At 37.6% G+C, this 260358-nt stretch overlaps 3 protein-coding genes, 1 long non-coding RNA gene and 2 pseudogenes across 9 annotated transcripts, besides 9 other annotated features; 2 read left to right on the top strand and 4 right to left on the bottom strand.

The window, feature by feature from the left end:
- Positions 19225-20424: an enhancer, noted in NCBI's record as "CDK7 strongly-dependent group 2 enhancer chr7:123534015-123535214 (GRCh37/hg19 assembly coordinates)". NCBI's record gives its function as "activates an origin of replication core promoter dependent on BRD2, BRD4, P300/CBP, MED14 and CDK7 cofactors, with strong dependence on CDK7, by STARR-seq in HCT116 cells {active_cell/tissue: HCT116}" and the evidence as "EXISTENCE:reporter gene assay evidence [ECO:0000049][PMID:35650434]".
- Positions 36904-150677, bottom strand: HYAL4 (hyaluronidase 4). Of its 5 annotated transcripts, XM_047420093.1 has the most exons (8): positions 150649-150677; positions 126959-127051; positions 85261-85428; positions 68700-70140; positions 66227-66296; positions 45158-46162; positions 39535-39624; positions 36904-37631 (listed from the first exon to the last, which is right to left on the bottom strand). In XM_047420093.1, exons 6-8 carry the CDS (start codon positions 46109-46111, stop codon positions 37230-37232), a joined length of 1446 nt encoding a protein of 481 aa, XP_047276049.1. In that variant the 5' UTR covers positions 46112-46162; positions 66227-66296; positions 68700-70140; positions 85261-85428; positions 126959-127051; positions 150649-150677; the 3' UTR covers positions 36904-37229. The 5 variants fall into 5 exon arrangements, with proteins under 5 accessions (XP_047276049.1, NP_036401.2, XP_011514292.1 ...); NM_012269.3 differs by lacking the exons at positions 85261-85428; positions 126959-127051; positions 150649-150677 and having other exon boundaries at positions 68700-69216; XM_011515990.2 differs by lacking the exons at positions 68700-70140; positions 85261-85428; positions 126959-127051; positions 150649-150677 and adding an exon at positions 67509-68101.
- On the bottom strand, positions 94955-100246 carry HYAL6P (hyaluronidase 6, pseudogene; annotated as a pseudogene). The gene is made up of 2 exons (NR_002731.1): positions 99354-100246; positions 94955-95044 (listed from the first exon to the last, which is right to left on the bottom strand). The product of NR_002731.1 is annotated as a hyaluronidase 6, pseudogene (transcript).
- Positions 115377-115898: an enhancer, noted in NCBI's record as "H3K27ac hESC enhancer chr7:123438541-123439062 (GRCh37/hg19 assembly coordinates)". NCBI's record gives its function as "activates a minimal SCP1, AML or CMV promoter by ChIP-STARR-seq in primed H9 embryonic stem cells {active_cell/tissue: H9 hESC(primed)}" and the evidence as "EXISTENCE:reporter gene assay evidence [ECO:0000049][PMID:30033119]".
- Positions 115899-116420: an enhancer, noted in NCBI's record as "OCT4-NANOG-H3K27ac hESC enhancer chr7:123438019-123438540 (GRCh37/hg19 assembly coordinates)". NCBI's record gives its function as "activates a minimal SCP1, AML or CMV promoter by ChIP-STARR-seq in primed H9 embryonic stem cells {active_cell/tissue: H9 hESC(primed)}" and the evidence as "EXISTENCE:reporter gene assay evidence [ECO:0000049][PMID:30033119]".
- Positions 123674-123778, top strand: RNU6-11P (RNA, U6 small nuclear 11, pseudogene; annotated as a pseudogene).
- Positions 150678-163403: 12726 nt separating the features above from the next.
- On the bottom strand, positions 163404-165190 carry WASL-DT (WASL divergent transcript). Its single transcript, NR_170281.1, has one exon. It is a non-coding gene; the product is annotated as a WASL divergent transcript (long non-coding RNA).
- Positions 164998-165652: an enhancer, noted in NCBI's record as "H3K27ac hESC enhancer chr7:123388787-123389441 (GRCh37/hg19 assembly coordinates)". NCBI's record gives its function as "activates a minimal SCP1, AML or CMV promoter by ChIP-STARR-seq in primed H9 embryonic stem cells {active_cell/tissue: H9 hESC(primed)}" and the evidence as "EXISTENCE:reporter gene assay evidence [ECO:0000049][PMID:30033119]".
- Positions 165100-165419: a silencer, noted in NCBI's record as "silent region_18588". NCBI's record gives its function as "represses an Ori minimal core promoter by ATAC-STARR-seq in GM12878 lymphoblastoid cells {active_cell/tissue: GM12878}" and the evidence as "EXISTENCE:reporter gene assay evidence [ECO:0000049][PMID:35858748]".
- Positions 165382-232442, top strand: WASL (WASP like actin nucleation promoting factor). Its single transcript, NM_003941.4, has 11 exons — positions 165382-165767; positions 205162-205296; positions 207559-207645; positions 208012-208108; positions 209728-209751; positions 217638-217806; positions 218520-218562; positions 219517-219670; positions 221518-222038; positions 225235-225343; positions 229805-232442. Exons 1-11 carry the CDS (start codon positions 165651-165653, stop codon positions 229864-229866), a joined length of 1518 nt encoding a protein of 505 aa, NP_003932.3. The 5' UTR covers positions 165382-165650; the 3' UTR covers positions 229867-232442.
- Positions 165880-165969: a silencer, noted in NCBI's record as "silent region_18587". NCBI's record gives its function as "represses an Ori minimal core promoter by ATAC-STARR-seq in GM12878 lymphoblastoid cells {active_cell/tissue: GM12878}" and the evidence as "EXISTENCE:reporter gene assay evidence [ECO:0000049][PMID:35858748]".
- Positions 166412-166461: an enhancer, noted in NCBI's record as "active region_26570". NCBI's record gives its function as "activates an Ori minimal core promoter by ATAC-STARR-seq in GM12878 lymphoblastoid cells {active_cell/tissue: GM12878}" and the evidence as "EXISTENCE:reporter gene assay evidence [ECO:0000049][PMID:35858748]".
- Positions 221292-221792: an enhancer, noted in NCBI's record as "H3K4me1 hESC enhancer chr7:123332647-123333147 (GRCh37/hg19 assembly coordinates)". NCBI's record gives its function as "activates a minimal SCP1, AML or CMV promoter by ChIP-STARR-seq in primed H9 embryonic stem cells {active_cell/tissue: H9 hESC(primed)}" and the evidence as "EXISTENCE:reporter gene assay evidence [ECO:0000049][PMID:30033119]".
- Positions 221793-222293: an enhancer, noted in NCBI's record as "H3K4me1 hESC enhancer chr7:123332146-123332646 (GRCh37/hg19 assembly coordinates)". NCBI's record gives its function as "activates a minimal SCP1, AML or CMV promoter by ChIP-STARR-seq in primed H9 embryonic stem cells {active_cell/tissue: H9 hESC(primed)}" and the evidence as "EXISTENCE:reporter gene assay evidence [ECO:0000049][PMID:30033119]".
- Positions 232443-250094: 17652 nt separating the features above from the next.
- Positions 250095-258519, bottom strand: LMOD2 (leiomodin 2). Its single transcript, NM_207163.3, has 3 exons — positions 258149-258519; positions 251182-252525; positions 250095-250666 (listed from the first exon to the last, which is right to left on the bottom strand). Exons 1-3 carry the CDS (start codon positions 258419-258421, stop codon positions 250640-250642), a joined length of 1644 nt encoding a protein of 547 aa, NP_997046.1. The 5' UTR covers positions 258422-258519; the 3' UTR covers positions 250095-250639.
- Positions 258520-260358: the final 1839 nt, after the last annotated feature.

Here is a 260358-nt window from a genome sequence, read left to right as displayed (position 1 = left end):
CACATACACAGTCAATTCTTCACAATGTTTGTTGAATTAAACTGATTGGTCTTCTATTCATTAAACAAATATTTATTAGAGCGTTGGTTAAGTGCAACTCTTTGGGCAGGAGACAAACAAGATGAATGACATTCTTCTCACGCTTGAGTATTGTTGGGTTGTTAGAACACATATAAAAAATAACTATGGAACAAGACAAAATTTGATTTTTAAATAAAACTATAAATTAAAATTAAGCAATATGCTAAATAAATCCCCAGATTGGGGGCTGAGGCAAGAGGATCACTTGAGCCACAGGTTCGAGACCAGCCTAGGCAACATAGTGAGACCTCAACTCTAGTAAAAAATTAGCTAGTCATGGTGGTGGTGCACACCGGTATTCCCAGCTACTTGGGAGGCTGAGGAGGGAGGCTTGCTTGTGCCAGGGAGTTTGAGGCTGCAGTAAGCCGAGACTGCACCATTGCACTTCAGCCTGGACAACAGAGCTAGACCTTGTCTTAAAAAAAATAAAAAACAGTAATTTTAAAAGGCTAGACATCAAAAATCAAGGTGTCAACAGAACCACAATCCTTGCGGAGGCTCTAGGGGAGAATCTGTTCTTTGTTTCTTCCAGTTTCTGGTGCCATCAGCACTCTGGCTTGTGGTGGCTGCAGCTTCCTCTGCTCTGTTTTCATATCTCCTCTTATCTATGTGTCCCTAAACTCCCTCTGACTTTCTTTCCCAAGGATACATGTGATTTCATTCAGGGTCCTCCCAGATAATCAGGAAAAACCCTTCATCTCAAGAAACTTAATCACATCTTTTGCCATACAATAATACTAATGGGCTGCAGGAATTAGGGTGCAAGCATTTCCTTCTTGGGCCTACCATTCACCCCACTATACAAAACAACAAAGACACCCATCTTATAGATTATTTACTATGTCACGTGGCTAATTAATTGTGGAATTTAGCATTGAGCTCAAATCCTGGTTTCATCTTTCATCACTATAGGGTGTATCATAACAGGAAACAAAGATGAGAAAAAAAACAGGTAAGGCACAAAAAGAGAATAGAGGAGAAATAAGGATGTGAAAAACAAAATTAAGTTGCAGACTTGAGATTCTGGACAGTAAGCAGAAAAAAATATTGCTGTGGAAAATGTCAACAAGTGAGCCCAAGGACAATTGGCAATTAATTTTTCTTTGTCACCACACCTCCAAGTGGCTTAGTGCTCCAGGCCTGGAACTGTCTACAGTTGAAATAATTCCACTTACTTACAATAATTGGTACAGTGCCTTGCAAATATTGTTTCATCATTGGAAGGCACCATAGTTATGGGCCCTCTGACATTTTTTTAAGCTTAAGTTCTATAAGGCCTTGTTGATTTGGTATTTTATAAACCTTGCAAATAGTTAAACCTTGCCAGATGACTAACACTCCCAGGTAAATGGTAAACAATATGGCTCTCATTTTTTCTACTTCTTGTCCGACATTGTCCTATTGAGAAAGACCACTGTCTTTAGGCCAGCTCCTCACAACCTTGCTGCACTTTAGAGTCGTCTGGGGGAGTTTGTTTATTTCTTAATTTATTTTGAGACAGGGTCTTGCTCTGTTGCTCAGGCTGGAGTGCAGTGGCACAAAGAAGGCTCATGGAGGCCTCAACTTCCTGGGCTCAAAGGATCCTCCCACCTCAGCCTCCCAGGTAGCTGGGACCATGGGTGCGTGCCATCACGTCTAGCTAATTTTTTACATTTTTTGTGGAGATGGGGTCTTGCTATGTTGCCCAGGCTGGTCTCAAGCTTCTGGGCTCAGGCAATCCTCCCACCTTGGCTTCCCAAGGTTCTGGGATTGCGAGCATGAGCCACTGCGCCCCGCCTCACCAAAGGAACTTTAAAAAAACATAATATTCTTGCCCACCTCAGACAATTAAGGAGCCAGAGGGTGGGGCCTGAGAAAAGGGGTCCTCAAATGTTTTTACTTCTATTTTTTTTATTTTCAAATTCACATTTTAAAATGGGCATATAAAATTTTGTGTTTAAAGAGATAAAGGATTAAAATTCTAGCATATTGTAAATACTGACTTAAAAAGATAAAAGTCACATCACTTTTGAAATGTGTATAATAGGTTCTAAATACCATAGTTAACATACTTCTTATCATTGCGAAATTCCCCACCTTTCTATTCCACACTTTCCACAGAATTTTATCCTACTAATATATTTTCATGCTTGCATGTCTTTTATTTATTACCCTATCATATAACTCTTCTGGAGCAAGAATACCTATATAAATTTGGATTTAACTTTTAAGATTTCCTGTGTCCTCAGGCTCTAAGTACTTAAAATTTCTGGATAGTGTGATCATTGTAATTGCTATTGAATGCACTTGATAAAAGCAATATTAATATATTGTAATGTGGTGGGGGGTATAAAAACCAAATTTCTACCAGCGAAAGAATAAAGTAAATAAGATGTATTTCTATGATGGAATGCTCAGCAATAAAAAGTCAGGAACTACTTATATATACATTAGCATGAATAAATTTCAAAACTGTTGTGCTAAAAGAAGCCAGACATAAAAGAGTATATACTATAAGATTCCATTTATATTAAAATATTAGAACATGAAAACCAAACATTAGTGGCAAAAAGCAGACTGCTAGTTCCCTGGGACTGGTGTAGATGGAGTGACAGACTGCAAAGTGTTGTGAGGAAACTCTTAGGGACGATGGAGATGCTCTGTAACTTGAGTGTGGTGGTGAGTTCACAGTATGATCACTTATCAAAATTCATTGACTTGTACAGTTTGAATGAATATGGCTTATTGTACATAAATTACACTTCAATAAAGTTATATGTTTTAGGTTTTTATAATATTAAATAGAAAGTGAAATTGTATTGGAAATATGCAGAGGAATAAATCTTTACTCAAAACAAAATAAATAAATAAATAAATAAATCCCCAGATTGGAGAGATGGCATACAAATCAAACAGTAAATAAAGGTTTCAAGGAAAAAAAAATAGCAATTTTGATTTCAACAGAGATGGAAGTGGTGTTGGGGATTAGGAAGGGGTAGTCCTGGGAAACATTTTATTGGAGTCCAGGAAAATAGTGCAGTATTTGAATAATGAAATACAAGGCTGGAAAGATAGCTGGAATCAAATTGTGGAGGCTTTGGACAATAAGATAAGGAGTTTTTCCTTTATCTGACATGCAAGTGGCATTATAAACCAAAAATCGCACTGATTGAAATTAACCTTTAGGGAAACTAATTTGATATCAGTATGTAGTATCTTTGGTACAATCAAGAGACAATCCACTCCAACCACCTGGGGTTCTTATCCCTCAAAGAGGAAGTGACAGGATTTTTAAAAAAGACAACGGCAGATAATAGGGTAAAAACTCATTTTTATTTCATACATTAAGAGACATTCACTGTTACTGACTAAAATCATAAGGAGAGCTTTGAATTACAAAAATCAAATGCTGATAAAGACAGTGACTAAAAATTGAAAGCAGCAAAGAAATAATGGGATCTGAAACAGAAAGGAGAAACAGAAAGCCTGCCTCACCTTTTTATAAAAAGAAGCCACATTGTACTTCTCAGAAGGTGGATCCCAATTTCATGAATAAAATGCTAATGACAAGAAATCCTAAATGATATAAAAGAGACTCAGCCAAATAGTAAAAGATCTATCTACAAAACAGTAAAAGTTGTAATCTATAATGACTCCAAGAAGCTACTAGATCTTACTGTTGTGTTGTGTTTTTTTTTTTTTCTGTAAAGGTCAAAACATTTTGCATTAAGTGCATTTTTTCATATTATAATCTTTGTGATGTGGTTAACCATGGGTGATATTCCAGCTAGGAGCAGGCTGTGAGATAATTTACCAAACTAAATACCTAAACTCAATCTGACTGTTATCATGATTCTGGGCTGCATTAATAAAGCCTATTTTTGGCAAATTGGGCTCTCAGTCTAACAACTCCTCTAGTGCTCTGCCCACCCCCCACAAAAAGGTTTCTTTAGTCTGGCATTACATTTCCACTTGGATGGGCTTCAGGAGGGTCTATTCATGCCCTTATATTACATGCATAGATGTGCATTTTCCTAGGAAGAGTGTGTCATATTTTAGGTATGTCTGGCAGAAGAATAGTTAAGAATTCTTGATGTAGAATTAAGCTGGAAGAGAGAGACATCTGACAGCCAACTCCAGTGTTAGATTACTTTAGAAAAAAATGATTTCCCTTGTATTCTTGCATTGATTTTGAACTCCATTCCTGAACAGACTTGTTTTTCTGAAAAATAAAATATGCTCGGCTGGGCATGGTGGTTCATGCCTATAAATCCCAGCACTTTTTGAGGTTGAGGCAGGAGGATTTCTTTAGCCCAGGAATTTGAGGCCAGCCTGGGTAACATGGCGAGACCTCATGTCTACTAAAAGTAAATAAAATTAGCTGTGGATGGTGGTGTGCACCTGTGGTCCCAGCTACTTGGGAGGCTGAGGTGGGAGGATGGCTTGAATCCAGGAGGTTGAAGCTGTAGTGAACTGTAATTGTGCCACTCTACTCCAGCCTGGGTGACAGAGGAGATTCTGCCAAAAGAAAAGAAAACAAACGGCCGGGCGCGGTGGCTCACGCCTGTAATCCCAGCACTTTGGGAGGCCGAGGCGGGCGGATCACGAGGTCAGGAGATCGAGACCATCCCGGCTAAAACGGTGAAACCCCGTCTCTACTAAAAATACAAAAAATTAGCCGGGCGTAGTGGCGGGCGCCTGTAGTCCCAGCTACTTGGGAGGCTGAGGCAGGAGAATGGCGTGAACCCGGGAGGCGGAGCTTGCAGTGAGCCGAGATTCCGCCACTGCACTCCAGCCTGGGCGACAGAGCGAGACTCCGTCTCAAAAAAAAAAAAAAAAAAAAAAAAAAAAAAAAAAAAAAAAAAGAAAGAAAACAAACAAACAAACAAAAACCCAGGTAACCCAGGAGTGAAGCCAGATCAAGTTTAAAAGAAATGCATGCATGTGTTATATTGACTGAAATTGTATGAATGCACAGTGAACCTGTTGCAATTTTCCTTACTGCAAATTCCTACTACAGCCATTCTGTAACTACTCTTTCAATGATAGGCTAATACAATGTTGCTTTTAGCGAGACATAGTCAGGACAACAATTCCCAAATTTAAATTTTTTAAAGCCAACACTCTATTTATTTCTCAGATGGTAACAGTGACAAATGTAAAGATCTCAATTCTCCTATTGGAAGTTGTATTTTGTGATCAGCCCTGGTACTCTGATGCACAGATGTTTCCAGTTTGAGGAGAAATGGCTGCTCTGTCTGTGGGAAGATTCTTTAGACCAGAAATTCTCAAACTTTAAACTGTCTACAGATTACCTGAGCTTTTGCAAAACGCAGATTCTGATTCAGGAAGTCTGGACTAGAGCCTAAGAGTCTGTATTTCTTCTCCTTCTTCCTTCTTCTTCTTCTTTTCTTTAAACAGTCTCACTCTGTTGCCCAGGCCAGAGTGCAGTGGAGTGATCTCAACTCACTGCAACCTCTGCCTCCCAGGTAGCTGAAATTACAGGCGTGGGCCACCATGCCTGGCTAATTTTTGTATTATTATTAGAGACAGGGTTTCACCATGTTAGGCAGGCTGGTCTCGAACTCCTGGTCTCAAGTGATTCGCCTGCCTCAGCCTCCCAAAGTGCTGGGATTACAGGCGTAAGCCATCGCGCCCGGCCAAGAGTCTGTATTTCTAACAGGCTCCCAGATGATGCTGAAGCTGTTGTCCCAAGACCACACTCTAAGTAACAAGATTCTAGATTAAACTTTCAGGATGCATTAAACTCTTCTTTGCTGTTGTTCTATACTCTCTTGTAATCTGTTTAAAGCCATATGGATTGTGCTGCAGTGTAGCCAGTAACTGAGACTGTCCAGGAAAATAAGAGCACAGACTATTTCTTAACCCTATAATCACTTGAGAAACATAACACAAACAAAAATATACCAGTGCCCTGGCCTCACATCACATCCAGTAAATCAAGTATTTCTTGAAGTGATGTTTAGAGTTTCTTTTTTTTTTTGAACAGCTATATTAAGATATAATTTGCATATCATACAATTCAGTCATTGAATTGTACAACTCAATACTTTTCAGTACATTCATAAATTTTTGCAACAATCATTACAATAGATTTTAGAGCATTTTGATGACCTCAAAAATAAATTCTGTATCTTTTAACTATCACCTTCCTACCCCACATAACCCTCAGCCCTAAACAATCACTAATCTGTCTCTAGAGATTTGCCTATTTTAGATATCCCCTAAAAAGAGAATTGTACACTGTGTGGTCTTTCATGACTGGTTTCTTTCACTTAGCATAATGTTTTCACATTCCTTTCATGTTGTGAAGGGAAGTTTAAATTTTTCTCCTGATGGTTTGTTAATTTGAATCTACAGCACATACTGATTAATAGACAGTGGAAAAGCATACAAATATATTATGTGCACATGCATGCACTGGAGTCATACAAAATATAAAAACTCAAAGAAAGTCAAATGGTTGACACTTTCATACCACCTTGAGGTTGTGGAAAGAATAGGGGCTCAGGAGCATGGCAAAATAGGTTTGGGAGGAAAGGAAACAGAAAGACCTGGCTAGAAAAGGTTGCCTTGTTATTTAGATGAAGCCTCATATGTAGGAGCCCTCAGAGAAAATAGCGGGTAGCCAGTAGTAAATGTTTCTGCCAGACGTTTTAAAAAAAATTGAGATGGGATCTCACTATATTTCTCACAGTGGTCACAAACCCCTGGGCTCTACTGATTCTCCTGCCTCAGCCTCCTGAATATCTGGGACTACATGCACAGGCCACCACATCTGGCTCCATCAGACTTTTAAAGGAGTCAGATTATCAGTTAAATTTTCCTAGGTCTGGACAAAGGAAGTTTCAGAAAAAGCTTTGTTTGTATCTGTTGTTTACTTCACTCTAGCTCCTCTACAGATGTAAATCTCCCCCCACTAAAGATAACTTTGCAGGACTACTTTTGCCAGTAGGTCCTCTGAACAGCCATCTCAAAATATTTCAAAAGAAGTATATTTTGGAGTGAAACCTTTTGGTTTCCTTTAGTCCACCCTTTGAAATTTTACTTCCGTAAAGTTTCACGTATTAAAAGTCAAGTTGATAGCTTTGGTGAGATTTTGGTTAGAGGTTGTCAGATAAGAGATTGGCAAAGGAGGATAACAGAACTTGGATGTTTGCTTCTCTAAATCTCATGTTGAATTGTAATCCTAATGCAGATGCCTGTGCCATGCTTGTATAACCTGCAAAACTGTGAGCCAGTTAAACTTCTTTTCTTTGTAAATTACCAACTCTCAGGTATTCCTTTATGGCAATGCAAGAACGGCTTATGATATGGTTTGGATCTGTGTCCCTACCAAAATCTCATGTTGAATTGTAATCCCAGTGTTGGAGGTGGAGCCTGGTGGTAGATGATTGGGTCATGGGGGTGCATTCTTCATGAATGGTTTAGCACCATCCCCTGAGTATGGTTCTCATGATGGAGTTCTCATATCTGGTTGTTTAAAAGTGTGTGGCACCTCCTCATCTATCTCTTCCTGCTGCTCTGGCCATGTGAGGTATGGGCTCCCTTTTACCTTTCAAGATGATTGTAAGTTTCCTCAGGCTTCCCCAGAAAGCAACATCATGCTTTCTGCACAGCCTACAGAACTGTGAGCCAATTAAACTTCTTTATATCTCAGGTATTTATTTATAGCAGTGTGAGAACTGACTAATACAGAAAATTAATACCAAGGAGTGGGACATAACTGTAAAGATACCTGAAAATATGGAGGTGACTTTAGAACTGGGTAACAGGCAGAGGTTGGAACAGTGCGGAGGGCTTGGAAGAAGACAGGAAGATGAGGGGAAGCGTGGAACTTCCTAGAGATTTGTTGAATGGTTTTGACCAAAATGCTGATAGTGATATGAACAGTAAAGTCCAGGCTGAGGAAGTCTCAGATGGAAATGAGAAACTTATTGGGAACTGGAGCAAAGATTATTTTTGCTATGTGTTAGCAAAGAACATGGTGGCATTGTGCCCCTGCTGTAGGGATCTGTGAAACTTTGAACTTGACAGTGATGATTTAGGGAATCTGACAGAAAAAATTTTTAAGTAGCAAAGCATTCAAGATGCTGCTTCTAACAACATATGCTCATATGTGTGAGCAAAGAAATAACCTGAAACTGGAAGTTATATTTAAAATAGAAACAGAGTGTAAAAGTTTGGAAAATTTGCAGCCTGGCCAGGTGGTAGAAAAGAAAAGCCCATTTTAAGGGAAGGAAGTCAAGCAGGCTGTAGAAATTTGCATAACTAAAAGGAAGGCAAGTGCTAATTGCCAAGACAATGGGGAGAAGACCTGGAAGGCATCTCAGAGAATTTTGAGGTAGCCACTGCTATCACAGGCCCAGAGGCCTAGGAGGGAAGAATGGTTTTGTGGGCCAAGCCTAAGGCCCCACTACCTACCCTGTGCAGGCTCAGGAGACCACTCTGCATCCTGGCTGCTCCAGTTCCAGCCATGGCTCAAAGAGGTTCAGGTACAGTTGGGCCACTTCTTCAGAGGGTGAAAGCCATAAACTTTGGCAGCTTCCACATGGTGTTAAGCCTGTGGGTACACAGAGTGCAAAAGTTGAGGCTTGGGAGCTACTGCCTACATTTCAGAGGATGTATAAAAAAGCCTGGGTGTTAAGACAGAAGCCTGCTGCAGGGATGGAGCCCTTAGGAAGAACCTCTACTAGGTTGTGTGGAGGGGAAATGAGCGGTTGGAGCTGTGAGAAGAGGGCCACCACAGCCTCCAGACCCCAGAATGGTAGATCCACTGGCAGCTTGCACCATGTGCCCAGAAAAGCCACAGGCACTCAACACTAGCCTTTGAGAGCAACCATGGGAGCTAAACCCTACAAAGCCACAGGGGCAGAGCTGCCCAAGACCTTGGGAGCCCACCCCTTGCATCTGTGTGTCCTGAATATGGGATGTGCAGTCAAAGGAAATTACTTTGAACCTTTAAGATTTAATGACTGCCCTGCTGGATTTTGGACTTGCATGAGATCTGCAGCCCCCTTTGTTTGGCCAATTTCTCCCTTTTGGAATGAGATTATTTTCCCAATGCCTATACCCCCATTGTATCTTGGGTGTAACTAACTTGTTTTTTATCTTACTGGCTCATCAGCAGAAGGGACTAGCTTTGTCTCAGATGAGACTTTGGACTTTGGACTTTTGAATTAATGCTGGAATGAGTTATGACTTTGGGGGATGTTGGGATTTTACGAAGTGAAAAGGACATGAGATTTGGCAGCAACCAAGGTGGAATGATATGGTTTGGATCTGTGTCTCCACCCAAATCTCATGTGAAATTGTAATCCCCAATGTTGGAGGTGGAACCTGGTGGGAGTTGATTAGATCATGGGGGTGCATCCTTCATGAGTGGTTTAGCACCATCCCTTTGGTGCTATTCTCATGATGGAGTTCTCATGAAATCTGGTTGTTTAAAAGTGTGTGGCATCTCCCTACCTTTCTCTTCCTCCTGCTCTGGCCATGTGAAGTGTGGGCTCCTTTTCACCTTTCATCATTATTGTAAGTTTCCTGAAGCTTCCTCAGAAGCCAAACAGATGCCAGCATTATGTTTCCTGTACAGCCTGTGGAACTGTGAGCTGATTAAACCTATTTTTCTTTATAAATTACCTAGTCTCAGGTATTTCTTTATAGCAATGGGAGAATGGACTAATACAGCCTATCACAGAAATTTGGTACTGAGGAGTGGGGAACTGCTACAAACATACCTAAAAATATGGAAGCATCTTTAGAACTGGGTAATAAACAGTGGTTGGCAGAGTTTGGAGAGCTCAGAGAAGACAGGAACATGATGGAAAGTTTGGAACTTCTTAGAGACTGGTTAAATGGTTTTGACCAAAATGCTGATGCTGATATGGACAGTGAAGTCCAGGCTGACAAGGTCTCAGATGAAAATAAGGAACTTACTGGGAAATGGAGCAAAGGTCAGCTATGGTATGTCTTAGCAAAAAGCTTTGCTGCATTCTACTCATGCCTAGGGATCTGTAGAAGTTTGAACTTAAGAATGATGACTTAGGGTATCTGGTGGAAGAAATTTCTAAACAGAAAAGCATTCAAGATATGACCTACTTCTAACAACATATGCTCAGATGCAGGAGCAAAGAAATGCCTAAAAGTTTGAATTTATATTTAAAGGGGAAGCAGAGTGTAAAAGTTTGGAAAATTTGCTGGCTGGCCATGTGGCAGAGTAAAACAAAAAGCATTAACAGGAGAGGAAATCAGGCAAGCTTTGGAGCAACCAGTTGCTAGAGATTTGCGTGACTAAAAGAAGCCAAGTGTTAACAGACAAGACAATGGGAAAAGGCCTTGAAAGTATTTCAGAGATTTTCTAGGCAGCCCCTCCCATCACTGTCTCAGAGGCTTAGGAGGACTGAATGGTTTTGTGGGCTGGCCCTGGGGTACTACCACCCTGCACCACCACAGCAGGCTGCTTCTTGCATCCTGAAGCCTTGGGTCAAAAGGCCCCAGGTATAGCATGGACCACAGCTCTGGAAGGTGCAAGCTGTCAGCCTTGGCAGTTTTCATATGATGTTAATAGGAACTCAGAATACAAGAGTGAAGGAGCATTGGCAGCCTCCACATAGATTTCAGAGGATGTAAAAAAAAAAACAAACCTGGGTTTCCAGGAAGAAACCTGTTGCAGGGGCATAGCCTTCATAGAAATACTCTACAAGGGTGGTGCCAAGGGGAAAGATAGGGTTGCAGCCCCCACACAGAGTCCCCAATGGGGCACTGGCTAGTGGAACTATGGGAGGTGGGCTGTCACCTTCCAGACCCTAGAATAATAGATCCAACAGCAGCTTGCATCCTGAGCCTAGAAAAGCCAAGAAGTAGAGCTGCCCAAGGCATTGGGAGCCCACCTCTTGCACCACTGTGCACTGGATGTGAGACATGGAGTCATAGAAGGCTATTTTGGAGCTTTAAGATTTAATGATTGCTCTGCTGGGTTTCAGACTTCTGTGAAGCCTGTAGCTCCTTTCTTTTGGCCAATTTCTTCCTTTTAGAATGGTAATGTTTACCCAATGCCCATATCGCCATTGTATCTTGAAAGTAAAATACTCGTTTTTTGTTTGTTTGTTTGTTTTATTTACAGATGCATAGGTGGAAGGAACATGCCTTGAGTCTCAGATGAGATTTTGGACTTCAGACTTTTGAGTTAATGCGGGGATGAGTTAAGACTTTGGAGGGCTATTGAGAAGGAATGATTGTATTTTGAAATGTCATAAAGACTTGAGATTTGAGGGCCTAGGGCAGAATGATATAGTTTGGATGTTATCCTTTCTAAATCTCATATTGAATTATAATCACCAATGTTGGAGGTGGGGCCTTTTGGGAAGTGATTGGATCACTGGGGCAGATTTCTCATTATTAGCTTGGCACCATCCTCTTGGTTCTGTCCTTGCACTACTGAGTGAGTTCTCATGAGATCTGGATGTTTAAAAGAGTGTGGCATCTTCCCCCTTACTCTCTTGCTCCTTCTCTTGCCCTGTGATGTGCCTGCTCCTGCTTCACCTTCTGCCATAAGTAAAAACTCCCTAAGGCCTCCCCAGAAGCCAAGGAGATGCCAGTGCCATGTACAGCCTGCAACACTGTTGGCCAAATAAACCTCTTTTCTTTATAAATTACCCAATCTCAGATATTCCTTTAAAGCAATGCAAAAGCACCCTAGCACACGGGAGACAATATAGAACCAGTTGAAAGAACAAATTGAACTACATGATCTGAGATCTTGAATCAGTCTCTTAGTTCTGAGAATAATTTTCTTAAACAGCTGTGTCTCATTTTAGATGATGATGTTATAGGTAGGTTTCTATTAAAGTAAGGCCTCTATATTGTGTAGGCAAACAAGTATTAAGTTCAGAGACATTTTTATGGATGCAAAAGATAAAGATAGTTGTCTGGAGTGGTTTATGAGCTAGTTTTTTTTTTTAATCAGAAGCATTTTTAGTTAAAGTTGCAATCTGGCAGAGTTATTTAAATTGTAGTTTGGATCAGGTGTGTCAGTGAAATTCTTTAGGAGTCCCTATTTTATAGGCATGAAGGACATCTGTCTATATAGGTTACTAGAGTGATTTCTCCCAAAGTTCATATCAAGTTGTGCAGCTTTAGTTTGTAGGGCTATAACAAAAACACATTTTTAAATTTCTAGTGATTTTAGGTCAGAAATGTGGAAGAAAAATTGGAAATGTAGGTCTGGAGAGTCAAAACCAAATATACGAAAGAAGTAAAAATCTAAAATTTAGACCAGACTGTAGGTAAATAATAAAAACTTACAAATTACAGATGGGGATAGAAGCTAATAACAGGTGTATGATAGTTTCTTTTATTTATTTATTTATTTTGAGATGGAGTTTTGCTCTTGTCACCCAGGCTGGAGTACAATGGCACGATCTCGGCTCACTGCAACCTCTGTCTCCATGGTTCAAGTGATTCTCCTGCCTCAGCCTCTCCAGTAGCTGGAATTACAGGCACCCACCACCACGCCCAGCTAATTTTTGCATTATTAGTAGAGGCGGGGTTTCACCATGTTGGCCAGGCTGGTCTCAAACTCCTGACCTCAGGTGGTCCACTCACCTTGGCCTTATAGTTTTATTTTGAAACATAATTTTTCTCACTCTAGTTTCCCATTTCTACAAAAGATAAATCATAGTAGAACCAATTTATTTGTAAAGTAAATTTTAGTCTTATTATACTTGCCTTGATTATTTGCATAAAGTGTAGTAAGAATAATATTTGGCCAAATTGGCTCTTTGTACATTGGGTTTACTGAAACTTTCACAAAGAATCTCAGATTAGACTTTTAAAAGCCTCTCAAGGTTATGAAGCTAAGCCAAGAATTTACCATCAGACTATGCATATAATACCTGTATCAGTTGAATTAATTTATCTCTCTTCTTTAGGTCTCCAAAGTAGCTTGGGTTTTCTGGGCCTGTCAGAAAACATTCTTTACTCAGCACAGGTCAAGAACCCTATAAAGAAACTGTGTACACAAGGTACCCGCCCAGTATTTTTCTAAGTATATTGGTTTTATAAAGTCAACCTCAATCCCTGAAAACATTCTGATCATATCTAAAAATATGACATTCCAATCAAAGCCTCAGTAAAATAAATAGTCTTGTTACAAAATAAAAGAGATTCTTATTGAATTTTTGCCAATAACTATATTTCCACAAATAAGAGTACTCATGAATAGTCTCTGAATTCTAGAAAAATCAGATAGAAAGTTAAATATTTTAACCTTTCTCATAAAAGTATATTTTATTTACCCAGTTGCTGTAAGCTATAAATAGCTTAAGAGAAAAAAAGTTTTCTTGACCCTAGAAAACAAAACAAAAAGAATCAGCATGTTTTAAATAAAAGGAAGTCATCAAAATTATATTAGTCTATCATCAGTTCATTTTCATGTACTTAATTATTGTTCTGCTCGATGTTGAGTTAGCAATCTTCATGAACCCATCAATCAGTATTTTTTAAAGTCAAGTTTTGGAAGTTTTTAAGTAGTCCAATGGTATAATTTCCAATGTTATCAGAAACCTGTAACCAAAAATACTTGTCAGGGCTCTTTCCATAAATTTCCTTGAAGAAAAAGCAAGTATTAAACTGTATCCAATTATAAACCACTTTTCTTTTTTTTTTATTATTATACTTTAAGTTTTAGGGTACATGTGACAATGCGCAGGTTAGTTACATATGTATACATGTGACATGCTGGTATGCTGCACCCACTAACTCATCATCTAGCATTAGGTGTATCCCCCAGTGCTATCCCTCCCTGCTCCCCCCACCCCACAACAGTCCCCAGAGTGTGATGCTCCCCTTCCTGTGTCCATGTGTTCTCATTGTTCAATTCCCACCTATGAGTGAGAATATGCAGTGTTTGGTTTTTTGTTCTTGCGACAGTTTACTGAGAATGATGATTTCCAATTTCATCCATGTCCCTACAAAGGACATGAACTCATCATTTTTTATGGCTGCATAGTATTCCATGGTGTATATGTGCCACATTTTCTTAATCCAGTCTATCATTGTTGGACATTTGGGTTGGTTCCAAGTCTTTGCTATTGTGAGTAGTGCCACAATAAACATACGTGTGCATGTGTCTTTATAGCAGCATGATTTATAGTCCTTTGGGTATATACCCAGTAATGGGATGGCTGGGTCAAATGGTATTTCTAGTTCTAGATCCCTGAGGAATCGCCACACTGACTTCCACAAGGGTTGAACTAGTTTACAGTCCCACCAACAGTGTAAAAGTGTTCCTATTTCTCCACATCCTCTCCAGCACCTGTTGTTTCCTGACTTTTTAAGGATTGCCATTCTAACTGATATGAGATGGTATCTCATTGTGGTTTTGATTTGCATTTCTCTGATGGCCAGAGATGGTGAGCATTTTTTCATGTGTTTTTTGGCTGCATAAATGTCTTCTTTTGGGAAGGGTCTGTTCACGTCCTTCGCCCACTTTTTGATGGGGTTATTTGTTTTTTTCTTGTAAATTTGTTTGAGTTCATTGTAGATTCTGCATATTAGCCCTTTGTCAGATGAGTAGGTTGCAAAAATTTTCTCCCATTTTGTGGGTTGCCTGTTCACTCTGATGGTAGTTTCTTTTGCTGTGCAGAAGCTCTTTAGTTTAATTAGATCCCATTTGTCAATTTTGGCTTTTGTTGCCATTGCTTTTGGTGTTTTAGACATGAAGTCCTTGCCCGTGCCTATGTCCTGAATGGTAATGCCTAGGTTTTCTTGTAGGGTTTTTATGGTTTTAGGTCTAATGTTTAAGTATTTAATCCATCTTGAGTTGATTTTTGTATAAGGTGTAAGTAAGGGATCCAGTTTCAACTTTCTACATATGGCTAGCCAGTTTTCCCAACACCATTTATTAAATAGGGAATCCTTTCCCCATTGCTTGTTTTTCTCAGGTTTGTCAAAGATCAGATAGTTGTAGATATGTGGCATTATTTCTGAGGGCTCTGTTCTGTTCCACTGGTCTATATCTCTGTTTTGGTACCAGTACCATGCTGTTTTGGTTACTGTAGCCTTGTAGTATAGTTTGAAGTCAGGTAGCATGATGCCTCCAGCTTTGTTCTTTTGGCTTAGGATTTACTTGGCGATGCGGGCTCTTTTTTGGTTCCATATGAACTTTAAAGTAGTTTTTTCCAATTCTGTGAAGAAAGTCATTGGTAGCTTGATGGGGATGGCATTGAATCTATAAATTACCTTGAGCAGTATGGCCATTTTCACGATATTCATTCTTCCTACCCATGAGCATGGAATGTTCTTCCATTTCTTTGTATCCTCTTTTATTTCATTGAGCAGTGGTTTGTAGTTCTCCTTGAAGAGGTCCTTCATGTCCCTTGTAAGGTAGATTCCTAGGTATTTTATTCTCTTTGAAGCAATTGTGAATGGGAGATCACTCATGATTTGGCTCTCTGTTTGTCTGTTATTGGTGTATAAGAATGCTTGTGATTTTTGTACATTGATTTTGTATCCTGAGACTTTGCTGAAGTTGCTTATCAGCTTAAGGAGATTTTGGGCTGAGACAATGGGGTTTTCTAGATATACAATCATGTGGTCTGCAAACAGGGACAGTTTGACTTCCTCTTTTCCTAATTGAATACTCTTTATTTCCTTCTCCTGCCTAATTGCCCTGGCCAGAACTTCCAACACTACGTTGAATAGGAGTGGTGACAGAGGGCATCCCTGTCTTGTGCCAGTTTTCAAAGGGAATGCTTCCAGTTTTGGCCCATTCAGTATGATATTGGCTGTGGGTTTGTCATAGATAGCTCTTATTATTTTGAGATACGTCCCATCAATACCTAATTTATTAAGAGTTTTTAGCATGAAGGGTTATTGAATTTTGTCAAAGGCCTTTTCTGCATCTATTGCGATAACCATGTGGTTTTTGTCTTTGGTTCTGTTTATATGCTGGATTACATTTATTGATTTGCATATATTGAACCAGCCTTGCATCCCAGGGATGAAGCCCACTCGATCATGGTGGATAAGCTTTTTGATGTGCTGCTGGATTCGGTCTGCCAGTATTTTATTGAGGATTTTTGCATCTATGTTCATCAAGGATATTGGTCTAAAATTCTCTTTTTTGGTCGTGTCTCTGCCCGGCTTTGGTATCAGGATGATGCTGGCCTCATAAAATGAGTTAGGGAGGATTCCCTCTTTTTCTATTGATTGGAATAGTTTCAGAAGGAATGGTACCAGTTCCTCCTTGTACCTCTGGTAGAATTCGGCTGTGAATCCATCTGGTCCTGGACTCTTTTTGGTTGGTAAGCTATTGATTATTGCCACAATTTCAGCTCCTGTTATTGGTCTATTCAGAGATTCAACTTCTTCCTGGTTTAGTCTTGGGAGAGTGTATGTGTTGAGGAATTTATCCATTTCTTCTAGATTTTCTAGTTTATTTGCGTAGAGGTGTTTGTAGTATTCTCTCATGGTAGTTTGTATTTCTGTGGGATCGGTGGTGATATCCCCTTTATCATTTTTTATTGCGTCTATTTGATTCTTCTCTCTATTTTTCTTTATTAGTCTTCTTAGTGGTCTATCAATTTTGTTGATCCTTTCAAAAAACCAGCTCCTGGATTCACTAATTTTTTGAAGGGTTTTTCGTGTCTCTATTTCCTTCAGTTCTGCTCTGATTTTAGTTATTTCTTGCCTTCTGCTAGCTTTTGAATGTGTTTGCTCTTGCTTTTCTAGTTCTTTTAATTGTGATGTTAGGGTGTCAATTTTGGATCTTCCCTGCTTTCTCTTGTGGGCATTTAGTGCTATAAATTTCCCTCTACACACTGCTTTGAATGTGTCCCAGAGATTCTGGTATGTTGTGTCTTTGTTCTCGGTGGTTTCAAAGAACATCTTTATTTCTGCCTTCATTTCATTATGTATCCAGTAGTCATTCAGGAGCAGGTTGTTCAGTTTCCATGTAGTTGAGCGGTTTTGAGTGAGTTTCTTAATCCTGAGTTCTAGTTTGATTGCACTGTGGTCTGAGAGATAGTTTGTTATAATTTCTGTTCTTTTACATTTGCTGAGGAGAGCTTTACTTCCAACTACGGGGTCAATTTTGGAATAGGTGTGGTGTGTTGCTGAAAAAAATGTATATTCTGCTGATTTGGGAGAGTTCTTTAGATGTCTATTAGGTCCACTTGGTGCAGAGCTGAGTTCAATTCCTGGGTATCCTTGTTGACTTTCTGTCTCATTGATCTGTCTAATGCTGACAGTGCGGTGTGAAAGTTTCCCATTATTAATGTGTGGGAATCTAAGTCTCTTTGTAAGTCACTCAGGACTTGCTTTATGAATCTCGGTGCTCCTGTATTGGTTGCATATATATTTAGGATAGTTAGCTCTTCTTGTTGAATTGATCCCTTTACCATTATGTAATGGCCTTCTTTGTCTCTTTTGATCTTTGTTGGTTTAAAGTCTGTTTTATCAGAGACTAGGATTGCAACCCCTGCCTTTTTTTGTTTTCCATTTGCTTGGTAGATCTTCCTCCATCCTTTTATTTTGAGCCTATGTGTGTCTCTGCATGTGAGATGGGTTTCCTGAATACAACACACTGATGGGTCTTGACTCTTTATACAGTTTGCCAGTCTGTGTCTTTTAATTGGAGAATTTAGTCCATTTACATTTAAGGTTAATATTGTTATGTGTGAATTTGAACCTGTCATTATGATGTTAGCTGGATATTTTGCTCGTTAGTTGATGCAGTTTCTTCCTAGTCTCGATGGTCTTTACATTTTGGCATGATTTTGCAGCGGCTGGTACCGGTTGTTCCTTTCCATGTTTAACGCTTCCTTCAGGAGCTCTTTTAGGGCAGGCCTGGTGGTGACAAAATCTCTCAGCATTTGCTTGTCTGTAAAGGATTTTATTTCTCCTTCACTTATGAAGCTTAGTTTGGCTGGATATGAAATTCTGGGTTGCAAATTCTTTTCTTTAAGAATGTTGAATATTGGCCCCCACTCTCTTCTGGCTTGTAGAGTTTCTGCTGAGACATCAGCTGTTAGTCTGATGGGCTTCCCTTTGAGGGTAACCTGACCTTTCTCTCTGGCTGCCCTTAACATTTTTTCCTTCGTTTCAACTTTGGTGAATCTGACAATTATGTGTCTTGGAGTTGCTCTTCTCAAGGAGTATCTTTGTGGCGTTCTCTCTATTTCCTGAATCTGAATGTTGGCCTGCCTTGCTAGATTGGGGAAGTTCTGGGTAATATCCTGCAGAGTGTTTTCCAACTTGGTTCCATTCTCCCCGTCACTTTCAGGTACACCAATCAGATGTAGATTTGGTCTTTTCACATAGTCCCATATTTCTTGGAGGCTTTGTTCATTTCTTTTTATTCTTTTTTCTCTAAACTTCCCTTCTCGCTTCATTTCATTCATTTCACCTTCCATCGCTGATACCCTTTCTTCCAGTTGATCACATCGGCTCCTGAGGCTTCTGCATTCTTCATGTAGTTCTCGAGCCTTGGCTTTCAGCTCCATCAGCTCCTTTAAGCACTTCTCTGTATTGGTTATTCTAGTTATACATTCGTCTAAATTTTTTTCAAAGTTTTTAACTTCTTTGCCTTTGGTTTGAATTTCCTCTGGTAGCTCGTAGTTTGATCATCTGAAGCCTTCTTCTCTCAATTCGTCAAAGTCATTCTCTGTCCAGCTTTGTTCCATTGCTGGTGAGGAACTGCAATCCTTTGGAGGAGGAGAGGTGCTCTGCTTTTTAGAGTTTCCAGTTTTTCTGCTCTGTTTTTTCCCCATCTTTGTGGTTTTATCTACTTTTGATCTTTGATGATGGTGATGTACAGATGGGTTTTTGGTGTGGATGTCCTTTCTGTTTGTTAGTTTTCCTTTTAACAGACGGGACCCTCAGCTGCAGGTCTGTTGGAGTTTGCTAGAGGTCCACTCCGGACCCTGTTTGCCTGGGTATCAGCGGCGGTGTCTGCAGAACAGTGGTTTTTTCGTGAACTGCGAATGCTGCTGTCTGATCGTTCCTCTGGAAGTTTTGTCTCAGAGGAGTACCCGCCCGTGTGAGGTATCAGTCTGCCCCTACTGGGGGGTGCCTCCCAGTTAGGCTGCTCAGGGGTCAGGGGTCAGGGACCCACTTGAGGAGGCAGTCTGCCCATTCTCAGATCTCCAGCTGAGTGCTGGGAGCACCACTGCTCTCTTCAAAGCTGTCAGACAGGGACATTTAAGTCTGCAGCGGTTACTGCTGTCTTTTTGTTTGTCTGTGCCCTGCCCCCAGAGGTGGAGCCTATAAAGGCAGGCAGGCCTTCTTGAGCTGTGGTGGGCTCCACCCAGTTGGAGCTTCCCAGCTGCTTTGTTTACCTAAGCAAGGCTAGGCAATGGCGGGCACCCCTCCCCCAGCCTCACTGCCGCCTTGCAGTTTGATCTCAGATTGCTGTGCTAGCAATCAGTGAGACTCCATGGGTGTAGGACCCTCCGAGCCAGGTGCAGGATATAATCTCCTGGTGCGCCGTTTTTTAAGCCTGTCGGAAAAGCGCAGTATTCGGGTGGGAGTGATCCGATTTTCCAGGTGCTGTCTGTCACCCCTTTCTTTGACTAGGAAAGGGAACTCCCTGACCTTTTGCACTTCCTGAGTGAGGCAATGCCTCGCCCTGCTTCGGCTCACACACGGTGCGCTGCACCCACTGACCTGCACCCACTGTCTGGCACTCCCTAGTGAGATGAACCGGGTACCTCAGATGGAAATGCAGAAATCACCCGTCTTCTGCATCCCTCATGCTGGGTGCTGTAGACCGGAGCTGTTCCTATTCCGCCATCTTGGCTCCTCCCCCCAACCACTTTTCTTAGAAGAATCAAAGTAAGATAGTAATTTCCTGTGGATTACAAAAGACCTAGTATAGCCATGGTTAAAGATACAATTGGCAAATAAATTTGGTTACTTTTTCTGTGATCTACAGTAATTTAACATAGTAATCATAATTATGACTGATAATACATACCAAGACATATCAGACTTTTTAGATATCTTATAATTTAGAGCACATATTAATAACATCCACTCAAGAAAAGGTTAAATGTCTTTTCTTATTTGACAATGTCTCTCATATGCAACAAGTAAACCTAATATGTCTCTCTTGGACTTCCAGGGTATATTACTCCATTCTCACACTGCTACAAAGAAATACTAGAGACTGGGTAATTTATAAAGGAAAGAGGTTTAATTGACTTACAGTTCCACATTGCTGGGCAGGCCTCAGGAAATTTATAATCATGGCAGAAGGGAAAGGAGAAGCAGGCATCTTCTTCACAGTGTGGCAGGATGGAGTGAGTGCAAGCAGAGGAAATGCCAGATCCTTATAAAACCATCAGATCTCATGAGACTTACTCATTCTCACAACAACAGCATTCGGGAAGCTGCCCCCATGATCGAATTACCTCCACCTTGTCTTGACCTTGAAACATGGGGATTATGAGGATTACAATTCAAGGTGAGATTTAGGTGGAGACACAGAGCCAAACCATATCATGGGGTCTCTTTTTGAAATGTTCAAAAGTTGGCTCAAGGTCAAAAAGACTTAATTTAGAATTTGAAATATGAGTTTGAGAAGCTTGTCAAATATAAAAAGTTTAATAAACTTGATGAAAAATAGGATTGCAGGTCACTGTAAAATAAGTCATTTATTTAGCTAAAGTGATAATTAAACATTTTCAAAAAACAAAAAGACAAAATAAAACAAACAAAAAAACTTTACTCATTGATAGGGAGGTATATTAGTCCATTCTCATGCTACTAATAAAGACATATTAGCTAATTTGGCTAATTTATTAATTAGCCAAGTATAATTTACATACTTTACAAGTTATATAACTCAATACTGGCTAATTTATAAAGGAAAAAGGTTTAATTGACTCACAGTTCAGCATGGCTGGGGAGGCTTCTGGAAACTTAAAATCATGGTGGAAAGGGAAGCAAACGTCCTTTTTCACATGGCTGCAGGAAGGAGAAGTGCTGAACAAAGGAGAGAAAAAACCCTTATAAAACCATCAGCTGTCATGAGAACTCACTTGCTATCACTAGAATAGCATGGGGGTAACCCACCTCATGATTCAATTACTTACCACCAGGTCCCTCCCACGACATGTGGAGATTATGAGAACTACAAGTCAAGATGAGATTTGGGTGGGGACAAAGCCAAACCATATCAGGAGACTCAGTTTTCCAACCAACCAATCAAAAGAATAAAGACAACATGAAGCAAACTCTCCCCACTTATTGCTGTTTTTGTCTTTATAATCAAAAGGCTTCCAAAAGTATTTTACTATTTTTATTACTATTACATGACAATCTTATTTAAAAGAGAAAGCCAAATTTTACCTTTTCACTAGCACATTATTAATACTAAAGCTAATTTTAACAAAACCTTATAAACAAATGTATCCCATCTGAATCATCTTTGAACATACATGATTTTATACACCTTTTATAATCTTTTACAAATTTTAATTCTTTTTCTTTTATCAATTTAAATATATTCAGTTTTATCTATCACTTTTTATTTCTTTGATTTAAAACAACCTTTAAACAACCTCTAAATGAAAGAAAATCACTTTTTAAAGAAAAATCACATTTTTATATCCTTTTATAACTTATCAAAAACATCTTACATTTTTGTATATTTCATATACAGAATTGTTTTCTCTATATCTAGTAATTTTAATTACATATATTAACTTCAATGTTAACTCTCAGTAAGGCTAATTTTTATTGAAAAACCAAAGAAGTAAGTAATTTTAATTATTTATTTATTTATTTATTTATTTTTTGAGACAGAGTTTTGCTCTTGTTGCCCAGGCTGGAGTGCAATGGTGCGATCTCAGCTCACTGCAACCTCTGCCTCCTTGGTTCAAACAATTTTCCTGCCTCAGCCTCCTGAGCAGCTGGGATTGCAGCCATGTGCCACCACACCCAGCTATTTTGTATTTCTAGTAGAGTCAGGGTTTCTGCATGTTAGTCAGGCTGGTCTCAAACTTCCAACCTCAGATGATGCACCTGCCTTGGCCTCCCAAAGTGCTGGGATTACAGGTGTGAACAACTGCGCCTGGCCAGTAATTTTAATTTTTAAGTATCAAGTGCAGAACTTAGGACAGAGGACAGAGCTCTAAAGACAATGCCTGTAGGATCCAATCCCTCTGAAAATGGTCAGAAGACACAGCTGGACCAGGAAATACGGGGCCATATTGGAGTTGGCCATGCACTGCAGCTAATGACCCAGGCACTGTAGACACACATATATTTCCAGGTCTAACTGTGGTCTCCTGTCTATACCCCAGAACCTAAAGACTTAAAACCAAAGACATAAGCTTATAGACAAATTAGGCAACTATCAAAAATATCTCATAAACAATAGTTTTATGATGTTAAAAATCTAGCAGAGACAGAATAAATTAGTCTGACCAGTAGGCTCAGGCAAAAGTGTCTAAATTTTTATAAACATTTTAATCTAAATAATTTAAAAACTAGCTTTATATATGAAAGATTACTAAAGTTACATGAACTTGCAAAGCATTTGGGCTTATTTACTTAATTTATGAGTACTGATTTATGTCTATCAATTTGGTACCATATAAAGACAAATATATAAAGATAGACATGTAAACATGTATACACAGAAATAAAGACAGACAAATGTAAAAATGCAAGAGCTTTAATTTTAATTTTTTATCCATGAAACAAGTAAAACAGAGTAGGTTAAAAGGACAATGGATTTAAACTGTACCTTTATAAATGGAACCAGTTAAAGTTGATCTGTCCTACAGGAATGAAATCCTTACCTAGTACTGGAGAAAAAAGAGTGGTAAATTTATATCTCAAAGCACACAGAGAGAATTTAAGTTGTTTTTAAGAGAGAATTTGGCTGTGTTAGAGACGATTAAAAGTGGATATCAAGGTAACAAAATCATAGGAATTTACTACAGGATTTTACAAAGAAACATAGATTAACCTAGAGAAAGTTTAGAAACCTTTCCAAATAACCAGCTGAGTGGCAGGAAAGTCATATTTTGGAGACCAATCTAGTTATATAGGTGGATTTTAGGTTTAGCTTCCATTTATTAACTGAATCACTGAGCTCAAGAAGTGCATTAACAAGTAAGGCCAACAAAGCATTTGCAGTTTTTAGGACCTAACACTTACATATGTGAAAAGCAGGAGCAGCTGGAAGGCAGAACATCCAGATCTCCAGAAATCAAGAATCTCACGTTTACACTGAATCCTGGGTCCCCACAAAGAGAAAACACCACAGGACTGGACTGTGTAATGCTTCCACAGTGCACCTCACTGCAAGGACAACTTCATGCCAATCAACACACTCTAATCAGCTCATCCCTCATGGGAGCCTTATAGCTTGATGGCAAGTGTTTCTACAGTCTTCAAGTGTACAACCCTCACTTTTCTCATCTAAATGCACAAAGAAATGAGTAGCCATCTACAGTAATAACCACTCACTGCAACCACTATCAGCCCACCTTCAAAACTGCAGCTTTGCCAGGGACTTGCCAGCCATCACATACCCAAAATTCAAGTGCTCTTACAATACATATTAGCCCCTGCTACGCTCAAAAACCAAAGAGATGCTTAATGTGAGAGACAGCACAGCTTTTAGACCTGAGAGAGACCTGCCCATAATGCTTGGAACTCCATGAGGAAAATAAAAGACCCTGAAAAGGGGATATGTGGTGGCTTTTACTGTGTTCCTCAAGGATCTCAGGGTCACTAAATGTAACATAGATTTATGTAATATAAATGGTAGCAAAAAAAAAGAAGGAGTAGAAATAAATGAGAGAACAAGTCTTAGAGGACCCAATTTGAGACGATGTTAAGCTTTCCAGAAGGCCAATGAAACTTTACATTTTTTCTCAGTAAAAATTACATCAATAAGAAAAGAGATAAACAAGGATCAAACATAATTGAAAAGGGGTTTAGTTGACTGAAAAAAAAAAAGTTCCCAGGAGAGAAACATAATCCAAAAGAGAAAGAGTAGAAAGGCATATCTAGCTAGCTGGCTATCTCCTGAATATCAGCCTTTATTTGTTTGTTTTTTCTGAGACGGAGTTTCATTCTTGTTGCCCAGGCTGGAGTGCAATGGTGCGGTCCCGGCTCACTGCAACCTCCACCTCCCGGGTTCAAGCAGTTCCCCTACCTCAGCCTCCTGAGTAGCTGGGATTACAGGCATGCGCTATCATGCCAGCTAATTTTTTTATATTTTTAGTAGAGACTGGGTTTCACCATGTTGTCCAGGCTCATCTCGAACTCCTGACCTCAGGGGATCCGCCCGCTTCGGCCTCCCAAGTGCTGGGATTACAGATGTGAGCCACCACGCCCGGCCAAATATCAGCTTTTAATTAAGCTGACTTTGACCACACAGCTCTTAAAAACATCTTTTCAAATATCTTATCAGATTTTAGCCAGGAAAAACAGCCAATATTACTAGCTTTTGAACCTTTTTCTTTTAAACCATAGATAACTTTCCAAGTGACTCACCAAAACCAGTAAGTCTTAACCAAGGTTTTGACTTAACCAAGTAACCACAAGATATCTCCAAAGAGGTGCAAAATGATCCTCACAAGATGCAGAACCACCCCAAAGACAGCTAAACAACCAAGGATGTGTGAGGTGTGTCCAAGGAGGTGCAATGCCATTCTCAAAAGATCCAGAACCACCTCCAAAGACAGCTCAAATAAAGAAATGTTTTGCTAGTCACAAAGTGGGTACAAGCCACATTTTTGTCCAGCCATATTCTCTAGGGTCCCAGCTTTTCATCTGATCTACACAAAAAGGCCTGAAAGCCTTATGTGCCTCATAGAGACAGAAGACAGGAAATCAAAAACTATAAACGAAAGGGAAAAGGATTAATAACAAATGGGTACCCCAAAAGTCAAGAGTAACACAAACATCAAATCAATTTTTAAATAAACGTTTCTTCTCCCAAGTTAAAGGACTTACGTTTCCAAGCGACAGATTCCCTGACTGGCAATCAAACCCAGGACATTGTGGTAAAAACATGGCATTTTAACTACAAGATTACAAAATGGAATGTCCTTCATTGCAAACTTTTCAGGGAATTCAAGGAAGCCAGTTTGAGTGTACAAAATATTTTAACTTTGTTTTAAATCCGATTTCTGCTTTGTTTCTCTTTTTTATTAACCTTGCCAAGGGAACTTTTTAGGCCATATTCTTTTTGTATCTTTTCATAGATACCGATAGGATAAGGGTTTAAGACAGAATTCTCTAAAAAGTTAAATATAGACAATTAACTTATTTCATAAGTGAGCTAGTTCTCATACTCCCTTCCCCAAACCCCACCTGTTAACCCAATTTGGGGAGGGAAAAAGACAAATACTCTTACTACCTTTATTTGATCTGGCACCACAGGCAGCTATCTGGGAGAACTTACCTGGTTAAAAAAAAACAAAAACAAATTCTTACCTTTCTTTTCTGGCTTTTTGTCAACTGTCCCAAGATCCCATTCATAGCCCTCAGAATGAACAGAGTGATTTGTTACTAAGTGTACAGTACCAGACTGTAAGGATGAAAGGCAAACTTCCCCTTTGCCCTCTGAAAGTTTACCGAAAATTACCTGACAAAAGGCAGGAGGAGAAAAGGCATACACATTTTATTAACATGCCTAACCTCCAAATGGGGTACAAAAGTTTATTTACCCTTTTCATAGGGGAGAAAGGAAGTGGGAAATGTAGACAATTCTTTTGAGTGGTAGTACATGATAATTAGGGAGAATGAATGAACTAGGGAGACAAATTAATTTCTAAATGATTCTCTTTGGAATTTGAATGGGTCCAAGAGGCAGAAATTATCTTGTGGAAAAGTCCATTCAGTTGTGGTTGCATTCCTCAGTCTTCTTTTCTGCAATAGATAATGAGATTTCAGGGAGAGGATAGAAGGTAATTGTGTTTCTTTTGGTAATAAGCTTTCTTGGTCAGATAAGGAAGTTCCAGTCAAAAATTGTTCCCTGTACTTGGGGTTGGGGGAGGAACAAGACAATGTTAGAAGGATCTTAATTCTGAGGCTTATTTCTGAGGCCTTTTAATTTGCAAAAGCATTCAATATGCCCAAGCACTATATTTTGAGGAACTGTTTTCTGCACCCCAATGGTAGCATGTATTTATGTGTCATTCCTTTTTGTGGCAAACAATATTCCATTGTATGAAGATATTACATTTTATCCATTCATCAGTTGATGAGCATTTGGGTTGTTCTCACCTTTTCATTATTATGAATACTACTTCTATAAACATTTATGTACAAGTTTCTGTATGGACATGTATTTTCATTTACCTTGGGTATATACCTAAGGGTGGAAATGCTAGTGATGCAGGATTTTTTGCTCCTTAGTTCAGCTAAAATCCAGGCTCTTGACTCATGACCAGGGAAAATTAGACACACAGACACATTGAAGGATGAGGAGGGCAGATATATTAAGCAAAAAGAAAGCCCACAGCAAAGAAAGAAGGGGTCCTGCCAACAGGCTCCCAACTCATAGAGTGAATACCAGGCCACCACACACAAAGGTGAAGAGGCTAGGCTTCTCCCGCTGCATAAGGTGAAAATCCTTGGTGGCTCCACCCCATTTTTTCAGGGTGCATGCAGGCCCCCAGTCTGTTGCGGGCATGCCCAGGTAAGACCCTGTGTAGGTTCCTTTAACTGCCTCTTGCATCTATCACTAGCTTATATGGCAACTCTATGTTTAACTATTAAAGGAACTACCAGGAAGTTCAACAAAGCAGCTGTGCCATTTTACATTCAACTAGCAGTGTATGAAAAGTCTCATTTCTCCGTATCTTTGTCGACATTTTTTATCTGACTTTCGAATTATAGCCAATCTAGTGGATATGAAATGGTGTGTCATTGTATAATAGAAGGTTTTTTAAATTGACACAAAATAGAGGTACATATTTTTAGAGTACATGTGATATTTTGCTACATATAATGTGTAAAAATCAAATCAAGGTAATTGGGGTATCCATCATTTTAAACATTTATCTTTTCTTTATGCTGGAAACATTCAAATTCTTCCTTCTAGCTACTTTGAAATATACAATAGGTTATTGTTAACTAAAGTCTTTCTTTTTAATTCCCTAAGAATTAATGATATTTAGCATTTTTTATGTATTTATTGGTAATTTGTTTATTTTCTTTGGAAAAAATGTTGATTCAACTCCTTGGCCCATTTTTTAATTGGGTTATTTGTTTTGATTATTGAGATTTAAGTATTCTTTATATTCTAAACACAACTCTCTTGCTAGATTTAAGATTTGCAAAAATTTTCTCCCATTCTGTGGGTTGTCTTCACTTTCTTCATAGTGTCCTTTGAAGCACAAATGTTTTAATCAATGAAGTTCAATTTACCTATTTGTAGTTGTTGTTCTTCATGGTTTTGGTGTCATGTTTATGAATCCATTGCCAGATACAAGGTCATGGAGATTTATCCCAATGTTTTATTCTAAGAGTTTTATAGTTTTTGCTCTTACTTTTAGGTCTTTGATATGTTTTGAGTAAATTTTTACATATGGTGTGAGGTAGGAGTTCAAATTCCTTCTTCTGCATGTGGCTATCCAGTTCTTCCAAGACCATTTCTAGAAAAGACTATCCTTTTCTTCACCTAATGGTCTTGATACTCAACCAAAATCAGTTAACCATAGACACATGGGTTTACTTCTGAACTCTCCATAGAATCTTCATAATTCTATTCCATTGATTCATATATTTATCCTTAGGCTTCACTCACTTGATTGAAGTTTCTTGGTAGTAAATTTTGAAATTCAGAAGTTTGAGACCTCAAACTTTATTCTTTTTTGTCAAGATTGTTTCAGCTGTTCTGTATTCCTTGAAATTCCATCTGAATCTTAGAGTCAGTTTGTCAATTTCTACAGATAATCCAGGGATGATTCTGAATAGGGATTCTGTTGAATCTCTAGGTCAATTTGAAAAGTATTGTGATCTTAGCAATACTAAACTTTTAGATCCATGAACAGATGTTTTTCCATTTATTTATCTTCTTTAACTTTTTCAACAACGTTTTGTAGTTTTCACAATATAATTTTGATATTTTGTTAAATTTATTTCTAAATATTTTATTTTGATGCTATTATAAATAAAATTGACTTTTTAATATTATTTCAGATGGCTCACAATTTATCTTTACATATTGACCTTTATCCTGCAACCCGGCTATAATTGTTTATTAATTCTAATAGCTTCTAAATTCCTTAGGATTTTCTGTATATAAAATCATGTCATCTGCAAATAGAGATCGTTTTACTTCTTCCTTTTCAATCTGAATGACTTTTACTTATTTTTCTTGCCCAATTGACCTGGTTAGAACTTCCAGTATCATGTTAAATACAAGGGGCAAAAGCCCCTTATATCTTGGTGGGTTTTTTTCCTACTCTTAGTGGGATAGCAACCAGTCTTTCACCACTAAATATGATGCTAGCTATGGGTTTTTGTTGGTGCCTTTTATCAGATTGAGGGAGTTCTATCCTTTTTCTTTCTTTTTTTTTTTTTGAGTATTCTTATCAGGAAAGGGAGTTGAATTTTGTTAAATGTCTTTTCTGCATCTATTGAAACTATCATATCGTTTTTGTTCTTTGTTCTATTGATATGGTGTACTATATTGACAATTGATTTTTAACTGACAAACCACTTGCATTCCTGTGATAAACTCTACTTGATCATGCCGTGTAATTCTTTTTAAATGTTGCTAGATGTAGTTGGCTAGTATTTTGTTGAGGAGTATTCCATTTATATTCATAAAATATATTGGTCTATAATTTTTTGTAATGCTTGTGTCTGGTTTTTGTATGAGTGTGATACTGGTTTTACAGAGTAAGTTGAAAAGTGGTCCTCCCTCATATACTTTGAAAGATTTTCTTTTTAAATGGTATTAATTTTTCTTTAAATGTTTGATAGAATTCACCAGTGAAACCATCTGGGCATGAGCTTTTCTTTGTGTATAGTTTTGCTTGTTTGTTTTGCTTTATTTTGCTTTTACATATTCAATCTCTTACTTATTCCATGTCTATGGAGATTGTCTTATTAAGTGAGTTTTATAATAATAGCTTGTGTCTTTCTAGGTATTTGTCCATTTCGTCTAAGTTATCTAACTTATTGGCATACAAATATTCATAATATTCCTTTATAATTCTTTATTTTTCTGTAAGAGAAGTGGTAATATCTTCTCCTTCATTTATTTTCTTTTTCTTTTCTTTCTTTTTTTTTTTTTCTGAAACAGGGTCTCACTCTTTCACCCAGACTGGAGTGCAGTGGTGTGATCATGGTTCACTGCAGCCTAACCTCCCAGGCTCAAGCAATCAATCCTCCCACCTCTACCTCCTAAGTAGCTGAGACCACAGATGTGCATACCATGCCTGGTTAATTTTTTTATTTTTTGTAGAGACGGGATCTCCCTATGTTACCCAGGTTCATCTTGAACTCCTGAGCTCAAGTGATCCTCACACCTCAGCCTTCCAAAATTCTGGAATTACAGGCATAAGCCACTGTGCTGGCCCTTCTTTCATTTCTAATTCTTATAATTTGAGTCTTCTTTTTCCCATGTCAATCTGGTTAAAGGTTTCTCTGTTTTAGCTTTTCAAAGAACTAGCTTTTGTTTTCCTTGATTTTCTCTACTGGTTTTTTATTCTCTATTTCATTAAGTTCCACTCTGATCTTTATTTTTTTTCCTTTTATTAATACTTGCTTTAAGTTTTGCTTACTCTCCTTTTTCCATTGTCTTATAGTGGAAGGTTAGGTTATTCATTTGAGATCTTGTTTATAAAATATGGATATTTATAGTTACAAATTTTCCTCTCAGCACTACTTAAGCAGCATTACACAAGTTTTCATATGTTGTGTCTTGATTTTTATTTGTCTTGAAGTATTTTCCAATTTCTCTTGGGATATGTCTTTAACCCACTGATTATTTAGGAGTGTGTTGTTCAATTTTCACATATTTGTGAGTTTCCCAAATTAATTTATGCTACTTATTTCTAACATCATTCCATTGTGACTGGAGAACATACTTTAATTACTTCTATACTTTTACATTTATTGAGATTTGTTTTATGGTCTAGTATTCGGTTTGTTTTTGAGAATGTTCTATGTGTACTTGAGAAGAACGCATATTCTTTTTTTATTTGGGTGGAATTTTCTATAGATGGCTGTTACATCAAGTTTGTTTATAATGTTGAAGTATTTTGTTTTCTAGTTATCTTCTGCCTAGCCATTCTATTCATTATTTAAGTCTCCATCTATGATTGTTTGATTGTTGAATTGTATATATCTCCCTTCATTTCTGTCAGTATTGCTTCATATATTCTGGTTATCTGATATTAAGTGTACATATGCTTAGAATTGTTATATCTTTCTGATAGATTAACTATTTTTGAGGACTTTGGCCTATGAGGGTATAGCAAAATTTATAGTATTAATTTCTCTAGAGTGGTCTTATTCAACTTTTTCATTATTTAGTTCCTTAAAAGGAAGTATACGTCTATTTTCATTCAAACACGCAATCTCCTTTGACACTGAAGCCTTTATAAGGAATAAATTAGCATTTTGGTTCCACAAAGAAAACTCAAAAATAAGACAACACTTTGATCTTGAATATAGAAAGCAATGAAGTCAGTTATTTTGGTATACTGATTACAATCGTTTTAGTAATAAATGAGTCTGGTTTTTCTGTGCGAATCAGTGACACATTAATAGCTTATTAGATGGTAAATGCTAGTTAACAATCATAACATTAGGAAAAAATAGAAGCAGAAAGTCTCTGCTGATGTGGTGCCATTAGACAAAGTTTTATATCTTAAAAAAAACACACATGTTGTTGATCAGAACTATCAGAAGTATCTCTTACATCAAGAAACAAAGTAAATGCTTGATAATGTGCTCAACTCAATTATCCAGTTTTTCTAACTCCTGCACATATTTCAATAATGAATGTCATATTTATAAATCATTTTGGAAAGTACATATTCTGAGTAATGAGAAGTTGATACAGTTTTAGGTTATCTCTACATATTGTCTATTGTAAATAGTACTTCAGTTAACACAGGGAGGCTTATATCTCTTTGAGATCCTGATTTCAATTCTTTTAGGAAAATACTCGGAAGAGGGATTGCTAGATCATATGGTAGTTCTATTTTTAATTTTTTTTAGGAACTTCCATACTGTTTACCCTAGTGGCTGCCTCATTTTTCATTCTCACCAACAATAAGCAAGGGCCCCAATTTCTCCACATTCTTGGCAACACTTGTTGTCTTTTGTGGATAGCAATAAATTTGACAGCAGAAAATTACTTTTCTTGGTGTATTAGTCTGCATTCTCCCGAGAAACAGAACCAATAGTGTGTGTGTGTGTGTGTGTGTGTGTGTGTGTGTGTGTGTGTGTGTTTATCAGAGAGAAAGAGAGAGAGAGATTTACTCTAATAAATGGGTTCACAGTTATGGAGGCTGAGAAGTTCCAAGATCTGTAGTTGGAAAGCTGGAGGTTCAGGAGACTCAATGATACAGGACTGAGGATTAGGTGGGCTGATGGCATAACTTCAGTCTGTGTCTGAGTCTGAAGACAGGAAAAGACCAATGTCTCAGCTCAAACACAGAGCTTAAGTCTCCCTTACACTGCCTTTGTTCAGGCCTTCAACAGATTGGATGAGGCCCACCACACTGGGGAGGACAATCTGCTTTACTCAGTCTTCTCGTGTAAATGTTAACCTCATTCCAAAACGCCCTCACAGACACGCTCAGAATAAACACAGTCTATGGCTCAGTCAAGTTGACACATACAATTAACCACTATGCTAGGTATCTTAGTGGAAGAGAATGCCGAATGCAATAAGTAGTCCCAGTGATAACCCAAGAACTTTCATTTTCCAGAAACAGAGAACAAAGTCTCCCATTTTAAGTTTGTACAATTGAAGTGATACTAGAAATAAAAAATTGATAGCTCCTGGGCCCTTAGGAGGGAACAAAGTGTCCAGTTCATATATGAATTTTCAGTAACATTCAGATTTTTCCAAGTTCTTAAGATCAGCATTAAATACAAAAGTAAGAGTGTCTGTATGTACTTAGTTCTCTGGTAGGAATGAAAACCATAATACTAACATTCATTTTGGCACAAAATTAATTTTTCCAATTATTAAATCTTTATCATATAAGTTTATAATTATAATATTGTAACAGACCTGCTGTTCAAGGTTTAGAATAAGCAAAATCTCAAAAACAATAACAGCACCATATATGATTTTATATTTGTTGTGTGTGGCTTCAAATGGCTTCTCCTGGTTTCCTTTTATTGATGAAATTATCATTTCCTTGAATCATTTATGGCTTTTTATCTGTAATAGAATTTCAAACCCAGTACATTCTTAAGACCCTTAGAATTTCAGGCCCAGTACATGCTTAAGAAACTTTAGTTTAGCTGTCTCCAGGAAGTCTTTCTAGAATGTGACCAAAAATATATTTCTAATATCTGAGATCATGAGTTTTTCTCAATATGATTAGATGGCAGTCAAAATAAAGTCTAAACAAAATAATTTTTAGATATCTTTTGAGATTAGCATAGAGATGTTATTCCTCATTTCTTTGTAAAATTGAATACTTCCCCAATATGCAGATGTACTATAATTTAGCAAGCTCCATGTTGATATACATATGGATTCCTTCGCCATTTTTTTCTTATTTGTTGATAAATTCAAGTTATTTGTCCTGTAGAATTCCCTAGGATCTAAATTTTGATGATGTCATCTCTAACTTCTTGTTTAGCATTTTCCCTTATTCTTTATGTTTCTTGAGTTAGTAGATAGATTTTTTTTTCCCAAACCATGCTGAAAACATCGGAAGTAGCTAAATTTTAAAGGCCTGATCAAATTTCAGCTTGATTTCTGGAAGGATTATTCTTAGTTGATGTTTCATACTTCAACTAGGTGGTATATAATTGTCTGGTTGACTCTTTTTTGTGATTTTAGCAGCTATTGAGGGTCAATGCCTCTATCCATTAATTAGAAGTTACAAAATTGTTCTATTCTAATTACATCATACTTTCCCCGTTTATTGGCTTGAATAAAAAGAAATTACTCTCCTTCACTATTTGGTTACCCTCAAGTACAGATTATGTAGGAAATGCAGAATAAATGATTGATTATCAGTTTTCAGAGTAATGAGTTGATTCCTTAATATTGTTCAAAAGTGGCCAATGAAAGATTTTTGGGTTTGTTTTAGTATCATTTTGACTTCATGGATTTAAATATATCTGATGTATTTCAACCCATTGCAGTTAGTATTTCTTCAGTGATTTTCAAATTTCACATGTTTGACAGTGGGAGGCTCTTTTAAGTTGACTCAAGGGTGCTTTTGATACAATTCTAGTAATCCTTGATAGCTTCCTTGCTTTATGTTATAAGAAGAGATTCCAGACTCATCTAGAGCAATTCCTGTCTTAGATAGGCCTGGAATCAGACATTTTCCTAAGGAGTCCTGGTTTCTTTATGAATAAACAAAATTTAGATACTTAGAGTATGTCAGATGGGTACATTGCTAGTAGACCAGTTAATTTAACAGTTTTTCTTCCAAGGGGTCAAAGAAAGCACTGACTGCCTGATACCAGAATCACTATACTTGTGAATTATATATCTTTGTAAATTGGTTTTTAAAAAGTACAAATAAGTCTTCTATAGTTTCTGCTGGAGATCTGATGGAAAGAAAATTAGTTGAAGTTTCAAAAGTAAAGGTTTAAAGCCTGGGAACTGCTGTGTGATATTAAGTAAGTCATTTCACTATTCTGAGTTATACATAATTTCTTGTACTTCAAAATAGAGATAATATTACCTATCACAACTTTTATGAGAACCAGTATTGAAAGTACATCATAATAACAGCTAACATTTCCTAGAATGTTTTATATGTCAGCTTTTGTGCTATGTTACCTAGTTTATATCATTAAATCTGTATAAAAGAACAAAAATTATTATTATTATTATCTCCCTTTTATAAGGGAGAGCACCAAAGATTAGAGTGACTGGTATCTTGCTGTTTCTGTAAAGGAAAATTACCATGATCCTAAGAAGCTGAGGTCATCAAGCGGAGTAGGAGGTAGATTTCCTATCCAGGAGCAGTGAGCCAAATTAAATGCACAGGTAATCTACAGCTGCAAAATGTGAGAAATGATTGAACATAACCAGTAGTAGCAGCCCAAATTAAGAAAAATGTTAAAATGCATTAAATTTATGCTCAAAATTAGAACAAGTATATTTGGATTCATTTACAAGAAGAGGAAGACAAAGTTATGATAGAAAGAAAGCTCAGCAACTGGGATTACAGACTGGGCTCTTTTACAAACTCGCCATTTGAGTTTGTCAAGAGATTTATTCTCTCCAGGTCTCAATTCTTCACAGGGGAATGAGGATATGTGATTTCACAAGCTAATCTTCTAGGATAAAAATAGAACAGTAATGCTTGAGAAGAACTTTGTAATAACTCACTACTGATGTGCAGAGTTAAAAAAAAATTACAACGTATTTATAGGTTCTACCGATTCAGGTTTCTGAATCACTCATTAATTCCTTCATTTAACGATACTTGTTGAAGACCTACTAAGTGTCAGACACTGTAGCAAGTAGTGTTCTAGCAGTGAACAAAGTGAAGTCCTCATTTTCCTAGTTTACATTCTAGTAAGGAACGACAGAAAATGGAATACACCAGGCCCACTACCAAATTTGCAACAGCTGATTTGTGCGCCTGGCATACCCTTCCCCCAAGTATTCTCATGGCTAACTCTCTCTCCTTTTTCAAGTTTTCGTTCAAATGGGCACCTGCTTGATGAGGCCTAAACACAGAATATCCCTCCCTCCCCCACTCTGCTCTCTATATTTTTTCCTATAAATCTTATCCCCTTCTAACATATGATATAAATTGCTTATTTGTGTGTTTAATATGTTTCTCTGAGCTATAACGTAAATTCCAAGATGCCAGGACTCTTTGTCTGTTTTGTTCAAGGATGTATTCCAAAGCTTAGGCAGTACCTACTAACGTGTAATGCTCAATAAATTGATTAACAAACAAACTGATCAATGAGTGAATGAATGAATTAGAAGGATGATCTGGAAAGTTTTCTCTGATGAAGTGACTAAATAGTAAAAGCTTGGCATTTAAAAAAAATCACAGCATACAGAAAATTGTTAATTAAATTGTGTTACATCTAGTTGATAGACCATTATGTGGCCTTAAAAATGATTTTAAGTAATAGCTATAAAGTTTATGAAATAACACGGATACTACTTATAATGGATGGGTAAGTGAAAATGCATATGCATATATTACTATTACAAACATATTAAAAGGTCTTTAGAAGAAATATTAGAAAGTAATATACCAAAAGTTACCCGTTTATGTTATAGTGATTATTGGTGATTTCCTTTATCATTTTTTCTATTTTCACAAATTTTCTATAATTTCATTGTATCATCTTTGATATAGAAATAAGTTTAATTTTTTAAAAAGCTAATCAATGCAATACTACCTACCATTCACAGCATTTTGTTTTGTTATGTTTTTTACATTTAGAAATTAGACCTTAACAATGTCAATAACCTCCAACAAGCATAGACTCGCAGTTGAAAAGAACACACCTGGATTTCAAATGTTTCACAGAAAAACAGAGGTGAAGAAGGAGGTTGAATCAACTATAATTTCTTCTACAACAGCATCATTACTTACTTTGAGTTTACCTTTCAAGTAGATTGTCTCCAGAAGAAGGAAGTCCTATCAATTAAACATGACTCTCAAGAGAAAAACACAATGCGTATAAGTGATTTTAAACAGAATATAGCATCAAGAAGTAGAAATTGCCCAAGACCCTGTTTTATCCTGCACTTTCCCATTACTTTGGTAATCAACAGTTGGTTGAGGCTGGGTGCCGTGGTTCACACCTATAATCCCAGAACTTTGGGAGGCTAAGGCAAGAGGATCTCTTGAGCCTGGAAGTCCGAGACCGGGCTGGATAACAAAACAAGACCCCATCACTACAAAAAAAAAAAAAAAAAAAAAAGTCAGTTGAGGATCAACAGCGGAGTCCAAGTATGCAATGGCTATGTTATTCCATTTACTCCTCAGAATAATTAATTGAAGTCGGAGTTATATTACTAAATTTCAGATAACAAAATGGGGACTGTAGGTAAATTTCCCAAGGTCACACAACTAGATACGTAGTGAAACCATGATTCAAATTGATTCAAAATGACTCTAAATTCACTATAAAAAGTCATACATGGGAAGGGGAAAGCAAAAATATCTAACATTTCTCATAGGCCTCCTTTTCCACAGCACTTCTGGACCCCTTAAATGTCATGTTTTCTACATAATGATTTTTGCTTGCAAAAGTCACCAACTGCATCTTTACTAATATGGCTCCAGCTCCCAGATCTACAGCAGTGTCAGGGTAGGTAAGCATGAATATTATCCCAAAGCCTTGACAGTGTTCAGACTGCCAGGGTCTACGAAGGAAGGACTCCAAGTGCCATCTTAGAATTGGTGCTTTGCAAGTTGGTAATGGCTCCCCCTTACCTCAGTCTCCGGCCCCTCATGAGAAGCTATGCCAGGAATGGTTCTGCATTTAATGAGTCCAAGTGGGAAACAGAAACCTAGTGTGAACCCGAGGCTAGAATAGAAACTGGATTTAGTCCTCTTCAGTGGACCAGTTGACCAGGTGACCCCTTCTGTTAAATCAGATGATTACTTAGTAATGTGTCCTTAAATAAATTGCCAACTTGAAAAAACAGTCTTTGAAATGAATAATTTAATATTTTTATGTATAATTTTATGTATGTACATTCATGAAAAGACTAAATTATACTAGTTTTAGTTTAAATGCAACTTAAATATTCCAATAAGGAGGAAGTGTACATTGACTTTACCCCAGATCTGGTTTCCTAGCCAGACTGGAGGCAAATAAAATAATGTTTCTGTTTATGTTAAGTGACATACATAATGTCTACTTATAATATCTCTCAATAGAATTCATAAGAGAAAAAAAATGTTATAAGTTACATCCTTCTTTAAATGACTAGGCTAGAGGCCACACAATTCCCTTTAAACTCAATTATCTCACAACTGAATGCTTCGATAACTTGCTAAAAGCAGTAGACAAAGTGTCATTAGTGAACCAGGAGAAGGGGAAACCCCAGAGCAGCCATCAGCCGTCTTTATTTCTCTGCAATCAGCTCCTTCATATCCCTGATAACAATGACAGGAAAATGTATCTGCCATCACTGCCAGGTCTGTATCAGATGCTTTTCCTTTCACAGTAAACTCCCCGTCCTCAGAGGCCTCTATGTGGTAACTTGCAGGGTTCAAGTGAAGGTAACTGGGCGCGTTCCACATCTTCCTTATGCACCTGCCATTGTTCCTGCAGAGGTGAAGGCTGCATACCTCAGCAGCTCTGGTCACATTGGCTATGTAGCTCCCTAAATCAGAACTCACAAACTGCTTCACCTTTGTACAGTTGGCCTAGAAATGTAGGAAGAAATCAATTTTAGTGTGTTCTCCCTGGTAGAAATGTACAAAGAAATCGATTTTAGTGTTTCTCGCTGGTACTGATAGAATTAGAGCTTCTAGCACAGTTCTTTGGTCTTGATTAAAACATAATGGCTTGGTTCAGTTGTTGAACTTGTAGGCTCCTGGGCACTATAACAAGGGTCCCAAATCAGAAAGGGGAGAGGTCTGAGGGGCAGGAGATGGATACTATGTTATAATCAGGCTAAGCAACTGAACTTGCAAATAGCCCCCAGAATCAGCACATGAGACCTTGCCTTTCTGCAATTTACATTCTTTTTTTCTTCCTTCTAGCTCCCAAGTTAATGGGTATAAAAGGAAAAGGAACAAACCCAAATTAGGAATGTACCAGAACTGCTGCCCTCAGCTACCATTCAGGTATGTGGGGCCTTCCTTGGTTGTGTTAGAGCCTGAATCATAGTCCATCATTTATTGTCAAATCATCTTATGCCACCATTCTACCAAGTATTATAGCCTTCTGGATTTTCCTGTTAATTTCCATCAACTGTCCTGGGTCCTGTACTTCTAATACAATTCAAACACATGAAAACCTATATGGCTAAGTAACTTTTGTGTATATGGTTCCTATTACGTGTTCTAAACAGAGGCCACCTGTGTGCACCCACCTTCCTGATGAAGCTCTTCTGACGAGCCACCAAGGGACTGGGGTGGAAATATCACACCTGGAAAGTCAGGAATTAATCCTCTCAGTTTCTACCTAATTCTCATATGTGGGCATAGGCATAAACAGTTTCATGAACACTATCTCAGTAGCAACAAATTGAGACTGTGAAATTCTGAGAATAATATCAGATCATCATGGACTTGCAAAAAAATTCAATTTAGCAAAAAGTGTCAAGGGTGCCAGTATTCAAGGTAAAATGCATTACATTATAGAAATATAAACAAACCGCATCTGGAAATATGGAAGAGATTGTGATTAATGTGGATTGGGGAAAACTAGGAATCTTTCCTGGAGTAAAAAAAAATCTCAGCTGAGAGAAATTTGAAGAGCCATATAAATCTTTTTTTTTTCTTTTTTTTTTTTTTTTGAGATGGAGTCTCACTCTTTGAACCAGGCTCGAGTGCAGTGGTGTCATCTTGGCTCACTGCAACCTCTGCCTCCCAGCTTCAAGTGATTCTCCTGCCTCAGCCTCCCGAGCAGCTGGGATTACAGGCATGTGTCATCACACTCGCCTAATTTTTATATTTCTAGTAGAGACTGGCTTTCTTCATGTCAGTCAGGCTGGTCTCGAACTCCTGGCCTGAAGTGATCCCACCTCCCAAAATGCAGGAATTACAGGCATGAGCCACCGTGCCCCGCCATAAATCTTATTTTAAATGCTGATAATTTTCAGCTGATTTCTCTGTAGAGGAAAAAGTAACTTCATTGTGGAGAATTAAAAAGTTACCACCTGTTTCTACCTCTCAAAATAGTATATAACACATTTTCTATAGTCATTAAATGCAAGGTGTCCATCATCAAACTGTGGCTAATGCCAACTCTACCACTAACTATCCTAAATAGTTATTAACCTAGTTGGTTTCCTCTCTAGTTTCACCATCTGTAAATGAGGATGATAGTCACTACCTCATATGACCAGTAAGTGAGCAAATCCGACTCAAAAAATCTCTTAGCACAACCTTAGCGCATCATAAATATTCATCAAATGTCAGTGTTATGATTACTATCTTTATAAAAGTTCACAATATTTTTTAGCCTTTGCTATGTATCAGGCACTGATTTGGAATATTTATTCTAAAGCTGGTTTGCTATGGAGGTCATTAAGCTCTCCAAGAAAGCAGAGAAATACTTTTAATAGAAAACATTAAATATACCTTCAAGATACTGACTTACCTTGGATGCAGTTAAATTCATGTCTCCCCAAATAACAATGCCTGCAGCTCCCAAGGCAGCACTTTCTCCTATGGTGCTGACTAGATCTTGCTAGATTGAAGACAGTAGAGTTCATTATTAATTTGAATGTAAAACAATCCACCAGGGGCTGGGCGCGGTGGCTCACGCCTGTAATCCCAGCACTTTGGGAGGCCCAGGCGGGCAGATCACGAGGTCAAGAGTTTGAGACCAGCCTGGTCAACACAGTGAAACCCCGTCTCTACTGAAAATACAAAAAAAAATTAGCCAGGCGTGGTGGTGGGCGCCTATAATCCCAGCTACTCGGAGGCTGAGACAGGAGAATCATTTGAACCCAGGAGACGGAGGTTGCAGTGAGCCGAGATCGCACCATTGCACTCCAGCCTAGATGACAGGGTGAGACTCCGCCTCAAAAGCAAAAAACAAAAAAACCCACCAGGGATTAGGATTAGAGTCTGAGTTCAGTATAACAGGGCTGGTACTGAGCTCATATACTCCTTAGATACTATTTTCTATTTTCTTAGAGTGACACAAATGCTGAATAAACCAATGCTCAAAAATCACACTCTGTAATCATATGCAAAAACATAAATATTTTTAAAGAAAAACATATTTTGCCATGCAGGATATTATATTGAAGGCAATGAGGCTGTAAATAGTTATCAGAAATTATTTAATTGAAATAAATCGGGGGCACATACCCACATACCAGGTCATATGTATGTGCCCTGGAAACAGAATCCAAAAGTTTTCCTTCTCCAAATGCGATCCTGTTAACCAGGTTCCTTTTCCATTTTGCAACATGCCCCAGTGACACTTCATCCCCATAGTCATTTCAATTCCAAGGCCAGGCAAAGAAGCAACGTTAAGGGCTTGCAGGCTCTGATTTGGTCCAGCTTTTATATTTGTCCCTGAAATTATGTGTGTTTAATTTCTAAGTACCTGACCTAATGGGTTTTATTTATGACTCATCCAGTCATGGTAAAGTCGCTGGAATTTTCTGCAATATGGTTAAGACAGACAAAGGTAAGGTTTTAGCAGAGAGAATTTTGATTTTATAATCTTAAAGGGTTATTGTTTTAATGTTTAAAGATTAACAGGGATCTAGGCCGTTTTCTGGAGCAAATTAAGATTTGAATGTATGTAGTTGGTTTCCTAGTTTATTAAATTACAACACATTCCCTCACCCCACTCTTTAGGATACTAAGCATTCACCTTTTACTCCAAGGGTGAATTTCTACCAATTAAACGCTAGAAAATGTTATTAGGTGATTTGGTGGAAAATAAAAGCAGAACTGTAAATGCTATTTTGCCATTGGGCACTTAATATTAATACTTGAGAGATAAGTCTCTTTATCTGACACTTTTATTGTCTAACACTCAAAAAAAGGTTTTACAATATCAGTTTTTAAAGTTTTTTTTTTTTTTTTCTGGGCAATTGTCTTGTGACTTTCAACAAGGAAAGAGATTTTGGTTTAAACTAATTTCCCTTTCAGGTTAACATCCATTTTCATTCCCTATGATTATAATATCTGTTGAACAGGTCATAGCTGACATGAAAGGAAGGAGAGGAGGTTTTGAGAGGCTCAAATGAGATAGTATAAATGAAAGGATTTTGAAAATTGTCAATGGCACGATGAACAGGGACAGAGGAGGAGCCATCCCTGCAGTACCAAGACTGCAGACTCTGCTGAGTCTGCGTCCACTCCCTCTTTGGGCAAAGACATAAGGGAGCAGAACTCCTCACTCCGCTCACTTTGAAACTTCCCTGAAAATGGTGTCATATAGTCACATGGTATGATCAGGGCAGAAATCCCTAACAGCTCTCCTTTTGATGAAGGCATTGTCATCAAAGGAGAATAAGGACATAACATTTACATTTTATATTTATAGATTATTGGTCTATAGTAAGTATGTAAGCGTCAGATGTTTCTGGTGAAAGCCACACCTTCTGAGGTTGCTGTCAGTTTCTTCCAAATTAGTTTTCAAATCAGTTTCTCACCAAATTAGTTCACTGTCACCTCACAGACAGTAGGGTGCTGAATGAATCACAAAGCAGCTATGTTTTGGGGATCAGAAAATCAAGGGCACTACCCAGCTAGGAAAGTCACAGATAAAGTGCCTCTGGGAGCAGATTGGGACCACCTGAAAGCTTGAGCCACAGTGGTGTTGTCACATTACAGAAAAAAGAAGGAACAAAGTAGATGTACTGAAAATGAGCCTCCCAGGTCCCAGTGTGGCACAGGGTGCTTTGCACCTACACATGATCCTTGGACCTGAATCAAGGTTTCAGAAGTAGAGGGTAGGGCTACTCAGGGGATTCACTCAACACTTCGGTGTCAGTCCCTGACGCTTATCAAAGTGCATGTAAGCAACGTGCCCACTGTGGGGAGCTGGAGCATTACTAATGAGCTGCCTTTGTGCCTTACCGGAGACAGCATGAATTAATAACAAGGATAAATATCTTTAAATCTATAGGCAAGGAAACTCCTGTTGTTAATTTTTAAAAGCACATCTCACAGATGGAACAGGAGGCCATTACCTTAAGTGAAATAACTCAGAAACAGAAAGTAAAATATCACGTTTTTACTGATAAGTAGGAGCTAAACGATGGGTAAATATGGCCATACAGAGTGCAATAATAGACATTGGAGACTCCAAAAGGTGCAAGGGTGGGAGGAGAGTGAGGGATAAGAAATGACCTGTTGGGTAAAATATACATTTTTCGGGTGATGGGTACACTAGAAGCCCAGAATTCACCACTACTCAATATGTCCATGTAACAAAACTGCACTTGCACCCTGTAAATGTATAAAAATGAAAAACTAATAATAAATAATAAATGTTTTAAAAGCACAGCATCAGGTTATGTCTAGGTTGCATTTATATGTAAATAATGCAGGCAATCTTCTGTCTGAAATGAGGTTTGACTGCCTCTATATCCCCACGCTATAGCTATTGCCTGAGATACCACTCTTAAATATCCCATGTTTAAGTTTAAGGCTTTGATGGCTGTTAAAAAAGTAATAGCCATATCACATAGGTTTCTGTAGAGCTTCAAGTTTTCATATGCATGTTCTCATTTGATTTACATCATACTTTTGCTAGGTCAGTGGGGCAGGTAATATTGTCCCATTTTGTACATGAAGACACTAAGACACTAAGTCCAGGGAGGTTAAGAGATTTGCTACTTACTAGTGAATCTTTTTTGTAATCTTAACTGTATGTGTGTGTGCATTCTAAAATTCAGACATTGTTGGGAAAATCAGAAATGGAAGCCATTAATGGTCATTAAGAGTTTGGTACAAATGAATATCAGGCTTTTAAAAAATTATGGGCGGGGCCGGGCGCAGTGGCTCACACCTAAAATCCCAGCGCTTTGGGAGGCCAAGGCGGGTGGATCTCTTGAGGTCAGGAGTTCGAAACCAGCCTGGCCAACACGGCAAAACCCCGTCTCTACTAAAAACACAAAAATTAGCTGGGCATGGCGGCGCATGCAGTGTAACCTCAGCTACTTGGAGGCTGAGGCAGGAGAATCACTTGAACCCGGGAGGCAGAGGTCACAGTGAGCCGAAATCGCGCCACTGCACTCCAGCCTGGGAGACAGAGGGAAACTCCATCTAAAAAAAAAAAAAAAAATCATGGGCAGATTTTTAAAGTCAATAGGGTACAATGGTGGGTACACTTATAGTTTAAAACACTTGGAAATAGCTTGCCACTCGGAAAAAAAGAGTGCAGAATGAGATGAAACCCAAACTGTTGCTCCTTTTTTCCTGAGGAAAGAAAGCATTTCCGTGGCTGTAGCTATAGAAAAAGAAGCTTATACCAGGTTCACAGAATGTGCAGAATGTCCCAGTAGTCTAAATTCATCTTTTGAAATGAACGTTTTGTCCCTCAGAGTTTATTGTTTCTTCCAAAAGTCAATTTATTATCACTAAAGAAAGGAACTTGGTTGAGTCAAATATAGAAAAGACGTCTTACAAAAGAAACTGGTATTTAAATTTTGATTCCATTCCAGAGTCAAGATTATTTTATAAAGATTTACGTAACTTTCTTTCTTTTTTTTTTTTTTTGAGATGGAGTTTCGCTCTGTCGCCCAGGCTGGAGTGCAGTGGCACAATCTCGGCTCACTGCAACCTCTGCCTCCCGAGTTCAAGCAATTCTCTTCTCAGACTCCTGAGTAGCTGGGATTACAGGTACCCACCACCACACCTAGCTAATTTTTGTATTTTTAGTAGAGATGAGGTTTCACTATCTTGGTCAGGCTGGTCTTAAACTCCTGACCTTGTGATCCACCTGCCTCAACCTCCCAAAGAGCTGGGATTACAGGTGTGAGCCACTGCACCCGGCCTAGATAACTTTTTAAAACCTTTCAGACGGTACTGACTTCCTATTATTCTTCATTCAATTATTTTTCACTGATTTTTCTGGGTGGTATGAATAGAAGTTCACAACAGAGACTTTTTTTCCTTCCTCCTTCACCTCATGAGTGATGTTGGAGGTATGGTATTTACCATATTTCATACACATGCATCATTTCTCCCTCTGATGAATACATTCCATTTATGTTCCAAAGATACCTGGTCACTGTAGAGCCCTCACCTGGGTGTTTTCTATGCCTCCTCCTTAGGATGCCTAGAACTCAGAACGTCTTTAACAGATATTGGTGAGTTGAAATTTGTAATGGTGGAGAAAGGAAAAATGCCTCTGTTAAAATATATTAAACCACTGGTATCCAGCAATACCTTAAAACATCACTGCATCACACATGTGAAGCCCTCCACAAGTCCTGAGTCTTCTCAATGTAGAAAGGTTACACAAAATTATCCAAATCCAAAGATTAGGCTGGGCACGGTGGCTCATGCCTGTAATCTCAGCACTTTGGGAGGCCGAGGAGGGTGGATCACCTGAGGTCAGGAGTTCAAGGCCAGCCTGTCCAACATGGTGAAACCCCGTCTTTACTAAAAGTACAAAAATTAGCTGGGTGGGGGGGGGTGAGCACCTGTAAACCCAGCTACTTGGGAGGCTGAGGCAGGAGAATCGCTTGAACCCAGGAGGTGGGGGGTGCAGTGAGCCGAGATTGCATCATTACACTCCAGCCTAGGTGACAAGAACAAAAAACTCCATCTTGAAGAAAAAAAAAAAACAAAACAAAGATTAAAATACCCACTACTTTCCCTAGAATTTTTTTGTTTAAGTGGCTAGACAATTCTGCTTCCACATGTATGAGCAAACACTCCATTTCAAAACATCCTTTTTGATTGTCTAACCTGCTCACTGCCGATCATTTCAATAACCTTCCAAAATGCCCGATTGTAAGTGAGTACAGTTAAAGTTGGTGTGCAGGAAATGTAGTCGTTGCTGGTATCTACTTTAACCCTTTCTCACCTTACTTTGTTCCTTAAGAGAATAATAATGAGTAAGATAATCAAAATTCAGTTTCCATAAATGAAGAGTCTAAATGCATGACTAGTCAAGGAAGAATTATGCTCCCATATAACAAACCATTAATTGAAATCAATTCTTCAAAGAACATAATTAACAAAGAAATGTCCTTTTAGAGATAAGGAGGAAATCCCCCACCATTGGACAAGAAGCTTCTTACCTTAGAAAGGAAAAATAAAGGTTCATCTCTGTACCCTAGCCTTGTGTAGACAAATACAGGCAGAGCATAATCATGAGATGTCATGGTGGAGATCCTCATGGATTCATGCACCCGAAATTTGGAGAAGCGCAAAATGTTTTCACTGTCTCCAAGGGATTTCCAGACACCGATAGAAGGATATAAAGCAGCACTGCTGTTCCAGAGCCAAGAGAGCTCATTGTTCCTCAAGACTTCGTCTTCTGGGCATGACCCAGAGTAGTTTGGGGCATAAACGTTATAATTGTGGCAATCAGGATATAAATAATAACCCCAAAGGCCTTTGGGTCGGCTCTTAATTCCCAATTTGATGGTTTCCTTCATGAAAGCTTTTGCACTTTCTTCAAAGGTCACTTTGGCTAAATATTCAATATCGGTAGCTGATACATTCTTTCCCATATCGGAAATAAGCTTTCTTGACTTCTGTCTGTAAACATCTTTTGAGTTCCAGTTCCGGGCCCACTGTGGTCGCCAATATTCCCAATCTATAACAGCAAGTCCACTGAAATCTTCAGCAGGGATGTAATAATTAATATCTTGGTCAGCTTTTTCCAGATGTACTTGTAAACTTATGTTCTGTGGGAGACCTCCATTAATGGGGACCCCTTGTGATGTATACCACGGATAGTATCCCAATCTGTTGACATAAAATATAGTGACATTTTGCCCCCTGGCCTTGGCCAGTGGGCTTCCAATCACAGGAAACATTTTCAAATTTAGTCTTAAATTATATTTTATCAAACACTGATCTGTTGGAGCATTCCAAGCAGCTATAAAAGGTTTCCTTTGATAAATTGGAAGTCGAGCAGGTTTTAGACAAGAGATAGACTTTAGAATAAAAAATATAAGGAGCCATGAAGTGAGATGTACTGGTTGAACAACACAAAGCTTTAACTGTCCTTCAGATAATACTTTCATGGTAAGATAAAAATGTTACGTTATCTTCTGCTTTAGTGCACTCTAGAAGACCTGTGGAGAGATTTAATTTTCTGTTAGTCATAGTTTTGAGGAAAAAGACTCAAATAATAAATAGATATTATTATTATATATGACTATTTGTAAAGTGTATCACTTAAAGGTCTCAAAGAGGCCTATAAATAAATTGAGATATAGAAGCATATGTAGAGACCTAGCTTCTATTCAGGGGCAGGAAATGCAATTCAACAAACATTCATGGAGCACCAGACCCCATGTCCAGAAAACAAAATGAATAAGATGTAGTCCTTGCCTTTAAGGAGTTCATGATCAGATAAAGATGTGAAATAATATTTACCATCATTTTGCAAAACTCATCAAATCCCAGGCATTGTGCTTAACTGCTTTGTAAATATTTTTTTTAAACTTGTAATAACTACATAAGGCTTATAATTACATTTCCATTTTACAAATGGGGAAACTGAGGCTTAGAGAGATGAAAAGGCTTGCCTGATGTCACTTTATATGGAAGGCAAGGTGATGTAAAATTTAAATAATAAAAATGCATAACAAGTACTACATGATAATTTATTGGAGCAATTACTTCTTGGAGTAAGCAGTAGGTAGGAATGGAAAGGAAAGTGATTTGAGTGGCAAGAAATTAAAACCAGCCCAACTATCCCAAAGAATAGATGTTTTGGGTTTCTTCTGAATAAACTTAGAAATTGACCCTCCCAGGGTAAAACTTAAGAAAGTTATATTTGTCTTATCTGGGTTCCTTTCTCGGTAAACCAACCATCAAGCCTCCCAGAATGTTTCAAGGAACTGAAACTTACCAGATTATCACATCTAAACAATGAGACACCAGATGCCTCACTCATCATGATTGCCTAACTGACCACTTGCCTGTTGACCAAGTCCTCTTTCTTACCCTTCCTTAATTCCTGTTTTCCCACACATAGTTACTTTTCTTCCCTACTTTATAGACCCCAAATTTTAGTTGCTTGGGGAGATGGATTCCAGACTGATCCTTTATTCTCCTTGGCTGCAGCACCCAAATAAGGCCTTCTTCCCCAGCAATACTCCTTGACTCAGTGATTGGCTTTCTCTGCAGCAAGCAACAGGACCTAGACCAAACCCCTGGTGTAACAGAATGTCTCAGGGAAGACACTGGAGTTAAAAGAGAAGATAGAGCCAGGCAGGGTGGCTCACGCCTATAATCCCAGCACTTTGGTGAGGCCGAGATGGTCACAAGGTCAAGAGATCAAGACCATCCTGGCCAACATGGGGAAACCCCATCTCTACCAAAAATACAAAAATTAGCTTGGCGTGGTGGCACATGCCTGTAGTCCCAGCTACTGAGGAGGCTGAGGCAGGAGAATCGCTTCAACCTGGGAGGTGGCGGTTGCAGTGAACCAAGATCACACCACTGCCCTCCAGCCTGGCAACAGAGCGAGACTCAGTCTCAAAAAAAAAAAAAAAAAAAAGAGAGAGAAAGAGAAGATAGGTAGGTGTTTGGATAGTAGAAGAGGGAAGACGATAGTGGCTACTTTGTCAAGTTATTTTTTAGTCATCTCTTTGTAAAACTACTATGAAATTATTTTTGTAAAAGCTCATCAAAGGGTTTGATGGCATAAAACGTTTGCAGTCTTGTGTGTCATTAAGATGAAAATGCATTGTGGTTATGCCTGATGCCTAGTGAGATTAAGGTGTCCAGTAGACATTTGTCCTTTGGCTGTGTGCTCCGGATACAGACCCCTTTCCTCAGTAGTCAATTCTGCACCATAAGTATCTTGGAAGGCAAAGCCCATATTTCATTAAATAAGCCAAAATGTCCCAGCCTTCCTTGCAGGTTTGGTATTGGTCTATGACTGTCGTCAGTCCAATTAGATGCATCCTAATCTAGGCTTTGAATTTGGATATTGAGATTCAAGGAGGCTGAGGTGACATTGCCAGTGGTGACGTAAATTCCAGTGTCAAGGAGCAGCAAGCTGGGGCATCCAGATTCTGAACCTGATGCCCATAATGTTACTGTTAAGTGGAGATATTGTCCTCAAGGGACACCGCCTTTCTGCTCAAGTAAGCAAGGTTTGTTTTGGTTGCTTACAACCAGGAACTCTGATTTATAGAGAAGTGATATGGTTTGGCTGTGTCTCCAGCCAAATCTCATCTTGAATTGTAGCTCCCCTATTCTCCCTGTCATAGGAGGGACGTGGTGGCAGGTAATTGTATCACAAGGGCGAGATTTCCCATGCTGTTCTTGTGATAATGAATAAGTCTCATGCCATCTGATGGTTTTATAAAGGGTGGTTCCCCTGAGCATGCTCTCTTGCCAGCCACCATGTAAGATGTGATTTTGCTCCTCCTTCACCTTCTGCCATGATTGTGAGGGGTCCCCAACCATGTGGATCTGTGAGTCCATTAACTCTCTTTTTCTTTATAAATTACCCAGTCTCAGGAATGTTTTCATTAGCAGTGTGAGAATGGACCAATACAAGGTGCTTTTGTGGCTTGTAGTAAAGCCTGTGCTACATGTTGTGTGTAATTATCACGTCTAACCACCAGGTGTCACCAGCCAAACCTCATGGTATTTCTCAGGCCTTGGACACTGCTGTAAAAAAATTTTAAGTAATTCACAAAACTTCCTCCAAAGACATTTAAGAAGGCCTAAGTAAATGGATAAACACAAAACACCAGTATTTAGGAGCTATAGAGGTAGATATTTTCATTTATTGAATATACTCCTCCATGCACAAAGCTGAATAAGATTACCCCACTTAGTAGCATGAAATATATCATACTGTAGCTCTAAATTATGATTTGAAGAGAATAGTATTTTCAAGGGAATCTAATTTTATGAGTAAGAAAAATTGTGGTACTCAAAACTTCCCCTTCTCTTTGATTTTTTATTATATTTTGCCTCCAGGTAAGAAAAATAGATTTACATATGCATTCATTAATAGAAGGGGGAAGAAGCTTTTCTTTAAATTTAAAATTGAGTTACATTAGAAAAGACTATATTTGTGTACCAAAAAAAGAAAAATCTACCCTGCCAGATACTTCCTGCTTTGGTCTCATTCAAAACATAGTTTTCCACTGACTATTGTTTCCCCTTTGGTCGGCTCCCTCATCACCACCATAGAACATCCTGGTTCATTTATTACAAAGTTACCAAGTGATTCTCTTCTCCTATCTTGGAATGTTATTATTGTTCTCAGTGTCTCAGGGAAGACACTGTAGTTGAAAGAGAACTGGTGAACTGTTTGTTCTGGTGAACTGGAGGTGCACCTTACATGGCAGATGGTAGACATAGCTCCTGATAAAATGTGTGGGTGCACGACCAAAAAAGACAAAATAAATAAGTAAAATCCTGTGCCCGTGTCTTCTGCTTGCTGTATGTCAGGTTTCTGCTTCCTATACAGCCAGGTCAGGGCACTGGTGTGCCCTCCTAGTTAAATATGGCTTGTTGGGAGGAGATCCCCTCACGTGACCCCTCTCAGACACTGTTTTCCCTTCCCTGTCCCACCATGCAATCTCTGTTTCTCTTGTCCTTCCTTCACCAAGGAACCTCCCCAAGCCTGCCCTTCCAAAAGTGCCCTTTGCTTCAGAGCTTCCCTAGACCTCTTTCCCTCACCCCACCTATGCCATTAAAATCCCCACCGCTGAGCTCTGCCTTATCTTGACTAGTTCTTGTAGCATAGCAACCTGTGCAATTATCCACAGTTAACCATATCACCAGCAATAGCAACCTTCCTTTTCTTTCTCCCTTCCCCCTTCCATAATCCGCCTAGGCAAATGTGCTCCTGTAAACAAACCTCTAAATGACAATGTTTAGAAAGAGTTAGCAAGATATTGGAGGTAGAAGTGAATGAGGAATTTAACCTGGACTTGTCCCTTAAATTTTAATGCCCAGGTTTCTCTCCTTAGAAGTAAGGTCTGTTCTGGGAATATATAGGAAGGACTAGTTCCTTTCCTTCAACAAGGAAACTTCTGTGAAGACATTTTAAAGGCCCCTGAACAAATGATTTTCAATGAAATGACATACTCATTAAAGCCATAGGTAAAGGGAAGTAGCTTTCTCCTGACCCCTCCTCTAGTAGAAGGAAGTGAGGAAGGTTTAGCTGCTACTATGTTGACCTTGGTTTCATAGTTCTAATCTTCTTACCCTGACCAGAGACAAATGTGGCAAAAGCAGCAAACAGACAGGGCCTATTTCAGGTCGGCTCAAGCACCTCACCTCATCACTGCCCCTTCCTCCTGACAGTGAAGGAGACAGTGAAGAAGGTGGCAGGAGGGATGTTCTTTTGAGGGAGACAGGACCACCATGTACAGCTACAAGAGTCTGCAAAAAAGCCTCTATCTCCTATCCCCTACTTATTCCTATCTCCCTTCTCACTCCTTCCCCAAAGAAGCTTACTTGCTTGTGATAAATTAAAAGAAAAAAAAGAGCAACCCTTGGCATTCAGAAACTGTGAGTACTACACTCACAGCTAGGCTGCATAATGCTTCTCTTAAACAATGTCACAGAATACCAGTCTGGACAAGTTTACTCTCAGACCATAATAAAATGAGACAAAGCCAGGCCACTTTTAAATATTGTCTAAGATCAGAAAAGAAGGTCACTGTGCAACCCACAAAATACCAAACATCCCTCTCTCTTGCTGAATGAATGACTGCTATTCTTTACCCAATCACAGGAACGCCTCTGCTTTCTGACAACATCTAATCTAGAGAAAATCCCTGCCTTCTTAGACTCTTCACCAAGTCACTCAGCCAAAACCTAAATCATATGATAGTTTCCTCCTAATACCCTCTTACTGAGACACCCCATGGCTTCCCATGGTGTGCACCCTCCCTTCCCACAATAACTGATAAAGTAAACTAATTTAACTGCAGGTGTGCTCCTGGTGGTCTTTGGAACACTGACATTGTATGATGAAGGCAGAGGCACTTAGTGTTCATTCTTATAAGAATTCAGAAAATGTTTATTGAGCATCTTCTATGTACCAGGCTCCCTTCTAAGTATTAACAATACAATAGTGAGCAAAACAAACAAGAGCCTCTGCCCTCACTGAGTTTAAATTCTTGTAGGGGAGGGAGATAATAAATAAGAACAGTAAATAAATATTCAGTATGTTGCAAATTATGATAACAAAGAAAAATAAATAAGGCAGGATTTGTTCCTAGATGGTAACAAGCCTCACTGATCCCAAGGATAAGAGGAGTCAGCCTGGAGGATGTCTGGGGAAGTATGAGGGAAAGCAGGTGCAAAGGCCCTGTGGCAGAGCATGTCTGCTGTCTCTAAAGACCTTTGAAGAGGTCAGTGACTAGGTAAAAGGAGCCAGAGAAGAAAGAGTGAGGGTCTTGTTGGGGCTTATAGGTACTCAGGCTTTCACTGTAAATGAGATGGGAAAGATGTGGTGGGCTTTGAAAGAAGAATGACATTGTCTGCCATGGGCTTAACTGGATTCCTCTGGCTGCTGTGTTGAGGCAAGCCTTTAAGGGAAAAGACACAAGAGAGAAGCAGGAAGACTATAAAAAGCTCTTGCAATAATCTAAGACAGAAATGAGAGCAGTTCAAACCAGTTATTTATGAGACCATAATATTTTAAATAATCACCACAAAGGAAAAGGATATTATAAATCAATAAATTAATTGCACTAATTTGTTTTCATTTTGATTGCAACTCTAAGTGCCTGTTCTCAAACACCCAGTGCGATGTTTTTTAACTTTACACAGCATGGTGATCCACACTGATCTTTACGATTAGAGTGAATGCTCTGGAAAAGTTTTTCAAAGCATATACTCCCTTCTTAATATTCAGGTATTAGTGAAACGAGTTGATTTTCCAAATCTACATGTCTTCTATTTCTTTTTTCATGATATTGGGGTTCTGTTTTAAAAACCTTTAAGATGCCAAGTGTCTGCTCCTAAAACCGTGAGAGTTTGAAGAGATATCCTGAAGGTCATGGTCCCTAAGGAATTTAATAAATGCACTGTTTTATTTCCAAGCCCTTAAGGAAAGTACTGACCAAAGTGATATTTTGTTGCCAATGATGAAAAATATATATACTCATATATATTTATCAGACTGAGAGACAGAGCAGAACCATCAAGTTCAAAGCTATGTGCTCAATTTCGCAGAACTAATTGCCAACCTATTTTCTAATAAAAGCTTATTAGAGCAACAGCCAATAATAGGCATCTATTTTTTTCTCTGATGAACTTTTTCTCTTTTGAAACATCAATGCTCTGCAAGCTGGCTCTTTAGTATTCCAGCAGAAAAAGCAAAATATTTTAATGTTAGAGGTTTCTCAATTAAGTATTTTTCATACATTTTTCTTAAAAACTTGTTGCCTATGGGTTTATAATATAATCTACTCTATAACAGTATTTCATTAAGGCCCATAATTCATCATTAGATACTGAATTTTATGATAACTATTTTATGTTATTATCAAAGAACACAGTGTCCCTCCATCTGAACTAATTTTAGAACTCCTATACTATCTTGATTGTATAAAATTGTTTCCTTTCCAGTCTTCTTAAATATAGGCTTAAGTTTTGTAAATATGTGAAAATGACTATTTCAGTGTCACTTTTGCTAATGGTAAATTCACTATATTATTCAGTCTGAAAGGCCTCGTTTTTAATGAAGCAAGCAAATTTTGCAGTTTTAAGAAATACAATCTGAAAGAGGTTTAAATTATCTCTGTATTAAAGTATACACTTGGTCTTTGTCTAAGTATTACTCCTCTTTTAGGACTTGAAATTTCTTACAGCCAAGATCAACAGATTTCTTGGAAAAGCACACTAAGTCTTAGGATCACATTTTTAATAGAATGTTCCCTCTGTCAACCTGTTTTTAACTAAGTTCCTTAAGATAACATTAAGTTGATTTATGTCTTCAGGTTTTTAATTAAAGTTGTTGAACTAAAAAGCCATCCAGTGGTCTGCGAAATGTTATTTAAGTCTTTCCAATGTCCATAGTCAAGATTACAACTTAAAATACTTCCCTCCCCATAAAAATGACCCAAGCCATTGATTAGGAGTGTTGGGATACTAGTTGGGGTTATCAGACAGAAACTAGAGATGGGGAGCTGAGTCCCCAACCTCAGGCCTGAGGACCAGAACAATATTTAAGCAGGAGAGAGTTGGATCCCAGTTCCCTAGATCCTAGCTCTCAATGTTAAGAGTACAAGAGTGGAGAGGAAAGGCAAACATTTGAGAGGTCAAAAGCTGTAGCCAGATCACATTGTCTTGTCTCTGGTAAACATGGCTTAATTTCAAATTTTGCCTCAGTCCTGAATGGAGTGGCTTAAAAACTAGGGTTCCCCTGGCTTTACAAATGGCAACCTATCATCTATCTCTCTGTACAAGCATATATATTTTAGCAGGATAAGAAATTTGAGCAAGGTGAAATGTGCAGGGGTTGACTCCAACCTGAATGAAGAAAGAGTACATTCCTAGTGGAAACAGAAGACTGGAAATTTCTATCTGAATTATCAATGAATAAAACCTTTCACCAAGAAATTCTGCTTCTATGTAATTCATTGTAGCACTTCTTATAATTAGGAAGACAAAATTAATGTCTTCCTAATTCTTATAATTAGGACAACAAAATAAATGTCTACTATAAGGCAAAGGCCACATAAGACATGGCCTCGTATACAGTGGAATGCTATGCACCTATAACAAAGAATGAGGTTTCTTCTACATATTGATAAGGACATTGACCAGATATTAAAATAGTCTTTAAAATATGTATTTGTTTTACATGTGTGTCTGTACACAAGCTACAAATTTTAATAAAGTGTGTATAGATTGTTGCCATTTTTCAAAGAAAGGAATATATGCATACATATATATACACACACACATACACATACACACACAAATTACATATGTACACAGTATAATAATTTGTGTACTGAGGAATATCTCTGGAGCTATATTAGTCTGTTCTCACACTGCTATAAGGAAATACCTGAGACTGGGTAATTTATAAAGGAAAGAGGTTTAATTTACTCACAGTTCCCTATGGCAGGGGAAGCCTCAGGAAACTTACAATCATGGCAGAAGGCAAAGGGAAATTAAGTGCCTTCTTCACAAGGTGGCAGGAAAGAGAAGTGTTATGAAGGAGGAACTTCCAAACACTTATAAAACCATCAGATCTTGTGAGAACTCATGCATTATCAGGAGAACAGCATGGGGGAAACTGCTTGCATAATCTGATCACTTCCCTCCCTCCACACATGGGGATTACAGGTCCCTCCCACAACATATGGGATGATAATTTGAGATGAGATTTGGGTGGGGATACAGAGCCAAACCATATCAGGAGGGATACTCAAAAAAGGTTATATTGCTTGCTTCCAGGGAAGAGAACAGGGTGGCTAAGTGAGAGAAGTGAGCATGGGTGAGATTTATTTGAGAAGGAAGTTCTGTTGGAATTTTGTAATATGTTGCTGTAACAGCTAACTCAAAACCATCAATCTGATTTTAAAAACTCAAAGTTCTTTGGATATATAAGAGAAGATGCAAATCGATTCTGACTACAGTATAAGGAATCAAGTTTTCCTAAAGAAAGTTACATCTCACTTGCATTTTGTTATGAAGATCATTTTTATAATTTTATTTGAGAAATTGTATGCTCATCTGCAATCTGACAAGAACATCCCTTTTCAGGAAATAAGAATGATTTTTTTTAATGGAAATGAACACTATCAGCCAGAGCTTTAAGTTAAGGCTCTATTCTGACATTTGATTATTAAAAGCTAATTATTGATTGGTTACTATCTATGGTAAAAGAAAATTAACAGTGGTTAATGGTTTAGGAGGTGTTCGGTAGGAACACTGATGATAAGCTTGAAGAAACTGATTAGTATTATTATTCTCCACAAAATGTAATGCACAATACCGGTGAATTATTTAATACTAGTGGAAAAATATACTTTACAGTAATAGGCCTTCTCTGATTGTAAACAAGGCAAAACTCTAGTTACAACAGATAAAAGTATGTGGAGAAATTGGATATGAAAAAATGATTGTTCTTTCTTTTTTATCTTTGACTATATATTAGTTTTGGTGATTTATTCAGCCTAATTTTAAATAACTCAGGAAGCTAGATTGCTTGTTAACTTCTTCAGCATCAGATAACTTTTTTCCTTGGATTTTCTTCAATTCCATTTTATTTCATCACCCATACCTTTTTGATGAAGACTAACTTCTGACCTTATTTTTTATTCTTCAATGTCTATGGCATTGTTTTTATTTCTTTTTATTCTTCCCCACACTTTTCTAAATCCTTCTCAAATCTGATTGCTTTCTTTGAATTACGTCCAACTACCCTGGTGTGTTTACAACACAAAATACCTCAGTGCAATATAACAGAAGTCAGTAAGAGTGCAGGTTAAAATCTTACACTCTGGAGCCAGTTACCATAAACAGCACACTAGAAGAAGTTTCATTATTTTTCCTATTCAATTTTTATTTCTATTGTTTTAACTTGCCTTCCCAGAATATCACAATACTGTCTTTAGGGGCAGAGGAGTGCAATGATAATAGTAATGGCATGTTGTATATCTAAACATAGTATTGATGTCTATTCTGTTCTTATCAACTAAAGTCTCAACTTTTGAAAATTATATTTATGAACTAGAACTTAAATTCTAATTTATAAATATGGGAGAGGATCTTGCACACTACCCTTTCCCCATTCCTCTCTGCACTCTTGCCTTTCTCTGTTTGACATTTTCACATAAGACAGATCTTCTAACCTAGACAGCAATCCTACCATATGGCTCAATGGACGTCTTATGTCCACTATGTGCTGACTACCACATATTTGATTAAGTCATGCCTGAGTTTGTAACGCCTTTTGGCATTGCACCTAATGTTTTCTACCTAAAATATCTCTGTCAATCTTCGTTAAACTTGACTATGAGATTTCAAGCCCATCAAATTAAGCAATCTGAGTAGATTTTGGCTTATAAAGAGCTGGTTGGATTATGTCTGTATATAATTTTCTTCACTTTTTGGTTTACATCTTACATGGTTGCTACACATACATTTCTTTTGTTTGTTTGTTTTTGAGATAGAGATAGGCTGAAGTGTAGTGGCACAATATCAGCTCACTACAACCTCGACCTCCTGGGCTCAAGCAATTCTCCCACCTCAGCCTCCTGAGTAGCTGGGACTACAAGTGTGTGCCACCATGCCAAAGTTAATTTTTATATTTTGGCAGAGACAGGGTTTTACCATGTTGCCCAGGCTGGTCTCGAACTCCTGAGCTCAAGTGATCCACTTGCCTCAGCCTCCCAAAGTGCTGGGATTACAGGAGTGAGCCACCACACTTGATCTACATAGACATTCCATATCTCCATTTAAGAGCCTAGTTTTCCACTTCAAGTACACCTTCTGGATAAATGATGATGTTCTTGATGTTGCAACTGAATTGTGCCAATCAGCCTGATCATTACCAGGTTTAAATAACAAATAGTACATGTTATGTGACCAACTGAATTATGTTTTGTTTCTATTGAAAGAAAGAAAGAAAGAAAGAAAGAAAGAAAGAAAGAAAGAAAGAAAGAAAGAAAGAAAGAAACAAACAAAGAAAGAAACAAAGAAAGGCAGCTGGCAAGATGGCCCAATAGCAACAGCTCTGGTCTGCAGCTCCCAGTGAGATCAATGCAGAATGAGGGTGATTTCTGCATTTCCAACTGAAGTACCTGGCTCATCTCATTGGGACTGGTTAGACAGTGGGTTCAACCCATGGAGGGCAAGCAGAAGCAGGGTGGGGCATCACCTCACTTAGGAAGCACAAGGGGTTGGAGAATTCCCTCCCCTACCCAAGGGAAGCCATGAGGGACTGTGTGGTGAGAGACAGTGCTATCCAGCCCAGCTGCTATGCTTTTCCCATGGTCTTCGCAACCTGCAGACCAGGAGATTCCCTCAGGTGCCTACACTATCAGGGTCCTGGGTTTCAAGCACAAAACTGGCAGCCATTTCAGCAGACACCAAGCTAGCTCCAGGAGGTTTTTTTGTACCCCAGTGGCACCTGGAACACCAATGAGACAGAACCATTCACTCCCCTGGAAAGGGGGTGAAGACAGGGAGCCAAGTGGTCTAACTCAACGGATCCCACCTCCACGGAGCCCAGCAAGCTAAGATCCATTGGCTTGAAATTCTTGCTGCCAGCACAGCAATCTGAAGTCAACCTGGGATGCTCGAGCTTGGTGAGGGAGGGGCGTCCACCATTACCCAGGCTTGAGTAGGCGGTTTTCCCCTCAAAGTGTAAACAAAGCCACTGGGAAGTTCGAAATGGGTGGAATCCACCACAGCTCGGCAAAGCCACTGTAGCCAAACTGCCTCTCTAGATTCCTCCTCTCTGGGCAGGGCATCACTGAAAGAAAGGCAGCAGCCCCAGTCAGGGGCTTATAGATAAAACTCCCATTGCCCTAGGACAGAGCAACTAGGGGAAGGGGTGGCTGTGGGCACAGCTTCAGCAGACTTAAATGTTCCTGCCTGCTGGCTCTGAAGAGAGCAGTGGATCTCCCAGCACAGTGATCAAGCTCTGCTAAGGGACAGACTGCCTCCTCGAATGGGTCCCTCACCCCCATGCCTCCTAACAGGGACAGCTCCCAGCAGGGGTCAGCAGACATACAGGAGAGCTCTGGCTGGCATCTGGCAGGTGCCCTTTGGGATAAAGCTTCCAGAGGAAGGAGCAGGCAGCAATCTTTGCTGTTCTGCAGCCTCCTAGTGATACCAGGCAAACAGGGTCTGGAGTGGACCTCCAGGAAACTCCAGCAGACCTGCAGAAGAGGGACCTGACTGTTAGAAGGAAAACTAAAACACAGAAAGCAATAACATCAACATCAACAAAAAGGACACCCATGCAAAAACCCCATCCAAAGGTCACCAACATCAAAGATCACAGGTAGATAAATCCATGAAGATGAGGAAAAACCAGTGCAAAAATGCTGAAAATTACAAAAACCAAAATGCCTCCAAAGTATAACAACTTCTCACCAGCAAGGGAACAAAACTGGATGGAGAGTAAGGCTGATGAACTGACAGAAGTAGGCTTCAGAAGGTGGGTAATAACAAACTCCTCTGAGCTAAAAGAGCATGTTCTAATCTAATGCAAGGAACCTAAGAACCTTGATAAAAGGTTACAGGAACTGCTAAGTAGGATAACAAGTTTAGAGAAGAACATAAATGACTTGATGGAGCTGAAAAACACAGCACAAGAACTTCATGAAGCATACACAAGTATCAATAGCCAAATCAATCAAGCAGAAGAAAGGATATCAGAGATTGAAGATCAACTGAATGAAATAAAGTGTGAAGACAAGATTAGAGAAAAAAGAATGAAAAGGAACAAACAAAGCCTCCAACAAATATGGGACTATGTGAAAAGACCAAACCTATGTTTGATTGGTTTACCTGAAAGTGATGGGGAGAAGGGAACCAAGCTGGAAAACACACTTCAGGATATTATCCAGGAGAACTTCCCCAACCAAGCAAGGCAGGCCAACATTCAAATTCAGGAAATACAGAAACCACCACAAAGATACTCCTCGAGAAGAGCAACCCCAAGACACATAATTGTCAGATTACCCAAGGTTAAAATGAAGGAAAAAATGTTAAGGGCAGCCAGAGAGAAAGGTCAGGTTACCCACAAAGGGAAGTCCATCAGACTAACAGTAGATCTCTTGGCAGAAACCCTACAAGCCAGAAGAAAGTGGGGGCCAATATCAACATTCTTAAGAAAAGAATTTTCAACCCAGAATTTTATATCCAGCCCAACTAAGCTTCAAAGAGAAGGAGAAATAAAATCCTTTAAAACAAGCAAACGCTGAGGGATTTTGTTACCATCAGGCCTGCCTTACAAGAGCTCCTGAAGGAAGCAAAACGTATGGAAAGGAAAAATGGTACCCGCCACTGCAAAAACATACCAAAATGTAAAGACCATCAACACTGTGAAGAAAATGCATTGACCAGTGGGCAAAATAACCAGCTAGCATCATAATAACAGGATCAAATTCACACATAAAAATATTAACCTTAAATGTAAACAAGCTAAATTCCCCAATTAAAAAACACAGCCTGGCAAATTGGATGAAGAGTCAAGTCCCATTGGTGTGCTGTATTCAGGAGAACCATCACACGTGTAAAGACACATATAAGTTCAAAATAAAGGAATGGAGGAATAAGCAAAAAAGGCAGGGGTTGCATTCCTAGTCTCTGATAAAACAGACTTTAAACCAACAAAGATCAAAAGAGACAAGGAAGGCCATTACATAATGGTAAAGGGATCAATTCAACAAGAAGAGCTAACTGTCCTAAATATATATGCACCCAATACAGGAGCACCCAGATTCATAAAGCAAATTCTTAGAGACTTACAAAGAGACATAGACTCCCACACAATAATAGTGGGATACTTTAACACCCCTCTGTCAATATTAGACAGATCAACGAGACAGAAAATTAACAAGGATATTCTGGACTTAAACTCAGCTCTGGACCAAGTAGACCTAATAGACATCTACAAAACTCTCCACCCAAAATCAACAGAATATACATTCTTCTCAGTACCACATAGCACTTATTCTTAAATTGACCACATAATTGGAAGTAAAACATTCCTCAGCAAATGCAAAAGAACATAAATCATAAGAAACAGTCTCTCAGACCACAGTCCAATCAAATTAGAACTCAGGATTAAGAAACTCATTCAAAACCACACAACTACGTGGGAACTGAACAACCTCCTCCTGAATGAATTCTGGGTAAATAATGAAATGAAGGCAGAAATAAATAAGTTCTTTGAAACCAATGAGAACAAAGACACAATGTACCAGATCTCTGGGACACAGTGAAAGCAGTGTTTAGAGGGAAATTTATAGCACTAAATGCCCACATCAGAAACAGTAAGGATCTAAAACCGACACCCTAACATCACAATTAAAAGAACTAGAGAAACAAGAACAAACAAATTCAAAAGCTAGAAGAAGACAAGAAATAATTAAGACCAGAACAGAACTGAAGGAAATAGAGACATGAAAAACCTTTCAAAAACACAATGAATCCAAGAGCTGGTTCTTTGAAAAGGTTAGCAAAATAGACTGCTAGCCAGACTAATAAAGAAGAAAAGAGAGAAGAATCAAATAGACACAATAAAAAATGATAAAGGGAGTATCACCACTGATCCCACAGAAATACAAACTACCATCAGAAAATACTATAAACACCTCTATGCAAATAAAGTAGAAATCTAGAAGAAACAGATACATTCCTGGAAACATACACCCTCCCAAGACTAAACCAGGAAGAAGTCAAATCCCTGAATAGACTAATAACAAGTTCTGAAATTGAGGCAGAAATTACTAGCCTACCAACCAAAAAAAGCCCAGGACCAGAAGGATTCACATCCGAATTCTACCAGAGGTACAAAGAGGAGCTGGTACCATTCCTTCAGAAATTATTCCAAACCATAGAAAAACAGGGAATCCTCCCTAACTCATTTTATGAGGCCAGCATCATCCTGATATCAAAACCTGCCAGAGACACAACAACAACAACAAATTTCAGGCCAATATCCCTGATGAACATAGATGCAAAAACTCTCAATAAAATACTGGCAAACTGAATCCAGCAGCACATCAAAAAGCCTATCTACCACAATCAAGTTGGCTTCATCCCTGAGATGCAAGAGTGGTTCAACATATGCAAATCAATAAACGTAATCCATACATCAACAGAACCAATGACAAAAACCACATGATTATCTCAATAGATGCCGAAAAGGCCTTCAATAAAATTCAACACCTCTTCATGCTAAAAACAATAAACTGGTATTAATGGAATGTATCTCAATACAATAAGAGCTATTTATGACAAACCCACAGCCAATATCATACTGAATGGGCAAAAGCTGGAAGCATTCCCTTTGAAAAGCAGCACAAGACTAGGATGCCCTCTCTTACCACTCCTATTCAACACAGTATTGGAAGTTCTGGCTAGGGCAATCAGGCAAGAGAAAGAAATAAAGAGCATTCACATAGGAAGAGAGGAAGTCAAATTGTCTCTGTTTGCAGGTGACATGACTGTATAGAAAACCCCATCATCTCAGTCCAAAATCTCCTTAAGCTGATAAGCAACTTAAGCAAAGTCTCAGGATACAAAATCAATGTGCAAAAACCACAAGCATTCCTATACACCAATGATAGACCAACGGAGAGCCAAATCATGAATGAACTCCTATTCACAATTGCTACAAAGAGAATAAAATACCTAGGAATCCAATTTACAAAGGATGTGAAGGACCTCTTCAAGGAGAACTACAAACCACTGTCAAGGAAATAAGGGAGGACACAAACAAATGGAAAAATATTCCATGCTTGTGGAAAAGAAGAATCAATATCATGAAAATGGCCATACTGCCCAAGGTAATTTATAGATTCAATGCTATTCCCATCAAGTTACTATTGACTTTCTTCACAGAAGTAGAAAAAACTACTTTAAATTTCATATGGAACCAAAAAAGAGCCTGTATAGCCAAGACAATCCTAAGCAAAAAGAACAAAGCTGGAGGCATCACACTACCTGACTTCAAACTATACTATAAGGCTACAGTAACCAAAACAGCATGGTACTGGTACCAAAACAAATATATAGACCAATGGAAGAGAACAGAGGCCTCAGAAATAACACCACATGTACAACCATCTAATTTTTGACAAACCTGACAAAAACAAGCAAGGGGAAAAGGATTCCCTATTTAATAAATGGTGCTGGGAAAACTGGCTAGCCATATGCAGAAAACTGAAACTAGACCCCTTCCTTACACCTTATACAAAAAATAACTCAAGATGGATTAAAGACTTAAACCTAAGACCTAAAACCATAAAAACCCTAGAAGAAAACCTAGGCATTACCATTCAGGACATAGGCATGGGAAAAGACTTCATGGCTGAAACACCAAAAGCAATGGCAACAAAAGCCAAAATTGACAAATGGGATCTAATTAAACTAAAGACCTTCTGCACAGCAAAAGAAACTATCATCAGAGTGAACAGGCAACCTACAGAATGAGAGAAAATTTTTGCAATCTACCCATCTGACAAAAGGTTAATATCCAGAATCTACAAGGAACTTAACAAATTTATAAGATAAAAACAAACAACCCCATCAAAAAGTGGGCAACTGATATAATCAGAAACTTCTCAAAAGGTGACATTTATGTGGCCAACAAAGATGAAAAAAAGCTCATCATCACTGGTCATTAGAGAAATGCAAATCAAAACTACAATGAGATACCATCTCACACCAGTTAGGATGGCAATCATTAAAAAGTCAGGAAACAACAGATGCTTCAGAGAATGTGGAGAAATAGGAACGCTTTTACACTGTTGGTGGGAATGTAAATTAGTTGAACCACTGTGGAAGACAGTGTGGCAATTCCTCAAGGATCTAGAACCAGAAATACCACTTGACCCAGCAATCCCATTACTGGGTGTATACCTAAAGGATTATAAATCATTCTACTATAAAGACACATCCACAAGTGTTCACTGCAGCACTATTCACAACAGCAGAGACTTGGAAACAACCCAAATGCCCATCAATGATAGACTGGATCAAGAAAATGTGGCACATATACACCATGGAATACTATGCAGCCATAAAAAAGAATGAGTTCATGTCCTTTGCGGGGACATGAATGAAGCTAGAAACCATCATTCTCAGCACACTAACACAGGAAGAGAAAACCAAACACCGCATGTTCTCACTCGTAAGTGGGAGTCGAACAATGAGAACACATGGACACAGGGAGGGGAACATCACACACACGGGCTGTCAGGGGGCAGAGGGCTAGGGGAGGGACAGCATTGGGAGAAATACCTAATGTAGATGACAGGTGGATTGGTGCAGCAGACCACCATGACACATGTATAGCTACGTAACAAACCCACACATTCTGCAGATGTATCCCAGAACTTAAAGTATAATTTAAAAAAACTTTGTTGAAACATCAAATGTAATATTTAACTAATCATTAATTTGCATGTATTTTTTAAAAGATCATTAAATAATTTGTTGTCTACTTTGGTTTCCCATTCACATGGTGTGAGAACTGTGTTGCACTTGGATCTTAGTAAAGTAAGTTGCGTTCCTACATTAATTCATAGCAACATACATTAACCATAAATGTGAAGAAATACTTTTTCATACAAATATTTTTTAATTCTTTAAAAATAAGTTTATTTGTCCAAGACTGCTAATTGCATGCAGTCTAATTACACAAACCTTATAACTTCAAAATGTTTCACAATAGATTTTGATTTCCAGATGTAATCTTGAGAGAATTTCCTAATACAATAAGGAAATTTGGAAATGTTCCAATCATAGATTTTGGGTTAGACTAAGGATGCAATAAGGTCGTTCTGGAATTCTCTTGACAAAGGCAGGAGGAACTCCAGCCTAGGATTGTAGCCAGTTCTTCAACCACCCAATATAGTGTATCAAAGAAATATTGCTCCTCGAAGAATGAGATTTAGATTTTTCACATATTCATGATAAGACAGAGCACAGGATTCATGCATTTGGGCCTATTATGAACATTAGGCCCATGCTTAGTACTTAGGTAAAGAGACTTCGGTCTGTGAACAAAACAACTACAGGTTGTTCTTGTTAGAAATTCACAGTATCTGTAATTCTATTATAAGTAGAGTCGCACGGTGGCTCAAGACTGTAATCCCAGTACTTTGGGAGGCCGAGGAGGAGGACCGCTTGAGCCCAAGAGTTAGAGACCAGCTTGAGCAACATGGCAAAACCCTGTCTTTACAAAAAATACAAAAAATTAGCCGGCTGGTGGTGCGTTCCTGTGGTTCCAGATACTCAGGAGGCTGAAGTGGGAGGATCATCTGAGCCCAGGAGTTCAAGGCTGCAGTGAGCAGTGATCATGCCACTGCACTCCATCCTGAGTGACAGAGTGAGACCCTGTCTCAACAACAGCAACAAAAATCTAAGTATTCATATTTCAACAAGAGCTCTTCTTTCCATCCTCAAACTGAATTCTAATTTACAAGCAAGGCTGAAATAAATCGTGTGACTAAGCTTTCTTAGCTATTGCTACAATTGTATTGCATTTATCAGTACAATAAGTATCTCAAGTAACAATGATTCTAACATGTGTCACACTTATTGGAAGAATTCCCAAAGCTTTGAAACAAACAGGTAAATCCAGTGTCACTCTAATTCTACCTGATTGGTATGTAAGAGGGTTGCATGCTACTATGTAAGATAAAACATATGAGAAATATAGAAACATGTTTCTACATAGAAATATAGAAAGTTTTGTATAAACAGGTGAAATAGAGAATCAAGTTTTTTGTTATTTGTGAGAGAGTCTGGCTCCATCGTTCAGGCTGGAATGCAGTGATGCGATCTCGGTCCACTGCAATCTCCGCCTCCTGTGTTCAAGCAATTCTCCTGCCTCAGCCTCCTGAGTAGCTGGGACTACAGGCACGCTCCACCATACCCTGCAGAGAACCAAGTATTATGAAGATGATTCAAGTCAGCATGTCTATGAAGGAACAAAAATTTTGTCTTAAAAGGTTTCTCTTTTGTTTGTTTATGTATATTGTTTTAAAAAAGAAAGCCTGGGCCAGTTGCAGTGGCTCACACCTGTAATCCTAGCACTTTGGGAGGCCAAAATGGTCCAATCACTTGAGGCCAGGAGTTCAAGACCAGCCTGGCCAATATGATGAAACCCTGTCTGTACCAAAAAATACAAAAATTAGCCAGACGTGGTGGTGGGTGCCTGTAATCCCAGCTACTTAGGAGGCTGAGGCAGAAGAATCACTTGAACCCAGGAGGCAGAAGTTGCAGTGAGCCAAGATCGCGCCGATGCACTCCAGCTTGGGTGACAGAGAGACCCTGTCTCAAAGAGAGAGAGAAAGAGAAAGAGAGAGAGAGAGGGAGAGAGAGAGAGAGAGAGACTGTACATTAGTTATTCAGGTACTCCAGGATCTAGAGATAACAAGTTTTATTATCTCATAATTTTTCAAATTTTCACTTTATATACATACATACAGTCACATACATAGTCACTAAAGTAAACAGCATTTTCCCCATCATTATTAAATTTCTCAACTTTAAGATTTCTCTTTAACAGGTTGAATGATTTAAGATTTACCTTCCTTATACTGTTTTGGTACTTGTTCCTTCTTTTCTGGAAAATCTAAATCTATCCATATGTACATATATGTATATGTTTATTTATTTATCCTCTCCCCAATTACTAAGATTTTTCTTTTTTGAAATGTCAGATGACTGTTATCTCTAAATATTCAGTCACTTTAACAATATTTGGAAAGAAAATGTACGACCCAGTTTTACAACCAAAAATCATCCACTTTCTGAGCCCTTTTAAATGTTGCATGCTTCCTAAAATCTGCAATACTTATTCCAACAAACAGTCCTCTTGTATTGACCATCATGGTAAGTATAACTATAAAATTAGGTATGAAAAACATGTTTCATTAAAGATGGTGCAAAAGTAAAATCTTTGTCAAAATACGCACTAATACTCTAATGGAAAACATTTATGTTTATAAAGTTAGCTTGAGGAGTGCTTTACATCTATTGATTCAAAAGAATATTAAAGTTGTGGCTGTCTCATGAAGTCATGTGTTCCTATGGCTTGTTTGTAGTTAATTTACTAACCTGCTTCATGGAATACATTTTGATGCTATCACAAGTTAAGGTTAGTAATGCAATCACAGAAACTATGTGCACAAGAAAAATGAAGAAAGCCTTGAGTAGTCATTAAAGTGGGAATTATTTTCAAATGTAGATTTATAATAAATAAAAAGTTAACTGAAATTTAGCTCGTAACTATCAGTGACAAATGTGTATTTTAGGCTGCTTGGTTCATAAAAACAAACTCATATTTCAAAAGGTAATGCATTTGAAAATTAAGTAAAGTTAGGCTGCAAAAGAAATTGAGTATTCCAAGAAATTAATATTGGCTTTTTTCTAACTCCTCAAATTTCTAAAAACAATTTTTAAAATTTTTACAAACAGGAAAAAAAAGTCTATTTTACCTTTGCTTTTGTTTGCTGCTGGTCCTTTAGTCACCTTGTGCAAATCAGAGGTTGAATGGCAAAGGATGTCCTGTGCGTGGTTCAGACAAACATGTTATTACAGGGGTGACTCAGTCCTCCAAGTTAAACTGGAGGCTTGCATTAAATCTCTTTATAACCAAAGTCAGTTCTCTTAAAAGCATCTTAGTATACATGACCATTGCTTTCTGAAAATACCCAGTTTAAATTCACTAACTTAAGATGGAAGAAAGAAAACTTTGACTCTTTAGCTGGAAAATAAGGAAGAAAAGAAAACTGTATATGTAAGACTTCCAGAATAAAGAGAAAAAAGGGGGTCAAGTGCTTTGTGTACTAAAGCATGTATTATTATTATTATTATTTTAGACGGAGTCTCACTTCGTTATCTAGGCTAGAGTGGAGTGGAACAATCTCAGCTCACGGCAACCTCCACCTGCCAGGTTCAAGTGATTCTCCTGTCTCAGCCTCCCAAGTAGCTGGGACTACAGGCGTATGCCACCATACCCAGCTAATTTTTTTGTATTTTCAGTAGAGACGGGGTTTCACCGTGTTAGCCAGGATGGTCTTGATCTCCTGATCTTGTGATCCACCTGACTGGGCCTCCCAAAGTGCTGGGATTACAGGCGTAAACCACCGCTCCAGGCCTAAAGCATGTATTATTAAAAAAATAGATCCTAATGTGCTATTCTTAATGATAATGGAATCGTTGAATAGAGTATTAGGTATCATCCTGAGTAAATACAACATGAATTTACTAGAACTAATGGCTCAAGATGGTGAGCTGAACATGTGTATTTATTTACTGTGTCATTTTCAGCACCTAGGATTAGAAAAAATACACTATAAAGCTGAAAATGAAAAGGGATAACATGACTCAAAGACTGAAAACAACTAAAAGTATATCTCAGAAATTTTTTAAAAGTAGAAAGACAAAAACAAACAAAAACCATAGTAGAAAGTTATTCTAGGAAATCATGGCAGACAAGAGGCAGGACTAGACTGCAGCTCTCACGTGGACAGACAGAGCAATGTATGGAGACTCACGTTGTGAACTTTTGCTCCAGAACTACTGCAGAAATTAACCAGGAAAGCTGAGAGCACTCACAGACCATCTGAAGGAAGCGGAATGCTCCTAGAGGACCCAGGAGACACCCCAAATAGAGCCCAAGCTGTGGAAGTGGGAAATGGAGATTGTCTGCCCCAAACACACACCCTCAATGGGGAACCTGAAGGTCTAGATCATGGGAGAAGATTCTGACCTTACCTTAAGCTGGGTCGATTCAGAGAGCTGAGTGAAATACAGGGATAGAGGAAGCAGCAAGAAAAGCCCTGTGGACTCTCTGAGTCCCCTGGGAAGCTATTTCTGCCTTGTCTCATAGGAGTCCTTGGGGAGGGCTGCCAGAGGTATTTGGAAAAGACCACAGGGAAAAGGAAACCTCCAGCTGAACTTTGTAACAATTCCAACAGAACCTGAAGTTTCCTGTCCAGACCTCAGGGGAGGGTGTGAATCTGGTATGCAGACTCCACAGGCAGGGAGGCAGGAAAGCCCCGTTTGCTTTCACAGCTAGGAGGCTGGTAGTCTGGGGCAAGTTCTCAGTCTTGCTTGCCCACTGCTTGGAAACAGACTCGGTGCTGTTTGAGAGGGCAAGGTGGGAGTGAGACTGGCCTTTTGGGTTGTATGAGAGCTGGGTGAGGCCTGTGACTGCCAGCTTTCCCTCACTCCCCTGACAACCTGCATGACACAGCAGAGGCAACCCTAATCCTCCTGGGAATATAACACCATTGGCCTGGGAACAACACCCCCATCCACCACAGCAGCTGCCACCAAGACCAACCCAAGGAGAGTCTGAACTCACACATGCCTAGCCCTGCCCCCCTGATGGTCCTTCCCTACCCACCCTGGCAGCTGAAGACAAAGGGCATATACTTTTGGGAATTCTAGGGCCCTGCCCACTGCCTGATGCCCCTATGCTACTACAGCTGATGCTCTCTTCAAAGTGCCACCTCCTGGCAGGAGGCCAATACAAAAATAGTGCATTAAGCAACCAAAACTAAGGACCTTCACAGAGTCCATTCCACCCTGCTGCCACCTCCACCAGAGCAGGTGCTGGTATCCATGGCTGAGAGACCTGCAGATGGTTTACATCACAGGACTCTGTGCAGACAACCCTCAGTGCCAGCCTGAAGCCTGGCAGACCAGCTAGGTGGCTAGATACAGAAGAGAGATAACAATCACTACCACTCAGCTCTCTGGAAACCACATCCATAGGAAAAGGGGGAGAATACTACAGCAAGAGAACACCCCGTGGGTCAAAAAATCTGAATAGCAGCCTTGAGCCCTATACCATCCCTCTGACATAGCCTACCCAAGTGAGAAGGAACCAGAAAAACAATTCTGGTAATATGACAAAACAACTTTCTTTAACATCCCCCCCAAAAAATTACACTAGCTCACCAGCAATGGCTCCAAACCAAGAAGAAATTCCTGATTTTCCTAAAAAAGAATTCAGAAGGTCAGTTATTAAGCTAAACAAGGAGGCATCAGAAAAATGTGAAGTCCAATTTAAGGAAATTTAAAAAAAATGACTCAAGAAATGAGAGGCGGAATCTTCAGTGAAATAGATGGCATAAATAGCAAGGCACGGTGGCTCACCCCTGTAACCCAACATTTTGGGAGGCTGAGGCAGGCAGATCACTTGAGGTCAGGAATGCAAAACCATTCTGGCCAATATGGTGAAACCCCATCTCTACTAAAAATACAAAAATTAGCTGGGCATGATGGCATGCTCTTGTAGTCCCAGCTACTCAGGAGGTTAAGTCAGGAGAATCACTTGAACCCAGGAGGCAGTGGTTGCAGTGAGCCGAGATCACACCACTACACTCTAGCCTGGGCAACAGAGTAAGACTTCATCTCAAAAAAAAAAAAAAAAAAAAAAAAGGAAAAGAAATAGATAGCATAAATAAAATAAAGAACTATTGAAACTGGAAGATGGCCAAATAGGAACAGCTCCAGTCTGCAACTCCCAGCATGATCGACGCAGAAGACGGGTGATTTCTGCATTTCCAACTGAGGTACCTGGTTCATCTCACTGGGACTGGTTGGACAGTGGGTGCAGTCCAAGGAGGGCGAGCTGAAGCAGGCGGGGGCATCGCCTCACCCAGGAAGTGTAAGAGATTGGGGGATTTCCCTTTCCTAGCTAAGGTAAGCCGTGACAGACTACCTGGAAAAACAGGACACTCCCACCAAAATAGTGCTTTTCCCAAGGACTTAGCAACCAGTAGACAAGGTGATTCCCGTGCCTGGCTCGGTGGGTCCCACGCCCACAGAGCCTTGCTCACTCCTAGCACAGCAGTCTGAGATTGAACTGTGAGGCAGCAGCCTGGCTGAGGGAGGGGTGTCCGCCATTGCTGAGGCTTGAGTAGGTAAACAAAGCAGCTAGGAAACTCGAACTGGGTGGAGCCCACCACAGCTCAACAAGGCCTACTGCCTCTAGACTCCATCTCTGTGGGCAGGACATAGCTCAAAAAAAGGCAGCAGACAACTTCTGCAGACTTAAACGTCTCTGTCTGACAGCTCTGAAGAGAGCAGTGGTTCTCCCAGCACCGCGTTTGAGCTCTGAGAAAGGACAGATTGCCTCCTCAAGTGAGTCCCTGATGCCCGTGTAGCCTATCTGGGAGACACCTCCCAGTAGAGGTGGACAGACAACTCATATAGGCGGCTGCCCTCTGGGACGAAGCTTCCAGAGAAAGGATCAGGCAGCAATATTTGTTGTTCAGCAATATTTGCTCTTCTGCAATACTTGCGGTTCTGCAGCCTCCGCTGGTGATACCCAGGTAAACAAGGTCTGGAATGGACCTCCAGCAAACTCCAACAGACCTGCAGCTGAGGGACCTGACTGTTAGAAGGAAAACAAAAAGAAAGGAATAGCATCAACATCAACAAAAAGGTCATCTACACCAAAACCCCATCTGTAGGTCACCAACATCAAAGACCAAAGGTAGATATAACCACAAAGATGGGGAGAAACCAGAGCAGAAAAGCTGAAAATTCTAAAAATCAGAATGCCTTTTCTCCTCCAAAGGATCGCAGCTCCTCACCAGCAATGGAACAAAGCTGGATGGAGAATAACTTTGATGAGTTGACAGAAGTAGGTTTCAGAAGGTCAGTAATAACAAACTTCTCTGAGCTAAAGAAGGGTGTTTGAATCCATTGCAAGGAAGCTAAAAACCTTGAAAAAAGATTAGATGAATGGCTAACTAGAATAAACAGTGTGGAGAAGACCTTAAATGACCTGATGGAGCTGAAAACCATGGCACAAGAACTTCATGACGGATGCACAAGATTCAATAGCCAATTCGATCAAGCGGAAGAAAGGGTATCAGTGATTGAAGATCAAATTAGTGAAATAAAGCAAGGAGACAAGGTTACAGAAAAAGAATAAAAAGAAATGAAAAAGCCTCCAAGAAATATGGGACTATGTGAAAAGACCAAATGTATGTTTGATTGGTATACCTGAAAGTGATGGGGAGAATGGAACCAAGTTGGAAAACAGTCTTCGGGATATTATCCAGGAGAACTTCCCCAACACAGCAAGGCAGGCCAACATTCAAATTCAGGAAATACAGAGAACAGCACAGATACTCCTCGAGAAGAGCAACCCCAAGACACATAATTGTCAGATTCACCAAGGTTGAAATGAAGGAAAAAGTGTTAAGAGCAGCCAGAGAGAAAGGTCGAGTTACCAACAAAGGGAAGCCCATTAGACTAACAGCAGATCTTTCAGCAGAAATGCTACAAGCCAGAAGAGAGTGGAGGCCAATATTCAACATTCTTAAAGAAAAGAATTTTCAACCCAGAATTTCATATCCAGCCAAACTAAGCTTCATAAGTGAAGGAGAAATAAAATACTTTACAGACAAGCAAATGCTGGGAGATTTTGTCAGGACCAGGCCTGCCTTACAAGAACTCCTGAAGGAAGCACTAAACATGGAAAGAAACAACCGGCACCAGCCACTGCAAAAACATGCCAAATTGTAAAGACCATCGATGCTATGAAGAAACTGCATCAATCAACGGGCAAAATAACAAGCTAACATCATAATGACAGGCTCAAATTCACTCATAACAATATTAACCTTAAATGTAAATAGACTAAATGCCCCAATTAAAAGACACAGACTGGCAAATTGGATAAATAGTCAAGACCCATCAGTATGCTGTATTCAGGAGACCCATCTCACGTGCAAAGACACACATAGGCTCAAAATAAAGGGATAGAGGAGGATCTACCAAGCAAAAGGAAAACAAAAAAAAGGCAGGAGTTGCAATCCTAGTCTCTGCAAAAACAGACTTTAAACCAACAAAGATCAAAAGAGACAAAGAACGCCATTACATAATGGTAAAGGGATCAATTCCACAAGAAGAGCTAACTATCCTAAATATATATGCATCCAATACAGGAGCACCCAGATTCATAAAGCAAGTCCTTAGAGACCTACAAAGAGACTTAGACTCCCACACAATAATAATGGGAGACTTTAACACCACACTGTCAATATTAGACAGATCAACATGACAGAAGGTTAACAAGGATATCCAGGACCTGAACTCAGCTCTGCAACAAGCAGACCTAATAGACATCTACAGAACTCTCCACCCGAAATCAACAGAATATACATTCTTCTCAGCACCACATCGCACTTATTCTAAAATTGACCACATAATTGGAAGTAAAGCACTCCTCAGCAAATGTAAAAGAACAGAAATCACAACAAACTGTCTCTCAGACCACAGTGCAATCAAATTAGAACTCAGGATTAAGAAACTCACTCCAAACCGCACTACTACATGGAAACTGAACAACTTTCTCCTAAATGACTACTGGGTGAATAACAAAATGAAGGCAGGAATAAAGATGTTCTTTTAAACCAATGAGAATAAAGACAACATGTATCAGAATCTCTGGGACACATTTAAAGCAGTGTGTAGAGGGAAATTTATAGCACTAAATGCCCACAACAGAAAGCAGGAAAGATCTAAAATCATCACCCTAACATCACAATTAAAAGAACTAGAGAAGCAAGAGCAAACACATTCAAAAGCTAGCAGAAGGCCAGAAATAACTAAGATCAGAGCAGAACTGAAAGAGATACAGACACACAAAAAAATCCTTCAAAAAAATCAATGAATCCAGGAGCTGGTTTTTTGAAAAGATCAACAAAATCGATAGACTGCTAGCAAGATTAATAAAGAAGAAAAGAGAGAAGAATCACACAGATGCAATAAAAAATGATAAACGGGATATCACCACTGGTCCTACAAAATACAAACTACCATCAGTGAATACCATAAACACCTCTATGCAAATAAACTAAAAAATCTAGAAGAAATGGATAAATTCCTGGACATATACACCCTCCCAAGACTAAACCAGGAAGAAGTTGAATCTCTGAATAGACCAATAACAGGCTCTGAAATTGAGGCAGTAATTAATAGCCTACCAACCAAAAAAAAGTCCAGGACCAGACAGATTCACAGCCGAATTCTACCAAAGGTACTAAGATGAGCTGGTACCATTCCTTCTGAAACTATTCCAAACAATAGAAAAAGAGGGAATCCTCTCTAACTCATTCTATGAGGCCAACATCATCCTGATACCAAAGACTGGCAGAGATACACACACAGAAAAGAGAATTTTAGAAACCAATATCCCTGATGAAAATTGATGCAAAAATCCTCAATAAAATACTGGCAAACCGAATCCAGCAGCACATCAAAAAGCTTATCCATCACGGATCAAGTTGGCTTCATCCCTGGGACGCAAGGCTTGTTCAACATACACAAATCAATAAACATAACCATCACATAAACAGAACCAATGACAAAAACCATATGATTATCTCAATATATGTAGAAAAGGCCTTCGACAAAATTCAACAGCCCTTCATGCTAAAAACTCTCAATAAATTAGGTATTGAGGGAACATATCTCAAAATAATAAGAGCTATTTATGACAAACCCACAGCCAATATCATACTGAATGGGCAAAAGCTGGAAGCATTCCTGTTGAAAACCAGCACAAGACAAGGATGCCCTCTCTCACCACTCCTATTCAACATAGTGTTGGAAGTTCTGGCCAGGACAACCAGGAAAGAGAAAGAAATAAAGGATATTCAATTAGGAAATGAGGAAGTCAAGTTGTCCCTGTTTGTAGATGACATGATTGTATATTTAGAAAACCCCATCGTCTCAGCCCAAAATCTCCTTAAGCTGATAAGCAACTTCAGCAAGGTCTCAGGACACAAAATCAATGTGCAAAAATCACAAGCATTCCTGTACACCATTAACAGACAAACAGAGAGCCAAATCATGAGTGAACTCCCATTCACAATTGCTACAAAGAGAATAAAATACCTAGGAATCCAATTTACAAGGGATGTGAAGGACCTCTTCAAGGAGAACTACAAACCACTGCTCAATGAAATAAAAGAGGACACAAACAAATGGAAGAATATTCCATGCTCATGCATAGGAAGAATCAATACCGTGAAAATGGCCGTACTGCCCAAAGTAATTTATAGATTCAATGCCATCCCCATCAAGCTACCAATGACTTTCTTCAAAGAATTGGAAAAAACTACTTTAAAGTTCATATGGAACCAAAAAAGAGCCCACATTGCCAAGACAATCCTAAGCAAAAAGAACAAAGCTGGAGGTATCACACTACCTGACTTCAAACTATACTACAAGGCTACAGTAACCAAAACAGCATGGTACTGGTACCAAAACAGATATATAGACCAATGGAACAGAACAGAGGCCCTAGAAATAACACCACACATCTATACCCATCTGATCTTTGACAAACCTGACAAAAACAAGCAATGGGGAAAGGATTCCCTATTTAATAAATGGTGCTGGGAAAACTGGCTAGCCATATGTAGAAAGCTGAAACTGGATCCCTTCCTTATACCTTATACAAAAATTAAATCAAGATGGATTAAAGGTTAAATGTTAGACCTAAAGCCATAAAAACCCTAGAAGAAAACCTAGGCAATACCATTCAAGCCATAGGCATGGGCAAAGACTACATGACTAAAACACCAAAAGCAATGGCAACAAAAGCCAAAATAGACAAATGGGATCTAATTAAACTAAAGAGCTTCTGCATGGCAAAATAAACTACCATCAGAGTGAACAGGCAACCTACAGCATGGCAGAAAATTTTTGCAATCTATCCATCTGACAAAGGGCTAAGATCCAGAATCTACAAAGAACTCAAACAGATTTACAAGAAAAAAAAACAAACAATCCCATTAAAAAGTGGGCAAAGGATATGAACAGACACTTCACAAAAGAAGATATCTATGCAGCCATCAGACACATGAAAAAGTTCTCATCATCACTGGTCATCAGAGAAATGCAAATCACAACTACAATGAGATACCATCTCACACCAGTTAGAATGGCAATCATTAAAAAGTCAGGAAACAACAGATGCTGGAGAGGATGTGGACAAATAGGAATGCTTTTACACTGTTGGTGGAAGTGTAAATTAGTTCAACCATTGTGGAAGACAGTGTGGCGATTCCTCAAGGATCTAGAACCAGAATTACCATTTGACCCAGCAATCCCATTACTGGGTATATACCCAAAGGATTATAAATCATGCTATTATAAAGACACATGCATACATGTTTATTGCGGCACTATTCACAATAGCAAAGACTTGGAACTAACCCAAATGTCCAGCAATGATAGACTGGATAAAGAAAATGTGGCACATATACACCATGGAATACTATGCAGCCATAAAAAAGGATGAGTTCATGTCCTTTGCAGGGACATGGATGAAGCCAGAAACCATCAATCTCAGCAAACTATCACAGGGATGGAAAACCAAACACCACATGTTCTCACTCATAGGTGGGAATTGAACAATGAGATCATTTGGACAAAGAGTGGGGAGCATCACACACCGTGGCCTGTCAGAGGTGGGAGAGCTGGGGGAGGGATAGCATTAGGAGAAATACCTAATGTAAATGATAAGTTGATGGGTGTGGCAAACCAACATGGCACATGTATACCTATATACCAAACCTGCACGTTGTGCACAGGTACCCAGAACTTAAAGTATAATAATAATTTAAAAAAAAAACTATTGAAACTTCAAGAAATAATGGATGCACTTATGGAAATGCAAAATGCTCTGGAAAGTCTCAGCAATAGAATCAAACAAGCAGAAGAAATAACTTCACAGCTCTAAGACAAGGTTTTCAAATTAACCCAATTCAACAAAGACAAAGAAAAAATGAACAAAGTCTCCAAGAAGTTTGAGACTATGTTAAACGACCAAACCTAAAAATAATCAGTATTCCTGAGGACAAAGAGAAATCTAAAAGTTTAAAAAAACATATTCGGGGGAATAATTGAGGAAAACTTCCCCAGCCTTGCTAGAGACCTGAACATCCAAATATAACAAGCTCAAGGAACAACCAGGAAATTCATCATAAAAAGACTATCACGTAGGCACATTGTCATCAGGTTATCTAAAGTTACGATGAAGGAAAGAATCTTTTTTTTTTCTGTTTATGACATCATTTATTATAAAAAGCCAATGCAAAAGCCATACAAAAACTATACAAAACACATTTAAAATGGGCAGTATAATGGTAGAACCATTTTGTAATGTTGATATTATTTGTTGGGGTTGTCCGTCATATTAGATCTTGACATAAGCCCATACGTAGCATGATTAATTATGTAATAGTAGTTTTTCATTGCAATATTTCAGCAGGCATGACATGGCCTGTTTCATGCCTGAATCTATTTAAATATTAGCAATTCCACAGAGTTTCTTTGTATATAATTCTGTTGATTTCCAAAAAAAAAAAAAAAAAGGCTCTGTAAAGAATTCTATGGTAGAGGTAAACAACAGAGACTACAGTCTGGAGTCAGGATTCATGCTGGAGAGGATGTGGAGAAATAGGAATGCTTTTACACTGTTGGCGGGACTGTAAACTAGTTCAACCATTGTGGAAGTCAGTGTGGCAATTCCTCAGGGATCTAGAACTAGAAATACCATTTGACCCAGCAATCCCATTACTGGGTGTATACCCAAAGGATTATAAATCATGCTGCTATAAAGACACATGCACATGTATGTTTATTGCGGCACTATTCACAATAGCAATGACTTGGAACCAAGCCAAATGTCCAACAACGATAGACTGGATTAAGAAAATGTGACACATATACACCATAGAATACTATGCAGCCATAAAAAATGATGAGTTCATGTCCTTTGTAGGGACATGGATGAAGCTGGAAACCATCATTCTCAGCAAACTATCGCAAGGACAAAAAACCAAACACCGTGCGTTCTCACTCATAGGTGGGAATTGAACAATGAGAACACAGGAAGGGGAACATCACACACCGGGGCCTGTTGTGGGGTGGGGGGAGGGGGGAGGGATAGCATTAGAAGATATACCTAATGTTAAATGACGAGTTAATGGGTGCAGCACACCAACATGGCGCATGTATACATATGTAACTAATTTGCACGTTGTGCACATGTACCCTAAAACTTAAAGTATAATTTAAAAAAAAAATGGCAATGCCAGACACGTTAATATTCTGTTCAGTGTTAATAGAATTTTAATGCTGCATGTTGGAGTTTCAGATTAATTGCTCCCTGAGAGACAGATGGTGTAGAATGAGGTGGTGAAATGCTCAGACTAAAATGGCATTTGCTAGTTGACAAAAATCTACTTAAACACTTCCTTTTTGATGCAGGAAAGAATCTTAAGAGCTGTGAGACAAAAGCATCAGGTAACCTGTAAAGGAAAACCTACAGATTAACAGCAGATTTCCCAGCAGAAACCTTACAAGTTATAAGGGATTGGGGTCCTATCTTCAGCCCTCTTAAACAAAACAATTTTAAGTCAAGAGTTTTGTATCCAGCAAAACTAATCTTCACAAATGAAGGAAAGATAGTCTTTTTCAGACAAACAAATGCTGAGAGAATTCACCACTACCAAGGCAGAACTACAAGAACTGTTAAAAGGAGCCCAAATCTTTTTTTTCTTTCTTTTTTTTTTGTTTCTGTTTTTGTTTTTGAGATGTAGTCTCGCTTTGTTGCCCAGGCTGTAGTGCAACCTTGGCTCACTGCAGCCTTGGCCTCCAGGATTCAAGCGATTCTCCTGTCTCAGTCCCCTGAGTAACTGGGATTACAGGCACCCACCACTGCGCCCAGCTAATTTTTGCTTATTAGTAGAGACAGGGTTTTGCCACGTCAGCCAGGCTGGTTTCAGACTGCTGACCTCAAGTGATCCACCTGCCTTGGCCTCCCAGGGTGCTGGGATTACAGGCATGAGCCACCACCTGGCCAAGAGCTCCAAATCTTGAAACAAATCCTGGAAACATATCAAAACAGAACCTCTTTAAAGCATAAATCTCACAGGACCTATAAAACAAAAAGACATTGAAAAAAAAAAGATATACAGGCAACAAATAACACAATGTATGGACTAGTACCTTACATCTCTGTACTAACGTTGAATGTAAATGGCCTAAATGCTCCACTTAAAAGATATAGAATTGCAGAATGGATAAGATTTTACCAACCAACTATCAATGCTGCCTTCAGGACTCACCTAACACATAAGGACTCATATAAACTTAAGGTAGAGGGGTGGAAAAAGATATTCCATGCAAATGGACACTAAAAGTGAGCAGGAGTAGCTATCCTTATATCAGACAAAACAAACTTTAAAGCAACAGCAGTTAAAAAAGACAAAGAAGGACATGATGTAGTAATAAAAGGCCTTCTACAACAGGAAAATATCACAATCCTGAATATATATGCACCTAACACTGGAGCTCCCAAATTTATAAAACAATTACTACTAGACCTAAGAAATTAGATAGACAGCAACACAATAATAATAGTGGGGGACTTCAATACTACACTGACAGCACTAGACAGGTCATCAAGAAGAAAGTCAACAAAGAAACAGTGGATATAAACTATACCTTGGAACAAATGGACTTAAAAGATATTTACTGAATATTCTACCCAACAACCACAGAATATATTGTCTATTTATCAGCACATGGAATGTTCTCCAATATAGACCATATGATAGGCCATGAAACAAGTCTCAATAAATTTAAGAAAATTGAAATCATATCAAGTAGTGTCTCAGAGCACAGTGGAATAAAACTGGAAATCAACTCCAAAAAGGAAGCTTTAAAACCATGCAAATACATGGAAATTAAACCTGCTCCTGAATGATCATTGGGTCAACAGTGAAATAAAGAAGGAAATTTAAAAAATTTTTGAACCGAATGGCAATAGTGACACAACCTATTAAAACCTCTGGGATACAGCAAAGGCAGTGCTAAGAGGAAAGTTCGTAGCCCTAAATGTCTATATCAAAAAGTCTGAAAAAGCATAAATAGACAATCTAAGGTCACACTGCAAGGAACTAGAGAAATAAGAACAAATCAGACCCACACCCAGTAGAATAAAGGAAATAACCAAGATCAGAGCAGAACTAAATAAAATTGAAACAAAAAAATACAAAAGATAAATGAAATAAAACCTGCTTCTTTGAAAAGATAAGTAAAATTGATAGACCATTAGCAAGATTATCGAGAAAAGAATACAGAAAATCCAAATAAGCTCAATTAGAAACAAAACAGGAGATACTACAACTGACACCACTGAAATATAAAAGATCATTTCAAGGCTACTATGAACACCTTTACATGCATAAACTATAAAACCTAAAGGAGATGGATAAATTCCTGGAAAAATAACCACCCTCCTAGCTTAAATCAGGAAGAATTAGATACCCTGAACAGACCAATAACAAACAGAGAGATTGAAATGGTAACAAAAAAAAATTACCAATGAAAAAGTCCAGGACCAGACAGATTCACAGCTGAATTCTACAAGATAGTCAAAGAAGTGGTACCAAACTTATTGACACTATTCCACAAGATAGAGAAAGAGAGATTCCTCCCTAAATCATTCTATGAAGCCAGTATCACCCTAATCCCAAAACCATGAAAGGACATAACCAAAAAAAAACAAACTACAGACCAATATTACTGATGAGCATAGATACAAAAATCCTTAACAAAATACTAGTTAACTGAACCCAACAACATACCAAAAAGACAATCCACCATGATCAAGTGGGTTTCATAGCAGGGATGCAGGGATGGTTTAACATATGCAAGTCAATAAATGTGATACACCACACAAACAGAATTAAAAACAAAAATCACATGATCATCTCAATAGATGCAGAAAAAGCATTTGACAAAATCCATTGTCCCTTTATGATTAAAACTCTCAGCAAAATCAGCATATAAGGGACATACCTCAATGCAATAAAAGCTATCTATGACAAACCCACAGCCAACATAATACTGAATGGGGAAAAGCTGAAAGCATTCCCTCTGAGAACTGGAACAAGACAAGGATGCCCACTCTCACCATTTCTCTTCAACATAGTACTGGAAGTCTTAGCCAGAGCAATCAGACAAGAGAAAGAAATAACATCCAAATCGGTAAAGAGGAAGTCAATGTCACTGTTTTCTGATGATATGACTGCATGCCTAGAAAACCCTAAAGAATCCTCCGAAAAGCTCCTAGAGCTGTTAAAAGAATTCAGCAAAGTTTCTGGATACAAAATTAATGTACACAAATCAGTAGCTCTTCTATAAACCAACAGCAACCAAGCTGAGAATCCAATCAAGAACTCAACCCCTTTTACAATAACCGCAAAAAAAACTAAAATACTTAGAAATATATCTAACTAAGGAGGTGAAAGACCTCTACAAGGAAAATTACAAAACACTGCTGAAAGAAATCATAGATGCCACAAACAAAAAGAAACACATCCCATGCTCATGGATGGGTATAATCAATACTGTGAAAATGACCACACTGCCAAAAGCAATCTACAAATTCAATGCAATCCCTATCAAAATACCACCATGATTCTTCATAGAACTAGAAAAAACAATCCTAAAATTCCTACGGAACCAAAAAAGAGCCCACACAGCCAAAGCAAGACTAAGCAAAAAGAACAAACCTGGAGCATCACACTACCTGATTTCAAACTATACTATAAGACCATCGTCACCAAAACAGCATAATACTGATATAAAAATAGGCACATAGACCAATCAAACAGAATAGAGAACTCAGAAATAAACCCAAATACTTACAGTCAGCTGATCTTCAACAAAGCAAACAAAAACATGAAGTGGGGAAAGGACACCCTTTTCAACAAATGATGCTGGGATAATTGGCAAGTCACAAGTAGGAAAATAAAACTGTACCCTCATCCCTCACATTATACAAAAATCAACTCAAGATGAAGAATCAAGAACTTAAATCTAAGATGTGAAACTATAAAAATTCCAGAAGATAACATTGGAAAAATCCTCCTAGACATTGACTTAGGCAAGGATTTCATGACCAAGAACTCAAAAGCAAATGCATGAAAAAAACAAAGATAAATAGGTGGAACTTAATTAAACTAAAGAGATTTTGCATGGCAAAAGGAACAGTCAGCAGAGTAAACAGACAACCCACAGAGTGGGAGAAAATCTTAAAAATCTATACATCAGACAAAGGACTAATATCCAGAATCTACAACAAACTCAAAAAAATTAGCAAGAAAAAAACAAACAATCTCATCAAAAAGTGGGCTAGGACATGAATAGAAAACTATCAAAAGAAGATATACACGGGCCATCAAACATATGAAAAAATGTTCAATATCACTAATGATGAGGGAAATGCAAATCAAAACCACTATGTGATACCACCTTACTCCTGCAAGAATGGCCGTCATCAAAAAATCAAAAAATAATAGATGTCCATGTGGGTGTAGTGAACGGGAACACTTCCACACTGCTGGTGGGAATGTAACCTAGTACAATCACTATGGAAAGCAGTGTGGAGATTCCTTAAAGAATAAAAGTAGAACTACCATTTGTTCCAGCAACCCCAACACTGGGGATCTACCCAGAGGAAAAGAAGTCATTGCACATGCATGTTTAGAGGAGCACAATTCACAATTGCAAATATGTGGAACCAACCCAAAAGCCCATCAATCAACAAGTGGATAAAGAAATTGTGGTATTTATATATGAAGGAATATTCAGCCTTAAAAAGGAATGAACTAATGGCATTCGCAACAACCTGGATGGGATTAGAGACTATTATTCTAAGTGAAATAACTCAGGAATGGAAAGCCAAACATGTATGTTGTCACTCATAAGTGGGAACTGAGCTATGAGTATGCAAAGGTATAAGAATGACACAAAAGGCTGGGCGCGGTGGCTCACGCCTGGGGGGCCGAAGCAAGCAGATCATGAGGTCTGGAGATCGAGACCATCCTGGCTAACACAGTGAAACCCCGTCTCTACTAAAAATACAAAAAAAATTAGCCAGGCATGGTGGTGGGCACCTGTAGTCCCAGTTATTCGGGAGGCTGAGGCAGAAGAATGATGTGAACCCGGGAGGTGGAGCTTGCTGTGAACCGAGATGGCACCGCTGCACTCCAGCCTGAGCGACAGAGCGAGACTCTGTCTCAAAAAAAAAAAAAAAAAAAAAAAAAAAAAAAAAAAAAAGTATGACACAATAGACTTTGGGGACTCAGGGGGAAAGGGTGAAAAGGGGATCAGGGATAAAAGACTACAAATCGGGTTCAGTGATTACTGCTCGGGTGATGGCAGCACCAAAATCTCACAAATCACCACTAAAGAACTTAACTCATGTAACCAAATACCACCTGTTCCCCCAAAACCTATGGAAATAAAAAAAATTTTAAGAAAGAAAAACAGAGTTACTTTAGATATATGAGCTGTTCCTTCCATTAGAAAGAGAAATTCTAATATTCAAAAAATGGAAATGGGTGGAGGACAAATTATCACATCAAGGAAAATATTTATTTCAACACAGCAGAACCAGTTCCACTATTTAACTTACCAGAATGCATAGAATGGCAAGCAGTAGAGACATTTGACCCCAAGACATTTAAGTAAAGAGAAAGCTCTTCCTACACAGGTTCAGAGTTTATATGTTGAACCAAATATAAAAGCAGACCTAAAATGAATATATCTGGATCTTTCCAGTGGGCATGGAAGGGAAAAAAAAAGGAAAGGCTGCTCATCCCAGGAAAGAATTACACTCCTTTTCCATGATAATTTTCTACCTATTTTGATAATTATGAGGGGTTCTACTAACCTGCCTGGTTTCTACTCATCTGCTACAGATGCACTCTCACTTGTCAATATGTCCCAACCACTTTCAGAATCTACAGTCCATCCTTTCATTCAATGAAATAATCCTGTTGAGTAAATATGCCCAACAAACGCATGGGGAGGGGGGCAGAAATCCCTATGACAGATTTTTCAATTACTCTGGTCCTTTGTAAATATAAACAGATGACCAAAGATCACAAAACATTTGATACAGACCAAAAGTATAAAGGAAATTAACAAAGGGAACATTCTATTCTCAAAGGAAATGGAATAGAATAAAATGTATAACAATAGAAACAATTTTCAATAATCTAATTAACAGCCTCAGAGAGATTTAAGAAGTTGTTGAACCAAACCAAAATAAGAGTACTATAACAAAGGAGCAATCATATTACACACAAAAAAGAGTTCTCCGAAATTAAAACAAATATCAAAATATGGTGGTGTCTCAGTTCATTTAGCATTGCTATAGTCAAATACCTGAGGCTGGGTAGTTTATAAAGAAAAGATGCAGGCTGGGAAGTTCAAGATCATGGCCCTGGCTTCTGGTGAGGGCTTTCATGCTGCATCACAGCATGGCAGAGAAGGTCAAAGGGGAAGCAGATCAAGGGGTAGCCTGGCTTTATAACAACCCATAGACAAGGGAACTCACTCATTCCCATGAGAACTAATCCAGTCTTGCCAGAGCAAGAACTCAGTACCACAACAATGCCACTAAGCCCTTTGTGAGGGATCCATTTCCATGATCCAAACACCTCCCATTAGGTCTCACCTCCTAATACCACCACATTTGGGATCAAATTTCAATGTGAGTTTTGGTGGGGACTAATAAACCATTGCCAAACCATTGAAAGTGCAGAACAAACTAGTATTCTAGAAAAAGAGGTTAGCAAATCCATAATATGAGGCAAAAAAGACAAAGACTTAGAAATGTGAGAGGAAAGCAACACAGGGTTCAGATGTAGAAAAGCCAAGATCTATCTAATAGTAATTTTATAACTGAACAGTGAAAATTAGCTAACTATTTGAAAAAAAAATTGAAAGCAAATTATCTTGAGACAAAGATGAGAGTCTAAATTAGAAGATAAAGTCAAAAGACTTTGTAAAGAATGTCTCCAATATAAAAATAGCCATGACATGAATCTACTAAAGACCAGAAAGACTGATTATAACATACTGCTTGTGAAATGAATACATAAATTCCTTCTGATTCAGAAAATTGTGGGTTGTATGGAATAGTAAGAGACTGGGAAAAACAGGTGTCCCATGAAAAAGTTTATGTCCAGATAAAGAGTGCTGTGTTGTTGTTGTTTTCTAACAATAATGCGAGGTAAGAAACAATACTGCCCTAAAGAGTAGACAAAAGTGTCATTTTTCAGGTTATTCAGGACAGAAATAAGCCCTCTTTGGGTTTCTAACAGATATTACCTCTCATCTTAGAAGATAGGTTTTATTTGCTAAAGTGATTTGTGGTATTTATAAGATATTTTGCTTACAGGTGTACCTGTTACTAATTTCTCTTGGAAAATTATCATAAGCATAGGAAGAGTTTAAATTTTGATTTTTTATTTTAGAAAAAAATGTTCATCTCAGCATAAGACATAATTGATGATACTCATTTTTATGAGACAGTTGACAAAGTATTACAGTCTGGAAGTCCAAAATTATTCAAGTTAAAATAAACTACGACAAAACCTGAATGCTTTTCATGATCTGTTTTTAACTTGAGAAAATGGTCACTTGTAATATTTAGGGATCCCCAATTACTGGAGTGCAAACAGCGATTTGCTTCTGCATTTGCTATTCCCTATTCCAAGAATGCATTTCCTCGGATCTATTTGTGACCTGCTCCTGCCTTCAAGACATCTCATCAGAGAGGCTTTGACTCTCTTACATTTCCAGTGTTCTCTCACACTCCCTAATCATTTTACCCCTCATTGTTATTCTCCAGAGCACTTGCAGCCACCAAATATATGTGTGCTTGTTAGTTTATTGGGTCTTTAAAAAAATTTTTTTGAGACGGGGTCTCACTTTGTCACTCAGACTGCAGTGCAGTCACACAATCATAGCTTACCACAGCTTTGAACTCCTGGGCTCAATGATCCTCCCACCTCAGGCTGAAGTTGCTGGGACTACAGTCCACACCACCACACTCAGCTATTTTTTACATTTTTTGTAGAGATGGGATCTTGCTATGTTGTCCAGGCTTGTTTATTGCTTATTTATCATTGTTCATTTTCCCACAAGTATTTAAGCTCCCTGAGAGCAGGTATATTCACTTTCTTTTCCCTATTGCCTTGCATGAGGTAAACACCCAGTAAATAATTGCTGTATCAATGAGTGGCATCAATGACTAACTTTTTTATTTTTATTTTTTACTTTAAAGTCAATACATATTTTGGGAGAGGCTTGAGGTTGAAAAAAATCAACACTTGCTACTGTTTGGTATTTCAAGAAAAAATTGGCATTGTAGTAAGGGCTAAAATTTTTTTTAGCAGAATCACAGAAGAAGCCATAATGAGAAAAACTAATAAATTGAAGTTAATAGTAGGAGCCTTATTCATCACTCTTAGGAGATCTGAAGAGTGATCGTGACAAGACGGTCCATGCCAGCCGTAATAGCAGTGACACACAAATCCATTCTTCATGTCTGTTATTGTCTTCTGTTTATTATTTTCAGAAATGATGAATCTGAAACTCTTGTTTAGAACATATTTCTTACCACTGCTTTCAGGCATATGCAGATAGAAGGAGGACTCAGGTGTTTTTCGAATACTCTTCCATGATTGTTACATAGACTCTGACTGCAGAGCTTGGCTGCAGATGTCACATTCACAGCATAATGGCCCAAAGGCCCTCGGATAGATTGCTGCACAGATAAGCAGTTCTCCTGTAGGAAAAACAGAAATCTACTTAAAGCACTTTCAAAGTGTGATTCCATAATCCAGGCAGTATTAATGCCTAAAGTTTTGTATTTGGTAAGGCTGAGGAGGAGGAGCATTTGTGTGGATTAGCTATTTAAAGGAGGGACTAAGCCTTTATAGGGTCATGTGAGTAATGAGCCATGCCTTTAATTGGGAAGACTATGACCCAACCAAATTCGTATCATTTCCAGGTGAAGATGATCTCACAGTGTCCCAGTAAAGACTGTTCCTTAATGTAAAGATATATTTGTAGTGATACTTTTAAAAGATATCATTAATATGGGGATGGTTTGTTAAAATTGAACTTTAATTGTGAAACATTTTCAATGTTGATACTCAATATATTTTAACATTAGGTCAGATTTTTCAAAAACTACCAAGTCATCCTATTCTTCTCCCTACCTCTGAAGAGATAACAATTCTCCTAAAGTTGATGAGTTCTCATCCAAGTTTTTAGAGGTGTGTGTGTGTGTGTGTGTGTGTGTGTGTGTGTGTAATTATGAACAAGAGGGAGTATTATTTTGTGCTTTTTAAACATTTACGTATATATAATCATGTAGGATATTTCTGCAATTTGCTTTTTGAACTTAACATTTTCCATTTTTTATGTTGATACATGTAGCATTTTTCCACTTTAATTGCTGGTCAGTATTTCATAATATAAATATAACATACTTTACTTGTCCATCAGTCAGTTTTTAGGAGGTAGAATATAAAAGATCATTATTTACACCAAATGCTAGTGTTACTTGTACATTGTATATAGGGTCCAATGATAGTAGGTAAGAATGTCTTCCCACAAGTCTACCATTGGGTATTTCATTGGTGTGTCCATAGCATTGGGCTTTAACTCTAGGACACATTTCTACAGATTAATGATCACATTGTGCAGCTAGGATGGGCAAACCTAATTGAAATGATATTATCAGCTAATCCAGAAGAGCCTGGCAGGAATCTTGATAAATGTCTGCCTTGATCCATACAGGTAGGACCATGGAAAAATTCTAGTAGATTAATTAATAACATAAATTGAGTTTTCTATTAGCATTTAATTATTTATTTTATCAATATTAAAACTAATTCATAATTAAAAACCAATTAAGCTTAGAACAGTGGGATATTTTCTCAGTAAGAGGAGGCCCCAGAACTGTGACTCCATCTGGTAAAGATTTGGGAGATTCAAATTGAAAGTCATAAGGCAGAATAAAGCTCTTAATTGACAGGTAGTTGAACGAGGCCAGCACTTTGGCAATAGCAAATTCTGAAGATCATGTAAGCAATATTATTTGTTACAGGCACATTCAATCGGAGGCAGTCTCATACTATGTTTAGAAACACATGCTGTTTTTAGTCAGGACAGGACTCCTTGTCTGAGGCATCTGAGGAGGTTTCTAAGAAAGACACAATAAAATAAAACAGGCAAACAATTGAAGCAAAGGAAAGAAGGAAGGGGAAAAGGGCAGTTGGGAAGGAAAAAGAGGAAGGACGAAAAAGCAACCAAGAAAGACAAAGGTCGGCAGGAGTCAAATGAAGACAACACAGAACACTGGCAAATATAATCAACTTCAACTTGGGCATTCCCTGTTCTGTTGCAGCCGCCCTCCTTGAAATACCTTCTTCACTTAGCTTCCAGAACATCACATCCCTGTTTTATCCCCAACCTCACTAGATGTTCCTTCTCAGTCTTCTTTACTGGCTCCTGTTCATCTTTCCTACATTTAACACTGAAGTGCCCCTGGCTTAAATCTTAGACCTCTTCTCTTCTATAGCTGTACTATTTCACTGGATAAGCTCACCCCATCTCATTAGTTTAAATACAACCCCCAAATGTGTACCACCCAGACCTTATCCCTGAATTGATTATATACCCACCTATTTACTTGACATCTCTACCTGGATGTTGTACAAGCATTTCAAACTTAACATACTCCAACATAATCTGACCCTCTTCCCAGACTTCCCCATCTCAGCATAAGCCAACTCCCTCTTTCCAGTGCCTCAGGAGCAAAATCTTGGAGTTATTCATCACTCCTTTTTCCCCTTACAGTTAATCCATCAGCAAGTCCTTTTCAGTCTACCTTTGAAATATATCCAGAATTCAACCCTTGCTACCATTCTGTTTCAGATCACTACTAGCTCTCGCCTGGATGATTGCCTCCCAACTAGTCTCCACAATCTGTTCTAAATACAGTGAGCATACATATATTTCTCTCTATAATTAAGTAAAATAGGAATCAATAATAAAAGAAGTAGACACAAAAATCCTAGTTTTTTACAGATTAAAAATATCCTCCCAAGTAGCAATTTGGTCTAAAAGGAAATTTTTAAAATTACAATTTCAAATTAATTAGAAAAATAAAAGCAACTGGAATACTACATGTTAAAATGTGTTAATACATCCAAAGTAATTTTCAATGTCAATGCCTAGTCATAAGTGCTTTTGTTTACCGGGCAATCCAATTATCAAACCAGAAACAAGGCATTTTGGCATTGGCTTTCACCTGGACTCCCATTCAGCTATACAGCACTGTGTACTGGTAGCTGATGGGGTACTGAGTGGCTTGCTTTCCATTTACGCTTTTTTCCATGCTTCCTGTTCCCCCAACTCTCTGCATCTTCTCAGTCATTTTTCCACTCTTAGAAGCTCCACCTTAGTTGCTACCTGCTGCATTGAATCAGTGCATTTCCTATCTCTATCTCATTATCAGAAGCTGGTCACCAATTTCCCAGAACCCAGCAAGTGACATTCTACCCATTATGGCAAACTTTCTTGACATTCTGTGTATCTGGAGCATTAGCTAAATATATAAAATTAGCTTCTAATTTTAAATCTTTATCCAAAGAAATGTGCACCTTTTTGTGGAAGTTTATCTTCTACTCTGTCTTTGGATCTGGAAAAAATGTCCTAACATTTTAAAGCATGCTAATACTAGATGCAAAAGTAACACTTTTTATTGCAATAGTTTTGATTATTTAACATAGAGGAATAAAATAATAAATTTAACAAGCATTCAAGAAATTAGAAAAATAATTTTTTAGAAAGCAATCTCATGAAAAGAAATAATAAAGTTAAAAGTATAAATTTATGAATTAGAAAATTGAATTGATAAAGAATAGGTCTTCAAAAAAAGAAAACCATCAAACATTTATATCTGACAAGCCTAACTAATCAAAAAAGGAAGAGACATGATTGATTGATTGACTAAGTGGTTCAACTCAAGCTCCAACTCATTGATAATGCATAGCTTGAAGCATCTACCCATTGTTTCACCCTTTGTGACATGGTTGATTCTTGGGGCATAGTCAGCCCTTATCATAAAACTATTAGGTGTGACTATATCCACCCTAAACAAAGATATCCCCAGATTACCACCCAGAAGCCAAGGACAAAGGCCAGATCTCTCTTTGGGAAAAGCCAGATTCTTTATAACCCATTGTCTCTCCATCTCACTACCTCCTCTTCTATTTTACTATGAAAGTTTTGATTATATCAACCTTAATTATTGCTTCTAGAGTTGGATTTGTCAGCCTCTTGGATGTGATTACATGGCTATTTCAGCTGCTCTAAGGAAAGATGATCTGTATTTAAAGATTTACATCAGGAATCTAAAAGAGAATTTTGTCTATGTGACAGTTTGGATTTAATCAGACCATCCCAAATACATGCTTCAATTAGGGGAAACCTGTTACACCATTTATATGTAACGTGGTTAAAAAAAAGACAGGAACTTTACATATAATTTATAAAAATCTAAATACATTTTATATATATAGATTTATCATAGATATATATATAGAGAGAGAGAGAGAAAGAGAGATTTCACCTGAAACCCAAAGCTGAAGACAGTGGGGTTGACAACTAAGGAGTTAGAGACATTTACCCATCTCCAGCATATATAAATGGCTAGAAATTATCAGGGCAGAAGGAATGTTCTGTGAAAGGAATTTGAAGTAGAGAGCACTGTCCTAGAACCACACGGGAACTACTGGGAGCTTGGAGGCTGACATGTTTATTTATTCACTCTGCAAATATTTATTCAGCACACATTATTATGTGCAAAGCTCTGCTACAGGTTCTTGGAATAAAGACACTGAGGAGAGATGACAGCAGTGGGAGTGGCCTGCCTTCATGTAATTTAACAGAACAAGGGTACAGGAGTATTTTCATGATCCAAGTGGATTTTACACAGGTAGCCAGGCATGCATCTTCCTGAAAAGTCCAAGGGCAAAGGGAATGTAGGAGGTACTTCTGGGGAAGAAGTAAAGGGGAAGTTTCAAGGTGGTAGCTAAAGCCTGCATTGTTCAAAGCAGAGAATGGTGTCATGTGCGGGGGTGAAGGAGGTGGTGGTGAGAGTTGTGGGGAGAAGGGGGTTTCCTGTAACCAAATTGCAGCAGCGCTTCATGTAAGAAAAAGTCAGCCACTAAATGGCAGCCGTATCAAAAGGCTTTCAGCAGGAAAGATAATTACTAATGTCATTAAACTTAAAAAAATTATATTGCCACCTTTTCTCATCCTCATCCCCATCTTCTAAACCCATCTTTGAATTAGCTGAACAAAAGAACTCACCATACCCCTCTTCTCCACACCTCAGATCCAAGCCTGGTGTGTGGGGAAGAGAGGTAAGAAGTAATAATCAACACTTACATGGCACTTGCCATCTGCCATGTACAGTTTTAAGTGCTTTATATATATCAATAGTGTAATTCTCATAAAAGTCCTATAGGAGAGATACTATTATTTCTTTCATTGTATAGATAAAGAAATTGAAAAGTCAATTACTTGATCAAGGTCACACAGCTAGTAGGTGACAAAAAGTGAGCATTGAAACTCAAGCAGTCTCATCACAGGACTCCTGTTCTTAACAATGCTGACATCCTAACTTGTGTCACACTGAATGAAAAGAGATTGCTATTTTTATATTTTATAAGACTAGACATTTTAATTCCTGAAACTGAGACTGTTTGTTAATGCCTGGAAGTGAGGAAGAGCTGTGGTCTCAGAATTTTCACTTAAGCAGTGGGATGGATGACCATACTCAAAGGCAGCTTTAGAAAAGTAGTAGTTATTTTGTGAAAATTAATAGAGTTATTTTGTATGTACTATCTAGGTAACTCGGGATAACCTAGAAGAAATGAATAAATTCATATATATATAAATATATGTGTGTGTGTGTGTGTATATATATATATATAAAATATATATGTGTATATATATAAATATATATGTGTGTGTATATATAACTTCTAGAACTAAAAATGAAAAAACAAATAGAATATCTGAATAGACCAATAACGAACATGGAGACTGAATCATTAATCCAAAAATTCCCAACAAAGAAGAGCCCTGGACCTGAAAACTTCACCAGTGAATTGTGCCAAACATTAAAACAATAATGCTAATCTCTCTCTAACTCTTCAAAAATATTGAAGCAAAGGAAACACTTTCAAACTCACTTTATGATGCCAGCATTACCCTGATACCAAAGCAAGGCAAAGATGCTGTAAGAAAAGAAAATTATCAGCCAATATCCCTGATGAAACTGGATGCAAAAATCCTCAACAAAATAATAGCAACCCAAATTCAATAGCACATTAAAAGTATCATACACCATGATCAAGTAGGATTTATTCCTGGGATGCAAGGATGATTCAACACACACAAATCAATAAATGTGATATACCACATAAACAGAATGAAAAATAAAAATCCTATGATCATCTTACTAGAAGCAGAAAAAGCACTTTTTAAAAATTTAACACCCCTTCACAGTAAAAACTCTTAAAACAATAGGTGTAGAAAGAATGTGCCATAACATACAAAGGCCACATATGACAAGCCCATAGCTAACATCATAGTCAATGATGAAAAGTTGAAAGCTTTTTCTCTAACATCAGAAATAACACAAGGATACTCACTCTAATCACTTCTCTTTTATTCATTTTAATTTAATTATTTTTCTTTAACAGATGGAGTCTGTCACCCAGGCTGAAGTGCAGTAGCACAGTCATAGCTCACTACAGCTTTGAACTCCTGGGTTCAAGTCATCCTCCTGCTGTAGCCTCCTGAGAAGCTAGGACTACAAGCACACACCAACACACCTGGCTAGTTTTTTCTTTTTTACCTTTTGTAGAGATGGGGTCACATTATGTTGCCAAGGCTGGGTTTGAACTCCTGGCCTCAAGCAACCTTCATCCCTCAGCTTCTCAAAGTACTGGGATTATAGGCATGAGCCATCTCATCCAGCCAACTCTGACCACTTCTATTCAACGTAGTACTAGAAGTCCTAGCTAGAGCAATTAGGCAAGAAATAAAAATGAATCTGAATTTAAAATTATTCTTGCTGCAGATGATATAGTTCTATATATAGAAAACCCTAAAAACTACAAAAAATGTCATAAGTAATAATGAAATTCAGTAAGGTTGCAGGATACAAAATCAACATACAAAAATTAGTTGAATTTCCATCTATTAATAGTGAGCCATCTGAAAAGGAAACTAAGAAAACAATTCCATTTACAATACCATTAAAAATAATAAAATACTTAGGAATAAACTTAACCAAAAAAGTGAAAGACTTGTACATCAAAAACTACATAATATTGATAAAAGGTGTTAAAAGAGACATAAATAAAAGATAACCTATGTTTATGGATAGAAAAACTTAATATTGTTAAAATGTCCATACTATCCAAAGTGATCTGCAGGCTTGATGCTATCCCCATCAAAATCCCAATGGCATTTTTTACAGAAATAGAAAACAAAAAACTAAACTTTATATGGAACCACAAAAGGCCCAGAACAGCCAAAGTAACCTTGAGAAAGAAGAACAAAACTGGAGGCTTCATATTTCCTCATTTAAATATATATTACAATTCTACAATAATTAAAACACTATGTTTCTGGTATAAAGGAAGATATACAAGTCACAGGAACAGAATAGAGAGTCCAGAAGTAAACCTACACATATATGATCAACTGATGTTTGACAAGAGTGCCAAGAACACAACAGAGAAAGGATAGTCTCTTCAAGAGATGGAGTTGGGAAAACTAGATATCTGTAGGCCCAGAAATGAAATTGGATCCCTATCTTATACCACACACAAAAGTCAATTCAAACTGGACTAAAGACTTATTTAACATTAGACCGAATACTGTAAAACTCCTAGAAGAAAACATAGGGAGAATGCTTCTTGACACTGGTCTTGGAAATTATTCCTTAGACATGACACCAAAAGGACAGGCAACAAAAAGAAACATGGACAAATGGGATGCATCAAACTGAAAAGCTGTTGCACAGCAAAAGAAACAGCAGTATGAAGAGATAACCTACAGAATAGTAGAAATATTTCCAAACCATATGTCTGATAGAGGTCAATATCCAAAATATATAATGAACTTCTATGACTCAGCAAAAAATATATATAACCCAATCAAAGATTAAGCAAAGGACTTGAACAAACATTTCTCCAAAGAAGACATACAAAGAGCTAACAGGTATATGAAAAGACGCTCAAAATCATAATTATTGGGGAAATGTAAATCAAAACAATGAGCTATCACCTCACACCTGTTAGGATGGGTATTATTTAAAAAATAAAAGATAACAAGTGTTGAAGTTGTAGAGAAATGGGAACCCCCATACCCTGTTGATGGGAATGTTAAATGGTACAAGAGCTATGGAAAACAGTATGGAAGATTCCTCAAAAAATTCTAACTATAATAACTACTATATGATTCAGTATAAATGCATATATACTTCTGGATATATAAAAGAAGTGAAATTGCAATCTCAAAGAGGTGTCTGCATTCCCATGTATATTGCAGCACTATTCACAATAGCCAAGAAATGGAAACAATCCAAGTGTCTGTTGACAGATAAATGAATAAGGATAATTCGGTATATACATACAATGAAATATTAGTCAGCCTTTTAAAAGAAGGAAATAATGTCATTTATGACAACCAGATGAACCTGGGGGACATTATTCTGTGTGAACTAAGGCAGTCACAGAAGGACAAATGCTACATGATTCTACTTACGAGGTATCTAAAATAGCCAAACTCGTAGAAGCAAAGAACACAGTAATAGTTGTAAGGGGCTGAGGGTGGGAGAAATGAGAAATTGTTATTTAAAGGTTGTAACGTTTCAGTTATGCTAGATAAATAAGTCCGAGATATGCTAGTTTAGTTACGCTAGATAAACAAGTTCGAGAGATCTCCTGTACAACATAGTGTCTATGGTTAACAATATATTAAGCACTCCAAAATTTAAGAGGGTAGATTTCATATTAAGTGTTCTTATAATAAAAGGGGGATTGGTAATTTTTTTTTTTTTTTTGAGATGGAGTTTCACTCTTGTTGCCCAAGCTGGGGCACAATGGCACAATCTTGACTCACCGCCAACTCTGCATCCCAGGTTCAAGCGACTCTCCTGCCTCAGCCTCCTGAGTAGCTGGGATTACAGGTGTGCACCACCACATCCAGCTAATTTTGTATTTTTAGTAGAGACGGGGTTTCTCCATGTTGGTCAGGCTGGTCTCGAACTCCTGACCACAAGTGATCCACCTGCCTCGGCCTCCCAAAGTGCTGGGATTACAGGGATTACAGGCGTGAGCCACCGTGCCCAGCCAGAACAGAGTAGATTGTTAATAAACCTTTATATACAAATAGATTTTTCTCCCACATGCATTTCTATAATAGGTAATCAGCAAAGTAAAGAATCATTTTTGGGCCAGGTACAGTGGCTCATGCCTGTAATCCCAGCACTTTAGGAGGCTGAGGCGGGCAGATAGCTTAAGGCCAGGAGTTTGAGACCAGCCTGGCCAACATAACGAAACCCTGTCTCTACTAAAAATACAAAAAAATAAGTCAGACATGGTGGCACATGCCTGTAGTCTCAGCTAGTCAGGAGGCTGAGTCACGAGAATCACTTGTACCTGGGAGGCAGAGGTTGCAGTGTGCCAAGATTGCGCCACTGCACTCCAGTCTGGTGACAGAGTGAGACTGCCTCACAAAAAAAAAAAAAAGAAAAAAAAAGAATTATTTATCATTTTTGGAGAATCTGCCCTCAGTGCAAATGAAATAATTATTCATTTTTAAAATTTATTACTTTTTGTTTGTCACATATATATTATGCCATTTAATCTACCAAAATCCTGCAGAGGAGGTTTTATTTTAGTCTAATTTTTTAGATGGAGAAGCTGAGACTCAGAAATGTTAACTAACATGCTCAAAATTACACCCCTAGGACATAAACATCAGTTTCTCACTTAGCTGTCTGATTAGAATGATTGTGCTCTTTCTACCCTTCTACTAACCACAATGGCTGGTATGGAGTAGGTGCTCAATGTTAGACCCTGTACTTTTTGAATTTCACTAAGGTCAAGTAAGCAGATAATCAGCAACCATTTGACTCTGATGCGAAAAAAAAAATGTTTTTAAACCAATCTCAAAAGTATATTCAAGTTGCTGACAGAGAAATCATTGCTTACCTTTGAAGCAGAATATTCATATCCTCCCCACAATATTACTCCTGCTGCCCCCAATGCTGCACTTTCGCCAATTGCATGCACTAAGTCCTCCTAGAAAAGAGAGGTATCAGGAGTAGTTTCCACCAAGTCAAATTTTGTCAGTGATAATGCAATAATAAGACTCAATCCCTCAACTGTGGTAAGGAACACGTTAATAATGATATCTTTGTTTCCAAAACAAAGGACTGTACCACAAGGTAAATACTGCGTGATCTCACTCAGATAGAATCTGAAAAAGTTAATCTCATGGAAGTAGATAGTAGAATGGTGATTACCCGAGGCTGAGGTGGTTAGGAGGGAGAGGGGATTGAGGAGATGTTGGTTAAAGAATACATAATTACAATTAGATAGGAGGAATAAGTTCAAGAGATCTATTGTATAGCATGGTGTCTATAGGTAATGACAACATATTGTATTCTTGAAAAATGCTGAGAGAGTGGATATTAAATGTTCTTAAAATAAAAATAACTGTGAGGTCATGAATTTGTTAATTAGCTAGATTTAACCATTCTGCAATGTATATGTACCTCAAAACATTATGTTGTATATGATAAATACATACAATTGTATATGTCAATTAAAATATAAATTTTAATACACAGAAAAAAAGGCATTTCTTTTAAATAAAGCTATCATACAAAAAATAAAACAAAAGACCATACCAGAATTGGAAAAGGTGATACTGCCTTGGATTCTTAGATTTATTTGAGAAATATTTACAATGTTCCAGGCAATATTCTAAACACTGAGAATATAAAAATGAAATAGATTTCAATTCCTTTTCTTGAAGGAATGCTTTTTAGTCTAATGGTTGAGACAGACATATAAACAAGTGACTATAACATAATAATTTTTATATTAGTAGCACTCACAAAACATATATAAATTAGAAGTGCTTAATACTTCATGGAAGAGTCTGGGAAGGCTTCCTTAACACGTTAAATTTCATATGACTCTTGGGAATGAGAATCAGTAGACTCTTGAGAATGAGTATGAATTCACAAGACAGTCTAGAGAGAGCAGAGTTTTATATCCACAGGAAGAATAAGAGCAGAGACTTAGATCCAGGCAAAATCACAGTCCATCCAGAGAACTCCCAGTACTTCCTTGTGGTAAAGCACACAGAATTTGGAAAGTAAAAACATATGAATTTCTATGTATAAACAGAATCCAAATACAAAGAGAAAAATGCTGTTTTAAAGTGTTAAGACAACTGGTCAGGTGCAGTGGCTCACGCCTGTAATCTCAGCAATTTGGGAGCCCGAGGCAGACAGATCACTCAAGGTGAGTAGTTCGAGACCAGCCTGGCCAACATGGTGAAACCCTATCTCTACTAAAAATACAAAAATAGCCAGGCATGGTGGTGCCTGCCTGTAATCCCAGCTACTCGGGAGGCTGAGGCAGGAGAGTCTCTTGAATTCAGGAGGCGGAGGTTGCAGTGAGCCGAGATCCTGTCACTAAACTCCAGCTTGGGTGACAGGGCGAGACTCCATCTCAAATAAATAAATACATAAATAAATGTTAAATATTTAGTGCTGGAAAGACACAAATTTGCAACTTTGATTTTTTTTTTCTTTTTGCATATAAAGAATGCATTGGAAGATGGGTAATCCCAGCACTTTGGGAGGCTGAGGCGGGTGGATCACCTGAGGTCAGGAGTTCGAGACCAGCCTGACCAAAATGGTGAAACCCTGTCTCTACTAAAAATACAAAAATTAGCCGGCGTGGTGGCACACGCCTGTAATCCCAACTACTCAGGAGGCTGAGGTGGGAGAATCACTTGAACCCAGGAGACGGAGGTTGCAGTGAGCCAAGATCATACCACTGCACTCCAGCCTGGGTGACAGAACGAGACTCCATCTCAAAAAAAAAAAAAAAAAAGAAGAAGAATGCATTGGAGGGGAAGGTCAAGATAGTACAGGCAGGAACACCAATTAGGAGGTGATAGAAATTGTTCGGTGAGAAATGATGATGCCTCAACAAAGGCAATGTAAATCCTTGTAAAGCAGAGGGAATAGATTGAAGAGTTATTTGGAAATAAAGATGGATAAGTTTTAGTTACCCATCCGATAATGGAAAGAGGAAAAGGGAGGCAGCCAAGTGACTTTCAAATTGGGTGACTATATAGATTACAGTTCATAAAGATAAGAAACCGAGGATGTTATGCTAATGTATATAGGCCAAGAGCAAAGAAGTAGGAAATAGGGAGAGATGGGAGATAAAGGGGATGACCAATGGTGCAATCTGCATTCTTTTCTCCCCTACAAGGTATGGAGAGTCAGAGATCCAGTGCAAAGGTGGAGTGCTCACAGACTGCAATGAGTAAATTGTCACGCCACTGTAAGCTTTCCTGCGTTATAGGAAGGTTTCAGCAATACTGGCATTTATGTTCTGCAATTTGTCTAAGTAATACAACAAGAAAGGAAATCATTCTTCCATTATACTGACTAATATCACATTCCTTAAACCTAAATGTAGTCGCTTATTTTAATTGAGACACTCCTGAAAGCAAATACCAAACAGGACTGGTTTAAAAAAAAATGCGTTGGAAAGTTATGTTACTTAGACCAAAGGTGAGAAAAACCCATACTGTTTTTTGATATATGATACATGGAAGGCAATTAAAACAATTCAATATAATGCTCAGGTGATTCTATATATTTTGGTGAGTAGAGAATGCAGTCTATTGATTTCTCAAGTAGAGCTCAGAGGTGATACTTAGCATATAATTTACTTTAAAAGTCTAATGTACCCACAAAAATTAAAAATAAAAAAGATTAAAAAGTCCAATAGTACAAAAAATAGGAAAGCAATGAACAAGGCTTTTATGAAAATGTGGCTCATCTCATTCTCCCATTTTCTCTCAAGGTGAACTCTTTGACTGCATGAATTATTATTATTTTCTACTGTTATTACTAATAACATGTAATTCCTGACACAAGGTAGGCACTCAAGAATTTCTCAATGAATAAATATAACCCAGGTTATTTTTCTGAAAAGGATTTAAGATAGTAAAATGATTTGAGAAAGCTGGCATCACTTGAGGAATACCTTAGCAAGAAGACTTTGGTAGGCAGGCCTGATATCCTAAAATACCTGGACAACTGGCTTTTGAAAGAAGGATTTGCTGTATTCTATGTTGCACCAGAAGGTAGAATTAGAACTAGTGGTATGAAGTTATTAAGAGGCAAAGTAGATTAAATATACTTAAAAACTTTCTAGGAATTAATATTTCCCCCAAATGGCAGTTTCCCTTCTAATATAAGAAGTGCCCCCATCAAAAAGTGTTAAAGTATAAGAAAGGGTTTTTATTTGGGTAGGAGATGGGTTAGTGCCCATGAGATTCTTCCAAATTTTTGTCATAATGCTATGATTCTTTTCCTTCTAAACTTATTGAATGAATAGCCCATTCTGAATAATACTGAGTAATCCTGCAAAGATGAATATGTCAAGTCTAATTAATAATTGGATTTTATTCTGAAATATTTAGGAAGAATTGCTACTGCTTTTAAATGGCCTTATCTCAAACCTAAGTGGTCTAAGTGAGCTGTGTATTGTCCATACAACAGCTCTGCTTCTGTGTTGGGTACTGGCATAAAGTATTGTTGGCTCTCAGGTATAGATGGAGATTTGAGGATTTTCTTATCTAGCCACCTATCCAATGATTGAATCCTTACAAGAATGTCCTATGTGACAATCTAGTTAAAGTTTGGACACTTGCCATGTCTTCAAACTTATTATCTTCTAAACAAGCTCATCTCCACATCTGTAGGCTTCCAGCTTTGTGTTCAGTCTAAAGACAATATCTGTCTCCTTATATAAACCAGTTTTAATGCCTTGACAATAACCACTAGATTGCATTGTTGACTGTTAAAGACAAAATCAAGAGAACCTATGTAATTTTTTTAGTTAGCCTAGCTAATTAAAACATACAAATGCAATATAATGAGAAATGTAGTTGGTTAATAATTTACCCTAAGCTCTATGTTGCACGTTTTTGATTTGGAAAATTGCTGTTACCTTTTCATATTAAGAAGTTAGTTCTAAAATTTCTCTCTGGTTAAAATTAATCTGTCTGTTACATTATTTAAATCAAGTTTAACCTCTGTTCTGTAGGAAACTCCTGTGAATGCTAAGCTGGTAAGAATCATTATCCAAAAGTGTTAAGTGTACATCTAATTGTCAGTGACATTTTTCAGAATTGAGTTGACATTTGAAGAAATATACATGTTTAATAAGAGAACAGCATTGTATTGCTAAGGGAAAATAAATATCCTAAAACATTTATGTATAGGCTTTATATAGTTATTCTACCAAATTTCCATTTTTTTTAAATGTGAGTGACTGTGCTTTTCCTTACCTGTGACAGAGCTTCAGTACTATGCAAATAAAATGGTCTGGAAAAAATAAAAACTGGCAAAACATAGTCATGTCTAGCCATTTCAGCAACCCTCATGGCTTCTCTAACTCGATAGTGAACAAATTTCAAAGCATTTAAGCTTGACTTCAGTATTTTATCCAAATGTATTGAAGGATAAAGTGCTGCGCTTTTTTCCCACAGCCACAATTTGGACAATTACCTGTGTACGTCTCTGGATTTATTCTGTAATCATAATTGTAGCAGTCTGGATAGAGATAAAAGCCCCATAAACATTTTGGTCTCATTTCTAAAGCCAATGTGAGAGTAATGTTCATGAAATTTTTTCCAGCATTTTCAAATTCCTCTCGGGCAACTGTTTCCACTTTCATTTCTGACCAATAAGGATGATGGTTTCTAGTGAAGGCTAAAGAGTGGTTTTTATATATTATTCTGCTGCCCTGATTTCTATCCCATTGGGGTTTCCAACTTTCCCAGTCAATAACAACAAGTTCTTCTGATCTCCACCAAGGGACACCTTCTCCAATGTCATCAGCAGTTTTCCTAAGGTGTTCAGAAAGGCTCACATTCTGCGGTATTCCTCCATTAAAGGATTTTCCATCTTGAGATAAGTAAGGGTAATACCCTAATTCATTTGGATAAAATATGGCAATTTTTGACCCACTCTGAGTCTCTAAAGGATTTGATATAATGTTAAATACTTGAAGATTTATATCCACGTTGAAGGAAGGCATACAATACATTGTTGGGGCTGCCCAGAAAATGTTGAAAGGCTGGCTCTTGATCACCGGAGGCATTGCTGGTTTGAGGGCTGCCTGAGTTAATAGGATAAAGAGTGGTAGCACTCCTAACCACGCCACCCATGGGTTACACATGGCTTGAGGTTTTCAGCATTACAGCAGTCTCCTTGAAAATAATAAGCAAAATATCATACATAATGGAGTCAAATGTCTCTTAAGTTTTGTGGTATACAATGAATAGACCAAATATTTTAAAATATCTTTGAGGCTTATTAATATCTATGCCAATTTATAGTGAAATGTGAAAAAAATATATACTCAATAAAAACTATAAAAAGTTTCACACATTTGTCAGCTATGCAAACTCTAGCTGCTAGCCATTCTGGTTTTAATTTCCTATGATTCTGAATACGCTAACCCAAACCTTCTTGTACTGACAAGCCTTCACTGGCTCTAAGAGGAACTAGAAAAGAAGTCTGAATGGATTGTCATATCTCCTTATTGATTACTTACAAAGTGACTCCAAGAACATGCCCACTTGAAAATTAACAAATATTGGGATTTTAACTAATATTAAATAGAACAAAAAGAAATAACTAACTGTACTAACAGTAAGTAATACTTTACATGCAATTTGAAATGCACTGGCTTCAAATGTTTATTTTTAAAACAGAGAGCAGTTACCCTTGGAACTAGCATAGGCTGAAATAAAAAACAAGTAGAAATGTTAATTACCCTGTGTTGATTATGGATTTTGGTGCTATCATCTTCTTAGGCATATAAACAAGCCTAAAATCCTATTAGTTCTTTAACTCCAGTGGTTTTCCTATAAAGAAACTGGATTGTATATTCAGCAGTTAAACCCTAAATAAAACTTGTCTCTTTAGGCCCCTTTAACTAGTCTGTTGGGACGAAAACTGCCAAAGAATCTTCCCAGAATATAAGGACTATCTAATAGTTGATGCATTCCAGCCAACAAGATCTCATCCTGAAAGCAATATGGTTTCAGTTACATATCAAAATTATCTTATCGTATGGATTTTTTTAAATAAAGGAATTTATTTTAAACAGATTTTTCTCTGATATAATTAAACTCAGTTTCTTTTTAAGAATCATACATTGTTTCTCATGTAGTTCTTGGTGTCTTTATTTAACGTACTAAATTCAGGAAAGACACCAACCAAAATTGTACGCTAACTCTCACAACATAGCACCCCAAGTTTGTAAAGAAACTTGAGTTCAAGTCGTATGCTCTCTGTACACTGAATTTTTAAATTAACAAATGTGAACGATAATTTACTCTTTTAAATAAATTGGATATTATTGAGACAATTGCCTTCATGTGGAGTGTGTATTATAGCACCAGATGAATCTCTAAGCTATCAGAGATGGTTTTTCTCCCATCACTCTTCTCTAATCATGGGATCTTAATTTGACTCCCACTCCCCCACAAAAATATAAAGGCAAATCTTCTTCATTCTTTATTTGTTGTTCAGGGAAAATGAAAGAATATCTACTCTCCATAAATATTATTCTTTACCTCCCTCTGGTCATGACTGCACATTGCGTATATATATGCCTAATAAACTGACACCCTTGGGAACAAAAAACACCTTTTTAAAATGTCATATCACAATAAATTTTTTAGAGCCAAAGGGCCTAAAAATACAAAATATTGTACTTTAGTAAAATACTGTTACAAATTTCCTCTTCTAGGAGATTTTCATTATGTTTTCCATGTATATAAATGATACACAATCATCTATTTTTCTAGCTAGCCTATGGAAAAATTATTTTGGCATTATTTTGGTCCCTAGTCTACATTTTATAACAGACTTCTACTACAGTAACAAAAATATGCATTATAATGGTATGCATTTTTAAATATAATGAATTCTTTCTACATGCTGCTGAGATTTTATTTTTTCTAGCTATTTTTATTATTCAAAATATAAAACTAGATCTACATTTTTCCACTTATAAAATATATATACTAATACATGCATACATATATACACACATACACTTGAATTTTTGTTCAACAAATCTGATATGTTTCAGGCAAGTAGCCAGGTCTAGTGAAGCAGTGGGGAAAGCAACATAATTCCACACATTGTAAAAAGGTATAGATACCAGCCAGACGCAGTGGCTCACACCTGTATTCCCAGCACTTTGGGAGGCCGAGGCAGGCAGATCACGAGGTCAGGAGTTTGAGACCAGCCTGGCCAACATGGTGAAACCCCATCTCTACTAAAAATACAAAAATTAGCCACGTGTGGTGGTGTGCACCTGTAATCACAGCTACTCAGGAGGCTGAGGCAGGAGAATCACTTGAACCTGGTAGATGGAGGTTGCAGTGAGCTGAGATTGTGCCACCGCACTCCAGCCTGGGTGACAGAGTGAGACTCCCTCTCCGACAACAACAACAACAACAACAAAAAAGGTATAAATACTTAGATGTAAAATATAAAACTATAAAACTCCTAGAAAATAATATAGGAGAAAATTTAGATTACCTTAGACAAGCAGATGACTTTTTAGATACAATACTAAAGGCACAATCCATGAAAGAAATAGTTGACAAACTGGATTTCATTAAAAACATCTCATCTGTGAAAGACACTGTTAAGAAAATGAGAAGACAAGCCACAGACTAAGAGAAAATATTTGCAAAAGACATATCTAACAAAGAAGTGTTATCTAAAATATACAAAATCTCTTAAATTTCAACAACAAGAAAATGAACAACAGATTTAAAAATGAGCAAAAGGCTTGAACAGACATCTCATCAAAGAAGATATACAGATATGAAAAGATGCTCAACATTATATGTCCTTAGAGAATTGCAAATTAAAACAGCAATGAGACACCACTACATGCCTATTAATGAATGGCCCAAATCCAGAACAATTCCAACTCCAAATGTTGGTGAGGATGTGTAGCAACAGGAAACTCTCATACATTGCCAATTGGAATGCAAAATGCTACAGCTATTTTGCAAGACAGTTTGGCAATTTCTCACAAAATTACATATACTCTTACCATACAATCCAATCATTATGCTCCTTGGCATTTACCCAACCAACTTGGAAACTTACACCCACACAAAAATCTGCACAAGAATGTTTATAGAAGCTTTATTCATAATTGCCAAAATCTGTAAGCAACCAAAATGTCCTTCAGTAGGTGAGTAGATAAATGAACTGTGGTACATCCAGATAATGGAATATTATTCAGTGCTAAGAAGAAATGAGCCATCAAGCACTGAAATGATGTGGAGTAAACTTAATATTACTAAGAGAATTAAGTAAGCATCTTACTAAGTGAAATAAACTATCTGTAAAGCTTACAAATTGTACAATTCCAACTATACATGACATTCTGGAAAAGAAAAAATATGGAGACAATAAAAAAATTTAGTGGTTGCCAAGGGTTGGGGAGAGGGACAGATGAATAGGTGGAACACAGTGGATTTGGAGAGCAGTGGAACTATTCTGTGTAATACTTTAATGGTGGATACATGCCGTTATACATTTGTCAAAAGCCATAGAATGCACAACACGAAGAGTGAACCCTAATGTAAACTATAGGCATTGGATAATAAGAACATGTCCATGTAGGTTCATCAGTTATAATAAATGTACCACTCTGGTGGGACATGTCAATAGCAGGGAAGGTTGTGATGTCAGGGAGAAGGGAGTATACAACAAGTCTCTCTACTTTCTGCTCAATTTTGCTAGGAACCTAAAAGTGCTCTGAAAAGTAAAGTCTACTTGAATGAAGAAAGTTATAGATGCAATTGCATTCACTGCTACTATGTTTGTAATAGAAAATCCTAGAAACAACATCTATGTGACCAACAAGGAGTTTCTTAAATATATTGTGAACTATATTATGGTAATTACACCAAATATTATAGTATGAAGTAACACGGGTTTTTTTTTTCCAGTTTCTTGTTGTCTTTCAACTTTTTCATTCATTTTGCCATGAAACCCCTCACAAGAAGAAAGTCAGCTTTAAAGAGCCAATTTCAGATTGACACCTGTCAAGTAAACATTTGCTGCTTCTCTTGCAGCCACTGATACCCACACTTCAACCATGCAGGAACCAGAAGCAACCTAGTATTTGGGGAAAAGCACTTGGCAAGGGATAGAGAAGAAGTGAAACACTCCTTGTCTTTTCTCCTGGCAGATTTTCTTCCATCAGATTTAATCCAGAAGAACGAAAAAAGAGTTAACTTTTACTAAACTTTGAATTTAATTTTATAAACCTAATTAGTGACTGAAGTGCTAAAATCTGGTTGTTGAGACTAAGGATCTGTAGGTGACTATAACTTTGAGGGGTTTAGTCTGCTCTTCAGTTTGATCTGATGGCATATGCTTCAATCAACTGGGGCTGTTCAATAAATTGTTAATGGAAGGGACACTTGCTCCCTCCCTGTCCAGTGGGATGTGACAGGTGAGAGAGAACACAACTAGCAGGTAAGAGAGATGCAGAAGAAAAGGTCCTAGAGATGGATGGTGGTGATGGCTACAATGATATGAATGTACTTAATGCAAGAAAGAATGTTGCAAATGCTGGGGGCAGTGGCTCACACAAGTAATACCAGCACTTTAGGAGGCTGAAGGGGGCAGAACACTGGAGGCCAGGAATTCTGAACCAGTCTGGGCAACAAGGCGAAACCCTGTCTCTACAAAAAAGAATACAAAAATTAGCCAGGCATGATGGTGCATGCCTATAGTCCCAGCTACTCGGGAGGCTGAGGTAGGAGGATCACTTGAGCCTGGGAGGTGGAGGTTGCAGTGAGCCGAGATCACGCCACAGCACTCCAGCCTGGGCAACGGAGTCAGACTCTGTCTCAAAAAAAAAAAAAAAAAAAAGAAGAAGAAAAAAAAGAAAGAAAGAATACTGCTGCAAGGGAAGCAGTGCACGCAGTGCACTTGGAGGACAGCCAGTTTTCTATTACAGCAAGAAAATACAGAGAAACTCAGAGAAGATGTATTTGATCTAGGGGATTCTCTTGATTGGAGATTTTAAGTTACAAAGAACATAATGGACAGGTTTTCAGGGTCAGGGAGTGGCATGATCTTGGCTCCATTAGAGAGTGTAAAGAAGAACACACAAAAGACAAATAATAATTTGGGAATTTGGACTTCATGTGTTAAAGGCATGATGGAATGAGTTCTGATGGATTCTTCAAGGGAGATGAATAATCAGTTCCAATTATATCCTCCTTCTTGTCAGTGGTACTATGGTCTGAATATTTGTGTCCCCTCAAAATTCATATGTTGAAACCTAATCTCTAATGTGATTATATTAACAATTGGGCCTTTGGGAGATGATTTGGAAGGCTCCGCCCTCATGAATGTGATTAGTGCCTTTATTACAAAGGCCCCAGAGAATGGCCTTTACCCCTTCCACCATGTGAGGAAACAGTGAAAAGGTGCTCCAACTAAGGAGCAGGCCCTCACCAGACACCAAATCTATTGGGACCTTGATTGTGGACTTCTCAGCCTCCAGAACTGTGAGAAATAAATTTCTGTTGTTTATAAGCCATCCAGTTTAAGATATTTTTGTTATAGCAGCCTGAACAGACTAAGACCATTGGTATCTTAGACATTCTGTAGTGGGAAGATCTAGAGAGAAAGGGCATCAGCTTTCTGTCTAGATCTGTCAGAGTTCTATGAGGTCTCTTTTCAGTTCTGCCAAGGACAGCGTCCAAAATGAGCATGAGGCTTTACCATGCTTTTTTTCATACATTTTCTGCCACTGAAATGTGAACCTACTGAGATGGTCTAAACCAGAAAATACACACACACACACACACACACACACACACACACACACACACACACGTGATGATACATATAAAATATGTGTGCATGCGTGTGTGTGTGTGTGTACACATTTCTATGCAACCGGGAATTTCATTCTTTCCACTCAAGGATAGCAAGTCTTATCAGGGAAACACATTCTTATGTACTATGAAATCATCAATCACTAAGTTCATTATGATAAAGCATTGTTAAACCTAGGACCCAGTAAAAAAAATCACATTGGAATTTGCAAGAACTTTTAATCAACAAAGGTTTACATATATACCATAAAGCCTTTTGTAATGTATTATCAGGCATTCCAAGCAAAGATGAGATTTTCTTTTATGGAGGGTCTTGTTTGCACGAAAGCTTGAGCCCTGGCTGGGCAACTATAGTACCTCATGCCTGTAATCACACCACTTTGGGGGGCCGAGGTGGGAGTATTGTTTGAGCCCAAGAAGTTGAGACCATCCTGGGAAACACAGTGGGAGTCTGTCTCTACAAAATAATAATAATAATAATAATAATAATAATAATAATAATTATCCAGCTAAAAATATTAGCTGGATGTGGTGGCATGCACTTGAAGTCTTAGCTACTCAGAAGGCTAAGGCAGGAGGATCACTTGAGTCTGGGAGGTTGAGGCTACCGCGAACTATGATCATGCCACTGCACTCCAGCCTGGGTGACAGAATGAGACCCTGTCTTCAAAAATACATAAAAAATAGGCCAGGCACCTTGAGAGGCTGAGCACCTTGAGAGGCCAAGGCAGGTGGATCACCTAAGTTCAGGAGTTCGAGACCAGCCTAACCAACATGGTGAAAACCTATCTCTACTAAAAATACAAAAATTAGCCAGGCGTGGCAGCACACACCTGTAATCCCAGCTACTCAGGAGGCTGAGGCAGGAAAATTGCTTGAACCTGAAAGGCAGAGGTTGCAGTGAGCTGAGGCAGAGGTTGCACCACTGCCCTCCAGCCTGGGTGACAGAGCGAGACTCTGTCTCAAAAAAAAAAAAAAAAAAAACCATAAAAAGTAAAAGTAAAATTAAGTCAAAAAATTTTTTAAAAGGAAGTTTGAACTCTAATGATGACATCCAGCATTGATCAATTTTTTTCAAACCTGCACATTATTTATGGTTTTAGTTTTCTCAAAGAGATAATAGTAGTAGCTTTTATGAAAAGAAAAAGAAGAGAAATATTGATTAAAGCAGACTTGATACAAAAAAGCATTTTGCTCAAGTTTGCCTGTATTTTAAATTTCTGATGAGAAATTTAAAGCCAGGTCAGTTCAGATTAGATTCTTTTCGAAGAAATAAATGATTCTCTAAAAAGTCTATGAGGTTTATAACTCCTTCAGAAATAAGCAGGGAAATTGCTATATATCACATAAGCTTTAAATCTGGGGAAAAGAAATTGTATGCAGTAATGTAATTTTCCCCCAAAAGGTCCAGGAGCTGGGGTAACTGTAGGACATCTATAAGGATCAACTGAAGGACTTCCTGTGGAATAACTAGGCCAATCCTGTCCCTTCCCATTCCCTAAGTACTAGGAGTACCTGACTGAGTGAAGCTTTTTCACTAGCCTGAAGCCTTGAGCACTGCTTTCTAAAAAGTGGTGTGACCATCTGGAGACAGCTACTAGCCTGGCCACTGAGGTGAAAGGAAGAGAGAGAGACAGAAGGAGTACGAGAGAAATGGAAAGCAAGGGCCGGGCGTGGTGGCTCATGCCTGTAATCTCAGCACTTTGGGAGGCTGGGTTGGATGGATCACCTGAGGTTGGGAGTTTGAGACCAGCCTGACCAACATGGAGAAATCCCATCTCTACTGAAAAAAAAAAAAATACAAAATTACTTGGGCGTGGTGGCGCATGCTTGTAATCCCAGCTACTTAGGAGGCTGAGGCAGGAGAATCGCTTGAACCTGTGAGGCAGAGGTTGCGGTGAGCCAAGATCCCACCATTGCACTCCAGGCTGGACAACAAGAGTGAAACTCCGTCCCAAAAAAAAAAGGAAAGCAAGATTATGGCTACATCAGACTGCCACACTAAGGAGTAATGGAGAAATTGGCAGTATTTCCCAAGAATGAGCTACACTAAATACACTAAAGCCTCCACACGAAAGGAAAACCTTCATTACTTTGGCAAGGTTGGGGCCTCCTTTCTGCCTACCTAAAGCCCACCTATGGAACTTACTTTGGTTTCAGCATCCTCCTTTCCCCTCCATGTTCCAAGGCCAGCTGCTCCCAGTGCAACACTCTCACCTCATCAATAATTTGATTGATCTCTGTATGTACTATTATGCCAGCCTCATCTTGTCTTGATTATTTCAGTTTTGTTGATGAGTCTTGAAATCAGATGGTATAACTCCTTCAACTTTATGTTTCTTTTGCAAAATTGTTTTGGATACTCTAGATCCTTTGCATTTCCATATATATTTTATTTTATTTACTCATTTATTTATTTTTTCGGACGGAGTCTCCCTGTTGTCACCCAAGCTGGAGTACAGTGGCTCAATCTCGCCTCACTGCAATCTCTACCTCCCGGGTTCAAGTGATTCTCCCGCTTCAGCCTCCAAGTAGCTGGGATTACAGGTGCCTGCCACTACGCCCGGCCTATATTTTAAAATAGACCAGTCATTTCTACCAAAAAAGCCTGCTGATTCTTTTACTGCAATTTCTGCCTTTTAACTGGTGTGTTTATGTAATATAATAAATATATTACATAATGTAACAATTAGTACAGTGGATTTTGAGTCTATGATCTTACTTCTTATTTTCATTTTGTATCTTCTCTTTTTTATTAAATATCATGCCTTTCTTGCTCTTTCACTTTATCTACTGCCTCCATCATTCTATTTCTTTTTTATTATGTTGTTAGTAGTTGTTCTGGGACTGATAATATAACTTAAATTATCAATGTCTACCTAGCTTCAGTATTACTGTTATTCACACTTTACATTTCATACCTATCACTTTCCACTTCCCACTTTTCAATTCTCACTTCCCCCTTCACATTTTACACTCCACATTTCAAAAATGTAATAACTTTACAATAATATAATTCCATTTATACCTTCCTTCATTTAAAGACATAAGAATTGGAAAGGAAAAGAATAAAATTCATATCCAACAACATTATTGCTTATGCAGATATTCAAAAGAATCTACAAATTATGTGAAATAATAGGAGGGTTGAACAGATTGTTGGATACAAGATTAATATATGAAAGTCAGATGTATTTCTACTCACTAGCATAATTGAAGAGAAGACAAAAGAAGATTCAAAACTTCCGCAAGGCCTTTACAGGGGAAAGTTATTCATCTTTATTGAGATTATATTATAGGAAACCTAAATAAATGGACTTACAACTTTTTCACCCTTACCATTCACTACATAGCACAATCTCTTGATTTACACTGATTTCACCTTTCCAAACCACCTGGGGAAGAAAGGCTAGAGGTTAAGGAAGGGCTCATCTCTGAGATCCTGCTTAGGAGACCCCACCTCCACATCTGGAAGTGAGAATAGGTTACATTTATAACCTGTGAAATCATTGTGCTTAAGATAAAAAATTTTAAATACTCAATAAGAATTCACTGATATAAAGATCTATTGAAGGACTTCCTGTGAAATAACTGTGGAATAATGTCTATAATCTATAGCCAAAGTTTGTAAAGATTCTAACATTCAGATTCAATTCAGTATCAGCAGAGTTCACCACCACATTCATGGTTAGATGCTAAAGATGGACACAAAATCCCGCCCAAGAAGTTCAAGGTCTAATGTGTGGGCGGCCATGTGTGTGTGCACACATGGAATGTATGTGTGGGAATATATGTGATGGGAACTGGAAGGAAGGAAACATATACGTCCTATTTAAAATACCAAGGAGAATAGCACGAGTGCTAACTTTTTCTTTTTTTAAATTAGCTGTTACAAAATTAATGATCATTGCAAAAAATACAGAAAAAGATAGACAAAATTAAGGTTAATTTTATTCTTATTACTCAAAAAGTAATATTTTTCCTGTGCACCCTGAAGTGCTGATTAAATGAGAATCTTTTCCCTCCCTTCCTCTAGGACTCTTCAAGATAAACACTGAAGAGGACAATCAGGGCAAAAGGCCAGACTTCCATATGAGGGGTCTCAGAGCACTGGGATTTGTAGTATTATTACACCTGTGAATCAGTAATCCCCAATGGTGGGTAAAGTCAAGAAACATATGTGCATAACCACACTCACCATATACTTCGTTACAAAAACAGTGTCACACTATATATGCCATTTGCTACTGTGTTTATTCACATAGGTTGGGTGGCAGCTTGTGAGAATAATCAGCTTTGTTAGAGAGGGGAGAAAGCTACATTTTCTTAGCATATATAGTATTGTGGGAGTAAATTGTGAACTCTAGTATAAGGATAAGACAATTATATAAATAACCTACATATTATGTGGAGTAAAATCAGTTCCATAAGCTAGACATACCCAGAATGCCATGTGAGTTCAAAACGTGGAGCTATCAAATGTGGTTTAAAAGATCTGGATAAACTTCAAGCTGGAGGTGGTATTTAAGGCTTGAAACATAAGCAGAATTTCAACAAGCTGAAATTGCAAAGGGACTCCAGATGGAGGAAATGGCAAGAGGAAAGATGCAGAAGAAGAAAGACAAAGGGCATGTACAAATGGTAACAGACACTGATTTGGGGGTGTACATATCTTCACATGGAGATCTGCTGCAGGCAGTTAGGAATTTTTCTAGAAGTATAAAATTGGGCATCTTCTGTGTTGAAGTGATGGTTGATGCAAAGGAGGAAAATATCTACAGAACAGAGATGAGATCTGAAGATAGAATTTTGAGAATCACCTACATTTATATCGAAAAGGAAAATGTCCAATAATAAAAGGAAAAATAGTCTTGAGAGAATTGGGAGGACGGTATAGTGTACCTAAAGATAAGGAACACAAACATTTAAGGAAGGCAAGCTGTGGAAGATGAAAACCAAGAAAAGGCAACTTTGCTGAAGCCATTAGATGCTGATTAAAGATATCAGTATACAAGTATTAAAACATTGAAGGGGTTTATGAGTAAATCAGTCTAGTGAAGGCGGCATTCTTTTTTACATGCAAATGATGTCGCTGTGGCCCCCTTTTTAAAAATTCTTTTAAATTCAATTTAAATTTAAAATTTTTAAAAAATTTATTTTATTTTTTAGAGACATTGCCCAGGCAGGCCTCAAACTCCTGGACTAAAGCAATCAATCCTCCTATCTCAGCCCTCCAAGTAGCTAGGACTAGAGGTGCATGCCACCTTGCCCATGGAGTCTGTGGCCTCTTTATCTCTCCCTAGAGATACTTCAGCTAGAGTAGAGAGAGGATTATTTCTCAAGAAGGGAATGCTTGGATGGTACAGCCTCTCAACTTTGTGGTACTCAACTGAATTTACTCCTGAAAGGCTAAGGGAACAGAATGACACCAGATTTAGAGTTGTAGTAAATAATCAGGTGTATGGAGCCTAGTGTCTTTCAGTCCCGAGACACCAGCAAGGTCAGTCATGACAGATTTTAAGACATAAGGTTGACCTTACACAGTAGTGTAATATAGTAGTATACAATTGCATATGTTTCATAATCTTAAAATATGTATCCTATTTGAAATGGTACTACATCTTTTTAAAATTATTAAGCCATCTTATTTTTATAAGCAGATGAAAGTATTAGTTAATACTTGGCTTTTCCTTTAGTATCTTTTGTTTCTGTCTTTAAAATTAAAGATTCAGTGCCATAAAAAGATCTATAGGGCGTTGAAGAGTAACGTATGCCCAGGCTGTATTCTTTTGTAGGGACGTCTTCAAAAGAAAAAAAAAAATTCCCAACTTGGGATTTACAATGTGGGTTAGATATTTAAATTTATATTAATAATAAATGTAGCCAAAGAATACACAAGACAAAGTAAATGGAACTTGATTTGTTGTCTAATACAAGCACTGTTGATGTGTGCCAAAAGGCATAAGTTCCATTTAAGTCAAATTATCTTGATTTATTAAAAGTTGAACAGAGGATTGTCAGGAACAGAGAAGTCATCCTTGATATGGAAAAATGAGATGAAAGCTCTCCTTTAAAAAGAGCATTCTATCTGAAGATTATTAAAAGATTTACAGTAGAGGGGACTATGGTGAGGAAAGGGGTATGTTTAAATAAATTTAATTTAAGTTTAAAAAAGTCCAAGTGGACATTTAAGTTAGAATATGAAGCAAAAAAATAACCTTTTTATATAATATCAGAAACTTCTGCAACAAGTATCTGGGGAAATGTTTCTTTTTGGAAGCATCAGGCATTACATTGGTTTCTTTGGCAACAGTCATACTTGGAGATCATATGCTCAGTTTCTTCTCACACACTCATCAATCAGAAAAGTCACTCCTCCTCCCCTGGAGAGGAATAAGAGAAAAGACAAGAAAAGATAAAAGTGTTTTCCATACTATTCTAGAAACCCTCTACCCTCTAGGAACAAAAACCATGGGGGAAAAAAATGCACTGCCCTCACACCTGTCTATAGGTGACCAGGCAGTCTGGTTTGCTGGGGAGAATCACAATTTACACCTGTTGCCCTCGTGTGATAATTAGTAGTGCACATTTTAATACCCCAAACTGTCCCAATTTAGACAATAAATTATATGAACAGCCTAAATATGTAGCAATTGTAGACTCAAGAGATGTATAATACTGAAAATAGAAGTTTTGTAATAACTTCTACTTAGCCTGCAAAATTGAGGACTAGGACACTGAAAAAAGATTATAAAATCAAACATGAAATAAAATTGATGAAATCAAATAAATAAGATACATTTACTTACCTTATTTTTTATAGAGAACGTTTAAACTGCTTAGAAATAAGAATAGGTTTTCGTATTTTGTAATTTAACTTTAGGATTTAAGTTGTCTTCAATAAGTCAATTTTTACTTTTTCATCCTTTCATGAGAGAAAAGGCCTTTCATGAGAGAAAAGGCCTCAGGTAATTTATGGTTCAAGCTAATGAGTACCTTAAAATAGTTTACCTATTTTTGATTGAATATTAAAGTACATGGATGGAAAACAGATCAGTATTCCTTTTCTGAATTAATAACTCAATGCTATTCCCACTCCCACTCAATTCTACATAAATTTAAAAGACAATCATTTTTAAAAAGTTTTAGTAGATTTAACAAGATTTATTTAACTGCCTCAATAAGAAAACCAAAAGTGAATGAGAAATAATATGAATAATGCCTAAATTGACCATATTCTCATTGGCTGATTCTTTGTATTTTTAGTAGAGACAGGGTTTCACCATGTTGCCCAGGTGGGTGTCGAACTCCTGCGCTCAAGCAATCAGCCCACCTTGGCCTCCAAAATTGCTGGGATTACAGAAGTGAGCCACCAAGCCTGGGAAAAACTTCTATTTTTAATTAATAGTGATTTCATGTACCAAATAAAATAAATTTTATTTTGAAATTACACTGAGGCTGGGCACAGTGGTTCACGCCTGTAATCCCAGCACTTTGGGAGGCCAAGGCAGGTGGCTCTCCTGAGGTCAGGAGCTCAAGACCAGCCTGGGCAACATGGTAAAACCCCGTCTCTGCTAAAAATACAAAAAAAAAATTAGCCAGCGTGGTGACGCGTGCCTGTAATCCCAGCTACTCAGGAGGCTGAGGCACGAGAATCGTTTGAACCCGAGAGGCAGAGGTTGCACTGAGCCGAGATCAGACCACTGCACTCCAGCCTAGGTGACAGAGCTAGACTGCGTCTAAAAACAAAACAAAAAAAAAAGAGAGAAAAAAATTACATTGAGATTTTAAATCGGTATTACACTAGATGGAATTGTTAAAGATGCAAGAAAATGAAGTGATTGCATTCTAATTAGACCATAGAAGATGATATGCTTATTTGATATTTTAGCTATCAAAAGAAAAACTTCTTTTTTTTTAATTTTTTTTTTTTTTTTTTTAATTTTCAGGCCGGGCACGGTGGCTCACGCCTGTAATCCCAGCATTTTGGGAGGCCGAGGTGGGCGGATCACGAAGTCAGGAGATCGAGACCATCCTGGCTAACACGGTGAAACCCCGTCTCTACTAAAAATACAAAAAATTAGCCGGGCATGGTGGCGGGTGCCCGTAGTCCCAGCTACTCAGGAGGCTGAGGCAGGAGAATGGCGTGAACCCGGGAGGTGGAGCTTGCAGTGAGCCGAGATCGCGCCACTGCACTCCGGCCTGGGTGACAGAGCAAGACTGTCTCAAAAAAATAAATAAAGTAAAAAAAATTGACACAGAGTCTTTCTTTGTTGCCCAAGCTGGAGTACAGTGGCGCGATCTCGGCTCACTGCAACCTCCACTTACCCAGTTAAAGCGATCCTTCCACCTCAGCCCCACCTCCAATAGCTGAAACTACAGGCGCACCACCATGCCTAGCTGATGCTTTGTATTTTTAGTAGAGGCGGGGTTTCACCATGTTGCCCAGGTGGGTCTCGAACTCCTGCGCTCAAGCAATCAGCTCACCTCAGCCTCCAAAAGGGCTGGGATTACAGGCGTGAGCTACCAAGTCCAGGCAAGACTTCTATTTTTAGTTAATAGTGATTTCATGTACCAAATAATGTATTCAAACAAAAATTCATATTAGAATTGAAGTAAATAAGAGACCTTGTTTAAAGTGCAGTCATTCCTTGGTAGAAAAACATATCTGATAAAAAGAACAAAAAGAACAAGAAACATGGAACCAAAATGAGTAAATGAAAAATTATTAACAAAAATGTTAGCAAAATGTTGCTAACATTTAAATTTATATATATTTTTTGTATTTTTAGTAGAGACAGGGTTTTACCATGTTGCCCAGGCTGGTCTTGAACTCCTGACCTCAGGAGATTCACACCCCTTGGCCTCCCAAAGTGCTGGGATTACAGGCATGTGCCACTGTGCCCAGCCTCAGTGTAATTTCAAAATAAATTTTATTTTGAAATTATAAATTTATAATTTATAATTTAATTTTATTTTATAATTTTATAAATTTATAAATTACCTTTATAAAATACCTTCCATAGTATTATATTTTCAAAAAGATTAGAAAAATGAGCCTGCTGATAAAAGAGTAGGGAACTGAAAATATTGGCTTAAAAGGAGCTATGAAATTAATTTTTTTCTGATTGTATTTTAACCAGAAAATTAAAGGGAAATCTACAATAAAGAAATAATGTCTTTACATAAGGAGAAGAAAGAGAGGAAAATACATTAAATGTGAATCCGTCAGAGAGAAATGACATTACTTTATCAATACTAAAAGAGTTTGTAATGAGTCTACTGATATATACAGTGAACTCTGATAAATGTGGATGCCCTGAATTATTTAATAGCCTCTTACAAGTTTCCCTGCTTGTATGATTGCCCCCTTCAGTCTAGTTGCAAGCGTAGTGTTCTCTTAAAATCTTAAGTCAGATCATGGCACTCCTCTGCTCAAAGCTCTTCAATGGCTCCCCATTTCCTTCAAGGCTCTATCTAATCTGATCACAGTTACTTCTCTTACTTCCTTTCCTATTTCCCTCCCCTAGACCATACTCTAGAGTAACAGAATTTTATGTTCCACACAGTCACTCAGCTGCCACCATCTTGTAGCTGCTTCATCCTAAATATGCCACTTCCTTGGGTATTCTATTAAAGGGAAAGAGAAACGAGAAATCTGCATGGACTTTTCACTACCTCAGTCTGGAAAGGACACACTTATATCCACAAACATTCTATTAGTCAGAACTTGTCCTATCCACTCATTTAATTGCAAGAATGCCACGAAGGGAGTAAATGGCATGTTTGATCTGTTTCTGTCAGCCCCGTGAACGTGATTGACACACCCAACCACCTGTCCCACTCCTAGTTTCAGCTTCGTCTTTCCTAAGGTTGCTTTTAAGCTCATGATAATATGATTATCCATTTTTAGAGATGGCTTTACATTTTGTGGTTTGAAAAGGATAGTGCAAGATCTTTATAAGTCTTTATTTAGGGCTAAATTATGGTTCTAAGATCATTGTAGGTAATCTCTCTCTCTCTCTCTTTAAATGAAGCAGTGTTTATGGGATGAAGGAACACACCTACTCTTTCCCTTATTAAGAATAAAGCACTGAGCAAGTAGAAGGGTGGAGGCTCTGATAATTGCATAGTTTCTATAACCACAACTGACCTGTAATCACTTGACCTTACTTCTGGCTTAAATACACAAGAGTGACTTTAAACATCTGAGTGTGTTGCAACTAGCTCTGTAACTACCGCTGACAGGTGTCCAATTACAAAATTCCTATTGCATTACAGAGTCTTGAATAACAGAAAGTTGCCAATTTGAATATCAACACAGGGTACTTAAAACAATATAAAAATTTCCTTCAGAAGCCAGGCCACATCTTTAGGAAATGTAAGGAAGTAGCACCCTCTGGTGGGTAAAATAAAAGGAAAATTTGTGGACTTGCTTATTGAGGAATCTATAATTGTGGGCACTTTTTAAAATTATTATTATTGCCATAGGTGTAATTAAGTTTTCAAATATAAGCTTTTTGAGAATTTGGAATTGAGTCCTGGGGAACAAAATGCTTTTCTTAGAAAACATTGATAAAGAGAAAGTGCATGACTTTGCAAATTGCCATTTTTGATTGATAGCTACTTGTATGAATTCCAGGCGAGTTAAAGCAGAGTCTAGTAATGATGAGAAGGTTACTTATAACCTGAGACTATTATCTTCAAAGAGCCATGTGCCTTAGTAATTTAAAAAAGTTTACATATGCTAGGCCCAGGCCTTAGTGTGGGCCTCCAATCTCCAATTTACTTAGTACTTATCAGCAGAGGCCAACAGGGGCCCTTTTTCATATCTACTTGATTTATTTGTTAGCCAATTTCAGAAATAATAGTTTTTATTTTTGTTTTGTTTTTGCAAAGGCAAGAAAAATAAGTTTTTGGCTTTTCAGCTTTCAAGTATCTGGGTCCCATTTACTTAGCTGACATTTTTCTCAGAATTTTAACGTTGCTTCCTTGAGCAATTAAGTTTGGAGTTTTATTTGACTAAAAGGTTACTTAGTTCAACAGAGCAGCAATGTGATGGACCTGTTCTGGAATTTTACCCTGACACTTTATTATAGCTTTTTCTGTGATGTTCAGTAGCAATGAGAGAATAGAAGACCTTTTCTATAAAAAGAGAAGGGTACATGAATAGTCATAGCAAATAGATGCTAAAACTTCATAGAACCTGTTACTCATCCATTTACGATTGAGTCTCATTAAGCCAGGCTTCTTTTTAACCTTTTACCTTAAGGATACTTTTTACCTGACTTTGCCCCCATATGAATACCAAAACCACATGTATTTTATAGTATGTGAATATATACAGCAAGAAGTCCTAGTCAGTAGGCTTCTGTGATCAAGAAAGATGGGCATAGCCCAGAAATTGAGAGCACAGACTCTTGATCCAGATCCTGACTTTTTTTTTGAGATCTTGTTTCCCCCTTAGCTATCACCTCCCTACTTACAAGAAACCACCAATCTATTTTCTATCTTCATAGATTTGCCTATCTTGGACATTGTATATGAATGGAATCATACAATATGTGGTCTTTTCTGACTGGCTTCTTTCACTTGATATAATATTTTCAAGGTTTATCCATGCTGTAGTATGTAATATGTATTGGCACTTCATTCTTTTTCATGGCTGAATAATATTCCATTGTATATATATACTACATTCTGTTGATCCATTCATCTGTTGGTGGACATTTGGGTTATTTCTACCTTTTGGCTATTATGAATACTGCTGCTATAAACATTAGTGTACAAGTTTTTATGTGGACACGTTTTCACTTATCTTGGACATGTACCTAGAAGTGGAACTACTAGGTCATATGGTAATTCTGTGTGTCAACAGACTGCCTGATTTTTAGGCCTAGTTCTGTTGTTGCTTGCTCTGTTGTCTTGGGCAAATTATGCCTCAGTTTTTTAATCTATAAATAGAACTGATAGCATCTCATATAGTTGATTTAAAGATTAAATAATTACAACTTGAAAGGCTAATAGTATACTTATAAACACCACGTAAATGTTTCTTTAAAAACATTTTTTTTCCAGATTCTCTTCTTTAAAGATTTTGAGAGAATCCCTAAATCCAAGTGACAGAAGGAATTGTCTCAGGTTTGGCCAGGTCTGGATGACTCTTCCTATGAGGCTCCACAGTTGTCTGTTCCCATGATGTCTAATCCATGCTGTTCTGTGTTTGAATTGTTGCTTGGTGCCTTCAGTGCCTTCTGGGGATTTGCAAATAGTGCTTATTCTTTGCATTGGCAAAAGTTCAAAGTTCACCTAAATACAAGCTTTACAGAGGCTTCATTTCCCTGCAATATAGTTTGCAAACAATTGGATTCCTGCCTTCTCATAAACCCTGAGGAAGGTTTTTGTTTATTTGGTTCACCCTATACTCTTAAACGAAGCATCTTATCCTATGTGTCTCTGTCAAACAGTACTCAAGGAACCAGTTTTATTCTGCTCCATTGGGGTAAGAATCTTTCACATGTTGGGTCCAAGCTATATGGATCCAACCATGATGCAGTACTGTGACTCTTCCTCTTCCTTGGTAACTAAACTAGTAGCATTTCTTATCAACCCAGTCATACTTACAACTTCATATGTTTCATTGATAGTATATTAGTCTGTTCTCATGCTGCTAGTAAAGACATACCCAAGACTGGGTAATTTATAAAGGAAAGAGGTTCAATTGACTTAAGTTCAGCATGGCTTGGGAGGCCTCAGGAAACTTACAATCATGGCAGAAGGGGAAGCAAACACATCCTTCTTCACAGGGTGGCAACAAGAAGTGTTGATCAAAAGGGGGGAAAGCCCCTTATAAAACCATCAGATCTTGTGAGAACTCACTATCATGAGAAGAACTTGAGAAAACACCCCATGACTAAATTACCTCCCATCGGAACCCTCCCATGACACATGAGGATTATGGGAACTACAATTCAACATGAGATTTGGATGAGGACACAGCCAAACCATATTATTCCACTCCTGGCCCCTCCCAAATCTCATGTCTTTGCATTTTAAAACACAATCATGCCCTTCCAACAGTTTCCCAAAGTCTTAACTCATTCTAACAATAACTCAAAAGTCCAAGTCCAAAGTCTCATCTGAGACAAGCAAGTCCCTTCTGCTTAAGAGCCTGTAAAATCAAAAGTAAGTTAGTTACTTCCTAGATACAATGGGGGTACAGGCATTGGGTAAATACACCCATTCCAAATGGAAGAAATTGGTGAAAACTAAGGGGTTACAGGCTGCATGCAAGTCCAATATCCAGTAGGGCAGTTATTAAACCTTAAAGTTAAAAAATTATCTCCTTTGACTCCATGTCTCACATCCAGCGCATGCTGATGCAACAGGTGGGCTCCCATGGCCTTGGGCAGCTTAGCCCCTGTGGCTTTGCAGGGTACAGCTCCACTCTTGGGTGCCTTCAGGGGCTGGCATTAAGTCTCTGTGGCCTTTCCAGGCACACAGTGCAAGCTATCAGTGGATCTACCTATTCTGGGGTCAGGAGGACAGTGGCCCTCTTCTCACAGCTTCACCAGGCAGAACCACACTAGGGACTATGTGTGACAGCTCTGACCCCACATTTCCCTTTTGCATTGCCCTAGCAGAGGTTCTGCATGAGGGTTTCATCCCTGCAGCAAACTTCTACCTGGACATCCAGGTGTTTCCGTACATCCTCTGAAATCTAGGCAGAGGTTTCCAAATCTCAGTTCTTGACTTCTGCGCACCCACAGGCTCAAAACCACATGTAAGCTGCCAAGGCTTGGGACTTATGTTCTCTGAAGCAACAGCCTGAGCTGTACATTGGCCCCTCTTAGACATGGCTGGAGCTGAAGCAGCTGGGACTCAGGGTACCATGTCTCAAGGCGCATAGAGCAGAGGGGGTCAGGGGATGGGCCTGGCCCAGGAAACAATTTTTCCCTCCTAGGCCTCCAGGCCTGTGATGGGAGGGGCTGCCACAAAGGTCTCGACATGCCCTGAAGACATTTTCCCCATTGTCTTGGTGATTATCATTCACCTCTTGTTACTTATGCCAATTTCTACAGCTGGCTTGAATTTCTCTACAGAAAATGGGTTTTCCTTTTCTATCAGATTGTCAGTCTGCAAATTTTTCAAACTTTTATGCTCTGCTTTCTCTTGAACACTTTGCCACTTAGATGGTTCTTCCACCAGATACCCTAAATCATCTCTCTCAAGTTCAAAGTTCCACAGTTCTCTAGGGCAGAGGCAAAGTGCCATCAGTCTTTTTGCTAAAGTGTAACAGTCACCTTTGCTCCAGTTCCCAAAAAGTTCCCCATCTCCATCTGAGACCACCTCAGCCTGGACTTTGTTGTCCACATCATGATCAGCACTTTGGTCAAAACTATTCAACAAGTTTCTAGGAAATTCCAAACTTTCTCACATCTTCCTGCCTTCTGTGCCCTCCAAGTCTCTAGGAAGTTCCAAACTTTTCCAAATTTTCCTGTCTTCTTCTGAGCCCTCCAAATGGTTCCAACCTCTGCCTGTTACCCAGTTCCAAAGTCGCTTCCACATTTTGGGGTATCTTTACAGCAGCACCCCACTCTCTGTGGTGCTAATTTACTGTATTAGTCCATTCTCATGTTGCTAATAAAGTCATACCTGAGACTGGATAATTTATAAAGAAAAGAGATTTAATTGATTCACAGTTCAGCATGGCTGGGGAAGCTTCAGGAAACTTACAATCATGGGGGAAGGGGAAGCAAACACATCCTTCTTTACAGGGTAGCAACAAGAAGTGCCTAGCAAAAGTGGGAAAGTCGCTTATAAAGCTATCAGATCTCGTGAGAACTCACTATCATGAAAAGAGTATGAGGCTAACGGCCCCCATGATTAAATTATTTTCCACCAGGTCCCTCCCATGATATCTAGGGATTATGGAAACAACAATTCAAGATAAGATTTGGGTGGGGACACAGCAAAACCATATCAGATAGTAATCTCCCAAGTCCTGAGATGTTCTATATAATAACATGACCCAGACAACTTTGGGTCTCAGATTTTATCACTGTAAAACAGTTAGGCATAAGGGTAAAATATTTAGAGACAACTGTCTAGCAAATACTTCAAATTGTTCTTAAGCAAAGAAGGCAAAATAAGTAGCTTATTGTGTGGCAAGCACTAGTTGCTTTAAGGAATATTTTGGACCAGATCAAGTTTGGAGCATGGCATGAGACCCTCTGTACATCCTGGATAGCACAGCTTCCTGTTATACAAAGTTCCAAAGCTTCTTGACCATCACAGAATGTTTTGAAACACCACAACTGATGCTCAGACACATACCTTGTTTTGCATGGTCTTAGGATAGCTGTAGAAGAGAGCTCAATCCTGGTCCACCAACTGTGTTAAGGCATCCACACACCAGTCTAGGGGACTGGGATCCCCTGAAAAAGGCTGGCCCGAAGGGACCTCAGAGCCTATGAGAGGAGGTCTGGAAGAGCAGGCTGAACTGGTAGCCTGCCTGAATGTCAGAGGAGCAGTGGACCATGGTAGGAGGGAGCTTGACCTTACCTGATATTACTCCCTTCCCCCTGAGCATCAATGTGTTATGACAGTAGAAGGCTAGGATGTCAGTTACATCTGTTTCTAGGGCCCTAACTCTTCTGTGAAAAACGTCTCTGATCATGAGACTCTAAGGGAGTTTTCCTACCAGTCAGAGAGGGAGAAAAGCAAGAGATCAGCAGTCTGGGGATGAGACAGGGCATGAGAATAAAGGAAATTGTGGGCAAACCTCACCCATGGGACCTCCCAGACAGAATAAATTAACAGGAGGGGCTTCTACTAAAAGACCCAGTCAAGCAGGTGTGGGCTCCAAGCCTTGAGATTTGGACTATTATTATATATGTGACTATTTGTATGCCCTGGCAGATAAAGCTACAGCTATCTGTGTTCAGTGCATTTAACCTTCACAATTAATTTTACAGAAGAAAAACTGAACCTCAGCAAGGTAATTTACCTAAGTGCAAAGAGATAAGAGGCAAAGCCAGGAATCAGAACCAGAGCTGTCTGACTCCAAAAGCCAGGCTCTTACTTCCACAACTTAAGGCATCTCAAGAGGTGGAAGATTCAGTGGAGCATAACCAATAAATACGTACCGTGTTCTAAATAATGATAAAAAGCAAACTAATGTGAGCAGTTTCTATGTGCTATGTGATCTGCCTGTGTAACAGTGTGACTTCCTGAAGAATTTATTGATACCTTGATTTTTTTCCCCCTATTTTCTTCTCATCAGTGAAACAATGAGGTCAGGGCTCTATGCCCTTGAGGTCTAGAGTTCCCTTGTCCTCAGAGTGAGAGTTCATAGGGCTCATTTCAAAGCTCTCAGCCAATGAAGAAATTAAACTGGACTGTCCCAAAGAAGATGAAAATAGAGGCTTTGGGAGATTGGCCCAACCTTGCAGTTGGTTTCACAGATGCAAACATTGGGAGAATTGTGAATTTCTTCACGTGCTTGGACTTGGCATTCTGGAGGTTACAAGTCCTTGTATGGGAACAGGTGTTTGGAACAGATGAGAATTGGCCATTAAATGCTATGTCTTGAGCATCTTTTTAAGACATTTGTGACTAAGCAGTCAGCAGAGAGGAATTTTGAGGAAGTTTTGGGCCAGCTCACCCAAGGAGGCCGTCTCCAGTGCATGGCAAAGAAACCATGCTCAACTACTGTTGAACATTTGGAAGACTGAGCTGCCATCCATGTCTGTGAAGGTTGTATACAAAATGGCCCTGTGCACAGCACCCAAGTGGAGCCAAGGGGTAAATGGCTATCCCTGTGGACCAAGAACCAGGCCCTTCCCCTTTTCCTGGGAATATGTAAGCCCCAGGGTTTTTGTAAATTCCAGTGAGGATAACCCCAATTAATCACTGATATTGAGCTTATCATTGACCCTGATAAGTTATGATTTGGAGATGGCTTTATTTAGAAAATAAAGAAGCATACCATCTCTTGTATCTTGAGTGTAAAGAAGCTATTCATAACTTTACACAGACAATAAATCATTTTCTATTTACATGATGAATTACTGAAGTTCTATTATCATTCTCTTTTTACAGATAAAGAAATTAGAACTTAAAGTTGAACAACATGCCCATGTTGACATGACTCATAAGCCCTTTTAAATATAAGGAATTCAGGCCTTTCGGACTTCCCAGCTTTATGAAAAACACTGTGGCACCATTCTACATGCTGTGAAAACTAATTCAAGGAGCCTGTCACCACAAGCTGCATAAACAAATCGTTACCAGCATAAACAGAATATATAGCAGAATTTATTCTTCGAAAAAAATACTTACTGATATTCAGGCCAGGCACAGTGGCTCCTGACTGTAATCCCAGCAATTTGGGAGGCCGAGGCGGGTGGATCACCTGAGGTCAGGAGTTCAAGACCAGCCTGGCTAACATGGCAAAATCCTGTCTCTACTAAAAATACAAAAATTAGCCGAGTGTGGTGGTGGGTGCCTGTAATCCCAGCTACTTGGGAGGCTGAGGCAGGAGAATCGCTTGAACTCGGGGGGCAGCGGTTGCAGTGAGCCAAGGTCATGCCACTTCACTCCAGCCGGGGTGAAAGAGCAAAACTCCATCTTAAAAAAAAAATTACTCATATTCAATTATATGTAGTACATAATATGGTTGGCCATAAAAAGGCATGTCTTTGGTGCTCGCTTCGGCAGCACATATACTAAAATTGGAACGATACAGAGAAGATTAGCATGGCCCCTGCGCAAGGATGACACGCAAATTCGTGAAGCGTTCCATATTTAAAAAAAAAAAAAAAAAAAAGGCATGTCTTTGAATTTAGTTGGATAGATAGAATATATATCCATAAAGGTACTTTGCACTAAGTTTCAAGAGAGCGTTACAGATAATGAATGCTATAGAAATTTGGGTTGGCACTAGTAGATGGCACAACAGAAAGAACACTAGATAATGAATCTGAAGACATCAGTTCTAACTCTAACATCAGCTGTGCCACTTCTAGTTCCCTAAACTTCCAGATTATTAATCTCTCTGTGCCTCAGATTTGTCATTTAGAAACTGTTTATAATAATATGCTACCTTCTTTTCTCACAGGATTTTTAATGATTATATATGCAAAAACATTTATAAAACATAATGAGCTGTGTAAGCAAAGGAAAGACTTTACTGTTTCCCCTGTTTTCATTACTGCCATGTCTTCATGATTCATGACAGCTCTGACGGTCAATTTCATGTGTCAACTTGAATTGGCTAATGTGGGTGGGCAACTAATCAGTAGAAGGCCTTAAGAGAAAAGACTGAGGTTTCCCCCGCCTCAAAGAAGAAATTCTGCCTCCAAATTGCATCAGACTCAAGACTGTGAGATAAACACCTGCCAGAATTTTCCCTACCTAACAGCCCTTCAAATTTCAGACTTGCCAGCCCCCATAATTGTGTGATTCAATTCCTTACAATCTCTCTCTCTCTCTGGCTCACTCATTCTCTCTCTGGCTCACTCATTCTCACTCTCGCTCTGGCTCTCAATCTCTCTGTCCAACAAATAGGATATATATACACACACACACATACACATACATATTTGTGTTTGTACTTATGTGTATATGGATATATATACATACATATATGTATTCATGTATACGTCCTATTGGTTCTATTTCTCAGGAGAACTCTGACTAATCCAATAGCTGAGCTAACAGCTTACTTTGACAAGAAAAATGTGGAAAACAATTAAAAGGACTTCAGAAAGTACTATTTTACTCTCAATATATTTTCTGTTGGTCATTTTTGAATATTTATGAAGTAGCAAATAACAGAGCATATGTTTCATAATTATACCTTTCATTATTTCAATGAAATATGCACATTTTATATACCCAAGCAGGAAATACAATGACACATGACTATTCACTATTGTTTGAAGCAGTTGATTTGCCTCTCCTGGTCAGAGTGTATGTCATTGTTCAAGGTGTTCCTTGCATCATGTTACCTCCCTCCCCAGTCAGCCCTTGTCCAAATGGATTATAGTCCATTCTCTAAGGCATAGTTCAATGACCCTTCTAAGCTGACCCTTCTAAGCTGAAATGCTCAATTCCTCTAGCTGAAAATGGTCACTACCGCTCCTAAACTCCATTCGTCTTATACTATTTATCACTTCACGTCCTAAATTATAGTTATTTGTGTGTTTGTGTTGTTTCCACCTCTAGAAATAACAATCTTCTTGAGAGTAGCATTTACTGATAAATCATAGCTTTTATCAGAGCCCACTGTGGCTCCTGGTGAAGATGTCTTCATAAATATGTGCTGGATAAATACACCTTCATGGGTCATTTCAGTCTCCAGAATTCAATCTCTTCTCTCTAATTTGTGCCATAACAAGTCCTATAAGTAATTTCTATCAGAGTGACTGTAATCTTTAATGCATGGTGGTGGTCTCGTGGTGAATATTTATTAGATAGAGAAAGGATGAAAAGCAGCAGCATGGGGCTTTAGCTATCTAAAGAACAGGCTTGAAAATTGGCTTACAATTACATTTTTAATGAAGGAATTTTACGAACAGAGGTAGTAAAATAGCACAGGTTTTGAAGTGTACACTGATAACTGCACAGTAACCAAGGTACTTCCTTGTTCTCACATGAAATGTTCTTGCTATTTGTCAGTGATATAAACTAACTGCTAAATATGTAACAAAAGCAAAGTACAAGTGTCTGTGTACCCATCAAATATTTTACTTTCAAAAATATTCCTGTACCCTCCATGAACAGTGTGTACTTTTCATCTAAATTCAGAACACTTTAGTAACTTCACAATATGTGAAGAGACACAGTGGTACAAAGAGATAGAATGACTTCTCAGGGGTTAAAAGCAGAGCTGAGATCTATTTTAGATCTCAGAATTTTAAAATTTCAATTTAGCATATTTGATAACCAATATTCCTTGTTCATTTGGGAGCAAATTTATCAAGATGTTATGGTTGAAGAACAGAGATTTGTCCTTGAATTCTATTCAACTAGTTTCATATTTTAATGCATCTAAAAGTTTCTAAGACCAGAATTATTCTAGAAGACACAAATAGTAACTGACAATACATTCAGTTCATTGAGCATTTTTTTCTGAGACAAGATCTCACTATGTTGTCCAGGCTGGGCTCAAGCATTCCTCCCACCTCAGCTTCCCAAGTAGCTCAGACTATAGGTGTGTGCCACCAGGCCCAGCTTAATTTTTAAAATTTTATCTTAGTAGAGATGAGGTCTCACTGTGTTGCCCAGGCTAGTCTCGAACTCCAGGGCTCAAGTGATCCTCCTGCCTTGGCTGCACAAAGTGCTGGGATTACAGACATGAGCCACCTCTCCTGGCCACTGAGCCAATATTTATTGGCTGATAACATGTACTATGTTGAGTGCCGAAGACCCATTTATAAAGAAACAAAGCTCTTATCCTCAAGACCCATGTCTATTGAGAGGGGATGGGCACACAACAAACCAACTGGTAAGTTGTGTTTGTTGCTTAATGCTATTTTTGGATTTCCCTGCTGTTGACTCACCATGGTTAAAAAAATTATCTCTTTTTCTGTTTTTCATCCAAAGAGATGAAGTTTGCTGTCACTGCAATTGCCCCTCCTCCTCTCAATAAACACACACTGAACTCTTAGGGACAAAATTAAACTGTTTGGGATTCAGACGCATTAAGGAAGATTATGCTTCCTCAATCCACTACTCAGAAGGTGAGGTTATTGTTTGAAATTGATGATGGGGTTGACTGGGCCATAGAGAGGATTTCCTAAGGCGGGTAGGGACTTGGGTCTTATTCCCAGTCAGAATCCCAATAGGTGGTAGGACTGCTGATAAGACATGCATATAAATGGCTGGTGACTCAATACTGCCATGGCCTTGCAAGCTTTGGAGAAGGCTGCTAGGGCTGAGTTGAGCATGGAGGAGGACACTTCACAAGAAGCAGGGCAGCCTACCTTCAAACAGGCCACATGGGCTTGAGCAATGGGCATGACATTAGGCAACTGGAGTGAACTCAAGCTAAGAATCCTTTCCTCTCCTCAGCTGACCTGTCACAGAAAAAAAAAAAATTTAAAATGTAAAAGAATCTTTTCTTTCATGACAACATGGGATAACTATATAATGCCCCAGGGAATCTTGAGCAATGCTAAGGAAGGGCCCTCTAGTAAATCATAGTCATGTTTACAAGGAAGTTCAGAGTGAGATACATTTTGATTTTTCAAAATAAAGTAATGCAGCTTTTTTTTTCTTTTTCTTTTTTTTTTTTTTTTTTTTGAGACAGAGTTTTGCTCTTGTTGCCCAGGCTGGAGTGCAATGGTGCAATCTCAGCTCACTGCAACCTCTGCCTCCTGGTTCAAGCGATTCTCCTGCCTCAGCCTACCAAGTAGCGGTGATTACAGGTGCCCTCCACCATGCCCGGCTAATTTTTGTATTTTTAGTAGAGACGGGTTTTTGCCACGTAAGCCAGGCTGGTCTTGAACTCCTTATCTCAGGTTATCTGCCCGCCTCAGCTTCTCAAAGTGCTGGGATTACAGGCATGAGCCACCGCGCCCAGTTAATAATGCAGACTTTATTCACCCAAGTCTCATGAACCAAATTCATACCCTTTACAGTTTAGATAGATGAAAGATAGATAGATAGATAGATAGATAGATAGATAGATAGATAGCATGTGATACATACCAAAATAGAGAATGTATTATGTGCTAAGGTTGCAACACAATTGTGGCAGACAAAGCAACTACCCCATTTACTAGATTTTAAAACTTGTTTGATTACTTTAATGTTTCCCCATTGGAACATGTCTTAAAACTGATGCATACTTTTAATATTCTATTTGTTTGGCTCTGATTTTCAAAAAAAAAAAATAAAGCTGATGTTCTAGAATCAAGGAGTCATTGTAATTCCCTGTAGGGAAATAACAGAGAAAAGAAGGTATCATAGATGAATTGATTTTTCAAATGGGTCAAAAGATAAGTAGTGAACAAAGTGGAGTAAGGATAGTATGTGTGGAGGTGGAAATATGTAGAAAAATCATAGTGAGTGCAAGCAAACCTCAGCATCATTGGCAACCAAGTGATTTGACACCTCTTTCACCCCAAACTACTTTTTGAGCACTTATGTAGAGTGTGAAAAATTATATTAATAAAAAGTTGTACATAAAAACAAATTTTTTTACTGATTGACTTCTGCTTAAAGCACAGTCTGTATTTTCAAAAAATGTGACCACTTAGTTGGAAGCATATTCAGAGATTAAAATTTTAAATTAAAAGGTGAATCATGTCCCTATTAAGCAGTATTATGGCCTGCATTTTGGACCTTGGGATTTTGGCTATTTGTAACTGCTTGTGTGCAAGAACGCTCAGAAAAGAGAGGTGATTCTAGCAAGGAGTTGTAGTTGTTTGTTTTGTTTTGTTTTGTTTTGTTTTGTTTTGTTTTCTTGTTTCTACTGAAGGGCTTGCTTCTTTTGCCAGGAAAGGAAATGTAAATTTACATTTTGCCTAGGATAGCAAATCAAAGCCTGCATTATCTGGCAACATATTTTCAATGTAATCCAGGGCTGGGTAGCATTTTTATAGGTTGGCACTCAACTGAGGCTGTCCATGTGTCCCATGCCTTAATCCAGCTCTGAGTTCAAAGAACTTAAAGAAGCAAAAGGGAAGTAAAAATGTGTTTGTGGAAGGGATGGGAGATGAAGGAGTACAGCAGAGTGCAGCACATTATTATTTTCATGAAATACGTGGCATATACAATCTCTTTTGATCACTTCTTTACAATATATGTATCATCATCCCCATTCTTAAAGATGGTGAAACTGGGACTAAGAAAGTTAACTTGCCTTAGACAAGGTTAATCAAGTAGTAAATAAGTAGAACATTGAGTGCAGCCCTTCTGAATCTCAACTCATGGACTGCCCACTGCCTCATATAACAGGTAGAGTGGCTAGCTAGCCAAGTGAGACATGTTTTATTTGTTTAAAGAAATCCAAATACTTAGGTCCAGCACAGTGGCTTACGCCTGTAATCCCAGCACTTTAGGAAGCCAAGGTGGGAGAACCACTTGAGCCCCAAAGTTTGAGGCCAACCTGGGCAACATAGGGAGACATTTTCTCTACAGATAATAAAAAAAAATAACCAGGCGTGGTGGCGTGCACCTGTAGTCCCAGCTACTTGGGAGGCTGAGGCCAGAGGATCATTTAAACACAGGATGCAGAGGCTGCAGCCTGGAAAGTGGAGGCTGCAGTGAACCGTGATCATGCCACTGCACTCTAGCCCGGTGACAGAGAGAGACCCTGTCTCAAAAAATATATATGTACTTAATTTTTCAATAATTGTTTATGGTACAAGTGTCAAGGCAAATGGAAGAATGAAAATAAATTATCCAGCTGGTTTTGATCAGAAAAACACCACTTCTCTCTTTGTTACACTCAACATACAACTCCCTAACACAGTAGCAGGATTCTAGTTGCTAGTTCTAGAGGTCACACAGCTTGATACCTGACTTACTCTAAGATATGTACAGTAACAAAAGCAACAACCACATAATCCAACCTGCGACTACCAAGGTCCTTCCCACATCCTGGAAGGCTCCTTGTTTTCAGTGGAATTGGTAGTGGTGGTGAAAACTAGCAAATTCAAATAAAAGCAGATGTGGTTTGTTTAGCTCTTTATAGAGTTAAGGTAAGCAAATTTATTTGTAGCAAAACACACACAATGAAAGTCCTTTGAGAAAAACATTGCTAAATAAAGTTACTGCAACACTGTGGATTTTTAACCAGAAAGTAATTCCCTGGTAATCAGTTTTGAATGCTGACAAGCTTGTTTTCTTCCTGGTTTCCTATTTCTGACCTTCTCATTCCTTTCTTTAGCAACAGTAAGAATATTCCAAAATAATTCTTTCCAAGGACTCTGTGTCAGCAGCTGTGAAGCCTCTAAACTTCTGTTTTCCTTTGGCTGGTCATTAAGTGAGGTCAGTGTGAGGCTTATGTCACATTTTCTAGTTGTATTAAGCAACTTCTCAACTGGTGAAAAATGTAAAGTTCTAGATTATCAATATCTCAAGAGTTTTGAAAAACAATTATGATATTGCTATTATGCAGTATACAAAGTCTGTGCTAAATTTCTGACTAATATGTTTGTTAGACATAGTTTGAACTCACTTATCTAACACCTTATTTTAACAAATATACTGAAATTAAGGAGTTTCTTTTTAAATCAAGACTAGACGTACTTTAAAATACCAGGAAAATTATTTACTATACAGATGGGAAACTGAAGGATATTCAAACAACAGAATTAAACTCTCTTTTACACATATACTCTGTTGCTGTTACATGAACACACACGCATGTACACAGTGACTAAGTACTTTCTGGAGGAAGTTCTTGCTAAAATAGTAAGATTAGATTACAAACACATTTTATGACAATTATTTTATTGAAAGGGAGTGACCAAAAGCTATTTTATGTGGTGGTAACTTAGCATACTTTTATTTCTTTGGTAGACATTTAACACGCCAGTGAAATTTTCTCATCAGTCTTTTAAAGAGTTGGCTGTCCAATATTGAAGGGTACTCACCAATGACATAAAGTCTAGTCATTAAAATCATAGGTCGTTTCTTCATTCTCCTTAAATCATATTTAAACAGATTTTATGTTTGGTTCCCAATTTTTTTTTAAACTTATATTTGCCCCCCATCACCCTAACCTGTTCCCAGCAGCATGGAACATGGGCTTACATGGTCTCTACTGGAATTGTGCAAACAACTCTCTTGGCCTGAAAATACTTATACTCTCTGTGTGTCTGTCAGCATTTTAATTTTTTTCAAGGCTCTACTCACATAGGACCTCGTCAGTGAAATCCTTTTCAATGATTCTGGGGAGAACTGAGTAATTCCTTCTCTATGTTTTAATATCACTTCATTTATGTCTTGTTATATCACTTAACTATTAATTCTTAATACAATCATGTGTGTTCCACCACTAGATTAATTCTACTAACCTTCATAGACTGTTGATAATATGATGAGAAGTAGAAATGCAATTATGAAAACAACCAATCAATAAAAATTAGGGAAAAAAGTCCCAACATAGAGAAGGCAAACTAATCCACATTTTCTATACAACTTAATCCATAAAGGATCATGTCTGATTCATCTTTGCATTATCAGTACTAGCCCAGGGCTTGATGTGTAGGACGCATGGGATGAATATTTATTGAAATTAACTGAAATTAGCTGAAACTCAGATTTCCTGATCATGAATAAAAGGAAAAAATTTCTTTAAGCAGATACCTGCTCATATCAATGCTACACTTTAGAAAAAGTCAAACGCTTTTGACTTTATATTTATATTTGATTTATAAATATATAATCAAAAGATTATATATTTATTTACATAATGATAAAAAATTGTTATTCCTCCTATGGTAGAAACCTGTTAGTTAAAAACCTGGCATTGAAAAATTCTGAATATGGTTAAACTAATTTTAAGTGTGTTCTGTGGGATGTTATATGTGTCACAGGAAAAAAGGGAGTTTCAATAATGAAATAAATTTAGGAAATGAGTTACACTAAGTTAAAAACATTTATTATATGACTTCTCAGAAGCGAGTACATGTTGTAAATTTCTAAGAGGGAGATGGAATATGATTTATTTCCCAAGCTTATTGAATCAAGAAATCCTACCATCAATGAGGATCTTATGAAAGGTGAACCATGAAACTTACTGTCCATACTGAAACACTTTTGAAAGTGAAAGGGAGAGCTAGTTAATAATTATGCCAGGACAACAGGTGTAAACTGGGATCCTGCCAGGAAAATCAGGATGTATGGTCACCCTACTTTTATAGGGTTTTTTTTTTAAATACACTTTGAAAAAAAACTAAATCAATATGGCCAAGAGATAAAACTATTTTATGTCAATACCCGTCTGCTATTAGTATATGTGTTGATAATATCAAGAGGAAGATTACTTGCATTTTAAACATAATGTAATGTTCTTATTTTTCTAGCTCAAGGATTCTCACCATTCTTATAGCTCTTTTCCTGAAACTATAATTTGAGTGATAAGGTTGTATGGTTGGGGAAGAATAATACACAATGGAATTTCTCACTTAGCAGTTAGGAAGATGATTGAAGAATGCTGGCTTCCTGCCTAGAGTCTACCCCACCAAAAATACTAGGATCATATATGTCAACAACCTCTTTTTTCTTTTGTATTATTGATATTAACCACATTGTAAATGATTTCAACTATGGAAAGGCAGCAGTATCTCAGGCTTTAATGCAAGGCAGAGGCAGGGGAAGCATATTAGCCCATGGTGATGGCGTGCCTATAGTCTTAACTACTCAGGAGGCTGAGGTGGGAGGATTTCTTGAGCCTCACGAGTCCAAGGCTGCAGTGAGCCAGGAACTTGCCACTGCACTCCAGCCTGGGATATAAAGTGAAACCCTACCTCGAAGAAAAAGCTTCATAAAGGAATTACCATTTATGAAGTAACCCAGGTTCTAGACTAGCACTGTCCATAGAAACAGGAAAGCCACAATTTGATTTTACAGGTTCTAAGAGCCACTTAAACTTTGTTTAATAACAGGTAGAATTAATTTTAATACTATTTTAACTCAAAATATTCATAGTATTATTATTTCAATATACATGCAATATAAAAATATTAAAGAGATACTTTTGTTTTTCATATTAAATCTTTGAAGTCTGGTGTGTATTTTATACATATAGCCCATCATAATTCTGACTAGCCACATTTCAAGTGCATACGTGTGTAGGGGTGGGTTGCCCCTACACACCTGTGGGTGTTTCTCGTAAGGTGGGACGAGAGATTTGGAAAAGAAAAAGACACAGAGACAAAGTATAGAGAAAGAAATAAGGGGAACCGGGGAACCAGCGTTCAGCATATGGAGGATCCCGCCAGCCTCTGAGTTCCCTTAGTATTTATTGATCATCTGTGGGTGTTTCTCAAAGAGGGGGATGTGTCAGGGTCACAAGACAATTGTGGGGAGAGGGTCAGCAGACAAACACGTGAACAAAGGTCTTTGCATCACAGACAATGTAAAGGATTAAGTGCTGTGCTTTTAGATATGCATACACATAAACATCTCAATGCTTTACAAAGCAGTATTGCTGCCCGCAGGTCCCACCTCCAGCCCTAAGGCGGTTTTTCCCTATCTCAGTAGATGGAGCATACAATCGGGTTTTATACCGAGACATTCCATTGCCCAGGGACAGGCAGGAGACAGATGCCTTCCTCTCGTCTCAACTGCAAGAGGCATTCCTTCCTCTTTTACTAATCCTCCTCAGCACAGACCCTTTACGGGTGTCGGGCTGGGGGACGGTCAGGTCTTTCCCTTCCCACGAGGCCATATTTCAGACTATCACATGGGGAGAAACCTTGGACAATACCTGGCTTTCCTAGGCAGAGGTCCCTGCGGCCTTCCGCAGTTTTTGTGTCCCTGGGTACTTGAGATTAGGGAGTGGTGATGACTCTTAAGGAGCGTGCTGCCTTCAAGCATCTGTTTAACAAAGCACATCTTGCACCGCCCTTAATCCATTTAACTCTGAGTTGACACAGCACACGTTTCAGAGAGCATGGGGTTGGGGGTAAGGTTATAGATTAACAGAATCTCAAGGCAGAAGAATTTTTCTTAGTACATAACAAAATGGAGTCTCCTATGTCTACTTCTTTCTACACAGACACAGTAACAATCTGATCTCTCTTGCTTTTCCCCACATATGTGACCAGTGGCAACCATATTGGAGGGAGAGTTCTAAAACTACTCTTAGATATTTTGTATTTGGCTGTGCAGATGATTTCATATATTCTTAGATGATGATTCTAAGGGAGCTATACTACTTGGTGAGGAAAAATGAATAATAAAAATAATCTTAACTGTCATTCCTTATATTCTTATGTGACAGCCATGTGTCAGTCTTTTCTGTACATTATCTGAGGTAATCCTTGTGCCTATGAAGTGGATACGTTTTTATCCCTGTTTTATTAAATAGGGAACTAGGCTGATAAAGATTAAATAACTTAGGCAAAGCACTTAGCTGGTAAGATAGAGCAATGTAGTGCAGTGGGTAAGAGCAAGGACGATGATCTGGCACCCTGGTTTTGAAATCCTGATGAAATTCTTAGCGAATATATATTTAGGCAGCTTATTTACTCACCAAAAGTAATCTATAGTATGACTTAGCACAAAACCTGTCACATTTCAAGATCTACAAATACTGGATTTGTTAGTATTTCTATTATTATTACTGTTATTACAGGTGTTATAAAGTAGGAGAGCCAGAAATCAAATTCAAATTTAACTGATTTTAGAGCCTACAGTCTTAATGAGAATTATGCAATTTGCATGCAAGCAACATATACTGTATTACAGCTAATTCCAAAAATGCAATAATTTTACTTGTCATTGTATGATAGTTTTTTATGTGTATTTGATGTGTTTATTTTTTTAATTTGCAAACTTCCCTAAGATGTTTCAAAAGACCAAATAAATAGATAATGAGTACTCATATTTTAAAAGTCAGCCAAGATGAATCAGTTTGAACTCTACAGAAGAAAGGTACTATGTAAATCCAAGAAACCATAATTAACAGAATTTTTGAATAATTATAACATCTGAGAAAATTAAGCTTGATTCTCTCCTAAATTTATACTATTAAAAAGTTTACCTAGAGATGAAAATTTTAAAATTTTTTTTATTTTGAAAATGTTCAAACATACTCAAAATAGAATTTTATAATGAATCCCCATGAACCAATCATGCAGCTTCAATAATTAACAGCACAATCTTATTCCATCTATACCCTTACCACCACCATCACCATTATTTTCATTATATTATTTTAAAACAAATTTCAGACATCATATTATTTCACCTGTAAATATTACATTATGTGCATTATTAAAGATGTTCTATGGAAAATATCAGGCCTTTCCTAAAGATGCTTTTGTCCAAAGGGCAAGCACTCTGGAAATCTCAGTTTCAATTCTCCTTCATTGTCACTGCCCCGAGAAATGTTAGGTTGTAGCACTCATATCAGCATTTCATTTGGTCTTGGACAATAGTTCTTAACCTTTTTCTTCTCAAGACCCCTTTTTATTCTCAAACTTGTTGAGGACTTTAGAGAGCTTTGGTTTATGTGGGCTATATCTATTGATGTTTACTAGATTAGAAATTAATACTGAGAAATTTTTTAAAATCTTTATTAATTCATTTTAAAATAACAATAAAGTTTAGTTGAAATGTGGAATCTGGAATCTTATATAAGCCTCTTACATATTAACATGGGTAACATATTTGTATGTAAATATATTTATTTTTCCAAAACAAACAAACAAAAAAGCTAGTGAGAAGAGTGGCATTGTTTTACATTTTTACAAATCTCTTCAATGTCTGCTTAATAGAATTCATTTGGATTCTCATATCTACTTGGCATTTAAACTGTTGCAATATATTGCTTTGGCTAAAGAGTATGAGGAAGTGTAATTAATTCATGTAAGATTCATCAATCTGGGCTAAAAATTTAGGTAAAAATTTGAAAAGGAATATTTAGATATTTCAATTGTCAAAGTGTCTCTCTACTATTTATGAATTACAAAGGTAAAACCTGAAATTTTACAGTACAAAAATCTGTGGACACCATCTTAATCAAGCTGGCATCACCAAAATGGGAAGCTATCATCATGTGCTCTTGATGTGGCGCCCGAGATCACAACTTCACTTTTGTTGTGCTCCTGCCAAAAGATTCATAACCTGCATCTCATCACTAGGAAACTCACATCAAAAGACATCGTACGAAACAATGAAAAATTATTTAAATTTAAGAGGCCCACGCTCTTAAAAATAATACTGTCATGAAAGATAAAAGAGGAAAAAAAAGGCTGGAAACTGTTCTTGATTACAGGAAACTAAAAAAGACATGGCAATTAAATGTAAGACGTGATCTTGAATTGAACCCCCGTCAATTGGCAAAATTTAGATATGTATTGTATAATGGATACCTGCATTGAATTAGTGTTAAATGTCATGAAATTGATCGTTTTATTATGATTTTATAAAAGAATACACTTAGGAAATGCTCATTGATGTATTTTGGAGTAAAGAAGTATAATGCCTGCAACTATCTCTCAAATGACTCCTGAAATAATACGAATAGGTGATAGATAGATAGATAGATAGATAGATAGATAGATAGACAGACAGACAGATAGAAAGATGGGTATGGAATGGTAAAGCAAATGTGGCAAAAAAAATTGATAAATCTGCTTGAAAGGTATATAGGAGTTGTCTTGTGCTGTTCTTACAAGCCTTCTATGACAAAATTATTTCAAAATAAGTAGTTAAAATAAAAATAATTTAGAATTTTAGAACTTCAGTTAATATTTCTCTCAATTATAAATTAATAAAACCTTATAGAAATAAGCAAAAAAAAAAAACTAACGAAGAATTTTGCCCTGATTTCTTTCTTAAATTTCTCATTTTAGAAGTATAAAACAAGGAGATGGAAAAATAAACTCATGATGGAATTAAAATAATTCTGTTATTCATTAGCACATTTTCTGAATTGAATGCTTTTTATAACAATACAAAATTCTGTTTATAATCAAAATGCACTTATCTAGGACACCATCTAAAAGTGGTTCACAGTTTTATGGAAATAAAAAAAATATTTTTAAATTAATTCAAATCAACAAGTATATAGCGAAATCAGGTGCTAACAGTGCTTAAGCATCTGGAATAATGAAAAATAGAAACACAGAACCTATCCTCAAGGAGTGTATAATTTTATCAAGCCAAAACTTTTTGCACGTGTGAATTAAAAAGTAAAATAAGCAGCATATGATTTAGCACTTAAATGTTAAATATCAGTCAACTCTGTCTAACAAAAGTATAATGCAAGCCACATGTATAATTTTTAATTTTCTATTAGCCACATTAAAATGAAGTAAAAAGAATCATATGAATAATTTTAGTTATATGTTTTATTTAACCCAATATATCCAAGACATTATTATTTCAATATGTTATCAATATAAAAAGGAATATTTTACATTCTTTTTTATACTGTTTCAGAAATCTAGTATGTATTTTACACTTATAGCACATTTCAATTCAAATCTGCCACATTTCAAGTAGACAACAGATACATGTGGCTAGTGGCTACCATTCAGCACAGAGCAAGAATAAATAATGGTAAGAGAATTTCTTTCATAAAAATTACACAATGGTGGTGGCGTATGGCTTCAAAATGGTCTCATTATCTGGGAGTGCCAAGGAGTTTTTATTAACTGTAATTACTTGAATTTGGTGAGCTTCTTATTCTCCTACGTATTTCCCAGGATAATGGTCTGTTGCAAAATTCCCCTTCACCGTAATTATTTTTTGAGAGTTTTCAGGGGTATTTTGCCTGTAGTCACAATCAATCAATCCTTTCACCAACCTTGGCTGAGAAGCCACTTGAAGGGAAGCATCATCACTGTCAAAAGACATGTTTCCTAATATATCCCAAATCTGCAGTGTAGAGATGGAAAGAGCACCTCACAACTCTTTGTGCCAGTGCTGTAGTGTGTGCTGCCCCAAAATGTAGGACATGTCCCTCTCCAAAACCTCATCTTCCCTCATGAAAATGGTGCCTTCAGCCAGGCACAGTGGTTCACACCTACAATCACAGCACTTTGGGAGGCCAACGTGGGAGGACAGCTTGAGGCCAGGAGTTCGGGAGCAGCCAACTGCAACATAGCGAAACAACATCTCTACAAAATATAAAAATAAAAATTAGCCAGGCGTGGTGATGCCCACCTGTAGTCCCAACCACTTGGGAAACTGAGGCAGAAGGATCACTTGAGCCCGGAAGTTTGAGGTTACAGTGAGCTATGATCACACTGCTGCACTCGTTTGTGCAACAGAGTGATTCCCCATCTCAAAAAACAACAAAAAACCCACACACCTGCAGCTTTCACCTAACATGCCTCTCCCCAAAGGGCCATAATTTAATACAAGATCAAGAAAGAGACAGCATGTCGCCCATCGTTGCATTGATTTCTAGCTCCCAGGCTCCCATGCATAAAGCTTCCTCAGACTTCCTGCAGCCAGAAAGTCTTCATCCCAATCAATCCATGGAAATCACGCTCTTCTTAGGCTTATCCTACCAGTTCCCAAATGCCACCCAGTCATGCTGAGTCCCAGCAATAGGCACAGTCCTCTTTAAAGCTGAGATCTTTGCCGTATAAGCAGAGACATACAGAAAGATATCTTACTTTATGCAGTAGACATTTTCTTGAAACTTTTATATAAATTGAAACTGTCTAAATTAATTCCTATTTAAAATGGATTATAGATGGCAAGTGTTGGGTGTGCCTGAAAAAATCTTCTCTAATCCAATTCCTCTGATTTTCCAGATGGCTAAAGTGGCCAGGCCAGTTTGAGCTTGCAAACTTGAAACACACGTGGTCTGCTCTATATTTCCAGATAGCTGCAGGTCTTCCAAGTTCTGGTTTAGGGGGCTTCCTGTTACACCAGTTGCCTAGGGTAGTGTGTCATTTTAAAGATTCATCTGGAGAATGATCAAAAAAAAGTAGGGAACTCTTTTGGTCTGTCATCTAAAGATGACAGGAAAGATGACATCTAAAGACATCTAAAGATGACATCTAAAGATGGAGGAAAAATAAAGATAAAACCAAAATCAGAGATTAGAATGAAGAAGGCTACATCAAGTCCATCAAGTCCTTGTCACAAGTGGACTGCACTCAGCATTTTATACATGGTACAAAGCAGAGTGACTTTGCTGTAGTTTTTGTCTTATTCCAGATGTGGTTGAAGACTAACAACAAGTTGTTTCTGATATTCAATATATATAGCTTTAGTATGGAATATAAAATAGGAACTCTCATGGCACTTTTTTTCTTTCATTTTTTTTTCTTTTTTAAAGAGACAGGATCTGGCTCTGTCTCCCAGTATGGAGTGCCATGGCGTAATCACAGCTCATTGCAGCCTCAAACTCCTAGGTTCAAGCAATCCTCTCGCCTCAGCCTCTTGAGTAGCTAGTACTATAGGCATGTGCCACCATGCCTAATTTTTAAACTTTTTGTAGAGATGAGGTCTTGCAATGTTGCCCAGGCTGGTCTCAAACTTCTGGCCTCAAGCAATCCTCCTGCTTTGACCACCCAAAGTGCCAGGATTACAGGCGTGAGCCACCATGCCTGGCCTCTCAAGGCATTTTTAAAAGATGTGCAAGTATTCTCTTAAAACATTTCATGAGTTGTCTCATTCAATCAAGTGCTTACTTAGCACCTACAATGCAACAAGCACTAAGCTAGACTCCAGGTATCCAGAGTGGAAACGATATTTTCCCTGCTCTTAAGTTTCTTGTAGAGGGACATAGAACAAGAAAATAAGCAATTTTAGTACTGTCTGTGGTAAAGGTACACATAGAAGAGATACCTAACCCAGAGAAAGCATCCTGGAAGTAGTGAGTGCAAAACTGAGACTTAAATTTGGTTGGAATTAGCTAGGAAAAGCATGGCAAAGAAGGTGAGAGATAAAGTATATCGACATAAAGAGTCAGAAGGGAAAGTGCCTCCAAAGACCCAGAGGTGAGAGAACACATGTTCAAGGAACTGAATAGGCAGGTGAGATCTATGTGAGCCGGATCAGAAAAAGCCTTGAGGAATGTTAGGAATCTGGACTTTATCGTAATGGAAATGAAAAAATACTGAAGGGTTTTTGAGTGGCTTGAGACAAAGTCTGCTTTGCATTTCAAGGAGATCCTATGACTGCAGCACTGACCATGAATTAGGGGAAAAAGAGAGATCCATTAATAAGCAGTTGCCGCTATCCCAATTATAGTAGATATCTGGTCTAGGATGGTAACAGAGGCTGCAAAGAACAGCAAAGGACAGATTTCACAGGAAAAAAAAAAAGGAAAATTGACAAGATTTTGTGACAAATTGAAGATCAAGGCAAAGGAGCATACCACACCCAGTGAGCAAAACATAGGAGCAAGAATTAAGCATGTGACCAGGCATGGTGGTGGCTCACGCCTATAATCCCAGCACTTTGGGAGGCCGAGGTGGGAGGATTGCTTGAAGCCAGGAGTTTAAGACCAGCCTGGGCAACATAGCAAAACCCCATGTCTCTAGAAAGTTTTTAAAAAATTAACTGGGCATGGTCATATATACCTATAGTCTCAGCTAATTGGGAGGCTGGGGTAGGAGGATCACTTGAACCCAGGAGTTGAACCTAGGAGTTTGAAGCTGCAGTGAGCTTATGATCAAGCCACTGCACTACAGCATGGGCAACAGAACAAGATTCTACCTCTGAAAAAACAAAAATAAAAAATAAAATACAATTAAATTAAACATGCGAGACCATGTCTCACTCACCCTTGACCCCCCACTGCCTAGCAGACTGCCATGCATAACAGAGTGTAAAACAAATGTTTGATGAATGGATGGATGAATATGGAATTATTGACTGACTGACTAATTAAATTCATTAAGAAGCAGGAAATTTGAGGGAGAGGTGAAAACAAAGAATGAGCATTGCCTAAGAAGAAGAAAGTTCAATCTGAAAAATTAAAAATTCCCATCTAGATTGAGATATTGTTTGAATTCTGAATCATGAGCTTGAGGAATTTAATTAAGCAAACAGTAAAGGTCTGACTCAATGAGTTGGTTCCTGTAAAGAAAATGCACACAAACGTATATGCGCATGCACACATGCACACACCCCAAGGTAAAATTGAATTGTTAACAGCTAATACCATGTAAAAAAATATACATTATGTAAAAACATTCTGTGAGATAAAATCTATCCCTAAAGTATGTAAGTACCCGGTAGTTATTCCTGTTTGAACTAGTACAAATTGAGCTAGTATAAATTAATATGAAATTTTAAAACCAATAATGTAATTTCAGGTAGCAATTAATTTATTCTTATCTTACTCTTCCATAGAAAAGAGGAAATAATTAAGGAAAATAACAAAGAATACTTATTATTCATAAATAGATAAGTATTAAATAAATGAAACAGTAAATATTTACTTTTTTAAAATGTAGAAATAGGTCAAATCTGATAAACCACAGTTTATATGTTTTTTCCCATATAAGAGCACAAACAGGAACTCATACAAGAAGAGCACCTGGACTATTTGTTGCATTAACAGCGAAAACTCCTTAATTAACTATAAAATATAAAGAAGCAAAAACGAAGTGCGAATAAGAATCAGGAAAAAGCAAAGACTTCCAGTAGCTTTCATGGGCAAGATTAGACTTAAACCATCAGAAAAATATTCTTATGGAATACAAGTTCCAATGACATAAGAAAAAAAGAAAAAGAAAACAAATCAAGACCACCACTGAATCTTAGGAGAGACAATGCGGTGTGCCATGAATAGCTGGCACTATCAGTTCTTTTTCATGGGTGTAGTCTGGTCTGACATCAGATTTCGTTTTTTAACTGTAACATCTGCTAACAGTGTCCTTGTCCCTCACTTGGTGGATGGCCCTCTGCAGCTTTTGATCTTTCAGCCCCACCCCACTTCCTTCTGACTTGAGGCAAAAGGCACAGAAGCAGCTTTCATCAGGAAGAGCTTGGCTTTAAGACAATTTTCTATAATTCCATTTCGAAGATGCTTCACTTTCCACAGGTTTCATTTACTGTTCCACAAGTCACAATTTCTACACCACATGCATCAGATAATTGGATTGCTGCTTTGTCCCTAATTCCTAGTTTCGGTCTCAGTTTTTTGCCTACTTACTCATTGCTACCACTAAGATGAAGCACCCTTTTGTCTATTTTAACTTTAGTCTCCACGTTTGAAATTTTGTAACAGAAACATTGTTTTCAATGGTTGGAAATCCTGTTATTTGTGCACAAGCCTCTCAGATGACAAGTCCCATGTGTCACTTGTCTAGATGCCAGAGTGTCACATGTCTCAGGTATATGGGTATTATGATTATGCTCTTGCCACCTATTGAGATGCCCACTATTGCCTGAACCACGACGGGATGTTGCGGTTGCCCAGGGAATCTATCCACCAATCACTCTGCTTCCAGCCTTAGTGACTTCTATCCAAATCCAAGTATATAAGTCAAGGTTCTCCAGAGAAACAAAACCAGTAGGAAATATATAAACATATTGGAGCTTTGAACTTCCTGGGTCTCCACCTTTTTATATATAAAAAAGGAGATTTATTATGAGGAATTGGCTCACATGATTATGGAGGCTGAGAAGTCCCATGATCTGCCATCTGCAAGCTGGAGACTCAGGAAAGCCGATGTCAGTCAGTCTGAGTTCAAAGGCCTGAGACCCAGGGGAGCTGATAGTGTAAATCCCAGTCTGAGGGCTGGAGAAGACAAGGTGATGTGTCCCAGCTCAAACAGACAGGCAGGAAGCAAAAGTGGTTAATTTCTCTTCCCTTTCCCTTTTGTTCTACTCAGACCCGCAACAGTTTATATGATGCCCTCCATCTTGGGCAATGTACTTTACTGAGTCCATTAGTTCAAATGCTAATCTCTACATGGATGGGTAAGTTAAAAAAAAAAAAAAAAACCTCAAACCAAACAAACAAAAAACAAGCAAAGAAAACAAACGCTAATCTCATCCAGAAACACCCTCACAGACACTCTCAGAAATAATGTTTAACCTAGGCACCCTGTGGCCAGTGAAGTTCACACACTAACCAATAAGTCAAGTAATTGGTATTATGTACAAACTACCCATAACAAAAATGCCAAAATATCATAACAACTAAAAGGTTTTAAATTGCAACAAGATATTAGTGAGATGAAACACTATGGAAAAAATATATAAGGTTGCCAATGTATGTGAATGATGAGCTGAAGAGAATAACAAGCTGGGTAACTGAAATCAGATACTAGATGCTACTGGCATCTAGTGGGTAGAAGCTAGAGAGGTTGCTAAACATCCAACGCACAGACAGCCCCACAACAAAGAATTATGCAGTCTGAAATATCATTAGTACTAAGATACAGCAACACGTACATGTAGTTTTTGAAATCTGTATCCCTCATTTTGCATGATACCATGTTGACTGAGATTTGGAATCAGTGAATAGTGAGGAAATAATTTCAATAAATATGAGATTCAGTTAACATCGTACCAAGCAAGATGAGGACTGCCTTTATTTATTTGTCAGTTGAAGCTCAACTATCCATGATATTATATCAGGAAAGGAAACATATTTTTAGAAATAGATCTTCTCTTCAGCCTGCTCTTCCCAGGGTAGATTATTTAAAGTTAGGATGCTTAGAACTAACTGGACTTTTTATCTTCTTCTAAAACCTATCTCTTCCTCACCCTCTTTTTCTGTTAATGAAACTACCATTATTTTTTCTCTTCTGTCTCCTGAAGCCCTCCAATAAATTACCAAGCTCTGGTTCTATTCCTACCGTATTTACATTCATTTCCTCCTTCTTATTCTCAGTACCCCATCTCTAATTCATATCTTCTTTTTGCCTTTCACGGACTATAATTGCTTCATAATAAGACACAGAATCTCTGCCATGTAATCCATTTTAAGCATATGTCATATATAAAACCTTTTTTTTTTGATAAATTACTTTTCTTAAAGCACAACTCGGATCATGTAAATTCTTTGCCCCAAAATCTCTACTACTTCCTATTGTCTGCTGAATAATCTGACCCCAACGTACTCTAGTTTCATTTCTCAACACTCCTCTCCATGACTAATGCTCCCCTGAGCAGAATTACTACACTTCATTGTGTGATTACGCCCTGCTCTTCCCCATCTCTGAGCCTTTGTTCACACTGTCCACTCAGCTAGAAACCTCCACCCTGACTCATCTTGTTACCTATCTTTCCAACTTTAATGTTACTTTTTCTCCCAGGTCTTCCCTGGAACTTCCACGGCAGGATTTTTTTTTTTTTTTTTTAGATGGAGTCTCGCTCTGCCGCCCAGGCTTGAGTGCAGTGGCGCGATCTCTGCTCACTGCAAGCTCCGCCTCCCGGGTTCACGCCATTCTCCTGCCTCAGCCTCCCAAGCAGCTGGGACTACAGGCGCCCGTCACCACACCCAGCTAACTTTTTGTATTTTTAGTAGAGACGGGATTTCACGGTGTTAGCCAGGATGGTCTCTATCCTCGTGATCCGCCTGTCTCGGCCTCCCAAAGGGGATTTTTTTTTTATAGCCCACTTATGGTTATGATTTCCAAATGTCAGTTCACAGACAAACCATCAGTGACAAACTTTTCTCCTGTCCATGATGAAATGAACAATGTAGGTGAACGTTTTATAAAGGAATATTTATTTAGTTTAAACTTTATTCTGATATCATGCCCAGCCTTTTATTATTAAAATATCCTCTCTTTTTAAATATTGTTTAAAAAAAAAAACTTTACTTGGCGAAAATAAAAGCTGATAACCACACGTTTGTTATTTCAGTTGCTGAGAGAAATTTCACTGGTCTGTGAAATCCACGAGTCCTCATATCACATTTTACCCAGGATTAGTAAGTGGTCAACTTTTTGTTTAACGGTGTTTTTTTTTTTTTTTCAAGTCTCTTTCACTTACAGATTTGAGGCAGCTATTATTACTCTATGAGGTTATTTACAAAAGGACTGTTTAAACTATAGAGCAGACCGATGTTTGCATTGTGTAGTCTCTTACACTTGACGGTGAATTGTAGTGGACACTGTGATGCATCACCAAGATCCTCCTTCAGGAGGACTTGTTTCCCCCATGCTGGAAGGGCTGTTGGCAGAAGCCATCAGCTGCCAGCCTTTTCGGTATTGCTCCAATTGCAGAGAGCCACCTCAGTCAAGGTCATGCCCCTTTCTTGGCAGCTCATACACAATGACTAATTCACACAATGTCAGGAATACTCTGAAGGGCCATTCTAACCCCAGAGGTTTTCCTTGGATCAGCAAAACTGTTGCTGGGTCTGCTCCAAATTTAACTTTTCCTTCTGCCTACTCCTGCTTCCTCCTTCCCCTCTCTCTAACAGGTACAGGTCCCATAAACACTCCTATACACAGCCTAACTGCTAAACTCCATCCCAAAGTTGGCTTCCTACGGAATCCAACCTTCTTTATTAACTCATTGAAATCCAAAACTATGCTTTTTAATCTTTACATCTTCCCAAGAGCCTTACGTTGTGTCTTGAACATGTACTTGACACAATTAGAAAGGTAAATTAAGATAGATCCTCTTGCTTGAACCCATAATTCTACTTAGGAAAAAAAAGAAGACTAAACATACATAGGTAATGAACTCACTTGTGTTTCTCTCCCTGTGATGATATCATTAAAATTCTACTTCAGTATTGGTAGATTCTTACGTTGAATTTATAAGCTGACATGAGAAATACAATTTAAAATGTCAAAATAATGTTACCTTTACTTAGAAATGCTCATGGGTCTCTGAAAACAGAAACAGACTGTGGCATACAAAAAGGAAATTATTAAAAGGCTCATACAAATCTTAGGACAGAAACAGGGGCAACATCATTTGCCTGGAATCATAGCAAAAAAAAGTAACCAATGGACAATCTCCTCAGCTAGCTGATCAGAATGAACCAGCTCCTTTTCTTGGCTCCAAAGTAATTCCTCTTGAAACTCAAAATTCAGGGAGAAATTGTTTGCCTGGCCTGAGTTGTGTCACATGTTCACCTGGTCAAAGATTGCAGGACACTGGACTGACAATACTACCAAGATTACATGCAACAGGAGATGTACCTCCTCAAATGGTAGCTGAAGTGCTGCCATAAGGTTGGTGCAGATGTACAGTGTACACTGACTGATGAATCGGCCTACCTTATACAAGTCTATCAGATGATCATAAGCAAAAAACATCCCGAGTCTCTGAGTCTGAGGATGAATCGAGGCAATATTGTAGTAGCCATTGCCCAATAAATGTAATCAAAATGCCCTATAGTTTCACTTTTCAGGAGTGCTAAACAAGTGGAAATATCCTAATAAGATAGGTCTTTACCAGATAAACAAACCAGAAAGTACAAAATATAGATACTTAAATTATATCAACCAAACCCATGTAAATAAAGTGAGAACAGGTTGCTTACATTATTGAGATCGAATTGTTTGGTTTTTATTTTAATAATGGCAATTTGATTGTAAATGTTATTTATTTTTACTGAGGTTATGTAGTACTGTAGTTATGTTTATAGCACCTATGATTCTGGATGGATGAAGTGGCTGCCTAATATGAGATTACTTATTTTCCTATTCTTTTAAAGTTAATCTTAATCTTACATTTTTTAAAAATTAAATTTATTCACATACCTTTGTGGTAGGGTTGCCAGATAAAATACAGAATACCCACTTAAATTTGAATTTCAGATAAATAACAAATACTTTTTTAGCGTAAGCAGTCCCAAAGGTTGCATGGGACATAATTATACTGAAAGTTATTCATTGTTTATTTGAATTGTAAATGTCCTCAGGTGTCCTGCTTTTTATTTCCCCTCTAAATCTGGCAACCCTACTTTGTGATGCATACCTGATGTTTTTTAGTATCTGGCATTCATTTTCCCTACCACTGGTAAACAAACCTCTCTTTTCCTTTAGAGGACTATCCACTCTACTATTAATATATGTGTGTGGGTGGAACTGACCCATCTCTTATAGGTGCATGATTCAAGCTGTATCAACCTAACTCAATGTCATGCCACGGTGATTGGTTCAGTAATGGGGACATGACTCTGGTCAGGACAATGAGAGCCAGACCTAAGACTTTTTTGCTCTTTGTAGAAAAGACAAGAGTTTTTTTTATTTGTTTTGTCCTGTTTTGCTTGTTTGTTTTTCCTGAAATTATTGCTAAGCTTGTTGGTGATATGTCCTGGAGCTGCAGGGAGCCAGCACATGGAGTCTGTCCAAAAGTGGCTTCATAGGATAAAGCTGAAAGATGAAGAATAAAAGACTGAGACCTACTGATGTCATTGAGCCCTGGATCCAGCTAAGCCTGAAGAGGTCTATCTTGGACTTTTTCATTATTAGAACAGATAGATCCAGTTCACCAAACAAAACAAAACAAACAACAACAATAATAAAACATAAGCTACTACACTTAAATTGTTGCCACCTGCAGCCAAAAGTCTCTTTTAGCAAAGATATTTTGAGGCAATGAGAGGCATATACGATAAAGTTATTAAATAGAAAAATCAGAACCAAATATATGAGGACAAAATAAGCCAATCCTAAAAGTTAACATAATTTAATGTTTTCTAATATATGTGTACTACTGATAGTAAGATGATTTTAAACATATATAATTTTTTATTTGATAGTTTAATACTATTTCAATGTGAATTAAATACATAGCTGCACATCATAACCAAATGTTCTTATAAGACACATTTGCTAAAGTAAAAACATGATTTGATTAAAATTAGATTATAAATTATTCTTCTGGAAATATAAGGATATGGCAAACATCATGAAGGTATCATGCAAGGGTCCAAAATTTTAAAAGCATTGACATAGTTAATGTGATTGTATATCACGTTTTGCTTTGAGTAACCTAGCAGTCAGGGTTGGGGCAGGAAATGGGGAGAAATATGTTATTTTATAACTATCATCAGAAAACAAAAATTATGTCAATATTTCTGGAAAACCCATTTATTCTCTGCAGGCAAATTCCAAAACAAATTTCTCATTTAGTACTTATATGAAGACTGTTAACCTTTATTACTTAAGAAGAATATCCTCAGCAATAGTTTTATAATCAAATAAAACCATCAATATAAAAGGAAATTTTTAATGTTTTTTCTTATAAAATCTTCCATTAAGTCAACAGTTTTAAAAATATACTTTAGTACAACTGGTTCTATAAAATTTAAGTTAATATGGCACAACCATGCAGCCTTTCAGGGATCTAATTTAACGAAAAGAAAAAAATAAGCTTAGGTTACCCGGGGGTTTCAATGAGCATTTACATTGAAAACTCGTAAACCCCACATCTCTTACTGGGTTTTGAAAGTAGCTGAATAGCAAACAATTAGCTATCTGAGGTGGCTTTAGAATATTGGTGCTATATATTGCTAATGGATTCATATGCTTTGAAAATCAAGAGAACAAAAGACAACTATTATTAATGAGAAAAAGTAAAAGGCTTTTGGTAATTCAAAGAATTCTGTAGCAATTACAATTAGGAACCTTTCATAATAGGTAAGATGCCAGCGTAATGTCCCTCAGTACAGAATGTACATTGTTAGAAATCCAAGTGTAGTAGGCCTTTTCTATTAGGAATTATAGGAATAGGAATGGGAAAGTGGGAAATCAAGAATAGTTTTTGAAGAAAAGAACAAGTAACATAATGGAACGACAGCAAGAGATAAACGAGAGAAAGATATGAAGTTAGGCTTTCTAAAGCATATTTCGGAGAGGAAATTCAAATAGCTTAAGGAAGAGTAAAACAATAATAAATGAAACCTAATCTCACATGAGAGAGTGATAGAACACATCCAGAGAATAAACATATCCAGGGAATAAATGTCCTTGGGGCAATGGTTTCTCTTACTAAGGAAGCAGGAAGAGTATATTGTTTGCTATTTTGGGGTATAAAGTAGTTTCAGTCATAGCCTTGGTTTAATAAATATGAAGACTAAGATAAAGAGATGCACTGTGTTGGTAGTAGATTAGTTGAAATGCTGATTACAGAAAGGCAGACTACAAAAGCAGATGTTCCTTTAAGTTTTAATTTCTGATAAAATAAATATTTAAAAGTTATTTTTTCTTTTATTGCATAAATATTTGCCTTCTATTGCATTAATTTTGAAAATACAAACTATTCATTAGCAGATTTTACTTCTGAAAAGTTTATGAAAACTAAGAAGGGAATTAAGGTCAGATTATTAGAGTAACAGACCTTAAATTCCCTTTCATACCACATTTCCCATAGAACTGAGATACCTAATACACTGAAGAGTGGGGATTTCTCTACCTAATTAAAGATTACATTTTAAACTCTTGACTTGCAAAAATCCCTAATGTATAGTTAATTGTATGCTATTTTTCTCCTTACCTACACTGACACAAAAACTCTTCCCTAACCCTTCTTAGAAACTTGCTTAGAGAACAACATTTTTCTATACAGACAAAGCATCTCTGTTATCATCTTTTCATCTTTCTTCACCCTCAGAGTGACAATTTTTTTTATTTATCACTGATAGCTTTGTTAACTCAAAAGAGTTAAAATGCAAAAACTTCCAGAAATATATTTTTCTTTGAGAAATTGATTTTTATTAATTAAAAATTAACACATATTCTGACTGATGAACAAAATGTCCAAAATAAGTAGCTGTTACGTACTTAATGTTGCATTTTTTTGTAATAGAAATATCTTTAGACAGACTATTTAATTATAATATGTTATTGCTGGGCAATCTGACACTTTGGTTGAATATATTTCTATCATTAAGCATCACTGTCACTTTCAAAAGAAAATTTTGTTTTCTTTTCTTATCAGATTGTTATGGATCAAGAGTGTCCATAAAAAAGAACTAAAACTGGAGTGGAAGCTGGTAGCTGGCAAAAGATCTTCCAATGAAGGTGGGAGAATTTTCAAGGCACTTACCTGGCTACAGAGGATGACTTTGGCATTTATATCCAAACAGGTGAGAACAGAAGTTTCAGCCATGATTAAAATAAAATATTTAGCATTGGGAGATCCAAGATTATTTAGCAGAAAAAGAGATAGAGAGCTACAAGGAAAGTTTCTTAAAACTCCCAAGCATCTTCCCTTCGTCACTCACTCCATTCCTTTCTTTCCTCCCTTCTCCCTACTATATGCTTTAATCATTAGTCAACAAATTCTTACTGAGATCCCTAGACTCTGTGCTAGGCAGTGGAGGATCATCTTCATGAAAAACATACATATTCGGGGACATGTAATTGTAAATGTCAGGATCCATCTCCTTAGAGTCAAATGAGGGGACAGATAAGTACAAATAAGTTCAATTCATTTTAAGCTGTGAGGGGATTAGATGCAAGTTGCAATGTGGGCACAGAGGAACAAGGGACAACTCACCCGGGAAATTCAGAGAAGGCTTCTTGAGGTGGTAAACACCCAACATAAATATTGAAGGAGGCTGGGCACGATGGCTCACCCCTAAAATCCCAGCACTGGGAGGCTCAAGTGGGAGGATTGCTTGAGCCTGGGGGTGCAAGACCAGCCTGGGCAACACAGTGAGGTCCTCTCTCTACAAATAATTAGTCAGGCGTGGTGATGCGCTCCTGTAGTCCCAGCTACTCAGTAGCCTGAGGTAGGAACATCACCTGAGCCCAAGGAGTTCAAGGCTGCATGAGCCATGATCTTGCCATTGCATTCCAGCCTGGGCATTGGAGTGAAACTGTCTCAAAAAACAACAACAAACTAATTTATTGAAGGAAAGCTTGCCTGAGAGACACACTGGGGGAAACAGGAGAGAAGACATTCCAAGGAGAGGGAATAAAGTGTGAGAAAAGCGTGGCCTGTTCAGGGAACTACAAGTACTGACAGAGTGTAAAGTTTGAGTGAGGGGTTGGAGGTGGGAGGAGCAGCTACCAGAGGATGAGGCTGAAGCTGCTGGAAGGAAGAGATATTAAAGGGCCTTACATGTCATGGTAAGGAACTCAAATCTTACATTGAGAGGTGACAGCATGCTGGCAGTCCTCGCAGCCCTCGCTCGCTCTCGGCGCCTCCTCGGCCTTGGCGCCCACTCTGGCCGCGCTTGAGGAGCCCATCAGCCCGCCGCTGCACTGTGGGAGCCCCTTTCTGGACTGGCCAAGGCCAGAGCCGGCTCCCTCAGCTTGCGGGAAGGTGTGGAGGGAGAGGCGCGGGCGGGAACCGGGGCTGCTCGCGGTGCTTGCGGGCCAGCGCGAGTTCCGGGTGGGCGTGGGCTCGGCGGGCCCCGCAATCTGAGTGGCCGGCAGGCCCCGCCACCCCGGGCAGTGAGGGGCTTAGCACCTGAACCAGCAGCTGCTGTGCTCGACTTCTCGCAGGGCATTAGCTGCCTCCCCGCGGGACAAGGCTCGGGACCTGCAGCCCGCCATGCCTGAGCTTCCGCACCGCCTTGGGGCTCCTGCGCAGCCCGAGCCTCCCTGACGAGCGCCGCCCCCTGCTCCACGGCGTCCAATCCCATCGACCACCCAAGGGCTGAGGAGTGGCGGCGCACTGCGCGGGACTGGCAGGCAGCTCCACCTGCGCCTGGTGCGGGATCCACTGGGTGAAGCCAGCTGGGCTCCTGAGTCTGGTGGGGACTTGGAGAACCTTTTTGTCTAGCTAAGGGATTATAAATACACCAATCGGCACTCTGTATCTAGCTCAAGGTTTGTAAACACACCAATCAGCACCCTGTGTCTAGCTCAGGGTTTGTAAATGCACCAATGGACACTCCGTATCTAGCTACTCTGGTGGGGACTTGGAGAACGTTTATGTCTAGCTAAGGGATTGTAAATACACCAATGGGCACTCTGTATCTAGCTCAAGGTTTGTAAACACACCAATCAGCACCCTGTGTCTAGCTCACGGTTTGTGAATGCACCAATCGACACTCTGTATCTAGCTACTCTGGTGGCGACTTGAAGAATCTTTGTGTCCATACTCTGTATCTAACTAATCTAGTGGGGAGGTGGAGAACTTTTGTGTCTAGCTCAGGGATTGTAAACACACCAATCAGCACCCTGTCAAAACGGACCAATCAGCTCTCTGTAAAACAGACCAATCGGCTCTCTGTAAAATGGGCCAATCAGCAGGATGTGGGTGGGGCCAGATAAGAGAATAAAAGCAGGCTGCCTGAGCTGGCAGTGGCAACCTGCTCAGGTCCCTTTCGACACTGAAAGGTTTGTTCTTTTGCTCTTTGCAATAAATCTTGCTACTGCTCACTCTTTGGGTCCTCAATTCCTTTATGAGCTGTAATACTCACCGGGAAGGTATGCAGCTTTGCTCCTGAAGCCAACTAGAGGACGAACCCACCAGAAAGAAGGAAGAAACTCTGAACACATCCAAATGTCAGAAGGAACAAACTCCAGACACGCTGCCTTTAAGAACTGTAACACTCACCGCGAGGGTCCGTGGCTTCATTCTTGAAGTCAGTGAGACCAAGAACCCACCAATTCCAGACACAATATTGCAAACAATGAGGAGCCTCTGAAGAATTTTTAGGAGAGAAAGTAACATGATCAGATTCTCACTTGCATGCTGGCAATGATGTGCTGGGTGAATTGTGAGAATAAAACTGGCGAGAGAAGTGAGGTAGTGAAGGATGCTTGATTTAGGGCACAGGCAGAAGAGATGAAAAGGAAGTGGTGGTGGAGGGATAATAGGAGATAAAATTGACGGGAGGTGGTGACTGAAGATTAGAGGGCAGGAACAATGTGAGCAATAGGAGGACAAGATGGTTTTTGAGGTTTCTAATTGGAAAAGAGAGTGTGGTGGTATTAAACACTGAGATAGGAAACACAGAAAAGATTTTAAACAAAGATCGTGAGTACAGATGTGTACACAATGACTTTGAGGAACTTATCAGTTGTAGCTATAGTCCAGACCTCAGAAGAGAGGTTTGGAGAAATACCTGGGAATCACAAAGAGGGCAATAAAAGCTGTCGACATTAATAGTGTCACTGTTAAGAACACAGGCTCTGCTGTCAAAAGACTCAGATTGGAGTTGCCTCTCTCATTGACCTTGTGCAAGTTTTCTAAATCTGAAACGTGCTGTTAATAATATCTCTTATAAACCACTAAAGAATTAAATGGAAACGTATCTAAAGCATTCAACATGGTGTCAGGCATGTCGTAAGTGCTCGGTAATGCTACCTTATATTATTCTGATGAATCGGATTAGAAAGTTAAAATTCACCTGTCTGGGTGCGGTGGCTCACACCTGTAATCCCAGTACTTCAGGAGGCCGAGGCAGGCAGATCACGAGGTCAGGAGACTGAGACCATCCTGGCTAACATGGTGAAACCCCATCTCCAGTAAAAATACAAAAAAGTAGCCGGGTGTGGTGGTGGGTGCCTGTAGCCACAGCTACTGGGGAGGCTGAGGCAGGAGAATGGGGTAAACCCGGGAGGCGGAGCTTGCAGTGAGCCAAAATCGCGCCACTGCACTCAAGCCTGGGCAACAGAGCGAGACTCTGTCTCAAAAAAAAAAAAAAAAAAAATTAAAATTCACCTATTCACTAAATCTTCTGGGGACCCCTATTCTATTCAAGGCCAAATAAATGAGGCAAAATGATAGAACTCTGGGTGGAATTAATATTTAAGATGCAGAGCCATAGAGAATGGCAAATGAGTGATCATATAAGCAGGATAGAGACACCCTACATAGGACCGATAGACACCATATTGATTGATGGTAGAGAGCTTGCAAAGAAGAAAATGTCCAATTCACATTTAGTTATGTGACAAAAATGTCACATTAAATATTAGATGTCACCCCCAATATTAAAATATTGGGGATGGAAACAAGCTCACATTGCTTGATGAGTGAAAGAGAAAGGAAAGTAGACAATGAGTATAGATTACTGTTTTTAGAAGGTTGTCTGTGAAGAGGAAAGATACGAATTAGTAACAGTCAGGGTATTTACTTATTTAAATTGATTATTTTAATGAAAATAGTTTTTAATTTGAGAGATATCTGAACATATTTATACATTGACCAGAAAGAGCCAATGGAGAAAACAAAACGATGTATATAGGCAAGAAGGGACTCAGAATCACTGATGGAGCAAAAGGAAACAAGGAAATGTAGAGCGCAGCAAAGCAGAAGGCCTTAGGAAGAGCAAAGTGCTTCGCTCAGTGAGTACAGAGATGCCAGACCTAATGGGTGCTTGAGTTACCTTTATTGCCACTTGAAGAATTCCTAGGCTATCAAAGAATTACTGAATTCCATGTTGAGAGAGTGCTAACTACATTAGGATACAGAACACTATGACCATCTGGGAAATAACTGAAAATCAGTTCACCACTGGGAATGAACAGGAACTGGTGGCATGTGCAGCTTCAGGCACTGTGGAAAAGTTCTGGTTCAGAAGGCAGATCTTTGCATTGGGGGAGATGATGATCTTAACAGTGGTCACTATAAGGGAGCTCAACATGAAATGACAGTGTTTAGAGTCAGGGCGTGGAGGAATTGGAATTACTTGGAAATCTGGGAAATCAGCATCAGAAAAGTCCTTCAGCTGTTAGAGCTGGAAGAGGAGATCTATCCTCTTAGACCAATATTTTATAGGCACAAAAACCCTTAACAGATTATCAACAATTGGAATTAAGCAATATTTAAAAAGGGATCATATATCATGATCAACTGGGGTTTATCCCAGGAATGCAAGCCTGTTTCAACATTTTAAAATCAGTGTAATTCCAGGAACAGAAAATCAAACACCGCATGTTCTCACTCATAAGTGGGAGTTGAACAATGAGAACATATGGGCACAGGGAGGGGAACATCACACACTGGGACCTGTGGGGGGTGGTGGGGGGCAAGGGGAGGGATAGCATTAGGAGAAATACCTAATGTAGACGACGGGTTGATGGGTGCAGCAAACCACCATGGGACATGTATACCTATGTAATAAACCTGCACTTCTGCACGTGTATCCCAGAACTTAAAGTATAATAAAAATAAAAATAAAAATCAGTATAATTCACTGTATCAACAGACTAAACAGGAGACAAAATATGAGCTTATTTAACATAAACAGAAAAAGCATTTGACAAAATTTATGAGGAAAACCTCACAGGAAGATGGGATAGAAAAGAACTTCCTCAATTTAATAAATGGCATCTAGCATCATATTTAATGATCACAGATCAAATAAGTAAAAAACAGAAAACCATAAAGAACATCAATGATACCAAAAGAAGTTTCTGTAAAAAGGCCAATAAATTAATAGTAAAACAAAACAATTGTTTGCTTGCCCTAAAATATTAAGAAAATAGTTTTTAATGCATGCAATGTGATTGAATATGCTCCGTAATTTTTGAAAATTTGGCTTAACACTTTTTGACATGGGATCCAAAGGTTTTGCTATAAGGTGAGTTTTATCTATACTATATTTTAGTGGCCATAACTGAAAAGGACGCTTTACAAAACACATGAATATACACCCGCCTGGGAGAAATACACATGAATTTGCTTAGTTGAGCATAATACTTATGTTTTTCAATTGTATTCACCTGTTATAAATTTGTTAAAATTTTGATAGTAATTTTCTTGCAAACTGAGAAGTATTTCATTTCCATATTTTCAGCAAATAAGAAAACACCAAAATTTTTTTACTTGGAAAAATTTTAAACAGGTTTGAAGATTGTTTTTAAGTTTAGAAATACATGTTTTTACAGGTGACATATTTTATCATTTTGAACTTTAAAGTCACATAATGATGGACAAGATTCCAAATGACTGTTTTCAAAACATGCTTTTGACAATGTAAGTTTCTTTTGAGAAGTAGTTACTTTCTCACTCATGGTTAAAAACCTTGAAGCCACATAGTAAATGTGTGCTTTCTTTTTCTTTTTTCAAAAGTATCTACTAACAGTGATTTCTTGTCACTGGAAAGATCAGCACACTTGAACAGTTGTCTGTTTTGTTTTAAAAAAAGTAACATCCTAAGTTTAATGATTCTTATAAGAAATTTACACAAAGATAGACTGTCTTTGTTATTAATTATTTTCATGGTCATCTCCTATCTCATTATGAAGTATTTAAGATACTTTAATTCATAAATTATTAGTTTAGCAGCCCTGGATCAAATCATGAGTTTCACTTTTGGCTGTCTCAGTCCTGTAACTATCAGGGATATATTTTTTTCAGAATTATCATAAAATATCCCTGTAGCAGGCTATCCTCAGAGGCAACATTCATTCATTCTTACTGGTTAATTTATCTAATGCTATCTCACAATTCTTGAATTCCTCACCCTTCTATTATTCGATGGCAAAAACTATGCAGTTACCTAAAGCAAGGGTTGGCAAACTTTTTCTGTAAATGGCCAGATAATAAACATTTGAGGCTTTGCAGGTCATAAGGTTTCTGGTACAACTACTCAACTCTGCTGTTGTAGCATGAAAGCAGTCATAGACAATACTGAAAGAATGGTCATGGCTATGTCCCCCCCAAAAAGCTCTATTTACAAAAGCAGGCAACAGGATAGGTGGAGTGTAGTTTGCTGATCCTGGCCATAAAGCTTTCTAGAACCTCAGAAGTTTCTAGATCCTAATAACCAGAGGCAGTAATGTAATTGTCTGATGCTAGTTTCCCATCTTGGAATATAAATGAGAGTTTCACCACCTCTTGCTCCAGTATAGCCAGGTAAACAGTGCCAAATGACCCAGTTTTCTGAAAGATCTGTTGCTTGTAACCACCTTCATGGTACAAATTTTAGAATACCTAGGGTTTCCAGTTCAGAATCACCTAGAGTTTTTGTAAATAACAGAATCTGACCCAGGCTAGCTAAAGCAAAAGGGAATTTATGGGAAGGATGTTGTGTGCCTCACAGGTCAGCTCATTTTTAAGCAGAGGGCAATTATCCTAGACCATCTTCCTATTCCACTTGATATCAGACTAGCTCATTGTACAAAATAACATCATGCTGAAATGACCGGTAGAGCAGGAAGTTGCAAGTACACTATGTCCTTGGTCACATAAATGAATGCTGGGGGATAGAAATGCCATGAAATATAGGAGCCTGATACCTCAGGGGTGTTTCTGGGGGTCCGTTATTCTGAGGCATGCAGAAATATGTGCTTCAAAATGAAGGACATGTTGCTATTCCTTTCGTGCCTTTCCAGCAAGAACAAGGCTTGGTGGGCCTTTCTGGATGATAATGACAAGAAGGCACAGTTGAGTGCCTTGTTTCAATCACACTGTCCAATGATCACAATGCTGCTATCTCTCAATGGAACTGAGAGCAAAAGAAGACTCTCTAGTAAGTTCAGGCTGAGGTGAGGTAGTGTGTGAATTGTCCCTTATGACACAATAAATCCAAGGGTGCTTGGAGATCCTGAGGAAGATTGGGGTGTTGTATGGACTTGCATTAAAACAGGAAATTGAGACAGGGGAACACGTTTTCCTTCTGTGTGTCAGAACATTATAATGTGCATGCATATAGATACCATCATTATGTGGGAACTGAGTCAACATACCAAGTCAGCCCTGATGCTTGTTATAGCTTTCCTCTTTCATCAGTTCAAAGCTCCAGTCCAACAGAACATATAATAAACACACAATAGCTTCAGTATGAAGAGGATCAAGATGAAAGAAAAGTGCCAATATTCTATCTTCCTAAAAGGAAATTTGAATGTGAGAAAGCGAATATGTAATTTAATTTTTAAACTGATTCTAAGTAAAGATATTGAGAGGAATGACTCCCTAAACTAGGAATGAGGAACTTATTCTAATGTGACCATCGACTCTAAGTTGTTTGCATGTTCAATGTGTTTCCTTCTCTATTAAAAAACAAAACAAAAAAATCAATGAATACTACTAACTTCCAGCCACAGGGAACTGAGAATCATGACTGATGTAACAACTATCAAGTACCATGCAATCCAGTTTTGAATATAAATGGCAAATATTAGATCAATAATTCCATGAAACCACAGTCACCAATTACCCTTCCTTCCTGCTCTGAGGTAACTAAAAGCAGGATTTTTATGTTCTGGGGATTGTATTCTTTACCAATCCCTCTTTCAATAGAGTAGGCTTATGATAAGGCTTATATATTCATTTTCATACCACCAAAAAAGGATTTGTAATAGTGAAAAAGCCATGAAATTGTTTATATTCCCTTATGCACTGCCTTTTACCCATTGCTTTTTAAAATGCAGGATTTTTTTAAAATCCAAAATACATGGGATTGATTATATAATTTTGAGCTGAGAAGGACCTTAGCAATCATTAAGTCATTCCTTTCATTTTACAAATGAGTAAAGAGAAGCATGATGAAGTTGAGTGATTTTAGTAAGATTTCATGGCTAGTTACTATCGGAACTCAGATCAGAAAAGCTATAGCTAATAAATACCTGCTTGCCCTTACAGCTATTTTGCCAGGTGTGAACAATGAAGACATTCCACCTACAGACTCTATCCTATCTAGGTCTTAAACTGACAAGAATAAATCCCAGTGGTTCATTACAAGTTCCGTCCCCTCAAAAGAATATGATTCAAACATAGTTTGTGTAATGCCATAAGCCTTATATGCTTGGGAAAGGGTGGAAGGTGGCTGGTGGGGGTGGTAAATTTCATCCCCTGGAGGTCGTCTTGAAGGTCTACTTATTGGAATCACCAGGAGGGCTTCTTAAAACATAGACTGATGAGTCCTATCCCCAGAGTTTCAGGTTCAGTGGGTCAAGAGTGGGGCCTGAGAATGTGCATTTCTAACATGTGATGCTAATGCTGCTATGAGAACTGCTGGCCAGTCTCCCCCAGTCCATTGGGATGCCAGCCTATTTTTTGTCCTGGTTATTTTCACTTTAGTTTCCAACGCTCCTGGATACTAAGCTTGCTTCCATATGCTTCCAGAGTTGCTTTCTAAGACCAAGTGAAGCCTTGACTTAGTGTTTTTGCAATCACTTCATGCTAAAAACTATTATTCCCCCAAATCCCTAAAATATGACACACATTTCTTTTCTCAGACTAGGCCCCTGGACACCTGAGCTCACTCAGGAGGAAAAAAAAAAAATCACTTTATCCTCTGGACTTGAATTAGGTTGCTGGGTCATCTCAAGTGGAGGTCATTCCTTTCTATTGCTGTTGTCACAAGCCCTGCTCCTGCTACCATTAGGTTGTGTGCAGTTTCTTATGTATTGTGTTTTCTCTCCAGGTGCTCTCAGAATACCACATGCTTAGTACTGTGTGGAAGAGTTTGGGCAAGACTGTGGTTTCTCTTTATTTGATCTCAGATCCTGTGTAACTATCTTTGTACCTGATAAAAATTCATATGTTTTTATTTGAATCAAAGGTGGTCATTTGATCTACAAATATACGTTGAATAATGTATAGGTTCAATGTTAAGACTAAAAAGATACAAAGATGAATAAGACATGATACCAGCTCTTAGAGAGCTTTGAGGCTAATGTAGGAGACAAACATTTAAAAAGTAATTACAATTTACAAATGAAAAGCCTGCATATCACTGACTTTGACAATTTATTATATCAAAATGACTTACTTCAATTTGCTTTAATGAATCAGCTAAATAGCTATTTATAGATAAATGATATCAACGTGTATGAACATATAGTACTAACCCATTCAACCATTACCAACTTTCTAAGGACAAGTAACCTAGTTAATGTGGGGGAAAAACACAGTTCTTATTAAAGACTTTGTATGGAGGCAAAAATAAATAAAGACTATTTACTTCCTAGATACAGAGTTTTACAATTTTATTATGTATGTAATATGCATGTAATTCAGTACACAAAAATGCTATCATCTTGATAAAATTGGAAAGCATTAATATTTCATATTATTGCTTTTTCTTAACAAAGACCCTCTCCCCAGTCATCAAACATCCTGAAGTTCCAACTGTCCCCAGTTGAATTCACTAGCTGCTGAGTACCTTTTGAATACTTTTTCTGTGTTCATGGAATTTCTGACCTTATGAATCCGCAGACCCTTAACAACGAGCCTGAAATCTCCAGCTCTTTTGCAGCTAGGGTACAGGTATGTGACCTTTCCCTCATCAGACACACCCATGGGCAACTGTGATTTGAAAACACATAAAGTGAAGAAGCATGTGGCAAAGGGCAGCAAGGATGGCAGCAGAAACACCCTGCTTTTAGAATCTCAGAAGAGATTCTAGTTTCCAATTCCCAATGTTAGCAGTAAATCTATAGTATCTCTGCCCAGAGATGACCACACTGAAGGGCTCACTGGAGTAGTTCCACAGTGAAACTTGGGTGTGCTTTCTAATTGTATAGAATGAGTCAGAAAATCTGACATTTGACCAACAGGCATTCCAGAAAGCGAAAAGAGAAAAAAGGGGAAGAAAAATATGAAAATAACAAAAGAAAAATTTCCAGCACTAAAAGACATGAGTTTTTGGATAAAAAGGGCCTTTGGAATACCCAGTACAATAAATGTAAAAGTATTCCACTATGGTACATCATCAACTTTCAGAATTCCATAAACAAACAGAATTCTGAAAACTTTTAGAGGTCATAAAGACTTATATACAAAAGATCAGAATCAGAATAACTTCAGATTTCAACAGCAATGTTGAAAGTTCGAAATCAATAAAATAACACCTTCAAATACTGAAGAAAACTGGTATTCAACCTGAAATTTTCTACCCTGTTAAACTAATCAACCAAGAGTGAGATTAGAATAAAACTATCAGCTATGCAAGGTCTCAAAATTTTACTATCTATGCACTTTTTCTTAGGAAGCCACTAAAGGATATACACTATCAAAACAAGGGAGTACATCAAGATGGATGACATAGGTTCCAAGAAACAGAGGGTCTAATACAGAAAGATAAAGGGAAATCCCAGGATAGTAACTCAATAAAATTCCAGACAATAGCCATGTAGCAACAGTACAGATTAATATGGGATGATGGATGGCTTTGGGAGACAGGTCTTTGATTAAAATTAGTGAGTCTAATAGATTCCTGATACACTTGATTATGTGGAAAATAATATGAGGAAGGACTTTATAGTTCTTAATATAGAAGAAATAAAAGAAATAAAATTTAAGCAAATTATTGAGGGGGGTAAAATCCAACAAAGTTAAAGTGGTCCAAGAATGTAACTTCTGTTTTATGCTGTTTTAAGTTTTGTACTACTATTTGATTTTTTAAATTATGTGCATTTATCATTTGTATAAAAATAAAAATTGATTTTAAAAATGTTACATGGTAGCAGAGACCATATCCTTGACCCCAATAATTTCAATGTGGTAATGGGGACATGTGGCATCTTCAAATTTTCCCAAGTATCCAGCCTGCCTACTCATTTATAATGTAGATTGACCTTGAGAACATTACAATAAAGAAATCAATGTTGTTCTCTCTCATTTGGAATAATAATAAGCCATTGAATATTCATTAAAGTTAAAGAGCAGCCAGAAAACCATAAGCAGCATCCTGGGAACTATAACATACTTAGCTCTTCAAATCATTTCTTGATTACAGGTAAGTACTAGGTATTTGGAGACTAGGACATATAATGGTAGTAACTATCACTGGTAATTTTGTAGCATGAATAAGTGTTCAATTTTCCACTAACTTCAATAAGAAATCAGAATGATTTGTAAATAAACTATTTATTCCTAAAAAAGAAAGCCCCAAAGAGGTTTGTAGTTAAAATGAATTTAAAAAGGAGAGGCAGAAAAAAAATGGTGTGCTAGCTTACTTTTCAGAATTTAGTTGATGAAAAAGAAAACAATTAACATTTAACTTGGGATAACATGTACTAGAATAAATTCTTGTAAGCATTGCCATATGCAACATTTACATAAAAATGTGCAGATATTTTACAAGACGAACATTTTAGACACATGACATTTCTGGAGGTTGCATGGGAGAAGTAGCACTCATTGCCCCTGCACTTTTTCTGCAAATCCAGATTTGCAGTATTCAGATTTGCTGTTGTTCTGTCTCTATAAAATCAGTTCTGCCATAGCCAAGCAGCAATTATGGCTACAATGGCTGCTGAATGCCGTGTGCTTTCAGCCACCTTTATATTCCCCCACAGTAAAGGGTGTCACTACATTTTAAATTATTAACATTAGCAAGGGGAATAGGGTGTTTCAGAGGACTTTTAACAGTACATAAACAATGACATTTGTAAAGAAGAAAAATATATAACAAAGAACCGTAACAAGAGAAGCTTGCAAAGTACCCATAAGGATAACAGCAGGAATGTATCTGAAAATATGCTCTCATTTCCATAATAAGCTACCCTAATGTTTTCTGTTAAAATGAGGGCTTTACCTTAAAAGATCATACCAAAGAAAGAAGAAAATGAAGTACTAGAATAGATGCTAGTTGAGGTAAGGAGAGTCAAATGGAAGAAATTAAATGTAAGAATTGCCTTTTTTTTGTTATATTCATATACACCGTAATAAAGCTTTTTTTCACAGCCCTCTCCCACTACTCTTTCCTGTCTTCAAAATAGGTTGGTGGTCTACAAGCTCTGAAAGCTGGTATTTCTAGCATATGCATTTTATATGTATATTAAGATAAAACCCCTAGTCTTCTTAACAGCGCTTACAAACTTCAAGATACTCTGTTGAAGGGAAACAGAATGCTTATGTCCTGGATAAAATCCAATCTCTCAAACTGGGTAAAAAAATTTGAGATAAGGAAATAACTTGCCAAAGAAAACAGAGAGAAAAGATGTCTTGTGTTCTGCCAAACAGAGGATATGCTATCAAGAATGAAAGAAAGGACTTGCTAAAACTTTTGAAACAAAAACAGCCAGTACTGCTTGGTCTCAGGATGAGTATGGAAAAATAGAATCCTTTATGTATGGTAAGGAGGGAATCCCCAAATATTGCTTGTTCACAGGCTTAAATGAGTAAGGAAGTCATATTTCCAGTGAAATGTTCATGCTTACATTTTCCACATCAAGAGTTGGAAAAAGCCCAGAGAAAAACAAAAATAACAATGGAGGGTAGAAGACAAGAACTTAAATTGCAATTTTGTGGACAAAGGACTATACTAAAAATTTGGAGAAAAATTAAAGAAAGGTTGGACCTGAGGAAAAAAGTCTACTGTGGTCATCATTTTCCATCTCCAAGTCTAAAGAAAACAGAAAAAGGGCAAATAGTAAAAAGAAAATTGCATTTAGATAAGTCATAAAATTTCCTGAAAGAAAAGAAAATCAAAACAATAGATAGTCTAGGCTAGTAAGAGGTTGTGAAATGATTGGAACTCAATAATTCTCAGAATGAGATAAATTCTTGAACGCAGCTACTGTCCATTCACCTATCATCTCATGGCCTTTTTTTTTTTTTTCACAGCCCTCTCCCACTACTCTTTCCTGTCTTCAAAATAGTTTGGTGGTCTACAAGTTCTAAAAGCTGGTATTTCTAACATAAAATTTGCTAATCTTTCAGTTTTTATTAAATTAGAAGCTAATAGGATTCTATCTCTGGATTTACAGTTTTAAAAAGTTTTATTTTGGCATACTGGGATATATGTAGCCTATTTGATATAATATATGGCCTAATCAGAAATTCTGCTATCAAGTTCTTCACTATATTTTTGAAAAAATATGTACAATTGTATATTTGAAGGACAGTTTTTGAAGAGTCAGAATTAGAACAAAGGTAAGAATACATATATTAAGTCTTGATCCCTTAGCTCAGGGAAAGCAGAAAAGACCATAGGCAAGGACTGTCAATGGCCGACAACTAATACTTGAGTAACCACTATGTATCAGGTACTTTACATGTGATACCTTTTTTTAATGTCTTATAATTTTAGTTTAAAAAAATTTTAATACACAATAACTGTACATATTTATGGGGGTACATAGTGATGTTGCAATACATATAACATATAGTGATTAGGGTAATTAGCATATCTATCATCTCAAAAACTTATGTCTTTGTTTTGGGAACATGCAATATCCTTCTTCTAGCTATTTGAAACTATACAATATTGTTAACTATAGTCATCCTACAGTGCTACAGAACACTAGAACTTATACCTCCTATCTAGTTGTAATTGTGTATTTTACAACTTTGAAGTAGGTGTAATTATCCCTATTTAGACTATACCTGTATGAAACAGAAATTATTTTCATTTTACAGATGAGGAAACAGACGCAGAGAAGTAATTTGTCCAAAGTCCATAGGGTTGTAAGACTCATAACAAGAACTACAACTTGGGCCTATCTGAATCTTATACTTCTGGTACTATACTTGTTCACAGGTTTGAAAAGAGCTTTAATTTCTATTATTTCTCAAGAATTTGTAATGCTTTCTCTTGTCACTGTGCTTTCAACTTAGAGGAGTTGCAGTTTTGATAAAAGACAAACTGATTTAGCTTCTAGGTTTGTTAAATATGTAATTCAGAGGCAACTCCAGGCTTATATTTCTACGACTGCTTTCTAAATCTAATTATTTTATAAATAGTCCTGTTGCTTTAATTCACTTTTTACCCTAACATAATTAATCAAGTTTAACTTTGAAATCTCCATATTTTATGTGAGAACTCCCAAGGCTATCCACTTTTATTTTCCTTTGTAAATTTATTGTTGCTCAGCCTATTTCATTAATGGCAGCTTTAATTATAATATTTTATTATATTTTCAAAGTGCATGATAATGGTTTACCAGTCTGGTTAGTACATCAGAGATTTCTATTGGGAGCTATCAGAGATGTTAACATCCAACAATTTTACCAAAGTGTAATTGTTATAGACGTCTTAACATGAATTTACGCAACAAAAATATGTTTAATGTGGAGAACAGTGAGATGCATATTTGATAATTCACTGCAGTCTGCATCATCATCTCTATATTCCAAAATTTCGTCTTAAGCCGTTTAGTATTTAACTTACAGAAGAAAGGGGGTTATCTTAGATAACTTTTAATATCCTAAGGTATTTTCCAATTCACGATACAGGGAGAAAAGAAATGTGTCCAGGCCCTTAGAAGAAAATACTTTGAATTTAAATGTGACACATACATTAAACCCGCGTGACACGCCAGGCAGGCGGTGGAAGTCAAGTGCATTTGTTTTTGTTTCATCCACCAGGGCGATCTCTTTCACAATTCTGGGAGAGGCCTGTTTGTTCCTCCACTCCCACAGCTGAAGTTTGGGACAAAGTTTGAGAAAATCCCAGGCACCTGCGGCTCCTATCGAAGCCGGCGAGGAGCACAGGGTAGAGCGTCTCTTCCCAGTTTTCAGTCTTCAGATCGCAGGCCTCTCGGACCCGCAGAGCGAGCTTCACGCTGCAGCGCTTGAGAAATAAGAGCTATTCCAAGGAGGGGCCCTGGGTCCTCACTGACGCTTCGCAAAGGTGTACGTCCGCCCAGGGAAGGCCGGCGGCGCAGCGACGGCGAGGAGTCCCCATCCATCTTCTCTTCAAGCAGCAGTAGCTGGGTTCGGGTACCCAACCGACGAGCCGAGACGCCAGAGGCCAGAGTACGAAGTTGGAAGCCTGCGCCCCAAGCCAACCGGGATTCCACTTAGCTCCGCGCGGTCCGCGCCTCGGCCGGAAGGGGGCGTGGCTTCGGGCCCGCGCCGCGAGGCCCGCCGCCGAGTGGGGGGGTTTCTCCCGGGCCGCAGCCGCGCGTTTCCGGCGCGCTCCCCCGCGCCCTCCGTCCTGTGGTCTCGCCCGCCCCCGCTGCCATGTTGGATTGTGCGGCCGCCGCCGCCGCTGCGGGAGGGTTGGGGGAGGAGTTGGGAGTTTAGCGCAGTCGCCGGAGTGCGAGGACAACGACCATCCGGCCCTAGCCTGGCCGGGCGGGTGCCGGGAGCTTCCCTTTCTCAGCGCGGCGCGAAGGTGGCTCGCCGTCAGCGCCTGCTTCCCTCGACCTCGTCCTCCTCCCCGCTCCGGAGGAGCTGCGAGATGTGGCGCCTCTGACTCCACTTCTCCCCGCCCCTGTCACCGAGAGGGGGAACGAGCTCTCGCCCACTCGCCGGAGGAGACGGCCCTGGACTCCCAACCCCGCCGGCGAAACCATGAGCTCCGTCCAGCAGCAGCCGCCGCCGCCGCGGAGGGTCACCAACGTGGGGTCCCTGTTGCTCACCCCGCAGGAGAACGAGTCCCTCTTCACTTTCCTCGGCAAGAAATGTGTGGTCAGTGGACGAGACCCGCGTCGCCACCCGTGACATTACCTCACGGGCCCGGGCTTGGGGGCCGGGAAGTGGGAGTGGGGAAGGAGGCGGGAGCGGCGCGGGCCAGGCCTCCCGCCAGCCCCGGCCCCGGCCCCGGCCCCTCGTCGGCGCCCTCGCCCTGCTCCCAGGGTGCGGGCCGTGGCGGTCGGGCGCCGCCTTCCCGAGCTGCTGGAGAATAAGGGAGTGTCACCTCCGCAGGCCTGTCCTCCAGCCTGGCCGGGCCTCGGCCCGCGCCCTTGCTGCTGGTTAAAACTTTATTCTCAGGCCACAAGGGGATTTTCTTGCAAGAGCCGCTTGGTCCTAGAATCTGGGCCCTTGTTCTAGCTCTCGCTTCACCTCTTACTGCTTGATCTGGGGGTACGTTCCTTAACAATGCCAGGTTTGAGGAGTGGATAGGTCGGGGAAGGAAGGTGGTTTTTAATCTCCCATTAGGATTCCAGGAGGGAATGAAGTCGAGTGCAAGAGCCTGGGCTCTCTTCGGATTAGAGAGGGTGCAAGAAATGTTATTGCTCTTCGTTAAAGAGAAACAAGATTTATTTCTCTAGCAACCTTGCCTAGGCCTGGTTTCTACTCTCCTTCCCACTGATTTTTTTTTTCCCCCCATTGGTGGGAGGGGGTGCTGCTCTCCCCGCAGCCATGCGCAGGGAAACCTCAATCTCTGGTAGCTCTTGGCTTTTGGGGCCGAGAATGATTCTTAGTTTGGTGCTGTGCGGCCAATTCCAACCCCAGATGGCCGGTTGGGAGCGAGCAGTTCTGCTGTGGGAAGGGGAATGTGTGTTGTTGACGGAAGCATTCATTACATTGGCTGCTGGCAATTCTGGGGGTGGGGAGGTTCTGCTCTGTGGTGTAGGCCTTGTCGGGATCATACTGCGGTGACTGGGTTGAAGTGTGGTTTGTTGAAATACTGGCTGGATCCCTTTCTCTCCACTTTGCTAGCACCTGCAGAGTATGTGCCACTGGAACCCAGAAAACACGGAAATTTCAACAAAGCAATACCATTTTATAACTCCTTTAAGTAATATTAGGTATGCCAAACCAGATTTCACCTGCTTCTTTAAGAAGTTAGGATTAGACAATTTCTGGAAAGTTATTGGATTCATTGTTAACTTCATAGGAGTCCACCCTTTGTATCTTGTGCCATCCGGTTGGAGATTGAATCGTTCCATTCAATTTCAGATGTGTTTCATATTTCGGAATTTAGACCTTAGAGAACATTGAGTTTCCTGATTAGAAGGATGAAACAAGAGGAGTGGCTCAAAACGAGAATTTTGGGTAACAACTTTAAGCCCCTCCCCATTCACACACACTTTTTTCAACAAATGAGAAAACTGATCCAGTGAGCCCAAGTCATACAGCAATTTAATAATGTAACCAGAACTAGAAAACCAGGACTCCTCACACCTAGTCCTATCCCATTGTACTTTGCACTACATCATGTTGTTTTAGAAGGGTATTTTTTTTTCCTGTTACTGATTTATTTCTAAAAGTGGTGTTAAAGAAATAACCACTTTGCCTTTTTCACCAAAAACTAATTAAAATACAAGATTCTTAAAGCACCACTAATGTTTGCATATGCTCAGTTTAGGAAAATCTTCAGCACTTTGAATGTTAGTTACCTCCAATGAAAAAAATTCAGTTGCTGGTTTAGTAGATTAGCTATGTAACCTGTATCAAAAAGGAAGTAGTTGTGCTGTGTTCTACATACCAGACACATTAACTTTAGGCAGAAAGGACATTACATTTATACACAAGTATACTAATTGTTCTGTGCTTACCTGTAGTTTTACTGGTTTCGAAAAATGGCAGATGGGGAAAAATACTGTGATAGAGAAAAATGATGTTGCACATTGGTTAGTGTAAGTGGATTGCTGAATAGGCTCTCAGTATTCAGTGCTTAATTTCTTTATGCCATCTTTTATTAATCAACTGTACCTTTTGAATTTGTCATTTAAAAACCACACTTTCAGTTGTCTGCTTTTGTGGGATGAAGTCGTTGCAAATACTAATTTCAATATTTGAAGTCCCTAGTTAATAGAGAGTGAAGTAAGAGTGATATTTTAATTTTTGAAATAATCTTTTCCTCCCTTGGCTGATTATTCAGGTTGTTTTTGTCCTTTAAAACATTACTGAAATATATTGTCTCATAATAAATCCAGCAGTAAGATTTACAGGTCAGACCAAATGTGTTAGGCAGAAGTATACTCAGTACTCAGAGCTCTACCTAAGAATTCAAGAAATGAAACAGAAGCAGTTATAGTCGAAGCTCTGGAGGAGCTTCATTTCTTCTTTCATTCAACAAACATGTATTGAATAAATGTTGAGGTCAAAATCTGGAAGGGCTGATACTTGTCCTCAGGGAGCTTACTAGGTCTAAAAAGGGAAACGTGTAAACTGATAAGTCAGTGCTTCAGAGTGATGTGTAAGAGGCTGCTTTTCACAGTAGAAAATGCCTTGGCTTTGTAACAGCAAATGTGGGTTCAAACTGGGGGTCACTTTGGACAAGTTTCTTGAGCTTCCTATCCTAGATTTGGTTTTCTCATCTGTAAAACAAGGATACTATCTCATGGGGTAGTTGTGTGGATTAAGACTGTGTATAAATATATGGAAACTATTTTTATAAAGGTTTAGGGGATTAAAGGAGAGAATGGTGGGAGAGAGGATGATTAAAAGCTTTTTAAAATGGATAACTGATTATTTATATTTAAACAGGTACTCCCTAGGCTGATGAGAGGTATGAAACAGCTTGAAAAGTTAGGAGACCTACTAATAAGTTTGTTAGGTTTGTTAGGGAGCAAGGAGGGCTTCTGCTTGGGCTCTCAGATTTAGGTATGAATTGGAATCATTGTGGAGATTATGAGAAATGCATATGCCTAGGCCCAATTCCTAGATATTACTCAGAATCACTGGATCTGAGGTGAAGCTTGGACATGTCTATTTTTAGCAAGCTTGACAGAAAATTCTAAAGTATATCACAGTTTGAAAACCACTGCTAAAGTCCACGTTGTCTGATAGGATAATCCTTGAGCACATTGGAAATCTTAATAGATTTTTCTTCAATTTTTGGTCTATATTTTGCAAATTGAAGCTAAATTAAGTTAAACCAAATTCTTTTAGTACAGCATTTCTCTCACCGCTGAAGATACCAGTGTACATTTCACAACTAAGAAGGAGATACAGTTGGGGAAGTATTGCACTATTTAATGGGGACTCACAAGATCATATTTGACTTAGAAAATTTTCAGGGGAAAGGTGGAGGCAGTATAGAAGGTGGATTGAGGATTGTGAGGGAAAGACAAGGGAAATCAGATAGTTGATTTATAGTATTGCAGGTGAAATATGATGAGGGCCTGAATTAAGAGAGTACTTTGGGAATTCAAGAACAATTAAAGTCTCCAGCAGAAATTAGTCCCAGTTATATATAGAAGGTGAGGGAAGGGAGTTTCAATAAAGGCAGGCATTATAACCACCAGCAGAAAAAGTACACAGAAACATATTTTTATTCTCATTCGCTGCAAATATGCCTAAATGTTAATGAGACTCTGGATTGGTGATTGGCTTCATGGAGGAGGCAGATCATCAGTAAATCTTTTGTTTTACCACAGTTTCTAAAAATTCATTTTGTGGAAATTGAGATTTCATTGTAATACATAAATACATGATATGTACTTTTACATAAATAGTTCTGATGCCATTCATTAGCTGGTAGTATTATGAAGGGAGAATGAGAAGGTTATAAACAAGATTACTAGGTCTTATTTTGTAGTTAGATCTGTTGCCTTTCATGTAGTGTGATTCAGTTAATTTTATATAAAGAGTATGTGCAGTTTTGCTAAGTGAAGTTCAACATATATAGTCCTGAATAAGTGAGAAACTAAGGAATAGGAAAAAATAAAACATTAAACTACGTCTCTACAGCCATATCTGGTTTATATGGATTGGGGCTGATAATGTTATTGAGCATTATCTTTCCCTGCCATACTCACCTGGTTTGTTTTTTCAAGATTTAGTGATACTTAAGCCATTTTTATTAATCAACCTTAATCTTTATTTCCTTTAACTCCTCAGCACTTGTTTTAACTTGCTTATTTTCTTTAGTTTTTTGTTTCCTCACTATATATAATTCTTGGAGATAGACTTTATGCCTAGGTAGTCTTCTATAATTTTTGTAACTTCTGGCTCCCAGATCAGTGAATACTTATTGATTGATTGAATAATTATAATTACTCGTTTATTTTTTAGGAGCTCATTCTGCGTTTCTTATTGCTTGATTAGGTTGTTAAGCCCTTCAGTTTCTAATGCACATGGTATCTGGACTTTAGTCTTCATTTATTAAGCGACCGAAATGGTTTAGTTGTGCTGCTGAACTAATATAGGTGGTAACAGTTGTCTAACAGTAGTTTGTTTGTGTTCTAAATCAGACCTGTTGGGTAGGGATTCTTACATAGGCATACAGGGAAGGATATGCTTAGAGGGATCATTGTATTGATGATGGCCTGAGTAAGGCACTGTTGGTGGAAAGTTTAGACCGGGAATGTATTTCACCTTGAGTAGTAAGGAAAGATAAAAGTTAAAATTCACTGGATTTGGAATATACAAAGATGAGAAGATACCTTTGTCTAGTATAGAGGAAAAAGATGAGCACAAAAATGTATGTGACGCAGCGTAGCTGTAAGCACAAGAAGAGATTCAGAAAAGTCCAACAGGGTTGGGTTATGAATTTTACTTCTGGTTATTCTTAGCTCTATATATATAATACAGGGACATTTCTTAACTAGTCTCAGCCTTCATGTCTAGATTTGTAAAATGGGCTTAGTCAAGGATTTCAAAGAGTAATTCAATCATTATGGAAAATACTTAGAGTCCATGACACAAAGTATTCTGGGAGTTTGGAGGAGCATATGAAAGAAAGTTGTTATGAATACTATTCAGTGCTCAGTTTAGATTTCCTGTTACTGGCAGGGAGGATTTAGAGTAAAATTTTCAGCTCTATATTGTATTTGTTTTGACTTAGGTAAATTAACAATTTTAAAGTCAGTTAATTATAGGTGTGTAAATTAAAAGTTAAGGAGCAGCTTGAATGTATCTCTTTGGGGAGTGTCTGGGCAGCCTGAGCCTCCCTGGCTGCTAATTGAAGAGGAAGAAAGGGGTCCTGATGAAAAAGTTAGGAGTTCCTGAATTTTAGTCCATGCTCTGCTACCATACATTGTGAATATGAACAGGAATTTTTTTTTTTTTTTTTTTTGAGACAGAGTCTTGCTTTGTCGCCAAGGCGGGAGTGCAGTGGCACGATCTCGGCTCACTGCAACCTCGGCCTCCCAGGTTCAAGTTATTCTCCTCCCTCAGCCTCCCAAGTAGCTGGAACTACAGGCGTGTGCCACTACCCCTGGCTAATTTTTGTATTTTTAGTACAGACAGGGTTTCACCATGCTGGCCAGGCTGGTCTCGAACTCCTGACCTCAGGTGATCTGTCCGCTTCAACCTCCCAAAGTGCTGGGATTACAGGTGTGAGCCACTGTGCCTGGCCATTTCTCCCTTCCTGAACTTCACTTTTCTAATTTGAAAATGAAGGGTCAGACAAGATAACTCCACAGTCTTTCCAGCTTTAATGCTTAATCAGTTTAACTATTCTAGATTCCAGGGACTCTAGCAGGGAAAGAACAGGCCTAATGTTAACTCTAGCATATATGTGTTTTGCACAGCCGAGACTAATATAGCATATATCTAAGCAGAAGGTAGATAATCCTGAATTATTTCATTGAAAATTCCCATTTTTAATTCACCTTTTTCTAAGCATTGTAATTTAATAGGCATTTCACTTTTAAAACAGCAGAGTGAACAGAATAAAAAAGCATTAGTAGTAGAATTACCAACTCTTAGCTAACTTAGAATTATTATTTGTAATTATAATGTATTTTTGGGTTATTAGAAACTGCTTTTTTGGTTAAGATGGAATTATTTTTAAGAATTTCTCTTTTGTTAACCAATTCCATCTAGAATCCTAATTCTGGATGAAATTGTATTAGTGATATGATAGGTGTTACATGTTACTGCTTATTTTCCAATATTAAAAAAATCGGTTTTTAGTTTCAGTGGTAGACTTAATAGTTATAGTGAATTGACTTGGTTACTTTAGAGACTGATTCAAGATTGAGGTTACTGTGGGGATTCATTTGTGTGATTAAAATAATCTTGGTTTTCTTAAATTTTTTTGTAATGCACTGGACAACATGCTGAAATTATGGCTTATTATATTAGTGAATTTTGTATTCCTGAAACAGCATACCAAGAGACACTAGAACCTTTGACAGAACTTTTCTGAAACCCAAATGAATGCCAAAATTAGGCATGCTTTTAAGATGCAAAGGGCTGGGTTTTATCTTTTACTGTCTTTCTTGCTTATTCAACTTCTGTTCTTGCTGTGCTCTGGATATTAGAAAGCACAGCTCTTGAGGAAAAGATGTGACTGGGCCTTTTGAACAGTGTCTCTTTCACCAAGTTCTGCCAGTCACTCTTTGGCCATCTCTCTGTTGTGGACAGTTGTAGGGATTTTATTTAAAATATACTATTTTTTTAAAAAGTTATCTTTTAATGTAAAAATTGTATCTATGAGTAATATCAGATTATAAAGTCTGGAAATAAAGTCTTGATTAGAGAGCAGGTTTGATTAGGACATTCAGGATTCCTCATAACATATAGAATTGGAGCTACTTAAGCGTTGGCCAAAGTACAGAGGAGCCGGGTTCTATTTGTTTTGCTGCTGAGCAATTCCTACCATGTGTATCAGTATTCTAGTCTTCTATAGTAAGATTTTTAAAAAGTCTTTATAAAAACTGGTAAGAGCAAAACTTTCCTAAGGAAATGCATGCTTGTAGTAATCTCATGTATTTCACTTTTGTCCATATTCTATAGATTTTTTAAATAAATAATATTAATGGAAGTATAATGGTAGCCCATTCTAGTTTTGAGTAGAAAAACAGATTTTAAAAGAGCAGATAAGGGTTGAACTTTGTTATAATTTATTCTGTCTAGAAGTCATAGCTTTCCTAATAGAGTTCACTCTTACTCTAAAGGTTCTAGAAACAAAAGTTTATACATTCATAGTCACAGTAATAGGATATACATTGTTAACTATAAATATAATTCTTATAGGTCACCTAGCATCGTTGATGGATTCTTGGAAACTGTGACTTTAGGTGAAACAACACATAATGAAACCAGTTTTACCATAGGGTAATTGATATAAACAAGAGCTAAGTTTCTGTAGCATATATCACCAAACTTCTAAATAAAGACAAAAACACTTCTAATATTAATTAATGAAATAAATGTGAGCTGTAACACATTTAAGAAAGAGTAATAAAAACAAGATAATTATTTACCCAGTTACTTCACTTCAGTCTCAGGTGGCTGGAGCCTATCCTGGCAGCTCAGGGTACAAGGCAAGAACCAACCCTGGACAGGACATCATCCCATCGCAGGGTGCACTCATACCTACACCCACAACTCACTCGCACACTTGCTCATCCTGGGATAATGTAGACAGACCAGTGAACCTAACATGCACATTTTTGGGATGTGGGAGGAAATCCAAGTACCCAGAGAACCCAATAGACATGGGGAGTACCTGCAAACTCCACACAGACAGTGACCCCAGCTTGAAAATGATTTTCTTTTCTCATCAAAGTTAATAATGGGCTGGACGTGGTGGTTCACACCTTTAATCGCAGCGCTTTGGGAGGCTGAGGCAGGAAGATCACTTGAGGCCAGTAGTTTGCCACCAGCGTGGGCAACATAGACCTAATCTCTACAAGAAAAAGTAGCTGGTAGTGGTGGCCCATGTCTGTAGTCCCAGTTACTCCAGAGGCTGAGGCAGGAGGTTCACTTGAGCCCAGGAATTCAAGGATGCAGTAAGCCATGATGAGGGCATTGCACTCCAGCCTGGGCAACATAGGAAGACCTGGTCTCTTAAAAACAAAAAAAAAAGTTATGATGAAAGGACATTGAACAAAATGATGTTGAACAAAAGGATGTTATTTGAGGACCTGCTGTATTAAGTATTTAGTAATTAGGAGACATTTGGCATGCTTAACCATATTCATAAATATAGTGTAATACAAAATAAATCTTATTTATTGCATCTATGTTAGTAGTCTCAGAAGTATTCGAGAGTTATACTGATATAATAGCATATAGGAGAGTAAAACTAATTAGAAAACATTATTTTCTCATAGGAGTTAATGCACTGTAGAGGAATTGTAACCCTTTTTTTAAAGAGACCAAATAATTGACTGTAATGTTGAAGAGGTAAATACAGAAAAGCCCCTCAAGAAAATGTGATCAAATGAAAGATATATATATAAAAGATAATATATGAGATATATCTGACATATGTATGAGATATATATGTCTTATCAATCAACTCCTTTACTAATACATAAACTGATGCATAAACTAGCTAGAAACTGAAATGATTTTTATTAGTGAAACGTAGTCAAGTCTTGAGGACTTACTAAGCACATAACACCCTCCCAGTATCTTGGAATATGAGGGAGCAGTAAGGAAAATCCAGGTTTTACCCCTCAGTTATTCACTGTATAGCTGAAGAAGACAAAAATTATGCACAAAAAGATATATGCTGCAAACCAGCATATATATATATATATACACACACACACACACACACACACACACACACACACACATATATAAATGTATAAAAGATTTGAATAATAGAGAGGAGAGATAGGTATATCATTGTGGGACTTGAATATGAAAAACCTTAAATAGCCTAGAGAATTGATGTCAGAAACAAGCAGCTTATCAGGTACAGATGCTCTTCTACTTATGATGGATTATGTCCTGATAAACCTGTCGTAAGTTGAAAATGTTGTAGTCAAAAATGCATTTAACACACCTAACCCACCAAACATTATAGCTTAGCCTAGCCTTCCTTAAATGTGCTCAGAACATTTACAATAACCTACAGTTGGGCAACCTGATGTAACACAAAGCCCATTTTATAATAAAGTGTTGAATATTTTACATAATTTGTTGAATACTGTACTGAAAGTACAAAACTAAATGGTTGCATGGGTACTCAAAGTATGGTTTCTACTGAATGCATATTGCTTTCGCACCATTGTAAAGCTGAAAAATTGTAAGTGGAACCATCATTAGTTGGGGAGTGTTTATATCAGGAAATGTGTAAACAAAAGTTTGGGATAGAAAATGTGTATAGAATTTTAGGAGGCATTGAGGAGACTGGTTGGCTAGAATTGAGAATGACATTTGCTTGGGCAGATAGTGGATGGTAAGTTTGAAGAGTAAATTGAGGCTAGATTTTGGAAGACCTTTGAACTTCAAGTCTTAAGGATTGAACTTTATTCCCTAGAAAGTAAGGAAACACTAAGATTTCTTCAAGAAATTTCAAGATAGGAAGGATCTGGAGAAAGAAAATTGGAAATTATTATTCATAATAGAAATAAGGATTGAGTAATACTTTATTGTTTACTAAATTTCTTATTTATTAGTTCAGCACATCAGATCTGACTAAGAAACCTGGAATTGTGGCAGCTTCTAGAGCAAGCTTGTCCAACCTGCGGCCCAGGATGGCTTTGAAGGTGGCCCAATCCAAATTCATAAACTTTCTTAAAACAGTTTGAGATTTTGGGTTTTTTTTTTGCAGTTTTTTGTTTTTGTTTTGCTCATCACCTATCATTGGTGTTACCGTATTTTGTGTGTGACTCAAGACAATTCTTCTTCTTCCAATGTGGCCCAGGGAAACCAAAAGATTGGACACCCCTGATGTATAGCAAAAAAAAGGACTAAGTCCTTGATGTATGTGTCCATGGCAGACACCAACAATCACAGCATTTTTTCCTACTGAGTTCAGACATGGTTTCTAACTACCTGTTGTATTCCTAGAGGCAACCACTACCAATTGTCCAGGTTCACGATAGATGAAATCTAGTTGTCATTCCAAGGCTAGATACCAGAAACGTGAAGAAAAAATTGGCAATATTTAATTGGCTTGTGAATTCTGGATGACAACAAAACCTCATACTATAAATGGCTAGATAGTAGGAACTAGAACTTTGGACTCTAGTGTTGATTATTGCGGCTGTGGGAGTGGGATTAGATCTGTGAAGGTGTCAAGCTCAAGATTACAGAGGGAACAGTCTAGCTAATGTTTTACTTGGCCAGCAGCATTGGAAGAGGATGGCTTTGGCCAAGTGCTAAAGTGCTATTCTCTTTAATTTGCTAGAAACATGGTATACATATTGTTCTGCAACTTAACTTTTTCACTTTTATTAATATATATAAATATATATTTCCATGTTTATATCTGTTGCATCCTTTTTATTAATATATTACTGCCTTATATCAAGTTATATTTATGTGTAATTAACCTCTATTAATGGGTGTAATAGTTTTCCCTGTAGACAGTCTCACACTGGTGAAAACATCTTATTGTTCAATTCATAGTTTTTGGTGAAATTGAATATCTTTTCATATCAGTTGACCATTTATATTTCTTCTGTGAATTGCCTCTTCTTGTCCTTAGACCAATTTTCTATTGGATTATTTGTTTTTGTCTTAGTGACTTGGAGGAGCACTTTATATGTTAAAGATAATAATTCTATACTGTAGTATTTTTTGTGGTTTGTCATTTATCTTTTGACAAGTACTTGGTTTTGGTCATTGTACAGGTTTAACATTTTTTGTAGTTAAGTGGAATAATCTTTCTATTATCATATCAAGTTCCCTAGCTCAGAATTGCAAAAATATTTGCTCACATTTTTCTGGTATTTTTATGGTTTTATTTTGAACATTTAAATCTTTAATCTTTCTGGAAGTGAATTTGGAAAAGGAATGTAATAGAAATCCAGCTTTTTATTTTTATAAATGGCTAGTTGTCCCAACACCATTTATTGAGCAATTTATTTTCTCCCATATGAAATGCTTTTTTTTTTTTTTTTTTTGGGAGACGGAGTCTTGCTCTGTCACCCAGACTGGAGTACAGTGGCGCTATCTCTGCTCACTGCAAGCTCCACCTCCCAGGTCAAGAGATTCTCCTGCCTCAGCCTCCTGAGTAGCTGGAACTACAGGCATGCACCACCACGCCCAGCTAACTTTTGTATTTTTAGTAGAGATGGGGTTTCACCTTGTTGGCCAGGATGGTCTTGATCTCTTGACCTCGTTATCTGCCCACCTTAGCCTCCCAGAGTGCTGGGATTACAGGCGTGAGCCACCGCGCCTGTCTGAAATGCTGCTTTTATAATTTACTAAATTACAAGGAGTACGTAGACCAAGCTTTTCCAACCCGTGGCCCATGGGCTGCATGTGGCCCAGGACGGTTTTGAATACAGCCCAAAACAAATTCATAAACAGTCTTAAAACATGATATTTTTTTTTGCAATTTTTTAAAAGTTCATCAGCTATTGTTAGGGTTAATGTATTTTATGTGTGGCCCAAAACAATTCTTCTTTGAATGTGGCCCAGGGAAGCCAAAAGATTAGACAGCCCTAAGTCTTAGACTTATTTTTGAAGTTTCTTCTATTTCTTTCATTTGTTTATTTCTTGGCCAGTACACTGGATTTTAATTAGTGTAGCTTCATAATGATGATACAGTTTGATAAGAGTAAGTCTCTCATTACTCTTCAATATTTTCTGGCTATTTTAATATGCATGTGCTTAGTGTTTTTTTCTAAGGCTTTATCCTTTACCAAAAAACATTTGGCTTGATTTGGAGTAGCATTGGATTTGTAGATTAATTTTGGAAGATTGACATATTGAGGCTTCCCATTGGAAAGCAAGAATTTTTATTTATTATTTGTCTTGTTTTCTTCTGCACTTTTATACTTTTCTTATATATACATTACCCATTTCTTTAACATTTTTTTTGAAGTGCAAAATAATACCCAGGTATTACATAATGTAATGTATCACATAATGGTGTTTCAGTCAGTGATGGACCACATATGTGATAAGGCCCCATAAGATTATAATGGAGCAGAAAAATCCCTATCACCCAGTGACGTAGCCCTACCGACTATTATGCTGTATTGTTGCCATGTATTTTACTTCTACAAATGTTATAAATTCCATGATGCATTTTTATAGCTTTTGCTGTAAAGATTCAGTTATCTTTTAGAGACATTTAAATAGTAAGGGAAAAAAACCTTATATTTATTCACTTGGTTATCATTTCTGGTACCCTTAATTCATCTGTCTAAATCTAGGTATTTCTCTGGTATCATTTTCTTGCAGTGAGAAGGAGAAGTATTTTTTTCTTTCCTTCTTTTAAAATGTTTCTTGTAATGCAGGTCTTCTACTTATAAATTCTTTCAGGTTGATATAACTTAAAAGTCTGTATTTTATCCCAGTTCTTGAAAGAAATTTTCTCTGGGTATAAAATTATAAGTTGATAGGTTTTTCTTTCTGTTCTTTAAAGATACTGCTCCAGTATCTTCTGGTTTGCATTATTTCTGACAGGAAATCTGCTGTTGTTTTTTTCTTTAATTTTCTGTACATAATGTATCTTTTTTTCTCTGACTGCTTTTCTGATTTTTCGCTTTATTACTAGTTTGAAGGGATCTGATTATGATGTGCCTTTGTGCAGTTTTCTTATTCTTTATCTTGCTGGGTTTTAACTAAGTTTACATCAAGTTTGGAAACTTCAGACATGATTTTTTCAAGTATCTACTTCTCTTTCCCTGGCCCTGCGTTTCAGATATATTAGACTGCTTGAAGTTGTCCCATACCTCACTGCTGTATAGCATTTTTTCCTCCCTGTCCTCCTCGTCTTCCTCCTCCTCCTTGCTTTTTCCTTTTCTGTGTTTCTTTCGGATAGCAGTTGTTGCTATGCCTTTAAATTCACAAATATTTTGTCTACAATATCTAATCTGCCATAAAAACCGTCCACTGTATTTTTCATTTCAGACATTGTAGTTTTCATTTCTAGAAGTTTGATTTGCGTGTTTTTTAAATATATGTCCAGTCTTTGCTCTAGCTACATTTTGAAATATATGGACTACAGATATAACAATTGTTCTAATGTCCTGTCTGCTAGCTACATTTTAAAATATATGGACTACAGATATAACAACTGTTCTAATGTCCTGTCTCCTATCATCTGAGTCAGTTTCTGTTTTATTCCTATTTTCACTATGGGTCTTTTCCTGTTTTTTTTTTTTTCCTGCATTTTTGGCAACTTTTGATTGAATGCCAGATTTTGTAAAATTTACCTTGACTCTTTTAATAAGTCTTGAATTTTTGATGGTAAGAAGCTATTTTTTTTCCATGAAGTCATTTGTATAATTGCTAATTGATCTGTTTTAATAGCAACCTGCTCTTTTGTGTGCTCTTTACAATAATACTTAAGTAAATATTTCTGAAGATACAGATAGTTTTTTTTAATTCCCATTGAATTTTTTTTTTTTTTTTTGGTCAGACACTTGCACTGTGTATTCATTGTAGTCACTCTACTCTTTGCTGCTGGTTTTCCTCAGCTGTCTTATTATTCTTGGTTGTTTGTTTATATTTATATTTGAAGGACTGCTTGCTCAATATAGGTAGCTGGCATGCATTTTTTTAAAAAATGAAATCTTATTTTTTAGAGCAGTTTTACATTTACAGGAAAATTGTGCAGAAAGTGCAAAGGGTTGCCATATACTCTGTCTCCTTCCCTACTCTTCAGTTTCTCCTATTAATAATATTTTGTATTAGGTAAATTTGTTACAATTGATGATCCAGTATTGATACATTATTATTAACTAAAGTTCATAGTTGACGTTAGATTTAAGTCTTTGTATTGTACAGATCATTGGGTTTTGGTTTCACAAGTACATAACATCATGTCCACCGTTACAGTGTCATACCAGAATAGTTTAACTGCCCTACAGATACCCTGCACTGCAGTTATTCCTCCCGCCCCTCCCTGCTGAAATCCTATCACTCACTGATTTTTTTTTTTTTTTTTTTTTTTACATTTTCTATAGTGTTGCCTTTTCCAGCATGTCATATAGTTGGAATCATACAGTATGTAGCCTTTATAGACTGGCTCCCTGTTTCTGTTGCACCACATTCACACCAGCATTTAGTTTTACCAGTGTTTTGGATTTTTAGTTATTTTAATAGTTTTGCTATCATATCTCATTGCTTTTGCAATTCCCTAATGCCATATGATGTTGACCATCTTTTCATATGACTATTTGCCATTTGTATATCTTCTTTGGTGAGACGTCCAGGTCCTTTGTCAGATTTTTTATTGGGTGTGTTTATGTCTTATTGATGAGCTTTAAGAGTTCCTTATCTATTTCAGAATCAATTCCTGTATCAGCTGTGTGTTTCACATGTATTTTTATCTGAGTCTGTGGCTTGCCTTTTCTTTCTTTTATCAGTGTCTTTCACAGAAAGAAGTTTTTAATTTTAATGAAGTCCATCCAGTTCATCAGCTTTTTCTTTCATGGATTGATCATGTTTTTGGTATTGTATCTAAAAAGTCATCACCGACCCCCAGGTCACCCAGGTTTTGTTTTATGTTCTCTTCTAGAACTCTTACAGTTTTGCAATTGACATTTAGATCTCTCATCCGTTTTGAGTTAATTTCTGTGTAAGTCATAAGGTCAGTGCCTGGATTTGATTTTTTTTTTTTTTTTTTTTTGGCACGTGGATGTCTAGCTTTTTACCACTTGTTGAGAAGATTATTATCAGTTCTTTATTGGATTGCCTTTGCTCCTTTGTCAAAGATCATTTGACTGCATTTGTATGGGTCTACTTCTGGGCCACCAGTCTATTTTGTCTATTTGTGTTTGCTCTCAACAAGGCCACACTGCCTGATTACTGCAGCTTTATAGTAAGTCTTGAAGACAGGTAGTGTCAGTCCTCTGATGTTACTCTTACTCTTCAGCATTGTGTTGACTATTCTGAGTCTTTTTCCTTTCCATATCTTTCCGTTTTTTGATATCCACAAAATAACTAGGATTTTGACTGGGATTCTATTGAATCTATAGATCCATTTGTGGAAATTGACATTTGAGCAGTATTTTTTTCCTATGTGAACCTGAAATACCTCTTGTTTAGGTCATCTTTGATTTCTTTCATCAAAATTTTGTAGTCATATAGATCTTATTTATTAGATTTATACAGAGATTTTTTTTGGTACTAATATAGGTGGTGCTGTGTTTTTAATTTCAGGTGTTAATTGGTCATTCCTGGTACACAGGAAAGCAGTTGACTTTGCATATTAACCTTGTATGCTACAACCTTGCTTGATATAAAGGCTTATTGGTTTCCAGAAATTTTTTGTTTCTTTGATTCTTTAGGATTTTCTACATTGGTAATTATGTCATCTGCAAACAAAGACAGTTTTATTTTTTCCTTCTCAATCTGTATACCGTTTATTGTGTTACATTAGCTAGAACTTCTAGAAGGATATGGAATAGGAGTGGTGAGAGGAAACATTTTTACTTTGTTCCCAGTATTAGGGGAGGAACAGTCTACTTTTTCTCCAGTAAGTATGGGGTTAGCTGCAGGTTATTGATGGAAATGCTTTATCAAGTTGAGGACGTTCCCTGCTATTTTTGAGATTTTTTTTTATTATGAATGAGTATGCTTTTACTGTATCTGTTCATATGATCATTTGGTTTTTCTTTAGCCTATTGATATGATAGGTTATATTAGTTGACTTTTGAGTGTTGAGCCAACCTTGCATACCTAGAATAAATTTCACTTGGTTTTGATGTTTAATTCTTATATATTGTTGGGTTCAATTTGCTAATATGTTGTTGATTTTTTTTCCATCTTTGTTCATGAGAGATAGTGGTTTGCAATTTTCCTTTTTTGTTAGATCTTTATCTGGTGTTGGTATTAGCTTAATGCTGGCTTTACAAAATAGTTACGAAGTAGTCCTTCTGCTTCTATTTCTGGAAGAGATTTCTATCATGTATTCCTCATATGTTTAGGATAATTCACCAGTGAAACCATCTGCTATGGTGTTTTTTGCTTTGGAAGGTTATTAATAATTAATCCAATTTTTAAATGGTCATAGGCCTATTCAGATTGTCTAGTTTTTGTGTAAATTTTGATAGATCGTGTCTTTCCAGGAATTGGCCCATTTAATCTAGATTACTAAAATTTGTAGGCATAGAGTTTTTCAAAATATTCCTTGTTAGTCTTTTAATGTCTGGAAGATCAATAGTGATAGACCTCTTCTTTTTTTATTTTTATTTTTTATTTTTTATTTTTCGAGACAGAGTCTCGCTCTATCACCCAGGCTGGAGTGCAGTGGCGCAGTCTCGGCTCACTGCAAGCTCCGCCTCCCGGGTTCACGCCATTCTCCTGCCTCAGCCTTCTGAGTAGCCGGGACTACAGGCGTCCGCCACCACACCCGGCTAATTTTTTTTTGTATTTTTAGTAGAGACGGGGTTTCACCATGTTAGCCAGGATGGTCTTGATCTCCTGATCTCGTGATCTGCCTGCCTTGGCCTCCCAAAGTGCTGGGATTACAGGTGTGAGCCACCGCGCCTGGCCGCCTTTTCTGTTTTTATGTTAGTAATTTGTGTCTTTTCTCTTTTTTTCTTGGTTAAGCTGGTTAGAAGCTTGTCAGTTTTATTGACTTTCATTTCTCTGTTGATTTCCTATTTTCAGTTGCATTGATTTCTGCTATAATTCTTTTTTTCTTTTCATCTGCTAACTTTGGGTTTAATTTGATCTTCCTTTTCTAGTTTCGTAAGTTAGATACTTAGGTTATTGATTTTAAATCCTTTTTCTTTTCTAGCACATTTCTGCTTTTCCTGCATTGTACTCATTTTCATGAGTTACATTTTCATCTTCATTTAGTTTAGAATATTTTAAAATTTCTCTTGAGACTCCTTTGACTCATGAATTATTTAGAAGTATGTTTAGAAATATTTACGAATTTTCCTGTCTGTTACTGATTTATAGTTTCATTCCATTATGGTCTGAGAGCATACTTTGTGTGATTTCTATTCTTTTAAATTTGTTAAGGTGTGTTTTATGGCCCAAAATGTGGTCTCTCTTGGTGATCGTTCCATATGTGTTTGAGAAGAATGTGTATTGTACTGTTGTTAGATGCTGCATTCTATAAATGTCAACTAGATCCAGTTGATTGGTGCTGTGCAGTTCAGTTCTATCCTTCCTGATTTTTTGCCCACTTGTCAATCACTGATAGAGGAGTGTTGAAGTCTCTAAGTAAAATAGAGGATCTATCTATATTTGTCCTTGTAGTTATGTGGGCTTTTGCCTCATGTATTTTGACCTGTATTGTTAGCTGCATACATATTACAGATTGTTATGTCTTTTTGTATAATTGACCCTTTTATCATTATGTAGTGTCCCTTTTTATCCTTGGTATATATGTGTGCATATATATATGTATGTATGTATATATGTGTGTGTATACATACTTACTCTGAAGCATACTTTGCCTGAAATTAATATAGCTGCTCCAGCTTTCTTTCAGTTAGTGTTATCAGGGTCTGTCTTTCTCTATCCCTTTGCTTTTAATTTATCTGTGTGTTTTTATATTTAAAATGGGTGTCTTCATTGAGTACACATGGACACAAGACAACAACAGACACCCAGGCCTACTTGAGGGTGGGGGGTAGGAGAAGGATGAAGATTTAAAAACTACCAGTGGGATACTATGCTGATTACCTGGGCGACAATTACCTGTACACCAAACCCCTGTGACATGCAATTTACCCGTATAACAAACCTGCACATGTACTCCCTGAACCTAAAATAAAAATTGGAAATAAATAAAATAGGTTTCTTGTAGACTATATAGAGTCGGGTTGTTATTTTTTAACCCATTCTGACAGTCTTCTTTTAATTGGTGTATTTAGACCATTCACATACGATTATTGGCAGTTGGATTAATATCAACTGTAACTGTTTTTGTTGTCCTTAGTCTTTTCTTTTTCTCCCATTCTTTGGTTTTAATTGAGCATTTTATGTGATTCCATTGTCTCTCTTTTTCTAACAGCAGTTATACTTATGTTTACAATTTTTTAAGTGGTTGCCCTGTAGTTTGCAATATGTATGTACAACTAATCTCAATCTAGTATCGAATTATACTCTAGTGCTTTGTGAATAGTGGAGTACTTTAGAACACAATATTCCCATTTTCTTCCTCCCATCCCTCCCCACTGTCATTAATTTTATTTATCTAAAAGCTATAATAACTGAATACATTGTGTCTACTGTTATTTTAATCAAACTATTTTCTATGAGATCAATTAAAAAGAAAAAAATTATTCACCATTTATTCGTTCTCTAACAATATTTTTTCTGTATGTATGTGTATTCAAGTTTCTGACCTCTATCATTTTCTCTAAAGAACTTTAAACATTTTTTGCTAGGCGTATCAGTAACAAATTTCTTCAATTTTCAGTTGAAAAATTATTTCTCTTTCGAAAATGTTTGAAGGATAATTTTGCTGGATACAGAATGTTAGGTTGTTGTATTTTTTTCTTTCAACACTTTAAATATTTCACTCAACTCTTTCACTATACTCTCTCCTTGTTTGCATGATTTCTGAAGAGAAGTCCAATATAATTCTTAACTTTTTTCTTCCACTGGAGAGAAAATTCCTCCAATAGGAATTTTTAGGTTTATTGAAGGCACACAGAATGAATTCTTAATTTTTTGAGCCTTGTTTCATGCTCCTAATTATTATTTTTTTCCTATTTTTGAGAAAGACCTAAGAAAGTTTGAGAAGCTTTTAACTTTATTTGATTAAACATACACCGGATTATCACAATCTCATATTAAGGGAGCTCAAAGTAATGCTCATAGAATAGTCGTAACTATTGAATTTAACTGTCAGAAATTCACTGTTAGAAAATCTGGAAATTAGAAATTGGCTTCATGTGTACACCCACATACGTATCTGTAGGAAGACTTATTTTAGTGCTACATTGTAGATTGATTTTTATGTTGTTGTATCTCTTTATTCCATAACTTTACATCAACCTGTTCATTTCCAAAAACAAGAATCTTCCATGGAATGCTAGGAACAGTTTGGAGTAATCTAAAACATTATGTAATACACAGCTGCGAGACTTTGAAAAAAGCTCTGATAGCAGTCAGGTGACTTACTTAAAAAATACTGTGTCTTACTCATTAAAAATATAGTGCTGATTATTAAAGACTTAGTCCTTCACTGTCCAGTATGGTACTTGGTAGCCATTAGCCACATGAGCTATTGAGCAATTGAAATGTAATTAATTCAAATTGAGATGTTGAGTAAGTGTGAAATACACACTGGATTTCTAAGACTTAGTGCAAAAAAAAATGTAAACTATTTCATTTAATATTGATTACATGTTGAAATGGTAGAATTTTAATATATTCAGTATATAAAATTTATTGAAATTAATTTCACTTTTGATTTACAAGTTGGCTACAAAATAATTGAAATTGGTTATTGGCTTGCATTATATTTCCAACAGATACTGTAGACATAGGCAGTTCACAGAGTAATAATGACGACAGTGCAAATCATCTATAAACCTTACCACCCAGAAATAACACTTATTAACATTTTTGTCCAAATCCTCCTAGGTTTTGTCTTACATGAATTATTGAAGAAGTACACATGTATGTACTTACTCTCAGCAAACACACACCCACAGGCACAGACATTAATGGTTTGTTTTTTTGTTCGTTCGTTTGTTTTGTTTTGTTTTTTGAGACAGAGTCTCCAGACGACTAACAGCAGTTATGTATAATGGAGTTGCCCAGGCTGGAGTGCAGTGGTACGAGTTCAGCTCACTGCAAACTCCGCCACCCACGTTCAAGCGATTCTCCTGCCTCAGCCTCCCAAGTAGCTGGGATTACAGGTGCTCACCACTACCATATTTTTTTGTATTTTTAGTAGAGATGGGGCTTCACTGTGTTGGACAGGCTGGTCTTGAACTCCTGACCTCGTGATCTGCCTGCCTCGGCCTCCCAAAGTGCTGGGATCACAGGTGTGAGCCGCTGCGCCCGGCTGACATTAATGTTTTATTGGACCTTGTTTCTTGTCAGTAGATATATACCATTATCAGTGGACACATTTATGGAATCAGCAATTTCCTAGAGATGGACAGTTGTTGGGTTGTTGTTTTCCCTTTCTACCTTTTTACTCCCTAATATAGCAGGCCACACACACATGCTCTTCATCTGTCTTCACCAGACTTGATCTATTCTTTTATGACAATTTCTAAGAAATAAGTTTGCTCAGTTTTAAATTTAATTTTTGCCTTGCCAAATTGCATTTTCCAATAATCTGTACCTTTTATAATGACAGTCTAGTGTTTTCTTTGTAGTTCTTGAAAGTGCCCAGTCCCCAGGTAATGTTAAACAAATGTGAGTTTTTTTATTTTTTTGTATTTCATTCTGTAAAATGCTCTGAATTTTAAAATGTGATCTTTCTGAATGCTGTCCATGCTTTTTGTAAGAGTCTTAGAGACATCTCACTTTGAAAATGAAAGTGGATGCCTGAGATGATGAATACAGCAGTATATTTTACAATTAAGCTTTCTTGTCTCCCTTGTAAAGTGAGGTACATTTCTTTTCAAATAAAGCAAGTAAGGTTACATTAATGTTTATTGTTTATAAGAGCTTTCTTTCCAATTTATCTAGCTACCATGAAATGAAGTGCGTCAAACATAAGAAGTCGTTAGTGTTTTTGGTGGTTTGCATTAACGCTTCATCTTAAGATTCTTTTTTTCACTTAAGAAATTACGGTATAATTTATGTATAATAAAATACACAGATCTTAAATATTAACTTTGATGAATTTTGACAAATGATACAGAGTATGACCATACCCCCAAAATAAAGTTTAGAATGTTTGTAATACCTCAAAAAGTTCCATTGGGAGTCTAACCAGTTGGTTCCTTTCTAATTCCTGCCTCTCTCCTATCTTCGTCCACCCTTTGCAATCACTTTCTGATTTCTGTCATGATGGCTTAGTTTTGTCTGTTTTGTCCTCTTCACTCAGTATATACGTTTTTGAGATTCATCTCTGTTATTGTACACATGTTCATTCTTTTTTTATTAGTCAACTGGTCAGTGTTTACCATGAATTTACCACAATTTGTTTGTCTGTTCTTCTGTTAATGGATATTTGAGTTTCCCGTTTTTGACTATTATGAATAAGGCTCCTGTGTTCTTGTATAAGTTTGTGTGTGTGTGTGTGTGTGTGTGTGTGTGACACATATTTTTATTTCTTTTGGGCAAATAGCTCAGGAATTACATTGTCACTGGAAAGATGTATGTTTATTTTTATAAGAAACTTTCAGATAGTTCTCCAAGTGGTTGTGCAATCTTTGCACTTCCACCAGCTATGTATGAGACTTCCCATTGCTCCACATCTCCAGTATTTTATGTGGTCAGTCCTTTTGTTTTTGGTCATTTTGGTGGATATGAAATGGCATCTCAGTGTGGCTTTTCATTATATTTCCTTGATGACTAATGGTATTCTTTCACCCTTTCAGTGCTTATTGGCCATTCATGTATCTTTGTTTTTTGTGTAGCACTTCAGGTCTTTTGCCCATAGATTTAGTGGGTTGATTGCTCTTTATTAATGATTTGTAGGGATGTTATATATATTCTGGACACAAGATTATTGTTAGAGATACGTACTTCAGATATTTTCTCCCAGTCTGTAGCTTGCCTAATTATTATTATTATTATTATTTGAGATGAAGTCTCACTCTGTCGCCCAGGCTGGAGTGCAGTGGTGCATTCTTGGCTCACTGCAACCTCTGCCTCATGGGTTCAAGTGATTCTCTTGCTTCAACCTCCTGAGCAGCTGGGATTACAGGTGCGTGCCAACACACTCAGCTAATTTATCTATTTTGATTAGAGATGAGAGTTTCACCATGTTGGCCAGGCTGGTCTTGAACTCCTGACCTCAAGTAATCCACCCGCCTTGGCCTCCCAAAGTACTGGGATTACAGGCAGCCACCACACCTGGCCCTAATTAATTTTTAATGATGTTTTTTGATGGGCAGGATTTTTTAGTTTTGGTGAGGCTAATGTATCTTTTTTTTTTCTTTAACCTTTTCTAGCACATGTATTTGTGGTTTGAGAAATCTTGGCCTATGCCAAGGGGTCACAGTCACAGTCTTCTGCTGCTTCTAGGAGCTTTGTGATTCTAACTTGAGGTTTATGATCCATCTCAAATTTTTTGTGTTATATAAAGTGCAAAAAAGGTCATATGAGATGATCATATGAATTTTTTCTTTACAGTTTCATTTTTTCCCTATGTAGTTAATTTGATACAGCACCATTTGGTAAAAAAGCCTTATCTTTTGTCATTGAATTGACTTGGAACCCTTTTTAATAATAATTGACCTTATATGTTTGGGTCTATTTCTGGAGTCTGACCTGTCCCATTCATTTGTTTTTCCATCCTTATATAATATATTATTGATATGATTGTAATTAGAATGATTTTTCACATTCATATGCATGAAGAATATTGATCTAAATACTGGTCTGTAACATTAACAGAGTTAATACTGGCTTTGCAAGACCTTTAAAAAATATGCTTTAGATCTCTAGGTAATATTTAACAGTGAACTTATGTTTGCTTAAAACACTGATCTGTTTATCTTCTTTTCTTGTGACCAAAATTAACTGTTAGGGATTCTTACAGACTTAGTGTTGAATAAAAATTTTTAGTTTAGGGAAGGAATTGAAATCCCACCTCCCCCTTCCAGAAGCCAGTGGGACATTTAATTTAAATGTTTTCTGCACTGAGACACATGGTTCACAGCATGGGGTCTGCAGTAAAGCAGATCTAAATTTATAACCCTGTTCTTTGAGTTTCTACCTCTGTGACAACGGGCAAGTTACTAAATCTAGCTCAATTTTAATTTCCTCATGTATGAACTTAGTTCCTTCTAGGATTGATATTAAATAAGAAAATACAAGTAAAGTTCTTAGCACTCTGCCTGATACAAGTATCAGTTCTAGACAGTTGTTATATTAATATTTTTATTTGGGATTCTAATGAGGAAAAAAACATATTTCAAGAAATTGTTTTTTTTTAAATATAACCTAATGTAAATTAAAATAGAAATAGGTTTCAGAGGCATAAATTCTGTGTAAAATTACATGTGTTTTAATTTTTATCTTTGCATACATAGCTTTACAGTTTTCAAATTATATCCCTCCTTTTTTAAAAAAAACAGATTATTAGCATCTTGAGTTTAAAAGTCTGTTCCGTATTTTCATAGCACAGTAGTGATGAGCATACTTAATATTTATTGAGTAATTTAATAGAACATTAAATTTACATACAGTTTGTGTACCACAATAATGTGTAAAAGATAGAACACCATCTGTTTTTAAGACCGTCTTGAAAACCACAAAATTGTTCAGTTAACCAAATGTACTGAAAATTATTTCGTGCTTCTATGCTCATCTGACTTACAGCCTTGTTGTACTTTGAAAATTAGTGGGAAAAGTACATTCTTTTTAAAAATGTACGTTGACTTTAGTATGCTGTTTTTTGCCTCAGAACTCTCACTACTTCCTTCTATTGGGGAAGCTTTGAGAATTAGTGGGAAAAGTACATTCTTTTTAAAAATGTATGTTGACTTTGGTATGCTTTTTTTTGCCCCCAAACTCTCACCACTTCCTTCTATTGGGGAAGCTGTTGTAGAAGCAAATTGTTGTGGCATTTAAAACAGTATGAAGGGGGATGCATTAACTGAGGTTTTTCACCATGTCATATAAATGTTTATGATTAGTTATGAAGTGCCAAGAAGAAAAGTGTCATCATTCTTCTAAAAATAATTTCAATACCACAGATTAGCAGTTTGTAATGTTCTGAAAAATTGTTTAAGACAATTTTGATAGCACAGCAGTAATCAATACGATTCTAAGAAAGGCACCCCTCTCAGTTCAATCCGGCAAATGAATAAATGCAAAACGCATATAAAATACTGTGTTGGAGGCTAAAGGTAATAACAGTTCAAGAGCATGTGGCCCTTGTCTTTAGAGGGTGAACAGTGTTTTGGTGAAGCAAACCCTACATGGGAACTTATAAGTCATTCAATAAGTGCTTTATTGGATGTATAAATGAAATATTATGAGAATACAGAAAGGGAGAAATATTTGCTTGAGGAAATTGAAAAAACTTGATCAAGTGTGACATTTGAACTCTACATATATGGAGTTTGAAAAGTTTTCAACATTATGTTTCAGCAGAGTGAACACTATAAGCTGAGAAGTATGATATGTTTGGGGGTCTGCAGATTAATTGGCTGCTATCTCTGATATATATTGGGTTCATAACAAGATAGTGTCAAAGTGTTGATTGCCCCAGACTAAGAAATAGCTTGAATTCTTGAAGAAGAGTTTGGACTTTATTTTTATCAAATAGGAACCTGTTACGTTTTCAAATATTGATCTGTGTCCTAAAAGATAACTGGCAAGCACTTACGAAAGAATAAAGTAGAGGCAGTGTCTCCTCTTGGGAAGGGGGAGCTATTACAATACTTCAGGCCAAAGCAAGGTATAAATTTGAGATCTCGCTTATATACTTGTATATAACAGCATATACATATAATGAAAAAGTGTGTCATTTCTCATTGAATTTCATTAAGATTTCAGAGATATGAGAATATACACAATCTTTTAGAAGTGTATTGTTAGCTAAGCTTCTTTTGTACAAATAAAATGAACTAATTCTGGCTGGCTCAACCAAAAAGGAATTTTTTGGCTACCAGAGGATCCCATGGAATCCAAAGCAGAATTGAACAAGGAAGTTTCAGGAACAGCAGGAAGCTGGGAAGCTCTGAGAAAAACAGCAGGAGTTATTGGAACTTTTCTGAACTCCAAGCCTCTCCTTCCTTACTAAACCCATCAGTCCTGGGTCCCAGTTTAGAATTCTAAATTCCTGGGAGAGAATCTTAATTTAATTGATTGAGCTTAGCACAAGTGCTTGTTCCTGGAGAGAGGCAATGAGTCTCTAACACTGGAAGTATTGGGGTTGGGGAATGGGTGGTACTGGCAAGGTAGGTTTGTCATATGTATACAAGCCAGCAAAAATCCTATTAAAATGTACTACATGATTATTAATTTGGTTTTTCACTGACCTAAACTTGCTTTAGATGCCATCGTTCAAAATATTTACTCTCTACTGTATTGAAGTGTTTTTTTAGTTACAGCTCCAATCTGAGATTTGCACATAGTAAAGGTGTGAATGTTATCTTTCTTATTTTTGGAAGCCTGGGCTTTTTTCAGATTCTCTTTAATTGACCAACATACTGAAAATAAAAGAAATATTAGTCTTTTCATTACTAGCTTCTGTTGGCTAGTAATAGAGCCTTAAAATGATCTGATTAGAAATGTTGCAATGATACATCTGATAATATCATAATTAGCATTTAATAATGCATACAATGCCAGTGTTCTAAGTACTTTATGTGTATTAACCCTATAATAAGGAACTTTACATGTATTAACTAAATAAAGTTAGTCCCATTTTATAGATGGGAAAACAGGGATAGGGTAGTTCAGTAATTGCTTAAAACCACATTGCTAATAAGTGGTGGAATCTATTCCCAGAGTCTGTGCTTTCAGTCATAACACTATTCTTCCCTGGGACATTCCTGATTCTTTGCCCTCACTTGTGTCCAGTTAGCATTCAGGGCTCCCTTCTTAGCCTTCCCAGAACATTTTTATTCTTGCTTTCATTTTGGTACTTATACTTTGTTATAATTATTATTATTTTTGTTGTTATTTTTTGAGACAGAGTCTCCCTCTGTCACCCAGGCTGGAGTGCAGTGGCGATCTTGGCTCACTGCAACCTCTGCCTCCCAGGTTCAAGCAATTCTCATACCTCTGGGATTGCAGTCACACACCACCACGCCTGGCTGATTTTTGTATTTTTAATAGAGGCGTGGGGTTTCGCCATGTTGGCCACGCTGGTGTTGAACTCCTGGCCTCAAGTGATCTACCTGCCTCAGCCTCCCAATGTGCTAGGATTACAGGCGTGAGCCACCATGGCCAGCCTACAATTATTTTTCTAAACATATCTCCTTTTTAGGTTATTAACATCTTGGAGACAGAGACCTTCTTTTAATCATCTAAGATGATTAAGATAATAAATAATTGTTAATTGAATTAATACCCTGTTCAGATTTAGTCTCTAGGTTAGCCAGACATTTTGTGAATAAATACGATTCTTTAAATTATTTTTATTAGGAACATTCCTTTGTGTAGTTATCCCAACTTTGACCTTCTGTTGACCTTATAAATTCCATATCTTGTTCTAATAAATTATTTGCATGAGATTATCCCTAGGACTTTCCAGAGCATTATTGTCCAATAGAACTTTTTATGATGCTGTCCAATATGGTAGACATCTGTGATTATTGCGCACTTGAAATGTAGCAGGTGTGACTTTGAGAGACAACATTTTTAACATATTTGAATAGCCATTGTGGCTAGTGGTGACCTTATTAAACAGTACAGCTCCAGAGAGCAAAAGCAAGATGAGTCCAGAAACTAACAGTACCCTCCCGCCTGCCCCTGCCCCCACCCCCAAAGCCACCCAGCTTTGGAGCTTACCTAGAGAGGACAGTAACAGTGTAAAAGATCTGTGTGGACTCAAAGTGAAATCATTCCCAATTAATTTATACATTCTAAAAAATAGAGAACATTTATTAAATCTCAATCGCAGCTCACTGCAGCCTCTGTCTCCTGGGTTCAAGCATTTCTCTTGCCTCAGCCTCCTGAGTAGCTGGGACTGGGACTACAGGCGCCCGCCACCACGCCTGACCAAATTTTGTGTTTTTAGTAGCGACAGGGTTTCATCATGTTGGACATGCTGGTCCTCAGGTGATCCACTCTCCTTGGCCTCCCAAAGTGCTGAAATTACAGATGTGAGCCACCACACCCAGCCTTAAGTCTCTTAAATTGTGAATAAAATGTAAATCTTAAAAACAAAACTTGAGAAAGGTTCTTGGATTCTTTGGTGGGGTTTTTTGTTGTTGTTGTTCGTTTGTTTGTTTTTTGGGGTGGATGCTATCTAGCTCTTGTGTGTAATGTACATGAGAGTCTCAAATGTTGTACTTTAAGTCCTTAGGTTGTATGTTGAATTTAAACTGTTACTTGTTACAAAGCCCTTACCTTTACCTTATGCCTTCAAAAGCTCATATTTAAATAAAATGGCTCTCAAAGTAACCTACCTTTTGCACGTTTTTTGCCCACCTTGATTGTACATGTCAGTCAAGCAAACTAAAAGTGCTTATTTATATAAAGTATATGTACATCCCTGTGACTGTCCTTAAATGCTTATTAGATCATTGAATTGCTGAATATAGAATAACAAATATGGAAGACAAAAAATTTTAATTTGCTTATTTTTATTAATCATGTTTAAGAGTTTGAAAGACTGCAAGAGTAAGTTTGTAAAAGAAATCAAAGACTTTGTTGTTCATTATAGACTGGCTATCTCCCTATAGTAGCCAGAGTTTGCTTTTTATTAGTTTAAGCCCCTAGGCACTGTAGTATGTTATTCAGCAATGTTTATTTTTAATTTTTTAGGGGGAAGCTAAAGAGCTACTCAAAATTCTTGCTAGGTTACTGTTTCTAGGTCAGAAAGGTTATTTTTGTTTGTTTGTTTCAGACTTGCACCATAATGTGATTTGAGTAGGTCTTTTTTTTTTAACGTGTATATATTTTAAATCAATTTTTAATTTTTGGAAAGCCAATACATCCACATGGTTTAAAAATCCCACAGTGTGCAGGCACCTGTAGTCCCAGCTACCAGGAGGCTGAGGCAGGAGAATGGCATGAACCCAGGAGGCGGAGCTTGCAGTGAGCCAAGATTGTGCCACTGTACTCCAGCCTGGGCGAGAGAATGAGACTCCATCTCAAAAAAAAAAAAAAAAAATCCCACAGTGTGAAAAGAAAGTGATGTTTCTCATTTATCCAGTCCTTCATTTGCCTAGTCATTTCTTCTCCAACAAAATACCTGTCCACACACAGAACCTTTAAACAACTGTTACTAGTTTTGTCTGTTCTTCAGAAGGTTCTGTGCATACATAGGCAAATGTAAGTTATTTATTCTTGTTTGTGGTATTGTGTACAGACGTTAGTATATGCTACCCTTACTTTTACATCTTGCCTTTTATTCAGATAACAGTGTATCTTGTTCATCTTATCATTACTTGAATAACAACTTTTTTTTTTTTTTTTTGCAGCTGTATGGTATCCTATTTGTATAGCTGAACTGTGCTTTATTTAATGAGTGTGTATTTTTCTTGATGACCAAAATATTCGAGTAATTTTGGATAATTTTAAGATTCTGAAGATTTGAATTAATGATTTAAATAATGGTTTTGATAGAAGTCATTGTAAAGTGTGTTACCCCTTTACCCTGGTTTAGTTAAATAGATCAAACACGTTACTGAACTGATTTTAATTCTTATATGATAAACTGGTTGTTGGGAAACAGGTTTGGGGGTAACCATATATTTTGTGCTAGGTGAGTATAGAAATAAGACAGGGCCCTATCTTCAAGGAGTTGACAGTCTGCTGAGAAGACCTAAGTGAACAGATTATAATACAGTAACTGGTATAATGAAGGTTCCTAGGCACTATGGGAACTCAATGGATAGGCCTTTGTCACAGACTGAGGGAAAGGTGGGTTGGGAGGTTCCTGTCACAGGTGAGCAGTGACTAGTGACTATCTGGCTGGTGGCTTGGGTGGTAAAAAGAATTTACCAAGACAGTTGTAACTACAGAAAGGCAGATTTCTTAGAGACAGTATGAAAATATGTTGCAAGGGTGCAACAGACAGGTCAGCAAGAGAGGAGCTGACTGCCAGGATACAAAGGCTTGCTGGAGATTTTATAGAATGGTGCTTGTGCTCTGTACTGAAGAGGGCTTTGTGCCATACTGATAACAAGGTTGCAGTGAGCTAACTTGAATTTTTCTGTCAGCCAAGGGTCTGCTGATAGCTGAGCTCAGGAAGATCATGAGTTATTTGCACAGAAGGGCTATGTGTCCTGGACCATGAAGAAAGGCAGACTTACAGCTTACTGCTTTCTCTTTTTGCTTTCCTTGGGTCATCTCGCCAGCCTGACTTCCCTCCCAGATTAGGACTTCACAGTTCCCATAGGCAACATCATAGCTGAAGTTTGAACAGTGACCAAGTGAAAGGAGAGTCAGAGAGGGTACTTCACTTTTGGGAGCATGGATTTCGACATAAAGGATCAGGATATGAGAGAGGTTAATGACTTCTAAGACAGTCCCATGTGACTTCAGCATATCATGTGGTAGATGACAATGAGGCTGCACATTTCTTTTTATGATCAGAAACATTATTTTCCCAATATTTTGCACTGCTGATCAGAACACATGTAAAATATTGACTTCATTTTAACAAGGGTGACCAGACTAATAAAGGGATTCATAAACCAGGTCAGATGAGGAATGATCAAAATAAATTTTACCTTAAAAAGAGATGATGTGACAAGTAGAGTTTTAGTGGAACATCGCTGTGGAAGCGAAAATGTTGCTGCCACTACACAGAAGTAAGTATGCTGTAACTGGAGGATGTGGTATATACCTTCGGTTTTGCATTATTATAGCTATAGTACCTGGCATTATGCCTGCCACATAACAAATGCTCAACAGATACTTGAATGAAAGAATAAAAAATACAAAACGTGTGGGTGGCAATTGCCAGGAAAACAGGTTTAGATTAACTATTTAAAATTTTCTAACAGTAAGATATTCTTACTGCTTAAACAGTAAAATAGTTTTTCCTTCAGGTTGTGAGCACCCCATTACAGCAAGCATTTAAGCAAATGCTATGTAATCATCTGTTAAAAATATTATATGGGGCTGGGCATGGTGGTTCATGCCTGTAATCCCAGCACTTTGGGAGACCAAGGCAGGAGGATCACTTGAGGCTAGGAGTTGGAGACCAGCCTAGACCACATAGTGAGACCCTTTCTCTTAAAAAAAAATGTTATATGAAGGATTCTTAAAACATTGAATATAGAAGACTCTCCTCCTTCCAGATACACTCATTGTCATTACCCACCTATCTTAGTGTTTTTGTGTTTTTTTGAAGTTGCTTGGCTTTAGTTTTCTTAAATGGATAAGATCACTATATGTTCAAAAGTTGTTTCGTTAAGTGTGGTTTGGCAAAATGAATATATTCGCTTAGATAGTTGTTTGTTTTCTTCATATACAAAATTCTATTGTTCTGATTGATGCATCATTTTCTCACCCCAAGCAAGGCTAATCCAGGTTTTGTGGCCTGAAGCTTATAATTGGGAGCGGCTCTCATTAAGAAAAACAATCCAAAATTAAGTCTAAAAGTGAATGTTTATTTGGTGTGAGAAAAGATCACAACAAATAAAAAATGCCATAAACTTCACAAAATTTAGACAAGTAGCTTATTGCTATTATAACTTGCTGTGTTTATTATTAATTAACAGTCCAATATATTATACCTATTTGGTACTTTTTTTCTACCTATTGTGGCCATGTATTCATTCATCACTTCTTTACATGACAGTTTTATATTTTATATAGGAAGAGTCTTTTCCTCTTGCATAAGACTTGACAGAGTACCAACCATGGACCAAATTCAGCCTGCTTGTTTTTATAAATAAAGTTTTTTGCAGCGCAGGCATATCCATATAATCTATGGCTGCTTTTGTGTGCAACAATGGATGAGTTGAAAGAGATCATGAGTTGGAAGCGTAAAGTATTAAATATCTGGCTTTTTACAGAAAAAGACTCCTGTTCTAACATATTTGCTCAAAATTTATTTACTATCGATAGCTGTGAAGCTGAAAAAAAAAGTTTTGAAACCAGTTACTAGTAATGTAATAGCACATCTGTAATTTCCTTCACTTTGCATAAAACATGTTTCTTGCCTGGGGAGAACTTTACATCTCATTTGTTTGGACCACTGTCCCTGACCCCTGAAGTGTCCATGTAGTTGGATCATAGTATGTCACACCCAGCAGGAGCTGGGCAACACTCATGCAAATCCTTGGGTTAAAGATTGAGTCCGGATGCATCATGTGGTCCAAGAGGGACAGGAAATTACTGCTAGGAGCTAGGCGGATACAGAGATAGTGCATTCTTGATGGAAGTACCACGATCATCTTCAGGGACAGCTAAAGAGGAGCCCCTAGGCATGAGGCTACAGTTGCTGCTGGTCCTGTGTCCCAAAGGAGAATAATCAAAGCCTTGTAAGGGACTCTACGAAGTAAAAGATCCTGAAACTTAAACCTAATTAGCTTCATGGTAAGTTCACCTCTTTTCCCCAGGACAAACAACTTAATGTCTGTTTGGAGTTTTTCCCTTCATAAACATGTTTTTTTTTCTCATGCACCAGCAATCCTTTACTTTCTACAACCACTACCACAAACTCTCCCTCCCTGCCATTTTCCCTGCCCCAAAATTAAGGTAAAAAACAAACCAAAAGGGGGCGTTAGAGAAATAAAACTATATTAAGGATATATCCTTCTTGGAGGATCATTTAGCTGGCATAGGGCAAAAATATGACAAATTAGGATTGGGATGAATCACTGATTATGTAGTGTATGTTGAGTATAGAATTAGCAGCTGATTGGGAAATTCATCCAAAGCTGTATAATATGTGACCTCTGGCAAATAAATTGAGCTCACCTATAAAATGAGGGGATTGTATTATATGCTTGATAAAATATATGGTGAAGTGGTATTAAGTGCTATTTGGCTCTAGCATTCAGGAATACCCACATCCCACCAGCAACTGCAGTAACTACTTTTCACCCTCTCATCCCAAACTGTTCCCACAGAAGAGTAGTAGCAAAGTTAAAAAACAAAAATCTCTCTTTCTCTCCCCCTTCCTTCCTGCCTCCCTCTTTCTCTCTCCCTCTCTCTTTACCTCTCTCTCCCTCCATCCTGCAGTTGCACTCTCCCTCCCTCTCTTTTTTTTCCCCTTGTTATCAGGACTTGGGGCTCCACTAGTAATGTTAAACTTTGGGCCGGGCACAGTGGCTCACGCCTGTAATCCCAGCACTTTGGGAGGGTGAGGCAAGCAGATCGCCTGAGTTCAAGCAATCGTCAAGCAGATTCAAGCAGATCGTCAGGAGTTCAAGACCAGCCTGGCCAACATGCTGAAACCCCATCTCTACAAAAATACAAAAATTAGCTGGGCATGATGGTGGGTTTCTGTAATCCCAGCTTCTTGGGAGGCTGAGGTGGGAGAATTGCTTGAACCTGGGAGGCGGAGGTTACAGTTAGCCAAGATCGTGCCATTGCACTCCTCCACCCTGGGTGAGAGAGCGAGCCTCCATCTAAATAAATAAATAAAAATAAAAATAAACTGATTGGTGAGCTGGGACTCCTAGGGTACCCCCTTTCCAACTTTATTCCCTGAAAATCCAGACCCAAATTTCAGGTTTTACCATAATCCAACTGAATTTGCAAGAAACAGAAGGAAAAGGAGACAGAAGAGAGAGGAAAAACTCCTTTTAAGTAGATCCACTTAAGTTACAGGGTAGGGCAGAAGAGAACCAGCCGCACCTATGAGCTGCCCTTTTAACACAGTGTCCTCACCCATTTGCAAATATAACCCAGTCTATAATGAGATCAGTATTCCTCTCACCTTTATCTGTATATGATTATCCTTCTGGTAGTAGAAAGTTGAGAATACAGTAAGACTTGCCATTTTTAGTTTTAACATCTAATTTTGATTGTTTACTGGTAATGCTAAAGGTCTGTGCCACATAATACTTTGCAGTTTTCTAGATGTATGAATTTAAATCATAGGCAGTATATAAGATTGGTGTGTGGTTGTGAATGACCTAAGCCTGCTGTGTAGCACACACCTTTCCATATGGCTTTTGTATATAATAAAGTGATTTTTTAAATGGTTCCAAACAGGAATGTGCACTGATAATGAAGGTGAGGTCTAAAACTTTTATGATTTGTAACCAAAAATTTGTCATAACTATACTGCTAGAAATGGAATAGAGGAAGACGTGGAGCCATTTCTTATAGGTTATGTCTTTTAGTATATTAAAACAATCCCCTACATCTGTTATCTGTTGTTGCAAACAAACCACCTAATGACTTTGTGACTTATAGCAGTATCAACAAATTTCTCATTCTGTAGATTGAGTGATTGGTCTGCTGGTGACTAATCTCACCAGAATGTAGGGACTGGGCTCAGAAAGGACAGTTGAAATGGACTAGGGCCTTGCTCTCTATGTGGTCTTTGATTCCAGGTTTTAGGGCAGCACTTCCAAAAGGGCAAGCTACAAGGTGCAAGTATTCCCGCTTCTCCTTCCATTTACCAGTGTCTTCTTCATCAAAACAAGTCACATAGACAAATCCAGCATAAGTGGAGGAAGATAATATATAAGAACTTGAATCAAGGGCCATTACAGGAATGATGTGCTACTGTACCAAATCTCCAGTCAAGGTTTCCAAACTGTATGTGGCTGTTTATCTCTTTAAATCACTGAATTGAGCTGTGTTTTGTATTACTTTAACATTAAATCTGTGTCTTCAATCCATGCCACTCTTCTCTTTCTTATTTCCTACTCCACACAGTTCACCAAACTTTCCTATGGTAGGGTCTTTTTGATGAGTCTACTTAGAATGCCATTTCCTCCATACTTACTCCTCACCAGCGCTTTGTTCACTTGACTCACCCTTTTTCATTCTTCAGGTAAGATGTCACCTCAGGGAAGCCTTCCTACACTAGTTAGGTTTTACATTTTTCTTGCATACTAATTTTTCCTAGTAGCATTTTAATAGTTATTAATGCCAATCTCCCCTTTATTAACTAGATGTTTTATGAGGACCTTGTCTAATTCATTTTTGTATTTGCCCTCATTTTCATTCTTGTCCTCACCCCCAGTTATCCCAGTCCCTTGTACATAGTAGGTTCTTCATAAACATTTGGTGAACAAATATGTCTGGCAGAGAAATTTTCTTAAAAAGCAGCTAAGATCTAAAAGACTCTCTGTGTTTGGTCCCTAAGATAGCAGCTGTTTCTATCTGGCTCCGTTTTTCTTCACTGTTGAGATTCTGTTTGTTATTTTATGCTTTTGTGGTTTTCCTCCTTCATTCCTCCAGGTTTGCTTTTTTAGAAATTTATTTCTTGTGGAGTCTTTTGTCATTGCCATATTCTTTTTAAAACGTGTACTGTTTTTGTTTGTTTTCTCTTTTCTTTTCTGGTTATTTCTCATTGTAGAAATTACCAGGTGATAAGATCCCTTGTCTCCAAAGTGAATTTTTGTGTTTTCTTTTCCTGGATAGTTCTTACTGATACTCACCACTCTCAGGAGTTGTTGTTCCCTGCCAGATACATTGTTTTTCTTTTTTAAATTTATGATTTCTGTATTGGGTTTTGAGGTGGGCAGGTAACAGGTGTTGCTACTTTAATTATTTAGAACATTGTTTCATGAGATCACTACATAATAAACTGTAGGAATTCAACCAAATTCTTTGCATTTCTTTACTTTTATACTACTTTTTATAATGTATAGATTAAAATTTTACAGTCATCTCTTAGTATCCATGGGGGATTGGTTCTAGGGCCACCCACAGATACCAAAGTTCACACATACTGAGGTCCTTTAGAACCCACCCATGTGAAAAGTCTGCCCTCCTGTTTTGTGGGTATCTCATCCTGCTAATAACTGTATTTTTCAATCCACGTTTGGTTGCGGATGCAGAACCCTGCGATATGGAGTCCTGACTGTATTTAGTGAAGAAGATCTGCATGTAAGTGGACCCACACAGTTCAAACCCATATTGTTCAAGGGCCAACTGTATATTCAGAGTAATAATAGGTCATTTCATGTAAATATATCATCAGAGCATCTAGGAATGTATTTAAATCTTAGCTTTTATATAATGAGAACACTTAGAATGGATTTTCTCATGTTAGTTTTCAGACATTTGAGGCCAAATGCAACATTCAGATACATGCGTACATATAAAAGTTGGAGTATTTGACTGTTAATCTAGGCCAACATGATCATAGAAAAGACTTTATTTTGTTAAGTCATATGATTTCCCCCCACATTTAGTGTATTTTGGATATTTATTGAAAATATATATTTGGCCAGGCACAGTGGCTCGCATCTGTAATCCCTACACTTTAGGAGGCCAAGGTAGGAGGATCACTTGAGGTCAGGAGTTTGAGACCAGCCTGCGTAACATAGTTAGACTGCATCTCTACAAAAAATTAGAAAATTAGCCCGTCATAGTGGTGTGTGCTGGTAGTCCCAGCTACTCAGAAGGCTGAGTGAGGTAGGAGGATCACTTGAACCTAGGGGCTTGATGCTGTGGTGAGCGATCTCACTCACCATTGCACTCCTGCCTGGGTGACAGAGCAAGACCTTGTCTCAAAAATAAAAAGAGAAAATATGTTTAAATATTTTCTTTAACATTGTATATTTGTTAGATTAAAATAATTTTAGTTATTATTAAATATTCAGTTATTCAGTATTAAATCATTTTAGTATTTGTTGTAGGCAGTTGATGGCTAAAAACAAGGATCCCTGTGACTCCTAGTATTTTCTAGTCTTTTTGTGGTCTAGCTGTTTCTGTAGTCAAAGAAATACCTATTTTCCTGATCTAAAATTCTTATTCTGACCTGTTACATAATGTGGTTGTTCTGAAAATGTGAAAGGAATTTAAACAGTAGAAGTGCTGAATGTTTGTGGTTTAAGTCTTATGCAGGATAGAACTTTTAAGAAAGTTGGTACACATATAGAGGGAATAGGAGGAAGTGGGAGTTTTCTTAGTTTTGGGCCATTGCAGCAGTGGCTAACATATATAGAGGTAGTAATGGCTCTGGGGAGAGGACCACCTTCTCAAGATTGCTGTGGTTGTGAAAGAGAGCTAAGGGTCATACATTTTAATGAATCATTCGTGCTTGTTAAAGTTAGAAATAATTTCATACTTAAAGATACAGTACAAAGAACTTCTATATATCCTTCATCCAGATTTGCCAAATGTTTATTACATTTACCATGTTTTTTTCTCTATATATATGTATACATGCATGTTATTTTTTTCTGAATAACATGAGAATAAGTTGCAGACATAATGCCTCTTTATAATATTTCAGGCTATATATCCTAAAATCAGAGTCATTCTGTTATTATTGTAGTATCATTATCAAAATCAGAACATGTAGTTTTTAACAAATACTTGTTCACTTGGGGACAAAGTATAGGTGGAGTGAAAGTACAAGCTTGCAGAACTACTTTAAGTGCTTATGGGAATTGCAGTCTTTTTAGTGGTTAGGAAATCAATACAGAAAATTATTCTGATTTAGAGTAAGACCAGTGGAATAACAGAGTAACACAAGGTACACAAACAAGCACTTCAGAAATGTGAAAAAAAAACCAAACAAACCAAAAAACTCCAATAAAAGTCATTTCAACCTAAGGAATCAGAGAAATACTTCTCAACTGGTGCAGAGTCAACCTCAAAGAGGTGGAAGTCCCAGGCAGAAGGACAGTGGGAGGGAATTCACTTCCTAGAATACATCCCCCATATTCTTCCTGCCCTTGATCATCATAGTTCTGAGAATGAATATGTCATTACAGTTACTCAGTACTGAAGTATCAGGAATACACAAGATATGACAGGTTCTGTTTCTACCAAAGTTGATACAGTACTTTTTTTCCTTTTAATTACCAGATTTTAACCTTAACATTATTAGGGTAATAAGAAATAGATTTCCCTTCCTAAGCACTTGTTCTTAGGTTGTTTTTCATTAATATCTTCTTAATTACGAAAGACAAGAAGGAATGGAATTGATTTGTTGTAATTACTTAAAGGAATGGAAGGAATGTCTGTAAAAACTTAATTAAGTCACTGTCAATCTAGAGTGTGGGGATTAGTGACTGTTTTTATATTGTCTAGCATTAATATACTGTATTAAATGTATAGCAGTTATTCTCATATTCACTGTAATTATTCTGAATTAGAAAAGGCTTTACAAGGTGCTGTGGTATGTCATTTTCAGACTGCCAGATGAAGGTAAGAATTAATGAAATAGACACTTAGACTGATAATAAGAGTGTAGCAAATTTTTTGAAAATCCAGTTACTGAAAATTGCTTTTGAATAGTTGTTTTTTTAGTTTTAATGTTTATAATGCAGTATCCTGTCTGTGAAAAATTATAGCATTGTTAGTCTTTATTTCTTAAGCAAGTGTTTTAAGAATTTAAGTTTATCTAAAGGTTAAAATGTTTTTTAGTTTGGGTTTTTTTTTGTTTTGTTTTGTTTTTTAAAGTTCACATATATAGCCACATGATGTTTTACAACGTGAATATTTATAACATCATGAATATTTAGTCCTTTGGCTAGCAAGGGGATTTTCATAATGGGATTTCAGACCCTATTGAATAACTTTTTTGTGTGTGTGTGTGAGCTGTTACTTCTTGATTTCTGGTAAAAAGCGAAGTAGGGAGATTTTTAGATCTTCATTTTGGTACATCTAGTTTCCTAATTGCTATCTTTTTAGAAATGAATGTATTTTGACAGCACCATACTAAAAAAGACTTTATGCGAATTCTCCTTAGAACTAACAAATTGCTTGTTTGATTTTTGCATTCTTCAGCCTGGTATTTGGTACCTTTAGATAGTGTATGCAAGACGCATTTTTCTGAAGTTTTCAGTGCTGGCAGCAGGATGCCTGTGGCACTATCATCCTGAGATTGTGCACTTGCAAACACAAGTGTGTTTTGAGCAGGCCAAAAAGTGTCCCACATTCTTCAGTCTCCTCTTTGAAACCCAGTGTCCCAGGATACACATTTTTTGTTTTTAAGTTATCATAATTTTTATTGACTCTTGCAGAAATTTTTCTGTTCCTTTGTGTCCTACTCAGTACTGTATGTGAAGTTCAAGGTTGAGTTTGGTCTGTAATGTTAAAAACATAACATTGAACATTGTTATCTGAGCAAGTCTTTATGGACTTTTGATCCTAACAGTATACTGATCTTACATTTCTGAATTTAGTATCTAATTATAAAAGATTTGTGCATATAATTGTTCTTTGAAATTCCTCTTACCAAAAAAGGGCACCCCTCAGGCATAGTTCAGTAAACCTAAAACAGCATATCTTCAAATCTTAATGTAGTCTATTTTTTATTACAGAGCCCAAATTCCGTTGAACTAAGGTACCATAATTACTTAATCAGCTCCTATTTTAGGTTATTTCAGTTCTTCCTCTTTAAAAAAATATATATTTATATGAAATATTTTATTTTTATATTTATATTAAAATATGAAGTATTATATTCTAAATGATTTTCTTAATTTCTAGTTTAGAAGTGAAATTACTTTATCAGAAAACATAATTATGGCTTTCAGAGGATTTGTAAGTGCTTTATCAGTGTAAGTGTGTATCACTTTCATAGAAACTTAAGGTTGAATAGTTACATTCTAGGTTATAAAGTAAACTTAATTTAGAATAAAATTAGTTTACACCTTTTCATGATATAGTCTTGAGGAAGGGGGCAACATGGTGTACTGGAAAATCCTAATGCCCTGAAGTGTCCATTGCATGTAACGAGTTAGCTTCCCTCCTATACATCTGAAAGGGTTCTATTTAGGGACTATCCTTGGTAAAATTGAGACAATAGTCACTCAAATCTTTTTCATATCCTCAGTATAGCATTAAAACTGCGTGGCCACTTGTGCAAATCACTTACAATCTTAAACTCACTTTAGAAAGGAGATACTATAATCTGCCTTCCAGGGTGGTAATACTGCTTTCAAGTTTGTCTCAATCCTTATCTAGATAAGTGCTTAACTGCTTTATACAAGTCAGCCATTACTAATGCTACTACTTCATTGCTTAAGTGTTCACTTTATTGGGAAACAGTGTAATAGGGGGAGTAAGAATGCTAGATTTGAAGTCACAAATTGCCTGGATTTGGAATTTCAGCTCTGCCATTTAGCTGTGTGGTATTGGGCAAATTAACCCCTTTAGTGTCGGGTTTCTCAAGTAAAAAATGAAGTTATCATAGTAATAACAAATGAGGCTATATTTAAAAGTGATTAACACATTTCCTAACACATTTTAAGCATCAATAAATGTTTTCAGTAATTATTGTTATGTGATTATTGTATTAGTTATTTATTACTACATAAGAAATTACTTCAGAAACTAGTGGCTTAAAATAACAATACATGTTTATTATTTCCTTGTTTCTGTGAATCAGGAATTTAGGAGCAGCTTAGCTGGGTGGTTGCGGTCAAGCTGTCAGCAGGGGCTATGATCATCTACATATTATTTTGAACCTAATGGTTATAAATTTTATATTTTGCAGACTATGTCTTCAGCAGTGGTGCAGTTATATGCAGCAGATCGGAACTGTATGTGGTCAAAGAAGTGCAGTGGTGTTGCTTGTCTTGTTAAGGACAATCCACAGAGATCTTATTTTTTAAGAATATTTGACATTAAGGTGAGTTTTGTTTTGCTTTCACTTTAAACTAGGTGATTAGGTTTTCTATATCAATTATAATTTAGTTTAGATTTGTTTATCCTATATGTGATATTTAAATTTATACATAAACTAATATTAGAAGAGTGAAGCTTGGTTTTTAGATATTGCATACGGAAATCATGACCAAATGGGAACATGTCTGAAGCCAGAATGTGAATAGTTTCCTATTTTATCTTTCTCCTGCTACCACGCATTAAGGCTTTTTTTTTTTTTAAATTATGCCTGTTGGTTCTTGGGCTTTCTTTACACTCTGTATTTTTTTAATGAAACTCTTTTATTCCACCTGGTTCATTATAGAATAGCGTAGATAGTCTGTTCAGGTAACAACAAAATAATATTTTAGCTCAGTATGTACTGTTATTTAGCCCAGGTTTAAAACATTTCAATATCTATAAAAATCTGTTTGCTACTCATTTTTCCTTATATTGTTTCTCATGATAGATATATTCAGATTTTCATAGCTTTATATCCCTCCCTTCCAATCATAAATCACATTGTTATAGATTGAATACCTTGTTAGGTATTCATTTCTTACAGTTGTCATAAAAATATTTTGCTAAGATGAAGTCTCCATTATTTTTTTAAAAAACCTTTCTGTAAGTAAGCCTCCATGATTAATATTTATATGTGGCAATAAGTGCAATGAGATTTTAATTACAAAAAACTAAAACTGCCTTTAAACTCTTGGGCGCTAATATGACCTGATAGATAACAGTGAAGAGATTTTTACACCTCTGGTCTCAGCTTTATTTGTAAAATCAGATAACCATCTTGGTTTGTTATGAGGTATTTCACTGAGATTAAATGAGATCTCAGTTATGGTATTTGGTAAATTAGTGCTTCTTTTGTTGTTGTTGTTGTTGTTTTGAGACAGGGTCTTGCTCTTGCTCTGTCACCCAGCCTGGAGTGCACAGCTTACTGCAACCTTGATCTCCTTGGCCCAAGCAATCTTCCCACCTCAGCCTTCTGAGTAGCTGTGACTACAGGTGCATGCCACCACACCTGGCTAATTTTTGTATTTTCTTATAGAGATGGGTTCTGCTGTTTTGCCCAGCCTGGATTCAAACTCCTGGACTCAAGTGATCCTCCTGCCTCAGGCTCCCAAAGTGCTGGGATTACAGGCCTGAGCCACCAGTCCCGGGCTAAATTAGTGCATCTTAATGTCTGCTTCCAAGACAGCTGAGAGATATGACATGCTTCTGTCACTAGCAGTGGCTTACTAGTAATCACTAGCAGTGGCTAACTATGGCAGTGATTCTGGGGGGTGGGGAACACATACGTAGTTTGAAAGAAACCCCCAAGTGCTTTGACATATTTCTCATAACCATTGAGAAGCACTATTTAGAAATGGCATACACTTACTACTCCACTAAGAAGAAAGGGATTCCATTGCAGTGGTTATAATGTGTGAACAGTGTATTTTACATATTTTTAAATTGTGGTCTAGGTAGAACCTTGCATTTCTGAATAGGGCAATGACTATCTTTCTCTAACCACTTATTTCCAATTGCTGGACACTCATAATTCGTCACCTTTGGTATTAAGATTAAACATATTTTTTATACTATGGCAATAGATATGGCAGCCATCATGGCACTCTTATCCATAGTTTAACCTTGATACATTTTAATTATCAGTCTCTTTCTGCATCATGATTAATACTACTTATACTAGTATATAATTAGAAAGGTACTCTGCAAAAGTTAAGAATTTGAAGATGGTTAATTAGCAGTACAAGGAAGGTATATTTGACCCTCCCACATCTATAAAATTGAGGAAAAGAACATAAAGTATTCCTGCAGTGTTTGATAGTACATTGTCTAAATATTGCTGGTGGAACTGTGCTTTGGTAATCAGTTCATGTACAAAAGTATCCTATTCCTTCTATGTAACATTGATGACCTAGTAATTATTCTGGTTATTATGTATTTGACCAAGTAGCTGAATTTGGAAATGGTTGGCTAGTGAGATTATATCTTAGCTGAATTAAACTGACTTGATATGTAGGTTTTATGAAAGATACGTTATCCAGTGTTTTCAGTTTTAAGAAATTACTGATTAGATTATGTGACACTATTTATATATTATAAATATGTTACATGTGTGCATTAAAAGTTATTTTTAATATAAACAGTTTTCTTAATATGAGTCATCTTCTTTGTTTTATTCCTAGAGATTATGTTTTGGTAGTTCTTATTTTAATTTTTAACTTTTTTCTAGGATGGGAAACTATTGTGGGAACAAGAGCTATACAATAACTTTGTATATAATAGTCCTAGAGGATATTTTCATACCTTTGCTGGAGATGTAAGTCATATTTTTCTTTATTGCCATCTTTACTTTTTTCATTGCTTGCCTTTTCTAATCCAAATTATTTATAGAACCTTATTGAAAGATCAAATTCAATTTGCTATTTTATTTTTTTGCTGAAGATGAAATATTCAAATTAGTATATGTGTCTGCTGTGATAGGTAACTTCTCTAATAGTAATCTTTTACTTGAACTTCTTCATGCTTTTGTGTTAAGTTATTCAGATCATAAAATAATGTCTTATCTGCTAGTAAAATTAACCTTTCGTTCTTTAGAAATATACTTCTTTTCCTCATTGTTTTTATGATATAAAGCTAAATTCATACATTCTGTTGTTTCCCCTTTGTGATGAAAATATTTCAGACTTGTCAAGTTGCTCTTAATTTTGCCAATGAAGAAGAAGCAAAAAAATTTCGAAAAGCAGTTACAGACCTTTTGGGCCGTCGACAAAGGAAATCTGGTAACCCTTTTTTAATTACTTAAATCAGGCCAGCAAACTAATGCTCATGGGGCAAGTGTGGTCCATTTCCTGTTTTTTGTAAATAAAAGTTTACTGAAACTTAACTGTATTCATTGGTTTACATGTTGTCTTTGGCTATTTTTTGTCACAACACAGTTAAATAGTGATGACAGTGATATATGGTCCTCAAAGCCAAAATTATTATCTGAAATATTTACTATTTACAAAAAAATTTGGTGGTCCTTACCTTAAAATAAATAATATTTTTGTTGAGAACTATTTTTTTTAGATTTACCGAAGGGCCCAATACAATAACCTTTTTTGTTGATAAAATTTCATATATATTGACTTTTAATTTTGCATTTGTGATAGCATTTTTTGTAAAGTTTTAAAAGTATTTTATACTTTGTAAACAAAGACTTTAGGTAAGCTTAGAAGCAAATAAGCAGAGTTGCTAACAAGATCTGTAAACATTGCCTTGTCTTTCTATTTTGTTCCTAATGCTATATACTATAAAACCCATAAGGAACTTAGTTTAGTGTGTGAAACAACTCTAACACATATAAAACAATTATAGAACAATGCAGGATAGTATAAAGCTTTAAGTTAATTGGAGTAGAACTATTACTTGACAACAGTGAACCAGGTGTTTCTCTTGTAAAGTGGAGAAGGGTGACTAGGAAAGGGGAACCTCTCCAAAATCATCTTAAGCAGATGAGTTTCAGAAGAAAGAACATGTGCTTTCATCCAGTCCTATAGTTCCAAAAACTGTATGCCAATGACTCTCAAAGTTTTTTCTTCAGTACTGACACATCTTCCCTGACCTTCAGACTCTGTCTACTCAAGTGGCAGAATAGCCTTTAGACTTAACACGGTCTGAGCAGAATATTTGATCCATGTCCTGTATCCTGAACCTTAGCCCCACTCAGATCTGTTCCTATTCTTCTACTAATCTTCCTTGTTTCAGTAAAAGGCATTTGTTCCATCTTATCCCTCAGGCTCACCATGGTCCCTCATAAATCCTATCAGAGTCCTATTGACTCTGCCTTCAAAAACATGTCCTGTCTGACTATTTCTTACCATTTCTGCTGCTACCATCCTAATCCAGGCCACCATGATCTGTCAGCTGGGCTGCCACACTAGCTCTCTGACTGGTCTTCCTGCTGCTACTCAATCCTTTTTACTATCTCTTTTCTATACAGTAGCCAGAGTAAACTTTTAGAATTGTAGATTAGGTTATATCACTTTCTCTATTTAAAATTCTGTAAGAGCTTCCTATCATATACACATAAAATCTATAGTCCTTAACCATGGCCTGTGGAACCCTACATGATCTAGTCCCTGACTTTCCTTCTTGTCTCCTTTCACTGTGCCATTTGCTCACTGTAGTCCAGTCTTCATGATGTTCTTTCATGTTGCACCCTCCTTGGGGCCTTTGAATGTATTGTTCCCTTACTTATTTTATTTAGATCTCTACTTAAATGTCGGGTCTTCTGAAAAATCTTCCTTAGTCACACGTATGTCAATTTAGGAATAAGACAGTTTAGTGAATTAATTTTTTTATGTTGATGTTGTCTTACATATATTTAATAATATTCTTCTAATTTATTTTCTAACAGAGAAAAGACGAGATCCCCCAAATGGTAAGCTTTTTGACAATTATTAATCTTTTAAGATTTTAGATGACAGTTTAATCCTTGTGGAAACATGTACCATACATTAGTAATATTTAGTATCTTTTACATGTTAATCCTTGTGGAAACATGTACCATACATTAGTAAGTAATGTTTAGTATCTATGATCAAATTATACAGTTTATTGTGTTCCTATTTTTAATTAATGATTGACAGATGAGACTTAGGAAACAATATTCTTTGATATTTTTCTAACATGAAGAAAGAATACATAGGGTGAAGATCACTAATACTTATTATATTTTAATTCTGGATTCACAGTTGACTAAGTATACAATCGGACCTTAACATTTTTCCTAGAGGCAGTACATTTTGTCTAGAATATTTGTTAATGTCCTACTTTAAGATTTACCTTTCATTCTTATTTCAAAATATTATTTCACATTGCTTATGTGTTATATGAAGCCCCTTTCAAAATGAACACCTACTGTTGTGGTGTATTTAGAACTAATTTAGCTCTGTATAATGCTCTTTAATTTGATAATGACCACTTGAAGTATTATGAATTCATTTTTTAAAAAACATTGAATACCAGAGAGTAAAAGCAGAATACCAGGATGTAAAAGATAAGGTCTCAGGGGTAGAAATTCTTACTCTAGACTTCATAAACTCCCTGAAATTGTGTGCTAAATATGTTCTTTTCTCTGGAGAGAGAGGATCCATGGCTTTCATCGTATTTAAATGAGGTTCCTGACTCTATGAAGGTAAAGAATCATTCTCCAGCACACTTTGTTATGATAGAGAAAATGGCTGCTTTTTAAAAGCATATCTCAAATCCTCTTATCAGAACCTAGAATGATTATTCAAGGAAAACTTACATAATACAGAGTTCTTAATATATGACAGCTATTGGTGATTGTTGGGGTTTCTTTTAAACAGATACGTTGCCTTTTGATTTTGTCCTTAAATTTCTTTTTCTGATACAGAAACATGAACCAAATGTTGCTGTATTAAATTCTGGGTTGTTTACCTTATTATTAATTTTTTAAATGCCTGACTACCTTCAGTAGTGCTTAACAGGTACCAAATATTGTATAGTTTCACTTTTTCTTTTGAATAGAAATATTAATACTTTTTAGGGCTGTTACGGGGATTGAAGTAATCAAAGCTTAGCATAGTGCTTAATAAATATTAGTTATTCTGATGAAGATGATGACAACAATAATAGCAACTACTAGTTAATGATCTTTTACTACCTGCCAGGCACTGTACAGCAACCTTCTGAAGTAGCTCCTATTATCTCTTTTATAGATAAGGAAACCGAAGCACAGATAGGTAACTTGCTCAAGGTCTCATAACTAGTAAGTAGTGAAGCAAGATTCAGCATCAGATGATTTGACCCTAGAGACTGGCCCTTTAACCACTATGTTATGTCAAGATGATTTTGAAGGCAAAACTGAGACACAGGGTAAATATCATGTCTCAGGATATATAAATTAGTACATGGCAGAGGCAAAAGAAACAGAAGCAGCTGAGTTACAGGTTGCTCATCTGTGAACTTTTAATGTAGTAGTAGAAATTTTCCTTGATATAAGCCTAGTATTTCAACCTTTTTGAATTTGTTACATTATTTTGAGTTTGGAGAGTATATACAGTATTGAGTACCAACAGAGAAGACTTTCTAGTGGTGCCATCGAAACACTTTGGGGAAAGTAACCCCATATTTTAAAGTGTAGATGCTGTAGAAATAATATAATTAAAATTAAGGTTGTAAATACATGTATCCATGTTGGATCAGTTCCAGGATCCCCCCATGGATACAAAACTTCGTTGATACTCAAGTCTGCGATACAAACAACATAGTATTTGCATGTAACTACAGATTCTCCTATATGCTTTAAATCCTCTGTAGAGTACTCATAATACCTAATACGATGTAAATGCTAGGTACATTTGGTCTTAGCCAAAAGGCTGAGAAGTAATGCTGGGTAAATAGTTGTTATACTGTATTGTCTAGGGAATAATAGCAAGAATGTTCTGTACATGTTCAGAACAGATGGACCCATCCATTTTTATTTTTAATCCACAGTTGGTCGAATCCATGGATGTGGAATGCATGGATATGGAACTGTGAATATGGAGGGCTGAACATTTATAAAATGAATTTCTGAAGAGGCATCTAGTTTCCATGAATAGATAGAATTTGAAAATTCTTTATATAACAGTGGTGTTTCATAATTTTATTACCCCTACTAAGAGACCCACTTAGAATTAAATGTAGTTTCAGGCCGGGCGCGGTGGCTCTCGCCTGTAATCCCAGCACTTTGGGAGGCTGAGGTGGGCGGATCACCTGAGGTCAGGAGTTCAAGACCAGCCTGGCCAACATAACGAAACCCCGTCTCTATTAAAAGTACAAAAATTAGCTGGGCATGGTGGCGCATGTCTGTAATCCCAGCTACTCGGGAGGCTGAGGCAGGAGAATTGCTTGAACCCAGAAGGCGGAGGTTGCAAGTGAGCCGAGATCACACCATTGCACTCCAGCCTGGGCAAAAAGAGCAAGACTCCGTCTCAAAAAAAAAAGAATTAAATGTAGTTTCTTTCTATGAGTTGGCCATTGGTTTTAAATCTTTAGTTTTAATCATTTGGCCCAGTGGTTTCAGACTTCTTTCATTAAATAAATGGAGGGTTTTTTTTTTAATAGTGTTGTTAAAGGACAAAATTATACAGCATGTATTGCCAATACTTGTATACTTATAAAATATACATATAATATGGAATTAATATATTAATACACAAAGAATGAAATAAATAATTATTAATACAAGTTGTAATATTTTAAAACTGCTTTGCATTCAACTATCTTGCTTTCCCCACTAAGTGGAGACCACTGTTTAGGAGGCAGCATTATTACTTTACTGTATTTGGTGCACCACCACTAGGTGGCAGTGGGCCCCTGGACCATGTCCTCCAGTAGCTATGCAGGTGCTTTGTCTCAGATCCTTATTTAGATTATCAGTTTACCACACCTTTTCAAATTTTAATTATTAAAAAGATACTTTATGTAGAATTTACATACATTCCTAAAATGCAGTTCAGTAACTTCCTCACTCCTAATTTCTTTATTGGTCAGTCTCACATTTTAGCATATATGCTTTCCAATGATTTGTTCTCAGCTTCGTGACTGCTTGACATCAGAGGCCTCTAGGCCACCTGTTTTTCAACTGTTTTCCTTGGTGAGGCTTCTTTGCTTCTTATGTAATTAATGGGAAACTTGAGTTCTTTTAGATTTAAAATTAACTAGACATGTCTGTTCACAAGAACATTTAAAAACCTTTTCATGCAACAGTTATCCTTAATCAGAAGGAGTTAATTTGTCATTTGTTTTTTAAAAAAGAAGGAAAACAGCCCGCCTTCATTATATGTTTACATAGTAGTTCTTAGGAGGAGTGTAATTTCATAAATGGAATAATTAAACTTTACTAGAAATGACTTCAGTACGTACATCTGTTACTAAATCTTTCATATACTTTATGTTGTTTAAAAAATGGCTCTATACCTTAAACAGGTTATCACTTTTTTTAGTGTGTCGCTTGAAACAGATACTTAATTTGGCTCTAGAATACCATTTTAAACTTATTTCCTAACATCTTCAAACTCTAAAGTAAATAACCATTGTCAACAGAAATAACCGAGTACCTAACCTCTTGAATGTATAGAAATCCATTTTTTTCTAAATTCTGTAAGTTGTTAGTAAATATTTGTTGAATAATGACTTGTTGGACCACAGACCAAGAAAACTGAAAAATTGGCAAACAAAGAATGTATTATGACATTTGTAAAATTAGCGGTGTTATCCACCTTGTAGTTTGACTTTTGTGTAAGAGGTATAAGAGGTAGAATAGTTGGCCGGGCACGGTGGCTCACGCCTGTAATCCCAACACTTTGGGAGGCCGAGGCAGGTGGATCACGAGGTCAGGAAATCAAGACCATCCTGGCTAATACGATGAAACCCCATCTCTACTAAAATATGAAAAATTAGCCAGGCTTAGTGGCACACACCTGTAGTCCCAGCCACCTGGGAGGCTGAGGCAGGAGAATCACTTGAACCCGGAGGTGAAGGTTGCAGTGAGCCGAGATGGCGCCATTGCACTCCAGCCTGGGCGAGAGAGTGAGACTCCATCTCAAAAAAAAAAAAGAGGTAAAGTAGTTAATTGGAAGGGTAGTGGACTAGGAACCAAGATATCAGAATACACTTTTGCTTCTGTCACTAATCATATGACTTTATAAAGATCACCTGACTCTTACTGTCCTTCATTTTCATTAATAAAATGAAAGGCAATTTTGAAAAGAAACTCTAATTTCCCATCTAATACTAATTTTCTATATATCTCCATTATATGGATTTTTCTTTATAGTCTTACTTAAATAATGTTGTTTTTTTTTTTTTTTTTTTTTTTTTTTTTTTTGAGACGGAGTTTCGCTCTGTTGCCCAGGCTGGAGTGCAGTGGCGCTATTTCGACTCACTGCAAGCTCCTCCTCCCGGGTTCACGCCATTCTCCTGCCTCAGCCTCCCGTGTAGCTGGGACTACAGGCGCGCGCCACCATGCCCGGATAATTTTTTGTATTGTTAGTAGAGACGGGGTTTCACCGTGTTAGCCAGGATGGTCTCGACCTCCTGACCTCGTGATCCGCCCGTCTCGGCCTCCCAAAGTGCTGGGATTACAGGCGTGAGCCACCGCGCCCGGCCTTAAATAATGTTTTAACTAGTACTAATGAAATTCATCTATAATGACTTAAAGAGATAATGTTGATGCATAATAATATATTCATGCCTGATTTTTGGGTAGAGAAAGAGGGGAAACAGTCTGATTACAGTATGAGTTAAACATTGTTACTCATTTCACATATCACTTACATTTTGTTCCTATCCTCATTCTTGAATCTTCCTCAGAGACAGCTGAATTACTTTCTCTAGTGAGTTATATAAATCAAGGTTATAAGAAGCTGATTTTTCAAAAATATACTAGCTTGGATAATTTAAATCATTAAACTTAACTTTATCCAACTGTGTTTCCATGCTAGTCATCTATAGTATAATAGATGGCTTTTATATAAGCTAAAGTGGCAGAAAATATTTTTGTTGTTTTCTGTTTTTATATTTTACTGGTGAGTCTGATTGTTTATAGTTGCTATTTGAATACTTAGTTCCGGAAAAGTCATATGAATAAAGAGAGTGCCTAATTCTTTTTCTTTTTTTCCTTTTTTGAGACAGGGTCTTGCTCTGTCGCCCGGGCTGGAGTCAGTGGCGCAATCTCAGCCCACTGCAACCTCTGCCTCCCAGGTTCAAGTGATTCTCCTGCCTCAGCCTCCTGAGTAGCAGGGATTATAGGCACACACCACCACGCCCGGCTAATTTTTGTATTAGAGGCGCGGTTTCACCATATTGGCCAGGCTGGTCTCGAACTCCTGACCTCATGATCTGCCCGCCTTGGCCTTCCAAAGTGCTGGGATTACAGGCGTGAGCCACTGTGCCTGGCCAGGGAGTACCTAATTCTGATACTCCTAATTCTGTCTTAATTCTTACATTTTATTAAGATATAAAGATAAGAAACAAAGTAATTTGTAGCATCCTTATTGTGGATAGTGTTGCTGATACTGACTGGTAAAGATAAGAAGTGAGAGGGCAGAAAGGGAAGAATGAGAAGTAAAAGTAGACCACCAGATAAGTCTGTGAAGGTCTGAGTGTAACCCCAATTCAACCCTCTAGTCCCTACATTCTGGATATTCTCAGTAAGTCCTTTATTTTGTACAACTACATAAATGTCGAAATCTGATACCTGAGCAAATTTGAAAATTCACATCCTAATCACCCTTTCAGGTCATTCGATACTGCTTAACTCACCTTTACTTACTGATCTAGTTATTTTTCATATTATTCCTGGGCACTAAAAAAGCTTTTAATGATTTTATCCATATTATTCACTAGCTCTCATTTTTCCCAAAAACTATTTCTTATCCATATCAACAACTTCCTATGGAATTTTTGAATGAAATTGTAACTAAAACTTTAGGATTATTAAAATATTATATATAAATAGGATTTGAATATTAAGGGAAAAGAGTTGAATTTTGGTGATATTAAAAATATGCCTTTCCAAATTATTTACTTTTTTGATAAGGTGACATGGCTTTCATAAATTTGTTTTAGTTTTGTTTTATCTTTAATAGTAGAGTTGGGAGAAAATAGGGTATATACAATTTACCCATGTAAATAAACTTTTTTTTTTTTTCAGATAATTTTAGTAAGTAGGATACTTTGGCAGTTTGGGGCATAATTAAAGAATAACAGTCAAGTTGGATTTTAAGGATCAACTAATATACATTAGCCTTGAGATTTCTATTTGCCATTTATTGATTATGTTGGGGATCCCCAAGACCATCCTCAGAGGTGGTGATTCACCAGGACTTACAGGACTTAATATATAGCTGTACTCATGGCAAACATTTATTACAGTGAAAACACATATAAAACAAAATCAGCAAAGGGAAAGACACATGGGATGAAGTTCATAAAAAAAAAAAACCACACACAAGTTTCCAAGAGTTCTCCCAGTGGAGAACACAGAGGTTGCACCTAATTCCTCCAATAATGAATTGTGACAACTTGTGAAATGTTGTCTAAAGGAAAAGCTTGAGACTTGGTGCCCAGGGTTTTCGTTGAGGGCTAGTTACATAGGTCTACCCTGCCTTGCACTTACCAAGATTTCAGACTCCCAGAAGGAAAGTAGATGTTCAACATAAACTGCATTGTTAGCACAAACAGTTTAGACACAATAAGCCCACCTTGTCAGGGAATAGTGGGAACCCTCTTGAAATCCAACTTCCCAAGTGGTCAACTGAGGGCCAACCTTGCAAGTGGTCCTTTCTAAGAAGAGCAGTCTAAAGTGTGCTGCCTTAAACTCTTTTCTACACAACGATGATAGTATTTCATATGTTTTGGAAGTGGTCGTTAATGTAGTCACCTCAGAGGAACTTGGTCTCAAAGGAGGATTTGTCAGAGAACCATATATAAAAATAGGATCTCTGAGGAACATGTGTTGCCCTTTAGTTGAATTTTTAAGAAATTTTTCAGTTGAATGCTCCACATTCAGACTTTCATACTTTTAAGATCAAGAATTTTATTTTGAATTGTAAGACAAGTTTTCTGCTACATTTAGTACCACTTCTGAAGATACTATTAATAATATGGAAAGATGCCTTTGACATTTTTACTGTTGATTCTTGCACAAGATGAGTGCTTTAAGAATTTTTGTGTTTTAAATTTTTAAATTCTATACTTCTGATAGTCAAGGTGTATGCGTACTGGTGGGGAAAATATCATTTGACTTAAGGATGCCAGTTCTGGAAAAAATGGTAGTAATAATTTTAAGTACCCTTTTTCTTCTTGACTAATAAAGTTGAAACAAAGAGTTAAGGCTATATTTCTTTGTTAAATTTAAAACAAAAATAGATACTTTACTTTCTTTATCCTTGTTACAAGATATGTTTCACTTTACTGTTGAGCAATGTGTTGGATATGAGGCTATTATAATCAAAATTTAAGAGATTAGACTAATTATATTTAAATTCTAGCTGGAAGTTCATATTCTTTATGAAATTTAATGGCATAAAAATGTAAGTTTGCTTTGAAATAGTGCATCTACACTCATTTCAAGAACTTAACAGGTTTTAGAAATTTAGGCAGCACTTTATGAAAAAAATGTAGAAGTTTAAAATATAAATAATTTATAATGAAGTGATCCTATTTCAGAAAAAGTATTTAAATTGTAAATTATGATTGTATATCAGTTATCTTAAATTATATCCCTTTTATATAATTTGGTTTTATTTGCAGGTCCTAATCTACCCATGGCTACAGTTGATATAAAAAATCCAGAAATCACAACAAATAGATTTTATGGTCCACAAGTCAACAACATCTCCCATACCAAAGAAAAGAAGAAGGGAAAAGCTAAAAAGAAGAGATTAACCAAGGCAGATATAGGAACACCAAGCAATTTCCAGTAAGACAGTTCTTTTGTTGTTCTTATCTTCACTTTTGATTTATTCATTGCTGTTCTTGATTTTTAACTTGTTAGAAAATTTTCTTCTCTTTTCGGGAGGGTGTGTACATTCATCACTTGGATACCGTTTTAACTATGTACTTTATTGGAGTTTTTTTTTTTTTTTAAGGCAGCTGCTCAATAGATGTTCTTGGAATCTTATGGTTTATTTACTTTTTCAACTATGAGAAAAGAAAAATTAGATAAAGTTGTTTCTTCAACTAATTATTGAACATAAAAATGATTTCTCACTTTGCTCTAAAAATAGCATTTAGAAATTGTTTACAGATACTGCCTAGGGGCAGTAAAAACCTTTGGTATTTAACATATTTCAAGCATTTTCATATGCATTATTTTATTAGCTCATTATGAAACCCTTATCCCGTCATATATATAATGCTTGGACTCTTATGCTAATTTGACAATTAAGGAAATAGATGCTCAGAGAGATTGTACAAAAATTTTAAGTTTCAGTTAGTAGCAGAGTCAGGGCTAGAATCCTGTTCTTCTGACTCCTTGTACATAGTTTTTATCACAATATGGTTATGTCTGTGAGAACTGTTAGTTCAGACCAAAAATTCAAAGCCAAATGTAGATTGGGTTTCATATATATTGTGTTTATAATGCCCTTTATGCATTTTGTTTTTCTATTTTTTTTCTATTTTCTACTTCAGGCACATTGGACATGTTGGTTGGGATCCAAATACAGGCTTTGATGTAAGTATGTTTTCAAATCATATACGTTATAACTGTATGTGGAAATGTGTTGGCCTATTTTAGATTTTTTTAAATTCATTTTTGTGGTTTCTAGTATCTGTTTGAATGTGCTTGTGTTTTATGTATGTATACAACTGAGGTTTAAAACCATATTATTGTTCTGTCATTCATGGCTAAGTCTCTAAAGACTTAGACTAAGGTTTTGTGTACCTTGGCTTTATACACTGTATAAATAAAATCCTTGTGCTTTGAAAGCCAAGAGAAGAAAATCATTTCTGCCAAGTGATAATTTCAGGGGAGTGTATACCAAATTACTAGAAAGTAGTATAATCAAATTCTGAATATTCAGTTGTTGAATTCTCCAGATCTTTTCATTCTCCTGTTCTTTTTGGCAGTTTTGCCGTTGTTTTATAGCACTGTGAAACTGCTGGCAAAAATTAATCAGCGTTTGGATGCATTATTTTAAAGAGATATTATTTGTGATTGGAGTAAAAAATATTTTTAGTTATTTTTGTTATAGCTACAATGTTAACTCAACAAACATACTGAGCACCTCTTGTGCTGGGCATTGTGCAAGGTGCTTGGGATTACAGGAAGATCCTTGCTCTCAGATTTTCAAATTAATTTACTTTTTTTGTGTTTATTCCTGATTTTTACATACTTACTTAGGACAAGGTAGAATAAATGAGCATTGGAGATGTCTGAATCATGAATAGGCTAATAGAAATCTAAATGAGATGCCCTCTTTTTGAAGGCAGGGAACAAAAAAGAAGAATAAAATAGGGAATATATCTGTTCAGTTTTTTTTAATAAAATATTTTAGTTAGCACATAAGTAATATAAGCATGTTAAAAGTTTAGGCAAAATAATTTCAGAAGGACACAGATGAGACTTAAAATTATGTTTTTTAAATTGGGATATATTTTTATAGTTAGCAGTTACTTTCTTTTGTAGCTGAATAATTTGGATCCAGAATTGAAGAATCTTTTCGATATGTGTGGAATCTCAGAGGCACAACTTAAAGACAGAGAAACATCAAAAGTTATATATGACTTTATTGAAAAAACAGGAGGTGTTGAAGCTGTTAAAAATGAACTGCGGAGGCAAGGTAACTTTTATCTCTATTCAGCGTTCTGTTTTGTTTTAATCTTTTGAGGTCAGTTTCATGGAAACCAGTTAACATTCATACATGTGAACCCTTCCTTGAGCAGAATGTTGAAGTCTATGGACAACTAATGTGGCCCATCACACTGTGTCTTAACATTATTTCATTATAACTAAAAAAACTTTACAAGGTTTTGTTTATTCTTTATTCATAAAAATCCATACAAAATCTTCCCAGCTATTCTATTTTAAAGTAAAAACTTATAGTTGCCTAAATGTTATACTTAAGGAATCCTATAAACCACCAGATTTTATTGTAATTCAGAAGTAATAATTTAAATATAATCACTTTCTAATTAGTAATATACGCATTTCCAGAATATAAATAATGTAAACTTTCTATTTTGAAATACAAATCCTTTTTCTTGGATAAAGTATGAAATTTTCTTTTGTACCTGAGAGCACAATTTATAACCTTTTAAGATTTGATATTTATTTTAAAGGACCTCGTATTTCAGTTTTGTCTTAATAATTATTGCAGTAAAATGCAGATAAAATACTCTAAATTTTCCAATTAACAGTCATCTCTTTGCTACCTTATTAGGACTGCTTTCTTTTCTTCTTCCTAGCTTTTGCATACTCATAATAGTGTAGTTAAGCAAAAGCTCCGGTTAAAACATTCTTCTGAAGAACTTAACTGTCATTTTAAATTAGGCATTCAGTTTACTTATGTCTTTTTCATTGCCAGTGTTCATTTAAACTTTGATTGATAGATTGACTTATATAGTTCATAAACATTATTATGCCAGTACTAGTCTCAGGATATTTAGATGTAAAGGATTCTCATGCCTCAGCCACCCAAGTAGCTGAGATTACAGGCATGCACCACTACACCCTGCTAATTTTTATATTTTTAATAGAAACGGGGTTTTTCCATGTTAGCCAGGTTGGTCTCAAACTCTTGGCCTCAAGTGATCCTCCCGCTTTGGCCTCCCAAAGTGCTGGGATTACAGGCATGAGCCACCATGCTCAGCCAAGTTTATTTTTCTGTTATATCTTACATTTTCACTGATGTGGAATAAGAATGCTAATATCATGACTACTGGAATAATAGTAATTTTTGTTAATAACTTTAATTTTGCAGTGTATGGAAATTCTCAGTTAATTTGTTAATAACCAGTTCATGTCTCTGGAATAAGTAATTGAGCATTTCAACAAAGCAACCAGCCTCCTATAATGCCATTACTAGAATTGCAGACAATTTTTAGAGATACAGACATTATGCTATAAAAGTACAAATGTAAATTAAATGACAAAGGCTTACATTTTGAAAGGAAAGCATTATATTTGGGCTTTAGCGCAGATTAATGTGAATGAATTCTATTAAGCTATGCTACACTATAATTCTGAATGTGAATTGATTTTACTTAAAAAAATAAGTGTACTTGATTCTTTTTTAAAGAGGGAAGGTATTTATTTTTATTAAAATGTAAACTAATGCTAATTAACAAAATGTTTAATTTCATTGGTATATTTTGTTATTATTTTGTAAAGTAGAAAATGTTTATTCCCCTTACTTTCAGAACTGGTACTAATTCCAAAAAAATAAACTATTCTGTTTTAGCTCATATTTTTTTAAGAACCAATAAGAAAGTGATCTTTAGGCTGACAATTCTCAAAAAAAATTGTGAGATATCATCTGTGCTCAGGTATCTTTGTAAAATAAAATGCAAAGATGAGACCCTTTTTTGGTATTATTCAATTTTTATACATGTTAAAATGAATTACTTTTCAATATGATGTTTATGAGAAGAAAAAAGCATGCCTTCTTTTTTTCTGTTTGCATTTCAGCACCACCACCTCCACCACCATCAAGGGGAGGGCCACCTCCTCCTCCTCCCCCTCCACACAACTCAGGTCCTCCTCCTCCTCCTGCTAGGGGAAGAGGCGCTCCTCCCCCACCACCTTCAAGAGCTCCCACAGCTGCACCTCCACCACCGCCTCCTTCCAGGCCAAGTGTAGCAGTCCCTCCACCACCGCCAAATAGGATGTACCCTCCTCCACCTCCAGCCCTTCCCTCCTCAGCACCTTCAGGGCCTCCACCACCACCTCCATCTGTGTTGGGGGTAGGGCCAGTGGCACCACCCCCACCGCCTCCACCTCCACCTCCTCCTGGGCCACCGCCCCCGCCTGGCCTGCCTTCTGATGGGGACCATCAGGTTCCAACTACTGCAGGAAACAAAGCAGCTCTTTTAGATCAAATTAGAGAGGGTGCTCAGCTAAAAAAAGTGGAGCAGAACAGTCGGCCAGTGTCCTGCTCTGGACGAGATGCACTGTTAGACCAGATACGACAGGGTATCCAACTAAAATCTGTAAGTAAGCTTTTTTTTTTTTCATTTTAGATCCTTTATCATAATGGAATTTTAAAGTAATTTATTGAAAGATATTTTTGAAAAGTGTATTCTTTTTTCCTCTTGCTAATTCATTCTTAACCCTATAAATTTAAAAATACTTTTACATGCAGTGACATGCACAAATTTTTAATTCAGCTTTGATACATCTCTATAGCCATGTAACCCATATCTCTATATCCAAATGTAGGGTATTTCTGTCACCCCAGAAGGTTTTCTCATACCTCTTCCCAGTTAATTTTTCCATAAACAATCACTGATCTAATCACCATAGATTAGTTTTACCTATTCTAGAACTTCATGTGAATGGAATTTTACAGGATGTTTGCAATTCATTGTTCTAGACTTTACTTTCAAATAAAAGGTACTTTAAAGAAAAATCCTTATTAAGCTGTGAGAATTAAAAATAGCCCTACTTGAAACCAATTGTGATCACCTTAGGAAATCTAAACCAGTAGCTTTATGAAAATTAAATCATGTTCCAAAGTTTTCATGTTCTAAAATTTAGATTAGTAGAGAATCAGACCAAAAAAATTGAAAGAGTTGTAATAGAATTTCTGACAGTGATGGCAAATAAATTTAGGATTATCTGATTTGGATGAGGTAATCATTTAATCTTACAGGTCATTTAATCTTCTAGAGTTCAGCAAACATTTTCCTATAAAGGATCAGGTAGTAAAACCTTGGGCTTATATAGGCAGTATGGCCTCTTGTGACCACTCAGCTCTGCTGTTTTACCGCAGAAGCACCACAGACAATACATAAATGAATGGACATGCTTGTGTTCTATAAAACTATATTTGGACACTGAAATTTGAATTTTATATAACTTTCACATATCAAAAATACTCTTATTTTCTTTCAGCCATTTAAAAATGTAAAAATCAAGCTTAATTTTTAGATAGTTTTAAAAAAAAATCCAAGAACAGGCTGGATTTGGCCCATGGGCTCAAGTTTGCTGACTCCTATCCTAGAACCTAACCTGTCTACATTTACATACTTCTTTTGGAGCCTTTTATAACATGTTCTCCAGGACTTCAGGGAGGTCATGGATGATAGAGTTTTTCTGTGAAGTAAATGGAGACGACAGAGGATGTTTTAATTGAAAATTATTTCCCAGTATAGGAATTAAAGTAACTTTCTAGATCTCAGAAACTTTGTCTAAAAGGAGGGTAATAGATAGGAAGCACAACTAATTGAATGAAAACATGTAAACATTAGCATAGATCTAAGAAGACTCTGATCTTTAAAATATATCTAGCTCTTTTCTTTACATGTATTCAGGATGACACTTAAACCTATGAACAGTCATCTCTGTTCTCTTTCCCCCTTTAGATCAGACTAAAGGCCTGTCAAGAGCAGTTGAAGAACTTTAAAGAGTGGTTAGTGGGGAGAATTAATGTCAAAATGACCACAGCCCAGCTTTTACCTTGGAATCTCTGCTAGTTCCTGTGTCATTCTCATTCCCGTAACTCTCACTCCTAACCCACCTTTTTGTTTTCCTTTTCTATTTCCTTTTCACAAACCAACTTTGTTTCTTTCTCTCATTTAGCTATAATAAGGTGATTTAAAATTTTTAACGAATAAAGTTGTATCCTCATTTATTTTAAAAAGTTTAAGAGTTAAATTTCTATTTACTTTCTCCATAACTTTCTCCCATCCCAACTCTCCCTTTCTTTCCAAAAAAAAAAAAAGAAGCAGCAAAACCTGTTAATTGATGTGTAAGAATGGGGGCCATTTTTATCCTAAATAATCACTTTCCTTTTGATTGCATTTATTGCAATCATAGGGTGCATAATCAGTGAACTATTGGCATGTTATACATGTAATCCGAGTTCGTTATTTTTTGAAAAAGACCATTTTGTGGTTGAAATTTCTATGGCTATGTTTCTTTAAATTTTTTGAGTAAATCATCAATTTATTCTGTGATGAATATGATTAACATAAAACCATAGACTTACTTTAAAGAGCTAGTAGGAGGTATTGAATACTCACATATATTTTTGAATTCCATGGTTTTAGTACCTCAAATAGTACTTTGTTCAAGTAAGCACTTCAAAAAATGTGTTTGATGAGAGTATGCTCACTTCTGCTTTGTGCTCTCTGCTTTACATTATCACATTGCTTAAAGGTAGTCTAAATGTCCCTACCGCTGTTGTACCTCCTTGAGAGCCTTGTGCAGAAATACAAAGCTCTGAAACTCTCTGTTATCTTTTTTCATTTGTGGTACTTCTATACTGGAAATAGTTAATACATAATGTTTAAAGCCAAAATACTAAGGAATGAATCTATATCTTAGGGGGAACCACTTTGAATTTTTTTAAAAAAGGTGTTTACTCCAGAAAGAACAAGGAGTATTAGAGGAAGAATTGTACAGATCAAAATGGAAAGTTTGTCTAAATAAAATTGTCTTTGGGAAATGATTAAGAATTTCAAAAATATATATTATATATGTATGTATTAAAACATAGGTAATTATTTAATACAGCTATGCTGTTTCATCTTTAATTATAATTTTTTTTTTCATGAATGCACTTTGGCACAGCTGGAAGTACTTCAGTTAGGGATTGTTACTTGCCTAGTGAGGCAGGTACATTTTGAAAGTTGATCAACTCATCTCCTTAAAAAGAAATTATATACTATGAGAAAAGAGGTTCATTTTGAAGGTATAAATGTAACATAAAGGTGTAAAGCTGAATTTTTGTAGGCAAATATAAGTTTCTACAGTTGTTTTTCAATATCTTCAGTGTGCGTCCCACGTAACAACTCTGGAGTCTAAGTATTAACCTCTGTTTATAACATGAAATCCCTTGATAAAAGCTTTAAAGTTGATCATCTAAGTCTGTGTGTGCTGGAATAAACAGAAGTAACCCAGCAAGTATTATTCAGGAGAGGGTTTGTTATCTGAATGTAAACATAGATTTGGAAATGTATTTTTGGCTTATACATTAAGATGGAAAGGAAATATTTTTGAATAATATCTTTAAGGCAGCAGTTTATTTCTTGTTAATTTGATTAATCTTGTCCTGCGCTTGCCAGTTTGATATCTTTTTTGTCTTTTACAATAAGAAGTGATTCTAAGAAAGTAGGACTTTCTGGAGACAAAGATTCTTGGCTAAAGATTTATTACTGAGTTTTGCTAACTTTCTTTTCCAAGGTGGCTGATGGCCAAGAGTCTACACCACCAACACCTGCACCCACTTCAGGAATTGTGGGTGCATTAATGGAAGTGATGCAGAAAAGGAGCAAAGCCATTCATTCTTCAGGTAGAGAGAGAGAGAGAGAGAGAGAGAGAGAGAGACAGAGAGAGTGTGCGTGTGTGTTTAATAAATTTGAATGTTTGACGTTCTGTTATTTTTATGACTGTCTTTGCTAGCTTTCTCTCTGCTAATTGAGTAACTACTGATGTGGGCTCTAGGATGTATTTTAAAAAGTTGTTGCCTGTGTGACTAGTCTCTCTGAGACTTAACAAATGCAACACCACCACAGCCATAGCCATAAATTGAAAGAACAGCTTTGGGAATATTGACAGTTTTGTTTCCTATATCAGGAAATGCTAATAGACTTCCTAGCAAACAACCTCTAAACAAAGCTTGAGATTTTTAGATCTCATTCCTGTGACATTACTGTGACATGAAAAATTCAGGGCTGGGTGCGGTGACTCACACCTGTAATCCCAGCACTTTGGGAGGCCGAGGCGGGTGGATCACCTGAGGTCGGGAGTTCGAGACCAGCCTGGCCTACATGGAGAAACTCCATCTCTACTAAAAATACAAAAAAGTTAGCCGGCGTGGTGGCGCATGCCTGTAATTCCAGCTACTCGGGAGGCTGAGGCAGGAGAATTGCTTGAACCCAGGAGGCAGAGGTTGTGGTGAGCCAAGATCGCACCATTGCACTCCGACATGGGCAACAAGAGCAAAACTTCGTCTCAAAAATAAAATGAATAAATAATAATAATAATAAATCGGGCCATTTACCTCATCTGTAAGGATTAGGGATAAGAATTTCAGTAATTTTTACTGTTTCTAGAGTTTGCTAAAGAATACTAACTTTTTTTAAACCTTTCTTTTTCATTTTCTAAAAGGTTGATTTGAAGAAACCAGTACCTATTCTGAGGTTATTATTAAACATATACATACCACCATATAAATATTCCTTTAAAGAAAGAACAAGAATATGAGTTTTGCTGATTGGAGTAGTTGAGGTTTGCTAAATAGCTTCTCCAACATGATGTGCTAGAATCAGATCTTTCTTCTTAGATTTATTTAATCTCTGTGAGCCTCAGTTTCTTGTTTGTTACATTCAGAGAACTCACAAAACATATAGATGTGAGAATTAAATAGTATGTCACTAACCTGCAGATTGCCTAGCACATAGTAGGTGCTTAATAAATGTTACCTTCCTTTTGTTTCTCTGTAAGGATGTCCATGTCTTAAGATCCTTGAGCAATGTTTGTTTTCCTTAAATAGGCATATTTGTACCTACCCTCCATTACAGAGATAGAGATAAATATTTATTGTGGAATAATAATAAAATTTTAACAAAAAAAAAGTCCCTGCCTTCATCGACATGCATTAGGTCTAATGAGAGAGAGAGACAAGCAATAAACAAAGAAAACTAGAAAAACATACAGTATGTTAAATGGTGACATGAAGTAAGGACAAAAGTCTAACAGAAAAGGGAAATAGGGGGCAGACTGTTGAGAGAGAGGTTCATTTTGAAATGATAAAGGATGATAAGGGACAATAAAGCCTAACTGAGGTGACATTTGAGAAAAGACCAGCAGTTCAGGAAGTGAACCATGTAGAAAACTAGGGAAAGTGTATCCGATGGAAAGAACAGAAAATATAAAGTCTGTGAGGTTGAGAAACAATGAGGAGATCACGGAGCTTGCAAGGGAGGGAGGGAAAGAATAGTAAGGAATGAAATACAAGAAGTAGTAGGAGGCCAGTGGTAAGGCTTTGGAGACCCCTGAAAGTGCACTAGCTTTTATTCTGCATATGATGGGAAGCCATTGGAGGGTTTTTAGCAGAGGTGTAGTAATGATCCAAGCAAGAGGTGATGGAGGCTTGAACCAGGTTTATAGCACCAATGAGAAGTGGTTAAATATTAATTATATTTTGAATGTGGAGATCACTGGTTTTGATGATGGTTTGAAAGTGAAGGTTGAAGAAAAAGAAGAGTGCAAAATGACTCCAAGGTTTTTGACTTGAACAACTGGAAAGGGGAAAGACTTACGAAGAAAAAGTTTGAGAGGGAAGATTAGGAGTTTGATTTTACATATTAAATTTGAGATACCTATTAATTCAACTATAGATGTGGAGTAGGCATTTCGTTATGAGTCTGGAAGTCACAGGAGAGGTCTGAATTGTTAAATTGCATGTCAGTAGGATATACATAGACACCTGGTATTTAAAGTTATGGTTATGTTTATGGTATAGTCTTCTTTAGCATAAAAACAGTGAAAATTACCTAAATTCTTAGCCCTAATCCTCACAGATGAGGTAAACTGCCTGAATTTTTTATGTCATAGTAATGTCATAGGAATGAGATCTAAAAATCTCAAGCTTTGTTTAGAGGTTGTTTGCTAGGAAGAGATAAAGAAAGGTCTTCATTCATTCATAAAGAAATGTAAGGCTTCTGTGAACTACATGATTCTGAAAAAGCATTTATTCTATGCTGGTATCTGTGAGTTCTGCTAAATATTTCCCTACAATAAGTTTTTTTTTAATAGTATGTAATAGTCACGCTAATATAATGAAAATATAGGATGGTTTTTACTTATTTTCAGACCCATTTATTTTAACTGTTAGTATTTCTGTGGTAGTACCTGATGATGAAATTATTAGCTACTTCTTCCTCTTCACCATAGATACTGATAAGTTTCTGTCTTTTGTCAGTCTGTAATGCCAGCATAGTCAGGTGTCTTTGATGCTTTTCATCCAGGTAAATTTTGTGAAGCATGTCTAGCAAAATCTGGTAGCAAATTATTTCCCTTGCTAGAAGAGTAAACAGAAATTAACATGACTCAATTGAACTCCTTTCCAAATAAATTCTGTAACAATTTAGAGCTGACCATGAGACTTAAATAAATAAATAAATAAATAATAAATAATTATCGTTTTAAAAGTAACAACTTAGTTTAGGGCTAAGAGAAGATAATGTTGCTTCTCTTGGGCTTCTGTTAATTTTCAAGTTCTAATACTAGAGCTCCAGTACTTCTTCAAATACTACCTTCACACAATCAATTTTACATGAGAAAAATAGAAGAAAAAGATTGTTCTGTGTTCTGTACATGTAACCCACACGTATGTCACCTAGTCTTACTGGCTTTTTATCATTATCAAGTACAATTACTCAGCCACTGTCCCACTTTATATACTTGGCCTTCATGGGTCCTATATATATATTTATATACATATTTATATATATTTATATATTTATATATAGGTATATGTATTTATATATTTATAGGTGTATATATTTATACATATTTTATATATAGATATATGAAGAGGTTAAATATGGAAAGTCAGTATAATATAGAAGTATGCTTATAAAATCTGATAACTAAATATTCCTTCAACAAATATTTATTGAATGGCTGGTGTGTAGTGCTGTTTTGGTGTTGAGGATACAGTGAGAAATAAGATAGGCAAGGTCCGTGCTGTCATGGAGCTTAATAGATAAAGTACAATAATTTTAGATATTAGCAAGTGATATGAGGAAAGTAAAATGGGATAGGCCGTTACTGATTATGGGGAAGAGCTATACTTTACATATGATGGTCAGGAAAGGCCTCTCTGAGGAAGTAGTTTATGAATGGTTTCTAAATGATGAAAAGATTCAGTTTAACGAAGAAATAGCTACTGCAGAAGTTCTAAAGCCAGAATAAGATTGGTGAGTTTAAGGGACAGAAAGGAGACCATCTTACTAGAGAGAGTGACTTGAAGGGAGAGTACATATGAGAGAAGTTTGGGGAGAGAGAGAGACAATAACTGGACAAATCATGTAGGGTCTTATGGAGGGAGGTAGCATCAGATTTCATTCAAATAGCAGTGGTAGCCACAGGAGGACTTTAAGAAGGGTAGCAACATATTTTTTAAACTTGAAATTTAAATAATATCACTCCATTTGCTCTGAGTCAAATAGACTCTAGAGTTGCAATAATCCAAGCAGGATGTGATGGTGGTGTGGAGAGTAGCAGTGAAAGAGGTGAAAAAGAGCAGGCTTGATAATTGGATCGTGAAAAAGGAGGAAGTAATAATAATTTCTAGGTTTTTGGCCTGATTATGTGACAGGATGGTGATGCCATTTATTGAGATGGAGCAGCAGACCAGGATGGAGCAGGAAAAGAAGATTGGGGAAGGAAATAAAAGTTAGAAGTTTTGAGTTTGAGAATCCATATGAAGAGTACAAGAAGGTAGTTGGATTTGTGACAGAAAGGTCAACCCAGATGATTTTATACATTAACAGGTTGAAATTTGTCACATAGATATTAAGGAACTAGAACCATTGTCTTCTAAGCCCTGTTTTAATCTTTAGTTTACTATCATACTCTATAGATATATTTCTTTAGATTCACTTTAAACTGTTTTAGTAACTAGATTCTTCTGGGAGTCACATTATCTGTGTTTCAGGAGTTAAATAATTGGAGAAACCACCCAAGAATTATGTAATGTCATTTTATTTATGCATATGTTTTAATTGTCTTGATTTTCTTGTAGATGAAGATGAAGATGAAGATGATGAAGAAGATTTTGAGGATGATGATGAGTGGGAAGACTGATCTATATATTATATATATATATATATTTTTAAGGTGAAATACTAAACACTACTTTCTGTCTGTGGATTCTGTAAAATTATCATGTAAATGTTCTACCAATTTGCTGTATATTTTTGTTGCCTTTTTTGCTTTTTTTTAATCTGTGCAATACCTCATTTAATCTGTAAAGGTTTGTCGTAATCCTCTACAAAGCTACTCCCTGTTATTGTGTGCAAGTTTACACCAGGATGCTCACTTGATTTGTGAATATTTTTCATTCCATCAACAAGGGAGTTTAAATACTATATGTGAGACTGACAAAAACCTTAATGTAATTTACTTATAATGCCAGAAGGAAAACACTATTTTCATACCCTACTTTTTCTGTACCTAAATTTTCTTAAAAAAAAATCTAGTATAGCACTACATTCTTTTTTAAGTGATGCAGACCTTAGTTTCTTTAGCCCCTTTATTTTGAATACAATGCTACATATGAATGTTGAAGCTGATACATTGCACAGTTCTGTAGACATCACTACACCGATGTAGTTTCTCAAATTTTAGCAATATGCTCTACATAAAATCACTACAGAGATACTAGTGGGGAAGACGATTAACACACCTCTTACAGTAATACTGCCTGTTATTGGTATAGCAGTGGTATTTGCAGACTGGGATCATAAGGAGCCCTTAAATACTTGTTATTGACTGGGGTTATTTTTATGCTGTAGCAAATGTGACAGGCTCTTTTTAGCAAAATTTTTGAAAATTTTTTTGGTATTACTCTGAAACAAAATTTAAGTTGGAGTTTCAGGGATTTAGGGAGTAGTTTTCATTCTACATGAACTGAGGTAATATTATGGTAACTCCAATATTTGGTTAAAAAAACTATACAAATCAGAATAGTACTAAAATACTGTAGAATTTTAGCATTTTTATTTTGCACTTTGTGTGGATTGAGGTGTTCAGAAATACCAACCATAAAAATGTAATCTAGTTGGCAAAGGTGTGCGCTAAAACACGGAACCGAACATGCATTGATTTGGATAACTTTTGAGGGTTTTTGTCAAATAGCATGTGAAGAGTTACATTTTTCTTAAAAGATTGGTGGTCCCAATGTCAGAGTTCTTGGAACAGATAACTGAATGATAGATTTTTTTTTTTTAAAGATAAAACTTTACAACCTGCACATTTGTTATGCATACTAAATGGTGTGTTAAAATTAGGGTTTCTTTGCCTCTCTACACTACACTAATCTGCCTAAAGGTGGTTGTTTCATATTTATAATGCTAATTATCATACCTACCTACTTTAAATTTTAGGTAGAAAATTATCTGATTTAAATACAAACATATTTTTCTCACATTGAGTAATATGCATAATGTAGTTCCAAATGTATTTCATTACTATAGTCACAATATCCAACTAAAAATTACGCTATCTAGAATTGTACCAACCAAAATCTCGTATTGGCAGATCTTGACAGGCTGGACCTGCAAGATGTGGCTTGAATTTTAACCATTTATTACATAATCTCTAGTGATCATGCATCTAGTTATCATAAGAAATAATTTAAAAGGTTTTGTTGCTGAAAGCAGTAAGTGGTGCAGTAAAATACTTAAGTTATTCAAAGAATGTTATCTTTCTTGCAAGAGTAATTTAAGCACATGGGAAAGATTCTAGACTTTTTGTTTCTTGCAACAACAGTGCCCTCTGCTGCTAGAAACCTTTTTCTACTTACTATCATTTTTATTGTGGCTTGAGCTCAGTCAATCTGGTGCAGATGAGGCTGGACAACTACTAACCAATAAAATCAGGAGTTTGTACAAAAGTTAAATGGAACATTATAATTATTTTAAGTAATGTTAATTGAAAAAATTTTTTCTTTTTGACAATATAAAAAACATTTTAAATTTCCTAGAAATGTCTTCAGGGTAATGCCAATTTAAGATCTCTCTTAACTTGTGGCCAAGAAATTCTAGATTTTCCAGCTGACTTTGGTATAATATATATTTATCAGGAACTTCTCTCAGCAGAGAGTACCCATTCTTCGAGTTCAAAGCACAATTTTAAACATGTAAAATGGATATATAATTTGCCAAAGGTAATTAATTTATTCTTTTTTTCTTAAAGAAGAAAAAGACATTGGTTGTTGTTACAAAAAGTCTAAATTACTGTTGGTTGAAACACAGCAGCTGTGGAGTTCAGTCCAGGCATGAAGACTAAATCTGCTTTACCAAGTAAGGTGTAAGGTTGCATGTTTCAGTCCTCTACCATCCTGCACTGTGAGCAGCACTATACCTGTGCGTTGTCTGAAAGCCTTCCGTATATTCTCCAGCTAAATGGTCGTCTGGTAGCCTTTGCATTTAACAAACTAGCATGAGGCTTTTTATATCTAAATGCTACGTGATAGACAATTTCAGCTAGCCACATATTGTATGTATGAGATTCATAAAGACTTTCAATCATTTCATTTTCAGACAACTGAAATTTTGTTTAGTATGTGAATTCTTTTTTTGAAATGTATAGTGAATAGGATGTTGCACTGGTGGCAATTCATCATGGAGCATAATAAAATTAATTTGACCCAAATAGAATAAAATAATGTGTTTCATGTGTTTATTGTTAAGAGAGTAAAATAGGTTTAAAATTTTTAAACTGTATAGTGAAGGGTACAGAGCGATCAATGATAATGGTTGATGTTTTCAGCAGACTGCATGCCCTGAGAGTTAGAGTGTGCCATTAAATAAACATGGTGAGCAGAAGAATGTTGCACCCTGTTCTGTTGGGAAACATGACAGCTGCTCAGCAGCTCCCCTAGAAGCCACTGCTGTCGTTCACAGAGCATTGACATTGCAAGGTCAAACTGTTTGGAACTCTTCCACATACCAGAAATGTTGAAGTTTTCTAAATCAGAATGATATTGGAGTTTATTGGTAGTTTCAATAAATGCCAAATATAGCAGTTTGTATGGGACATAAGTAGCTTTTAATAAATGATATCAAAGAGGGTGCTCATTTTAAACGGTAAACTCTGTTTTTGATAGATAGAATTTTCTGTTTCACTGACCCTGGCACAAGTGGGTGTCTGAAGATTAAACTGAGTTGCGGAATTCAGAGTGTAGGATGCTACAAAATTCCTTTTAAGAGCTTTGGCCAAATTTAACAACCATTTCAAGAGTAATACGTTCTATTAAAAAGTTGTTTCTGTTGTACAAATGTGAACACTTAAGAATATATTAGACTTTTAAAATAATTTTTTAAAGATGCCTAAGAATTGTTTCTGTCAGGTCATTTTTATCTAATCAACAGAGGGGATTCCCGAGATAACTCTTGTTTTAGAAACGGAGTTCCTAAAGGACAAATATAGAGATAAGGCTTATTTATAGTACAATAGAAAAGCCTGTATGGAAAAGTTGGGAAATTTACCTTCCACATTTATTGACATTGTCACATCTCACCTCCAAAACACAGCATTCTTTATAATCTCTTGGTCATTTATTCATGGATTAAAAAAAAAACTTTGCTTTCTAAGGAAGCCTCTAGGAAAGGTATAGTACACTGTTATGAATATGTTAGAGAACATGCTTTGCAGCTACTGCCTTTACTTCTGTATGTGATACTTGGCATCCTCCATTGCCGTGAGGAGCCTATTGAAAAATTTGTCTCCGGATGCATCTGCCATAGGTTTTTCCAAAAAAAGAAAAGCATCACAGATTGTGCTAACTAACTGTTGATACAGTGTTAACTATTACACAAGTCCAGTGTAACTCTAAATTGGCCATGCACACCATCAAGATTGACAAGTCAAGATAAGATAGCACACAATTATTTTGAGTAAAACTTTGAGTAAATTTTTTTGAGTAAAAATTATTGGAGTAAAAATTATTTTGAGATTGTAATTTATAGGTGGTTTCAGTCTAATCAGATACTTGTGTATTGGGGCGTTTCTAGTAAACTTGAAGTAGTCCCTGAATTATTTAACAACCACAAAAAATCTACCTTAGGATTTTTAAAAAAAAATGTTTCTATTTAACAGCAAGTTCAATTTCAGCAGTATCAGATTGCATTATGGAACTTGAACAAAACACTATTTTCTGTCTTGAATTGCTTAGCATTTCATGACCTAAATTTTGTCTTGTCTTAGCTGTTGCTAGATGTGTGAAGATTTTCATCAAAGCCTAATTTTAAGGATTTTTTTAAGCATCAATATCATATTATGAACTAAATGTGTGGTGGACATTAAGATACAACAGTGGATAGGATAGGTCCCCACCCACATTTACATCATTTAAATCTAAAATACTTATTTCATAAATGAAAGACGTTTGGACCATTGAGTTACATGAGTTACATGAGAACAGGCATGTGGACACCACCAAGCCTGTTCTCTAATTTTGCAGGTGAGGGTCCTCATTCATATTCACAGTGCTTGTGGGGCTTGCCCGAGGTTAAAGTATCTACTAGAAGCCAGATCTGACTAGTTCAGCTGCTCTTTCTCATGCACCATAATCCTATTGTATGCCTTTCTCTTTTTCTTAAGGATAAATGCAGATTTAGTTTGTTTCTGAAAGGTATATGGCTACAAATGTCACCCTTTCTCATATCATCTGGGTGTTGATAGATGCCGCCAACATCCTATGTCCATCTCTAACCAGAAAAGCTGGCTTGTTTTGAGGAGCCAGCCTCTGACTCTGATGCATGTGATTGTATTTTGGCTCATTGGCGGCAGTCACCCTACATTGCCCGAGCATTTGGTCATCACAGGGCACTTCTGTCATCTAGTACAGAGTTGAAATGAGGTTGAGCTTTTCATTCTACATCCAAATTATTTTTGTTAGTTTCTTACAGAAACTATAGGCATTGTTTTTACTTAGACATAAGTATTTCATAAGTCTACAATCAACTTGTCTGACAGAAAATTAAGAATATATTAATTTTCTGAATAATTTTGATCAACAGCTGCACTGTCAATTTAAAGACCGGGAGTTCTTCCAAGGACCACAAGGACAAACAATGCTTCAAATCCAACTTCCTGGCTTTATTATTGATGAGAGAGAGGGAGATCCTAACTTGGTTGCATGTATTTCAACCTTACCGGAAAAGAGGCAGGAAAATAAAATGTGGATCTCGTATTTGTGAAACAAATACAAGAAACAAATGAAAAGGCATTATCATGTCCGGTTAACTATGGGAAAACAAAGCTGTTTATGTCTCAGTTCTATAGTTGTGTTAAAGGCAAGTATAATTTAGTTCTTTAAATCAGCGTCTGACCAAATTTTTTTTTTTTTTTTTTTTAAACCAGGGTGGGAATCTAAGGAGGCAGAGAACAGAAAGGAGAGTGTGTTCCTAAGCATATTGTGGTGATTGGGGAATGCTCAGCAAGTAGAATTAAGAAATGCATTTGAATCTCCATTTTTAGGGACAAAAACTAGTTCTGGAGGAGGAGACTCATTTGTGTTTTGTTTGTTTATTGAGCAAGGATGTGAATGCATAAGGGCCAAACTTTCTCTTAATTCTGTCAGCTAAAGCTCAAAACTACACCTGACCATTCAAGTGTAAGGGTTTTTTTCTTTTCTTTTTCTTTTTTTTTTTTTTTAAGTTTTCTGAACTTTGCTGTAGATACAAGCATAGCCCTAGTATTTCAACCACATTCTTACCAAACCACCAGTAAATGGGCCTTATGATTCCATTTAAGAGGCCTTTCTTTGGCCATGGTTGAATATCTGGATGCTATAGAACATGCTTATAATGGACTTGCTGCCCAGAGATGTTTAGGAAGTTCAAGTGGATTCTGAGCCAGATGGTTGCTTTAGATCCGCACCAGTACGCAAAAGTTCTATAGCCAACATACTGCGTTAACTTGACACGGTTTAGACCAGTTAGACTGTGCAAAAAGAGGTAGTCTGCGCACACTACATGAGCCCTTTAGCACCCTGTTTGCTTTAGCACTTTCATCACTTTGTTTTCCAAAAACTCAAAACAGCCAAAAAACTGATTTGATATGGGAATCACGGTATTTTTCTTGTGTTTTTTGTTTGTTTGTTTGTTTCCAAATTGTCTAAATCACTAACCAAGATCATTCGACCAGCTTAGGAAAAACAAATAGATTGTGCCTTTGAGTTCAGTTTTGATTCTGTAAAGACTTTGCAAAGCCTACTTCACTAATTATGTGCTACTGTTAAATGGTATTTGATAGGTTGTTGGAAAAGATAGGGTAACTTATATGCACAGAAAAAAGAAATGTAGTTGCCCTTTCCAATGCATGGCAGCTTAACACTTCAATGTAGCCTTATCTTTGTATCTTGGTCTTGCCTTGTGATATTAGGATTGTGGTAATGATCCTACATATGAACTGCTTGACATAATAAACTTTGGGGTATCTTTCAACTTGTGAAAAACTATCGCTCTACACATTGGTAAGATTTTCCACAAAATTGAGGGTAGAGATAGGCATTGTAAAACTGTAAAGGAATTTTTTTTGAAGGTTTTCCCCAGAAAGCTTTTAAATATACAAGTTTCTTAAATATTAATAGGAAATGGTGACTAAAGCAAGAAAGAACAGAAATGTAAGGAAATGTTTTCCTAATTAATATTCCTGAGTCTTCAGAAATTTCCAGAAGTATGATTTATTTTCAGAGTCAATGGATAAATGCACTTGAATGCAAGTATTACTCTAATGTCCTATACTGAAACAAACTATTTTAAATGATTATCATTACTGTAAGTTGGAAATAGACCCCAGAATAAAACAAATCTATGTACTAATACATCTCTAAGATCAGGGTAATACAGGAAATTCATGTGACCATATAATGCTAAGTCCCATTGAGAAGTCAGGCTTATTTTTTTTTTCTGTCACTTCCTTAGCAAGTTTTTATAGTATATTAAGTAGGATTTAGGATACAAATAGTGCACATGACACAGTAGGATTTGGGATAGAAATTGTGCACATGACCAATTGTGAAAGAATGGCAAAAGGCATGCATTGGTGGACAAGTAAAGGACAGCTGGAAAAGTTTGACACACTATTGGAGATACACTGGTTGTGTGTGTGTGTGGGTGTACCAACAGCTGAGGCCACTTCCAAATGTGCAAAAACACAAAGCCTGCTTTAGCAGGTCACTGGAGAGGCCAGTCTTGGAGCTACTTGATGTTATTTAGAGATTGCCTTAGTATGCATGGGCAAGAACATTTATGTATATTGATGTATATAAAATATTTATAGAACCACCATGACCTGTGGAAATTTAAAACAACTTGCTAAGTACAAGGAGAAGGAACTAGTGCATAAATTATTCTGTGGCTGACTCCACTTAGGTCGAGAAGTAGCTTTTTATCCGTAGGTCATGATTCTTGGGAGGTTTACATGACTGCACTCAGCATCTAATCTAATGGGAAAATGTTGGTGAAACAAAAGGGTAAGGAGGAGATTCATATTTGTAATTCTTACCTACAAGACTGATAATGGTTCAGTGGTGAAAACAGGCTAGTTGAAAGATTTGGTGACTACAGGCTGTTTTATGCAGGATGGTTCATATCAAATTGCTGCATAATTTATTTCTAAATATGAGAGTTTAAGTCACTGATGTAGGAAATACATATCCTTTAATCATTTTGTCAAAGCTAAATCATCTGTTCTCTTATAATTGGAAAAAGGGACCATTAACCATGAAATTTTGGACATGCAGAAGTGTGTGTCCAACATGCTATTGAGAGAAATGTAGGTGGAGGTGGCATTTTAGACGAATATCTATTTCTTGTGGAAGAACTGGCCTGACTAAATATGCACCTTGGCAGTGGGATTAGGCAACTTGCTAGAGCTGTTCCAGCTCTCTTATGGAGGAACATAAATCATGCTATATAAAATTCAAAATGCAGAAAACTCTTTTTCTCAACTGGTTTCAAAACCTAAATTTCCAATGGCATTTTTTTTCCCTGCAGGATCTCAAAAGATAGAAACTGCATGATGTTGAACAGACAACTAGAAGAAACAACAGGTTTCAGAGAATTATGGCATTGCTTCTCAGTCTTCAGTTACTACTTCAAAGCATTGCTTTACTTTTTCTCTGAATATTATGGTAATAACCTTCATTCTTCTTACAACTCGGAGAAATTATCCAATGCAATTTTGTTTTATAGTTTCTGCCATTCCCTCCTTCTGTCTCCCGTTACAGCAATGAATACTAGTTTTCAGGTGCAGGTATTAAGAGGGCAATGGGGGGGATATAAAATGCACAGAGGAGGATTTGCTTTCTCATATATGGGTTCTGTAACTTGTAAGTGAGTAGATATTGGAGGATGGGTGCACAGTGAAACTTTCATGGACTTCTTGTTAGTAGTAACAAGAACACCTTCAAATATTCATCCTACTTTGCAGTGGCAATATGTGTATCAGTCCATAGTGATATTTTTCTAAAATACAGTTTCCAGAGGGCACAGTTGAGCCACTTAGTTTGCATTTCCCAGTGTAGACTGCTCTCTGACTTCCTGAGGGTGGCATCTTCTGGCCCTGTCTCCTTTCTACAGAAGTGATGGTATGTGGGCTCTCACCTAGTTTCAAACTGGACTACTTTTTCATGACGGTGATGAAGCCATTTAGAGGGACTTCCAAAAGTCCCATGGCTGTACTCACCCCATTCCCAGACCTTCATCACCAAAATGTTTTTCCTTTGAGGAAAATCATGTTGAAAAGAATTCTCATAATACTAACTAGTATTTATTGAACACTTATTAAGTGTTGCACGCTATGTGAAATGGTTTATATGAGCAAGATATCACAATATTTCAGCCAAAGCAAATGAAACTTAGATTAAATAATTTGCACAAATTTAAGTAGCTAGTAAATGTCAGAGCTGGGCTTCAAAATAAAGTCTGTCTTAATACAAACCCTTCACCACTATAGTACCCTGCCTACCAGGTAGCATTAAGACACCAGAGATGGTTTGGATGCAGAAATAAAATGGTTATTCCAATATCTACTTCAAATGTGGAGGGCTTGGGATTTTTCTGCTTATGCACATGCAAAGACCCAAAGAAAAATGCTGTCACACTCTGATTTAAAAAAAAATATGCAACAGAAAGGAAAATACATTATAATCATGCAACTAAACCAGCAGCCACTGAGGCAAGTTTTAAGATTAGAACAGCCCCAGATTTTTGGAGTACATGAATAGAATTTTTAAAATATTTTATCTGGTTTGCTCATCCCTGATCCCCATTCCCTACTTCACCACCAATGAAATATTTTTTCCACTTGAAAGATTAGGTAACTGGTATGTTTGAGTAATCCCACATGCTTAATAAATGATTACATAACAGTTTATTTGGCATTACCTCAGAGTTTTCTTTGTGAATTTAGAGTAATCTCTGCCAATGTGTCTTCTTAAGTATTTCATATTTATTTTATACTTTTGAATGAACCCAATGGTGATTTTTAATTTAAGGAGGTCAGGAACAACTTGGATTTGTTGCTTAAAAGAAAAAAAAAAGTTTGTATTTCTTTAAAAACAGCTTTTATTAGTGACAGCTTCTGAGGCAAAAGGATTGTAATCCATCCGAGCAAGTTCTAACAGGTCAAGATTCCTGTTAAATTTTCTATGAGTGTCTCTGCAGAGAGTCACCAGAAATTCTTGGCAGGATTTAGAGAAGAAGTTGGTGTTACTTTGCTCCTCTTGAATGTGATATTTTCAGCTGTTGCTGGTTTCTTGCATAGTCACCACAACTCTCAATTGCTAACATGTTGAAAAAGCAAGAACTGCAGAAGATTGAAGTATAACTTCTAGAAAGACATTCACAAATAGGTATCAATATATTTTCCCTCTGACTCTTCCCCTTAAATGTAATTTAAGAAAAAAAAAAAGCTGTATTTTTCCAGTTTTGCCTCAATGTAAAGCATCCCTTTGAGCTGCTATTTGTTGGATAATTTGTTCACAGGAATGTATTGGTTTAATCTGGGTGCTGCCACCAACCCACCCCCAGCTTGACAGGGAATTATTTCACGATAAATTCAGGAAGGACAACTTGCAAACTGTAACCTGAGAGTGACTTTAGATCATTTGTTTTTGTGTTTATGTAACAGTGATTAGTGGATCTTCTGAGATTCTATTTAGGGAGAAAGAGACATTTAGCAGTTAGTGCTAGTGACTACAGTTTTTGATGTGAGAAGATTGGTATACATTTCAATAACATGCCTAATTTTTAAAACATTCTAAATATATGGCTTAAAAAAAAGTTGTGTTGCTAACAAACTGTTTAACTTGTTCTAAAGGCTATACAGCTAATCACACAGTGTTTCAATCTGGAACAAGTGATTAGTCATCTGAAAATTCATGCAGCATTGTCAGTGTACAAACAGATATATCTAAATGAAACCCTCAGCTTTAGATTGCAAATTTGTCTAATGAACTGAAAGAGTTAAGGTTTTAAAGATTATAATTTCACCTCTGAATAGTTTATTTAGAGAAACCAGACTTGCATTTTCCAGTTGTCAACCCTTAACTTTCCCAAACACCCTCCCAACTGAAGCCTGCACAGCAATTCCTGACTACACAGCCTGACCTCTGCCGCCAGATCTCACATAGAAAAGGGGTGGAGTCTTTGAGGGAGGAGGGTCAGCACAAGTGAATGTAGATATTCTTAGAACTCTGGCCCTAAAATGTGCCAGTGTTAGAGTGAGATGGTAGAGTGAAATGCCTACGTTGGCGGCTCTTTAGTGACATGCTCCTTGGAGCCCTTTAGCCTCCATGCATAGATCCTGCCCTGTCCTAGACTTTTGGGGCCAGTCTTGCCTCTAGAACCTCATTTCTCAACCACAATCCTTTTTGATCAATGTAAAAATTTTGCATTCAAAATAAGTATTTGTAAGTAAAAGCAAAATTGAAGACAAGTGATTTGTTACACACAAGACAAGACTTCGATACGTTCCTTTCCTGTTGCATCATTTTCCAATCCCTCTACCTCTACTGGGGAGAGCCTTGTTTCTATAAGGAGCTCTAGGCCATTTTCTTTTGAACTGTTCAAACAGGACCAGTGACTAGTACTCTTGTTCCTGGACTCCAACCATCCCCTCTGAGCCACTCCTTTAGCTCCCTGCCTGTACTTTAGTTCAGATCTGCAGTATAGCTTCCCTTGCCCTAGTCCTGCCCTGTCAAGGGTGGTAGTCAAGTGCCTTATGCCCCATTGCCAGAGTCTGGGTCACTTCTTGCTCTGGTTGGACCCCATGGGTACATGTCCCACACATCCACCCACCTCCATCACCACCACTACGACAAGGGCCAGGTGGTAATGACTGTCCTGCCTAACAAGAATTGCTCTTTGCTGATTGCATGTCCACCCACATCTGACCATCCACGTGGGCTGTTGGTTTTCTGACTTGGGCGTTTCTATCTGGCTTGCCCACCACTGATCCATAGATTGATCTATAGATCTCAGTATCTTTCTTCAAAAGGTAGAAGCCATGGAATACAGCAATTCTAGGAGTTCACTTTGGGCACTTACCATGTTACCGCAGAGTCCAGTAATATACTAAAAGTGTTTGAGGGTAAAATACTTAACACCTATCCTCCTTTTTTGGCTTGGAAACATTTTAGTATGTCAACATGTCATCTAATTGTGTGGTTTTCAACAGTAAAATATTTTCAATCATGAAGTTCCAAAAGGGATGACTGATTGGGATTTTCTTTATAGCTGAGCAGCACTGTTCATGTAATATCTAGTAATTGCACAATGGAAAAGCATCCCATACCACTGTTGACCACACTGGAGGAGTGGTGAGAGGGTACTGTCATGATGTCACTTCACTATTGTTGAGTAGCTAATTATCTCCATCTAATCAAATATATGTATTGAGACCTTGCTGTTTCAAGACACGAACATAAGATATAGTGCCTGATTCCCAGGATATCAATCCAGTAGGATAGTAGGAAGATAAGACATGTGGCCGGGTGCAGTGGCTCATGCCTGTAATCCCAGCACTTTGGGAGGCTGAGGCAGGTGTATCACCTGAGGTCAGGAGTTCGAGAACAGCCTGACCAACATGGAGAAACCCTGTCTCTACTTAAAAAATACAAAATTAGCTGAGTGTGGTGGCACATGCCTGTAATCCCAGCTACTCGGGAGGCTGAGGCAGGAGAATCGCTTGAACCCGGGAGGTGGAGGTTGTGGTGAGCCAAGATTGCACCATTGCACTCCAGCCTAGGCAACAAGAGCGAAACTCAGTCTTTAAAAAAAAAAAAAAGACACGTCTACAAATAGTATAATGCAATGCAAAATATAGTAGGTACCAAAAGAAAAGTTTGAGGGAAGGATAAAGAAGACTCAGAGGGAAGAATGGAACAGGTAAATTTTATAAGAGTGAATCTTGAAAGATGAGTAGCTTATTGACCCAAGGAGATGTTAAAAAGAAAATTCTGAACTGAAGAGACCCTGTGAACAAAACCAAGAAGGTGGGGAAGCTGGTATGGTGTTTGAGGAGCAAGAGCCAAGTTTCATGCTGACTAAAGGTGTTGAATGAACCAGAGGCATTTTCTATCAGGCAAATTGTAGCCATTGTACAATATCAGAAATACAAAATCCCATTATCATAAAAACCACCATGTGAGTGGTGTGCATTTTCTTGGAGTCATTCATTTATTCAACAAACATTTATTAAATGTATTTGGCCCTGGAGCACTAACGAGATCAGACATGGCTACTGTCCCTAAACAGCTCATGTGGCAAGCGCTCTGTTAAAACTCCTCATCAATGCTGAGTGTGTGGAAATCAAAGACAGGTAACTGTCCAGTGGGAAGACAGGAGGGATAGGGATAGAGAAGACTGTCCAGTGAGTGATATGCAGGACTGTGGGATATAGCAGAAGGTTTTGGAAGAAGAGGAGGAGTTCAATTTTAAATATATTGTGTCTGAGGTGCTTTTCCATTTGGGTGTGTGGGTTTAGAATTGTAGGGGTAGATTTTGTGCTGGAGTAAAGACTTGGGGGTCATGTGGTATGATGGTATTTCAAGATAGAGACCTGGATAAGGTCACCTAAGGGAGAGTGTGGAGAAGAGCAAAGGCTCTTTTGAATCGTGCCTTTTTCCCCATCTCCTTAGGTCAATAGGATACTCATCTTTCAAAGTGTTTTTTGGAAGATGAGTAGGTATTAACCAGATGTAGAGAGTGAAAAGTGAATTCCAAACAGGTAGATGATATAAGTAAAGATGTGTGTCAAGAGGGGCCATCACTCATTCAGTGAACTACAAGTCACTCAATATGGCTTAAGCACAGGGTACCTGAGGACAAGCATTGGAAGATGAGGCAGAAAAATGGTAAGAATCATATTTACCATGCTAAAGAATATGAACTTTATTCTGTAGAATATGGGTTACTATTAAAGAATTTTAAGCAGGTGACTGATGTGATCGGAGTCGAATTTTGGAAAAAATATCACTCTGGCATGTTGAAGACAAATTGGCGGTGAATAAAAATGGAGACAGAGGCCAAGTGCAGTGGCTCACACCTGCACTCATTTGGGAGTGCAGTTTGGGAGGCCAAGGCAGGAGGATTTATTGAGTCTAGGAGTTTGAGACCAGCCTGGGCAACACAATGAGACCCCCATCTCTACAAAAAATTTAAAAATTATCTGGGCATGGTGTCGCATGCCTGTAGCCTTAGTACTCGAGAGGCTGAGTGAAGAGGATCACTTAAGCCCAGGAATTCGAAGTTGCAATGAGCCGTGATCATGCCACTGCACTCCAGCCTGGGTAACAGAGCAAGACCCTGTCTCAAAAAAAAAAAAAAAAAAAAAAAGGATGAAGATGGAGAAACCAGTTAGGCATCCTCAGCGATGCAATAGTCCAGATAACAGATTATGAGTGACTTAGCAAGGGTTTTTGTGGTGACCAAGGAGATGTACCATTTTCCAAAGGGAAGAAAATTTTCTTCACAACTACAACTTTGGAGTGGCTTCTATTAAATAAAAGATGTACCTGCTGGTCATATTGACCCATTTGGGTATGCAGCGGTAGAGCTAGAGCTGCCTTTGGGAGGAGGGTGGAGAGAGCTGAACTTGCAGTACATAAAAGAGTGAAAGAATTTGGGATTCTCAAGAGTAATCTAGGAGAGTGGTAATGAAGCAGAATCATGAGAAGAGGAAAGAAGGGATAAACCAACAAGAAAACAAAATAGCCAGTGGGAATAAATTTCTGGTGGTGTTAGCCAGAGGATTTTTCGTCATAGGGCATCTAATACTCAATTTGAAGTTGTTTATGTTGCTGTAATCTCAACCTCATCTTCATTTCCCAAAATTTCATGCTGTGTTGAGTCTATGGAAGTTAAGCATGAGGGCTGATGTGGTCAATGTAGTTTGGAATAGTGGCATTAATCATGAGTTTGCAAGATGCATGCTTAGAGTATGAAACCAAAGAGGACCATGAGCATACAAGCCTCCAGCCCCCACTCCTCCATCCAGGAATTGCATGCAAGACTCCAGCCCCCACCCCTCCATCCAGGAATTCTCAGAAATCTTGCATAACACTTTGAGCTGTCATGGAGAGAATTAAGTTTTCAGTTGACTTTATTTGGATCTTAGATATAAGTTTATATACCTTTATATGAGAAATGTTTTTTCTCATGTCAAGTCAAATAATATACTAGAAGATGTGCCTTTTTTATCCTGAGACTTTGGGGAACCTCTGAGTCTCCACCAGAGCAGTGTGCTCACTTTTTGAAGGACTGCACTACACTCTTCGTCTTGGTGAGTTGTGCCACACCACTCCTACAATCTGATTTCCACCTCCACTGTCCCATGAACTTGCTCTCACCAAGGTCAATGTTCAGGTAAACACTTTCTAGCTCTAGGACTCACTGAGGCATTTTATGCCGTTGACCCCGCCTTTCGTAATATAGCTCTCTGCTCTACAACATGACTGGCTTATCTCTGCCCTCTCTGGTCATACTCAGCCTCTGTCATTCTCCACACTCTTCCTGAGTGACCTTATCCAAACCCCTACCCTTAAATACCATTCATAACACATGACCCGCATATCCTTACTTCCAGCGCAAATCCCACCCCCACGTTTTTAGACCCACACATTCAAATGGATAGGCACCTCAGACACCATGTGTTTTAAATTAAACTCATCTTTCTCCCTCCCAAACCTGCTTCTGCTGTATTTCCTACTCCGTTTTATGCCATTTTGGACCACCCAGATGGCCCAGCTAGGAATACAAGTGTCATGCTAGTCTCCTCTCTTTTGTTGCTCACCCCCTCCCCCAACCCGCCCCCTATAGCTAACTAGTAACCAAATTCTGGGGAGTTTATGCTTTCCTAGTCTCTGCTCTATCTGTTCCAGCCTCTTCACACCTACACAGAGTTCATCGTTCAGTCTGCATCACTTCGTTCTTAGATCATTACAGTGGTCTCCTAACTGGTCTTACCACCACCAGCCTAGGCCTCACTGAATCCATTCTTCTATTGGTTACAGAAGTCATATTTTTAAAACCTATATAAATAACATGTCACTTCTCCTCTTGAGCTCCTTTGATGCTCCTCTTGGCTTTTCATAATTAAGTCCACATTCCCTAGCTTACACTAAGTTGCTCAGGACAGACTCCTGTGACACTCAGCCCATATCAGCCTTCTTATTCAGATAAAATTGTACTGGCTTTTAAAAATGCATCTTACAAATACATGCTCTGTGGTTCAGATTGTCATATAATTTGTCTCACAGAAACTTGGTAAACATGACAATTTAGTTGAAACCTAATTTCCAGTTTTGGTGTACCACAATGATGCCACACCACTCTAATCTATCTGGGAGATGGCTTTTTAGCTGTGATTTGTCACAGCTAAATCATTTCTTCTAAGGGCTTTTGGAAAAGTTAAAAGTTACAGTAGCTAAATACTAAGGGAAGAGCTGGGACAAACAAAATATATAACACCAGAGACTGGGCTAATCAAAATAATCTAAATATCCAACAGTTCTTGAAATTGCTTAAATAAAATAGGATCTTAATGGTATGTAAACTATCTTCTTTTTGAAGAAAAAAATAGTTATGTGTGTGTTCAAATATGTATTGAGAAGAATTTTTAAAGATGCACTAGACCAGGCACAGTGGCTCATGCCTGTAATCCCAGCACTTTGGGAGGCCAAGGCGGGCAGATCACTTGAGGCCAGGAGTTCCAGATCACCCTGGCCAACATGGAGAAACCCCGTCTCTACTAAAAATATTTTAAAAATTAGCCAGGCATGGTGACGCATGCCTGTAATCCCAGCTACTTAGGAGCCTGAGGCATGAGAATCGCTTGAACCTAGAAGGCCTAGGTTGCAGTGAGCCGAGATCGCACCACTGCACTCCAGCCTGGGTGACAGAGCGAGAGTCTGTCTCAGAAAAATTAAAAAATTAAATAAAAGATATGTACTAAGGAGTTATCAGTAATTGTTCTGTGTGGATGGGATAATGGGGTTCTTTATGTTCTTTTGTTTATATGTGTGTTCTGATCCTTCTTAATGATCACACACCATTTTAGTTCTAAAAAGAAAAGACCATACAGAAACTACACAATATTTATATTCTTAGTCCACCAAAATTATCAATACTAGAAAAACTAAAATATTAACTTTTTACCAAATTGCTTTTTACAGAATGACATTAAATCCTATGGTTTCCAACCATTTTTTATACTAGCCTTTTTCCTCAAATTGAAATGTCTTTCCCAATCCCTACACCTGTGAGACTTTTTTTTCCCAGACTGGTGACTTTATTGTTTAAAAATTCTGATAGTGTCGGCCGGGTGCAGTGGCTCACGCCTGTACTCCCAGCACTTTGGGAGGCCGAGGTGGGCAGATCACGAGGTCAGGAGATGAAGACCATCCTGGCTAACACGGTGAAACCCCATCTCTACTTTAAAAAAAAAAAAAAATTAGCGAGGCATGGTGGTGGGTGCCTGTAGTCCCAGCTACTCAGGAGGCTGAGGCAGGAGGATGGCTTGAACCCGGGAGGCGGAGCTTGCAGTGAACCGAGATTGCACCACTGCACTCCAGCCTGGGCGACAGAGCGAGACTCCATCTCAAAAAAAAAAAAAAAAAATTCTGGTAGTGTCACATTCTTGGCGAAGCTTTCCTTGATCCAGAGTCTGCTGTAGGTCAGGGATCTATGATAAAATGTGGTTCACAGGCTGAAGCCATCCAACACCTATTTTTGTACAGCCTGTGAACTAAGAAAATTTTTACTCTTCTGGAAGTGTTGCTTTCCTTAAAATTCCCACTGCTCTGAGGTAGAAGACACTTTCTAATTCAGCTTGGTCTCCCAAGCCTGGAGGAGAGTGCCCTGTCCATAGAAGCCACTTGATATATAAATGCAGAATGCATGAAGGAGTAGTGTAAGCTTCCTCCTTACACTAGAATGTAAGTTACATGAGGACAGGGGTTCTATTGCCTTTGCTCACTGTTTACCTCCAGTGTTTGGAAGATATCTGGAACACAGCAGGCAGTCAGAAAATATTTGTGATGTTAAGTGCACCAATATTGGTGCCATATTTCTGAGTTTTGTAAGTTTTAGATCAACTTGTAGTCTTTTATATCATACATTTGGCAATTTATGGAAATAAAAGTCCACCTTAAGAGCTTCAGAGAAACAAGGAAGAGGCAGCTTTAACTATGTCGAGAAAGGAAGTAGTTATGAGATATTTTCAAGAGCATATTGATTTACCCCTGTCTTTAGTGCATCTGCATAGAGACATTGCAGCCTGTAATTACCTCTTCCTTTCACCCTGTGGTAGTAACAGTCTCAGGGCAGGTATTAAATCAAGATCCTGCTGACACCGAGTTATTAAATACCTGTGGCAGCAGGGCTCATGAAGCAGGGGGACTCAGCATCCTGGCCCTGTTTCAAATCAGGATGAGCTGTACTGAGCTGTACTTTCTGAGATTAACATGCCCACATTAATCAGAGCCTAAACACTTCATCTGGTCTTGGACAGTCTCTCTCCCAGTGAGTTGAAAGCTCTTTATAGAGGATGAACTAATTAGTTTTCATATCAGCTCTATGAGTTTCCAGGGAGGATGGACCAGGATCCCTGTTCTGTGCTGAATAATGATCATCATAATATTTTGCATGTTTACAGTACTGGATTCTGAAATAACACATTCTAGAAATGCTTTTTTCATAATGATAAATGTGCCCACTTAGAATCTGACCGTATTATACTTGTCTTATTATATGCTTTATAACTTTGTTTCTTAGATTGATGTGAGAGCCTGTATCTTCACTTAAACTTTGTGAAGTCTGTAGTAAGTACATGTTGCTCTCTCTTAAGGCACAGAAAGCCACAGCAAGGCAGCCTGTTAAAATGCAAAGGAGAAAACATGTCTCCTTATCACTTGCTTCTGGTGAGAAGGCTTGGCCAGTCTCCCCAGCCCAACCAGCTCCTGGTAATACTCATGCTAGCCTTTTCCTCTTTATTCAGGAGGGCTGCCACACTCCGCTCCTGGGATCTCTGCATGGTTTAATCAATGACCCAGTTTATCAGCAAACTTTTGCTCCTCTGCCTCATCAGACTGGAGGTGGAAGCTGTTCACCTCTCACAACCCTTTGACTTAGAAGAGCCCTGTCTTCATGCACACACAAGGGTCAGAGGAAGGGAAGGCCTGCCTTGGCTTTCTGTTCTAAATTCACACACCTGCACACATAAATGCCTTTTAAAAACGTACATTTTACCTTTTATTTCCTTGAACAAGAATGAATGTAATTGTGACCATGAGGTGAAAATAGTGAAGTCTCTACCAAGGGAAATGAAGATCTCCACTGTTCTAAGAACAGCAAACCTTGGGAGGCTAAGTCTGGGTGGAAGAAGAGAGGTGCAGTGACACGGAAGGAGCATGAGCTTTACAGTCAGAGACACCAGCCTTACCCTCTCTGTACCTCGGTTTACTCAACTATAAAATTGCAATGGCACCTTTTAATGTTGTTGTGAAAACATGAGACAACTTAGTTCAGAAAATATCAGTCACCTCCCTTCCCTCACATGGAATCAGGGCACCAACTAGCTCATGGGCCACTGGGATCCTTTTTAAGTGATTATGTCAGTTGTTATTCTGTAAAAGAATGGCTGAACAGCAGAAACAGACTCAAAGAGCCAGGCCGAAGGACTATGGGAGAGATTTTCTAGTGAAACACAATCCTCTTGATTGGAGATAATCCAAAGCTCTGTATATGAAGCAAACAATTACTTATTGGGTGACTCAGAGAGTTTGCCAAGATCACTGTTATAATCTGTAGGACACAAAGGATACATCGCTAATCATAGTTAATACAAAGGACTTTAGAGGGATTTATAACTTTCATAAATTAGAGTGGAGCACTAGAGTGAAGTAAAGGTAATTCAATATGTCTTTCTCTTATTTGAATTCAGACACTTCTTGAGCGACAGGAGTAGAAGGATAGCTGGAAAAAATGCATGTGCTCCATGTCCCCATGTCTATTTTGTGAATGTTAGCATCATCGTGATTTGTGTAGAGACCCACTAGACTAAGGCTTATCCAAGGAGAGCTCAAAGAGAGACTTGAATGGTCCATCCTTAGCATCAGCCAAAAGGTAGCTTTGAATTTAGGGGTCTTACCTTCCAGCATTCCTCTAGCACTTATTTCCTTCCTACCAAGAAACTTCTTTTCAATTTTATTCCTTCCAGAGATCATTCATTTTTATAATAAATGATTGAATCAACATCTGGGTACCTATGGTACTTCTGGAAATATGGAAGCATCAGCTACCATCCTGGGTCTAGCATCAATGAATCTAAGATGATAATGATCACATTGATGATCTTTTTGCAACGTTTTATCTCACTTTGAAGAAAGTTCTTACTGGGCACGCTAGCTCACGCCTATAATCCCGGTGCTTTGGGAGCCCCAGGTGGGAGGATCTCTTGAGCCCAGGAGTTGGAAACCAGTCTAGGCAACACAGTGAGACCCCGTCTTTACAAAAAAATGAAATTGTTAGACAGGCGTGGTGGTGCATGCCTGTAGTCCTAGGGACTCCAGAGGCTGAGGCAGAAGGATCAGTGGAGCCAAGGAGTTTGAGGCTGCAGTGAGTTATGATTGTGCCACTGTACTCCAGTCTGGGTAACAGAGCAAGACTTGTCTCAAAAAAATAAATAAATAAATAAAATATAAAAAAAAATTATTGCTTGCAGTCCTTTAGAAAGAGATCTAATCAGATTTTCTTGAACAAGAGGAAACAAAGAAAGGCAAATGCTTAGGACCCAAACCCTTTTTGGGTGAGAATGTAATATTTTTTTTTAATGTCCAGTAATGTTACATACACACCTGACAGATGTATTAACTCACAGAAAAATATTAGTTTGGCTTTTTAAAAAAAGGGAAAAAACTTCAATACACATTTATCGAGATTACAAAAATCTGACAGATGTATCAAGTCACAGAAAAATATTAGTTTGGCTTTAAAAAAAGGGAAAAAACTTCAATCCACATTTATTGAGATTACAAAAATAACAGCACATTTCATGAACTCATTACAACTCGGAGTTACCAACACATCCACAGATAGGAAGAGCATCTTTAAATTAACTGCTTCTTGCCAATACAAATCTCACGACATAAAAAAGAAATTTATTTTCATATTTACAGAAGAAACATGCTGATTGTTTCTTAAGATTCTCTTTGGAATTAATGGGTGAGATTATTTTTAAAGTCAGGGATCATTTTGAATTGAAGAAGGTATTTTAGAAACATCTCACAATGCATTTCATGTAATACCACTGAACAGTTCTGCATCCTCTTCTAAAGATCATGTTTTTATCGCAGGGCTTCTGGAACTTCCACCTACAAAAATAGCGGATTTTCTCTCAATGAAACAACACACATGATAAGTGAAAAATATCTGTAGGATATGTCTCTAGCAGTATCCTCTGAGAAGAACTCAGGTTGATTATTGCTGCATGGTAATTTTTTTACCACATTATAAATTTTATGTTATAAATTAGGTATCGAATCAGTCACAACTCTGTGGTAAAATTTTTGACAAGTGGTGAATCCTTTTGGAATTTAGATTATATTCCCTGGTTTTCTTCTTAAGGGAATTGGGACGTGTATGAAAATGGTCCTTGCCCTTATATGATTGAGAGGCTGGGAAAGCGGCCCAGGCGTTCCTCTCAAATAGAAATGTGCTCACTTGTGTGCCTGCTCCTAATGTTTCAAACTTGGTGTGTTTGCTCTCGCATACTAAAATATTGAAAGTATTGATAAGTATTGTGAGAGGTGACTTTGGTACCACCATGCAATGGAGGACAACTCATTTACTTTATCTGTGCCCCTATGTCTGTTCTCTGGTTACTTACCCGCTTTAGCTGTTTTATGCTGCTTCCCCGAATTGCTTCCATGAGATTCTCATGAGCTGATCTCTGTGGGGTAGAAGGTCGGGAACTGTCTTCCATTTTCTTCTCTTGCACTGACCTCAGAGAATTTTTTATTTCCTTTAGAATACTGTTTGGCTGTTTCTTGACCTTTTTCCCTTTTTTCTTTTTTTGTCCATTTTGTAATGCCCGTTGGGCACTCTCCTGTTGTTTGATGACTTCTGCAATGTTTCTGGTAATGAGCTTTTTCTCTGGGAGTGGAGGAGGGGGAGGAGGAGGAGGTGGTGGCAGCCTTTGGGAAGAAGGAGGGGGAGGAGGAGGAGGAGGGGGAGGAGGAGGAGGTGTGGCCACAGGAGACAGAGGACGGCTCCTCACAGTCTGGACTTTTTTGGGGAGTTTTGGGGATGACCAGGGTGAGTGCCTGGGAGATACATAAGGTGAAGAGCTAGGTGTTCCTCTTTGCCAGACTTTGGTCCTAAGATTGGGTCCTCCATCGTATCCCTCCTGCTGTTTTTGCTCCTGCAAACGTTTTTGCCTCTGTTTATCCATATTTCTTGTCAAAATGCTCGTCATGCTCATTCTTGGTCCTGGGAGTTCAAAATGGTATCCCAGCCTCAGCAGCGTCGTGTTCTCCTTCAGCAGCTTGACAATCTCCATTTCCACCTGGCTGCCCATGATGTGCCTCTGGTTATGGAAACGCAGCTCCGTGAGCACCGTGTTGTGCTGGAGAGCTCTCATGATGGCCAGGATCCCCTTTCCCGTTATGAAGTTGGACTCGACGTTTACGTTGGTGATGTGCTCATTGACTTTGAGCATCTCTGCAATGGCCATGGCTGCACTGTCGTCGGCATGCGTGTTGGCCAGACTGAACGTCTTCACCACAGTGTTGTCCTTGAGGGCTTCAGCAAAGCGGGTAAGGGTCTGTGTTGTGATGTTCTCAATGTTGTTCAAATTGACTTCTGTGGTGTCAGGGTCATTGCTTTTAATCTTGTCCAAAGCGTCCTCAATCACTGTAGGATTTCCACAAGGGTGAATGGCAGCTGGGGACTCTGTGTTCCTCCCATTGCTGCCATTGGTCAAATTTATGTTCTCTATTTGACTTTTAAATATCTTTGGCTTAGAGTTGTCAGAATTGACACTATCATAATTTACAGTTCCATTAATCCCTTTTGCAGTTTCAATTGTTCTTTCCTCTTCGTCACTGTCTTCTTCCTCCTCTTCCTCCTGGGACTCCTCCTCCTCCTCCTCTGTATACACTTCCTCAGAAACCTCACTGTTACTTTCAGTAAAGATAAGCTCTTCTTCACTTTCCTCTTTGTCTTCTGCAACCTAAAGAGTATGATATCATCATTAAGCTTCTTAAAAATGATACCATTTTTAAGTACATTTTTTAACTTGCAAAAGTAGCACATGGCAAGTGACATAAGTTTATAATAAAAAAAGTTAATAATCCTCTGCTTCCATTCTGTCTAGTTCTCATGACCAAGGCTGACATTTTATTGCAATAAATAGCAATAGCTTTTTCTACAAACATTTCTCTTGTTTTCTGCAGAATATCCAGAATTCAACTTATTGAATAAAAATATATAATCATTTTGCTAATTTGAACAAATAAATCAGAACTTCAGCTTTGGAAAACCCTTGATAAATTTGTTCACCTCCTGAGGACCGACTCTTACTGGTTTACTCTCCATTTACTTACAATGTAGCAAATTCAACCCTCCCTTCTGGAATCACTCTGTTCTTTCTTATTTCTCCATCTCAAGCAATCAAATGACAACAAAAATATACAATATGTTAATGAGTTTCCCTTTTTAATTCAAAAATTCCCAAATTTTCCATCCATAGCAGATGTGACAGAAGCCAACCACTCTCTGCCAGGCCTTGCCTCAGTGTAGACAGAAGCAGAGCTGTCATTTGCTCCTCCAGCATTTATTTATCTGCTTCTACGGTAGAGCCCGGCACAGGGCTCTACCACAGAAGACTCTCTGAATCACCTGAGAGCTGCCTCTGTAGCTGTCCCTTATCTGGGCAAGGGAAGCCTAAAGGCAGGGCTGCTGCTCAGGACAGCAGGAGGTCAAAATCCAGTTCGATGCAGAGAAAACATTCAGGTCACCCTTTTGGGAAAATCAACTTGAAACCTCCAACTAGTCCAGGGTTAAATGAGACAGACTGTAGAAGACCAGGTGGGAAAGATAATCACCCTTGGCATCCACTAGATTCTAATCAGTAAAGTGGATGGAACAGCAGAGAACAGCAGAAAATCTTGAAGTAAGCCATTGCCCAGCCTGAAGGTCTTAAATTATTTAGCATGTATCAATTATGAAAGGCTTTCAGGCAAACACAATTTCATTCTATCTTTGTCTTTCCTGTTTACAAGATTTGCTGTACAAAGACGCTCAAGTGACCCCTTGTTTCTCTTTTTCTTGCTATCTTTTCTGATTAAAAAAAAAAAAGGTCTAGAAATTGCTGACAGAGTCTAATCTTTTTCTCCTGCTGTCTTTTTAGTCCTTTCTCTTTATCTTCTCTACAGCCCTGGGACCCTGCCCTGTCCTCCAGGCCCTGATTCTTCTCTCTATATTGGCAACTTTTTTTTTTTTGACCTCGAGGGCGCCCGCTGCCTGAAGCATGTAGATCTAGCTTTGGAAAACACTGCCCTTGTCTCCAGGTTCGTTTGCCCAGTTGCTATCACAAAATAGCCTCCAGTTATCCACTGTTTGGAGTGGCAGGCACCGAGTGATGGCCTGGGGAAGGGGTCAGCCACTCCTGGGATGACTTTTCCAGTCTTAATTTATTCACTTCTTCAGGAGCAGGGAGGGAGAGAGAGAGATACTCTGTGTGTCTCTGTGTGTGTGTGTGTGTGTGAGAGAGAGAGAGAGAGGGAGAGAGAGAGAGAGAGAGAAAGAGAGAGAAATGTTTGGTGGCAGCTGGCTGCAAGTCACAATGCAACAACATAAGAAAAAGAGTGTGGCTCTAGCCAAGTCTCCAGGCATACGTGAGGGAAGAGAGGAAGCCTTCCCTGTCCAGCAGTGAAACAAATGGATTAACCCGAGGAAGGAAAGAATTGTGGGCTGACTTCTCCTCACCCCATTCCACTCCAAATTCCTTATAATTCTAGTCCCTGTAAAGCTGTGTGTGTTCATGTGTTTGTATGTATTTTTAGCTGTTTCAGTATTTGGAGGAAAGGGGCCTGTCTCAAAATCCAAGGTATACGGCCTTGTATGACACCATTACATTTTACTCCCTTTGGTTTTTTAAAGACCCTCTGGCTCTATCTGCAAGATCTGTTTTCCCCTTATAATGTACCTGGACAGATAATATCTGAAACTGTGAATTGTCATATAGCATCTAAATGATAGATCTCCCAGAAAGCCTTCTTTGACATCCTCTCCAAATATCCCTCAGACGCATTCCCATACCATTGTACCCACCCCCAATAAAGTACCTGTCGCACTTTATTTTGGTCACTTGTTTTTCCCAGCAGACTGTTAGCTGTTGAGAGCAGTGGACCATGTCTGCTTTGCTCACCTAGCACAGTGCTTAGCATGTAGTAGGAGCTCAATAATTATTTGCTTACTGAATGGCTCTAAGTTGACATTGGTTAACAGCAGCTGAGAGTCAGGACTACACACAGGAGAAAGGTGATAAACCCTCCCAGTTTGCCTGAGTGTGAAGGGTTTCCCAGGATTTTAGTCATGAAATCTAGATAGTTCCGGACAATCTGAGATGATTAGTCACCCTAGGTGGGGGACATCTGGAGAAAGAACAGAAGGGGAAAAGGTGTCTACAGAGGCAAGGTGAGAGGATGCAAAAAACAGACTTCGCTTACTTTATAAAATACTCTGTCCCTAGGGGGCCTGTTTTATTACAGATTTCCTATATGCCACTGCTTTGGCATTAACCCTGATTCTTTGGAGAATGGAGGTGGGAAGGAGGGTATAGAATAAGGAGGTGGGAGATGAGATGGCAAGGGACTGGACAAGGAGAAGGGGAATGTTAGTAAACTTAGAAAACAAATCAGGTAATGAGAAGAGTGGCCGGTTGTTTCTCCTGATCACCTCCCTATTATGTATGTACATATCACATTCAAAGTATGTGTTAATTGACCGTTTATGTTATTGGTAAGGCTTCTGTCCACAGTAGGCTATTAGTAGTTAAGGTTTGGGGGAGTCAAAAGTTATACATGAATTTTGGATGCTGCAGGGGCAGGAGTTGGTTCACCTGACCCCCATGTTATTCAGGAGGTAACTGTAGTTGAGCGGTTCTTAAGTTTTACTGTGTGTCATAATCACCTGTGAGAGCACCAATTGTTGGGCCCCATCCCCAGAGTTTATCATTCATCAGATTGACGGGAACTCTATAATTTGCAGTTCCAAGAAGATCCCAGGTAATGCTGATGCTGCTGACCGGGCACCCACAATTTTGAAATGTTCTTTAATTTTCACTTCTATGTACAAGCTCTTAACCTCTAATGAGTTTCTTAACCTTGCCTTGTCTCAGTTCTCAAGTGCAGAAAGTTAAAAATGAAGTGAGATAATGGGAGAAACTCATTGGCACCTGTGCTGAGATTTAACCACTGCTCAATAGGGGAGCTAGACCATTGGGATTCTAGGGTCCCTGGGAGCCCCAATGCGGCATAAGTTTGTGTAAGCCCAAGTGGGCAGAAAGGCTGGCATTCAACAGGTGTTGCATCTGCTTTTTATAAGCCTTTACAGAGCCAGCCGCCTGATAATCAATCAAGACCCTCCGCTCCTTCTCAGGGTCCTTCCTTTATGGCTCTTCACTTACGCAACTACCTTGCTCCCCCAGCCACCCAACAGCTGCTCGAAGATTTTCCCTGTTGTGGGAATTGGATTTGCACCCTCCATCAGCAAGTTCCTGCTCATCATGCCTGGCAACTACAGACAGCTGGCCAGCAGGGAAAGTACTGGGAGAAAAAGTTAATAGCCTAGAAAGGAACCGAAGTCCATCAACACAGCAGCCTCTCTAATTGAGCTGATAAGCCATTGGCAGGGATCAGCAAAACCTTTGGCAGGATCAGGTGGGTTCGTCCGGCTGACGATAGGTTTTGCTCTTTGGTTCCCACCACTATCATGTCATTGTGACATTAAAAAGCCTTTGTTGGATTATTGATACATTGGTTGTACAGCCTGGATATTCTGAGACAGTTTTATTCTTTTTTTTTTTTTTTTTTTTTAATGAGACAAGGTTTTGGTTTGTGGCTCAGGCTGAGTGCAGTGGCACAACCATAGCTCACTGCAGCCTCAACCTCCCATGCTGAAGCCAACCTCCCACCTCAGCCTCCTGAGCAGCTGGGACTACCACCTGCTAATGTTCCACTAAACCCAGCTAATTTTTTTTTTTTTTTTTTTTTTTTGTAGAGATGAGATCTCACTATATTGCCAGAGCTGGATTTGAACTCCTAGGCTCAAGTGATTCTCCTGCCTCAGCCTCCCAAAAAAGTGTGGGAATTATAGGCGTGAGCCAGCATACCCAGCCAGTTTTATTTTATTAAAGAGAGTTTTAAATAATTGTGATGATAATGTCATTGTTATTTTGATGCTCATTATCACATCAAAGAAAAAAAAATCCCTCTTAAAACAATGGTTGTGGAGGAATTGACCTGCCCAAGTACTGACTTGTATGTGTCCTTCCTTCTAACACACCCCTTCTAGCTGATTAGTACTGTGGCCTTGGCAGACCCTGGCCAGATCCCAGTGGCCCTTCCTGCAATGATTGACGTGGACAAAACTCACACATATCTTGCTGCAATTGTGGCCAAGATAACCCTATCATCAAGATCATCTAACAGCCCTAGATTAGTACTGTGGAAGTCTTGCCATTGGCTTTAGGCCATTTTGATTTTAGATGATTCCAACAGAGTGCAAGGGTTTTAAACTGTTTCTCCTGACCTATGTTCTTCCATAATTCCGGAAGAATTTTTTTTTTGTTATATGGACACTTTATTGTCATTACTGTTTTCCCAGAGAATAATAGTCTTTTGGACTTCCTTCTGGTATTGACTCATTTGGCAAATTCAAAATAACTGTTTACTGGGCAGTACACAAGAGCTTTATAGGCCTGAGCTCTGATATAAGCACATTTCCTAACCTCAGGATCACCATCGTAAAGGAGACAGAAATCGAAGAGATCATCTATACAGCTGTGCTGCCCCTGAGTCCTCAGATGGGTTTCAGGATGTGTTATCATTTTGAAATTCTATGCAAAAGTTGGTGTATTTTGCACAAGCCCAGGGCTATTTTCTTAAGAAGGTTCATAACTTATCAAAATCTCAAAGGGGTTCTTGATTCGCAAAAGAAACACTGTCTCTAACTCCCTCAATGTCCAGAGGGAAAGAGAACCCTGTAAAAGTGATTGTTCAAGGTCTAAAGATGTGGGAACAGAGCAGGGACTCATAACAAGGCCCTGTGACTCTCAGTGTCATGTACTTCCCACCACCCCACACTTCTTGGTATTGGAAAAGAACTATTTCACCATAGCTACTATCACAGTCAAAGCAACCAGCGTTCCCACTTTTGTCTTTATAGGAGAAAATAAATGTACTTAACTGAAAAAAAAGTATACATTTATACGTATGCATGTATCTTGGGAACAAATATTATGCCACATTACCAACATATAGCTCAAACAACACTTATGTTTGGCAAAATATTGAATCCCATACACTGATTGTGAATTATTTTCCTCTTGAGCTTTCTATTTGTAATCAATCAAAGAGCCCCAATTAAGAATTTTACATATTATGATCCATTGGGTGGCCATAGCATTTACATGATTATTTCAGCCTGAAAAATGATTTAGTAGCAAGTATAAATGGGTTATAGGAAAATTCAAGTGATGAGGATTGAGAAGTTAGGGAAAACAAGTGTCTGGGTTTGGGATGGGGTGATGGGGAGGTGGGGTTAGCCAAGGAAAAGTCCCGAGAGCCTACCTTTCCACATTCCCCCAGCCTCTCCTTCTCCAAGAGTTTTTGGGACTCCTTTTCCCAATAGGCCATCAGTGCCTCTCTGCTGAATGTCCCTGTGGGGGTTTTCTCTGTCAGGCTCTTTTGCCTTAGCCCCACGGGAAGGTTGCGGTCAGGTTCAATGTCTTCCAACTCTCTCTCTAGCTCCTTCAGCTCCTCGGCTGACAGGGAGGCGAGGAGTTCATCCTCGTCGATGGATTCGTATTTACTGAGTCCTCTTCGGTAGCCAAAGGTAGACATGGTCCCTGCTTTGTCAGACCCAGAAGGAGCTTGAAGGACCAGGCATTCAAGGCGGCCAGAAGCAGGCAGGGAGGCAAGTGGCAGGCTGGTCAACAACTGGTGCTAGGAGTGGCTGTGGGAGCCTTTTAAGAGTGGTGATACAGGGCTGTGACAATGCAGAGAGGGGTGAAGGCATGGGCTGTTTTAAGCATCAGACGTCAGCTAGACATTTGAACACAAAGAATGTCACATCGGTGGTGGATGGAGGTCTCAGAACCAGTGGGGATTATTAACATACTGGCCAGGGCCATATTTAGCTGAGTCTGATAGCTCATGAGGACAGGCAGAGTGTTTCAGATAAGGAGTAACACAGTTCTTCTCACTTTGTATTCAAACAACAGGGAAATAAAATTTATTTTGAAAATGACTTGCCACCACCTCCATGGCCATGAAAAGATTCTTTCATTATAATCTTAGGGTTGAGAAATGTCTCCACAATACTCCATGGGTAGTTATTTTGGTTCTTCTATAAACATACTGTAGGTGGTATTGATGGGGACAAAAGGTCATAATAATATAGTATTTCATAATTTTATCCTACTTTGCAGTTTACAAAGCACTTCAATAAGTTTTTCTAATCATAAATACTGTGAGATGAATAACATGATTCTCATTTATAGATGTTGGCAACTGAGGCTCTCAGAGATTAAGTGAAACGTCAGAAGTTGGAGAGCTGAAAGTACAGAGAGGTGTCTTTCTCCACTGAACGAAATGCTTCTTCCTACTCACCATGATTACTAGTAAAAATCTAGACTTGCAAATGAAACTCGAAAAATACAAATAATAATACTGGATATGATTTATTAAGGACTGACATTATGCCATTCCAGTGTTAAGCATTATCTCCTTTAATTCTACAGTCCTGTAAGGTGTACATTAGTGCCTGTACTTAACTAGTACACACTCAGAGAGGTTAAGTTACTAGCATGGGAGCACAGAGCTAAGAAGTGAGAGAGCTAGAATCTGAGCCCAGATTTGTATCTGGCCTGAAAATGGAAGAGATGCTAATTTGAAATTATATATATGACTTAATCACTACATATTATATATATACAACAAATTTTCTTATGTACTCCATACATTTGCACAAATTAAAAAAAGAAATTATATATGAGCATATTGTTGTGTATATGTTAAAATAAATCCATAGTTTATAGGACTCCATAAATATAACACCATTTTATAGATATGTAAAATCTATTAAAAATATTAATGCATACAAAAATACATTTATCAATACATGTATAGTACATGATATTCTGATTATACCTTCAGCAGCTGGTGAATATTTGGGTTGTTTCTAGCTTTGGGTTTCTACCTTTTATCTATGAATAAAGTTTCTATGAACATTTACATGCAAGTGTTTGAGTAACCTCAGGTTTTCATTTATTTTGAGTAGATATGTAGGAGCAGAATTACTGGGTTATATGGTAAATTTACTTTTTAAGAAACTGTAAAAAACTGTTTTCCGAAACGGCTGTACCAATTTACATTCCCATCAGCAATGAATGAGAGTTCCGGTTTCTCGACATCCTCACCTATTATTGCTTGTCTTTCTATTATAGTCATTTTAGAGGGTGTCAAATGATAGTTTTAATTTTCATTTCCCTAGTAAGATGTTCATCATTTCATGTGTTTATTGGCCACCTTATATCTTCTTTGGTGAAATATTTATTCAAATCTTACCTCCCCCTTTTTTAAACAACTTTTTGAGACAGGGTCTTGCTCGGTCACCCAGGCTGGAGTGCAGTGGAGTGATCATAGCTCACTGCAGCCTCAATCTCTTGCTTATGCCCATTTTAAAATTGGGTTAATTGTCTCCTTATTATTGAGTTGTAAGAATCTTTATATGTGCTGGAGACAAATATTTTATTAGGTATATGACTTTTTTTTTCTAT

Source organism: Homo sapiens, chromosome 7 (assembly GCF_000001405.40).
Source record: "Homo sapiens chromosome 7, GRCh38.p14 Primary Assembly".
Classification (NCBI taxonomy): Eukaryota; Metazoa; Chordata; class Mammalia; order Primates; family Hominidae; genus Homo; species Homo sapiens.
The sequence above is the reverse complement of the archived record's forward strand: the minus strand, read 5'-3'. Positions and strand labels throughout refer to the sequence as shown.

Bases quoted from the DNA above. Each gene is read 5' to 3' on its own strand.
- HYAL4 (XM_047420093.1), bottom strand. From the start codon at position 46,111: ATGAAAGTATTATCTGAAGGACAGTTAAAGCTTTGTGTTGTTCAACCA. The intron at 39,625-45,157 runs GTAAGAAGCTTC...TCTTCAATCTAG, and splicing joins CTTTATTTTTCCTTTCTAAG to CAAGATCTAGTCAGCACCAT. The intron at 37,632-39,534 runs GTAAGTCAGTAT...CTACATTTCTAG, and splicing joins TGAATTTAACTGCATCCAAG to GCCAACTGTACAAAGGTGAA.
- WASL (NM_003941.4), top strand. From the start codon at position 165,651: ATGAGCTCCGTCCAGCAGCAGCCGCCGCCGCCGCGGAGGGTCACCAAC. The intron at 218,563-219,516 runs GTAAGTATGTTT...TTTCTTTTGTAG, and splicing joins ATCCAAATACAGGCTTTGAT to CTGAATAATTTGGATCCAGA. The intron at 222,039-225,234 runs GTAAGTAAGCTT...TTCTTTTCCAAG, and splicing joins AGGGTATCCAACTAAAATCT to GTGGCTGATGGCCAAGAGTC.
- LMOD2 (NM_207163.3), bottom strand. From the start codon at position 258,421: ATGTCTACCTTTGGCTACCGAAGAGGACTCAGTAAATACGAATCCATC. The intron at 252,526-258,148 runs GTAGGCTCTCGG...CATACTCTTTAG, and splicing joins GGCTGGGGGAATGTGGAAAG to GTTGCAGAAGACAAAGAGGA. The intron at 250,667-251,181 runs GTAAGTAACCAG...CTATTTTTGTAG, and splicing joins GCATAAAACAGCTAAAGCGG to GTGGAAGTTCCAGAAGCCCT.